The sequence below is a fragment of the Mustela nivalis genome (genome assembly GCF_964662115.1).
Source record: "Mustela nivalis genome assembly, chromosome: 5".
NCBI lineage: Eukaryota > Metazoa > Chordata > Mammalia > Carnivora > Mustelidae > Mustela > Mustela nivalis.
In genome coordinates, this window is record NC_139024.1 from 143,318,281 (window position 1) to 143,606,638 (window position 288,358).

Sequence of the window (288,358 nt, forward strand, 5' to 3'; positions counted from 1 at the left end):
AAAAAATAAACTATAATATAAGACTATAACACATAGAATAAAAGAAATATCCACAAGTCCAGACTCCTATCAATCAATCAGTCAGTAGGTGGGCGGAGATTACTCTTCTTTACAATAGAATTCTAATAATAAATATTAAAAAATGAGAAAGAGAGAAAAATCCATCTTAGGCAAACACAAGAGCCATGGAATGATGCTAGAATCGTGGACAAAACCATGATGAGAAACTGCATTGCCTTAAAACATCTCCCAATAAGATAATTACTAAGTAAAATGGGAAAATCTTAATTTCAGCATGGTGAAATCAGCAGATACACCTTGATCAACTGGTCAAAGTTAACATCCTCAGTAATAAGATATATTGACATGATGTATTCCCTAATATGATATATGGGGAAGGCCACACATCCCTTCTATCTTCTCACTAAAAGTGCAAAATCTGTTTCCTCCAGTGAAAATATTGGGTAAATTGAGGGGTATCCTAAATAATGGCTAACCAGTGTCCTCCAAAAGGGTAATGGTTGTGAAAACCAAAAAAAGAAAAAAAAAAAGTTAATTTTCAGATTGAAGGAGATGAAGCAGACATGACAAATGCTATGTGGGTTCTTTAAGGACTGAATCCCAGACCGAAAATGTCAGTGAAAAAATGACATTTGAACCAGGATTATAATGTAGTTCATTGTACGATGTTAATGTTGATTTCCTCCTTTCACTGGGTGTGCTAAGGTTATTATAGAAGCTATTACAGAAGTATGTAAGTCTGAAATATTCTAATTTTTAAAACTAGGAAAAGAATATATTTGTCATAACTTACAGATTTTAAATATAATGATGTTCATTTAACAGATACCCACTGAACGACTTTTCTGTATCAAGCATCATGCTAACCAAATCTAAGGATGCACAGTACATTCATATATATACACACACACACACACAAACATTTCCAGTTATTTCAAGAAATCCTTAGTAACTGATATTAAAATAATAATCTCTATTTCTGCAGAAATGAGGACTGAATATCTCTAATTATAATGATGGTATTATGACAAAAGTAATAAAGAAGGAACATACAAATTAATCTGTGAAGTGTATGTGTGTCTAACTTAAAACCCCCAACAGTATTTTATAAGGCATCATAAATTAATACTAACGCTCAGCTAGAAGCTAAAGTATGTGAGAATCTCTAAGGAAATTTTAACAACTTACACTAACAAATATAAAAACATACTTTAGGGGTGCCTGGGTGGCACAGCTGGTTAAGTGGCTGACTCTTGGCTTCAGCTGGGGTCATGATCTCTTGGTTGTCGGATTGAGCCCCACATGGGACTCTGCACTCTGTATGGAGTCTCCTTGGTGTTCTCTCTCCTTCTCTCTCCGCCTCTTGCTTGTTTGTTCTCTCTCTCTAAATAAGTCAATAAATATTTTTTTAAAAACATACTTTAGGGTGCCTGGGTGGATCAGTGGGAAAATCTTAATTTCTGCCTCTGCTTTCAGCTCAGGTCATGATCCCAGAGTCCTGAAATCGAGCCCCACATGGGGCTCCCTGCTCAGCATGGAGCCTGCTTCCACCTCTCTCTGCCTGCCTCTCTGCCTACTTGTGATCTCTATCTGTCAAATACATGAATAAAATCTTTGAAAAAAAAACTTTAAATCTATAGTAATTAAAGTGGTGTGCTAAGAACAAATGAAGTAGTCAATGGGATGATAAAAGACCAGAAATAGTTTTATCTATCTAGGAAAATTTAGAGAGGATACTAATATATTTTAATCTAGAAAAAGAAAAAGTTAACCAGTCATTAAATGACTTTGGGATAATTAAGCTTATTTATTCATTCAACAATTATTTAAATGACTACATGGGGTTTTTTGGGTTTTATTGACATAATTGACATGCAATATAGTATTAGTTTCATGTGTTCAACATAGTGATTTGATACTTGTAGCTTTGCACACTGATCACCACATTAAGTCGTCTATCATCTGTCACTGTACAAAGTTAATACAATATTACTGACCCTAGTCCCCATGCTGTGCATTCATTATTATGGTTTATTTACCTTACAGTTGAGGCTTATACATCCTGATCCTCTTTACCCATTTATACCCCCCCCTTTCCACCCCTTCCTCTGTCAACCACCACTCTGTTCTATACATGAATCTATGTTTTGTTTTATTTGTTTGTTTTGTTTTCTTGGACTTCATTTATGAATGAAATCTAAAGGTATTTATCTTTTCTTGGTTTGACTTGTTTTACTTAGCATAATATTCTGATGGTCTATTTATGTTGTTGCAAATGGCAAGATTTCATTATTTTTATGGCTAAGTAATATTCCATTATATATATAAATGTCACTAAGTAATATTCCATTACTTTTTTAGTCATTCACCTACTGACAAACACTTAGGTTGTTTCCATTTCTTGGCTATTGTAAATAATGTTGCAATGATCATAGGGGCATGTATGTCTTTTCAAATTAATGTTTTCATTTACTTTGGATAAATACCAGGAAGTAAAATTGCTGGATCCTATGGTAGTTCTATCTTTAGTTTTTTGAGAGACCACCATACTGTTTTCCATGGTGGCTGTACCAGTTTACATTCTCACCAATAGCACACAAGGGTTCCCCTTTCTCTACATCCTCACCAACACTTGTTATTTTTTGTCTTTTTGATATGAGCTGTTATGACAGGTGAGAGATGATTATCTCCTTGTGGTTATGATTTGCATTTCCTTAACTGTTAGTGATGTTGAACATCTTTGTATGTATCTGTTGACCATCTATCTGTATGTCTTCTTTGGGGAACTGTCAATTCAGATCTTCTGCTCATTTTTTAAAAGATTTTATTTATTTTTTGACAGAGAGAGACACAAAGAGGGGGAATGAAAGCTGGGGGAGTGGGAGAGGGAGAAGCAGGCTTCCTGCCAAGCAGAGAGCCCTATGTGGGGTTCAATCCCAGGACTCTGGAATCATGACCTGAGCCTAAGGCAGACACTTAATGACTGAGCCACCCAGGCACCCTGAGATCTTCTGCTCATTTTTATATCAGATTATTTGTTATTTTGTTATTGAGTTGTATGGGTTCTTACCATATTTGGAATATTAACCCATCGGGACATATATGATTTGGACATATATGATTCGGGACATATATGACATATATCTTCTCCCATTAAGTCGTCTTTTCATTTTGTTGATGGTTTCCTTCACTGGTAGGAGCTTTTTAATTTGATGTGGTCGTGTTTATTCATTTTTGCTTTTGTTGCCCTGGCCTTTACAGTCAGATCCAAAAAACATCACTAGGACCCATGTCAAGGAGCTTACTGCCTAGGTTTTCTTTTAGGAGTTTTATGGTTTCAGGTATTAACATTCTCTAACCCATTTGAGTCTTTTTTTTTTTTTTTTTTTTTTTTTTTTTGTTAGTATCTGGTGTAAGACAGTGGTCTGGTCTCATTCTTTTGCATGTAACTGTTCAGTTTACCCAACACCATTTACTGAAGAGACTATACATTCTTACCTCCTTTGTCACAAATTAATTGACCATATAAGTGTGTAGTCATTTCTGGGCTCTCTCTTCTGTTCTACTGATCTATGGGTCTGTTCTTATGCCAGCACCATAGTGTTTTGAGTGGTATAGTTTGAAATCAGCTTTGCTTTTCTCAAATTTGTTTTGGTATTTGGGATATTTTGTGATTTCATACAAATTTCAGAATGATGAAAAAAATGCCATTGGAATTTTGATAGGAATTGTATTAAATTTCTAGACTGCTTAGGTAGTATGGATATTTTAAGAGTATTAATTTTTCCAATCCATGAGCATGAATTATCTTGCCATTTATTTGTGTCTACTCAATTTCTTTCATCAACATATAGTTTTCAGGGTATAAGCCTTGCACTTCCTCTGTTAAATTTATTCTTAGGTATTTTATTTCATTCTTTTTGATGTAATTGTAAATGGGTTTCTTGGTTTCTCTTTCTGATAGTTTGTTATTAAGACAGAAATGAAACAGTTTTCCTGAATTTATTAGTTCTAATAGTTTTTTGGTGGAGTTTTTTTTGTTTTGCTTTGTTTTGTTTTTTTCTTATCTCATTTTCTTTTTTTTTAATTTATTTTTTATTTTCAGCATAACATATTCATTATTTTTGCACCACACCCAGTGCTCCATGCAATCCGTGCCCTCTATAATACCCACCACCTGGTACCCCGACCTCCCACCCCCCGCCCCTTCAAAACCCTCAATTGTTTTTCAGAGTCCATAGTCTCTCATAGTTCACTTCCCCTTCCAATTTCCCTCAACTCCCTTCTCCTCTCTATCTCCCCATGTCCTCCATGCTATTTGTTATGCTCCACAAATAAGTGAAACCATATGATAATTGACTCTCTCTGCTTGACTTATTTCACTCAGCATAATCTCTTTCAGTCCCGTCCATGTTGCTACTAAAGTTGGGTATTTGTCCTTTCTGATGGAGGCATAATACTCCATAGTGTATATGGACCACATCTTCCTTATCCATTCGTCCGTTGAAGGGCATCTTGGTTCTTTCCACAGTTTGGCGACCGTGGCCATTGCACATGAAAAAATGTTCATCATCACTAGCCATCAGGGAGATTCAAATTAAAACTACATTGAGATATCACCTTACACCAGTCAGAATGGCCAAAATTAGCAAGACAGGAAACAACATGTGTTGGAGAGGATGTGGAGAAAGGGGAACCCTCTTCCACTGTTGGTGGGAATGCAAGTTGGTGCAGCCACTTTGGAGAACAGTGTGGAGATTCCTCAAGAAATTAAAAATAGAACTTCCCTATGACCCTGCCATTGCACTCCTGGGTATTTACCCCAAAGATACAGATGTAGTGAAAAGAAGGGCCATCTGTACCCCAATGTTTTGGTAGAGTTTTTAAGATTTTTTTATATATAGTATTATGTCATCTGCAAATAGTGAGAATTTTACCACTTCCTTACAAATTTATATGCCTTTTATATAAATAATTAAATCTTTAAAATTATATGTTAAAAAGATTAAAAATCTTTAATGCAATGTGTTATGTTGATTGATTTGCAGATTTGAATCATCCTTGCCTCACTGGAATAAATCCCACTTGATTATGGTTTATGATCCTATTAATGGATTGTGGAATTTGTCACATTGTTGAGAAGTTTTGCATGTATGTTTATCAAGGATATTGGCCTATAATTTTCTCTTTATTGTGGTGTTTTTGTTTTGGTATCAGTGTTTTTGTATCAGTGTAGTAGTGGCCTTGTAAAATGAGCTTGGTACCATTTCCTACACTTCAGTTTTCGGAAGAGTTTAAGAAAGATAGGTATTAAATCTTCGAGTATTTGGTAGAATTCATATAAATCTGTCTGGTCCTGGACTTTTCTTTGTTGGAAGATTTTTTATTTAATCTCTTTACTAGTAATTTGTCTGCTCAGGTTTTCTATTTCTTCATGATTAAATTACAGAAGATTGTATGTTTCTAGGAATTCATCCATTTATTCTATTATTTTTTTTAAATTATTATGTTATGTTAGTCACCATACATTGATGTATGATTGTTCATAGTAGTCTTATGATCCTTTGTATTTCTGTGGTATCAGCTATAAATTCTTTCATTTCTGATTTTTTTTTTTTTTTGAGTCTCATCCTTTTTTTTCCTTGGTGAGTCTAGCTAACGGTTTGCCAATTTTGTTTATCTTTCCAACAAACTGGATCTAAGTTTCATTGATCTTTCTGTGTCTTTTAGGTTCTATTTCATTTATTTCTTCTCTGATCTTTATTATTTTCTTTCTTCTACTAACTTTGGGTTTCACTTGTTTTTGTTGTTGTTGTTGTTCCTTTAGGTGTAAAGTTGGATTGCTTATTTGATATTTCTCTTGTTTCTTGAAGTAAGCTTTTATTGTTACTACCTACATCTTAAAATCACTTTTGCTGCATCCCATAGATTTTGATATGTCATATTTCTGCTTTTATTTATGTTTCTAGGAGTTTTTTTTTATTTCTCCTTGATTTCTTCAGTGATTCATTCATTATACAGTAGCATGTTTTTAATCTCCACGGTTTTTACAGATTTCTTCTTGTAATTCATTTCTAGTTTCGTTGTGATCAGAAGATGTTTGTTGTGATTTAAATCTTTTTTGAAATTTTTGAGACTTATTTTGTGGCCTAGCATGTGTTCTATCCTGGAGAAAGTTCCATGTGCACTTCAGAAGAATGTATTCTGCTGCCTTTGGATCAAATGTTCTGTATATATCTATTAAGTCCATCTGGTCTAAAGTATCATTTAAGTCTTATGTTTCCTTATAGTTTTTTTTAAATGACTGAATGTTGGAGAAATAGGCATTAGATCTCTAACCAACTCCATTTACAAAAAGCAGATTTCCAATGTACTAAGTTAAGTAGCTTTTAATCTATAAAAACGGTAAGAAAAAATACAGAAGAATAGTTTTTGTCATCTTGGATTGGGAAAGACCTTTCCACATAGGATAGATAATCTATATGCCATAAGGGAAATAATGAAATTTTAATTTCATAAAATAAAAACATTTTTGTACACACACAAAAAGGATAGTGGCAGAGATACATGGTCAATTCTTTCATGAAAAAATAAATACAAATTAAAACAACTTTATACTTTCACCAAATTGGCAAAAATTTTTTAAGATGATTGATGTCCAGTGTTGATGGTTAGTTAGATATGAAATAAAGAACTCACAGAAACTGTTGATGTAAAAAAAAAAAAAACTGTGATGTAATGAAATGCACATATGTTTTGATTTGGCAATTTGATTTCTATGACTCTATCAAAAATACTCAAATATGTACTCAGGAAAGACAATTTGAATTCTTTTCAACAAAAAAATATTAGAAAAAAACTCAATTTTCTTTAAAGGGAGAAAGGGTTACAAAATTATAGAACACTCAGACATTGTAATACTTTCCAATTATTAAAAAAGAATGAGATAGTGTTTACCAATAAATATGGAAAGATCTTAAGGACTTTTTATGACAAGCAAGTTGCATATCAACTGATACAGTATGATTTTATGTATATAATATAATATATATGCAGATGTATAAGATGAGAGAGAAGTTACATATTTTACTCTGTATTTGTTTCATATAATTCTTTTTTTTTTTCATATAATTCTTGGTTTGAATTTTTACATTGGGAATCTATTCATTCATGACACATGTAGCTAAAAATGTAAAGTGAAAAGATAAGATTCCTTATGATTTAGAGCAGCTCTATGTAAATATAGTTATTTTGTCCAACTTTTAAGGTCACACTTAGGAAGAAAAAATGGGCTAAAAGTAGAATATGTAACCAAAAATATGCATTCCTTAGATTAAACTAGGTGATAGATTTTCTTGGTAAAGCTCAAGAATGTGAATGATTTCATTCTAAGCACAACTCATTGAACTATAGATCAAGCAAATTTCACTTTTATTTTGGAGGATAAGCTAGGGAGAGAACACTCAGGGTTCTACCTACCTCTGGTTAATAGCCTAGTTATTTTTACAGTGTATGCTGGGGAATAGGATAGCCTGACTTCTAGAGATCACTCAAGTAGAAAGAAAACAGAAAAATGAATTTCCCTATCTGAATACATTTCTTGTACTTAATGGAAATACATGCTAGGATAAATAAAGAAGAAAAGCAGATGTGAGGTCTATAAAGCCAGGTGTGGAGAAACTGCTAGGTAATGTGAAAACTAGAGAGGAAGACTACAGAGCCAACACAAAGCTAGAGGAGGTATTTGAGAAGCAGCAAATGAAAGCTAAAACAAAGAGCTGCACCAATTTTAAACAAGTATTTGAATTCTGTTAATGTAAATAAACTGTTTTCCCAGCCATCCACCAGTTGTTCAAACCAGAAACTGGAGGTCATTTTTTATATTTCCCTTCCTTTGCCTCTACATCCAGTCCATTATTGCAATAAAAACTATTCCATCAATCCAACTATCATAGTATCTTTCAAATCTTTACACTGCATTCTACTTTGAATGCCTCCAGCCTGGTGTCACCACTGTCTCATCTTACCAGGTTAACCACAATAAACTTCTAATTCTTCCAGCCCACTCTCTTGTCCCTCTAACACATTCATATAGCAATCAGGGTGATCTTTTAAACTCTTAGGTAGTTCTGTCCCTTTATGTTTGAGAGTCCTTACCTTCCAGAGCTGCTCTGCAGTGACCTTGAAGACAGTAGACACTTGCCATGCCCTCACTCCTCCTCCTCTCCATCTTTATTCTTCTTGTTCACTACCCCAGTTTTGCTTCTTTTGTCTCCTTGCATCCCTCTTCACAGCCATCATACTCACTTTCTCTAAATTTTTGCCTAATTGTGTCTTTCTTATCATCCTGGCCTCAACTGAAATGGTATTTACCAATAAGATGTTTCCCTGACTACACAATCTAAAGTAACATTTATATCTACCATTTTGGCCTCTGACCTTTTCTTTTATAGTATAATTACATATTAATGTGTAATTATATATTAATCTTAGTGTATGCCTGTTTAATGTACATCCTCTCCCCCACCATATAGATTTCAAGAGGGAAAGGACTATGTCTATCTTGTTCTTGCCTAAATTCCCAGTGCCTACCCTAATACTTAGCATGCAGTAGATGTTCAGTAAGTGGAGAGGAAAACAGCCCAGCATAATCACATCCAGAAATATTTTGATAGGATAGATGCCTAATGAGATAAAGATTAATACAAATAACTATTATTTATGTGATTTAAAGGCAGAAAAGATATGGGGATAGGTACAGGGCCCTCTAGGGAGGTCATATGGCTTCCCAGACACACAGTGTGTTATGAGTCAACATGGCCACCATGCTTGCTCTTCACTTATTGTGTCTAGAAATAATTTTTCAGTGCATCCATGGTAATTAACAACTGACTCATACTGAAAAAACCCATGAGATATTTATGTATAGATCACAATGCCAACTCATTAATTTATAATAAAATACAAAACTGTCAAGTCAACCTGATCCTCAGTCTTTGTTTAGCTCAATAACTCCCTACTGGAGAAAGATGGATAGCTAAATTATATGCAAATGATAACTGCAGCTCAGAAAAGATTCTTGGGCACAAATTACTTATACAGCTGAACTACTATCATTTTAGACAAAGTCACCACTACCTTATACCTGGATTCTTACAGCAGCCTCTTAACTGTTCTCTCTACTTATCCTTCTAAAATCTATTAGGCAAATTGTAGCCAAAGTGTTTCTTTAAAAACATTTATCCAATCACCCCACTTCTCTATTTAAAACCCTTCAACTGTTCTCTTTACCTTGAAGGAAATCCAGACCCTTATTCATGGTCGCTCAGTGTGTTCTGGGTCCTGCCACCTCTCCAATCTCATTGGATGCCCCTCTCCTCAGCACTCCGGATGTCCCAATACACTAGTGTGCTTTCATATTGACAGATTGTGTATATAAATGGACAGTGGCCAAGCCATACATAAAAATGGAACTCTAACCAACAGGCTACAACAACCAGCCTAGGAAATCAACTCATTATCTACAGTAACCGGCCTAGAAATCTGGCCTGCCTTCCATGAGTCAGACTTACAGAAAGTCATACCATTACCTCTAAAAACTGATCCAAGAAACCAAACAATAACCCCTCAACAAGTAGACTGAAATGACCAGGACTTATTAATAGCTGATAGCCTTTGCAACTCTGCCAAAGCATAAATGACAATGGCTGACTCCATTGCTGTAGCGAACTTGGAATAAATGACTTTTGCTTGTTCTTTTTGGTTGGTCTTCACTTATTTCCACAAAACCCTTCACTGTAATAAGCTGCTTCTCTTCTTGGAGGTTTTCTAATCCTGTTTCATTTGCCAGAAATTCTTTCTCAATCCTTCTGATGGACAATTCCTTTCTGTTTTTTTAGATCTCCATTTGTATATGGAAGACAAAGTCTCTGATCATTCTTCTTAAACACTCCCATCCCAGACTCTTTTTTTGGTTTCATGATAGCACTTACCACAAGTTGAAATCATTTTGTTTATATTTTTGGTTTACCTATAGACTACCTATTATCCTTACCTATCATCACTTAGAGTGAACACTTATGAAGATAGAGACTCTCTCTCTCTCTCATTCACCACAACCCTTGAAGACCCTAGAATAGAACCCAAAAAATAACAGGTACCAAAGAAAGAAGTTATATGACTGGTTGGGTGAATAAATGTTTGCCCACCTATAGACCAGGGTAAGAAACAATTGTGCCTAGCCACCCATTAAAATAACTAGATATTATTTTATATAATATAATTTATAATATAAAAACAACTAGATGTTGGATGAGTCTATGGCGTTGCACTTTTGCTGGCTTCCCTTAGACCTAACTTGATACAGAACATCCCACTTCAGAGCAAAGGATGAAAGAAAGGCATGGCGCAAGGATGCATGGCTGGGTCTCAAAATCTCACCAAGTCTATGAATCTCAAACATTTGAGTCATATAATCCCTCTACCCATCAATTATTAGATCCCCCAGGCCTTCCCAGAATCCAACTCTCATTGTCAGCTGCTTCTATGCAAGCTACTGAGACAAAATTTTGAATTTGGTGACTTAATAAACCTTGTTAGGTCTTGTCCTTGAAGGCATTTTCAAATAATTGAAACCTTGGCCACAACTTCACTGTAGCCAAGACTATCGGTCAGAGTTTATCAGAGAAACAGAACCAAGAGGAGAGAGAGAGAAGTAAAGATATAGAGATAAACAATTGACCATTGAACAATGCAGATTTGAACTACAAGGCTCTAGTTAGACAAGGATTTTTTTTCAATATATATAGTATAGTACTATAAATGTACTTTCTTTTCTTTATAATTTTCTTAATAACAGTTTCTTTTCTCTAGCTTACTTGTAAGAATACAGTATAGAATACATTTAAACATACAAAATATGTGTTAATCTACTATTTACGTTATTGGTAAGGCTTCCAGTCAACAGTGGGCTATTAGGTTGTAGTTAAGTTTTGGTGGGGGGAGGGGTGTCAAAAATTATACATGGATATTTGGCTGCATGAGTATTCAATGCCCTTAAACCCCACATTGTTCAAGGGTTAACTATATATGTATGGAGGCTTAATTTCGGGAATTGGCTCATGCACTTCTGGGGGCTGGCAAGTCCAAAATGGCAGGACACACCAACAGACTGGAAACTTAGGCAAGATTTCTACTTGAGAGTCTTAAGGCAGAATTTCTTCATCTTCGGGAAACCTGTTTTTCCTTTTAAGGCTTTCAACAGATTGGATGAGGTCCACCCACATTATGGAGGGCAATCTACTTTACTTAGAGTCAACTCGCTGTAGACGTTAATCATATCTACAAAATACCTTCATAGCAACATCTGGACTAGCGTTTGACCAGATACCTTGGCACCATAGCTTAGCCAAGGGGACACATAAAATTGACCCTCACAACAAGGTTTCAAATTAAATTCCTCATTTTTCAAAGTAAAATTATGTCATTCCTTTACTGAAAACTCTGTGGAGCTTGCAGTCATGCTCAGCTTAAATTTCCACTTCTCTACTCTCATTCAACGACCCAACCTAATATTATTCAGTCCTCATCTCCTACTGTCCTACCCATCACTGTCCTACAGTCACTCTGTCCTTTGATTACCTAGGTCATGGCAAGTTTTGGCAATTATAAATTAAGCTTCTATAAATATTCATGTGCAGGTTTTTGTGTAAATAAAAGTTTTCAACCCCTTTGGGTGAATACTCAGAAGCATCATTGTTAGATCATATGGTAAGAGTATGTTCAGTTTTATAAAACAAAAAAAAAACCAAAAAAACAAAAAAACCTGCCAAGATGTCTTCCAAAGCAACTCTATCATTTTGCATTCCCACTAGCAATGTATGACAATTCCTGTTACTCTAGATCCTCATCAGCATTTAGTAATGGCAGTGCTTTGGATTTGGGACATTTCAATAAGTTTGTAGTAGTATCTCATTTTAATTTGCAATTTTCTAATGTCATATGTTATTGAGCATCTTTTCATGTGCTTATTTGCCATCTGCATATCTTTTCTGATGAGGAATCTATTCAAGGCTTCAGCCCATTTTTTAATTGAGTTGTTTATTTTCCTATCATTGAGCTTTAGGTGCTCTTTTTATATTTTAGATAACATTCCTTTATCAGTTATGTCTTTTGCAAATTTTATCTCAGTGTTGGGCATGTCTTTTCATTCTCTTGATGACCTGTCTCTGGAGACACTTTTGGTTTTCACAAGTTGGGGGCTGCTCCTAGCATCTAGTAGGTAGAGTTCAGAGATGCTACAAAATGTCCTACAATGCACAGGACAGTTCTTTATAATAAAGAATTGCTCAACCCAAAATACTAACAAAGCTGAGGCAGAGAAGCTGTAATCCAGATAATTTCTTGGTTGAGATGGATGGACAGAATGTTGAAGTCTCTGTCTGTGGTAGAGCCCCATGAAGGTAGATACTTTATTTTGTGTTTTTCATCTCCATATTTCAGCATTTCTGTCAAGGAGCATTTGATGAAGTCTTTCCAGAGTTTTGAGCAGAGGAAAGATTCAAGCTAGCCTAGTTTTGTTTTGTTTTGTTTTGTTTTTAATTATTTGTATTAACATATAATGTATTTGTCCCAGGGTTATAGGTCTGTGAATCATCAGGCTTACACATTTCATAGCACTCACCATAGCACATACCCTCCCCAATGTCCGTAACCCAACCACCTTCTCCCTACCCCTCAACCCCAGCAACCCTGTTTGTTTTGTGAGATTAAGAGTCTCTTATGGTTTGTCTTCCTCCTGATCCCATCTTGTTTCATTTTTCCTTCCCTCCCCCCACATGAACCCCCAACCTGCCTCTCAAATTCCTCATATCAGAGAGATCATATGATAATTGTCTTTCTATGAGTGACTTATTTTGCTCAGCATCATACCCTCTAGATCCATCCACGTTGTTGCAAATGGCAAGATTTTATTTCTTTTGATAAGCCAGCTTAGTTTTTTAAAGGAACACTCCAGATGCCAGGTTGAGAAAAAAACTATAAGGAGAGCAAAAGCAGAAGCAGTGAGATCAGTGTGGAAGCTGTTGAGTAATTCAGGCAAGAACGGGTGATACCACGACTTTGGTGGTAGCCATGAAGGTGGTGGGAAGTGGTCAGAATCTGAATATTTTCTGCAGATAAAAATCAAAACATTTTCTGAATAATCAGATACGAGAAGTGCAAGAAGAAAGGGAATCTGTTATCAACTAAGATGGGGAAGACTGAGGGGGAACTGGTTTTGTGGTAAAGATGAGGAGTCCATTTTTGGACATGTTGATTGAGATGTCTTTATTAGATATCCAAGTAGTGAAGTGAAGTAGGCATTTGTCATAATAAATCTCTGGAAATATGCTTGTGGGAGCCATCAGTGTGTGGAGAGTGAAGCCATGAGATCAGAGTAAGCCAATAAGGGAGTGAATGTGAATAGAGGACAGAGCCCAAGGCTCAGTTTGGGAGCATCCTGGCAGGAAAAGCTCTGGAGACAAGCAGGACACAGCAAAGGAAAAGAAGCAGCAGCCATGAGAAGGGCAGAAGGAAGAAATAAACACAGGTAGAATCCTGGAAAGTGAGTGAGGAAGTGCATCAGGACACAGTGATTCTGGGGACCAAATACTGTTGAGACAACAAGTCAAATGAGCCGTGCTTCGTTTCCGTAGTGTAGTGGTTATCACGTTCGCCTCACAAATGAGCCAAGAACTGGCCACTGGCTTAAGTAATGTGGAGACCCTTAGTGACCTGAACAAGAGGAGTTTCACTGGGGTTGTGGGATGAAAGCCTGGTTGGATGGATTAGAGAGGGCCTGGAGGAGGGGAGTAGAAGGCAGTGAGTAACGATAACTCGAAGAGTTTTGCGGCAGAGAGAGGCAAACAATGGGGCCATGGATAGGAAGGGAGGAGTCTTTCACTAGAGGGGATTACAGCAGAATAACCCAGTAGAAGGAAAAATGATGGAAGAGAGAAAGGAGAGAATTTCTGGGGTGAATCAGAGCAGATGGGATTGAGTGCAGAGATGGGTTGTCTTTGCACAGAGCTTGGAGAGTTCGGCTATGGTGAAGGGCAGTAATGGCATGTGGAAATGTGCTATCTGTCACACTGGGCATGCTCGCTGGAACACTGCTGTAGGGCTGGCTGCCTTTACAGGACCAGAGTAGGCAGAAGTCAATGTTGTGAAACTTGTATCTTGGTAACTTCAAATGTTCCTTTGATAATGCATTCAGAGATCTATTCTGGAGGTGACCATCTCCTTCATGGAAAGGTAAAGGATGTATATGTTTCCACATTGACTCCCCCAGTTCGAAAGACACCCCGGTGGCATTTGAAGCAATCATCTAAGACCTTCTCTGTGTCTGGCTTCTAACCTACTTCTATCCCATTTCCATACCACCATGCTTCTGCCCTTTGTTTTGAACTCAGATTTTGGCCCTTTCTCTGGCTCTTCGGAATGAGCACTGCATTCTGGTTTCTGGTTGGGTTTCAGTATTTCCTTCTAACTTTGGCTAGGACTCATCCCCTTAGCTCCTGGCTGCCTTGAGCTGCGTGACCTGCTATTTCCAGCTCTTTGAAGCCAAGTCCCTGATTTGGCTTACTTGGCGAATGCCCCAGCTTGGATCTTCTTTATCACCCTTCCAAAGGGAATAGATACATCCAGTGACAGCTGGGATTTTGTGGTGAAAACAAATTCAAAACAGCAAAGTGAATTACCACTGAGTATATATATATATATATATATATATAAAACTGTTAAGTATACTGTGGCCCAGGTTCAAAAATCAATAACAGCTGAAAGTATCGTATTGAAACAAATCCATGGGATGCTGTGGTAGGCAGAATTCGAAGATGGTCTCCCAAATTTCTCATTTGTTCCTAAATGTTCACATCCTCCATAATCTCTGGAACTGTGAAGAGGATGGATTTCACTCCTGTGATGAGGTTATGCTATATGGCACAGTTGATTGTTACAAAGGGAGATTATCCAAGTGGCATTGAAATAGTCACATGAGCCCTTTAAAAGCAGAGTTTTTTTTACAGCTGCTTTTGAAATAACTCAGAGGTTGAGAACATAAGAAGGATCCCAAGGACAGGCCATTGCTGGCTTGAGGATGGAGGAAGCCAAGTCTCAGAATGGCAGGCAGTTCCTAGAAACTATGTATGAGCCCCAGCTGACTGCCAGCAAGGAATTGGGGACCTTAGTCCTACAACCATAAGAAATGAAACCTGCAACAAGAAGGAACTTGAAAGTGGATTTTTACCCAGCTCTGTCTGGCTGATGATTTTAGCTTTATGAGATCCTAAACGGAGATCCCAGCTCCCTCATGCCATACTTTTGACCTACAGAACTATGAGCTAATAAATGGGTATTTTTTTAAACCTATAAATTTGTTATAACCTGTTACACATCAACAGAAGACGAATGCAAATGTCATAGATGAGCAGCAGTGGGTGCTTGGCAATTGGGTTTGAAAAAAAAAAATTTAAGATTTATTTATTCATTTATTTGAGAGAGAGAGAGAGAGAGAGACCAGCGGCGAGAGAAATGCAAGCAGAGTCCACAGTGAATGCAGAGTCCAGCACAGGGCTATCTCAAGACCCTGAGATCAGGACCTAGGTACAAACCAACAGTCAGATGCTTAACCAACTGAGCCACCCAGGCACCCTGACAACTGGGTTTTAGATGCCTTTCCAAACAAGATAGGTAGCCTATGGAGAGGAAGTCCAGAAGGTTCTTGCAGCCTCTGGGAGAAGCAAATTCTACCTTTATCCTTTACTTCAAACTCTCAGTCTCTATGGGCTTATTTCCTTAGTTAACACCCCCTCTTCTCTCTTAGTTGCTCTGTTAGCTGAGATGGACATTGGACATATTTGGGCTTTTTTTCCTCACATGGATGCTGTTACTCCTTGAATTATCCTTGATTCCACACAAGGACCAGAATAGCTCCTTAAGCCCAGCCACCATTTTTCTCCTTTTCCCACTCCGGGAAAGGACTGATGTTCCTTAAACTCTGAATCCCAGTCTGGACCCAGTACACTGGGTCAAACAAAGTGGGGAGGTAATTGGGACTACCCAAGCCTTACTTTTGTAGAAGGAAAGCTTTGCAAATACGCAGCCACACTGCAAGGCCTGGAACTCCAGCTTTTGTTTTTGCATTAGGTTAGTTTCTTCCTTACTGTGAGAGGAATTAATACCAATAACATTGATGTGACCCAAAATGGTGACATTGGATGTTCCAAATTTAATTTTTTCCTTTACCCTGGATATCTGATATTTTGAAACAATATAGAAATGCTTGAGGTTTTATATCTAAAAATAGACTTTTAGATATGCTTAAAATCCTAAAATTATATACTTACATAATCCTAAAATTATAAAATTAATGATTTTGCTAATCCCATTGGGCTATGCTACAACTGGACTCAATGGAGAAGTCTCTACACTTGCTGTATATAGCCAAGGTCAGCAAGGTACTGAAAAGGGCTAGGTAGAGCCTGGGCAGGAAACATCAGAAAATATAAGAAGACAAGGCATTAGGACTTCAAAATCCCCCAGGAGTAGACAAGAGAGGCCAGGGCTGGATTAGGCCAGGCTGGAGAAATGAGAATAGGGGTAACGTGCCAAATTGGGGTCCAATGTGAAGAGCTACTGAGTTGGTATATCAGTGTCCAACAAGTGGATGGAAAAGCTGAAAAAACTGGGTATCATGGGACAATCAGGGTAGAGAACTTATAGTCACTGAGTTCTTACATTCTATCAAGTATCATCACATGTTTTTGTATCTGCATTTTCTTATCAACTACCTCATGAGATCAGGTACTACCATTTCCATTTTACAAGGGCAGAAATGGAGACAACTCAAAATGGATAAATGACTTATCTTGGGTCACATACCTAGTAAGATGACAGAGTCAGGATTAGAACAGGAAACAACATGTGTTGGAGAGGATGTGGAGAAAGGGGAACCCTCTTCCACTGTTGGTGGGAATGCAAGTTGGTGCAGCCACTTTGGAGAACAGTGTGGAGATTCCTCAATAAATTAAAAATAGAGCTTCCCTATGACCCTGCAATTGCACTCCTGGGTATTTGCCCCAAAGATACAGATGTAGTGAAAAGAAGGGCCATCTGTACCCCAATGTTTATAACAGCAATGGCCACGGTCACCAAACTGTGGAAAGAACCAAGATGCCCTTCAACGGACGAATGGATAAGGAAGATGTGGTCCATATACACTATGGAGTATGATGCCTCCATCAGAAAGGATGAATACCCAACTTTTGTAGCAACATGGATGGGACTGGAAGAGATTATGCTGAGTGAAATAAATCAAGCAGAGAGAGTCAATTATCATATGGTTTCACTTATTTGTGGAGCATACCAAATAACATGGAGGACATGGGGAGATGGAGAGGAGAAGGGAGTTAAGGGAAATTGGAAGGGGAGGTGAACCATGAGAGACTATGGACTCTGAAAAACAACCTGAGGGTTTTGAAGGGGCGGAGGCGGGGGTGGGAGATTGTGGGAATCAGGTGGTGGGTATTAGGGAGGGCACATATTGCATGGAGCACTGGGTGTGGTGCAAAAACAATGAATACTGTTACACTGAAAAGAAATAAAAAATTAAAAAAAAAAAAAAAAGAACTGACTCCAACTGGCAGCACCCCGTCATGCTGCTTCCTGATGGCTCCTCCCTTAACAGAGGCACCACTGAATCCATGGCAATTATACTAATTTCTAGCCAATGAAAATTTCTTGAGTCCCTCCTACATCCCAAGCCCAGTGTTAGAGACATCTGCCTCCCAAGGCTCTGTCATTCATGGGCTGGTGGGAACTCATTATACAGTTGCACTAATGGGGAACAGGGATTTTTTTGAGCTCTATAAATATGGTAGAGGCGGTAAAGACATATCAGGCATGCTGAATGCCTGTTGGGCTTCAGACACCTTGCTAATGACAGAAATGCCACAGACAGTGAGACAGTCCTATGAGTTCAGGACTATACCAGTTTCTTTGCTGTGTGTGCTCTGGCAGAAAGCCTTTGCAAACTTCAGAATGGTCTTTAAATCTTACGGGAGGTATCCTGAGGACGTGTTCCCCTCGAAAAGTGAAAGTAGACCAGTTGGCCTGGACGGGATCAGAAGAAATTAGCCAAGAGATTTCCAGTAAATACATGGCTGGGGAATTTGGGTAAGCTCCAAGCCCCAAAAGCCTCTGTCAGAGTCATCGGAAGAAAGCAGGGATTGTAACTATGAACGTTAGAGCCTAATCAAGAAACTCATCTAGACAAAGGTGTTTAAGGAGAAGATGATCTGACTGGAGCTTAACAACAGGATATTATAATAGAGATCAAGAATTTGTTCATGTTAACCTACTACTGCCAACAAAAACAGAGAGTCAAACCACTTAGAGAAATACAAACCACTGGGAGACAAGAGTGACTCTCTTTCCTGGCCCATATGAGATATTACTTAAAATGATCTCACTCTCTTTATTTCTAATTCTAATCTTTTTAAAAAAATTCTTCTGATTAATATTTTGACTCTGGTATCAGAAATTAGAGTCTGGATTACAGACAAGTTATTAAATGGGAGGTCTTATTTATACATCTGTCATTCGTATATTTGATTAACATAAGACACCCTCAGAGAAGTTGAATGGTCAGCTTACAAAAGATCTTACAGGATGGTAATATCTAGGCACAGTCATTTCCCAGGGTCTGGCCCCTACATCTGGAAGAACTGGGGAATAAATGAATTGAAATTTTGAAGCTAAGGACCAGAACCTGGGAGCAGGGATGATGCCCAATTTTTGATAGCTTGTTCTGTCCCTTTCTATGATATCTTTGTGACTTTGCTAATTGCAAGAAGCCCCCAAGAAATTTTTTTTTTAAGGTGGGATTCCTGGTAAATAATAGGCCATGAATGACACTGACTTCCTTCTTAGACTCTTCAGTGTTCTAGAATATGATGAGGGTTCTTTCCCTGGAACCTGCAGGTAGAACACAACTCTTAAACGTTATGCTGGCTGATTTGTACAACATCTCCTTTTTTACAATGGTTTTTCTTCCTAAAGAACTGGCTCTCCACATCCTTGAATTTTCAATCAGAAAATTGAATCTATCCCCATGGAGCCAAAGGCAGAGTTATTTGCGTTGATCTGCAAAACCTCTGAACGATGTTTTTCTTGTATCCTCCTGACCTTATTGGAAGCCTGCCATTTAGAGGCAGTGTTTATATTAGAAACAACTGCTTTGATATCTCTGGCAGGGAGTGAAGCTCTCTTTCTGGCTATGGTCTTCCCTTGGGTGCCCACAATGAATAATTTAAGTGGCATTTTGGGGGGCATGCATTCTAAATAGAAGAGTGATCTGAAATGCCTTCCAGATTTCCATGTTGTTGTAGATGACTACGACATAAGAGAAAAACTTATAGCAGGCTCTGATGCCATCTCATAGGTGTAACTGATGGGACTTATCCACAATATGCTTTTTAAAAATATTTGATTTTTAATTGTGGTCAAAAACATAAAACTTAAACTTGAGCATCTTACTCATTTTTAATTACGTGGTTCAGGGGTGTTAAGCATATTCACATTTTTGGGCAACAGAACTCTAGAGCTTTTTTTTTTTTTTTTTTTTTAATCTCTAGAGCTTGTGAATCTGAATCCATTGAACAAATTCCCATCTCCCCCTTCCCCTAGCCCCTGGCCACCTCCATGCCACTTTATGCTTCTATGAATTTGACTACTTTAGATCCCTTGTACAAGCAGAATCATACAGCCTTTGTCTCTTCATGACTGGCTAATAACATGCTTTCGATCCTAGCACCACTTCCTCACACCAGTTCCTCCATTGCGAATTCCAGTTGAGAAGCAGCAGCAGATGTTATTTTGTTATCATGGCAACAGTGAACATGGACTTCAGTGCTGTTCAATGCGCTAACAGCTTCACGTTCAGGATCTCGGTCAGTCCCCACAATAGCCCTTAGCAGTAGATACTCTGACTACCTTCATGTTACAAATGAGGACACAGGGCTATAAGACTAGAAAGGCTGAGTCACCGGACCAAGGTCACACAGGTAGTAGGAATCACTGTCAGCATCCACAGCTGGCCAGACCCCTCAGCGCGTTCTGAACCACTAGACCCCACTACTCCTCAATGATGTCTATAACTTGCCAAGGATACAATGATCCTCACTTCCAAATTTCTGTGTTATCTCTTTGAGACAAGATAGATGGTGCTCAGACGGGTACCCTTGTTATGCTAACATCCAGTTTTGCAGATATCTTCAAAGCAGTCATCATAAGACAAGGTTTACCCAAATTTTTTTCAAGGAAGCTTAATAGAGTTAGAATAGCAGAGGTTCCAGGTCTTCATGAGCCCAAGCTCTTCTGTATCAGCAGAGGATGGTTTCTGGACTCCTGACAGCTTCTCTCAGTTGTTCTGAGTGACACTGTCTCTGTCACCCAAACCATGCCAGCTTGTCCAACCAGCATGCAGGACAGCCAGGAACACTGGGGATGTACCAACAAGGATGAGAGTAAGGGGATAAATACCCCAGCTACCCTGGGCATTACTTCTCCCCTGTGTTCCTTCCTCCTACCATTTCTGCCTCTCACGCTGCCCTCATCTGCACTTCCTGGGATGACTCAGTAAATGACCCCCAAGTTCTTGTCTGGAGTGCGCTAAGGAACCCAAACCAAGACACATTCAGCAAACACTTAACAAACAATGCCAGCTTCTGCCTGGTGTTTGTTTGTTTTGCTGTTGCTGTTTTTGAAAGAATTGCATCCTTGGACCAGTCATCCGTTGGATTATCAAGGGATGTCCCACCTTGACCATGGGACATCTGGCTAATATGACGGGGCTAGGAAGTGCGGAATTCATAAGGAACTGGCCAGCCTTGTACGACAGTTCCTGATACACAGAACAGACACTGGATCATTTTAAACAACAAACAGCACAACTGAAATTGGAGCTGAAGTGTATGTGTCATTGTTGGCTCTTTACAGAATAAATGAAATGCAAGCTGAGCAAATCTAAAAGGCAAATCATTTCCTCTCTTTCGGTGTAAGCCACCTGTGGGTCTCTGTTTATTGGTACTAAGAGCACCATAAGTGGTTATACAATGGGTCTCCATGTATTTTCTATGTCTGCTACTACTGAGCTAGACCCAGCATTCAAGGGAAAATAAAACAGTAAATGCATGGTACAAATCGATTTTATTAAGGAAACATTCCTCTCCGTCAAAAGGGAAATAATCACATCAAACTCATTAGGAAATGGTGAAAACATTATTTTGTCACAGTCCTGAGCAGCTGCTTTTAGTCTTAAGGATGAATTAGAAATCAATCAAGCTTAAACAATCAAGCAAGTACCTTGTTGAACATCACCTTTAATAAGCCATCTTATGCAGGTCCCCCTTCAGAAACATGGCATCCAAACCTCCATGTAGCATAAGAAAGAAGGTGCTTTCATAGTTCAGGTATGTAACCTATGCTAAACCCATGAAATCTGGCTCAAGAAACTCACAAGCAAGTATCAGCTGCTCCAATTAGGTACAATAAAGTGATTCCAGAATGAAATTTGGTGCTTTCATTTTCTCAAAATGAGTTGGTTTCAAGGGGAAAATATGAACAATGGAACAAAGACAAAGACAAGGAAAATATGGGATGGCTCCAAGCCATAAAGAAGTTTTCTTCTTCTCTTTTTTTTAAAGAGTCAAAACTAGATAGAGAATTACCACAGCATCATATGCACTGAGAAATTTCCCTGAATCTCCTCCTACCATGACAATAATTGAAGAAGAGCTATGGAAGACTAGGATTAATCGCAAGGTAAAGTCAAAATGAGTGATTCTCTTCCCTTCCATGATAACAATCATATAAACAACAATGAAAGGAAAAACAATGCTTTGTGAAAGAAGAGTTAGGAGTTTCCTAATTTAGTATGAAATGTTTCCATTGGAATGAAGTCAGAAGCACTGGCTTTATCTACAGTCTTATCTATCTCTAGGTTGTCAGTCTTCTCTATTTTTTTCAAACAGAAGACTATTGAGCATAAGGATTGTGATTTACTTATATGCAACTCAGTGAAATTTGGTGTAAAAATCTAGAAACAATTTTCTTTGCACTGATCTGAAGAGTTACTGACTAATTTTATCCTCTAATATGCAATGCTGAGTCATTATTGGAATGCTTGTGTTTGAGAATGTGGATATTCTTGAATACATCCCAGCTTGAAGGGGCATCGTCCATAGGCTTGGACAACACTTGGAGGTGTTGCTTACCACGGAGTGAGACCTGCCAGTAGAGCAGAGAAGGAGTTCAGTAGAACTTAACCCTGGACAGCCTGCATCAGGGAACAAACCATTTTATATATATATATGGCCAGTTTTGTCAACTTTTGAGTACTGGTATTTTAAATCCTTGACCTTTTTTTGTTGTTGTTGTTGTTTTTAAATTTTTATTTATTTTTTAAAATTTCTTTTCAGTGTTCCAGAATTCATTGTTTATGCACCATACCCAGTTTTCCATGTGCCCTTTATTCAAAGAAAATATAATGTGACACCGTTTGAGTGTTTAAAACAATGAATGTAGGAAGCATTGGAAGTGAAAAATGGGAATTAAGCTTTTTCTCAGTGAGCTAACCATCCAGCAGAGAAACCATATTATCCATTTTTTATGGAAAGTGATAGACAGATACATACATACATAGATATATAAAGGAAGTTAAATAATCTGAAGGCCAGAGTCAAAGTACAAAAGAGAAGAGGATCTAGAATGATGCCTGGATTTTTGGCCCAAGTTACTGTGTAGCCATTTGCTGAGGTGGGAATGGGAATGCTCCACAGGAACAAAGATTCAGCACATCCTGAAGAGCTTATTTATGAGTTGCTATCAATGATTATGAAGATGGTGTTGGAATATGTGGCTTTAGAATGTCCCTGAAATTGGCCTGTTTAAAAAAGTCATTGAGGGTCCCTAGGGGCTCAGTCAGTTAAGAGTTTGCCTTCTGCTCAGGTCATGATCCCAGGGTCCTGGGATCGAGTCCCACGTTGGGCTCTCTGATCAACACAGAGATGGCATCCCCCTCTGTCTCTGCCCCTCCCCCCATTCGTGCTTTCTCTCTCAATAAATAAAATCTTTAAAAAAATTCATTGATGTTAGCATGCATTTTGGGCATTTGGTTTATTGTTATAAAATGCAATGAAATCTTCCATACACCACACACACACACACACACACACATTCCCACATGACTCCTGTCATGTATGGGTAGGTTCAGCCTGGGGAGCTCTTTGTCCCCTTAGAGGACAACGCAGCTCTCCTAACATCTCTGTCTTCGTGGAACGTGGTCATCTCGTCTGTGGTCAGAGGACCATCTATTTTCTGCCTGTCTGACCACCTTTAGGTTGCCCCCCATGGCTAAAGCAACCACATCTCTTGGGCACTCCCATGAGTTATTTTTTCTTTCTTTCTTTCTTGAGCAGTTCCTTGGCAAATCTTTCTTGTTTTTTGACCTTTAAACCAACATAGAAAGAAATACAAATTGGCCTTTTCTCAACATCCCCATCAACTACAGGGCTCCATGGGACCCGTGGCGGCCACGGCGCCCTCACCTCTTTCTGCTCAGGGAGTGAGAGCTATGAGCCACGAGCGCTCAGCCTAGCCTTCTTGCCTCCGGAGGGTGGGCTGGGCATTTTGGTCCAGATCATTCCCAATCCCAGTCACGTCAGAAATCTGAAGTTGCCAGCTGTCTTGACTTCTGAGGAACAGGCTAAAGGCAAGCCTGTTCAAATATAAATTTTTTTTTTTTTTTTTGGTTTTGGGGGTTTTTTTTGTTTTTTTTTTTTCTTTTTTTTTTTTTTTTACCTTAGCTCCTGCCAAGAAGTTCTTGAAATGATGATTTTCATGCCATAACAAATCTGAAAAAAATAGCAAATAGATCTTACACTCGCTTCCTATTATGAAGGGATTTGGATGCTGTGTTCATAAGGCTGTGTTCTGAAGTAAAACCCTAGAAGGTTTTGTATAGAAGATGACAGCCTGCCTCTTTGTCTCGCTCCTCTAAAAGAAGCTAGCTAAGGAGATTTCAGCCTGAGATGGAAACGCAGTGCTTTAGCCTCCATTGTTCCTCCGAAGTGGCTTCCTTGCGCCCATGGTTTCCGTAGGAGTCAAGAGAATGACCACTCCAGAGGACAGTAAGAATGCCCCGCAGTTGTTCTGTTGTTGTTGCTATTTTTCATTTCATCTGCATGAGATCATTCCCTGAGTGTACTATGATCATACACTTCTCTGTGTTTTCCCCCATTTCTCTACTTCCTGTGTGCCTCTCTTCCTCCTGGTGGACATGTGGTATCTTACTCCTTTGCCACTCTGGCCCTGTGGAAAGCATTCTGACTTGCCTCATTTCAGCGATCATATCATTGGTTAGATACCTCCATTATTGTTTCTGGCATACAGCATGTGGTTATTGTACATGACCGTCACATGGACTTGTTCTATTATTCATCCCCAGAAACTATCAAGGGACCCGAAGCTTCTTAGACTCAGTAAGTCGGATGCAATGGAACTCATCAGATTAAACGAGGGTATCTTGGTTGATGTTTTTCTTTCTTCAAGAGTATCAGTCCCCACGGGGTAAAGCCATATTACCAGCATTATTGGACCAGAGATGGTGAACAATGAAGTATCAGAGAACCAACTCCCTAAATTTCAGCATCTGTACCCTTCTTCTACAGTGCCAAATGATAGGTAGTAAAAAGAGAACATGAAAGGGAGTATCCAGGATTTACACAAAGCAAATTATCAGGACAAGAAATAACTGAATACTGATGGGGGGAAAAAAAAGACAATTATCTGTATGCTACTATTTATTCCTACTTGTGCTACTTTTTCCCAGAATCTGCCTCCACCCCCACCTTTTTTTGTATGGGCTTCTTTCTTCTACATATCACAGGACAGCTCTCGGTTAAATCTGACCCTCCCTCAGCTGTCAGGCACACCTCTCTTGGCCAGGTAATTAGTTTTGTTGCCATACACCTGCTCCTCTGTATCCCATTTCCCAGTATCTGGTGGTCTTTTCCTGCATGTCCCTAAATTGCATTTTCCCTTATTTGCTCTCTGTGACTTTGTCAATTTCCTCTGCTCTTTTAAAGTATTATTTACTGTCTGATAATTGGCCTTCTTTGTTTCAAATTGACTAATTGGGGAACTCTGTATTTTTCTATACATCATTTTAAATACTGAGTTCAAACATCATTATAGCAGAGTCTACTGATTGCTTTATATATGTTGTTTAAGAAATAATGCCCTTGCTGGGGGGTCCCGTTGGTACAGTTGGTTAAGCGTCCGACTCTTGGTTTTGGCTCAGGTCATCATGATCTCAGAGTCCTGGGATCCAGCCCTGTGTCAGGCTCCATGCTGAGCTTGGAGTCTGCTTGAAGTTTTCTCCCTTCCCCTGCCCTCCTGCTCTTGCTCTCTCTTTCAAAAATAAATTTAAAAGAAAGAAAGGAAGGGAGTGAAAGATGGAGGGGAGGGGGGAAGGGGGAACTATTTCCTTTCCATTTTTAACTATTATGTTTTGATAATGTATTTGAAAACAGGAGAGAAAAAAATCCCTTCTCAGGCTTTTTTTGAAACGTTCATAGTTTTTGCAGTTTGTTTATTTTTGTTGTTGAACTTTGATACCACTCAGTCATGTGTTGTAAAAAGCCCTCTAGAATCCTGATAAATTTGTATGTAACTCCACAAAAACCGTTAACAATATTGAGTCTTCTGATCTGGCAACATCACTTTTTTGTAGTTGCCCTCAGAAAATGTTGTAAATGCTTTCCTGTGGATCCTCTGTATTTCTAATTAAGTCTATGTCTAGGTAATTCACACTTGTTGTCACTGTGAAGAGTTCTCTGCTTGGTTATCATTGGTTATTATTGGAAAACTGTTTTATAGTTAATAGGTCTGTATTGCGTGTTTCACAAATGGTCATTTTACTGAGGTCTCTTATTTATTGATGTAATTTTTCAACTGCAAATTGGTATCCATTTGATACTTTCTTTCATCAAAATATTTTGCAGCCTAGTTAGCTTTTCTCACTATATTGGCTAAGATTCCACATCACAAATAGCAGTTAACTGTATTAGTATTTATGACTTTATAGGAATACCTCTGAAAGAGAGAGAAAGAGGGAAGGAGGGAGACACAGAAAGACCCATCTAAGTATCTACATATTTATTTGCATTTATATTTGCGTATGTGTATGTGTGAAGAAAAAAAAAATATATATATATATACATGAAATGTTCAAGGAATATTCCTACTTTCTTTAAATAATATCAAACATGGATATTGAACTGAACTGGGGATTTGGGGAGGGTATCTTTTAATATGATTTTTATTATTTGTATCTATTACATTAAGAGATTTCTTGCTACATGATCCTTGATTCCAAAAATAAACCCTACTATAGTAGTAATTTGTTGTTCTTTTAACACATCTTGGTGGATGATATTTTATTTAGGATTTTTTTCTCCTCTATAATCATAAGTGAAATTTAGCTGTAGTTTTCTTTTATTGTGATAATTTTATCAGGTTTTGGTATAAGGTTAAAATAAACTGGGAAGATTTCCATCTTTCTTTATGCTCTGGGACATTTTAAATTGCAAAAGAACGCTATAATTTCAGAGTTTAAAATAACATCCATAAAATCATCTGGTTTTGGCAAATTTGGGGAGATAATTATCTTTTTCAATTTTATTCATGATGGATCCTCTGCATATTGAGCCAATTTTGGTTATTTATATATTCCATGCTGACAATCTATTTCTTTATGATTTCTAACTCAGTCACATCAAGTTTTTTAGAGAACTGGCTCCCAATGGTTTATCCTTGCACCCTATCAAGTAAAGTTGTCTGAGTAATATTCTTATTAAATAATTTCACATATTTACTGTGTACTATATTCATGGGTTGCATTAATTATAAAACCAAATTGGTAATTTAAAAATTTAAAGATAAGATAAAAGATTAAATAAACTACTTGAAAGTAATTTTTCATTTTTGTAGCCCAATAAAAAATTTTTTAGTTAAAATAACCTTCTTGTGCCACTGAAAATCTATTATTTCTAGTCTTAGTGAAATTTAATTGACATATAACGTTGTATTAAATTTGTGTACAATGTGTTGATTTGACACACACACTGCAAAATGATTAGCTAACACCTTCACACATCATATAATTACCATTTTTTTTGTGTGGTGAGAACATTTAAGATCTATTCATTAGTAACTTTCAAGTATGTAATACCATATTATTAACTATGATCACCCTGCTGTACATTGGATCCCCAGAAATAATTCATCTCATAACTGGAAGTTTAGACTCTTTGATCAACATCTCCCCATTTCTCCCATCTCCTGGCAAGAAATAGTCTTAATATTTTAGTAAGACTCATGGGACTAAATGAGCTTTTTTGTTATATTTTAATCTTCATGTAATACATTGTGATCCAGAGATCAAAGACCTTTCTCCAAATTCAATTTGCTTTGATTTTTTTAAGGATTTATTTATTATTGAATTTGCTAACGATTGACATCTTTAAAATAAAATAAAATGTAAATCACATTATATCCAGTAGCATCCCAATGCCATAACACTTCGATACCTACTACCATCCATTATTTAAAAATATATGAGCCAGATTTTATTTAACAATGAGAAACTGTGGTTCATCTTTTTTCCTTGGATTTATATTTTTATCCTGCTTCCACTATTCCCTCCCCCAGAGAATTTGTTTTAATATATGTTTATTTTTGAAACTCTAGGTTTATCACCATTATTTTCTACAATAAAAATATGCACATAAATTGAAAGTTTAATTTTATAATTACCTGTGAATGAACATAAGGCTCTAAGTGTTAATTGCCTCTTGGGTAGAGCTATCATTGCAATTGTTAGTAATACATAATTGGTCAAAACAACTTAACTATATTACAAATTTCCATAAATAATCATTAAACAATTTTTTTTAATCATTGGGAAAAAAACACTTAAGAACATGAATAAGGTTGGGTTATTTTGCTGTATTAAAGATAAATATTGCTTATGGCTTGAATGAGACAGAACTCACAGTGCTATTTATATATTTCATGTTTCTAGATGTAAGCCCCGAGAAACCTTATTCATATAAATAGATAGGAATAGAAGTTTTATTTTAGCAATGCTGTTTAATTTGTTTAACCACTTCTGGATCATATGCCAAAAAGTCACCCACTGATGAAATTACTTTTAATAATCTATCTTTTGACAATTCTAATTCATTCTTCAATTTTGTTGAAAGCCAAGAATGGATGTGTTACCCAGTCATTAGAGTTCATTCACTTAGGCTTTATTGAGATCAACCAAATGATTATTATATGAGTCAGCTTTGCTGTGTAACTAACAAAGTCTCAGTGGCATATAACAAAAAGTGGTTATTTCTGTCCCTGGCAAGTATGTAGGTCAACTGGGGCAATTCTGGTGTGTTCTGTGTGTTGCTTTTCGGGGTCTAGAATGAAGGCACAGTGAACATGTTCTCCTCCAGTTAGTAGGCACGAGGTGTGCATCTTAAAGTGGGGGCTCAGAGTTGGAACACTGCTCCCTCTGCCCCCTTTGGCCAGAGAAAGTCACATGACCAAGCCCAGTTTCACTGGGGTGGGATGAACTGTCTTCTCATGGATGATCTATGGGCTGGGGGAGAAAATGTTTGCTGACCAATGTAATCTACCATGCCTATTCTTTTGTTGTTGCTTTTTGTTTTGGATTTAGTTTTTAGTTTTTGTTTTAGATTCAGTTTTAGTTTGGATTAGTGGCAACATGTTCAAAACAATATATTAAAAAGTATTGGTAGGTTAAGAAAGGCATAAAGGAGGCTTCTGAGACACTAGTTATGCTCTATTTTTCACCTGGGTGGTAAAAAAATCCACAGGTAGGCTCAACGTGTGCTAATTCATGAAACTGCACACTCATGGTCTGTATGCATGTTATGCTGCAAATAAGAGCTTATTTTTGAATAAGGAGTGGAGAAAATTCTTAATCATCTCAGAACCTTTTTCAAGACGCTATTTTTATAAAGACTCTTTTTAGCAAATCACAACCTTTAAATACCTATTTTATTAATATCTCTAGAACTATAGATTTAGGGCATTCAACCTGTGGAAAATGCTCTGAAACTTACTTAACAAAACCATTCCTTGTTTTCAAATTTATCTAGTGAATCAGATTTAGATTTATTTTTGCATCGGAAAAACACTCACTACATTTTTCCGTTCAAATAAATATGTTATTGTTTATCTCAAAGAATGTTTATTTTTAAAAAAACACGGCAAAGTAAACTATGGAATGTCTTCCATAATATGGTTTACTAAAGTGAATAAAATTAAAATTAGGTTCAATTATATATAATTGAATATATACAACTATATATAATCAAATATATATAATATATAACTGAATATATAATATAACATATAATTGAATATATCCTGAATATATATAATAATTATATATAATATATAATAAATTATATAGTATGCAATAATATAATATATAATACATAATATAATATACATACATTATGATATATAATATATAATAAAATTAAATTTAGATTCAATATGATAAATTCATCCACTTTATAAGTTAAAAAACAAGAATATATCTGTATACTTTTTCATATCCTAATTTTTAATAGTACAGTGCAGTGTATATATATAGATAGTGTATTATATAACAGTGTATATTATAGATAAAATGATATTATGAGGGGAGAAATATAGTAAAATCATGATATCTATTAAATGTACACATGTGTATATTTAGGCTTTGACATAGGTTTTTAGAATAATTACCTAAAAATCATGTGTAAAGATCCAAAAATAGCTTCATTAATTTTGTTCACACTATACATAAACATTTCTATATTTCATGAAAGAAGATTTAACATACTGCTAAACAATTATTTCAGAAGCTATCTTATTAATTTGAAATTTTGATGATGTAGAATAAAGTATAAAAATCTAGAAGATGAAATATTTTTAAGATATGACTTGCTATAACAAACACTAATCAATTATTGAGTAATATATACCAAATACAAAAAGAAAAAAATAGTATAACTCAAAAAATTTGGGCCCCAGTTCCTTTTAAAGCAGGTAGTACCACAGATCTGCACCTGTTCTTAGAATATGCTTTTTTTCTTGTCAATGAGTCTTGGGGCTGAGTGTTGAGAATAGCCAAAGAAAATTGCTTACCTTCAAATAAATGAAAGAAAAAAGAAACAGTCGTTTCAGCACCAATATGTCTTACCAATGTTCCTTTTCCTTTGCTCCCTCTAACCTTTCCCTTAGAGAGCCATGCACTTTTTGACAATCCTTTTTAGAAGCAAGAGGAAAGACTGTAAAAGACAATATCCATCCCTCTCCTCTTCCTGGAAGATCAGATTTCAGAACAATCTCCCATAAGCAAATGATTCTTATTTCTGATAAGAATCTTGGAAAAGAAATATATATGAGAGAGGAAAAACCTAGAAACCCCATAGACTTTTATTGATTCATAGACTAATCTGAAAAGGAAACTTGCAAAAAAAAAAATAGTATTTCCACAAGTCCTTTTGTTTGGTGTCCTAGAAACCCCTGTTGACAAGGGGCCATGCACCCTCAGAAGCGTAAATCTTTCAGGGAAGTCTTAATGCTGTTCACCAAACCTATCCATACTTTCCTCTTTCTGTGCTCACGGTAGGCACAGTGAGACCAACAGAGTAGTTCTGGTCACTGCATTGTAAGGGAAAATGATGTATGTCCTTTCAAAGCAGAAGCATTACATTCCACGACAAGACCTTCCGGAGTCCTCTTTTCTTCCTGCCATGATGTTTAGCAACCTTCCATGCATTGACTACCTGGGTCACAGAGTGAGGACAACATGATACAAAGACCCAAACATCCCCTAATGGAAAGGACAGCATAAATGAGAAATAGACACCATGTTTTAAGCCACTGAGATTTTGAAGTTTTCCAGATCATCCTAGCCAATTCAACTTTCTTTTTGTAAAGTGGGACAAGGCTATTTTGAAAGGGGAGATAAGTAAAAAGAAACCTACATTACACCAGGGAAGAGGATATAACAAAGTTGTTCTCTGTATATTGTGTCCTTTAAACTATTCACAAGGTATCCCCTTTAAAAAGTCTCTACTTAGCCCAGTGTGAAGACTCTTGGTTTAAAAAAGGAAAAAGATTCTTTTAAATACTTCGCCAAAAGGCAACTGGGGGGAATCTCTGCAGAACACAAAATATATTCATAATAATTCCTCACCTGATTTCAGAGAATTGTAAAGATTCTATTGTTTTAAGTAATCTAATCTGAATACCATTTAGCTAACCTAAGCATGTATTAACCAAACACGTGTCAATACACTGAAAGTGAAGAAAAGCCAAGGACATCAATATCAACACAACAGGGTGAAACCCTGACCTCCCCTCACCTACCAAGGTGACACAGATCTGACATACAGACTAAGTGAGGGTTCGCTCCAAAATATGAGCTTTATTAAGAAAGTTTATTCTCAAAATTTTAGATTAAAAAAAAAACATAAAAGTAGATTTTCCATGATTTTATTTGCAGACCACTCTGGACCATTCCTTTGCATGTACCCTTATCGCTTTTGAAGACTATTCTCAATTTAGAAGAGTATTCTCTTCTAAATTCAAATTAAATCTCTTTTAATCTGTGGTTAAATATTCTTTATTGTTACTAATTACAGGTATTTGTAATTTTGTTCTTATTTTTCTTAACTGACCTTGCCATGTATTTATCAAATTTGTGGGAATGTATAAGAAACAATTTCTTGTATTGGTCAGTTCTTTATTCTTTTGATTTCTTATTAGACTTTTACATTTAATCATTATTTCCATTCCTTTTCTTAGGTTCCTTTTGTTGTGATATTAGCTTCTGGAGTTAAATACTTAATTCTTTTGTTGTTGTGTTCTTTGTAGTTAAGTGATAAAAAAGCATTTAAGATTGCAGTTAGAAAAGGAATAATTTCTGGGGATCTACTAAATATTGGGGGTACTACAATAAGGTGACTATAGTTAATAATGCTGTACTCCATACTTGAAATCCTGAAAGAGTAGATCCTAAGTACTCTGACCACACACACATACTAAATGTTAACTGTGGGAAGTGATGTGTATGTTAATTAGTTTGATTGGGTCATCATTTCCCAATGTATATGTATATCAACTCGTTACATTTAAACTTAAAATACATAGAATTCTTAGATCAATTGTATCTCAATAAAGCTGGGGGCATGGAACATTAAAGATGACTTTTTCTTTTTTGAATACTTTATATTTATATAGACAGAGCACATGAGCAGAGCGGGAGGCAGAAGGAGAGGGAGAGAGAGAATCTCAAGCAGTCTCCATGCTGAGCGTAGAGCCTGTCACAGGGCTCAATTTCATGATCAGTGTTTATGGCCTGAGCTGAAATCAAGAGCCAGATGCTCAATCAACTGAACCAGCCAGGTGTCAGGTGACTTTTTCTCCTCAGAGTATAGCTTTCGTTGTACAGATGATAAATGTTTTCGTTATGGTCCATGTCTAAATATATTAATGTTTAAATCTATAATTTCATATTTGATTTCTTTTGTTTTCTTTACTCGAATGTCACTTAGAAGGGTGTTTTAATATTTTCCCTTAATTGGGTTTAGAGGAAGAAAGGTTTTGGGTTTTGTTTTGTTTTGTTTTCCAATATGAATCTTGAGTTACACATACAGTCCTGTCATCACAAAATCTACTTATATCACTTCTGCTTTGGAGAGTTTATTAAGATTGTTCTCAGTTATTGATTCGGGAAAGAGGCTGTCATGGGTTCTGGATTTGGGATTTAATCTATAGCTCTTTCTTGATCTAGGAGTGGCACAGTTTTAACAACAACAAAAAAAGTTCCATGACCAATCTCGAATTAGCTGTGCTAGGATTTATTGAGATCACTCTCAAAGAAAACTTCCATCCCCAAAGAACAAAACTCACAAAAACACCATCGACGGTGGTACGGGTTCCTCTACTTCTTGGAACAGAGTAGGATAGACCCTGAAAAACAGCAGTATAGCCATCATCCCCACACGCGGCGGCCATTTTGTTTTCCGTCATAGCGGGGGGAGGGGGGAGGGGGGAGGGGGGGGACGGTGGGCGGGCGGGGAGAATGGGATAAAGTTCCGAGCGCAGTTACTAGTTAGTTGCCTCACCCACCTGTGGATCGTGACTCCCTGTAGTGACCAGGGTCAGAGTGGCCTGGAAGGTGGTAGACACACACTGTGGCCTACACAGGACACGGATATTCTCAAAAATAGCTCTGCTGAAGGAACTAAAAATACAGGCTCTCCAAAAAATACCTGCTCAAAATTTCTTGAATTAAAGATGAAAGTAACTTATTTATTTATGTATTTGGTCAATTTTGTACCAGTAGGATGGAAGAAGTTGAGGTCCTTCCTTAACTAATATCCAACCTGGGAGAAGGAGTGTTGGCTGAACAAGCCCCACGTGTCCTTCTTAGCAGATCACTACAGGGTCCTGCTTCACCATGATTGCGGTCAGCATTCTGCCTTTCTATGAGTACTAAAAAGGTAGGGGTATTCTTTCTTTCTAAGAGGCAAAGTTTTATTTGTATTTATTAAACCATCATTGCTAACTTATTGAGATCCTTTATCTTCATACTTATGTTGTTGTCTACTTGAAGGTATTGCTTGCCTCAACTCAAAGTTGAGAATTTTATTTTAATGACAACAGTAATAAAAGTTATGTAACAGATAATGGAGTCAACATCAAAGTTATGAAACAGATAATGGAAAATGGAAACGTCTTGACTTCAACCCCCTCCAGTCCTCTCCTCCTGAAATATTAACTCAATGTTAGAAGTTCTGGGTCATGTTCTTTCATATCTTTTTTTTTACAAATATACACAAACAAATAATGAGAGGTATTTGTTTTGTATTTTATTTTATTTTTTTCAGTGTTCCAAGATTCATTGTTTGTGCACCACACTATGGGATCATGCTACATATATTAATTCCACGATTTTCTTTAAAGGAAAATTTTTCTAGTATTCTAGTATTCTGTATATTTGATGTATCATTATTTACATATAAATTTTATGATTTTGCAAGTTTTACTGTATCAGTATAAAAGAATCTGTTTGGGTCCTACCCTATGCTTATTATCATAAATTGATTTTTTTAAGATTTTTATTTATTTATTTGACAGACAGAGATCACAAGTAGACAAAGAGGTAGGCAGAGGCTCAACCCATTGAGCCACCCAGGCGCCCCATAAATTGATATTTTTAACAGTTTTATTGAGACATAATTACATATCATAAAATTCATGTTTTAAGTGTACGTTTTAATGAATTTTACAAAGTTTTGTAACCACCACCAATATCTGACTTCAAAATATTTTTATCACACTAAAAAGAAACCTCATATGAAAATAATTCCCTATTGCCAGTCCCAGCTTTAAGCAACAGCTAATGTAGTTTCTGTCTCTAATTATTTGTCTGGTTTTGGACATTTCATATAAATGGAATCATATAATATATATGGCTTCTTTTGCTGAGCACAACATGTTTTAGTTTAACTATATTGTAGATGAGCCACCCAGATGCCCTAGGTAAGGCTTTTCTTAATGTTCTCATAATCATTGTCATTTTTCAGAATTGAATTATTTTACCCCCCCCCCTTTTTTTTTTTAGCTCTTGACATTGGTTAATTCTGTCCTCTTTTATTACTGATGAAAAACCATTTAGATTCATTGATTTTTTCTTTATAGTGTGTTTGTTTTCTATTATTAATATCTGCTCTACTTTTTCTTTTGTTATTTCATTCTAATTTTATTTTTAGCAAAAGGTTAACTTCAATATAAAAAAACGATCTGAAAATAAGGGTCCAGTGACATAAGTGAATAGGCAATGTATTTGCATTTTTTAAAAAGCAATTATACTATAAGCTCCAGGGAACGGCTCTTGGGATGGGGTGAAAAAGTGGCATTGGGACAGTGAGGACAGGGACAAGGACACCATCAAAGGAGCTCTATGGAGCCTGTGGAGCCATGGGATCAAGGGATGGGCTGCTTGCTGTGCTTTTTCCCCTTTCTCCTTCTCCCTCCTGCCAAATCAGGCCAGTTTGCTGTGAGCTCATCTCTTGCAGTGTATCTCCATTTGGAGAGGCTCAGAGGAGGAGGCCTCTGCTCAGCGATTTGAAACTTTGGATTTCTACAGTGACTTTTAGGGTCTGGGCTACTAGGGAACTGTTAGGAAATCCTGAAGGTGAGGAATGATTAATGATCCAGTGTTACAAAGGACATAATGGAATCCAGAGACTTTTCTTTACCCTTGAGACAAGTCCCAACCCAAGTCTGTTTTTGGAAGGAATATTTACCTTTCCTCATCATTCACTCACAAGCCTTCTGATACAGACGGGAGAGAGTAGAGGTTATGGGTGTTTTATGTTCTTCCACAAGAGTAGATTCTTGTCCTTTCACAAAAGGTTAAGGAAAACTATATTTCTTAAGGCAAGATTCTTTAAATGGCAGCTTTTCTAGCCCTTGAGTGGGTCAAATGAGTATCTTCTTCACTGGAGGAAGAAAAGGTTAGAGCTCAGACCTATCTTTGTGTTTGCACAAGTACCAAAATCTTCGTGACATCTATGGCTTTATCACAGCTCAACCCCTCTCCCATTATTATTGTTTAAGTTTAACTTACTGTTCATTAGTCTAACTTACTAAGGTGAGTTTAGCTTACTGATTTCAGCTTATCTTATTTCAAATTAGTTTATTTTAAGCTATTAAGGGTTTTTTTGTTTTGTTTTGTTTTGTTTTTATTTGTTCTTTTGTTTTTGAGAGAGAGAGAGAGAGTGCATGAACAGGGGTGCAGTAGTAGAGGGAAAGGGCAGCGGGAGAGAGAGAGAATCTTAAGCAGACTCCATGCCCAGTAGGGAACCAAACCAACACAGAGCTCAATCTCACTACAAGAGATCGTGACCTGAGCCAAAATCAACAGTCAGACACTCAACCAACTGAGCCACCCAGATGCCCTGAGATCTTTCTAAATATAACATTAACTGCATCCCGCAAGTTTAATGCACAGTATTTTATTGTGATTTTCTAATCTTCACTGTGACATCTTCTTTGATCCATGTGTTATGTACATTTGTATTCCCAAAATTCTTAATTTCCAAGCACACGAATATTTTCTATTTATCTTTTCAGGTTGTTGCATTTAATGGCACTGAGTCAGAGAATATTCACTACATGATTTCAAGCCAAATGTCTCAAGTCTTACTCTTTGGCCTGCTTGATTCTTGAGTTTTACAAATGTTCCCCATGAGATTGAAATGAATGTGCGGTCTGCAATTATTGGATCCGTGTTTTGAATGTGTTCATCAGATCCAATTTTTCAGTTGCATTGCTCACATTTTCTATATTCTTGTTGGCTTTTAATCTGTTCTATCATATATTGCAAGACATGCTAAAAATCTCTGAGTATGGTGGGAGATTTGCCTGTTTTTTGTTCTAATTCTTCCAGCTTTCCCTTCCATATATTGGGACAATATTGGGTACATGTACATTGACATTTTTTAGAACCTTCTTGTTAATTGGAATGTTCTTACTAAAGTGTACCACTTTGTCTTTAGTAAAGAGATTGGATTTTGCCTTAAAGTTTCATTTGACCGATATTATTCTGGGGACACTATCTTTCTGGGTTGTCAGTTGATGTAGTGTATGTATCTTTCTCTATTATTGTCTTTTCAGCTTATGGGTTTTTTTTTGTTTGTTTGTTTTTATTTTTTTCAGCCTTATGTTTTAAATGTGTTTCATCTAAGCAGCTGTGAGTTACATTTTTATTCAGTCTGACATCTTTATCTTTAAATTGGGTCATTTGGCCCATCTCACTTGATGTAATTACTAATATATTCTTTCAAAAACACCACCTTACTGAGTGCTTTCTTAGTTTCCATCTATTTCATGTTACTTTCTATCCTCCATTTTATTTTCCTGTTTTTTATTACTTCTTCTGGGCTGATTATTGTTTTTCTTTTATTTCTCCTCTATTAGTTTAGAAGTAACACACCCATTGGTTATTCTTTTAGTGATTAACCTGAAGATTAAAGTAGGCATTCCTGACTTATCAAAGTCTAGTATTAATTTATAACTTTTATTCTCTTTCAGGAACTTGCAAGAACATTAGAACAACACTTCAATTCTATTTCCCCTATTCTTAGACTCTTCTTTTTTTTATTACTACCTGCTCTTACTTGAATAGACAGGATTATATTCTTGCATCATATTGAGAATACAGATCAGAGATTTTTAAAATAGGCTTTTGTTTCTTGCAGTAAATAAAGAAGTTGGTGAGAAAGAGGAATTTACTTCATTATCTCAAATTCATCCCCTTTTCTGAATTTCTAAATCTTTCCCCATGTCTGGATTTTTACTGTTTTTTATTAGCTCTTCCCTATGGAGGGATGTATTTGTCCGATATTGGTACTCTAGATGTGTTTTCTTGGAAACTTGATAAGTTGCATAAAAATTGGAAGCAATTACTTCTGTCATTGAATGTACACCCTTTTTCTATATGAATTTGTGATTTCTCCTATTAAGATTTTGAATCTATTTTCCTACTCCTCAAATTAGGCTTTTGATTTGGTTTGACAAGCAAAATATGGCAGTCCTGTCCCAAATCCAAACCAAAGCCTCATGAAGTTTTGTGGATTTTGGTTCTTTCTCTTGAAACTGGCAGAACCACCAAATAAAGATGCAGCTATCCTGCTGGAGGATGATAGACCATGTAAGGAGATACAGCATCCTTAGCTAAGGCCATCCTAGATTGACCAGCTCCCATCTGACCCAGCAGCCAAGCATATGCACAAGAGAACACAGCCAAGACCAGAAAAACTGCATAAACAAGCCTACCAAATCAACAACATGTGGAATCGTGAGCTAAATAAATAATTATTTTAAGCTACTACATATTGGAGTGGTTTGTGATGCATCAAAAGCTTAGTGACATAAGTCCCTATTCCAGACTTTCAGACTCAGAATAAAGGAAGAGAGAAAAAAATTTAGATGTTCTCATGTTTTACTTGGGTGGCTAAAAGATGTAGCAATCTGTGGGGTAAGGAGGTAGTCCTATGGATGGGGAGGTTCAGCAACTGGCTAACGCTGCACAGTGCTAGCTGAGCCATAAGCTTTAGCAGGCCTTATTGTCAACTAGTAGAAATAAAGTGGTAATTGGGAGAAAGTCAGTGGGCCAGTAGACCATCTTTATTACACTGTGACCACTGCTTAAATATCAGAGAAAGCCCACAGCCTGCTGCTGAGTAAACATCCATAGCATAAAGTCACCGGAAGGTATGTATGGAGATAAGATTGGATCAAGGAACTACTAGACCAGTCCGTAGAGGTTACACCTCTGCAGTGACATGAAAGAGCAAATGAGACCTGATAATTTTAGACAGTGATTTTCAAGTCATCAGCAAGAGAAATGGCCAACGCCAAATCCTGTTTGGATAGGAGGTGATCTAGGAGCATCCCAAGAGAAGAATAACTTTCCATTGATAAAAATGTCACAAACAGTTTTTTATAGTCATCATCATGACAAAGTTTTCTTAATAGCAAATAATACATCTGTTTGATTTGACTAAGGGAATTCAAGAACCCCCCAAAAGAAGAAAATAATATGGAAGCTTTCAGATATTGATCTTCGTACTGCAAGCACCTTGACCCTGAGTTATCCCTACAATGCCATCCAGCAGAAAAGTCTGACAACGGTTTATAGGCACTCACTCAACAAATTGTATTGAGTGTCTACTATTGTAAGTAGCTTTAAGAGATATAAAAATCATCATAACAACTCAGATATACTCAAGAAATAAGTAGTTAGTTGGGAGTGAGGTAAGTATTTTTATACCTTCAGCAGTGATAGATACCATCTGAAAGTGTGAATTCCGCAGGAATTCAGTGGAAAGTAGGATCAGTCAATGCTTCATTCAAGGGGCATTGTTTGATCCTCAAGGGAAAACCATAATTTGCATAAGCGACTCCAATGAGAGTTGGGAAGAGCTGAGGCCTATCTCAGTACTGGGACATCAGCCCAGACACGGAAGAGGGAATCCTAGGTCAGAATCAACAGATCTTGGATTTGGGAGGCAACAAGACCTTGAGAACACCAAGCTGGCATTGGAAAACTAGCTGTGTGATCCAAAAAAGTCACCAGTTCCTGGTTTCCGTTTTTTCACCTGTGAAATCTGTCTGTTAAAGTCAATGATCTCTAAGGTTTCTGCCAGTTCTAAAGTTCTGCCAGGCTTAGAAAGAAACATCATAGTATTTTAAATCATTAAAGAGAATTGTGGTCATAGTTTTGGTTGTACAGCTTATTGTCAGTCATATCCTTGATTTATTTAATGTCAAGTCCTTGTTTGGGAATACAATAGCTAATCATAACACCAAGACTATGGGAAAGTATGATTTGCCTTCCAGTAATATATTTTGACAGGAGCTCTAGGAAGGCCCTGTGGTAAACAAAACAGACACTTTATGCATTAATAATGCGTACAGTGGAAATTTAGAAAATGTATTTTGGAACTGAATGGTTAAATGCATCTATGAAATAAGATGGAGAGTCTGTTTGTTTATAAGGAATCTCAAGTTAACGTGTTGTCATTTTCCATAACACATAGGTTATTGATTTTCCTTCACTCATTGTGACCGACCCATATCCTGTAAAAGTGCAAGAGAGCTCTGACATCAGATGGAGGATAAGAGTAATAGGAAATCGCTAATAATCAGAAATTCTATGCTCATAATGGGTTGGTTAACCTGTACTAGGTTGGAGGATAAATTCCTAGGCTAGATAACCTAGCATTTCATTCAGACACAAGTAAAACATGACACAAAGGAGCTGGACTCATTTTTTTCAGAAAATCAGACATATAGTTTTCCTATCCTAAAGCATATTTGTGTCTGCTGGCAGACAAGTACAGGTAATTGCCTCCAGGTGTTTGCCTGCAGGAAGTCATTGAAATTCAGTGCTAGTAATGGCTGTTTCCTCAGCAGCAAAAACTAACCTGCAGGAACCTCATAGGCACACGTATAATTTACAATAGCAATGCCAGTCTCCTGAAAGGCCATAAACCCAGAAGGCCTAGATTAACAGGGAACAGACTAACTAAAATAAGAATCAGGACATAATTCTTAACTATTAACAACAACTTAAGATTTACAAAATTTGTTCTTGGCTTTTAAAAAGTTTTAAAATTTGTGGGGATTTTTAAAAATTTACTCCCTTATGGTAACTGACCAACAGAGTCCTCCCACCCCTCCAGAGGAAATAAGAATTACAAGAATACCTACAGTTTCAAGTTCTATTCTTATGGAAGCTCATGTTAAAAAATAATTCATTATTAAACAATAATCTTGATTTTTTTTCCCCACATGAATAGTTACCTTATGACATTTTATTAAAGAGGGAAGATTAGAGCACTTGGGTGGCTCAGTGGGTTAAAGTCTCTGCCTTCAGCTTAGGTCATGATCCCAGGGTCCTGGGATGGAGCCCCATGGGGCTCTCTGCTCAGCAGGGAACCTGCTTCCTCCTCTCTCTCTGCCCACCTCTCTGCCTACTTGTGATCTCTGTCTGTCAAATAAATAAATAAATAAATAAATAAAAATCTTTAGAGAGGGAAGATTTACTATTAGCATCTAACTCACCTCTTCTGCTCAAATGAGAACTATTTTTTTTTTCAAAAGGCACAAACCAACAAAGACAAAATAAATAAAAATGACAGACAACAGTTACAAACATTTGGAAGCTTGGAGCAGACTGGGAAAGCTAAATTCTAAGCCACCTATGGAGAAAGCTGAGAAGTAGATTAATCTTGGGGGAAAATTTCAAATAATGATTCAAGAATGGGCATCATTGGTACCTCTGGAAGTTGAAAGTAGGGTGCTTTAAGAAGGAGCTGGACCTCCTCATCCCCTCCTCTACTCAATGCAACAGACCAACCACATACCCCAGCAGATGGCTGAAAAGACATATTTCTTATAGACAGACACATAGAAGGAACAGAATGAAAAACAGGATGGGGTTGTGGAGAAAGGGGAACCCTCTTACACTGTTGGTGGAATGCAAGTTGGTGCAACCACTTTGGAGAACAGTGTGGGGATTCCTCAAGAAATTAAAAATAGAGCTTCCCTAGGACCCTGCAATTGCACTACTGGGTATTTACCCCAAAGATACAGATGTCGTGAAAAGAAGGGCCATCTGTACCCCAATGTTTATAGCAGCAATGGCCACGGTCACCAAACTGTGGAAAGAACCAAGATGCCCTTCAACGGACGAATGGATAAGGAAGATGTGGTCCATATACACTCTGGAGTATGATGCCTCCATCAGAAAGGATGAATACCCAACTTTTGTAGCAACATGGATGGGACTGGAAGAGATTATGCTGAGTGAAATTAAGTCAAGCAGAGAGAGTCAATTATCATATGGTTTCACTTATTTGTGGAGCATACCAAATAACATGGAGGACAAGGGGAGATGAAGAGGAGAAGGGAGTTGAGAGAAATTGGAAGGGGAGGTAAACCAGGAGAGACTATGGACTCTGAAAAACAACCTGAGGGTTTTGAAGGGGCGGGGGGTGGGAGGTTGTGGGAACCAGGTGGTGGGTATTATGGAGGGCACAGATTGCATGGAGCACTGGGTGTGATGCAAAAACAACGAATACTGTTACGCTGAAAAGAAATTTTTTAAAAAAATGACAAAAAAAAAAAACAGGGTGGGGGATGAACTTACATAATGAGTGCCCTTTCCATTTAAGAACACTGGTACACACACACACACCCCGAAGCCAATAACTGGAAGTCTTTATTGGAATTTAACCAGCTTAAGAGAAGATCTGAAAATAATGACCTGGAGCTCCCTAAGTAAAAGCAAATGGAAGAAGATAAGAAAAGCAGACATGTCCCAGACATCCAACATCTGTATGATTGGAGTTCCATGAAGAGAGAACCAAGAAAAGAGACAAGGGGAAATCATTAAAAAAAATAATAGTAACTCAATAGTCTCCCAAACATAAGGACATAAGTCCTCAGATCAAAATAAACCCAGCACCAGAGACAATAATAAATCTACACTAAGATACACCATCATGAAATTTCAGAACTCTAGAGAAAGAGAATATACTATGAACTTTCTAGAAAGAAAAGACTTCGTAAGAAGAATTGAAATTCAGAATGGCATGAAGTGTCTCAATAGCAGTAATGCCAGAAGCTAAGAGACAATGAATTAACGCCTTCAAAATTCTGAGGAAAAATTACTTCCATCTCAGAATTCTTCTCTACACAAAGTATAAGTTAAGTGTAGGGGTAGAATAAAGACATTCTCAAGTATTTCAAGTCTCAATGTTTCCCATGAACTCTTCCTTAGGAAGATGGTGGAGGAGGAGCATCACCCAAATAAGAGAGAAAGGTAGGAGAAAAGCATGGGGTTTAGGAAATGGCGCCCCGCCTGAGAAATCGGAAACAGCAATCCCCAGAAGGATGGGAAAGGGATCCCCATGGAAACAGTGATATGGCACACTAAAGGGGTGACTCTTCAGAATGCAAGTCAAAACACTCTAGGAGAGAGCTATTCCATAAAACCAAATTAATAGTATATTGAATGAGTTTGAATGCATTAAGATGGCATTTACCCATCTTAGATTGAATTACTAAGTACATGGGAAGCCAAGCAAATGTAAAAACTAGGCAATTACTTTCACCAGGGTAATGAAGAAAAAGAAAAGGCATTATATGGTTTAGCTGTGAATGGCATTCAGAGTACTACATGGGGTCATGGTGATAATATACGTGTAAACACTGTTGATCCAAGCAAAATTATAACCTACATAGGGCACATGGGGGATGGCATTGTAACTGTTGGCACTGCAGGATAGAGGCAGTGGTGATGGGAAAGACAGAAATCCTCTTGTTTCAGAGTTGGAAGTCCAAGATAATGTCTAAATTGAAGCCAAAAACTGGCAACATGCTTATGTTATACACATAATGTTGGTTGAAATAATTGAAAATATTTGTGTCTAAAGAATAGGAAAAACAGAGATGGGGGTGCCTGGGTGGCTTAGTGGGTTAAGCCACTGCCTTCCGCTCAGGTTATGATCTCAGGGTCCTGGGATCGAGCAGGCTTTCTGCTCAGCGGGGAACCTGCTTCCCCCTCTCTCTCTCTGCCTGCCTCTCTGCCTACTTGTGATCTCTCTCTGTCAAATAAATAAATAAAATCTTAAAAAAAAAAAACAGAGATGGTAGGAAACAGCTGTTGTTCACGACATGCATTATAACTGCCTGACTCTTTAAACTTCAACGAAATCTTGTACATTCATTTTTTTAAAAAGAAAAAAGTTCAGGTTAAAGCCTGTATTCCTAAAGTCTTTGAGTAAATGATTTCAGGAGATGTGGCTAAGATGGATCACTTATGTCACAAGGACCATACCTGTCTACTTCTTCATTCATTCATATAATCATACTGTGAAGGAACATTTATTAACGGACTACCTTGTGCAAGACATGGGAAAAGTAAACAGGAAGGACTACAACATGATTTTCTTCCTCGTGTTGCTGGCAAACAAATAAGAAAGATATGTGAAGGGGTGCCTGGGTGGCTCAGGGGGTTAAAGCCTCTGCCTTCGGCTCAGGTCGTGATCCCAGGGTCCTGGGATTGAGCCCCGCATCAGGCTCTCTACTCAGCGGGAAGCCCGCTTCCTCTTCTCTCTCTGCCTGCCTCTCTGCCTACTTGTGATCTCTGTCTGTCAAATAAATAAATAAAAATCTTTATTAAAAAAAAAAGAAAGAAAGATACCTGAAATGTGTTTTTACATTTATAGGAATAGATAACAAAAAAGACTAGTGTGGAGGTAAAAGAATGCCATATTACAGTACAAAAGAACAAGGGTCAGGATTTGCCTGTCAGATGTGGCCAATTGAATTGAACTTTGAAGGAAGAGGTAGACAAGCTAGTACTCACATGAGCAAAATCATGAAGAAAGGAAACGTTTCAGTCAGTTTGGAAGGTTACAAATCGTTCAATATGATGGAGGACAAGGAACGACAATGTGAACTCCAGGAGAACAGGGATCTTGGGGGCCTTATTTGTCACTCTGCTCTCAACAGCCTAGAACATTGTCTGGCACATAATGAAGACTCAAAAACATTAGCCCAATGCATGGCTTGAGAAGACTGGAAGGCTAAGTTAGGAGTTGGTAACAGATGGTCTTGATGCCATGCTAAGGAACTTAAGAGTTCAGACTGTAAGTAATAAGAAAACATTTGAAGAGAGGATTTTCATGGGTCTAATTTTGATGGCTGAGTTCAGGATAGGTTGGAAACATGAGAGATGTCAGTTTAATTAGCAAGAAATGGAAAATAAAGTCTGTTTTCTATCCATTAGCCACTAAAGTAGAAAGGGAGAAACAGAGCAGTTATTATAGAAGATAACCATGACTTTATAGCAATATATCAAGTCTGGGGACAGGGAATCAGAATTTAAGTCCTATTCTCAGGGATTTCATGTGTGAGAAGTCATTGAAACAAGTTATAGAAACTCATTAATGAATATCAGTTTCCTTGTTAGTAAAATTAAGAATTAAAAAAAAAAATCCTTACCCCTTTGTTGAAAGGGTACCAGGTACCTTCCAAGGATTTGTAAATGCACAAATGCAGTATAAATTGAGAACAAAAGAAGAGAAAACCATAAGGTGGGGGACATACAATTTCACAGCTGACAATGAAGCTAAAAGTCCATGATGATTCACAAAATTATAAGAGAGCATGTTGTGAACTATGAAGAGCTAGACAAGTAAAAGGTGTATGTAACCTACACCTTTCTGATGTGCTGGAAGCTTGAAAAACATTGACATGGATACAAGAAAGGGCACTCCATGGACTCAGAAGCAATGGGTGGAGATGAAGCTTTTAAGTTTAGAGGTCAACAGAAAACTCGAAACAAGATAGTCACTGGGCTGAGAAACTGAGTCCAAGAAGAGATTTTTTCAATCTAGGAGATATTTGAACAGATGTGTCATAGAAAAAAGAGTCTATGGAATAGGAGAAGGAATAAGGAGAGGGGGCAACGGACGGGGTAAGAATTGCAGATCAAAAGATGCACAGTCATTGGGGAAATGCATTGGTCTTCAGTGGAGAACAGATTCCACTTTCTCAAGAGGAGAGCAGAAGGACAGAAGGTGCGGTATCAGGGGTCAGGGGCGTCTGGTTTTAATAGTCCTAACTTTCTCCACAAGCTGGTCAAGGACTTCTGCTAAAAGCAAGATAAGTGGATGGGTTAGGGGAGATGTTAGGAGCTTAAAAGGAGCAGACAAGTGCCCGTCCTAGATGGCAGGGCTAGAGACCCAACTATGCAAAGGACCATCAAGTTAAAATATATGCAAGCTCACTGACACCAAAGAGACATATTAACATAGAGCAACTACAGTTCATAGTTGAACAATTGTTATGCTTTTTGAACAATTGTTTTTTAAAACGTATGATCTCAGTCATCTTCATAGGCAAACCCCATGTTACAGAATAAGAAAATTGAAAGTAAGAAAGAATAACTTGCCCAAATGACAGCCTAGTAGGTTTTTGTCTCATATTATAAAAATATCAAACATGTTGGGTTATCAGTGGGAGGAAATCATTCTGATTAAGTTATGAAATGGGTGTTCTTTCTGGGTTAATTCCTTGGTCAACAAGAAAGCTTAAGTTTCACAAGTAGGAATAAGGTCAAAGCTGCCCAAGTAACTGTTTGGGTTAGTATTACATAACGTATGTGTTTACAGTATACGAACACAGATTTCTATCAATTGGATAGGAAAAGAAAATTTTGAAGAGACCATCTAATACGAATTAAGTTTTAAATATACTGTCATTAAGATTACATGGTGGCACAGAAATCTTACTGTCACCTTTTCTAGTTCCCAGTGCTTCCATAGTTAATCATATCTTGAGGACAGGAGGCCTGAAAGCATGGGTACTTAATGTTGCCTTACTCATAATTGAAATACCATCAAATTAGAGTAAAAGAAAGTGCATTCACAGTAAAATGCTTATGTTTCAAGAGATTTGCCCCCTCCAAAGAGGGGTTTTCTGAAGGAGGAGGCCTTTCTGGATCTCAGCTGGGAGTAAAAAGAGAAAAACTGGATAAAATAACAAAACAGAGAAAAGTAGAATACTCGCTCTTTAGCAACTTTAGAAGATATATGAGAATAGGATAAAGGCAACAGTTTTATAGAAGGCACATATACAACATGAACTAGAACCCATTGCTTTTAAAGAAATTGTTCGATTTTATTTTTTTAAGAGCAGTCTTAGGTTTAAAAGAGAACTATTCCTGGGTGCCTGGGTGGCTCAGTGGGTTAAGCCGCTGCCTTCAGTTCAGGTCATGATCTCAGGGTCCTGGGATCAAGTCCCGCATCGGGCTCTCTGCTCAGCAGGGAGCCTGCTTCCTCCTCTCTCTCTGCCTGCCTCTCCGCCTACTTGTGATCTCTCTCTGTCAAATAAATAAATAAAATCTTTAAAAAAAAAAAAGAGAGAACTATTCCTCCTTGCATTGGTATGGTACATTTGTTACAACTGATGGGTCGATGTTGATATTTACTACTAATTCAAGCCCATAGTTTACATGAGTGTTCTCTTCTCATGTGGTATAGTTCTAAGGAACCCACAGCTTTTAATTTACCATTTTTAAATATCTCACCTACAAAATAGTTTTGATTTGTTAATATTTAAGTTGAGGAAAACCCTCAAAGGATAAAATGAACACTTAGATTTTGGATTCGTGGTAGTGCTTCTAGCCAGGACTTCAAAGCAGTCATAGGAAAGTCCTTTTGTTTAAAAACAAAACCCTTTTTTTTGTATTTTTGTACTACCTTTTGAAAATATTCCAATCAGTACTCTCCAGTTATACCTCAATATTCTCTAAGAAAAAGTAATATATGAAGGCATTGTTTTAATTTTAATTTTTACTGAAATACAGGAAGATTGGGGGAAATTATCATATAATTCTTACAGGTATATCAAAATTCTATAGTACAGAAGGAAGGGGGCCAAATTGCACAGATCAATTTTGTTTTCAAGTCAATATTCTGCAGCGAATGTACCCACATCTTGCATGTTATCTCAGATTGAGAAGAGCCTAGAATACATAACTTAAATATTATAACTGAAGGTCGTTGAAGGTTTGTGGTTTGAACAATGCCATCTCAAGGTTGTAATGAAGAAGAATAAAGGAGACCATAGTAAGAGAACGGATTAAAGAAAATCTAAAAAACTGAGGTCCATGATTAAAGTTGACATTACCCCAAACTACCTGATTAGAAAATTCACCAGTCTTTGAAGTAGAACCACCAAATCATGAATTCTTTTTCTTTTTTAAGATTTTTTTTATTCACTTGAGAGAGAGAGCATGAGCAGAGAGAGAGGGAGAAGTAGACTCCTCGCTACCTTGGGGCCTCAGTCTCAGGACCCTGGGACCTTGACCAGAGCCAAAAGCAGACGTTTAACCAACTGAGCCACCCAGGTGACCCCAAATCACAGATTCTTCACTCTAGAATAGACAGTGAGCTGGTCCCACAGAATCACTTTACAAATAGAAACTAAAACTCAGTGAGATGTGGGTGTTAGTGATAAAAAGTACCACTTACCTGTTTTTCACCAAAAGGGGAAAAAAAAATCTGCATACAACTATGGGTAACATCCAGAGTTGGTCATTAATTAACTGATTAATAAAGGAGACTAAAGAGAAGGCTACATAGAATAATAAGGTAGAGTTGTCTGTTTAAACAATGTAGATCAGAAGATAGAAACCTAGAAAAAGTAAAACAATCATAGCACTTAGATTAACCTCTCTGACTGAGAGTATACCCGTTTCCTGTGAGCCTGTTCAACCACTTCCGGAAATGATCACAGAAAAGGGACAAGTGAGTGAGATCTTAGAGAACTAAGGTAGGGTTTGGGTGAGCAAAGAGGAAGAAGGCACGCATTCTCCATAACGACAGTGGTTGGAAACACGGAAACTTTTTGCAGAAACAGTGAGTAGCTGAAATGCGAAGACATTCTTTGGGGAAGCAGCTGACATCAGTGCTGGAAATGTGCATTTGGGTGGCCCTGTGGTTTGAAAGCATCTAGAGAATATGGACTTCATCTTGTAGTTAGCAGTAAGCTGCTTGCTTGCTTTAGCAAGGGAGTTATATGTTCAAAGCATTATTTGGGGGAGATAATTAGGGTGGTGTGCCTGATTAGGAGAAGTTAGGAATGTGTGGACTCCAGGCCTATCTTTTCCAAGCTGATGCATTGGTGGACAGCTGTGTTCTCTCTCCAGACACCCTCCAATGTTAATATTGGCAACAGTGGAGTACCACTAGATTAATCTTCTACTGAGCGGCTTCTTATTAAATGTAATATAGAGTGTACTTGCTTTTCCTCTTTGGCAGTCTTTGTGAAGAACGGTGAGGAAAATATTTTTCAACCTATCACATTGACCTTTACATCTTAGGGTAATATTCATGAAATCCCAAATCTTCTAAATGTGGGAGAAAAAAAGCAGAGAGTTGATGCTGGGAAAACAGGAGGTTGATGGTTTAAAAAAAAAAAAATTGAGGGAACTAGAAAAATGTGGTTGGAAATGATGTCAAAATTGCGGGTTCTGGTTGGATGTAAAGATCTAATCTGCTTTTCATTAGAGAATCTGTATTCTAAATGCCAGGTGTCAGGGCAATACAAACTAGAAGAGAAAGGACAGGTATCCAATTCACAGACTTCATAGAACCTAAAAATAATATTGGTCTGGGTTTAAGAATAAGCCATTCACTCCAAATTCAGAAGCAAAGAAAAGAAAATCTAGCAGCAGAATGGGGAATAGTTACAAGTATGGGAATAAATGCTTGCTTAAAAGGATCTAGTTACAATGGAAGTGACGACAGGAACGAGGTGTAATGAAGATTTATGGGAGAATAATATAAAGGAGACATTGCACGTAGTTTGAAGGATAAAGAGAAAGCTAGTTTGATAGTTTTATAGAAGTAGATACATTCGGACTACTTAATAAGCACTCTGCTCCCTGTAGTGCATCCCTAGGAAATAGGTTATGATTATTATTCCATTGTACAGATGAGGATATTGTAAAATGCTTCTTAGTGTTTCAGCACATTAATCTTGGTGTGCTAATTAGCAGTGTATTTGAATTGTAATTTGGCTGTGATAAGAAACATTAATGTTTTCTTTTCTTTTTTCTTTTCTTTTTTTTTCTCTCTTTCTCTTCCTAGGATCTTTCATTTAACCCAAAAGAACAATTCCTTCGACTTAACTACCACACAACTGGTCGGTGTTCCATCACAATATCTCAATACTGCCATATATTTTAGAGTACTGGAAAATCAAGCAAATTTCCTTAAGGAAATCTTAGTAGCGAGACATCCATACTGTTAAATCACCTGCTAATATTTCTGTAACATCCTAGAATTTTTTTTCTTTAAATACTGCCTAAATTTATTCTGGCTTTCTTTGAATTTGTAAGAATGGACATAAAATATTTTCTTGGGATTTATTGCAGAATAATAGCTTGTCCTTTTGGGAATAGGAATCAATAGACCACCATCATAAAGGAACTTATGTTTGAAAACTTTCTTGAATAATAATAGCTTGAGGATAATCCTTTTTATTCCTAAATTAGAAAATAAAAGATTTCTTAATAAGAAATGTCATTAGAGATTGGAGTGAAAAAAACTGTGTGGATTTGTTTTAGTGGTATCAGAATGGATATAAGATAATCAGTTGTTCAGAACTTATGCTTAAAAGAAATGGTTACTGAGACAGTAAAAAAATACTTCTGAAGCATATCCAGAAGCTAACCACATTCCTTCCCCAAAGTAAACTTCAGGATCCTAGAGACCATGCTTTTAGAATAAGACAAACAAGAGAAGAATTACTGTTCGAGAACCATCTGATTTACCTTTCTGGAAATCATTTTATTTTGGACTATGGAACTTTCTGAGAGAACATGGTTACGAAACTGTTGTGCGATTCGAGCTCAGGAGGGAGGGACTGTTTTGACTCTCTTGTTACTATGTGAGCGCTGGAATTTTGCAACCAGAAGGCTCCACAACAGTTGGGAACGACAGTTGTATGAGTAGCAAGCAGAAGACAAATGTGTGTGTCCTGTTACTCCTGCTCTGAACACTACACACCACGACTGTGCCAAGACAAGATTTCCTGCTTGCATCAATATTTTTTATAATTACCAAACCTCCTGTGCATAATCCATTAATAGCAAAAAAAAAAAATTCTTACAAATAATATCTATGCCGTCTTTAGGTTAGAGAGCCATCTGGTTTGCTGGTATTCACTATGCGCACACACACACACACACACACACACACACAGAGCCTTATTTAGACGCCTTATTATAATCCTTGTTACATATCCAATTATCTACTATAAATCAAGCTCTACCTCCTCTTGCAGAAATTAAAATAGCTGAAATTTAAAAAGCACTCAAAACATGTTAAAGTTTGCCATGAACTGTTACTGTCCTGTCATTAGTGGCTTACTCTTGTCTCTCATTCCCTTGCTTATGTCTTACTTGTGTGTATAATTATTAGTTTCATTTTCCTTAGCCTCCATACATTTCATTCTGTCTATTGCTCTTTTTCCAATTTGTCCCAATTTTGACTTTGGCTCTAGATTCCTGGGCTCCTTTATATCGATACCCATAGACATTTTGGCATAACAGGAACCACCACGAAAACAAGAGCCCGGGAAACTCAAAATCGTAAATCAAACCATGAACTTTTGTAAGCAGAAAATTAAATGGAACCGTGTAGAATAGTATGGGCAGTGAGTTTAGGGAAGGAAAAAATGATGAGTTGTAGGGTGGTTTACCAGCAGCAATTTCGTTGCACCATTTCATTCAATGAACAGACATCCAGAAAGAACTTCTTAGAACCCAACAAGGTTTTTAAAAAGCCAGGAGCTGGTGAGTTTGGGACCTGGTCAGGTCTGGGGTAACAGAGACATTAGCGTGGGATGCAAACATTAGGAGTCAAGCTGTGTTTGGAGAGAGAGAGCACTTAAAAGCTGAGGGGGGTGGAGTTGTGGGGTTGGCAGTTTATTTTCAGAAAGGAAAGGCTCAGATAACTGGTGATTTAGAAGGGAAACCTGAAATGCTTTTAATGCTCTGTGGAATCCTGTCCTGGAGCTGGTCCATACACCTAGTGGCCCCCTGTGCTGATGCTGCAATTTCATAATTAGAGATATGATTCCTATAACAATGAAAAAAATGCTAGAGGTGATATATATTATATACAATATGCATATATAAATATGATGTAATATATATGTGTATAAATACACATATATACATATATAAACTTGAATTACAAAATACATGTAGGAAAATATAAAGTATATTTTTGTGGTATGCCCCACCAGCTCGCCTTGCAGATGAGCGAGCAAAGGAAAGATTCAGTGGGAGGCAGGGTGGCCGCGAGGTTCAGGATGTGATCTTTGCTGCAGATGACGGCCAGGCTCCTTATGAGGCCACTCCTGGTCTTCCCTTGGACATGTTATTTAACCTCTTGAAGGCCAAGTTCCTTTGCAACATGTGGATAACAACAGTACTTGTATAAGAGGCTATTGTTATCATTTTTTTAAAGATTTTATTTATTTTTGTGAAAGGGAGCAAGCAAGAATGGGGGGAGAGGCAGAGGGAGAAGCTGGTTACCCGCAGAGCAGGGTCCCCGTGAGGGACTCGATCCCAGGACCCCGGGGATCATGACCTGAGCTGAAGGCAGATGCTTCACTGACTGAGCCACCCAGGCACCAGAAGGTTATTGTTATTTTAAATAAATTTTACTTTGGAATATTTTAGATTTACAGAACACAGGCAAAGATTGTACAGAGAACTGCCATACACCCTCACCCATTTTCCCTCCACTGTTAACATGTTATATGACCATGATCTGTTTGTCAAAACTGAGAGTACATTTACTCTTAACTCTAGACCTTATTTGGAGGCCACCAAGTTTTTCCTTTGATATCCTCTCGCTATCCCCAGGATTCCATCCTGGGCACCATTTTACACCTAGTTAACATGTCTCCCCCATCTCCAGAGACTTAATTTCAAGACTTGAAAGGTAATAAACGTTTAAGCACACTTGGCAGAGTGCAGGAAATGCAATAAGAATTGGTCAACATTTATGTGTGTTGCAGGTTTTTTTTTTTTAAGGTTTTATTTTTATTTATTTGACAGACAGAGACATCACAAGTAGGCAGAGAGGCAGGCAGAGAGAAAAGGGGAAGCAGGCTCCCCACAGAGTAGAGAACCTGATGTGGGGCTCAATCCCAGGACCCTAAGATCATGACCTGAGCCGAAGGCAGAGGCTTAACCCACTGAGCCACCCAGGCACCCCTTGTGTGTTGCTGTTTTAACAAGGTGACAGGAATCATCAAGTGCTTTGGAGATACCAATTTATGGGGCACCTGGGGGGCTCAGTTTAGCATCCAATTCTTGATTTTGGCTCAGGTCATAATCTCATGGGTCATAAGACTGAGTCCCACTGGTCTGGTCAGGCTCCGTGCTCACTGGGGAGTCTGCTTGAAGATTCCCTCTCCTTCTGCCTCTCCCCACTCTCTCTCTCTCTCAAATAAATAAATAAATCTAAGAAAAAATACTAACTCATCATCCTCATGATTTTATGATGATGTCAATTACACCCCCTTTACAGATGAGTAAACTGAGGCACAGGAAGGTCAAATAAATTGTCCAAGATCATGATTCTGGCAGAGCCAGGATCCAGTCTAGGCTTCTAATCACCAGGTCATCCTTGTCTGTGAATGTTTATTACATGTTCTTATTAGTAGTAGATTCTGGAACTGGTGAATTTCTCCAGGGCAGTAGCGGTATTACTAAGAAATTATTTCCCAACCCCATTTCTCATAAGAAAAGTGCCTGATTTTTAACCCTCTTTAATTCCACAATTATAGCAACCCAGAAAGAAAAGGTATGGAATGGTGTATTGCATTAGCCAGGAGTGCTCCTTGAATAGCTTCTCCTATAGGTCGCTTTTTGTTAAACCCTTGCTCTGCCATATTTTTCTTAACTTCAGAATTAAAATTTTAAACACACCTACCTTTCTCTCTTTCTCGATCTCCCTCCTTTCCTTCCTTCCTTTCAACATAAAAATGCTCAAGCCATGAATCCTCAATCAAACCTGTACCAAAGAAGAAACACTTTTTAACAAATCTGGGGATGAAAATTAAGAGCAGGAGAAAGGAGTGGAGTGGCTCTGGTGGGTGAGAATCCAGGAAGGATATGCAAGAAGGACTGGGGTGCAGAAGGAGCAAGGGTTGACCGGAGGTGTGCCTTCAACCTCTGCCAAGACTCAGCTTGACTGTGTTGTACAGACACACGGCCCCTTTATCTTTCTATTCCCCAGTCTACAAAATAAGCCGATCCCTTTTAATTGTACTATATGACATTGAGTCCGGAAATACAAACATTCCAGGTCATTTGAATGAAAATGTCAAAGTAAGAAAACAGTAAAGTTGGCATGGGAATCTTGATAACCAAAATGAAAGACGAGCTGGACTCAGTCTACGACAAAGCTCTTAGTGTAGAGCCATCTTGAGAGCGGGTCCTGCCACCAATAAAGCAAGATCTGAAAGTAACGAGTGGGATTGCTCTCGGATGGAAAGGAGTTATGCTTTTCTCATTCATTTGTTCAACAAATATTGATTGCATCACTGGTCCAGGTGCTGGGGATTCAGTGAGGGAACAAATCAAGCCCCCTTCACTCATAGCCCTCCTAGTCTACTGGAGAATTGAGAGATAACAGACAAGGAAATCAACAAGATAATTCCAGAATGCTGGATGTTATAAAGGAAATGAATGGAGTGATGAGATGGAGAGTGTGGGGTGGAGAAAGGGATCTCTACGGTTTAGATAGGCTAAGACAGAGAATGCTTGATTTATATAAGTTCAGCCTGTGAACCCAATGGGGAAGATGAGACCCTTAAATCCTTTGGCTATCAATAAGATGGCTTTATTTACAATGCAATAAATGTGTATACCAAAATGGTTTTCAACAGGAGACTTAAAACTGTTTTATTAGACATGTTAAAAAAGTAGAGTATCCTACTATGTTTTCCTTTCTTTCTTTCTTTTTTTTTTTTTTAAAGATTTTATTTATTTTTTGACAGACAGAGACCACAAGTAGGCAGAGAGGTAGGCAGAGAGAGGAAGGGAAGCAGACTCCCCACCGAGCAGAGAGCACACGAGGGGCTCGATCCCAACACCCTGGGATCATAACCTGAGCCAAAGGCAGAGGCTTTAACCCACTGAGCCACCCAGCTGCCCCTACTACTATGTTGTAAGAGTTATTTAGGCGTCATTCTTCCTGGAAAGTGGAGACAAGCATGAAGGCCTTTGGCTCTCTGCGGCTATGATAAAATCAAGCACGCCCCAGTTGGGTCTCCCCTTGGACAGAGGAGGCTGCAGTCTACTTCAGAGGTTTTCCAATTCCCGATTTTTCCAGGCAGCGGCATTAGTAAAATAGTAGCGAGAGTTATAACAGTAGCCAACGTTCACTGAGCTCTTTGTTAGTTCCAGGCTTTACATCCAGTGTTTCACTCAATCCCGTCTTCACCCCTATGAGGAAGGAACTAGAACTTGAAGAGATGAGCACAACTTTTCCCACAGTCACCAGTGTCCTCTCTGACTGGAACTTGGGCATGAACCCAAAGTCCATGTCACTTATTTCATCTTCAAGAAGCTGACAGGATGGCTTCCTAGGTTTGTATGGATTCACTCTGCATTTCCATGTAAGTCTGCTGTGGACTGAATTGTTCCTCCCCGCACACTCCAGATTCATACGTTAAAGCCCTACTTTCAGTGTGACTATATTTGGAAATAGGGTCTTTGGGAGGCAATTAAGTTAAATGAAATCATAAGGGTGGGGCCCTGATCCCAGGATTAGGGTCTTTCTGAGATACTAGCAGGTTTGCTGGCTCTCTCCATGTACACACTCCCAAGAAATGCCACATGAAGACACAGGGCTGAGGCAGCTGGCTGGCTAGCTATAAGCCAGGAAGAAAGCCCTATTATAAGAAACCTGGGTCTCTAACTTCATTTAAAAGCACCTAAGTCAATGCCAAATAATAGAAGAGTGTATTGAGTATTATCTGGTATACTATCTGCTGACGGGCTGGAGGCAGGCTAGAAGTAACTGATGGAAGGGAGACTTGGAGTTCCTAAAATCATTCTTCATAGACAGTGTCCATGAGTGGCACACGGGGAGCACTAGAAAAAGGCACTGGCATTCGACCTTATCTGAAATCAAAATAGTCCAACTTTGTCCATGATCGAACGCTCTGGAAACAGGGAAGTGCTGTAATCTATGACATTGTATTGTTCGGCAGGGACTGCTATACGTAACACTGTAGATGGAGCCACTCAAACCTTAGAAGCCTATTTCCTCCCAGATCTGGAAGGCGCCTGGGTGGCTCAGTGGGTTAAAGTTTCTGCCTTCGGTTCAGGTCATGGTCTCGGGGTCCTGGAGAGAGCCCTGCATTGGGCTCTCTGTTCAGCAGGGAGCCTGCTTTCTTCTCTCTCTCTGTCTGCCTCTCTCTGCCTACTTCTGATCTCTGTCTGTCAAATAAATAAATAAATCTTAAAAAAAAAATGATGAACATTGGGGAGGGTATGTGCTATGGTGAGTGCTGTGAAATGTGCAAGCGTGATGATTCACAGACCTGTACCCTTGAAACAAATAATACATTATATGTTAACAATAATAATATAATAATAATAATAAAAAGTAGACTCGGTTAAAATTAGTCATTGTCTCTTCTCCCCTTCAACCATCATACCAACAGGACTTCCCCATTCTCATCACACAATCCACAAGCTTCTCAAAACTTAAAAATATGGACTTTTTTTTTCATTTCTTTTTCTTCTTTCCCCAAAGATGTAGAGCATGGTAGAGCTATTGTAACTTTTTTCTCAAGCTATACTCTCCAAGCTTTAAGCCTCTCAGTATTCTCTGGGCTCCAAGCACATATCTATCAGCTCTGTGGCTGTAGGGAGATCTTATTAGGCAATGCTAAGCCTCTTTCTCTTCATCTGCAGTATGGGTTTATAGTGGGGATTAAATGAGTTTACACAGGAAAGGCTGACAAGTCATAAATTCTCAAAAACTGTCAATTATTTGCACCATCACTCTTGAGACCATTACCATTGCTGCTGCTACAAGTCTACTGCAGCAATTTCTGTCCATACAAATACTACTTTAGTACTTCTACTGGTAAAGATACTACAGTGACAGATCTGAACTCCATCAATGACCATGATTTTTCTTAAAAAGATCAGTCTCAGTCCAGACATCTCCAAAGAGATACTACCAACTGCAGTATCACGTCCAAATTCCTTCCTAACCATGCCAGAGAAGGCTTTTCTGGGGTTATCTGTTGTCTCCCCATTCTGTCTTCATAGCTCATTACTAGGACAGTTGAGCTATAGTCTCTCATCTGCATAGTTATTAATAGCGTCCCTTTCTTTCTCAAAAGTGTACTGGTTTGGAGTCCATGCTTAGAGGGCCAGCCTAGTTGTTTCACGTTTGTTGTGACTTCCGGCTCTAGCCAGCAACACCATCACACACAGTTCACTTGCTCTAACCTTCAAGCTATTCCCCTTGCCTGGCATGAGATTCTCATACCATTGCCAAATCAAGAACGTTCTCTGCTTCAAAACGCTACCCAGAACTCACCTTCAGGATTGAACTTTCTCTGATAATCCTGCCTTCCACCCAACCCAGAAAGCTCTCAGCAAGCATGTAAATAACTCTGTATAACTTTAATTGGCTCCGTTTATAAGCTTCTTCTTGTATCTTTTTTCCCTCTAGGTATTTTTTTTTTCTATGTGTTTATCCTGTCTCCATTAATTTGTAAACTCCCAGAGGGCAAGGCTTGAACATAGGTTGGTGTTAGCATAAAGTGAATGAACAGTTAGAGCTGAATGGCAGACAGGACAAACCTTTTTGATTACTTTTCTGTTAAAAAGAGAGAGAGAGATAAGGAAAGAATGAATCCCAAACCATCCTTTGTTACTGCTTTGTTTGTGATGGTCTGAGACTGCTAATCTAATGTGAAAATATATCCAGTTTCTGCTAGTGTCCACTTAACTAAGATAAAATCAACAGTTACAACCTTTCCATAATGTGAGGGGGAGGGTGCGGGCATATTCTGATTTATAAAAATAGGCACGAAAGGCATGTTATTATGGAGATTCTTCTCTTCAGAGGTATATCCTTGTGGCTTCAAGGCTACAGGTTCATCTCAGAAGGGAAATACTATTTACTTTCAAAACAGATCTAAAAAGCAAACAAAGCCTCCGAAACCATACAATGCCACCTTGTTCTAAGTTTGTGCTAAGAGGGGAGGGGAAATGAATCTGATTTAGAAGGCCTGTGTGTGTGTGTGTGTCTAACAGATGATACCACATGGTCCAGCTCTCCAGGATCTCTGGATTGGTGGATTGTTCATTTCGGTCCAGGTAACAAAGGACAGCCCGGGGCAAATGGTTCTTTCTCACTGCGGGGGATGGGGGGGGGGGGAAAGAAGTGGAAATCCTTTACCGTGACCACCTGCTTCCCTCTCTTCAAACCAGCACGTAAAGTGCCAAATATCTGTATATCATTCTCGGCCCAGAGCCCACGGTATAAACCAACATAGGCGGAGCACCAGATAACATCAAAGCCCCAGGCAGGGGCCAGAAAAGGGGGGGGGGCAGAGCAGCCGAGGGAATGAAGCGCCTCCCCCTAGCATTTCCTCTCACGCCCACTTCCAACCTAGGAGGCTTTTGGTTTCTGCTTTTGTTGTTTTTAAAATTAAAAGTTAAAGCCAGGAAGCTTTGGATCAGACTTTTGCGTTGCAGTTCGGGTAAGTTTTCTCTCGGTTCTTTTGTCTGGCGTCTGGCTCGGCGGCAACCTGGGCGTGGGGGCAGAGTTGGCAGAGCGAGCTGGGGAAGGTTTTGTCGCCGAGGTCGCCCCGAGGAGGAGGGGATTCGGCCGGTGGCCGGGAAAGCCCGGCGCGCGCGGAGGGCGGAGGGCGGAGGGGAGGGACGGGCGGCGGCGTGACCCGGCGGCCGGCAGGGAGGAACCTCCGGGATCTCCGCGTGGCGGCGGCGCTGCCGGGCCGCGCGCAGGGCGGAGGGCCGGGGCCGCGGGGCCGCGCCAGGGGGGAGCCCGAGCGGGGCCGGGCCGGGCGGCCGCGTGGGAACCGGGGCTAGGGACACGCGGACGGCGCTGGCGGCTCGGAGCCCGGTGGTCGCGCCGGGACGGCCGGGCCCCGCCACGAAGCCCCAGGGTGGGCTAGTGTTTTCCCCAAACTTCTGAGCAACGAAAATGTGTACCGAGCCCTGCCATGACACTGCCCTTACTTGAACGCTGCGCCCCGAGGGGGGCTCCAAAGCGTTCACAGGGCCGATAAGGATGCAGCTAGAGCGAAAAAGGGCCCTGGGAACCCCCTTCTTCTCCCCACCCCCCAGTATGGTCACCTCCCCCATTGTTAACAGAATTTTTGACAGTTCAAACTGCTGTTCACCATTCACATTTATCTTATGGTTTAATATATATATATCTTCCCCCACATTCCGATAGCATTTGAGAAACTGTATTTAATTTGCCACAAAACAAGTCGAAACTAGCTACTTTACCGGTTAGCTGGATTTCCTTGCGTTCTCATAAATAGGAAGTTAGACCTGCAGGCAGAATTAAGGAAAAGAAATTGCGTTTAGGAAATTCGAAACTAGGAAATAGGAAACTGTTCCGTGCTGCATATATTTCAAATGAAAGTTTAATATTGATTTGCCACTCAAGAAAGTTACGTTGTGAGTCGTCTACTTAAGAAAAAAACTCTAACAAGCTGAAATGGCAAAATTATCTATTATAACTCCAAATTGCATGCTTAATCTGTTAGAAAGCTCACAACAATGCCGAATCCCATATAAACATTGTGTTCACAGTGTGCATTTGCTCTGTTCATCAACCACTGGGGTAAAGATATATTCATTCAGATAGCATTTTGATTTAGCAAGTGACACCAGGCAGACTTAATCATTATCAAACTACCTTAATCTTTATCCTCCAACAGATTAGATATACTTGAACATTTAAATGAGTGTTTACTGTTTTTCAAAAGCCCAGTTGGGAAGTTATGTTACATACTTTTTGTGATTGCAATCCATTAAATAATATTTACTTTTACAAAAGCCAGATAATTACATCACATTGAAAATTTAAAGATTGCATTATTTCATTGACAGGTTGAAAGTAAAGTATATGATAAACAACATCATTTCAAATTTAGGCAGTTCTTGGGTGATCTTTGCTCTTATGACCAAAGTTAGTTTTTAATAGGTATATTCCCCCCACCCCTTTTCCTGACTTTTCTTTTGGTTACAAGCTCTCCTTTATTGAGTATTACATTTTTAATCATTCCCATTTTGGTGCATTAAGCTTTTCTTAGCTCAGTGAGCTAGAGGTAGGATTTTCTCAGGGTAATTTTCAGGGTCAACCGTAGCAGGAAAAGCCTAGATGTCTTTATGGAAGCCCCAGGGAACAAAACAATTCAAGTTTGCACAGATGGCCCGCGTAGTGGGTGTACGGTCGTTTAGCATTTTTATTCCTTAAAAGGGGAAAGCAGTTTGGTTTAATCTGAGAAATTCTTCTGCATCAAATTTTTTGTTTTGCTTTATTCCTCCCAAGTTCAACGTGACTCCTTAAACCAGTCACTTTTGCCTGCTTCTTTAGGTGTACATGTGTGAATTTCTGAGCCCCCGATTTCTAACATTCTTTAGTAGTTCTAACCCTAAAACCTTCGTTACCCTAGTCCAGCCCCTTCTGATTTATTTCCATAGATCACCACTCCTTGCTTCCTCTACTGCTTTCTAGCAGCAAGGGTCAAACTCTGGTTTATGATAATTACTCCTTCTTCCCCCTTTCTCTTCTCGGCGCCCTAGGAGCCAGGTCCGCTGCCCAGCCCCGCACCTCCTTTTCCGACCCCAAAGACCCCTCCCCTCCCTGCCCCAAGCTGTCAGGCGGACAGGCAAGGGTTAACGCGCTCGCAGCCCTGGCTCTGGGAATCACCAGCGGGCTTTGGAGCGGCCTCTGGAATAACCTTGGCTTCCCTCAGTCTTTTAATAGAACATCCGCCACCAAGAAGTGGTTTCAGTTCAGGGTTAATAATATGTCCCCTTCCACCCTCCAAACCAACACCCCGCCCCCCTCCCAGGTTTTTTTTTTAAGTTGTTTTTCAAAGTTAATGAGTTTCAAGTTTCACAATGACTTTCCCCTTCCCTCAACGCGTTGCTGAGGAAACCCCCTTGGGGTCCCCCCCCGTCGCCCTCCCTTCTCCTTTACCCTCCCCCATTCGGCCCGGGCGGGGGGCGGGACTGGGAGACCCCATGACGTCACCGGCCCGGCCCACATCCTGCTTTAGAAAGTAAAGAGACGGTAAAGAGAAACTACCGCCCCGCCCGTCCCCGCCCCTCTTCCCGGACCAACCGCCCCCAACTGCGCGACCCGGCCAGGCCTTCCCCGGGCCGCGTGACCGGGTGGGCCCGCCCCTCCGCCCCCGCCGGGCGCCAGTCCCCGAGCCGGCGCGACCCCGGGCTCCCGCCCCTCGCGTCCCTAACCCCGCCCCTCCCCCCCTCGGGCCGCGCCACCGCCTCCTCCCGCCCCCCCACTCTTGTCCCTGCGGCGGCCGGGCGGGGCGGAGCCGCGGGGCGGGTAGCGGAGGGGGAGGCGCGGCCCGGGGTCCGCCCCGCGGGGGACACCCGGGGCTCCGGGCTCCACGCGAGCCCCGACCGGGGCACCCAACCCGTCCCCACCCTGAGCCGCGGTGCCGGCCGCGCCTGTCCACTTGGGCCTCCGAGCCGGCGGCGGCGAACCCCCCCCGCCCCTCCCCCGCCGAGCCCCCGCTGGGGGACGCCCCCTCCCCCGCCCGCGCGGCGCAGCTCGCGGCCTCCCCGCCTCCCGCCCCCGGGGATCCCCTGCCGCCCCGCCCACCCGCGGGAAAGCCTCGGACCTTCGCCCTCCCTCCCCCGCGCCGCTCGGCCAGCGCTCCTCCCGTCGCCCCTAAAGACGCTAAACGTGCCCTACTCTGCCCCGGGGAGAGGTAAAGCCCGCGCCTGCCCTCCGCGCCCCGGGCCCCACTGTCCCGGGGGCCGCTCGCCCCGCCTCGCCGCCCGGCCCCCCGCCGCCCCCTCCCCGGCGGCGGCGGTCATGCCGCGGCCCGGGGCGCCGGCGAGCGCGGCCGCCTCCCCCGCCCGGCGCCTGCGGCCCCCGCCCGCGCGCCCCGCACTTCCCCCCCGCCCCCCGGCCGGCTCCCCTGTTTAATATTTCAGCGCTGGGTGGTGTGAGTGCCAGTCGCCGGCCTCTTGTGTGGCTGCTACTGGGGCGGCGGCGGCGGCGGCGGGGAGGGGGACGGAGCCTGGGGGCCGGGAGCAGCAGCGGGAGGAGGCTATGTTTGTGTTTGGGGTTGTCAAGTGAAGGAGGGATCCCGGGCGCCGCCGCCGCCGCCGCCGCCACCACCGCGCGGGGGTCGCGGAGATTCCGAGCTGCGGCCGCCGCCATCAGCAGCGCAGCTCCTGGGCCGGCTGCAGCGGCAGCGGCTCCGCCGGGCGTCCTGGCAGCAGGTTCGGCGCGGGCTCCGCGGCGGGGGCGCTGCAGCTGGGAGGGCGGCAGGGGGGAGGGTACCGGGGAGGGGGGCAGGACCAGTTCCCCCTCCGCGGGCGGGGGGCGTGCGGGCGCGTGTGTGTGTGTGTGTGCGTGTGTGTGCAACCGCCGACCTTGCAGAGGGGATGGCTGCGTGCGGGAGACACTTGCCACTTCTGGGCGCCCTCGCCGCGCGCGAGCGGCCCGAGCTGCGGTCTTGCGAGGCGAGCAGGTACGGAGGGACCCAGCCTCCCCACCCGCGTTCCAGCCGCAGACGCATTTTGCAAGAGGGTGGGGGGTGAGGGAGACCAGGCCTCGGCTTCCCAACCTCCCGGCTTTGTGGCTTTCTTTTCCTTTCGTTCTTTGCTCTAAGTGCCTGTTTACTCCCAGCCACCTGGGTAGTTTCTTTCCGGGTTGGGAGTACGCGCCTGCAGCAGTTGAGAAGCGGGCGGTGGGTTTGGGCGCGGGTCGGCTCCGGCTCGCCTTGGGGTCGGGCTGGGGAAGGAGTTGCTGCTGGAGAGGGGAGGGGGCGGTGGCGGAGCCGGCGGCGAGGAGGAGTCTCAGGGCTGCCGCGCTCGCCTCATCCCGTCCTCCTCCTCCTCCTCATGCTCTCCGCATCCACTCCGGGCTCCTTCCTGAGCTGGCACTTCCATTCCCCCTCCTCCTGGCATGCGAAGCGCTTTGTTCAGTGCAGCGTTGCAGAGGGGTTTTCCCAGGCTCCGCCCTCCACATTCATTCATGTTTTTTCTCCTTGCAACTGTCTTTACGCTTTTTGATCGTGTCATGTTTTTGCTCCATGTAGTATTTATTTTTTTCCTGTAAAGGAATGGTTTATTACTCGTCCTAGTCGCTCTAGTGCCGCTGTCTTTGCATGTACTCACTTCCCCCCACAAGGATTTAAACATGGGATGGACAGCTAGGGGCAGTGGGTAGGCAGGGAGCGGGGTAGCAGGGAGCTGTTACTGATTGGGAATTTGCGTATTTTATATTTATGCTCTCGATACGGGATCACGTGATTATATTACATTCGGAGTTTACGCTTTAAAAACTTCCAAATATCGTGACCATTTAAAAGCTTTAAGTTTAACAAGGAATGTAGTTAAGCAGTCATACAATTTATTTGGCCCTAATGTCTCCGAATTCTCTATTGAATCAAGCTTCGTGAATCGGAGGGTGGATGTCTTTCATGCAGGGAGTTGAGGAACCATGTCTTATAGATCACTTAGCATGGTCCTAGATAAAGTATATAGTATTTGGCCATCGTATTTCTTATTCTTCTCTGTGCAGTTAAAAAAATTGCAAATAATTTTGTGCAGTGCCCACATATAGCCTTATTAGGGGTAAAATACTGAAGTACTAATTGTAACCTTTACTTTTGTTTCTTCTTTGTTATAATGAAATCATAAATTTCTAAAACCTTATACAGGAATATCAGATCTAGCCTTTCCCATATAGGCTTTCTTAAGGAGAATTAATATTTGAGTAGTTTTGTGTGCCAGGCAGTGGACATCCACATTGTTTAGTTTAGACCTTACAACAGCCCTGTGAGGTGGATAATATTTCCTAGTTTCACACTTGGGAAATCTGATCTTCAGAGAGGTTAAGTACCTTAACCAGGCCACACAGTAAGGGGATAGAGCCTGGCTTTGTATCCAGTACAGTTTGACACCAAAATATATAGTCATGACTTGGGCTCTACAGCCTCTTGACCCTATTCCATGGAATACTTATTATCTCTGTTGAGGAAGTGAGCACTGAGACTGAGTCATGTGTGCCACATTGTTTAGATGCTGACCATGGGCAGGTTAGTCAACCTCTCCCCAACTCATCTTCTTATCTGGAAAGTAGGTAAATGATAGCTATCTAACCAGTTATTATTAAGACCGAATTAGGTAATGTGTAGAAAGTACAGAGGCACCCTGCAGGGGCTCAGTAAGTATTCTCTTGTTTCTTCTACAGTACTGGGTATGACAAGTTTTAAACAAAGCATTGCTACCCATTGTTGTGCTTTGCTTAGTGGTGAAACATAATTTCCCCCTTAATATCATCAGCTTTATTCCAGGAAATCAGAACTAAAGTTTTAGCTCTAGGATCTGTGACGATCTTATGGAAGAGGAGACAGGTGGCTGATTTGGGAAGAGGGATGATCAGGTTTTGAATTACTATTGTTTTGGCATATTGCATTTCCGGTCATTGTGTTTAGGATGTATAAGTCAGGACAGACCAGGTGATGCTGCAGTAACAAAACAATTCCCAACCCTCAGCCACTTAAAACAACAAAGGTCTCTTTCTTGTTTACGCTGGGTCATCATGGTAGGTTAGCAAGAGCACAGCTCTGTGTTGCAACACTCATTGTCTGGAAGAGTGCCTGTCCCACTGCAAAGGGAACAGAGAGCGCCGGAGGATTTTGCTTTGCTAACTAAATGGTATAGTCTGGAAACGGTGCATGCCTCCTCCACTCATAGGTCATTAGCCAGAACTAGTCACACATTGTAGCTAAACACAGAGAAGCATAAAGTACAGTCCTGGCACAAGCCTAGAAGAAAATACTAGAAAAATTGGGGAGCAGTTCCAATAGCAACCACATATATTAACTGAATTAATTCAGTAAAATAAGATGAATGAGACATGGTCCTTGTTCCCAAAGAGCTTGATGAACCAGGAGCCACATTACATGTAGCACAGCCCTTTTATAGTCTCATGCTATACTTTAATTGTATCCTGTGATATCACTGTAAAACACCATGGAGTGAATCTTTTCACTCTTCTTTGATAAAAGTACAGTGATTTTTTTGTTTTCTTAGTGAGAAAGCCCAGAGAGTAGCAAAATGAGATATCCTACAGTTAATTAAAAGTTAGTAAGTAAGTTTTTGCAAGTGTCTCTGGCTTGGTTATCTTCCATTGGGTTTAGGTGAGTGCTGGACTCTAACCATGACTTTTGAAGTGTATTTTTCCTTTGAAGGTAATAAAGTGTGATTTTTTTTTTCTTTTTTAGCACATGAATTAATTGATGGATGTTGAGTTTAATGGAGCTACCTTTTCGTGACCTGCTCTTCCTACAGTTTCTAAGAAGAAAAAGGGGCCCCTGAATCAAAGAAGATGCCTCGAACTAAACAGATTCATCCCAGAAATCTAAGAGGTAAGGATCTGCATGAAACAGAAATAAGGTTTACGGGAAATCCTACAGTAAAGTACTTCTTGGGTAACAGGAATGGCAGCTTGCTGAATGTTGACCCTGGTCTGCAGGGAGCCCGCGGAGGGCTCCGTTTTCCTTGTTCACTTCCAGTCTTCTGCATAATTCCCGTCTCTCAGAAAATGTTTCATAAATATTTGTTGAATGAATGAATCGCATTTGACAAAATTATAGCGCCTTCCCAACCATTATTGTGAGTGTGAAAGTGAGAGATTTACTTTCTCTTAACAGAGACAGCTTTTGCCTGGAGGAATCTGAAATGAGTAGCTGGATGTTCTTTACCAATATGATTTTTTAACCCCTCCCCCATACTACTTTTGAGATTTATTTCTGTACGACTGCATATGTTAGATTATCAAGAAGTGAAGAGAGTTGTAGTTGACATTAACTCAGGCCATTATTTGCAGAACTCGGGGCAACATGACCTGTTTTTCATAAGGAAGCAATCAGTCAAAATTACACATGCTATGTACATTTCATGCAAAGATGGAAAATGCGTGTTGCTCCTTTACGGTGAAGAGAGATTTTAATTTTAGGAGAGTAAGCTTATTTTAGTTAATTGTTTTGAAAGATGTATGTTATTCTAATGTGTTGTATCAACTGGGAGGAACAATTATCTTTCATATTCCATTTTAGTAGATAAGGGTATAGGAGTGTGAAACAAGGAACCGTTACAGCAAATATAAACCCCAACAGGGTTGAAATAGCTTATGACGTATTTACTATTACAGAAAAAAATTTTCAGGCACCTGCAAGGTAAAAAAAAATAAAGATCAAACAGATTAATTGGGAGATGTTCCTTTGTGAAATAAGTTTGACCAGTCACTGTGGGATGATCATTGGAAACATGGTCAATTTTGTGACCTCCTTGAATCTGGAATGGTGTGTTTCCTATTTGGAAGAGTACTGGAACGCTCTACTGGCCTAGGTGGCTGCCTCGGACCAAGTTCAAATTGATGATGATGATAGGTGGCTGCCTCGGACCAAGTTCAAATTGATGGTACCAGTGTTCAATGAGGTGAGGATTTAGATAGAGAACGTGAAGTCTTGTGTGCTGAAGTCTGATTTTCCTGAGTCCTACAGATAATTTTAGGAGTTGACCATGTATTTGTCTGTCTTTCTCACTAGAACTTGAGCTCCCACAAGTAGTTACTTTCTCTTATTTACTCTTAGAGGCAAAGCCTTCACACTCGAGGTACCAGCTGAGGTTGACATCTAGAGTCCTGGGCCCCGCTTCTCTAATTCATCTGTCTAAAGAGGGTACACCAAGGTAGACTTGGGCTGGTAGTCGCCTTAGCCCAGCACAGGTCCTGGTGGCTAATAGGAGCCCAGATATTTGTTGAAATGAGTATGTGATGGATCTTAAAGTATTGTTCATTAGGTGATAAATAGTAAACATTTTTCATATTTAAAACGTATACAGGTGTACCTTGGAGGTATAGTGGGTTCTATTCCCGAACACTGCCATAAACCAAATATCATGATAGAGTGAATCAAATGAATTTTTGGGTTTCTCAGTTAATATAAAGGTTATGTTTACACTCTGCTGTGGACTCTGAAGTGTGCGATCGCATTGTTTTTTAAAATGTACATACTTGAATTAAAAAATACTTCCTGCTGGAAAAATGCTAGTCATCATCTGGGCTTTCAGCAGGTTGTAATCACTGATCACAGGTCATCGTAGCAAATACAACAACGAAAAAGCTTGAAGAATTGTGAGAATTACCAAAATGTGACACAGAGACATGAAGTGAGCAAGTGCTGTTGGACCTGCTAAACCCAGGGTTGCCAGAAACAACTCCAATTTGTAAAAGACAGCGTCTGTAGAGCGCAACAAAACAGGGCACAATAAACAAGGTGTGCTTGTACTTTGTAATATTCTAGATCACACGGCCATCCAGAGAAATGCAGATGTTAGGCCACAGACTATCTTCCTTTCTGTACCTAATGTACAACCCACTGGGTAGTGGTTGAACTGTTCCTGTTGCACTGTTTGAGGAGGCAGGGATAAAATGATCCTCAAGCCCAGACCATGAAAGAGCATGGGGTTGAGGAGGGGAGGAGGGTACACATGCGCCTTTGCCCGTGTCGTAAGGGAGGAACGGGGTATGGACCTTCCTCAGAGGCGGGACCTCATACTATGTCCTGATCGTGGTTGGGGGGCAGTTTGGTGTTGGGCGGCATGGGAAGGGAAGAGAAGCAAAGGTACCATCTGAAGTGGGTTCTTAGGGCCGAGAAATTATGCACAAAACTGATAAGACAGGGTGAGTGCGTGTCATCCTGGGGTAGGAGCTTATGAAGTGACATGGGAAGTCCAAGCCAGTTGGAGTTCTTCATTACCAGAGCGTACACTGTTCTGTTCGGGGGGAGGAAGAGGTAGGAGACTGGGGTGAGACAATTAGAAATCAGGTCCTGGGGGCCCACCAAATCGGAGTCTAAATTTAATATGCAGAGCTGAAACTTTGAATAGGAAAGCTGGCTTCTTTTCCGAAATTCAGATGTTTTTAAAGTTTTCTAAAAGAATTTGAAGGAAGTTCTGTTCTGGCCCCTCATTGGGAGTTTCAGAGCTGCTTCACTAAGGCAGTGATGACTCAGACACTGAAGAGTAGATCAGAGTAGATTACCACAAGACAAACTGCAGAAGCCACCTCCTCAGTGGGACCTGCAGACTGGGGTCCAGGGGTGGGGTGGGGGTGGGGTGCAGATGGACTGGGGGCTTGGGCAGCTCTTTGTAGGCGAGGCCGTGAATCTGAGCCAGTGAGCTTACTCAGCAGAGAGGGATGAGGGTGAGGCTGTTCTTGCCCGGGAAACCCCAGTAAACAGAGGCACAAAGGCAAGAAAGTGCTAAAGGTGTAATACTTCTAGAATTTCCACTTCTCTTCTAAAAATGTATTTGAGGACTGTATCTCGGCACAGATTGGCAGATAAAGTAAGAAGATACGTTCTGAATTGCAATTCCTGTTATTCCTGAAGAAACTGATTTTGCTGGTTAAAAAAAAAAAAAAAAAGTAAGTAAGTAAACATTAGCTAGTAAAATGAATTGTTTAGCATTTAGTTTGTGTCTCACTGTGACCGTTGAAATACCATGTTTTTTCGCCTTACCTGTCACCCGCTGCTTTGACTTACAGAAGACCTGACACATAAGTTAGCTATGAAGTGGGGAGAGAGGATCAGAAGACCAGAAAGCCAGTCACAGCCCACCTTGCTCTGGCAAGCACGTTGCTCGAACTACTTTAAGTGCATTGCTTCTTTCTAGGTGTCTGTCAAAAACAGTCTGTGAAATACTTGTCTTGTGTTTGGTCTTTAAGTCAGTAATAAAAGATATATACTTAAAACTCAGATTATATGTTCATTATGTTTTCATGGCAGTTTTAACTCTTAAAATATAAGTTTTCTTTGATTTATTCTTTTCTTCAGCTGGTGCTGGTGTAGTCCTAAGGCTATGCAAAGCCGTAGGGTAATTCTATTCTAACTTTCTGGAATGTAAGTAAGTTTTATTTTGGGGAAAATACGTATACACTCATGTGTGTATTCATGTATTAAAATATCATACAGGTCATATATGACTATACAAGATTTGTATGGGTTTAAACGAGGCCCGCACACAAGGCTCCTGTAGGTGGTGGAATTTACAGTTCTTTGCTGTTACAGGTTCTTTAGAGAAAAGTATGAGAACAGATATGTTAAGGGTAAGATATGGATTTGGGACAAAACTGAGACAGAGTTAGAACGATGGGAATCTGTACAGATTGTAGGAGTGGGGTTTGTTGAATTCTAGTGTCTACCCTTGGCCCGATAAGCCAGATAGAACCTTTGTCTTTGGTGCTTGTCTGCATGAAGCAGATGGGGAGAGTTTAGCACTGACCTAGCCTTTTTTTTTTTTTTTTTTAAGATTTTATTTATTTATTTTAGAGAGAGCTAGAGAGTTGGGGGAGGAGCAGAGGGAGAGTGGCAAGCAGACTCCACGTGGAGCACAGAGCCGGACGCAGGACCCCGAGATCATGACCTGAGCTGAAATCAAGAGTTGGACGCTTAACCGACTGAGCTACCCAGGAGCCCCTCCTGACTGACTTATCCTTGGTGAGGGTGAATGAGAATTTTTGAAGAGCTTGAGGGAAACACTTGGTGTTCAAAAGCAAGAAAGCAAGGCTTTTTATCTTGTGGTAGGTTCCCTGGAGTGGGGCTCGTGGCCACTCTGTAGCCGACTCTGGAGCTGGGGCTCCCATGTGTGGTCTTGATGAATGTCCCAGCCAGGCAGGTTCCCCTTCACCAGCATTCATTCATTTCTGATCAGCCATCTCCCCCGCCTTCCCTGGCCTTTGCTTGGACTCCGGTAATCCTGATACAGGAAACAGGGACTTGCTGGGGTTCCATGTCAGTCCTCTTAAGAGAAAGGGCGGTTTTTCTCTTATGCCGGTCATCGTTGTGAATGTGTTTTCAAAACTTTGGGGAAGAAAGAACATTTTTTAAGTTGAGTTTGGGCTTAAGAGTTTCAAAGACTGATGTATTTAAAGTACAAGATTGGAAGTCAGTGTAGAAAATACCAAGTGTTAACCTTTTGCAAAACGGTGAATTTTTTTTTAACCTTTAGCAAAACATATTTGGGGAATTTCGGTGTGGCTGTTTTTCATTTTTATTGGTTGAGTGTGTTCGGCTCTGAACACACTGCTTTATTATAACGTGAGAAGTAAAGGGTGAGGTCCACACGTGGGGTCTCTGGCTGCCCATCATCGTGGAAGGTGAAGTCCAAGGTCCTGAGTATGGCTCGGACACAATTGGGCCTTCTCGTTCTCCTGTGTATCTGGTGAATAATCTGACATTTCAAGAGCTCAGCATCTAGACCCATTTTAGTGCTTGTTCTTCTTTCTGGGAAGTATTTCTTTCCCCTTCTCATTTCCACTCTGTTTTCTTATTCTGCGCAGGAGTTGTCTTTGCCGAAGCAGATTTCTCTTCATTTTTGAGCCCCTCCCCATCTCCTACCTTCTCCCCTGCCGCTGTGCCCCCCAGCGTACATGGTGGACCTCCACTCCCTCTGTCTCCAGGTTCCTTCCCGGGCTTCTAATACTGCGTTGTTGTCATTCTGTAGATCTTCCTAGCCGGGTATGACTTGAATGTCATATGAGCGTGTTTTAGTCACCCATCCGTGTTCAACAAAAACGTATTTGCATTAGCTATTTAGCAAACAAGACAGTTAAAGACGATTCGTGCTCTCCAAATGTGTATACACTTCTGAACCTTGATGCGCAAATGCTTCTTGTGATATTTGATGGCCTCTGATTAAAAAAACCTGTTACAATGTGAAATTTTCATCGCCTGAACCAAGTTGTTATTTATTAACTTTTGTTTTACATTCGTTTTTGTTCTGGGAGTCCTCAAGTTTATCTCTTTGGTACATTTAATTAACGTAATGGGTAAAGTGTCTGGCCTCAGGTTATCACCGGCTAGCTATGTGGCCTTGGGCAAGCAGCAAGTGTCAGTTCCTCCTCTGCAAAGCAGGGAGAGTGTGTGAAGATTAGGTAACACCGCAACATTTAGCACGATGCCTGACACCAGGTGAACACTCAGCATCACTTTCTCTAAAAAACTGGTTTGTGCCGAACTCTTGGGTTGCATGTGCTTTGCAAACAGAGGCCACCCAGGAGGGGTGTGATGTTGCTCCAATGTGCGCGGCGTGAGTCAGCCATACGTCTTACGGTCCTGGTGGTCCACGGCTGGGGATGGGGATGTGGAAGAGAGCCATCGCTGTAGGAAAGAGTTTGGGAAGTACAGTTATCACCCAGAGTGCTGCCTCCTCAGTCCGTGCCTCAGCACAGATTCAAACCTTACCTTGTGTTTTGAATCTAGTTCTCGGGAAACTGATTGTCAAGTCTTCCGCTCTGTTGTAATGGAACTGCTTTTAGAAGCCTTCCACGTTCACAATCTCCTAGGATGGAGGTGAGGCACCGTAACCCACACTTGGTTTATGTTCTAAGACGGCACCGCTCTCCGTCCCCTGTGCCCCCGTCTCGTGTGGGACCTTGGAAACCCAGTGGGTTTTCAGGAATAATCTGATGAATGTGAATATTTTAATTTGCTAGCAGTGTGGGGACCCACTCCAGTGACTTCTCGTATCAGTCACCTGTCATGAAGAAAATCTCGTGCTTTCTTGTTATGTGGGGATGGTCGTATTGGGCTTGTAAGTAGATTAAGTTTAATTTTGATGATTTTTATTTGTTTAATTCTTACTTTTGTGTATTTTTTTAAGCTTTTATTTGAGAGAGAGAGAGAGAGTGAGCAAGAGAGAAGGAGCAGGGGAGGGACAGAGGAAGAGGAAGAAGCCGACTCCCCACTGAGCAGGGTGCCCGACCTGGGACTTGATCCTGCAACTGCGGGTTCACTGCCTGAGCCAAAGGCAGATGCTTAATCTTAAGCCACCCGGGGGCCCCTAATTTTGATGATTTTTAGATGGAATTCCAGGTGTTCATGCACATTGATTTTCACGTTTGAATGTTAAGTCAGCAGTTCTATGTAGACAGCCTTAAGATTTGAGAAGTCAGAAGTCTTGTAGGGTAAACAACCCATGGCTTAGAAACAATTTTTTTTGGTAGATGATTGCAGCTAGGAAGGAAATACGTAAATAGCTTAAGTCACAGTTACGTTTTTGATGATAAAGGTAAGAAAGGTATTGAAGCTATTAGCAGCTGTCATTTAAGCGGCTGTTAGTTTGTCCAACTGGGATAAAAGTAGGAGAGTAGATTTCATAAAGCAAGCCTCCCATTTGTTTTCAGATCATTATTTTTCAGCTCATATTGAGAGCATATTTGCTGCTTTCGGAATGCTTATTAACATTAACCAAATGCTTTTTTCTATTTAAAAGCAAATAAAAAGTGTAATAATATAATTAATCAGAGTAATGGTTTTATTTTAGAACATCTTTGCACAAAATATGTTCTGATGAGCTATAATTTTATCTTATCATAGAATTGGAAAATACATAATATATATAAAATCTCCTATTATATCCATACACGTATTTTGAGTGCCACATTTAGAATCTGCACCCCAAATAAATTTGAACATGTCTGGGACAAAGTTGGTTCTTGTGTTATCTGAAAAAATACTTTATGAATAAATCAAATGCCTTATCTTTTCATTCCTATATTTGTTATTTTAAAACATATTAACAGAACTCTTTTGCATATTAATAATGTGCCAAAATTACAAATAGTGCTCAGGTATTCTTAGAAAGCCCTTGATATTTATAATGTTGTCAGCCACCAAACACTGCACGGCAAAACCTTGTAACCAATTAGTGTCCTTTCTTCTCAGTACTCAAGTCTTTCTTCAGAAGGAAGTCCTTGTTGACTATTAGGCTTTTATTTTGGGGCTTTTATTTGGGGTAGCATTGCATTAATTTGGACTTTTTAAAAAATAAATTTAAATAATCTTTACACCCAGCATAGGTCTCAAACTTAAAGCCCTGAGATGCTGCTCTATCAACTGAGCCAGCCAGGCAGGACTCTTTTTTTTTAAAGATTGTATCTTAATTTGAGAAAGAATTGGCAGGGCAGGGACGGGGGTTGGCAGGGAGGGTCAGAAGGAAAGGGACAAGTAAACTCCCCACTGAGCAGGGAGCCCAATGCAGGGCTTAAGCCCAGGACCCCGGGATCATGACCTGAGCCGAAGCCAGACGCTTGACTGACCAAATCACCCAGGCACCCCCAGTCATGACTTTTTAAAATAAACTTAAAATATAAGGTTCTTAGAAATTTTCTAGGATGAATTTTGTTCTAGAAAATATTCTAGGGCTGTGCTGCCATGTTAAAGTACTTTAAAAAAAAATACAGTGATCATTAACTAGTTGGCTGTTAAGTAAGTAACTAGAAGAGCCATCCTTTAAGTGTGAAGTGGACCCGTAGTAAGTAGTCCAAGAGTTATTCCTGCCTAATTGATGCCAAGCTGGATTTTTATGGTACTTGGGTATTTATGTGCATTGATATTTCTGTGTGCCTGTGTGGTTAGAGCCTGAATTTACTCAAACATCCTTATTGCTTTGCATTTGGTAGTGTGGTTATATGTGCTTATTTCCCAATTCTTTAAAAGAGGGCGCCTGGGTGACTCAGTGGGTTAAGCCTCTGCCTTCGGCTCAGGTCATGATCTCGGGCGGGGAGCCTGCTTCCCCCTCTCTCTCTGCCTGCTTCTCTGCCTGCTTGTGATAGCCCTCTCTCTATGTCAAATAAATAAAATCTTTAAAAAAAAAATTCGCTGGGGAAGAAAAGGACCATCAGCATGTAATTGCTTACTATTGCAGTATTCAAATAGAAATTAAGCATGCAACTGGGGCCATGTTTGATAGTTTAAAAAGAGGTAAAAATGAGCTGGTCTGATACAGAGCACAGGGACCTGGGACGTGGTATTGACCGGTGCCAGGTGTGTGTCCGGGAGTTCTCTGTCTTGCTGGCTTCGCATACGCCTCTCCAGGAGGATCCTGCAAATTCTACAGCTGGGAAGGACAGCCCTTGGAAGACAGTGCATCTTCCTCATTTTCCAGTTGAGAAAATTGGCCAGAGAAGTGTAAGTGAATCAATTTGAGCAGCTTGTTTGTATCTTATTGGAGAGATTTGTGGAGGGGTGTTTGGAACTTTTTTCTTTTAAATCATACTGCTTCCTCCAGTTATGTTTCATTGTGGGCTAGTGGCAAGAGGGATGTTGTGTTTTATCATTTTTAGGCTAAAAAGAGCTCATCTGTCCACAGGTCTGTGTGCTAGGCTCCATTCAGCGTGCTTTCCATGTCTGTGTTCATGTAATCCTTCCAGCTGAGTGAGACAGGGCTGTTGCCTCCGTGATGTAGACATGGGGAGGCAGCACAGAGAAGTTGCTGGCTGTCCAGGGCCCCACAGCCAGGAGTCTCCAATACCTTTCCTCTTCTTGACTGTCATGCTTCTACTGGCCCGTGTCGATAGCAGAGTTCTGTGGTTAGTCCAAGCTGACAGATGCTCTCCATCCCAGTTACAAAATAAAGTTGTCTAGCACTGCAGGTAGAGCCGAGGTCACTCAGAAGATCAGAACTTGAAGGACTTTTCTTTTCCCCCTTTATGTCTAATTGGCTAAATTCATTTCCGAGCTGTGGATGTCTGTATTACTCCAAGCTGGATTTGCTGTTTACAAACAGAAATTTCCAAGCTCTTCGAGAGAGAGAATGGGTATCCGTCAAGGATGTTTGCTTACTTATTTACTTAGTAACATGGAGTTGGAAGTAGAGATATCTTGCTTGAAATGGAAAATGGCAGTGTTTATTTTTTATAATTAATTTTTTATTTTAAGGATTTATCTTTGAAATGTAGTTGACATACAATGTTATATTACTTTCAGGTGCTCAACATAGCGATTTGACAGTTCTAGACATAGCTGTGTTCAGCCTTGATAAGTGTAGTCCCCGTCTGTCACCAGACGACGTTACTACGGTATTGTTGCCCATATTTTCTATGCTATACTTTCCATCTCTGTGACTTCTTTTTTTTTTTTTTTTTAAAGATTTTATTTTTATTTATTTATTTGACAGATAGAGGTCACAAGTAGGCAGAGAGGCAGGCAGAGAGAGAAGGATAAGCAGGCTCCCCGCTGAGCAGAGAGCCCAATGCGGGGCTCGATCCCAGGACCCTGGGATCATGACCTGAGCCGAAGGCAGAGGCTTTAACCCACTGAGCCACCCAGGCGCCCCTCTGACTTCTTTTATAAGAAACTTGTGCCTCTTAATCCTCTTCACCTGTTTTGCCCATCCCCCCATGCACCTCCCCTCTGGCGACCACCAGTTTGTTCTCTGTGTTTATGGATTAGTTTCTGCTTTTTATTTGTTTTGTTTTTTAGATTCCACGTATAAGTGAAATCATACGGTATTTGTCTTTTTGTATCTAATTTCACCCCAGCATGATACACCCCAAATCAATCCATGTTGTTATAAATGGCAAGATTTCATTCTTTTTTTATGGTTGAGTAATATTCTGTTGTATATGTATATCATATCTTTATTCTTCTGTGAGTGGACACTTGGATTGCTTTCATATCTTGGCTATTGTAAATAATCCTGCAACAAACACAGGGGTATCTGTATCTTTTCGAATTACTGTTTTTGTTTTCTTTGGGTAAGTACCCAGTAGTGAATTACTGGATCATATGGTATTTCTGTTTTTAAGAAGAATGGCAGTATTTAAATGGAAGGCTCAACCTAACAGTTGAAATTTTAGACATAAATGCTTGAAAGCTATTTCTGGGAAAACCAATGTGAAAATATTAAAATTCTAAGTAAAATATAGATGAAAACATTTTATAATTTTTCCTCATAAGTAAGTAGAGAAGAATATAGGAAAAGCGTACTATTTTAGATCTGTTTGGACTCTTCTAAGATTGTAGATGTATATGAAGGGCAAATGAAAGAATGAAAGGGAGATTTTATCTGTTTTCCTTTTAATTCCACAGTGAGGATGCTTAGTATGCTATGCTTAGAAATAAAACCCTCACACCTAGCCTTCTGAGGGCTTTTCATCTAATATGTCTCCAAATGTATGAAAAAGATCTAAGGGCAGTATAAAGCAACAAATTTAAGATTAATATGGAACATTGCAGCTCTCAAAGGGAAAATGAAGCAAAAACAAACTGGTTGAGATAAATCAATCAGAAAATACTTCTTAAAGGAGTTAACTTTTTTCTGAATTAAAACCTGAATGAAGCAGAGATTTGAGATGAGCTTTTAAAGAAAGGAAGGATAGATCAGTAGAGGAAATAAGTTGTTTTGAGACTTTTCCGGAAGATAGAATGGGGAGAAAATCTTACAGGAGTGGTTGTTGGTCTCGGTTGCTTGATTAGAGTGGATTTCTCAATGAGCTTCAAACTTTAAGGAAGAAAAATAAAGGAAACTTTGTAGATTTGACATGTGTAGTTTATATTTACAATAATTATAAAATCACCGAGTTGAGTTGTCTAGTAAGTTGAGTGTTTATAAAAGGTCAGAGGCTAGAGGCTACCTTAACAGTACTTTGAAATTTAAAGATTTATTTACTTATTTTGAGAGAGTGCATGCATGCACGGCTGGGAGGGGCAGAAGGAGAGGGACAGAGAATCCGAAGCAGACTCCGAGCCAAGCATGGAGCCTGACGTGGGGCTGGATCTCATGATCCAGGTAGCGAGATCACTACCTGAGCCGTGACCAAGAGTCAGACGCTTAACCGACTACACCACCCAGGTGCCCTAATACTTAGAAATTTAAAGACAACCTCCCCACAAGAGGATTTTTGGAGCAGTGAAACTACACTGTATGACACTGTAATGGTGGGTACATGTCATTGTACATTTGTCCAAATCTATAGAATGATAGCCCCAAGAGGGAACGTAAACTGTGGACTCTGAGTGATGATGTGTCCACATAGGCTCATCAATTATAACCCAGTCTGTGGCTCTGGTGGGAGATGCTGATAGTAAGAGAGGCCATGCATGTGTGGAGGAGAGGGCTATATGAGAAATATCGCTACAGTCGCCCCAATTTTGTTATGAACCTAAAACTGTTCTAAAAAATATAGTATATTCTAAAAAAAAAGAACACCTCCACCTAGGGTCAGTATGATTTGTTGCTCTCCAGGAAAAGGATGGTAGGTTCAAAGAATGAGACAGTCTGTTTCTGTCTGTCTGTATTTCAGAAATTCATCTTCCTACAGATGAACAAACTAGCAAAAGAATCATATATGACCTTGAGCAAATAACTCAAATTAAGTTTCTTCCATGAGAACAACATGGAGTTGGGGGTAGGGTGATGTTGACCTGGAATTTTCTTTTTAGCTCTAAATGGTGGTTATTCTAAGGCAAGCGTCAGCAAACCGCAATCTAATGGTCAAATCCAGTCTTTCACCTGTTTTTATAAACACAGTTTTATTGGAACTCGGCCATGCCTACTCATTTATATATGCCTGTGCCTGCTTTCCTGCTAAAGCAGGAGTTGGAAATGGCTCAGAAAGCCTAGAATATTTGCTGTCTAGCCTTTTACACAGTTTGCTGATCCTTGTCTATGGAATAGAGGGGAATTGGCTTACTTATTTAGAAACCCCTTTATGTTTGGGAATGAGGAAGAATGTTCCATCTATCTTTAGAGGACCATAGGAATGAATTATAGGGGATCTCAGAGGGTCTGTTTGAGGGCCTGCTTCCTGCCAGGCATGATAAGGGAATTCACATTCATTTGGTCCTGAGGTGAAGGGAAAGCCTTAGAGGTTCAGTTGGTCTTGACAGAAAGATTTAATTGTTCTTGATGTTCTGATACCAGATCATGTGTCTCCACTCAAAAGGCTTGGGTTGTCAGGGGGCCATTCTGTTAGAGCACTGTCCTTCTTCCAATTGTACTGTGTCCCTTAGTCACCTCTATATTTAACTCACAGTGGTAGAATAATATCATAAGCACAATTCCCAATGCTGTGGGCAAAGCCACCAAACCTGTTGTGAAGGATTGTTCCTCAGAAAAATGGGGCCTGGGAGGCAGTCCCACCACTTGAGAGTGAGGTGCCAAGAATGAGACCTGTTATCTGCATCACTGTTATTGACACATTAGGGCCAGCAGTTTGCACTTCGGTTTCAGAGAACTTGATTGCATTTCTGAATGTCCGAATTTTCATATTACCTATGCCACCATCTTTAATCTCCAAGTAATTATTTCTGGTGGTTTTGGGGTGGTGGAATGACAGTGGGTAGAGAAGATACTTTTATGTTCTGTTTAGTTTTACTTTATTTTGCTTAAGTTTAAATACTTTATGTAAGGATGGACTTGGTTGAGTTCATAGTAATTATTTGAATAGTTTGAGAAATGCTTTTGAAAACAATGCTGATTCGGGACACCTGGGTGGCTCAGTCTGTTAAGTGTCTACCTTCCGCTTAGGTCATGATCCCAGGGTCCTGGGATGAAGCCCTGCCTTGCGTTCCCTGCTCAGCGGGGAGTCTGCTTCTCCCTTTTCCTCTACCCTCCCCACACTCATGCTCTCTGTCTCTCTTTCAAATAAATAAAACCTTTAAAAAAAAAAAAGAGAAGCAATGCTGATTCTCCACAGACACATTAGAACATTAGCCTTGTTAATGTGGCACCTGCCAGTGTTAGCATGTGGCTCAGAAACTGTATGACATTTAGTATGTTAAGATGTGACTTTCCTCAGTGAAGAGCAGAGCCATAGTGGTCACAAACGGAGGCGAAAACAGAGGGCCACTTTGGAAGCCTCTGCCTGGACTTCTGTAGCCCCTGCTTGGATGGGTTGGACACACTGTGGAGTTCCAACAGCTCTGCCCCGTCTCCTACCAAATTTCGGTCTCTATAGTAAGTTGAGTATTTGCAAAAGATAGGTCAGAGGCTAGAGACTACCTTACAATACTTTGAAATTTAAAGATTTATTTACTTATTTTGAGAGAGACCGTAATGGCTTACACATACAAGTCCAGCCAGCTGTGCAAAGATTTGATGAGCGTACATAGAAATGATGTTCAGCTTACATGCGTAAGCAGATGGGCCACTGCATGGCAGGGGGGTGAAGAGCATTATTTGGCCTTCGATCTGTTGATAGCTCAGGTTGACCTTTTAATGTTCCGGTGGAATTAATGCCGTATGAATGATGAGTTATGTGCTTCCCATTTACAGTAACATCTTCAAGAATGTGGAGTTCCATTAAGTTTTTGTGGAAAGAGTGCATTTTTTAGTCTCTAGACAGTAGTTTATTGCCTCAGAAACCACTGCACTTTATATATATATATATATATATTTTTTTTTACAGCTTTTCAAGATGTAATTTACATGCAATAAAATTCAACCATTGTAAGTGTACCATTCAGTGAAATTTAGTAAAACTTACAGAGTTGTGCAACCTTTACCACAGTCCAGTTTTAGAACACGTTCATCACCCCCACCATTTCCCTGAGCCTGGTGGGAGTCAGTCATGCTCCCAGGCAACTGCTGGCCTGGTTTCTGGCTCTTCACAGTTGCCTTTTCTGGACCCTTAACAGAGTGAAATCATACAATTTACGGCCTTGTGTCTCTAGTCCTTTCAATGAGCATGTCGTATTTGAGACACACTTACATTGTAGCATGTATCAGGATTTTTTTTTTTTTTTTTTACCTTTTATTGCTAAGTAATATTCTGTTATATGAATGTATTACCTTTGATGTGTCCATCCAGGTCATGGCCATTTGGATAGTTTTCAGTCTTTGGCTCTTAGGACTAGTGTTAGCAGCGATGCCCAAGTCTGCAGTTAGCTTCAGTGCTTTATAAATGCCACTAAAGGCAAGTGGGTTGTTAACATCTGTTTTACCTGACATAATTATAGACATTCTGGCTCTCTTAGGATTGCTGTTTGCATGGTATATCTTTCTCGACCCTTTTATTTGAGCCTTTGGATTCTTTGAACCTAAGCCTTATCTCTTACGGACAGGGTGTCATTGGAATTGTTCTTTTATTCACCCTGACAGTTTGTCTTCTGTGTGGGGTGTTCATTCCATTCACATTGATATGCTTTTTGTTGGGTATATTGGGTATATGTCTACCATTTTGTTATTTCTTTTCTGTTTGTCTCATATATATATATATATATATATATATATATATATATATATATTTTTTTTTTTTTTAAGATTTATTTATTTGAAAGGGAGAAGGAGAGAGAGGAGAATGCATATGGGGGATGGGGGAAGGGTGGGGGGGGAGGGAGAGAGAATCCTCAAGCAGAGCACACAGCCCAACACGGGGCTTCTTCCTGCAACCCTGAGATCACCACCTGAGCCGAAACCAAGAGTCAGACGCAAACTGAGCCACCCAGTCGCCCCTATTTGCCTCCTACTTTTGTTCTTCTGTGTGTCTCTGCCTTGTTCTGTATTAAATATTTTTTTTGGTATACATTTCTGATTTCTCTGTTGCACTTGTGGTTTTTACTCTTATTTTTGAGTAAGTTTCTTAGTAGTTGCTCTGTACAGTAGCCCCTTAATGTATCCCTTTCTATTTGAGAATGATACTACTTGAATCATGGTCAAACATGGACACTTCGATCCTTTATTGATGTTCTTGTCAAAAATGTTTCATCCTTTTATGTTAAAACCCTAGCTATACAGTGTTAAATCGTACCTTTCTACAACCTGAAGTTTTTTAAAACATTTAAGATAAGAAATGAGAGAAAGCAGTCAGTCTTCGATCCGCTGATGTCTTTGCCATTTCTGACACTCTTCATTTCTTCATGTGGATTCAGATAATCTTCTGTGTGTCACTTCTATTCAACCTGAAGGTCTTGATATAGCTTTTTTTTTTTTAATAAAGTGAGTCTTCTAGCAGCAAATCGTCTTAAAAAAAAAATCATAGAATGCTCCCCCCCCATTTTTGAGTTTTGAAAAGTAGTTTTCTGGCTATAAAATTCTTACTAATAGCGTTTTGCCCTTTCATCACTGTGGACATTCTACTGCCTTCTGGCATCCATTGTTTCTGATGAGAAGTCAGCTGTGTGTGTGCGAGTGTGTGTGTGTGTGTTGTTTTTCTCTATGCACAATGAATTATTTCTTGCTTGCTGCTTTCAGTTTTTTGTCAGCAATTTGAGCAGTCTCTGTTTAGGTGTGGATCTCTTTGTATTTATTCTATTTTGAGTTGAGCCCCTTGGATATGGAGATTAGTGGTTTTGTTGATGTTGTTTTTTTTTTTAATCAAATTTGGGAAGTTTTAGGCAATTATTTCTGAAGATTTTTTTTTTTCTCACCCTTTTTCCACTACACATATGTTGGTAAACTTGGTGTCATGAGGTTCTGTTTGTTTTTCTTTCATCTGTTTCTCAGACTGGCTAATTTCAACAGCACTATCATCAACTCTTCTCATTTTTTTCCTTATACTAGCTCAAATTTGCTTTTGAACCCCTCTAATCAATGTTTTATCTCATTTGTTTTACCTTTCCACTCCAGAATTTTTCACTCGGTTCTCTTTTTTATGATTTATTTATATTTTTTGAGGTTCTCTGTTTCTTGAGTTATATTTTAATTCTTAAAGGCATGGTTTCTCTCAGTTCTTTATTTATTTTAATTTTTTGTTTTCTTCAGTGCTTTAAACGTGTATGTTCATATGATTGCTACTTTGAAGTCAATCTGTTAAACCAAACATCTGGGGACACTAGGGACAGCTCATATTGACTGCTTTTTCCCGGGTATGGGTCACGCTTTTTCTCCTCACGCCTCTCAAGTTTTTTGTGGAATATTTTACCCTCAGGTAATGGATTGGAGCAGCTCACTTTACTGATTCTTGCCACGTGTGTATTTTGTTATCACTGTTGTTGTTCTGTTTGTTTCTTCTCTAACTTGCCTTGAGTAAACCTGCACAGGCTGTCTCTGCACAGTGCAGTGTGGCTGTTGCTGTCTGTGCCAGTTTGTTTTCTTGTTGGTCCTTGAGGCCTCATTTCCTAGGGGTCAACCCAGTGGCTCGTAGTTTTGTGTTCAGCCAGTGACTGACCAGAGGTTGATCTCGAATCAGTAGAGCTTTCCCTCTGCCGCTGGATCCGTGTGTGGGCCGGGGAGCACGTGCAGTTCTCAGGCAGGTGTTGCATTTGCCCTGGCTTGTTCTTTCACCTGAACCCCCCTTGCATCTTCATGGTGCATATAGGTGTAGGTTCCGTCATCGAGGAACGTGTGGGTGGTGCAAGTCCACTCTGGAGTTGATGGAGCATATGCAGAATCTCTGGTCAACCAGGGCTATCCGTGGAGAGTTTATCAGGGGCACTACGGTTCCCTCAGCTCCCAGGACGCCCTGGTGAGTCTCAGCCAGTTGACTGGGGTCTTGCTTGTCCTGCATAGGACCTTAGCTGTAGGCTAGCAGACCCCCAGGACTTTGTGTTCTCCTGCTGATGGGATTGCCCCTCGGATGGTGCTCCACATGTAGTGGCCTGGACTGGTGGTCTCAGCCTACCCTCCCAGTTGAACGATTGCACTGATGGAGTTCGGGGAATGGGGGTGGGTCGTGCTGCACGGCTTCTGCCTCAAGTTCAGTGCTTTTCCCAAGAAATACTCATCAGTTTGTGATTGGCTGCGGTTGATTTTTAGAATGCTGAACTGATGGTTTCTGAGTTTTGTCTGGCTTTGGAAGTTGTGTTTTGAGAAGATCTGCCTACTTCATTAGTTTTGTCATTGCTGCCTTTTCTCTGAAGGTCTTCTGAGCCCCACCCTGGCTCCGCAGAGTGTTAGTTTCAGGCCGTGTTTTTAACACGCCTTTTACTCAGGACTGCTCACAGGGACCTGTCAAGTGGGCCGAAAATCGAGTTGTTTTGAAAAGATACAAAAACTGAGATGATTGTGTCCTTAGGATACTGGCATGGCCATCACTGGTAGTGAAAATCCATACTACTCAGTTGAACACTAGCTCACTGATGACTTTTTTGGTCTAAGTTTCTGTCACTGAAAGAATGGTTTGGTTGGGGAAAAATGCAAAGACTTCGGGGTTTTGGAGTTGTGGAATTGGATTGAATCCCGATTCTGTGGTTTACCAGGTCTGTGATTTACAGAGTGCCTTTTGACCCTTGTGGGTTTCCTCCCCTTCCGTTGTGAATAATAATACCTACCTGGTGAGTTATCCTGGAGATTAATCGAAACATGAGGAAACATTTGGAACATAGTAGGTACTCAGTAAACGTTAGCCTGTGGTTGGGAATGCAGTTATGGTAACTTTACTTTTTCAGGTTATCTGTTTTTTCCTCTACCCAGCTTTGCTTCCTGAGATTCCCTTTCCTTTTATGGAATAATTTTAGTACTTTATACAGTACTGAAGCATACAGTATGTTTTCCTCAGAGATCATTTTGGTTGAATGCTCTTTCCAGATATCCAAGTGTTCCCACTATTTCACAGTGATTTCCTTTCTAAAATCCAAATTTTATGTGCTTATAAGTGGCAGTGAAACTTTTTATGGCCACTTTATAGTGAATGAGCTCATACGTATAAGATTGCCTTTTGGGGAGGTCTATAAAATGAAAGAAAGTGGATCATTATCTCGATGGCCTCAGGACATGATTGGAAGGGGCAGGACAAGGTCTCTAGTAGAGATGATCAAAGATTTTTACAGAGAAATTTTCTTAGATCTTGCTGGACCACAGCTCTCTCTGTTCAACTTTGGAGACTCTGATATTATTTACGTCCATAGGGAGGAAGTCCTGGCTTTGGTCACATCATTAGGTTATAATGTCATTTTTGGTTTGAGAGAGGCTTTTATCCAGAGCCTTTTATGAATAGCCATACTTTCCTGTGATTTCAAAGCTGAGAAACTAACAGTTCCTCTTCTTCTCTTCTTAAAAATAAACTACTTAAGGAGCACCTGGGTTGCTCAGTCGGTTAAGCGTCTGCTGGCCATGATCCTGGAGTCCTGGAATCGAGCCGCACATCAGGCTCCCTACTCAGCAGGAAGCCTGCTTCTCCCTCTCCCTCTGCCTGCAGCTCCCCCTGTTTGTGTGCTTGTGCGCGTGCGCTCTCTCTCTCTGTCAAATAAATAAATAATTTTTTGAAAAAGAAGATAAAGTAATTAAGCTTAAGTTTTGCAATGTTGACATTGCAGAATTTAGACATACAGGAAGTCAGGACGGAGGGCTCTGTCATTGTAGAGGGAGATCAGGAAGGTCAGGTACAGGGTGGGCAGGTTCCTGTCTTAGAGGAATCACCCTGCCCTTGGTGGTGCTGCTGGGTGCTGTCTGGGATGAGGTCTGTCCAGCAACTCATACATGCCTGTAATATGCACCATCAGCAAAAGTTCTTTAATTAAATCATGGATATGTTCACGTTAAATTTTAGTACCTGTACTTGTTGCGGGAATAAAGTGTGGCGTTACACGGCACGTTGCTTCTGTTAAACACTGATACAAATGCAGGGCTCAAGGCAGGTCTGTAACAGGTTTTAAAAAATCATTGCTTTTGTTCTTGCAGGCTTTAAAAATCAACCCAGTATTTATGTTAAAAATTTTAGGAGAGTTTTAAAAAGAAATAAACATTTAGACTTTTGTTCTGTGCAGATTGGCTATTTTTTCTTGTGCACTCAGGGAACATTTGATAAGTAAACCGTGCAAAGTGCTGGGCCCTGTGAGCACCGTGGAGCACACGAGAATGCCTGTGGTGTTAATTTATGCCAGCCTCCAGGGTCCTACATTTCAGTAGGAGCAGAAGACAAGCCCTGAGCTGTCATAGGTCCCAGGTGATGAGTGCCATGGGGGTGAGTAGAGCTGCTAGGAGAGACTGGGAAGGGAGGCAGTGCTTTCTGCTTGATAGGAAGGCTATCCCTGGCCCCGAAAATTCTCTTCACCTGCCCATTTTGAACCAATTCTCTGAGTCCCCACATTAGTGCACAAAATCTGCACATGCATTGCAGATTTCCCTTCATCACAAGAGCCTGAAAGGCAAGAGGAATTCACGGGTGAGAGAATTGGTGAAGGAGCAGAGCTTGGACCCTTGGGGTGGCTTCTCCACTTGAGGGCTGAGCCAGGCCGCTTGCAGCCTCTGACCTGACCTGTCACCGGAAACACCTCGTGAGTGTAAGCTCTCACTCGGCGAAAAGATCCTGGAGAAACAATTCAAGTAAGCTCGGGCTGGACACACGCTAGATAGATTTGGTAAAAGTAGATAGATTTGGGGAAAATACCATTTGTGTGAATCAAGCTGTTGGTACCAAATGTATGAAGAACTACTGACACCTCATGGATGTGGATATTATTTTTAGTTACAGAAAGTGTGTTTACATATGTAGCAGAGTCTCTGCACACAAGGTTGGACACATGTATGGTCTTGGCTCAGACCTATCGGTGAGTTTAATCTGTGACAATTACAGCTGTTTAGTATGTTCCCAGGTTACTTGACAAATAGAAGTTGGAGTATATCTGTTAAGTAACAGCTTAATCTCTCCCAAGGTATCCATATTTGTTTTACAGAATTCTGCTGATAGGACTCATGAAAAGTGAAAATAAGGTAGCGTGTAAATAATTCATTATCTTTTTAAAATTTACATGCATTATCCTTTTAGGAGAGAATCACAATCATGGTGTTCTTTTTTAGTGATATAATAAGGTTAGTGAAGAGACGAAGGGTGAGGACTTACTGACAGGTGAGCCTAGATAAGTCTACACTGAAAAATCGCATATAGTTCATTTAACTTTTCATATATCCCTTGCTCTGTGGGCTTCCTTACGTATCAGCCAAGTTGGTTGTTTCCAAAATGTGTTTCAGAAGTGAATCTTGTTTGCTAACATTTGTAATTTTGGAATCATCTTATACATACATGGACATCCATACACAGGGGAAGAAGATCATTAGAAAACAATGTGGAAATTAATGAGTAGGTGCCTGGATGCTGGAATTTCACCCTATGAAGCAGCATAAATTTTAAAGAGTAGACATATAAAGAAAATCAAAATATAGAAAACGGAGAACATTCCAGACCTCTGGAGAGGTTACATTCTCAGGTTTGGAGAATTACAACTCAGAAATAAAAAGCATGGAAGACCTAAAAATTAAAGGATTTATCTCAGAGAAGATTATAATATTAAAATGGCAGCTAATATTACAATGGCAGCTTATTCTAATATGTAAGATAAAGCAATAGGTGAGTGGCTCAATTACTCCCAGTAATAAAAAGGGAAAGTAGAAGCAGTCTGGAGATAATTTTTATTTACCAATGCACTTGACCTTTTTTTTTAAAAAAGCATTCAGGGTGCCTGATGGAACAGGGGTTATCATTGGTTGTGGATGACGTGCTGAGGCTTTAAAGGTTCTCATACTTCTTACATGCTCAGTTTATTCGCCACATAAATCCCTTTAAATAAACCCCTTCACCCAGGTGCTCTATTTCTTTAAATTTATCCCAAAGAAATAATTTGTCAGAGGGAAAAAGATATTTCCCCAGAGATACTAATTTTACCGTAATCTTTAAGTGACTTGAATGCCCTTTGATGTAGAATAGTAAATTGATCTTCTGTACCAACAGACTTGAAAAATGATAGTTTGAGATCCTGCGGTAACATGAAAAATGCTTGCTGTATGTGAAAAATAAATGTCTAGTATAGAATATGCAATTATATGGCCTTTGTGGATATGCTTCTGTTGGCGTGACAACAACACGAGAATTTTAAACCGTTTCGGACACTGATTGAACATTTGCCACGTGACTCTCAGTTTTGTCAGGCTGTGCTCTGGGCCCTTCTGGGACCCTGGGATGCAGAGCTCCTCAGGCCACGGTGTGTGGTCCTGTAAGTGGACCCTTGCCCAGCTAACAGTCCAGTTTTAAAGAGTGGCTTTCCAGAGAAGGGTACTCAAGAGATGAGTCTTGGAGACTGCGTAGGAGTTGGCCGAATCATCTGGGCGGACGTGATGTGAGCAGAGGTGACAGTGGGAAGAAAGGTGTGAAGCGTGAGTCATGGGGGAATGCGCATGTTTACAAGGACCGTCTTATTTCCAGGGCAAATATAACCACAAGGAATGGTGTAGATGGCGCAGGGTGGGTGGGGGGATTGGGGCTGGAGGGCTGTGTATGTTACCAAGGATGTCGTTTTCATCTCAGGCAGTGTTCTCTTCTGTGAGAGTACAGGACCTGCCTTCTGTTTAGTTTGTCGTGTCCATCCTCTGGACGTGGACTATTGTGGTTGTCTGACTGTACAGTAAACACAAGGGAAGGACACAGAATCAAAACGGATACTCATTTGTGTCAGTGTCTTTGTGTGTTTACTACTGTGGCCATTCATACACTGATCTGTCATGATTTCCTGGAGACTACGCGAATCAGTGCCAAAAATTAAATTTTCTGACTCCTGATCCATGAAACTATATTTCCTTTGTAGTTTATTGCTGCAGGTTATAGCTGAATCTGAATATATTTGTAGGTAATGCAGTTTTATGTGGTTGAGAAACAAGTTTTACTGAATATTATGGGAAAGAATTTTGTGTATGCAAGAGGTAGTAGCAGTATTTTGCTGTTTTTTAAAAAATTATTTGTTATAAAATCTATGATAAATTCTGACATTTGCTGTTTTCTTTGTCTTTTTTATTTTCAGCATCTTGTATAGGAAAAATTAAGGAGCATGATACACCTCTTAGGATATTAATACCATGCAAGATGTTTACGTTTAAATGTTTTGATCTGTTGATGTCCTTTCAGTGAAAAGCAAGTAACAATAGCTCCATTAGATCTTTTTGAATACTTTCATTAAGAAGCACAGATACTGTAGTTTCTCCCTGTGTTCTTTAATATTTGAGGACTATATTATGAATAATTGGTTTCCTTTTTTTTTAATCCTATGTGTATGTTTTATACACTTAAAAGCATATGGAAACAATCCAGGTGTTTATTGACTGGTGAATGAATAGGTACGTGTGTACACACACACACACACACACACACACACACACACACACACAGAGGAATATTACTCAGCCATCAAAAAGAATGGAATCTTGCCATTTGCAATAACATGCATGATCTTGAGGGTATACTGCTAAGTAAAATAAGTCAGAGGAAGACAAATACTGTATGATTTCACTCATACATGCAATTTGGAAACAAGGCAAATAAAGAAAAAAGAGGAAACAAAAAGCAGACTCTTAAATACAGAGAGCAAACGGATGGTTAGCAGAGGGGAGGATGAGGAGGTGAGCAGAGATGAGCAGATGGATGGAGGAAATGAGTGAATGAAATAGGTGAGGGGGATTTAGAGTACACTTACTAGGACACCTGGGTGGCTCAGTTGGTTAAGTATATGACTTTGACTCTATCATGATCTCAGAGTCCTGGGATCAAGTCTTGCGTTGGGCTCCTTGCTCAGCGGGGAGCCTGTTTTCCCTCTCTCTATGCCTCTGCCACCACTTGTGTACTCTCTCTCTCTCTCTCAAAAAAAAAAAAAAAAAAAGTACACTTATCAGGAGCACTGAGTAATGTATAGAATTGTTGAACCACTATATTGTACACCTGAAGCAAATATAACATTGCATGTTAAGTATATTTCAATTAAAAATAAAATAAAGTTAGATAGAATTCACCATGAAGAAAAAATGAAAAAAAAAAAAAGCATTCTAAGAAGAGGTCCATAGGTTTTACTCGACTGCAAAGATGTATACAGCATATGTGAAATGTTAAGAACTATCCCCCCCTTCTTCTCCCCCAAAGCCCAAAGCCAGGAAAGGAAAGGACTAGGAAGAACATTAGAAACGAGCACAGTTCTACACTGTGAACCTCTGCCTCTTAGGAACTCTGTGGCCGAGGCCTTGAACTTCTGAGATGCGTCCTTCATTATAAACTATTTGGACACATCTGTGCAGGGTTGGTGACAAGGATCGAAATAGATGCCTGTGTAATATGCCCAGCAGGGTCACCTGCACGTCGAGCAAACGTTATTACCTCTGGGTCCTCTTGCCGGAAACCAGCTGTGTGTCCTGCAGATTGCTTATCGTCTCTTGATCTTGCATGTTTACTGAAACTGAAAGGATCTAGACCCGTCTAAAGGGAAGCAGGCACAGACCTTTATTTTGCGAACTGGAAACGTGCATACACGGACAGGTTTGTTGTCTCTGCGCCACCTCGCTTTTTCCTTTACCGGTTTTCTTTCGTTACGTCCTGGCCAGTCACCTTTGGTTGAAACCACGCCTGTTGTCTCAAACGGTCCCCGAGAGCTACCGTGGAGGCTCTCCTGGTAAACGGGCCTCTCTTAGGGGTTGGCGCACAGGAAACCTCCTTCAGTCCTAAAAATGGTATTTTTGCATTTTGTGAGGTAACCTACTCTCCCGAATCTTCACTTCCAGTAGCTTTTTAACCCCCATTTGATCCACGGGCTCCAGGTTGGTTCGAGTGGTTGATGGAGGGTGCTCGGGAGGCGGTTGGTGGAGACTTACAAAAAAGTATGGTTGTGTAGTCAGGGCTCCTGATGGCCAAGTCTAGAAACTCAGAGCAGGAGTTCATGGGAAGGATATGGGCTCGCCCACGTAACTGCCACCACAGTGGATATCTGTGTTAATAGGTAGGAGGATGTGTGCGGCCAGAACGCGGGAGATCATGGCAGAGGCAACAGAGGAGGGCCTGGCCGCCTACCAGGCAGTGATGGATTCCCCAACAATGGGACGAAGATTCAGGTGCCGGGCAGCTAAGAGAAAATACAAACAGAAAGAAAAATGAGTGTTTTCTACTGCTGGATCCAGAAGTTGTTGAAAGTGCTTATTATTTGTGTGTTTGAGTGTGCACCTGCTGTGAGTAGGCAGGTACACGCCTGCTTTGGGTGGGAGTGGGGGTGCCCGGGCCTTTCATCAGGGGCCTAAAAGGGCCTTTGATCCCAGAGGAACTAAGAAATGCTCTATAATAAAGAGATTTAACTGTGTTTGAATCTTTGCTTTTCCACCAGGTGGTGCAAATCTTTTATGATCACAGAAGTTAATCCTCTTAAAAGATAAGAAAAATTTTAAATTAAGTCATTTTCTCTCTTAAAGAGTCTAGCTCGACCACACAACAGTGAAGGATCATTACTCTGATGCTTGCCTTCTTTCTGTCTTTCGTAAAGAAATCTGTGGATGTGTAACTTCTAAAATGCTGGCGATTGTTTTAAGCTAGTCATAGATTTTTGAGGCTAACCCGCACTATTTCGTCTTGCTCTTTCTAGAAGGAAAGGAAGACACCTGGGAAAGAGTGGTGATATATTCGTTATGCTGATTGTTTCATTCAATTTTTGTAACTTTTTTGCTTGATACAGAAAACGTGTATGATTTAAATTTTTGAAGATAAGTGTGTATCGTAGCAGACATGTCATATATTTTAAAAAACTGTCTCGTAATGTGACCCAACTGACAAGTAGACTCGTAATCAAAACAGGAAGGTAGGCCGTTGAATGAAACAGGTCCCTTGACGGCATTTTTTGTCTGTGAGAGGTAGAAATCTCCTCAGGTAGGGTCTTTGTAAGCCAAGCATGCGTATTTCATCTCTGGGATAAAGACGGGAGGATTTTGTATGTGCATATGTTTACAATTGCCTTAGAAACTTGGGACTGTTTCAGTTTGCACATGTTTTGAATATTTGTGAGGAAAACTATTTGAAGACACTCATTAAATTTAAATATTATATATACACACACCATTAGCAGAGTTGCTTAAATTATACATTGCCAAAATGATTTTTTTATAGTTCGGAGGTCGTTTGACATTTGAATTTGGTTATTTAATAGTTGGGATATTTATACCAGTGGTTAACTAGTTATCAGTTTTAGTTTATGCCTAACAACATTTTAAGTACTCCAAGCCCACTGGATATCCTCAAGGTCCCTGCTGTGTGTCTAGAGTTCAGGTGAAAACTTGTTAAATGCAATCTTTTTTGATAATCCTTATGACTCTGTAGGAACGGTCCAGAGAGGTGCCTCTCAGTTTTAGTTGATTATTCCATTAAAGAGAAACACTGACCATTAATTAACTTTGAATTTCGGCCTAAGGAGAAATACTAAGTACTAAGAACTAAAGAACTAAGATTTTGTTGGGTAGGGTGAAGTTTCGAATGGCCACAAACCATGGTCATCGCTGAGAGGTTTTTGTCCCCCAAGAACGCCTTTTTCCTTGTTTGAGGCAATGTTGTCCCTGTGGAAGAAGCACAATCTAGTGTCTGTTGTCCTTGAAACCATTTCTGTATTTGCGGCTTGTCTATAGTGGAAGCAAGCGGCTGTGTGGTTCATTCTGGGGGCACTCCACGTGAATTCCTGACACGATGCATTTGTTGCAATGATGGGAAATTAAATGTGCTTTTCAGTTGCAGCTTATTGATTGTCCTTGCATCCTGAGACTGATACTGAGGGTGCTGATTCCCTGCCTCCCAAACTAACGCGGCCCCAAACGGTAGAATTTTTGGAGACGTTTTAGAGGTCAGGTCCTCTCCATTTCCCTTGTACTACCAGAAGGAGAAATAAGCCAGAATTGTGGTTTTTGTCTGTTTTGTCATAAAGTTCTTGTTTTGCTGAAGAAGAAGCCAAGTAAACAGTTTAAAGGTTATGATGCTTTTCTTGGAGATTTTGCAAAAGAAAGTAAAGTAGCATGTTGGAAGAGGATCACTTAGGTCGGTTTTCTCATTTCGTGTGTAAGAAATGCAACTCTGGGACCCTGGGTGACTCAGTCGGTTATGCATCTGACTCTGGTTCTGGCCGTGATGTCAGGGTGCTGGGGTTGGGCTCCGCGCTGGGTGTGGAACCTGCTTGGGAATTCTCCCTTCGCACCCCCTGTAATGCATATGCACATGTGTGCGCACCTGGGCGCTCTCTCTCGCTCTCTTCCTCTCTCTCAAATAAATTAATCTTTAAAAAAAGAAGAAGAAAGAAATGCATCTCTGGCCAAAAGACTTAGCATGAAACTGCTAGAAGCAGAGTAGCATCTCCTACCTTCCGTTCGACTTCAGAGGCACAAAAGAAATTCTAATTTTATTTGTTCAGAGAAAGGATCTAACCGGTGGGTGGGGGATGTGTGGATTGATGATTGGCCTCCCTCTGTTTTCTTCCCCCTCTAAGTTGTTCATAGCTTGCTGTATCTTGTTTTGTTTGTAGACATATACACACACAGAGTTTTGCCAATTTTTAATTTTTTGCCCCAAATGATGATCCTAATTTCATTTTTTAAAATTCTCTTATTTAAAAAAAAATTTTTTTTTAAATTTTATTTATTTACTTGACAGAGAGAGAGACATCACAAGTAGGCAGAGAGGCAGGCAGAGAGGGAGGGGGAAGTAGGCTCCCTGTGGAGGAGAGAGCCTGTGCAGGGCTTGATCCCAGGACCCTGAGATCATGACCTGAGCTGAAGGCAGAGGCTTGGGCGCCTGGGTGGCTCAGTGGGTTAAGCCGCTGCCTTCGGCTCGGGTCATGATCTCAGGGTCCTGGGATCAAGTCCCTCATCGGGCTCTCTGCTCAGCAGGGAGCCTGCTTCCTTCTCTCTCTCTGCCTGCCTCTCAGTGTACTTGTAATTTCTCTCTGTCAAATAAATAAATAAAATCTTTAAAAAAAAAATGGTCTGAAGGCAGAGGCTTAACCTCTGAGCCTCCCAGGTGCCCCAACCCTTTTTTTTTTTTTTTAAACTTAATAGTTTGATAGGGATATCCTTCCACTTTTCATATAGAGATCTTAATTCATATTTTATTAATTTAATCTAAAATAATGAGTACTTTAAAATACCAGTTTACCTAACCTATTGAGTTATTTCTCTGATAGAACAGATTAATTGGTTTTGGTTTTGCCTTTTTTTGTTCTTACCTTTGCCATTGCAGACTCCTGCAGTCAGCATCCTCCATGAGTATGATCTATTTATCTTGTTTAAACAAACTTAACATGTTGGTTACTTCCTTGACCTTCCCTCTTGCTGCTTCATACCCTTCACTCACTTTCTCTCTTACTTGTTGGTCTTTTGCTCGTCCCTTTGAAGGACGCTTTTTCTGTCTGGGAGTCATGGCACTTTGTCAGTCATGTCATTTACACAAGTTTCTCTCAGTCTGTATTTTAGTTCTGCTCACGGTACCTTTTAATTATACACAATTTTAAAACTTTCATATAGTCAAATCCATCAGCATTTTTCCTGTCCTAACCTGCAGGGACATAAATATTCTTCTGAAGTTTCTTCTGCTATTTTTAATAGAAATACCATATTTAATTAATTCTAAGATGCATAGATTCTTTTTTTTTTTTCACTCTCTTACATCTCAGGAGTCATTTTAATAGCGTGTTATTGGTAGTTTAATTGGTAGTGCATTTTTCTTTCAGTGCCATATAAAACAACAGTTCAAATTATGACTGATGCTTTGAATTCAGTATAATGTGATATTTCCTTTTTTTAAAGATTTTATTAATTTTTTTATTAAAGATTTTTAAAGATTTTATTAATTAATTTTTTACTTGAGAAAGGGAGGGAGCACACACAAACTGGGGGTGGGGCAGTGGCAGGGGGCAGGCAGACTCCCTGCCGAGAGCAGAGTCTGATGGATATGGGGCTGGATCCTTGGATCCTGAGATCCTGAGCTGCGCAGAAGTCCGATGCTTGCCCGAGGGACCCAGCTGCCTCTGTGACATTTCTTACGTTTAGATCTTTAATTTATTTGTGGTTATTTTTGTATATATTGTGAGGTACGGAGTCCCCCAGAAATAGAACTAATCTGTCAGGATTGTTTATTAAATGAAGAACCCTTTTCCCACAGAATTGCCGTAATTTCATATACAATTGGCCTCCTGGCCTGGATTTACTGACTTACTTATTCCTTTGTTGACACCGTATTGTTCAGTGGCAGTAGCTTTTTAGTGAGTTTTAAATTCCAAAACGGTAAGTTTGGCTTCACTGTTTTTTTTTTTAAAGTAGCGTTGCCTTAAATACCCTACATTTCAATTCCAGAGGCTCTGTTCTTACCTGTTCTTTTTCCCTAAAGTTTTGGTGAACTGGGCAGGCGTTGCAGATGCTGCCTATGTGCTCCCAAGCGCTCACATACAGCATCTCCCATTTCACCGAGTTTGTCTGCCACTTGGGGCGCGTTGGACGCTTCCGTATCCAGTGCAAGACAGGTTCCCAGTGAATCGGGTGCTCCCCTGTGTCCTTCCTGGATTGGTACTTCTTGAAGCTAATTAAACTTAGAGGCTGTCCTGGACTTTGTGGAGTTTCTAACAACCTCTGATGTCTGTCCTCTAAATGCCAGTGGCATTCAGTGAGTGTGCCAAGCAAAAATGCCCAGAGTTTTACTTCAGAGAAATCGGTGGGGTGGACTTTAGGGGTGAGGGGGGAGTGTGGATAATGGCTAAAGATGGATGAGGTTAAGAATACAGGGTTTTAGCATTTTATCAGTTTTTATGTATTTGGAGTTTTCCGTGATAAAGTGTATTGTGTGTGTGTGCACGCGCACATGCACTCGATGTCCCAAGCATGTACGTGATGCGTTGTGCAGGGTGGCCTAGAGTAGAGACGGCTACTCTGAAGCCATGAATGGAAGCCAGGGAAAATGGGTTTCTGGCTTCCTGAATCAGAATGCTAAATGAATTTGCTCTCCTACAGAACATTGTTATAATGAAGAATTGGGATCTGTATTAATTTTTTCTTACTTTGGAGGGCAAATTTATGGTCTTCCTTATGACCTAGTCAACATACCAGCACATGTCATTTTTTTCTAAGGGAAAATATATTCTGATTGCTGAACAAAAAGATTTTCAGATGAACTTGGAAACTGCAGTTTTTTAATTAGGGACTAAGTGGGGGTACCAGAGTGTACTGTTGGGGAGCCAGAGGGTGGCTCGTCCCATCACCCTGTTAGCGGCCCCCTCTGACCACGCGGCTTGGCTGCAGCTGAGGGCTTGTCCTGCAGGTGTGCGTCTCAACAGCCCGCTCCTTCCTGCCCCCCACGGACTGGCCCTGCCTCCCTCCTTTACAGTCATTCTGGAGCTTCCGCCGTGATGGGACCAGCCTGTCATCGTCTATAGATCCAGGCTGAATTTGCCTTGTGAGAAGGTTCACCTTCGTTTTCCGGTTCTAGGACTTCCGTGCATATGCCCCTGAGTTGTTGGGAGCAGCAGGTTAATGGGATCACCGGGGGCTGAAATGTGGAGAGGGCCTCGGCTTCTAGTTTTCCATCTCTGTCCCTACCCTGGTCCATGGTTGGGCATTTTCCGAGATACCACTGGTCAGAAGTGAGTTGGGGTGAACGTGCACGTGGATCCCACACACCCATCACCCATCACAGACAAGCAGCTCGGCCCCGGGTCCTCGGAGGCTCCGTGGGCAGAGGGAGGAGCAGGACAGCTCTGCTCTACCTTAGGCTTGGCTGCCGACATGTTAGATTCATTGGAAAGGAAGGGGGAGTGTGCTGAATTTATTTGACATGTCGAGGGAGATTTATTTGGTTCGTGCACTTCCTTTAACATGTCGTGAGTCGGGCACATTTTTCAAGGTGTTCTCAGAGTGGAGAGGTGGCCCAGGGCCACAGTGCTGACAACTCCAGAAGACAGTGTGAGTGGCGCCCCCTGGGATTGTGCAGTGGACACAGCCTTGACCTCTCCCCCAGCAGCGCTTGCTAGCGAAGCAGGCGCCTTTGTGTAAGAGATGGATGTTGGTGCCAGACCCACGCAGGCCTTGGAGGGTGTGTTAGTGGTGTTTGTAGTGTGTAAACACCTTTTTACAGCAGATCTCAAACCTCATTTATTAGCAGTTAAAAACACATTATCATTTTAACAGTGCGTGCTCACTAAAGGCTTTCTGTAACATCTGTAATGGTGTAAACATGCCTAATAAAATTTTGATTATAACTTTTATAAGCATTGGGAAGCCGTGCTTTACAATCATCTTTTAAATTCTACCAATTTGAAATCCAGTAATTTATATTTTTAATGCTTAAAGTTTCTTTTTATAAATGAATGCGATTTTCAACAGTGTTAAGTAGCTTTTGATAGAAACACTGAGTGAAGATGTGAAATATGTGTAATTTAAATAACCCAGAATTCACTGGGGAAGGATTTTCACATAATTTAAGGAAAATAGAAACTAGAAAATTTTTACCTTGGTTGTCCTATCTGAACTACCTTGGTAGATTTTATAGACCTTTTTTGTTTTGTTTTTAAGATTTTATTTATTTAGTTGACACACAGAGGGAGAAATCACAAGTAGTCAGAGAGGCAGGCAGAGTGGGGGGGAGGGGAAGCAGGCTCTCCGATGAGCAGAGAGCCTAATGCGGGACTTGATCCCAGAACCCTGAGATCATGACCTGACCTGAAGGCAGAGGCTTAACCCACTGAGCCACCCAGGCGCCCAGATTTTATAGACTTTTAAGATTGTGTTCAGAAACCTTTTTTTATGTATTTGAAACGCTCTGATATTATAAAGTTGACTAGTAGTTTAAAAATGAACCATGGAGTAATAGTATATTAAATATGTTATTAAGGATAATCGTCAACATTTACTGTATTTCTTTTTTTTTTTTTTTTAAAGATTTTATTTATTTAGTTGACAGACAGAGATCACAAGTAGGTAGAGAGGCAGAGCGAGGAGGAAGCAGGCTCCGTGCTGAGCAGAGAGCCTGATGTGGGACTCGATCCCAGGACCCTGAGATCATGACTTGAGCCAAAGGCAGAGGCTTAGCCCACTGAGCCACCCAGGTGCCCCCGTTTACTGTATTTCTCGACCTGTCTCAGTCTCCTTATCTCATTTAATCTCTAGAAAAGTCCTGCAGCCTGTCCGTATAATGTTGTCCCCATTTCAGAGAGGGGAAGACTGAGGCATAAGGAGCCAAAAGCCACAGACCCAGAGGAATCACGTGGGAAACTGAAAGTACAATTCTGGTCTGTCCTCCCCAAAGCCTTTTACTTCCTCTTCCTGCCACAGGGCTTGGAAGTGCATAAAATGCTATCACTTTGTGCCATAATTTGTAGATGATGTCATACTAGCAATTCTGAATGCCTTTTAGAGATATGTGTAAGTCTTATGACTTTGGGGACATGCTCGTGTCAAGTGCAGCCTTGTACAGTGATGCACCAGGCCCCCGAGACACTGTGCTAAATGACAAGACACACTTAGCCAGGATTATTGTCAGAATCAGGAAGTGCAGCAGTGGGCCAGCAGGCCGACAGAGGGCTGGGGAAGGAATCCCAAGGATAAAGTGAGGGAGACGGGTTCTCTTGAGTGCTCCCTCTGTGCCAGGCACCGTGCTAGTCCTGGGACCAGGGAGGCAGGTAGGTGCCTAGCCGCCCTGGGCAGCTTGGGTCACCCGTCCCAGGTCCCTCAGCCACCTGGGCAGACCCGTTGCCACGCGGAGCAGCTGCCCACAGACACATGTCCTCTTCCCACCTCACAGAGCTGGTTGCTGTTGTGCAGCTTGGCCTTTCCCTCACTTCCGCTTTTGTGGTGGCCTTGTCTGAGGGTGCTGTTTCCTTTTGTTTTCGTTGTTAAGTCTGTGAAATTTAAGGTCATTCCATGCAGGCCACCTCATTCTTACTGATACACCAAGGAGGAAGCTCTCTCCATCCTAAGGCGCATCACAGGCAGTCAGGGAAGACCATGGTTTTCTCAGCAAGCCAGCCAGGAGAGTCTGAGGACCCCCTCCCCTGGGGTGGGGGTGGTTTCCAGCACTCTCTTCTTCTCATCAGTACTTTCCTTGCTTCTCAAAATCTGGGTACTCGAGCAGTTTGCAGAGTATTGGGATATGGCTAGAGACCTTCGGAGTATGTAAGTGAATTCTGTGCTTGGCTCCTGCTGTCCATAGTTCAGCAGTTAGGATACACCTGGAACCCTCAGTAGAGGAAGCAGGGACTTCTGTGCCCATGGATGTTTTCAGCTTTTCCCAGACTTTCTGTTGGTGGCTAATCTGATATCCTTGTGTAGAGTCATAAATTGTAGGCACCCTGAGGCCCGGGGGTGAGAGTAGGTGTGTGGTACAGAGCAGGTGACTGGCCATGGGAAGGCTCCTCAGCGATGTTCCTGAAAACAGCAGTCAGAAGGCCGGAGTCCACATTTTCCACATCTTCAGATAAGGAAATGAAAATCAGCTTGAATAAATAATTATCCTATGTTTTTGACCTGTGTCACCCAGACATTAAATGATCATTATTTGAGAGAGATGCCTTATGTTTTCAATACTCCATCTCTACAAACATCTCTTGGTCTTTCAACCCAAAATATCCACCATCCTTCCCAAAATTCTTACCTCTTTTTTTTTTTTTTTTTTTTTTTTTGTAATCAAGATGTTACTTGTGATTCCCAGGATATTTTAAAACATGCATGGTGAATCTATTGTTATTGGGACCTGGATATACTCTATGTTTGAAAATTCACTATAAAAGCCCAAAATAGAATGTCTGTTTTTCAAAAGACCTTTCCAGTTGAGTTGAAGAACTCTAGAAGTTAAAAATGGATTTTTCTCTGTTTAAATACTATTTAAATAAAAATATCCTCAGCCTTTGTGAAACTGGCACCCATGCTTGTTTTGTGAAGCTTTCTACCCAGATACTGGCTTGCCTTTGAGCAAAAACGGTGAAGCTGTTCTTTCTGCTTGGGAACATTTTGGTATTATTTTTCTCACCACTAGTCTGCTCAGTTCAAACCAAAAGCAAACCTCAAAGTGTTTATGTGATGTCTCCTGAAACACGCTGAGTGCTTACTGCATTTTAATAAGAGTATCAGTATAAAAAAGTGTTAAAGTGTGCATTGTAATTCATTGTGCATTGTAAGATTTTGGATTCGAGCATATAGTCAGCTCCAGGGTATCCAAAGGAGAAGAGCAGAGGGGAGACAGAGAAAAAGGTGTGTGTGCAGGGAGGGTGACTGTCCCAAAATATTTTAAAGCAGAACATTTAGTATAGGGTTTAGATTATCAAGGGACAGGAACACCCTTGAGACAAACAGGTGTTAAGATGTAGAAATCTTTGGTATATGGAAATTGGGGATTAATGATACTGATCATGTATTTCGGATGAAAGTTGTTGTGGACACACCCGTCATCACGAGCAGCCTCCTCTGAAGGTTTTCTCTCCTGCTCTCCTGTCTCTCACTCGCTCACTCTTCAGGATTTGCTTGACAGGCAGGTCATCACCTTGGGGAAGAGGAGCTGAGGAGTATTTGGCCTCCTTAGGTAGCAGGTGGGCTCGTGTGTATGGTGGAGGAGGGAGGGCCTCGTGCAGACACTGTGCCAGCTGCTCTGCGGGAACAGAGTGCTTCTCTTTAAGTGACTATAGAACATTAAAAATCTCACCAGTGCTTTTTGGTTTATAAACTTCATCCACTTCTCTGATCACAAATCAACACAATTAGCCAAAGAAGGTATTTTCCTGTTTGCTCACTCAGGTAATAAAAACCATTTCCACGTAGGAAAAGAAAAAAAAAATGATTTACAGATGATTCAAAGTTATTTAAAAACAAACGGAATTAGTGGATTTCTAACTAATAAGTATATACTTACCTGGAAAGTGTGAGTGGCTTTTCTAAATAAGTTTCCTTTTTCTTGTATGCCCTATTTGAGATCTCAAATGATATTACAAAGCTCTAGTAATCAGAACAGTATAATATTGGCATAAAAGCTGACACACCGATAAATGGAATGGAATAGAGAGCACAGAAATAAACCCACACATGTAAGGTCAATTAGTTTATGGCGATGGAGGCAAGAGTATACGATGGGGAGAGGACAGTCTTCTCAATAAATGGAGCCACATGCAAAAGCATGAATCTGGATTGCTTGCTATCTTAGACTAGACACAGAAGCCACTTCAAAACGAAGGACTTAAGCTAAGACCTGAAACCATAAAACTTCTGGAAGAACACAGGCAGTTTCTTTCTTTCTTTTTTTTTTTTTTAAAGATTTTATTTATTTATTTGACAGAGAGAGATCACAAGCAGGCAGAGAGGCAGGCAGAGAGAGAGGGGGAAGCAGGCTTCCTGCGGAGCAGAGAGCCCGAAGCGGGACTCGATCCCAGGACCCCGAGATTATGACCCGAGCCGAAGGCAGCGGCTTAACCCATTGAGCCACCCAGGTGCCCAGGCAGTTTCTTGACATTGGTTTTGGCAATGAATTTTTGGATCTGATACCAAAACAAAGTCGACAAAAGCAGACTGAACAGGAGGGACTACATCAAACTAAAAATCTGCAGAGAGAAGGAAACTGTCAAACAAAATGGGTAGACAACTTGGAAAATGGGAAAAAATATTTGCAAATTATATATCTGATAAGGGGCTGCTATCCAAAGTACATAAAGAACTCATGCAACTCAATAGCAAGAAACCCAATTATCCGTTTTTAAAAATGGGCAGAGGATCTAAACCTTTTCCCAGAGAGGACATACAGATAGGCGACAGCTACATGAAAATGTGTTGAACATTAGTATTAACAATAAAATGCAGATCAAAACCACAATGAGATATCGTCTCCAACCTGTTAGAATGGCTTCATCAAAAAGACAAGACCAACAAGTGTTGGCAAGGATGTGAAGAAAAGGGAACCCTGTGCACTGTTGGTGGGAACATAAATTGGTGTGGCCACTGTGGAAAAGGGTGGAGGTTCCTCAAGAAAATTAAAAGCAGAACCACCATATGATCCAGCAATTCCACTTCTGGATATTTATCCAAAGAATATATAACTTGAAAAGATCTGTGCGCCGCCCCCCCCCCCCCCCCCCCCCCGTTCACTGCAGCACTGTTTACAATAGCAGGACACGGAAACAATGGACTATTATGCAGGCAAAAACCACAATGAAATCTTGTCATTTGCAACAACATAGATGGACCTTGAGAGGATTATGCTAAGAGAAATAAATCAGGGGCACCTGGGTGGCTCAGGTCCTGATCCCAGAGTCATGGGATCGAGTCCCACATCGGGCTTCCTGCCCAGCAGGGAGTCTGCTTCTCCCTCTACCCCTACCCCCGCCCCCCGCTTGTGCTCTCAGTCTCCTTTTTCTCTCTCTCTCAAATAAATAAAATCTAAAAAGAGAGAGAAAGAAATCAGAGAAAGCCAAATCCGGTAAGATCTCACTTATGTGCAGAATCTTAAAAGAACCACAAAACAATGAATCCATTGATACAGAGAACAGATTGGTGATTGGCAGAAGTGGAGGGGGAGGTGATCAAATGATATGAACTTTTGTATTATAGAGCAAATAAATCATGCGTTGTAATGCACAGCAAGGCCACTTTAGGTAATAATACTGTATTGTACATAGGAAAGTTGCTAGCAGTGTAGGTCTTAAACTTCTCATCACAAGAAAAAAATTTGTAACTATGTGGTGATGGATGTTAGTATAATATTATGTTGATGATTTGACAACATATACATATATCAGCTCATTATGTTGTCACATATGTCTAGTATATCTCAATTAAAAAATCTTAGTAGGTATCTAAGAAAAATTATGGTTTATTCTTCTGTTTTTGTCTTTATAACTTATGTGTATATATACATACATAATTTATAGATGAAATACAAAAATGTAGGCATATGTATATATGTGTATACTGATCTATGCTTTATATTTCCAAAGGAAAGGAAACTTACCTAGTTATACTTCACAAATGAATATACTGACTGTAACTGTTTTTCTTTTTGTTTTTCCCTTTGAGGAAGAAGAGGTTATGAGGGAGGATCATACATGAGTGGGTATTTCTAAAATTATTTCAATAGAAGGATTAAAGTTTTTGTTGTTATTTTTTTTCCCTTCGTAACTCTTACTCAGTGTGCTTTTTCTTCCCCCTTTACTTTTGGTTAGCTTCTTTTTCCATAATTACATTTGCCCATAATTATGCTTGAACAGTCTTGGGAGAGAAACTCCATGGCTTTCTGAAAACGTCTTCTCTCATATAAACTTGCCCAGATGAGTTTTAGGAGGAAGCGTCCTCTCTGGTTTCAGAATGAGTTGAAGCTCTGTGTGAGGGACTTTCCGAATGAGAAAAGCACGCCACGCTGTGTGGTTGGCCGGTACAAGGGGAAGGGACGCAACAGCTGTCGCTAACCTGTGAAACGTGCCTTTGGGTCAAAAGCAGTATTTGGAAACTCTTAACTTCCATTGGTACAGGGCATTCTATGCATCAAGAACCATCTTCCTATGGTAACAAAGCCATGATAGATCCATTCAGATTATGAATGTGTTTATTCATTCCCTTTATATTATGTTTTCTCTAGTAAAGGCACAAGCCGAAATCATGAAATGTGTCTTATTACCAGAAGCACCCTAAGTGGGCAAATACATCTTTAAAGGGCTTCCTGGAGGGGCGCCTGAGTGGCTCAGTGGGTTAAAGCCTCTGCCTTCGGCTCAGGTCATGATCTCAGGGTCCTGGGATCGAGCTCCACCTCGGGCTCTCTGCTCTGTCGGGAGCCTGCTTCCTCCTCTCTCTCTGCCTCTCTGCCTACTTGTGATTTCTGTCAAATAAATAAAAAAATTATTTTAAAAAACGGGGCTTCCTGGAGTTTGCTACGTACAGCATATTGTAATATTTGAGGATTTACGTTAATGCTTTATAACTTTATTAAATACTATGTAAAAAACAAACAAACCTGGTGCTCTAAATGTACTGCCCATAGTGTGTGAGACAGTTCTGTCTGACCCTTATATATACAAAGTTGTTTAGTCAGTTTTAGAAATCTGTAATTGTGAAGAGGGGAGAGAGAGCTAGCGCTTATTGACTGTCTCTGTCCTGGTGTATCCTGTCAGCGATCGCTTCCAGGAATTAAAGCCATCCTGGGGGGGCAGATGACCATTTTAATCTTATTTATTTATTTTTTTAAGCTGTAGCTGAAGTGTGAGAATTAGAACCTGGGCCTTCTGTCCCACAGCTAGCAAGTGGCAGAACCAGGAATGGAGCCTCAGTTTGTCTGAAAAGAAAAACCCTTGCTTTTTCCGGTGTGCCCTGTTGTCTCAGTTTACTTTCTCTTCTTATCCTAAAATGAAACCAGAGGATCTCATTTCACCCGATTAAAACTAGGTAACTACTTGTAAGCTAGAACTTTGGGTTGATGGAACCTTCATCCCTGTGATCTGAAACTGCTTGCCAAAATGCTTAGGAAATGTTACCTTTGAAGACTTTTTAACAAACTCCGAGACACTAATTTCTTGGAGTTGGGGTAGGCAGTGAAATTCTCATTGGCACAGGTTTTAAAGTAATGTATCTTCATTATGGGAAAAACTGTACAGTTCTTGTTACTGGGCTCTGTTGCCATTATACTTCATAGCATCATTTCCCCCTTGATCAGAAGACTTTCTGGGCAGCAGCTTTAATTTATGTCCCCGTTTTGGGGGAAGATCTGAAAGAGTAGGTGTCCATACTATAAACGGTGTTTCAGAATATAGATTTAGAGACAGGATATAAAATTTTCGTATTTCCTAATTGCTCATTCTTTTGTACGTTGATATGTTCTGAGGCATGTCTAGCCAAATGCTGCTCTTTAAACATGAAACTGTCCTGTCAGTTTATGGTTTGTGTAAGAGAAGAATGGGGTTTTTCTCCTGGTCAAGCTAAAAGAAGATCAAGGGTAAAAATAAGAGAGACAGCGTAGAAATAGACTATTTCTATGGCTGTAGAAATATGACTATAAAAATAGACTATGACTAAACTGTGTTGTAAACTATGGGAAAAAAGACTATCATGGGCAAACATTTTTAATTATAATTAACCCAAATGTTGGGATATAACAGAAGAATCTACATAGAAACTTGCAAGTCTTAGGGACAGGAGACCAATGGAAATGTTCTAAGGCCCTGGGGAGACGGTGTGGGGATTTCCCAGACTCCATAGCCCTGGGGGCAGAATTGACTCCCTGGCATGACCCAAAGCAGAGTGGTGGTGGTTGAGGAATGTGTATGAAGGTTGTGTACTGATTCAACCAGGATATGTTTGGAGAGAAAAGAAAACACCAATTTTCCTTGTCCAGCTTTATCAAGCCCCAAGCAAATCAAGAGACGACATTAAGGGTTGCCTGGGTGGCTCAGTTATAAAGCATCTGCCTACGGCTCAGGTCATGATCACAGGGTTTAGGGATCGAGCCCCGCATCGGGCTCCCTGCTCCGCCAAGAAGCCTGCTTCTCTTGCTTCTGCTCCCCCTGCTGTGTTCCCTCTCTTGCCGCGTCTCTCTCTATCAAATGAGTAATCAAATCTTAAAAAAAAAAAAAAGATAGAGACAACATAAGAACAGGAGGGGTAAACACACAAACTGTGTCATTCGGTGGCTTCCAGCCTTTTCCCAAATAAATAACATTATGATGAACATCTTGGTGCATAGTGATTGTTCCAGATTTAAGAGGTTTTCTTGTTTTGTTTTGTTTCAGTGAAGAATGTCACAAGTAGGATGACAAGGGGGGACGTACACTTGCACCATTCTCAGTGAAGAGAAAGGACCTACAATTTGTTAGAATCAGAAAAAATGGGTTCTTTATTCTCTGTGTTTCAAGTAGAATCTACTTGAAAGCTATTAGCTCTCACCGCTCACAGCTCTCAGCAAGATGGAAAAAGCGTCTGCTCTGTATTTGGCTATTTTACTCTGTCAATTGTGATGCCAATCTGAGGGCCTTGGAGTATTATATTTGGAGTCTAGTATTTAGTTGACTTATCTGACTGATGAGTGTGTAAATAATTGGATTGATACCAGTGTTTATGCCCTGGAAGTTAAGATATGCAGATAGAATATAGTCTGCCTTCTCTCCCCCCCTTTAGATGTAGTTACCAAAAAATATTATTAATATGCTTTTTTTTTGCAGAAAATTGGAAGGATCCTCATACTCAAAAATTATAGTCACTCATAATTGTAACATCCAGTAATAGCAGCTGTCACTTTGAACATATAATTACATATGTATAAATTTTAAAATGCAGTTGGGGTAATAGAGTATGTTTTGTGGCATTCTCCTTTGATAATATCTGCCACTAGTGCTCTAGAATGTCATTAAAATTCCTCACAGACCTCAGTTTCAAATAACTCCGTGATATTTTGCCTCATATTAGTTTGTTAGACTTAATGGTCTCTTGCTGACTTACGATTAGTTTGTTTCCGTTTTATTTAATGGGTATCATGGAATCCCTTTTTCTACTTTCATAACTAACTTGCCTGATTTGATGGTGTTACATATTCCTTGATCAAAAATGGCTTGCTTCTTGTTCATTAAAAAGTCTGAGCATTTGGGGCGCCTGGGTGTCTCAGTTGGTTCATCTTCTGACTCTTGATTTTGCCTCCGGGTCCTGAGATCAAGCCCTGCCTGTGGGGGCTCCGTGCTCCCTGGGGAGAGGGCTTGAGATGCTCTCTCTCCCTCTCGTTCTGCCCATCCCCCCCCTCCACTGGCACAGGTTCCTTCGTGCTCTCTCTCAAATTAAAATTTAAGAAAAAGTCTGAGCATCTGAGAACCTAATTCAAGATTGTAATATTCCATTTTTGTGTTTATCCTGCAATAATTTTAAGAAAAAAATTCTTTGCACTTTAAATATCTGTTTTAGGAAGTTGTCCTTGTCAGCTTCAGTTTGATCAACTTTCATTCACAGTCCCATGAAATATAAAGGGAACATCTTTGTGCTGGGTAGTCAGACTATAGTGCAAGCTAAGATGGGACAGGGTTCCTGTTCTTCTAGAGCTTATTGCTTGGTCAGAAAGTATTATGTTAAATAATTACTTAATAATTCAGGCACCTGGGTGGCTCAGTTGGTTAAGCGTCGGCCTTTGGCTCAGGTCATGATCTCCAGACCCTGGGAGGGAGCCCCTTATTGGGCTTCCTGCTCAGTGGGGAGCTTGCTTCTCCCTCTCCCTCTGCCCCCCACTCCCCCACTCATGCTCTCTCAAATAAAATCACTTGAGGAACTAAACTGGTAGGAAAAGACAATTCTTCAGTTAAAAGCATTCTCATTAATTTCATTCTCTTTTGTGCCTTCTATTTAAAATAGAAAGCCTCTGTGTGGTATCTGAGGAGTTGGCACAAACCAGAGGATACAATGCAGACACTTTATTAATGTGTTTTGCTCTCACCAAATATACCCAGTCTGGAGGAGAAGAAATCATTAATCCTTCTGGTTGAGTATTTGAGTTCTGAGCTGGAATTTTTTTTTCTGAACTAGCAGATTTCAGGGTATAAGTTGAATTCTTCCAGCCAGAGTGGCAGTTTTGAAGCGTTAAGACTTTATCACGATTAAGAACCATTGGCTTGCTCACCGAGCAAATTAAGCACACAATAAGCAAAATGATGTAGACGTGTGCCTTAGACTCGGGTCCTATGAGGCCAGCGCTGGTTATGACGTCAATACAGCGAGACATGGAACAATATTGTACGTCATTTAGGGGAATTGTGCTCTGTGGAATATTCATGGAAAGGGTGAGTTAGTATTTGGTTCGTATACATTTTTTTTTAATATTTTATTTATTTATTTGACAGAGATCACAAGTAGGCAGAGAGTTGGGCAGAGAAAGAGGAGAAAGCAGGCTCCCCATGGAGCAGAGAGCCTGATATGGGGCTCGATCCCAGGACCCTGGGATCATGACCTGAGCCGAAGGCAGAGGCTTTAACCCACTGAGCCACCCAGGCGCCCCTGGTTCGTATACATTTGATGGCTCAGCAGTTTACTTAGCAGAAGTCAGGTAGTGGGTGAGAAAGGCTGTAGATGGTTGTTCTGGGGTGTGGGTTAGATTCAGCCTTGATCCGATGCCAGAGGTGGCAGAAAAGCAGAGATACAAGGTGGTTAGTTAATAAAGAAACAGAAGTGAAGAATACAGAGCTGAAATTCAAGCTAAATGCCCTAGCATTAATTTGGTGGTCAAGTAGGATCTATGAAGTGCTAGTAGGGTAACTGGTCAGAGTGAGAGGCTTTGAAGAGGAAGGAAGTATCTTGAATTTAGTCAGCATGTCGTGTGGAGCCTTAGACTGTGGGAACGTGGTACTCTTAAAAGAATTAACACCCGTGTGTCCTTCACATAAATCCACAGCTGTTTACATCTTGTCCCATGTACCATCTCTCCCTCTACTATTTTGGGTTTCGTCTGTGGTGTATTTGAAAGTATTTTAAAAGTGTTTATCGATTTTCATGAGTTGACTTTGTCTATGGCCATGTGGCGGAATTCTTTCTTCCCATTTTTACCAATTCGGTTGATTTTCTTGAATTTTTCTAATTAGATCAATCAGCTGTGCAAATAAATGATTCTGTTTCTTTGTTTATAATTTTCATACTTCTAAATTTTTTTCTTCTTATCAAATTGTCCAGAACCTCTAGTGAAGCATTAAGTAGTTATCACTGGTAAAATTCTGCCTTTAATGGGAATGCTTCCTATGGTTCACAGTTGAATGTAGTGATTGTAGTTAGCGCCTGGTGGATATGCTTTACATAGTTTTAGCAATTATCTTCTTCTTTTTTTTTTTTTTTTAAAGATTTTATTTATTCATTTGATAGAGAGAGATCACAGGTAGGCAGAGAGGCAGGCAGAGGTGGCGGAGCAGACTCCCCACCGAGCAGAGAGCCCAATGTGGGGCTCGATCCCAGGACCCTGAGCCCATGACCCGAGCTGAAGGCAGAGGCTTAACCCACTGAGCCACCCAGGCGCCCCAGCAATTATCTTCTAATCATAACTTTTTGGGTATTTTGCTAGGAATAGGTATGGAATTTTATCACTTGAGATTTGGCTTCTGTTGTTATATTGTTCCTTAATATGTCTAGTTAGTGAATTGTAGTAATAGATTTTTCTTTTTTGTTTTTTTTTTTTTAAAGATTTTATTTATTTGACAGAGAGAGATCACAAGAGAGACAGGCAGAGAGAGAGGGGGAAGCAGGCTCCCTGCTGAGCAAAGAGCCTGATGCGGGGCTCTATCCCAGGACCCCGAGATCATGACCTGAGCCAAAGGCAGTGGCTTAACCCACTGAGCCACCCAGGTGCCCCAGTAATAGATTTTTCTGATGTCAAACCTATCCTTATATTCCTGAGATAAATCCTACTTGGTCACTTAATGTATTTTGGTACTACTATATATTAGTATTCATACACACACACACACACACACACACACACACACGTGTGTGTGTGTGTGTGTGTATAAAAGATTTTATTTATCTTAAAACAGGAGAAGGGGCAGAGAGGGAGGGAGGGAGGGTCTTTAGCAGACTTCGCACTAAGTGTTGAGCCTGATGCAGAGCTTGATATCATGACCCTGAGATCACAGCCTGAGCAGAAACCAAGAGTTGAACCCTTAAGTGACTGAGCCACCCAGGCACCTCTGATGCTGCTATATTTTAAGTAGGTCAGTGAATGTGGACATGATTGTGGCTAATGAATTACAGATCTTTTTTTTTTTTTTTAAGATTTTATTTATTTGTTTGACAGATCACAAGTAGGCAGAGAGGCAGGCAGAGGGCGGGGGGGCAACAGGCCCCCTGCGGACCTGAGAGCCTGATGTGGGACTCGATCCCAGGACCCTGAGACTGTGACCTGAGCCAAAGGCAGAGGCTTAACCCACTGAGCCACCCAGTAGCCCCTACAGATCCATTTAGAAGTATTGCTTTTATATATTTTTATCATTGATATCCTTCTTACATCAACAGATAATAAAAGTATAGCTACTGTTACAGGGAGGACTACAGAATTCTTGGTTGAAAAAAGGTCCTCAGACTTGAAGTTGTAGGGAATTTGTAATCTGGATACTTAAAAACAAATCTCATACTCCTCCTTGCCCTCCTTCTGATAGTTTGCAAGGGAGTCTGTTATCTAGAAGAGGATCTCAGTGTCAGTCTGGACGCCCTGCAGGTTCACCCACTAAAGAAGCTTTCAGAGGCAGTCTCAGTTCTCCTTTTATTTTCTGTAAGATTCAAAAAACTAGTGATTGCATTATAGTGTTATGAAATAGTTCATGGTAAAGCTTTACGATCAATTGCGTATCTCCTGACATTCGCGCTCTGGGACATTTTCGTTAATAACTGCTTCCTCATATGCTCAGGGTTGGTTAAGATGTTCCTTTCTTGAATATTTAATATTACAGCTTTTTCTAAATAGATAAGAATTAGTGAATATAAAATTTAATTTTTCTTCGAAGGGCAAGGGGTGATTGGTATTTCTTCAGAATCCTTTCTACAAATCGATCATTGTTCAGTAAACAGAGGATGTGCAGCATACTGGGTTTCGACTTGAGAAATCCCCAAAGCCAGCATATAGAGTTGTCATGTCTCCTTAGTGTGGGAAGGAAGGAATCTAGATAATCAGATTTATCCTGGTAACTATTGTGTCTGTTTTTAAAAAATTCCTCAGAGTCTTTGGGAGGGCTAGCTGTATTTCTTCCCCTTTTCGTAGAATCCATCAGGCTGTAAATGCAAATTCCAGAAAGATCATATTTAAAACTAACATGCTGCTGTAGAATGTAAGGCACTTTGATCAGGGAGCATTTGCTGGTGTCGGTATTGCCAGTGATTTAGATAATGACAATTTGGTTCAGAAAGTTAAAAAAAAAATAGCCTTGACTTTTACATAAAAATAGGACCTTAGAAAAGAAACGATGCATGTTGAGTCCTGAGTAAGCATAATGGATGATCTCTTTCTCTCTCTCTCTTTCTCTGAGAAAGCCAAATTATACGATGGTTAATATCTTAAAGGATTCTTGTCTCAGATACTGGGATGCCCAGATACAAAGGGGACTTGCTGAGATGCTGTCTTGGTAATGAAACTCAGCAAATCAGAAGCCTCTTTGGGTCCTCAGTCATGTTATGTAAGTGGTCATACAGATGGATTTTTAACTCTGATTCTCCTAAGTTGCGTTCCCGTCCATTAGCCGGTGGAAGGTATTTGAAAATGCAAAATAAGAAGAATGCACCGCTGTTACTTTAAGAAGGAAATTAAGTAGGGAGGGAAAGGGGGATGTTGTGACTGCTGACATTTGTGGCCTCTGTTCATTTGCGTAAGAGGTGGACGGGCTTCTCTGTAGCTGCGGTTGCCATGGAGAGGTAGTGGGGGAGGACTCCCAGGACCCAGCCTGGGCGAGCATTCCGTCTCAGAGCTGCTCCAGAACATGACGTGGAGGGGCAGGGAGCTCAGGTGTGGCACGGCGGCACAGCTAATGGGGGCTGGCTGACCTACCATGGCTGGTAACGTGACTGTGCACAGACCCCTGGGTGTGACAGACATGTTTGTGGAAGTGCCTGTGGATTCTCTATGTGAAGTGAAAGGATTGTAATGTTGTATGTATTCCCCCCCCCAATACGATTTCTTCCACGCGAGATGTGATTAGAAGAGTTTAAACATATTTAACCCAAATGTACACCCTTATTAGCATAGGAAACTAAATTCGGTTGGCATGTTTGCATATAGATAAATGACATAAATACTAAGTCAAATAAATTCCGATGGGAATAATACACTCCGAAAAATCTAACATGGTAGATCAAACTGCAGCCAGAAATGAATGTGTTACTAACCTGGAGTCATTATATTTCCAGAGGAGAGAGAGCGGTGTAGCTAGAGAATACAGCAGAAAGGAAAACAATAAAAGTTGTAAGGATTCTTCTCCACTAACAGGTAGAAGAAAATCAGTTGTGTGTTTTTTAGATGAATATGCTTGATCTTAACAGATGAATTCTAAAGATTTTGTCATCCGTGTATTTTGGGGGGAGAGTTTCAGATCAGATAGAGAATTGTGGTTAATGAGTTTCTGGTGTGATCATTTTAGGACATTATTGTTTTCACATCACTGGTAAATTGAATCTGATGATATATTAGACTTTTGTTTTCTCATGGGTATCATTGTGGATAATGCCTTTGTGTAAAAACAAATGTGATTGGTAATTTTAACTAATTTTAACTTTAAACGGTTTTAATTGTTTTCTAAGTAAATCTATGTTTCTCTGAAGGAAATCATATAATGTGCTCAATTTACCAAATTTAGGGAAACTTGACTTCTTAATTTTCTGATCAAATCTGAATGAAAGCTGAATATTAATATTGTTTTATAGTAGTAGTTGAGTCAGAAATGGCTTAGGTGACGAGTAGATTGTAAGGCTGTTACTGTCGTTGACTGCTTAATGCATGCTAAAACTTAGTTTAAGAATGACCACTAATCACCTAATTTAGTCCATGAAAGAAATGCCAAGCCAAGTGGTTGTTTTTTTTTTTTTTTTTTTGTAAGGTAGCGTTATTAAAATTTATACACGGTATCATATAGAGTGGTACACACAGTACTTCTGAAAAGATTTGTAAAATATGCAATGACAGAATTTACTTGGAAAATGTTATTTCAACTTAGGGTACTTCAGAAAGTGTTCAATAAATATTTATATATATAAAACTAGTCCTTAAATGATAACCTTATTTGGCTTACTAAAAATTTCTATTTCTTTTGTGTTGGGGATATTGTATATTAAAAATACATTTCCTTACTTATTAAATATAATATCTAAAGACAAAAGTTTTTGAGTTATTAGGTACAGATATTGGTGAATTTGACATTTTCATTGTTTTTCTTAATTTTTAAATTAATTCCAAGGTATGCTGATTCAACAAGGAAACCAAAATTCGTTTTCTTGATCACTCATGCAAGTCAGAAGGCTATGAAGTATAAAATATTTGCATATTTGCAAGATAATAATAATTTTTTTTCAAAGGTTTATTTATTATTTTATAGGAAGAGAGAAAGAGAGAATGTTGGCGGAGGGTGGGGGAATCTCAAGCAGACTCCCTGCTGAGTGCTGCACCCAGCCCAGAGCCTGATCTCAGGACCCTGAGATCATGGGTCAGAGATCGTAGTCGTGAGATCATGACCTGAACCAAAACCGAGAGTCAAATGCTTAACCGACTGAGCCACCCAGGTGCCCCTATAGCATATCAAGTACAAGATGAGTATTTATTTATTTGATAGACAGAGATCACAAGTAGGCAGAGAGGCAGGCAGAGAGAGAGGAATGGAAGCAGGCTCCCTGCTGGGCAGAGAGTGGGACCCGGGCTTGATCCCAGGACCCTGGGATCATGACCTGAGCTGAAGGCAGCGGCTTTAACCCACTGAGCCACCCAGGCGCCCGAAGCTGAGTATTATTCTAAACAGTTCCCCTTGTTGTCTCTTCTCAGTCTTATGCAACTTTGTGAGGTGGATGTTGTTTTCTTACCCATTTTATGGATGAGGAAACGGAGATTTGGAGGATCGAGTCACTTGTCCCTGGCGAAGGGAGAAAAGCTCTGTGTTCAGGATGGAACCCCAGCTTCCCGTGTCTTAGCCAAGTGACATAGCAGAGGTTAGACTTGCTCATGCCCAATTTTTTTGGTAGGTTCTTAATGAGGGAATACATGTGAATACTTTAATTTTAGTGCTAATGTGAAGACTGCTCCCCCTACCCCCATGTAGTAGTTATTTGCTAACATGCATTATTATTCATAATGTTAAAATATAAGATAGTAATCAAAATTATGTTTTGTTCTATTTGAAAACCAAAGAAGTGATTAAAGTAATACTGAACAGTTTTTCAGATATCCTTTCAAATACGTGTCCGTTTACACAGGAGATTTCTCGACCTTGGCAGTGAGGGACATTATGGGCTGGATCGTTCTTTGTTGTGGGGGCTGTCCTGTGTGTCAATAGGATGTTTAGCAGCGTCTCTGGCCTCCACCCACTAGATGCCAGCTGCAGCGCCTCCCCTTCAATTGTGACTTCCAGAAATATCTCCAGACATGGTCGGAGGCCTTTTGGGGGACAAAATCATCCTTGACTAAAGACCCTATTGGAGATATGGAGGGGTTATTCAAGTAAATAAACATAATAAAATTAGAGAGTGTGTTGAGGACTTTGATGGAAAAGACCAAGATGCTCTAGTAGGCATGACCGTGAGGAAGCAGGCTGGCTGTCATGGCTGCACATGGAGTGTGGGTTCGCCCGCAGGGAAGGGCATGAAAAGACATGAAGGCCAGCGCAGAGGCAATGGGCAGGGTCTCAGTGAGAGGTGAGGGCCTGCACCCGTTAGTGGGGCTGGACAGTTTGGAGGACGACCCAGACGATTTGGGGTTTGCTAGAGTATTACAGTGTTGACAAGAAAGAGTGAAGAACAAGGAGGGTTAGAGAGGTGGGTGCTGGGCAGTATGCAGCACCAGCAAGGCCAGCCTTGCTCACCAGCCAGGTGAACCCTCAGCGTGTCCGTGTAGCCATGCGTGGGGCTCACATGGGTTTCTCAGCAAAGTTACAAGTGACCGAATGTCCTAAACCTTTGTGAATGTTGGAAACCATGAGTCTCATGTCTGCAGCTGCCAAGTGAGTTCATATGTAAGACGTGAAGGATCTGCCTTGGTTTGCAGTTTAGATGTGATCTCGAGAAATAGGAGGTCTCCCGTTGTGGCCAGTGTTGTGCCTATATACATGCTACTGCTTCTTCCTGGGTCCCTGCCCGCCTGCCTGTCCCTGCCCTGATTTCTGTCCTTGGCCTCAGAGCTTTCTCCTCGAATGCATCCACTTGTGAAGTGAGTAATTTTTTGGACATCAAATGATTATCTTGCTTTTGAGTCACAATTTCAAAATTTGCAGATTTCTTAAAGCAGTGCATCTCTGTAGTGGGCACAGCGTACTCCATCAATTTAACAAGTGGTAAGGACACAGCAGCCCAAGCCCTTGCTGTGGCACAGCATTCAGGGAAACCTGATGGAATTTCTGTCTTCAGGTAGCAGATAACCTCAACAGGCTGTTTTCTGAGGCCCTTTTAGTCAGCAAGATCGAATGAGCCTAACTTAGTGATTAACATAACTTTTGTTAATAAGCCTAGGTAAAATCACTCAGAGTTGTGACCGCACGTTCAATGCTAGTATTACAAAAATTGCAATGCCGGTTACCTAGCTCAGCAGTGATGACCAACACTCTCCCCCACCCCCACCGCATTGTGTGTGGCTGAGTGTGTCAGGGATTCCTGTGGTAGTAAAGGAGAAGTTCCTTTTTGCACCTGAACTGAGGCCTTGCAGTGCATAGGTCTGGCCTAGGGGAGGCAAAAAGGAAAGAGAAGAGAGAAGCCGCCTTGCCTTCCCTGACAGCTTTGCGGAGTTTTCATTTCTTGGTCTGCCCTCCTCTCTTCCATGCTCCCCACTCCAGTTATGTTGATCTGCTAGGTCAGCCATTGGTTGCTTTGTTTTCCTCTGGGGGAAGGGCTTTTTCACCTCCCTTTTTCCGTCCTGAGTCTTCTAGTCTGTTCATTTGCTCTGACAGATAGGAATCCAGCCACATTGGAACACATGCCGCGGGGATGGGCTTTCCTCTCCGCAGGTAGCTGAACAGTCGCAGAGATGGAAAAGAGGCTTCCACGTAATAGAGACTTGAAGCCATAAATGAGACCACGAATAAGAATGGCTAAATGGGATACAGTTGAATGTCGTTGGAGAGAGATTTCTTTACAGACAGTGGTACAGAACAAATCAAGCTCTGTGGGATGTGTAGGAAGGGAAGGAGCTTTCTCTGCTGGATTCACTAGAAGTTTCTGAGAGTCAGGTGAAGCTTGGTAATGAAACACTGGTGAGGTCTGGGTAGATACCGGGGGCCAGGGTGATGGAGTGACTGTGGTAAACCTTTCTCATGGAGGCAACGATTTGATAAAGGCATGAAAGAAATAACCTGACCCACGTACGTGCTTAATGCGAGAGGAGCGGGGGTAGTTAGTGTTGGTGTGTACTAGAGTGCCCCGCATTGCCCCCGAGGCAGGACGCCATTTTGATGGGCACAGAGCGCCGTCGCATAGAAGCGGTGTAGGAGAAATCAAGTGTGGTGTTAAGAAGGGCACATTCTGGAGGCAGTCTGTCCGGATTCCAACCTGGCACTTCTCCTTATTATCTCTGTGAAGTCGGTCTCTGTGTGCCTCAGTTTGCTCCTTCTTCTGTGTAGGTTTTCTGTGAGGGTTGAGTAGATTCCTGCAGTAAAGTCCTCAGAGCAGTGTCTAGCACCTCGTAACAGATTTGTGCTGTTTTTTTTTTTTTTAAGATTTTATTTATTTATTTGTCAGAGACAGAGAGAGCGAGCGAGCACAGGCAGACAAAGAGGCAGGCAGAGGCAGAGGGAGAAGCAGGCTCCCTGCCGAGCAAGGAGCACAATGTGGGACTCGATCCCAGGACCCTGGGATCATGACCCTAGTCGAAGGCAGCTGCTCAACCAACTGAGCCACCCAGGCGTCCCAGATTTGTGCTGTTTTTGATAGCTTTGTCCCCAGTAGGCTCTGAAGGGGGATGAGGGCTTCTAGGCAGGTGTTAAGGGAACACCCCTGAGTTTGGGGCAGTGGTGGAGGAAGGGCAGGCCCCCTGCACTGTGGGTATCCCTAAAAGGCAGTGTTGCTCATACCAGAAGAGGGTTTTCAAGAGCAGGGATTCTAATGATGGGTTGGAGCAGGTAACCTAAGATGTCTCCATTGGTTTTTGAGAAATGTTTGTGTGTTAATCCTATTTTGCTGGTTTATTTAACATATGTTTTAGTTTAAAAGAGAGTTAACCTTATTAGCTATCCAAAGTAATTACATCATGGTGATCTCTCATGTGTTACAATATTGTAACTGAAAAGAGCTAAAATTTTCTTAAGTTTAGCCATATTTTAGCATGTTTTCACCAGGGTTTGCCTAACTGGGTCTGTATAATGCCGTGGCCTCTAAAGCAAATGACAGCAGTTGATAAATGACTACAAAGCTATTTTTGGCTTGACTAGTTAGATCCATACATGTGAAGTTACAAGCCTAATTACTGTTATTTTTGGCCAGAGTCCTTGCAAGTGTGGGAGTTAGCCAAGTACTTCCTTTGTGAAAAAAATGACATTTGTTCATTGTTTCAGTTGTTATGATTGCTACAAGTCTATGAGTTGTGTATGCGTGCATGTTTGTGTGCTTGCACTACAAAGATTTGAATTGGGAATTCCATATTGTAAAATTTATAATAAATACTGATTCAGGGGGCACCTGGATGGCTCCATTGGTTAAGTGTCTGCCTTCGGGGCTCAGGTCATGATCTCAGTGTCCTGGGATGGAGCCCCATGTCTGGCTCCCAGCTCAGTGGGGAGTCTGCTTCTCCATCTGTCCTTACCCTCTGCTTATGCTCTCTCTCTCAAATAAATAAATAAAAATCTTGAAAAGACAGAAATAAATAAATAAATAAATATTGATTCAGGACCACTTCAATGGTCCTAAAAGGCCCAGTGCTGTCGTTATCTTAGATGTTATTATTCAGTAACAGTGACGGCTCCTAGAAGACATAGGCATGTATGTAGGTAATGGCATGTGCATATATTTCAAATAAGGTAATATGTATAACAACATATATGTAAAACACACACATCATCTGTTACACATATCTACATGCACAAATATACAAAAATTGTATGAACTGTTGTTTGACCATTCAGGCCCAGAGCCTCAAATAATCATTTGTGTTTATGTTCCTAAAATATAATCTAATGTAAACAGTGGATTTGCTAATGTATTTTGTAAGTGTTATTCATTTCAAAATCAGTTTAGGGAATGTCTGTCTGAGTGTGTTGGCCAGTAATCAAAAGCTAACTCAAGTCCATGGCTGGCCCTTCACACTGTGGACCCCACAGACCACCTGTGTATTTGTGCACTTCCTTACCATTGTGTATTTGTAATGACCTAAATCACTCAGAAGTTAATACCTTCCACATTATAAATTATGGCATAGAATATTAGTAACTGGAAATAATTGTATTTTATGTATTTCATTTCTTACATTTGTGACACTATGCAAAGTTTGGGAGCTTTTGTGGTAATGGCTCGAGTGGAAAGTTATTTACTAGTCTAAGATCATTTCTTCACTTATAGTACAGAAAAAAATAGTAAGGATTGTTTAAAAGATGTAGCTAATTCCAAGTTTGGAAATTTGTAAGGTCACTTTTCTTGTTGTTATCAAATTTTTAATTCTTCCCCACTTACCATACTCTACAGTATGGGATGGTTAGGATTTATGGCATTTGTTTGATGCCAGCGTCCAGGTGATCGGGCAGCTGACCTGCTGTGTGTCTAGCACTGTTCTTAGGACTCAGGGCTGATCAGCACCTACCTGGTCTCTGCCCTCATGGGCCACCGGGCCAGTGAGGAAGCTGACTTCAGGTAAGCCATTATCCACAGTGCCATGAGCCACCTGCCATGGTAGAAGGTTTTGGGGTTTGCAGGAGTACCTAGTGGGCCCTGACTTGTTCTTCATAAACTACACAATGTTAGGGTATTTTGGTTTATTTTGACTTTAATCCCCCCCCCCTTCAAGATTGTGCCTGTAGTCCATGACTCAAATTGTTAGACTCTGTCTGTTTTCACCTTGCCTCTCTCCCTTCTACCACCTACTTACAATTTTTCATATCCTTTTAACTTCTGATTCTTGCTGGTGAGGGGATTACCCTTTGGCAAGGATGCAAATTAGACTGTTTTGAGGTGAAAAACAGACTTGTTATCTGACCTCTGAATATTTTGCCTAACGTGTTGAGTTGAATAAGTTAAAGGAAGTGTAAAGAATAGTGTGTTGCGGTACTTAACAGCGGTATTACTGTCATTCAGTAAATGTTAATGTAGACTTTGTTTGCAAGGAGGAAACTGGCATTAATGACTTTGGAAACATGGAATGATAGTTTAAGTGAGAATACTGAAACAAAATCTGAGCGCATGTGTATACATTTAATATGTGTATGTATGTAATAAACATAGTATATGAATTTTTTAAGCATTAAATACTTCTATACTCTTAGAGAATTGAAGCATTCAGTTCTGATGTTGATTTGGCTACGCACACTTATGTACATGTACATACATATATATATCTTTGTACATGCCTAGATATGTAAATGAGCAAGTAATACATTTTCAGTATGAATAATGCATACACTTAGTTTTTTCTTTTTAAAGATCAACTAGTACAGAATCATGTACAATGAAAAGTTCCCTCTTCTCCCTTCTCCAGCCCCTGTTCTTTATTCCAATATGAAGAGGCACCCACTCATACTAATTTCTTTGTCACTTTTTCAGAAATGTTTATCCAGCTATGACAACATCATTTTTTAAAAACTGAATTATATAAAATTAAAAAACCCCCACAGAATCTGAATTGTATAATGTATGCTGGTCTGAACCTCTGATGTTTTTTAAATTTAGGATTCTCATACACTCCAACAAGTCATTGCCCAAATCCCCGGGGTTATACACTGAAATTGAAAGCAAAAGCCATACCATTAGGAAAACATCTAGTAGCAGGCTCACTCCTGATGCAGTTTGGTTCCACCCAAACCTCCTGCGGGCCTTTAGGCTGCCATCGATTCCCATCCATTCGATCAGTGTCTTTCAGGGTCTTTGTCAGTGTATTGCAGAATTTTAAAAATTTTCTTGCTCATAATAGTATTATTTATAAAATAAGTATTTGAAATAGTATGAGAGCAAAGTACTTTCAGTTTTCTCTGGTGACTAAACATGCTGAAAACACAAACCAGAATCCTTGAAAATAAACATGAAGTCTAGACTCTTAATTCCAAGTCTGTGTGTCCGGCCTTGACCAGTCAATAAAGTTCTGTTTAGCTTCCCTTTGAGTATCTCTTCTGGAATAAGCCTTTATTCCCTTGGACTCATGTTCCAAACTCATTGTCATGTCTACAAATGGACTTCCCAGCCCAGAGAAGCCATTTTTTTTTTCCACTTATTCATTGATCTCTGGGTTCCTAAACGCAAGGAGAATCCTTGCCCTGTCATCTGTATACGTGGCTAAGGTTGGAGAGATGTTGGGGGGAAAGCAGGTCATTTGCCTCTGTGACGTGTGGTGTGGCTGCGTCAGTCACCCAGCCAGCAAACCTGAACCTTCCATATCATTTGTGACTCTCTGATTACTTTCCTGATATGTTAACGTTTTACCACGTTCTCCTTTCAGCCTGTGTATTGATTTACTTTCTGCCACGCTACACCTACTCATGGTGCCCCACATGTCGAGTACTTATTCCTGCTTTCTTCATGCTCTTCCCTCCCACAGGCTCTTTCACGTCCCCTAGAATTATTTGAGCTCACACTCTGCCAGTACTTAATAGAATGAAATAATTCATTATTTACTGAAAAAGAGAGGATGCTCTCAGTTTTTCAAAAGATCGCTGTAGCTGATAGCGTGCTTGCTGTTTGAAATGTGTACCAGAAAATAAGTTGGGAACAAACCATCTATTTCATTTTTGTGTTTTTTTAAAAATAATAATTTCAATCTAGTGTTTAAGATTTTGGTAGAATATGAAATAACTTATGGGTATTAAGATTCAGATTTGTATGAGTTCATTTCATAGGGATGACCTTGGGCCTCGGGGCAGTTTGAGATGAGTAAATGTTTTTGTCACATATTTTACTTGTGTATCTATTAGAAACCCTGTAATATACTGTTTTTATTTTTTGTTTTAATGGTCAGTTTGTCTTAAAGAATTGAAGAAAAGAGAAATACAGCCTTTATTTGTCCTGTCTCTCTTCCTACCTCTCTCTGCTTCCTTCTTATAAATCAGGAGTTTGCAGATTTTTTTTGGAAAAGGACCAGATAATAAATATTTTAGGCTTTGTAGCCTCATATATTCTCCATTACATATTTTTCTTGTCCTTTCTCCACTTTTTTTTTTTTTTTAAACGTTTAAATTAGTGTACAGGCCTTACAAAACCTGGTTGTGGTCAGCATTTGACTTGTGAACCACAGTTTGCTGGCCCCTACTATAGAGACATATTTTTAATCTGTTACCATTCCCTGCAGCTTAAATAACCACTTTTTGCAAATTTTCTCAACTTTTGTCTATCTGAAAATATCTTATTTGCTTTCATTTTTGATGGATAATTTTGCTAAACATAGTATTCTAATTTGATTTTTTTTTTTCTCTTCAGTATTTTACTATTTATTTGTTTAGTTGAGAGAGAGAATGACAGAGACAGCCAGGGGTTGGCGGGTGGAAAGCAGAGGGAGAGGGAGAATCCCAAGTAGGCTCCACATCTGGTGCCGCCCAGAATAGGGGCTTGATGTCCTGACCCTGAGATCACAACCTGAGATAAAATCAAGAGATAAATGCTTAACTGACTGAGTCACCCAGATGCCCCATCTCTTCAGCACTTTAAATATCTGTTGCCCCTCTCCCCACCCCCACCCCCATCCCCTTATTCTGCAGTTGCACTAAGACATGCCTATGTGTTGTTCTCTTTGTGTTCATCCTACTTGGGGTTCACTGAGCTTTCTGGATCTGTAGGTTGATATTTTAGTCAAATTTGGGAACAATTCAGCTATTATTTCTTCACCTATTATTTCTTCCCAGTTTTCTCTCTTCCCCTTCTGAGACATTCGTTAAATATATGTTACATTACTTGATACTGTTCCCTGGGGTGTTGAAACTATGCTATTTTTCACTTTTCCTCTGTCTGCTTCAGTTTAGATAATTTCTGTTGACTTGTCTTCAAGTTCACAATTTTTTTCTGCTATAGTATTTCATCTGCTCTTAATACCATCCAGTGAATTTTTTTTCAGATATTTCATTTTGTTGATATAATTTCCACTGTTTTTGAGTTTTTACATATGTTCTGAAATTCTGCTATTTATTCTTTACAAGATTAAATTAGTCACTGTAATAGTTACTTTAGATTTCTTGTCTGCTAATTACAATATCTTTGTTATCTGTAATTCTTTTTCCTGACTTACCTGTCTATAGCAGTGTCATGATTCACCTTCCTTATAATGTTTTGTTGTATAGAAAACAGTGTGGTTGATACATTCTGTCATCTTGATCTGAAGTTGAGTTTTTTTGAGTTTTGTACTAGCGGACAGTTAAGTTACTATCATATTTTCTGAAACTTGTGGAGGCTTTTCAGAGTAGGTCTCTTTGATTTGCCCTGAGTCCAGGATGTGATGTTAATCCCAAGGCATGGCCTTGGAAATATAAGGTGTTTACCTGGACCCTCTAATGTGACAGGAGATTCATTGTTCCCCATATTCATACTGATAGTTGCTGCTGTTACTTTGCTCAGTTCTTTCGTCTTGGCCTTGGGTTGCTTTCCCTTAGGTTTCTTGAGATCTTACCCTCCATACAAGCAGTTCAAGAAGCAGTCAGGGATTTGAGGGGCTTGTTCACAGATTCCAGACCCTTTTCTATGAGGCTCCCTCTGGGATTCCCCCCCCCCACACACACACACTCCAGCTGTTTGTAGCCTTTCCAAACTCTACCTCTGTCTCCTCAGCCCAGTGTGACTGGTACTGTTTGCTCCATCCATGCTCTTCCGGAATTGGTGATTGCCCCTTAGGAAATGGCCATTGAAAAGTAAAGCTTTTCAGTTTCCCTTCCAGTTTCTGCCTGCTTTTGGTCACTCTCTCATGTCTTCCTTTTATTTTTTGTTTGCCTTTTTAAAGCAAGAAATTTTTTGTTTTTTGTTAACTTAATACTTCATACATACTCTTATTGTAGTAACAGGGGAGTTAGTCTCCTGTAAGCCACTCTGACATTACCAGAAGCCAGAAATCCTAAATGAGTAGATAATATGTTCTTGCTATCAGTGGAAGATCTTTATAATATTAGTAAGGTGATTATCCAAAGAATTAAGAGACTCTGGGAAGCCTTCCAAGTTGGCCTAGGGGAGAAATAAGATAGTCCTCTGATCCTTTTGGTTCATGAGTTTGGTGTCCCAGGTTGACCGGCAGCTGGTTGTAGGTGAGCTGGTGAACTCACAGTGCAGTACTCTCCATTACACACTAACTATTGTGTAAGCAAAAGTTAGATGGGTTATGAGTTGGGCACATACTTTGAGAGTTTTACTTCGTGTCCTTTCTTTGTTTTGCAAGTGAGGTTATCACTTTTTACTATATATTATAAGTACTAATACATTAATTTGGGAACAATTAATTAATTGCAGCCACCCTTGAGGAAGAGGGTCCACATAAGAAAGACACATATTTCACTATATCTTTTAATAACTACGGTTAGCCTGCTGGCACATCAGATTCCAGGTTATTTTTCACACACACACACACACCACACACACACACACACCACACACACACATTTGCATATGGTCTCAGGGACTACAGGGACCCAAAACCCAGGTTAAGAACTGACAAGGGCCTAATCTACACTATTACTATTCTTTTGCATCCTAAGTGAGCATTCAAAGGTATATTTTCACAGTGTAAAAACATGTTTTCATTTTTTCAGTTGTTAAACACACACACACACACACACACACATTGGTTTATATATTTGGACACAAATGGAAATATACGGAATACATTGTTTTACTTCTTGGGTTTTGTTCTTGTCTTTCTAACTTTGCTTTCTCATCTTTAAGTTCTTATCTTCCCCCGCCATACCCAAAGGAGTTAAAAACACCAGGTAGTGTATTCCCAGAAATTATTTTGTTTTCTTTTTGCTATCTTTTTCGGCCTTGGTATGTACAAACCTGACTGCTAGTGGTAGTTCAGAAATGATTTAATTTCCTCTTGGTTCTGATTATTTCTGGGGGCAGTGACCTCTATTGAATGCCCCCAGGGTGCTGGGCCTGTAGAAACTTTGCCTTTTTACTTAACACTGTTACAGAGCATTTCTTGCTTATGATTATCATTTGAAGTATAATGCTGTAACACTACATTAATGATACTTTGGTGATCTTCTAGTTTTTTAGAAAACATCAGGCTTCTTTTGTTTCTTTTTTAATATTTTAAATATGGAAATTTTATTTATTTATTTATTTTAAAAGATTTTATTTATTTGTGAGAGTGTGAGAGAGAGCACAAGCAGGGGAAGGGGCAGAGGGAGAGGGAGAAGCACACTCTCCATTGAGCAGGGAACCTGACACAGGGCTCCGTCCCGGGACCCTGAGATCACGACCCGAGCCAAAAGCAGACACTTAACCGACTGACCCATCCAGGTGCCTCAGTGTCAACATTTTTTGAGTGAATAATGTGTTTCAGGCCAGATGGTCACATACTAATTTCTCTGTCTCTCCTTTTCACAAGAAAATAAAAGACAAAATCAGATAAAATTGCTTTAAATACAACCATGACAGGTGGCCATGCCAATGCGTTAGATGACCAGTGTGTTGTGTCTGCTAAATTTGTGGTAGGGGTACAAGTGGAAAAAAGTTCTTGTTTCTTTTTTCAATAGAATACAGTTAACCACTTAATGTCATACAGAGAGAAGCCTTTTCAGAGTCTCTTCAGCATGGCATACATGTTTTGGAGTCTTTCTATAGAGTTGAATCTTGCTGAGGGGATGCTGGATATCAGCCACTAGACCAGGGCTTGAACCACTGCAGCCGTAACATCCAGACTCATGAGTGGGGCCTCCCTGGACAGAAGGGGCCAACACAGTGGTGAGCAATCCAGTGACAGGTAGCTGGGAAGACCACATGGCATAGGTCTTCAGCAGGTATGTAGTAGGAAACCGAAATATCCAAGTATTCCTTACCTCAGACTGACATTTCATCCAGTCAGAATTCTAGAAGAAATGTAATTGTACTTCTTTGTCCGGTCTTGTGAGTCTCTAAATACTCTTCTTCTACCCTAAGGGAGTTTGAGCAGTTCTTTCTTTCTTTTTTTTTTTTTAAAGATTTTATTTATTCATTTGACAGAGAGAGATCACAGGTAGGTAGAGAGGCTGGCAGAGAGAGAGAGAGTGAGAGAGAGAGAGAGAGAGAGAAGCAGGCTCCCCGCTGAGCAGAGAGCCCGATGCGGGACTCAATCCCAGGACCCTGAGATCATGACCTGAGCCGAAGGCAGCAGCTTAACCCACTGAGCCACCCAGGCGCCCCTGGGCAGTTATTTCTAATATCGATTTCCGTCTTCCCTCACATTACTAATCTTCATCCTTCCCCCAACCCTTTTCCCCACTTCTTAGAGCATATTGATTGATTTGTATCTGCAGTAACTGGAGATCGCTGGATGGGAACCAGTGGAACCAGAAATCTGAACTGTCAAACTGTCATTGACCCCAGCTCATAGTTGAGTTACCACAGTTCCGGGCGTACTGTGAGCATGAACTGTTTCCTGTTGAGGAGAAGAGTGGTGTGTGGCTTTCCAGTGAGGGTTAAGGAGGCTGTCCCAAGGAGAGCCCCCAGGCACACAGAAGGTGGGCAACCTGCCTTCCCTCAGATACAGCTCACCGTGCTTCGTTTCTATTCCCTAGATCATAGCAACACCCTGCATTTAAGTCCTTCATTTTGTTTTGTCTGTCTTTCTTTCTTTCTTTAGTTCTTTCCTTCTTTCTTAAATAAGAAGCCTTTAAAAAAATGACAGGGAAAACTGTGTGTGTATTTGCTGGCTAGAGGTGAGGCAGCTGGCCAGAAGAGTTCTCTTCAGACTCTGAGATCCTCACCTTTTGGGTCTCTCTCAACCATCTCTACTATTACAGGCTGACCCCTGAATTGGTGTGGTGTGTGTGGGTGTGTGGGTGTGTGGGTGTGTGTCTGCATGCGTGTATGGGCGTGCGCACACATATGTACATGTGTGAATCCATTACTGGGCTAGTAACTCAAGTTCGGTGGAACCTGGCATTTAGCCTCTCAGGATGAGAACGCTCTGTCTTCCTAATCCTTTCTCTCCCCATCATAGTTACCATGACTACCTGCTCCCATTCACAGCGTTAGAAATCATCAAGTGGGAAGAGGAAACCAGTGTTGTCATACTCTAATAATAATATCTGAACCAAAATGGGCCACGTATTTTAATGTGAGTGTTAGAAAACTGTCTTGATCCATGTCAATTTTTAGCATCTTTACACAGGAGCTTATTAAGTTTAAATAGTTTTTGTATTTTCAAACATACAGTTTTCAGCTGGAGATTTGTTTTCTAGTTTAGGGCTCATGTTGATAATAAATAGTCGATCTGTCTGTGATGTAATGCTTGTTAAGAACGTCTGGCTTGACTTGGCATGTTAGCTGTGTACTTGAATCGGACATCCCTAGCCATGGAACGTCCCTGGAGCTCTCCCTTCCTTATCTTCCCGGTGTCCGTCCACCAATAGCAGCCCCTGTGATAAGGCAGATGCTTTTGCTGTCCCTGTCCCTGTTACTTGATAAAAAGTGGCTCCAAGGAGCCAGCTGATAAGACTTTCCCCCTAACTCCTTGGGTTTTACACAACTTTGAATCTTGACCTGATAATATCTGTAATTTAGAGAACATTGATTTTCAGGTTTGTCTGCCTATTAGAATCACCTGGGAAACTTCTAGTGCTGATTTGATTGATAGGGGCTGCAGTCTTCTTACCCAGATTTTTAAATGACTGCAGTAATAAAGCAGCCACAAGCTGGAGTTTGGGTCTCTTCGGTGACATAGAAATGAGCCAGGAGGCTGACCTCAGGGGACTCCACCTTGGTCCACATTGCTGTGGCAGCCACCTGAAGAAACAGCTTTTCATCAAACTTGACCTTCTTGGCTGGACTTCTCATGGGTTCTGAAACCCTGTGAGGTTTAGGAAAGAGACTTTGGGAGTTTGCTTTGCTTTTTTACTTCTTGGGAAATGTATGCTCAACTCTGAAAACCGGAGGACTTCCTAGCCCCCTCTAGGGGTAATAAGTTATAATTACCCCACTATTCAAAGCTTATTTTGCACACAGCGGGCTAACACAGTTCCCAGCTCTGCTGATGAAGACTAAGGAACTCTGCAAAGTGGAACCGATGATATGTTATTAAGGACAAAAAAGTAATTTAAAAGCCTTACCTGGTTCAGTGGGAACATAGTCACTGTTTGTATAAATTTTGTTATTTCCATGGTCAGTTTTGATATCCAGACGATCCTCTTATAGAAGAAACATTGCATTTAGTTGATCCATATTTTTTAATGGAGCTTTTACTTTCCTCTCTGAACTTTTTCTTTTCCTCAGTGTCACAATGGAAACATGCTTTCTGAGAAGGGTAAAGGAACAATTTTGCAAAGTCTATAAAGGTATACATTTATGTATACGTAAAAGTATAACAGGGCTAGGCATTTCACAGTTGGAGTTTTCTTATGGTAGATTTTGTTCCTAATCTTTGCTGTTCCATGACTCATTACCGTACTAGATGAACAGATTGTTCGTGTCCAGCTAGCCTTTCTCTCTGCCCTACTTTACGTGCGGCCAAACTCTGGATCTTTTTTCAAACCCATGAACCTCATTTCAGAAATCGATCACAACCAGCCAGATTTGCTGGTCTCAGACTCTCAGCTTCTGTTCTCTGGCCTTCTGTTCTGACTTCTCCTTGATCGGTTCCTTCCTTGCCACTGCCTACCAAACCACGACCCATCTTGTGTATTTGGCTGATCAGATGACCCTCCTCTATATCTTCATCTCACTGAACTCTTTGTCTTTCCCCCCTGGAAAAGTCCAAATTTAGCATTCGTTCTCCGTTTCTTCATCCAGGTTGCCAGACTTTGTTAGGATAAACAGTACATGGGAGCCATGCAATACCCAAGGGTTTCCACCTCACAGATACCTAGTCGCTGTTCATCGGTGCTTTCGCTTATCCTGAAAATTGGTCAGCTCTTCTGTTCTCATCAGTAATTTGTCTCACCTTAGCCAGTCTTGAAGACCCCTTATAGCAACCCCTGCTTCTTTTCCTTTGTAGACAATCATGCCTCTTTTCTCAGTAAAACTGAGGCAGTTGGATATGTATTCCCTCAAACTCATCCTTCCCATCAGTAGACTTTTCACCTGATTTAGCCTCTCTGAAAAGCCCCACGAACAACCTTCCCTTGACCCTGTGTTTCTCGGTGGCTCCCCAGTTCCCTCTCCTCTTCTGCGCTGAACTTCCGCGCTGTTCTCTCCTTACCTCCCGTCACTTCCGCGCTGTTCTCTCCTTACCTCCCGTCCCGTCGCTGTCTCAGCCCTGCCCTCCGCCTCCCCCTCCCACTGCGCGCTTTGCGAAGCATCACGAGGACCTCCTAATGGCTCAATCCAGTGGAAGCGTTTTCAGTCTTTACACAGTGCATCATCTACAGAAACACTGTTCTGGTGACCTCTGGGACCAAAGTTATTTCTACGTCTCCTCATTTTTTCAGCCATTCCTTTTTCTCCCCCCTTTGCCTCTTTCTTGGGTTTCCTTCCTCCTCCTTAACTGTTGGGGCTGCCTCATCCCACCACTGGTTCTTAACTGGAAGGAAGGCGGCCCATTAAAACCCTTTGTCAAAGCTCTTAATATCTATATAATCTGGGGCCACCATTTCTGTAGTTACTGGTTCAGTAGGCCCTCCTTCCAGAAACCTAAAATACAATGGTTTTATAATATTCTGTTATACGGAGGTACCATAATTTACTTATTTCTCAAGAATTCACCCAGCAGATATTTATTGAACACCTACTTTTGCCAGATCCTGTAAATAATTTAGGTTTATTTTTCCCCTAGTATGAAAAGCACTGTGATGAATGGCCTTTGCCCCACTCCTTCTATGGTCTTAGTCTAAATTTATAGTATTTTAATCACTCTATTAAGGATGAGCTGGTTTCCAAAGATCCTACTACCTGTAGCCCAGACACTTCATCAACTAGTTACGTTTTTGCTTCCGCCAACTCCATGGTATGCTTTTAACTGCTAGGTATGAAGGAAGGTAGTTTGCAATCCCTGTATCCCTAGACCTGTGCTCTCCAGGTTTGCTCCCAAACTACTCTGAGCTCCTGACACATTGTCTGGTTTTCTTCTTTGCCTTTCCAACCTCCTCCTGCTCTCCAACCTGTGTCCTCCTCTTCTCTCTGCGGTGGGATCGCTCATCTGTTTGTGTTCAGCTTGTGTATCTCTTCCATGGACGTGTTTCAGGAACCTTCTGTTGCCGGAACTGCCACGCTTCCCCACTCTGTGTTCTCCAGGCCCCCATAGCTGTAGTCACACCATCACAGCACAGCACGTGCAAGAACTGCTGGTTTACCCCTGAAGGTTCCTGCACGTGGGATCGCTCACCTTTGTGTATCCTCACACTCGAACATGGGAGCTAATGCATATGTTCCCAACTGAATGAACCCTGTGCATTAATGTTTTAGAAATGATCCCAGAAAACCTCGCAGTAATGAATGCTGCTCTGGGGGTGAGAGCACCATGCTAGGGTGCAGATCAGAGGTAGGGGACCGGGTCCGGGAAGGCTTTCTCAAGAAAGTGATAATGTTATTAGTGGCCAATTTCTTTGTTCTGGGGTGTTTGTTAAAATAATGCTTGGTTAATATGGGGAAGTCTATCCTATTTCTATTTATTGTTGAGGGTTTTTTGTTTTTGTTTTGTTTTGTTCTTACTACACTCATAGTAGATGTGATTTAGGGGCGCCTGGGTGGCTCAGTTGGTTAAGTGTCTGCCTTCGGCTCAGGTCACGATCTCAAGATTGTGAGATTGAGCCCTACATTGGGCTCTGTGCTGAGTGTGGAACCTGGTTGGGATTCTCCCTCCTACTTCCCCCAATTCCTCTCTCTCTACATACATACATATTTACATACATACATACCTACATACATACATAAAATAAGGTAATTCTATGTTATTCTCTGATAACTGTCTTAATTTCATCCATGGTTGTTATTCCAGTGGCATTTTCTTCTTCCTGGATCAAGTTGAGTAATTTTGCTTTCTGGAACTTTTTACTAGTTAATCAGAATTTTCAAATTCATTAGCACAGAGGTTTTTTTTTTTTTTTCTTCCCCTATTTACTTCAGGCAGTATTTTCCAATTTTGAAATATTACTAGTCTGGATTTTCATTTTCAGCATTATTGTACAGTGCCATCTGCCTGGAAGACAGAGGTCCAGAGGTACAAAGACGTATGCACATAAACATAGGCTTACTTAGCTGAGTTGGTAGTGAGCACTGGGATAATTTTCATTTAAAAGAGCACGTATAAATGGTTATGGGTATCGGGTGCGTTTTTAACATTACGTCATTGTCATATATTTAGTCTTACCGAAATAGCTCTAGCAGCAAACAGTAAGAGTAAGGAGCTTGTACTGATGGGTAATGAGGGGACGTAGGAGTTATGCTTATTTAGTAGTAAAAATAGTACAGTCACATATGGTGATCCTTTTTCAATCAGATGGTATCTCTTTCAGTAAATAGAGGTGCCTTTTACAGTTCATTAGGATATATTTCATACAATTTTACTATTAGCCTTTTGGCTTTGTGCTGTTAGGGCCCAGTGAAGAGGGAGAGTATGGTGTTAGAGCAGGGGTGACAGGTGCCGATCCGAAAAGCAGGACGAGCTAGTAAAATTAAGGTAGAAATCACTTGTCATTGACCAAATGGAGTAATAAATAGTTGATTCAAGTGTTTTCAGGGTACCCATATGGCTTCACACATGTTGAAATAATTTGTAACGTTAAAGAGGATAAAATGCTGGGTTCTTAAGTGGAACCACCCAATGCCAGTTTTAAATCTGTGTACAGGTATGCCTTCTCCTCCCTTTCAGAGTGCACCGGTGCTTCCGTGTCTCAGCGCGGTATTGTTAGCATTGATCCAGTCAGTAAGTCATGCTGTCATTAGTAACCAGTGACCATGAGCTGTGTCGCTACAGAGACCCACAGTTCCACATGCAAGGTTTCATGGTGGCCCAGAGAAGGGAGCCACAGGCTTGTGAATGAGGGTGTTTAAAGAAGGTTTCCTGGAAGAGGTGAATCTTGAAAGGACGCCACCAGGAGAAGGGACAGGAGAAGGGATCTGATGGAGCCTGCAGTAGGTGCCGCTGAAGCAGGAAAGAAAGCTGGAGGTGGGAGTGGGAGGAAGGCAGAGGGGGACCTCTTTAGCCACACAGTGGAATTCAGACTTCCTGTTTACCTTGAAATTGACATTCAAATGATCACTGAAAGGATAGAGGAACCTGTGAGCCCCTGTAGGAAAGCCATTCTGTTTTGTTTGTTTTGCTTTCCTGTCTCTAGTTCCTCCTGTTGTACCTGACACAGGGTAGACATTCAGCACGGTAAAAACACAGCTTTGGTTGAATCAAATCCTAAGGACTCCGTGGGTTGGTCCCCAGAGCTGTGCTGTCTTACAGGCATCCTGAGGCTCCTTAGTGGTGTGGAGGGAGGCCCCCGCACTTCACCATAGGATAGACATGGCCAGACGGCAGGAACTCAACCATGAACCTGTCTTTGAAGAGTGCTTTATGGTTATAAATGATTTGTTTTTATCATTCAGTCTTCTTCCCAGAGCCCTAAAAGAAAGTTTGTTTCTAAGGCTCTAGAACTTGGGTTTTTTTTTTTTTCTTTTTTCTTTTCTGTTTTTGCTCAGTGTTTTCAGGTTACATTTCATAAAGAGATTTTTTTTCTTTAACTATTTATGAGGATGGCAGAAACAATATTTTTGTATCATTTTCTTGTACAACCAAAAATATTTATTTATTTTTTACAAACAAAAGTTTAAAAATACGTAAGCTCTTATACAAGCTCGTTTGTAGCCTTTGCCATTAACAAACAGTTTCTGTGCTTTATTGGAGAAGAAAATCCATAAAATGTTGTAAATTTTTAATAGTTGCAGAACCAAAATATGACTTACACGATTGGTACCCCTGCCCCTCTCCTGGCCTGTTACTCTTTCAGCCACAGGCCTCTCTGGAACTTAGGAAAAATTATGGATCTATTCGTGTTGCCTTTTCCAGGTGACAGCTCCTCAAAGTACATTTAGTAAAAGTTGAATTAATTAGAATTGCATCTTAAATATAGCAAGAACTCATTACATAAGAACGCGCGCCTCACTTTGCATTTACCAACATGGTGTGGGTCTGTTTTTATCTTTAAACAATAGCAACAGAGAAACTACAATTTATTTCTGAATGTGTAGTTTTCTGTGAGATTGTTAGCTCAGATAATAGTGACACTGGGGAAGGGGGTGACAGAGATGGCTCCGAATCAGAGATCCCATTCTAAACAACACCCCCAGCCCCCCAAGTCAAGGCTTACAATAAGGAGACCATATATTATTGCCGGGAAGTGTTAGTCTTAGTAAAAGGAAAAGGGTAAAAAAATAAAAGGTAAAAAAGATGTGTAGGGAACTGCTGCTTATATCTGGTTCAGAATCTTATAGTGGGTTGTGAAATCAATGTAGCTGGCTGGGCAAGGCAGCATTTTTCATTTTTAATAGGAAAAGATAGAGGATGGAGTGTGGGTAAGTTTGTTTCTGAATTATGTATACACATAATAGTGTGCATGTGCAGTTGGTGGGGATGTAAAAATATATTTATTGCTCTGAGTCATAGTGCAAAAAAATAATAAATGTTGCTTTAAGTATCAGTAAATTACCTTGTCTGAACCAATTAAGTATGTACAATGTATGACCACTTTCTCTGTGATTTTGGAATGTCTCTGAAACATCCTGTTTTACCAGGAGAATCATAAAGCATAGGTTAAATATAAACGGGATTTCTTTCTAAAAATCGAAGCAAACGCTTTGAAAATTGGCCGTTAGAAGCCCTCTACATGAAAATTGTATTTACCTATTGAACCGGAGCCTTAGGTAAAAGCATGTAAGTAGGTGCTTATCCCTAACATAGTAGATGTCCTACATCTGCTGATTTAGGCACTATTATTGTGAAGAGAAAAAGGCAACTCGATTGAAAATTTAACAACAAAGAGCAGTGTTTTGTGATCACATGTAAATTGAGGTCATTTCTGTAAGAATTTGTTAGGTTACCGTATGAACAGCAGGTGACCAAACCTCCCAATACTGAATAGCAGCTGTTCTTTAAATATGTGTTAGATCATGAGTTTTTGTTGCTTTGAGCCACAGTCAATTCTATTAATAAACAGTGGTTTTATTGTAAAATGCCAAATTATGTGTGCATAAACTCTTAAACACAGTCATTACTACTGTGAACATATAGACTATATATGTATATATTATTTATGGTTCTTGAGTTTGGATGTACTGCTGGCACAGAACTAACAGTGTTTTTTCCTTTTAATGTTTCTCAAGGACTGTATATTTAAATTATATGATTTGTGTCTTTATATTTTTGAAGGTCTACAGTGTACTTTAGTGTATTTTATTTAAGTGGCCCTTGCCCTTTTGTTATTTATATGAACATAGATTTCATCCTTGCATTTGGTATTTTTCTCTTTGAAGTAAAATTACTGTGGAAGCATGATTCACTTCCTACATTTAATAAGAGGTTTCTGTTTGGTTTTTGTTTTTTTTTTTTTGCGTGTAGGGGGGACGTTTAAGGGCGGTTTCCAAATTCACCTGTCATTTCATGAGAAATAATTAGAATTTATACATAAGAAAAATTTTATTTTTTCTACGGATCACCTCTACTCCTCATACGTCTCATTCTGGATCCGATAATTGGCAGCAAAGAAATAGGACATTGCTGTGGGGATACCTTTGTCAGGATAAAAATGTAGTTATTTTTGATCAATGCTGATAGTCAGTGTCTAATATTTCAAACTAGCTTGTCTCCTTTATTCTGCTGCTCCCACTCTGCCTTTATTTTGTAGGCTGGGTGGATCAATAAGCAATTAAAAGAAGTTTGGTCAGTAAATTGGAGGTTCTCTGAGTTTCTGGCTTTCCCCACAAGCTGGACGGGAGAAGCAGCAGGTGGACTGGAGTTCAGGGGACCTGTGGTGGGATCTGCGTCTTTTATTTGTTTGGAAAAGATGCATTTCGGAGGCTCATCTGTGGCCAGCGGTGGCAGCATTGGAGACCATTCTGGGGGCAAGGGTGAATGCCCAAAGGCATAAATGATGGAAGTACCAATATTTTGAAAGCTTTTAAGTGATACTTCTATGAACTAACTATAATAATATATAAATGATTGTTTGTGTATTCATTTCAGTGCAAAATAGTTCCCCGGGAATTTTGTAGCTTCTCCCATGATCACAAGCCCTTTGACTACCCTGTGTTAAGCTTGAAACTGGTTATTGTCATAATCATCAAATAAGTGCATCCTTATAAACTGTAAATTAATTGTTAACCAAGGTAGAACACATGCTTTTTTTGCAAAAGCCAGTGGTGCTCCGATCCTCAGATCCAAGACCTGTCGGCTCAGGGCCGCACGTGCCTCCCTCTCCTGTCGGCACCTGGGGCAGCCTCCCAGGGCCTTGTTAGGCGTTACTTCTGGGTTATACCTGCTCCTTCAAAACAAACAGTTCTGTGGTCATTACTTTGATACAGGATATCTTCAATGCAGTATGCTACCCTCCCCCTTCATAAATGACTCTCCTGTTACCAAGGCTTGGCAGGACAGGTGGCTGTTAATTAAAGCTCCTCATTTCATGTATTTCCTGGTTCTTTCATGTTTGGCATAGGTCTCAGGCCATCTACGAACTTGGATGAGACTTGTTTCTAAGCTGGGGGCGTTTGTTATATCTCTCTAATAAAATCCTTCTTGGGCAATTGTATATCTTCAATAAGGAAAGTTTTATTTTTAGGTGCTTTTCTTAGGGACCTAGACATTTTTTAAACTATAGTTCAGTATTTGAAATGTACTCATTATTTGCATTATGGAAACATTAATTAATTTGAAGTGGTCCTTGTGACCAAGATATGATTGAAGGGAGAAATTCAATTTTAAAATAAGGGAATATATCATTATTTTGACAGTTTAAGTGCATTTATTACACAAATAATTCATTCAATAAGTATTTATTACTATGTATCAGATACCATCTATAAGTAGTATGTTTGTTTTTCTGTATTTTTATTTGTATATGATGAATTGATTTGTAAAATTTCTTTCTTTTTCTTAGACAAAATTGAAGAAGCACAAAAAGAACTTAATGGGGCAGAAGTGTCAAAAAAAGGTAAATTGAACTCAACCGCATATAGACTGTATTCTTAAGTGATTCCTATATAGCTACCTTATAATCACAGCCTTACTCAATGTAAACATATCACAAAATTAAAAATCACTTTAGACTAATTGATGTCTAGAAGTATATGGACTCTGCTTTATGAAATGCTTTAGCTACGTATCATATTCTGTAACTGTTTCCCAGGTATTTATACATTGCTGGTGGGATTGTGGAAGATTGTTGCAGGTCTTTCAAAAGTCCTGTTTATGAGACCATCCCATAGCAATAAAAGTACAAATACACTGTCTAATGATGGCTGTTTACATATATATATGTGCCTATGTGTGTTCTTGTGATGCAGTATTTTTTCATAAGGAGAAAAGCCCGAGACAAATAAAATAATTTGAATGCTAGTCAGTGAGAAAATAGTTGAATAAATTATAATACATTCATATTTGGGGATATATTATATACTTTTTAAAGAAATGTTAATTATTTCAATTGATGGTGATGATTTATTGCTGAATGAAGAAAGTGAAACTGCACTGTAGCTTGTAAAAATCTCAATTTTTTTGTTCAGTCAAATGATGAAGGCATACATGTGAACACAAATATATTTACACACCTACTTATACATATGATTGTACAGGTTTGGACAAAGTTTGCAAGGACTATGCACAAATATATTTATAATGGTGGAAGAAGGGGCTGAGGAAGATTAACTTTTATTTATATGGCTTTCTGTTTTTTTATTATAACGTTTATTTTATATAAAAAATAAAAAAGTTTAAATGCAAAAATTGATTGTCATCATAGAAACACACTGGTTACTTTTGCAGGTAGCAGGAAAAAGTACATTCAGTATAAAACAGCCAGTGCAGAGGGAAGACAGTGTGAATTGGATAGTGTTCCAACCCTATATGTTAATGAGAAAAATTGATTTAAAGGGGCATAATTAAAGCTCTCTTTAGAGCGTTTATATTTCATGATTTATTATTTCTTTGTCCTTCCATCTTCTAATGAAAGTGGAATATTTTGACAGTAATTTAGCCATGTAGGATTCCAACTGAATGTCTTTTTTTTTTTTTTTTTTAATCTAGTTAGGTTTGTAGCTAGGTGTCTTTAGTAGAAATATTTCTGGCCATCCACATTCTCCATCCCTTGAACCAACCTGTGAACCATCAGGATGGTTTGGGGTTGGTCTGAATAGTTAGATTGTGTTGTGCAATGGCACTGAACTGTCTCTCTTCCCTGTTTCCCTTTTCCCCACCCCCTTCTTCCATGCAACCTGGGAGGTCCTTAACAAATTGGCACCTTTAATGACATTCTTGCAGAAAAGTCTAGAAAGAACAGAGAAGTCACTGTAGCCATGCTGTCCCTTTCAGTGGTTGACTGAAGATTCCTTTCCCCATCACTGTAGACCATTTAGACGTGCAGGCTACGCTGTAAGAGATCTTTTACGTCTAGTAATGGGTTAGAGCTGCTTCAAGTAGAAAAATAAATGTGTGCCTGTTTTCCTTTTCCTTCTTTCTTACTCCAGTGGCAGAGTTTTAAGAAGAGTGAACTAAATGCCTGATAGGAAGGAAGAAATGGAACAAAGGTTCTAGAAAAAGAAATTGAATAATGAGGTTCAGAATAATCTAGTGACTACATTTATTTAAGACCTAGCATGAATAACCAAGTGAGCATAGTTCTGTGCAATTCACTGCCTAGAATTACTACTTGACTTCCATTTTTACGTACACATTCTAGGCAAATTAAAAATAAAATAGCTTTTCCCTCAAATATAATTAAGGAATAATATCAGTTTGTCTTTAACAATATGAGATAAAATCTTTGAGTAATAAAAAGTTGTGAGATTTCTCAAGTCTTTGCTTGCTGAGCTGCCTGTTTTATTCAAGGAAATTCATTTCTGGGGGACCTGGGTGGTTCAGTGGGTTAAGCTTCTGCCTTTGGCTCAGGTCATGATCTAAAGGTTCTTAGATCGAGCCCCGCGTTGGGCTCTCTGCTCAGCGGGGAGCCTGCTTCCCCCTCTCTCTGCCTGCCTCTCTGCCTACTTGTGATCTCTCTCTCTGTCAAATAAATAAGTAAAATCTTCAAAAATATATATTTATTTTTTTAAAAAAATTCATTTCTTCCTTCAAATAATGTTCTTTAAAAATTTGTTGTTTCTTATTTTTATTAAGAGGAGTCATCTAGGACAGGTCACTTATTCACTGTTTTTTCAAGGTGCTTTTGTTTTTTTTCCCCCTCTAAGTCTGACTTTTTCTTCTGCATCTGGTTATTTTTCTACAGTGCTCATGGTTCTAAGGCTTTGCTTCCATAGAGGACAGTGTAGTCCTTAACTTATCTGTGGATCTTTCTCCCCTTTCCTTTATTTTTAACCATTAGGACAGGTAACTAATTTATCTTCAAAAGTATCTTCATTAATGACAAGCCCTCACAAAAAACATTTAAAAAAAGTAAACCTTGATCTTTGATAGATCTTTATTGTTTTCTAACATTTTAAGAAAGAATTAATCTGTTTCATATGGTGGCAGAGAAAGTGATTTGGTTCATTACACACGAATAAAATAAAGAAGGACGTGAAATTATGTTAATGTATTTCTTTTATTCTTTCTGCTTATGAATGGCTTTGATTTATTTTTATTTTAATGGGTTTGGGGATAAAGAGAATGTGTAGCATTCATATAATTCTCCATAATATCATCAAACTCTTCCTTACAGTGCTCTTTCCTTGTTCCTGGCATCTGTTGTATTGGACACTATTCCCCACATTATTGCACAGGATTTAAATGAAAAATAAATAGTGACTGTCACAGTGTGTGAATGGAGTATGTTATAAAATAAACTGGGGAGAAATGAATCAGTTTCTCAGGAGAGCTTTCATGTGCTTTCTTTGTAAGTTTTAGTTTTAATAGTTTAAAATTTTTATCATATAATATTTGATACCTGCAAGCTAGTGCATGTAACATATTATATAGCATAAGAGTAACCCGGTGTCTTTAATCCCGCTACCCATGGAAGTAAGAGCCGGCGCGTTGTCAAGGCTGTCGCATCGGCCTGAGCACTGGGCTGTTTCATCCCACCGTCTCTCTGTTGAGGTGTTCACCGTCCTCAATGTTGTGTTCATAGTGTTAACGCTTGGTGAAAATAATTATACTTTTTAGTTTTGCCTGAGTTTGGGCATTAAAAATAATCTTGTATAATTTTAAAAGCTTGTTCACTCGGCATTGTTTCTAAAATGTATATATGTTGTTGAATGTAGCTCTTTCTTTTCCTCGCTGTAATAATACTTTATTGTGTGAGACAATGTGTACTTCCATTCTCCTGTTGATGGATTTGAGTTATTTCTACCTCCTCGCGGCTATGAAGATTCTCGCATCCTAGGGCACATCTGTGAGTTTTCCGGGGCATACAATGGGGAGTATAATGGTGTCTAAGAATTCATTTTATGTTTAGAATTGTCAGCCCTTTTATTTTTTTCTAGTTGGATGGATAAAAAATAGTATTTTGTCCTGCTCTCAATTTATTTATTTTAATCATAATATTAAACATGCCTTCATTTGTATTCTACCTTCTTGAAATGCTTAGGAGTATCTCATGCATTTTAAAACTCCTTGTTTTTTTTTCTTAATATATCTTGGGTAACGGTCCTTTATTCATGTTTTGAGGTTTAGTTTTGAGCTTAATTTTTTACTTTCTTTAAATTGCCTTCCAATAAACAGAAGCTCTTGATTTTAATATTATCAAACTATTAGGCTTTTTCTTTTATGATTAGTATTTTTTTATTTTGGGGATTTTTAAACTTACTTTGCTTGTCTTATATTCTTCCCTACCACTAGGTCATACATACTTTTTCCTCTATTTTCTTCTTAAAAAAAACTTTCACATTCAGATAAAAAAAATCTGTCTGGAGTTGGTTCTTTAAAAAAATATAGTATCAGGGTTCCAGTTTTGTGGGGGCTTTGTTTTTTTTTGGGGGGGGGAGGGGTTGTTTGTTTGTTTTTTGTCCCTGAACATGTATGGAGTGGATTTTTCCTTTACTCTGTGTTTCATACTAATTTTCCTTATATGTATGGGTTTGTTTCTTGGTTTTCTGTTCTGTTCTGTTTATGCATCCATAGGTTAATATTACAGTGTATTAATTCACTTTATGTTTTAACATACAGTATAACAGGGGGGTAAATTCCTGAAGTGTTTTGACTATTTCTGGTTTTTTGCTCATCCATTTACATTTTAGAATCAGCTTCTAAAAGAACCTTTAGGACCTTGTTTGGGATTACATTGACTTTGGAGCACAGTGACTGTTTTCACAATTTCCAGGCTTTCTAGCTATAAAAATAGCATATTTTTGATACATGTATTTTCTTTATATCTTGTAATTTTTTCCCCATATGGCTCCTGTATTTATTTTATTGAATTTATTTGTTGGTACTTTATTTTTTTGCTGATTTCATTGATTGTATATGTGAAATTGTTTTCTAGTTCTTGTTGACAAATAGAAATGCAATGATTTTTTTGTATATTCATCTTGTATCCAGCCACTTGCCTGAATCATTCATTCTGAAAATTTATCTGCAAATGCTTTAGATTTTCTTATAGACAGCTAGAAGCAATCAAAGTTTTGTTTCTTCCTTTTTAAATCATTGTTCCTTTATTTATTTTTCTTGTTTTACCCAGTTGGCTCCAGTAAAATATCAGAAGAATGGTAGTGTTGACATCTTTGACTTTTTCTTGATTTTAAAGGGAATGCTTCGAGTATTTCTCCATTCAAATGTTCGAAGTCTTTTTATGGGAGGCTGTGGTCAGGTTTTTTAGTTTTGCTTTGTTTTTATAGCTTAAGGAGGTTATTTTTTTAATTTATTGAAATTTTTAAAAAGAATCATAAGTGGCTGCTTTTTTTTTTTCTTAAGATTTTATTTATTTATTTGACAGAGAGAGATCACAAGTAGGCAGAGAAGCAGGCAGAGAGAGAGAGGGGAAGCAGGCTCCCCGCCGAGCAGAGAGCCCTACGCGGGGCTCGATCCCAGGACCCTGAGATCATGACCTGAGCTGAAGGCAGAGGCTTTAACCCACTGAGCCACCCAGGTGCCCCAAGTGGCTGCTTTTTTAATCAAATACTTTTTCTTCATATATGGAGCCGATCTTCTGGTCTTCTCTCATTCTAGTGTTTAAACTTGACTTACATTCTCTTAATAAAACCAATTTAGTCTTGATGTTTGTCTTTTTAAACACACAGCTAGATTGATCTTTTAATATTTGTTGAACTCTGTATCCATGTTCAAGAAATAATGGTTTTATTTTCTTATCATTTTCCTTTTCTGATTTGTCTCAAAATTATATTAGCTTAACAGAGGAGATCTGAGAACTGTCCTGCTTCCCATGGATGTGTTTGTTTAATATTAGAACAATAGCTTTACAGGAAGGTCTTAGAATATACTTTGACTTTCAGAAGGGATTGAAGGTAGATATTTTAAGTATCAAATCAGTATATTTAGGTTCTGCTCATACTTTTTTCTTTTCAGTCAGGCAGTAAGTTACATATTTGTTACAGTGTATACATTCTATCAAGTCTTCAAGTTTGGCAAAAAGTCATTGGTGGTATTCTTTTAACTCTCTTTCATTGCTACTGGATTTTTTCATTGTTAATTTTGCTCATTTGTGCTTTTTCTCTCTTGATTAGTCTCACCAGAGGCTTATCTGTTTCACTTCCTTATTTTACACCAACTTCTGATTTTCTGCATATTGTATTGTCCTTTTAATTTCATTAAGTTTTGCTTTTTATTATTTTTTTCCTCTTTTTCTTTGGGTTTATTCTGTTATCAAGTTTCTTAAAGTTGGAATTTGGGCTAATTTATTTTAAGCCTTTGTTCTTTCCTGTTTGAATCACTGAAAACTATTAATTACTTTCTGTGTATTTCTTTATTACATTCTACACAATGTCATATTTGTTGCTTTCGTTAATTTCTATGCTGGTTTCTTCTTTGATTCTTTTGATAGAATTTTCCCCCTACACTGTTGGGGATTTTATTTATGTTTTTGTTAGTGATTTCTCACTTAATTATATTGTGACATTAACTGTTTTTTAAAACCGGTTTGTATTTCTAAAACAACTTGCTCTCTGTTTCTGAACACTATGGAATCAAAATTCTCAGGGAGTACCCTACAAAAATGCTCCTAGCTTTTATGCTAGAGATTCAAAATTCAGCACTTTCTAAATTTACCTTGTTACAAAGACTAAATAGCTGAAGTTGAAAGATGTCAAAGAACTTTACCCCCAGAGAGTGGAAGCAGCAAGTAGCATGAGGAGAGTTCAAGTCCTTGTCTTGGTCTGTGCCGTTCTAACATTATCCTGCGTTATAACTGGATGAGAGCTGTGGTCCAGTGGTGGTTGAATCTGTGATAGTCCTGTTCTTTAGAACAGGGTAATTTATTACCCTATGGGTGATGAGATTATGTTAGCAGTCACCTTCTTTAAAAAAATAATTCAGGAAAAATAGGACTCAGACAGTTGAGTCTAGAAAAAGGTGGAGATTGTAGGTCAGCTTGCGTGGGAATTTTCACAGTAATTCACAGCAAAATCCTGAAGTCGCCCCCATAATGACAGTAATTTCCTTAAGCAGCAGTAGTATCACTCTGATTTTTTAAACTCCAACCACCAGAAAGTTTATTAAAAAAAAAGCAACAACAACAATAATTTCTGTTAATCATCTGTTTTACTGTGGATACGAGGGTAATGAGGCCATAAGCATGTCTGTGTGGGTTGTGTGGCTTAAGAAACACAGTAAGGGGTCTACACTGCTACAGTAGCTAGCAGGTTTAGACTTGCTCCAAGGAGGCTCTTGACAAGTAGGATTTCTGTTAACATAGGCATAATTTATGCCCAGGAATTACCCTCCTGTTATCCCAGGAACCTGGAGGGAAGTTAGGTATCTGTGTAAAACTAGGCTGCATAATTCTGAAGTGAGAGTGACAGACTAATGAGCAGAAAACTAGACTGTGGAACTCTAATTAGTGTGTAAATAAGAAACCTAGAGTTTGCTCTAGGTTTGCCCTACTTTCCTAAATGTCTTTGTTTTTTTTTAATTTTTTATTTTTTATCAACATATATTTTTATCCCCAGGGGTACAGGTCTGTGAATCACCAGGTTTACACACTTCACAGCACTCACCAAAGCACATACCCTCCCCAATGTCCATAATCCCACCCCCTTCTCCCAAACCCCCTCCCCCCAGCAACCCTCAGTTTGTTTTGTGAGATTAAGAGTCACTTATGGTTTGTCTCCCTCCCAATCCCATCTTGTTTCAAAATGAAACAAGAATAAATGTCTTTTTTTTTTTAAGCTTCTTATAATAGGAGTAAGTTCACCAGCAGTACAAAAAACTCTCCCATGTTTTTTGTTTTAAATACCACACATGCTATTTTTAAAAAAATGAAGGCTGATTTGTGATCATATTTTATGTTAATAAGTTTATGCTTGAATGCTAATGACATTCCCTTCCTTAAGAATTCTGCTAAGTACACTTAGGAAAATGTAAGGGTATCTTCTTAGATTTGGGACGATGAAGTGGTTTCTGAGAAAGACTAAAATTGAAGTGGCATTATGGAAAATTTGGGCTAATTTTAGTAAATTAAAATCAATAATATGAATGCAATCTAAGGAAAGATAAAAATGTCTTAGAAATAGTCTGGGAACAAGTTTGTGCACTAGAACAAAACTTGATTATCATCATCAAAATGTAATAAACCTAGAAGGGCGTTAAAAATACAAAAAAATTAAAGTACCTTGGCAGAGGAAAGGCTAGTGTACTATTTCATTGAGGTGTCTGAACTCGAGAGTGTTTTAAAGGAACACAGTTTTATTATTACTTTAGTGTACGGTAATACTAGCTAGTTAAGTATACCCTCTTGGCAAGTTGTGGTCCCTGGGTTTTATAAATTAATTGCTGGGAAATAGTGTATTTAAATGCACATGTTAATGGATGTTTATTTTAAATAAAAACATTTATAAATTCTGCTTTTTTCTTAATGAATGCCCTAAAAAGCTCATTATGTTCTTCTCATAAGCTGTTAGCTCATTCTTTTATTCAATAAATTTATATTATGCATCGGCCATTCTTTGTAATCCTGGGAAGTAGATAGGAAAGAACATGTCTAACTTACCCTAAAAGGATAACTTTTAACTTTACTGCTCTTGCCCAAATTGTCCTGAAATCCGAATTGTTAGAATCAAAATTCATGAGGTTTTATGTAGACTGGCAGCAGCGCCTAACAAATTTCCCTTGGGAAAACAGCAACAGATTTTCTGTTTTCTCAGGGAAAAAAAGTCATCTTTTATATTTTATTACTTGGAATTTTAGATTTAAACATTCAGGTTTCATGAAGTATTCTCTAAGTGTAATGGACAATGCTAATTTGAATTCTAAGAAGATTAGTATTGTTTTAATTATTTGTGCAATGTGTGTGGCTTAAAGGAATCCTATGGCAATCTGGTTAATATTTTGAGATTTTAAAATACTAAATCCCAAGAGATGATTGCCTTTCAGATAGACTGTGCCACCCATATAGAAGATGATTTGCACAATGATAAATAACATAAAGCATTTTTTAGTTCATTAGTATAAAACAGGTGTCTTTAAATATTCTTTACTCATGGTGTTTAAATGTAAGAAAAACTAAGGGTGCAGTTGGTTAGGGAACCAACTCTTGGTTTCTGCTCAGGTTGTGATCTCAGGGTCCTGAGGTCAAGCCTGCATCAAGTCATGCCTCTGGTCAGGTTCTGTGCCCAGCAGGAATTCTGCTTGGGATTCTCTCCCGGTCCCCCTCTGCCTGTCCTGTGCATGTGCACACTCTCACTCTCACGCTCTCTCTCAAATCATCATCTTCTTCTTTTTTTTTTTTTTAAAGGCAGTGAAACTAATGCTCTGTTTCCCATAAAATATGAGAAGCAAAATCCTTAATACCTTACTATTAGAAAGAAACTAACGTTGCTGATTACTGTCTGTTGATGAATCATTCATTAAATCAGAGACTTAAGTAGCTAACAAGATTTTTGTTTTATAGGATTCATATAGGATTCATAGACTATCACAGACTTGCCTTCTTCTGTACTTTTACTACATATTCCATTGACTTCAAGATGCTATTAATTGTGAGATTCACGATGATCTCATGCACCATTTAGAAAGGGAAAGTCACTACCCATTAAATCATGACACAGTACTCTTATAATTGAGTAGAAGATGAATCCTCATTTCAGGGAGATTAAAATGTCCAAAACCTGTTTGTTTGAGAGTCTGTGGAGTGTATTCACGTCCACGGCTTCATTTTGTGGTGAGAGAGCTGAAGTGGTTCCGGTGGTGAAGGCTGGATTTGAGCTGCCTTGAAGACAATGTCCCTAAGAACTGTGAAAAACAAAGGAATAGATATTTTTTTCTATTGGTTCACTTGGAAATTCATCGAGAATGATAATAAAAGCAGGCTATGCTCAGCTTACTGTCTTTGCCTCTTGGGTAACTGACCTCATCAGGCATACACCTCCGTATCTTCTATGTAAATAATGTTGCCCAGTGACTTAAAAGGGTAGTGTGTGTTTCTGTTGATTTACTAAGGCATTTCTGGGCTAGGCTGCTGTGATCTATGTGTGGGGCCAAAGGAACAAAAGGGAAGCGAGCTCAGGTATGTGTGGCCTACAGAGAGACGTGTTCATCTCTCTTTCCAGATGAGAGAAGGTGCTAGATGTGTGGCATGAAAGGGAGGCATATAATTCCAGGCAAGGAAGAAGAGAAAATAAAAGTGAGAGGAGGGGGCGCCTGGGTGGCTCAGTGGTTTGGGCTGCTGCCTTCGGCTCAGGTCATGATCTCAGGGTCCTGGGATTGAGCCCCGCATAGGGCTCTCTGCTCCGCAGGAAGCCTGCTTCCCCCCCGCCCCCCCGCTCTGCCTGCCTCTCTGCCTACTTGTGATCTCTGTCTGTCAAATAAATAAATAAAATCTTTAAAAAAAAAAAAAGTGAGAGGAGGCAGAATCAATTGAAAACGGACTAAACAACTGGGAGAAACTCTGGAAAATGAAATTTAAAAATTAAAACACGAACGTCTTTGGAAATCACACAGTACCATTTCAGCAAGATGCGATTTTCTTTTGTCAGTTTCGTGACTCAGAGGGTGTTTTATTGGGCTGGGCTGCATCTGAGAAAAATTTCAAATTTTGAAGGATAATTTAGAGTTTTGTCCTGAGCACCAGGCAAAGAATGAACTCTTTTCCTTCGGGAAAAGATTTGGAAGCCGCAAATGAGAGTCTGTGGATGGACGCAGGAAGGGACGAAGAGGGCTAAAGCGTGCTGAAATGAGCACAAAGGCGGGTAGAGACGTCTGCACAGAGGCGGATGCTGAAGTGGGGAAGCAGATTGCAGCAGACACAGAACAGGTCGTATGGGGAGCGCAGCGGGCGCCCTGCACAGGAGCCAGGAAGGGGGGTGTTGCTAGGGCTGTGCTGATTCCCGCAGGCCTATTAGAAACTGCCTAACAAGACCCCTTCATGGCTCTCTGTGGCCCTTGGCATGAAGACAGTGCTCCAAATCATGGCGCCCCAGAGACCTCATCTCACTAGTCCCACCCCCCCGCCTGCTCACCCCTGCCTCACCAGTCGGGCTCCTATGATGCCTCCAGTTCACTTTTGCCTACTGTTCACCCGACCAGCACCCTACCCCCACCCCCCATACTTGGCTCTGGTTTCTAGTGCATACAGTAGGCATTTGGCAGAAATTCACTGAATAAATGAGGGCAGGTGAGTAGGTGGGGGAGGGAGAGGAATGGCTTCCTTCACATTACAGGCAGGACTTTCAGATGACACGTACCGTTAATTTCTTCTCTTTTTTTAAGTGTGGCTACATAGATATTTTTTATTTCTCCTGTTATAACCTAGCTGGCATCTCTGAAGTAAAATTTTTTATTATATTATATTAAATTACCTATATAATTTAATTGTATCTCTCTGCAATGATATACAGAACTTATTTATATCTCTCTCCCTACCAAAAATAAAAAACTTTCCTCTAGCCTTTAATCAAGACTGGTCAGCTACTGCAGTGGTCAGCTACTGGTCAGCTACTGCAGATGAATCCTTTCTCATGATTTTATCTAAATGCTGTGATTAAAACCATTCTTTTTTTTTTTTTTAAGATTTTATTTATTTATTAGACAGAGATCACAAGTAGGCAGAGAGGCAGGCAGAGAGAGAGGAAGGGAAGCAGGCTCCCTGCCCAGCAGAGAGCCCGGTGTGGGGCCCGATCCCAGAACCCTGGAATCATGACCTGAGCCGAAGGCAGAGGCTTTAACCCACTGAGCCACCCAGGTGCCCCTAAAACCATTCTTGGTATACTTTGGTAATATAATTACATGTTTGTTAACCTGGTGGGAGGTTAGATGTTCTGAATGAAAAGTTGAGGATTTCAGGCTTCCCAAGGTTCAACACTACAACCCCAAGAGCCTTTGTGATAGAAATGTTTATCAAATAGATTTCATGTTTTCTTGTCTCAGTAATAAGATTAGCCTCAATTTAAACTTGTTTTCTTTCTTCTTTTTTTTAAAAACTTAGGGTCAGTCATGTGCTGGTCCCTGCGGGAAAGGAGGGAACAAATGACAGTGTTTGCAGTGTGGTGAAAATATGCCTTCCATGACTGATTTCAAGCTACCACTGGTAGCTCACAAAACTCTTGGCAGAAGGTCAGCAAGTCAATAGATGACTTGAATAGCCCAGTAAACTCACTGGACCTAATCGACATCTATAGAATATTCCACCGAACAGGAGTATAACACACTTGTTCTCCAGTGTGCATATAAGATTCTCCAAGATAGGCCATAACCGAGGCCATGGAACAGTTGCTCAGTCAATTTAAGTGGACTGAAATAATACTTAGTCTTTCTTCAAGCTGACCAGAGCCAGTGAAGTTAGAGATCAGTAACAGAAAAAGTATGCGCACCTGAAAAAGTTCTTCTGATCCTACATAATCCCCCAGAGGAGAAATGGCAGGCGGCAAAGCAAAACTTTAGTGTACAGATGATTCAGAGACTTTCAAACAAATACACTATGAACACTGCCATAAAATTGATAAAAGGATTCTACATTAGATTATGTATCCATGAGGAAGCTAACAGAGGTACAGACCACTGGAAATGCTTTCTCTGAAACAGAAATAGACCTTGCTGTAACAAATTTTTAAGGCTTGCACTTCCTCCAAAAAAAAACCAAAACGTTACACAAAATCATCTCCTTAATAATTAAGCAAGAAATGGATTACACAGAGAAATGTATTTGGAACAGCTATCTCGTTGTCTTCCTTTTGAATAAGACAATCAAAGCATTTTAGCAGCTGAAACTTTCTGCGGAAAAGTACACTTGTCACACGGTGTCATTACCTTGTCATTTCTTAAGGACATATTTCTTAAAGAGATTAACTACTATTTTTATGTTAATTTAATACTCTTTATTCTGATAGTGTTCAGTCTATTTAACCGTTTTTATTTTATATTCTGATAACGTAGAACATTAGAATAATGCTAGCTCTTTTATAAACTTATTACAAGACATCAAATAAAAAATGTCTTTATGATGTTTTTATTAGAAGCGAATTAAAAATTTGGTTTCACTGGAGCTAAAATAAAATATTGGAGTTAATTCCAGCTACTCCGTATTATAGAAAATAAATGTTGTAATACTGGTTGAGCCATTTTGTTCTAGTAATACAATTGCAATCCATGATGATAGAATATAATAATAATAGGATGCTGATGATACAACATCATCATCATTACCATCAATAGTAGCAGTGGTGGTATTAGAACAAAAATAGAGGTTTTGAGCACCACACTGTGCTTCCTACATGCGTTACCCAAATAATCCTTGCAGCCTTGTGCAGTGCTATTATCTGCACACCACCAGTCCGTGTTCAAGGTCATGGAGCTGGTGATTGGTAGAGCCAGGACTTGAAGCCAGGCTTCCCTCTGTAACTGCGTGGATGGGGTAGCTATTGGAAGAATAGCTGGACATAGAATAGCTATTGGAAGAATTTAGGACAATTTCTGGTTTTAACAGGTGCACAAATGGCCACGCCCTGTGCACTGAGATTGGCCTAAAATATTAATTGTGTTGATCTGACAGGACTATGTTGATTGTGTTGGGTAGCTTTCCTTATGTTGAAGCATCTGGAAAGGTTACTTGGAAGTTAAGTGCATGGAAGGAGAGGAGCATGTCTGCAGGTCTCGAAGACTGTCTTCGTACATTCGTCAGTGAGAGGTCTGTTCAAGTTTTCACCTTCTTGGTGACTTGATTTATAACTTGCTACATTCCAGATATTATTCAAGTTTCCAAATATGATTAGATGGAATATAATATTCTTATGATTTTGAATGCTTTTATCTGTTTTTATATCATACTCTTTTTCAGTATCTAAGAGCACTTATTGGTTACACTGATTTTTGTGTTTAAAATTTTCAAAGGTAAGTATTACTTATTCTACTTTGAAAGTTATTTTAGGGGTACCTGGGTGGCTCAGTCAGTTAAGCATCTGCTTTCGGTTCAGGTCCTGATCCCAGAGTCCTGGGATCAAGTTCCACATGGGGCTCCCTGCTCAGCAGAGAGCCTGCTTCTTCCTCTCCCTCTGCAGCTCCCCCTGCTTGTGCTTGCTTTCTCTCTCTCTCTCTCTGTCAAATAAATAAATAAAATTTTAAAATAAATTAATAATTTTAAAAATTTGACTATGTCTAACTTTATTTTTGTTTTTTTTCTATATTCCTACCATCTTAATTAGTTCTCCAAAATCACGTATTAACTGCTTAGCAAATTATCTCTCATCTTTAAAAAAAAAAAAAAAAGGTCCTACAGTATTCATTTGCCCCTGAGTAGTGAATTACACAAATATTTGCGTACCTATATTGCCCATATCTGGTACCTTTTGATCTATAGTATTTTCAGATACCTTTAAATAGGTTCTTACTTTGTTAGTTGAACTAGTTCGGGGATCAGTATTTTAATAATACTTATGAGAACATACTTGTGCATGATGAATTTAAAAATGTGGAACTTTAGGTGACAAATAGTAGGGGTCGCCTGTGCAGTCTTTATACTTCAAATCCCATAGTGGTTTTTTTAATTCCAATATAATAAACACGCTGTGTTCTGTTAGTTTCAGTGTACAATATAGTGATTCAACAGTTGGATGCATTACTCAGTGCTCATCACGGTAAGTGTCCTTTTAATCCCCTTCACCTGTTTCACCCTCCCATATTTTTTAATTTGTTTCAAAACTTTATGTATGAGATTTTCTGTTAATGAAGATTTATAAGTTAGTAGGTCTGTGTTTTATGACATTTTCTTTGTGTGTTAAAACCTGTGTGGTTCTCTTTCCTGACTGTTTGCTACGTCATAGCCTGCTGGTAAATTCCAGCCCTCCCCCACAATTCTATTTCTGTGTCTTTCCAGGAATTTTTAATGTACTTTTAATGTACGTTGTTGCCTCTCTGTTATATTGTAAAAGTTTAGTGATGTTGTATCTTGCATTGTTTAAACCTTTAGCCTGATGATGTGTGGTCTCAGACTTGGGATGGGAGGGAACCTAAATTCCACTTAGCTTCTAGTTTTGCTTTTCTTGTCAGAGCTGAGGTTCTTGTTCAGGAATGCTCCTGGCTTCCGATTGCTTTCCCATGCGTTCTTCCATTAGGAATATTAACAAGGCTTTTGAACCCACTCTGGTTGGTAAAACTCCACTCACATTTCACTGAATGCTCCAACAACTGCCCCGATCTTCCGCTTGAGGTGGGCCTGATGAGGCTCGGTTGCGCTCTCAGAACCTGTTGTTGTGGACACGTTGACACTGGGTTCTTGAACGTTCCATCGTGGGGCTTGTTCTTCCCCTCAGGGGCTTGTCCACATTCCCTGCTTTGGACTCACGTGCTGTCACTCTCGTGTATCCACATTCCATATGCTTTATTACTTCCCAGAGAGTTGCTACTCATTTTGTTTTAGCCACATGTTCATCACGCTTTTCCCTCTTCACTTTGTCTTACATATTCGGTTTCCCATCTAGGATAATTTTATTTTACTTCAAGTGTAGTCTTTAGTTTTCTATTAATGCAGGTCTGTTATGACAAATTACTTCAAGTATCATTTATTAGAAAATGTCTCTTTCGTTTTCATTCATGGGGAAAAAAAAAAGAAACAACTTCTGCTGAGTATAAAACTAGAGTCTTCTAGCTTGGCAGTTCACCTCCCTGTGCACATTGCTGCCATCGAGATTGTCACTTGTGAATCTAATTACTGCTCCTTGGGAGGTGATCCATCTTCATTTTAATGTATTTTCCTGAAACTTTTAAGATTTGGGGGCCTTGGCTCTGCCTTGCAGTTTCACAGAGGGGCAAATAGGTCTGATTTCTCTGTATTTCTCTTGTTGGTACTCCGAGGCACTCCTGAATTCGTAGAGTCCTGGGTCTGGGGGATGCCCAGTTATTTATGTCCTCCCGTTCCGAGATTCCAGTTCCAGTCTTTTCGACTTGTCCTTTGTTCTGGAACATCTCCATTTTGCCACCTTTTGTCTCCTCTACTCTATGCCCTGTTGTTTCTCTTGACTCCTCTCAGTCCCTGGCGTAATCTGAGCTTACAGCCAGGGAGTTCTAAATTTGCGTGTACTTTCCAGATCTGTCATTTACATTTGGCCCCTCAGACACGCTCTCTTCTTTACTTTCCCGTTTTCCTTTAGAATGTTCAATATGCTTTCAATATTAATAGCATTAGTACATTGATTTTGAAGTCTCTGTGTATCAGTTCCAGTATTTTGGACCCTCGTCGATCTTTCGTGATACTGGTGCTTTCATTCTTTTCTTAGGTGCCCGGTTATCTTTGAATAGTTAGACATTCTAGTTAAGAAATCTTTGAAATGGTTCAGAGCTTAAGTAGGCATCTTCCTCCAGAGAAGAGTTTGCTTCTGCGAGGCTTGTAGGAGAGGTAACGATCCCATGTCAACTTAATTCTATTTGGGGTCTTTGATTTTTCTGGGCCACTGGAAGTAAGTTGCTGTTCTTGTGAAACTTGGTTGGTCTACATCCAGTCCTCTCTTATTTCTAGAATAAAATCCTTCAGGCTCTCAACCGGGAACATGTAGATTTTCACAGGGACTCCGTGGATGACATTCCTTGGATTCTGTCATTTATACCCTTAGCTGTTTTAGATTGTCAGAAGAACTGCTCGGCCATCTAGCTGCTCCATCTGGACAAATCTTCCCTGAGCAAAAGGAGCCCAAATGCTGAGTTCACCTTTTTGGACTTTACCCTCCCCTAGCTCTTGGCCTGCTAACTTTTCACTACCTTCCTACTGTTTTGGCGCCTTTAAATTGATAATTTTTTAATTAGTTTAAGCTGTTCTATTATCCTCAGAGGACTATTATTTGAATTACTTAATTACTTAATTCTCTATTACCATACAAGGTAATACATTTAGAATATCAACCCGACATCTGCCTTATATGTTGCAATATTTTCCTTTTTGTCATTTGCTTTTTTCTATGTAGAAGAGATTTTTCTGTTTTTTAAGATGTTTATTTATTTGAGAGAGAAATAGCCTACAATCAGAAGGAGGGAGAGGAACAAGCAGTCTCCATGCTAAGTGGAGCTGGACACTGGGCTTGACCCTATGACCCTGAGATCATGATCTGAGCTGAAATCAAGAGCACGAAGCTCAGCCAACGGAGCCACGCAGGTGCCCCAGAGTCTCTCGTATATACTCAGAGTCTTTCCACAGTTCACTTCTTTCTCTGGTTTTATTTCTTACATTGAATTAATGGACTTTGTGTGGAATGCAGTGTTTGCTCAGAATCTACTGTCTTTTTTTTTTTTTTTTGGTTCCATGTGTGAAACCATATTGAAAAACTCTATCATCCTTTCCCCAAGATTTTGAAATATGCCACTTTTTTGTATACTAAAGGCACATATATGATGGGATCTTTCTCTGGGTTTTCAGTTTAACCATTAATCTGATTTTGAGAAAATACTGTTTAATAATTTAATGCCTCTCTCTGTTGGTATCCTTATATCATTCTTTTTTATAATTTTATTACCTAATTTAGAATATTCTCCCAAGCAAAGATTAGAGTCGTGTCACATTTAAAAAAAATTTTTTTTTATTGTGTGAAATTTTATAAAGTTTAGAAATTTGAAAAGAACTGAATTGATAAACTACAAAATATTCTTTCCAGGAGCATGGTGTGTTTCTTTGTTTTGCAAGGCTTTTTTTAAATCATTTCAAAGAACTGGTTTTTGTATGTTTTGAATATTTTGTGCCAAATTTATTTTTAGGCATCTTTTCATTTTTGTTGCTGTTTCTAATAGAATATTCTTGCCATTATATTTTCTAACTAGTTATTTTTGGTACAAGTGATAAGATTGATATTTTTATGTTTTTGGTAGACATCTACCTTCCTGAGCTCTTTTTAGATATAGTAGATTTCTGGTTATTTCTGATAGGTTCTGTGGGAAACCATTAGATTATCAGCAAATAAGTCTACTTTCTTCCTTACCATTATTTATATCTCACTTATTTTTATTGCTGTTGCGTTAGCTTGGTCACCTGAAGAACTGATTAAAAACCTTAGTGATTATGGCAAAAATCCCTTCATTGTCCCATGGTTCAAAAGAGAGTTCTCTAGTGTTTGATTTTGAATGTTGTGTATCGTGGATATGGTAAATATTCTTTGTTGTGTTTTCCTACTTCTCTAAAGTTTGTTTTGATTTTTCTGATTTCTCTGTGACTTCCCTTCTGACCCCTAGGCTGTTTAGAAATATGTTGTTTAATTTCCGAATAGTTGGGGGTTTTCCAGATATCTTTCTACTGTTTATTTCTCTTTAATTTTATTGTGGTCAGAGAACATACTTTGTATGTCCCTTTAACCTTTTTGAGAAATTACTATGAATGTAGCAGTTTAAAAAATACTTATAGTTTTGTAGGGCAGAAATTGGACATGGTCTCACTGGGCTATAATCAAGGTGTTAAGGGCTTTGTTTCTTTTTTAGTCTGTAGGGAAGAATCTGTCTTTTGCTCATTAAGATTTTGGCAGAATTAGACTCCTGTGTCTGTAGGCCTGAATCCCTCCTGTCCTTGCTGGCCTTCCCAGCTTCTAATATCCACCTTTGTTCCTTGGATCCTGGCTCCCTTCTTCCGTCTCCAAAGGCAGCAGTGGCCAATCAAGTTTGTCACACGTGAGACCCCTCTATCTCCCCCACGCCCCCTCGTATTCTTCTGTCAATCGATTAAGTTAGAAGAGGTCCTGTGATCATCCAGGATAGTCTCCCCATTTTTATGTCCATAATCTTATCACCTCTACAAAGTCCCCTTTGCATATGTAAGGACACATAGTCTCCAGTTCCCGGGATTGGGGTGTAGACATTTTGCCGAGCCATTATTTTGCCTAACACACTACCCTATTGGAAAATGCAGGGTCACCCTGTGCGATATTTTAAAGTGATGGAATTTTTAAAAATTCTTTTACAAATGTTCTTTTATTGTTACCATTTTCAGACCTCTTTATATATGAAGATCCAAATTAAGGTTTTAACATTTCAGTACAGGCCAGCTGGCAATGAATGCTCTCGGCTTTTGTTTTTCTGTAAAAGTCTTTGTTTTGCCTTCATTTTTGAAAACTGTTATCTCTTGATGGAGAATTCTGGGTTGGCCATTTATTTTTTTCTTTCAGTAGTGTGAAAATGTCACCACACAGTTTCTGTTGAGAAGTCTGCTTTAATTTTTATCTTTGATTCTCTATGTGTAATACATTTTTCTAACTTCTGGGTACCTTCAAGATTTTGATCTTTGATTTTCGGCACACTGAATATGATTTGTCTAGGTGATTTTTTTTTTCCTTCTTTTCTTTTTCTTTTATTTCTTGGTTTTTCTTCTCATCTTTCTTTATTCTTACTCATCAGTTGGGGTTGTCTAAGTTTCTTGAATCTATTTTTGGAAAATACTTGCTATTATTTCTTCACTTCTTCTGCGGTATTTTTTCTTCTCCTTTTGTGATTTCATTTATATGTTAGATCATTTGAGATTGTCCTATGGGCCTTGAATGCACTGTTCTTGTTTTGTCCTGTTTTGTTTCTGTGCTATTTTTCTTCTTTGTATTTCTGTTTGGTTAATTTTTATTGGCCTATCTATAAGTTCACCAATTCCTTAGTTTTGTCAGGTCTATCAATGAGTCTATAAAAGGCTTTGCCGGTCTCTATTACTTTGTTTTTTATTTCTAGCATTTCCGTTTAGCTTCCTCTGTTGTGTGTTTAAATTCCCATTTGTGAATGCACATATTGATTAGAGTTATTTTAATTACCTCTCTGAGAGTTCTGGCATCTGAATCATCCCAGAGTCTGGTTCTTCTGTTTGTTTTGTCTCTTGACAGTGGATGAATAATGCCTGGGTCTTACTGAACTTTGGATATTGTATATATAACAGTAGTTATTGAGGTCAGTGGTTTTTAGTGGCTGGAGATGGGCACTGTTTTTCTTCTCTCAGGTGATCAGGTGGGGAGTGGAGGCTGTTTGTTCAGCTGGGTTTAGATTTTGGTGGTGGTGTGTGTATCTTTCGTGTTCCACCCTGATTTCCAGTTATTCTTGTGATGGCCTCCTATTTCCTTGTGCTTATAGGTTAGGAGTCTAGAAGGTTTTCTTCAGTTTAGTGCTCCATGCTCAGCTCTAGATGCCCCTGTCTCCACTTCTTTACCTCCTCTAGCAGTGGACTGCTGCTGCTTCTTCCTCATTGCCAGGCAGGTAGTGGGGGTTGGTGAGGATTGCTCTCTTGTCCTGCTCCAGCCTCAGTCTTAGGTTCCTGTGCTTCCTGACCATCTCTCATGGTAGCAGACCTCTCATTTTATTGGTATGGGATTTTGGTCCCAGGACAGTTTTCTGCTTCCCCTGAGATAAAGGGTTTCTTCTTCTACCCTTCACCAAGCCACAGTGGGTTTTACCCATGCCCTGTGGTATATCTGCTCTTTGCCCAGCAACTTGAAGTTTAAGGTTTTTACTCCACATTAGAGAAGCTCTCAGGGCATTGGGGTCTGTGCATTTTCCACAGCTGTAGCTCCTCCTTAGTGCCTCTCACGGAGACCTGCTGTCTCTGGGCTCCCTGCCCACTGTGTGAGTTCCTGCCAGGGGGCTCATGGGAGAGAGCCTGGAAGTGAGTGTGGATTCCCCTGGGTCTGAGACCAGGCTAATCCAGCCCATGCTCAGCTCTTAAAAGTTTGTTATAGTTTTAGGTTATATTTTCTTGCTTGTTGGAATAACTTTCATGTCTCCCTCCACATGCCTTTCCCTTCTTGGCCCCAGGTGAGCCATTTCATGCATCTCTGCATGGGAGTTCAGGCTTTGGTTGCTCGGTGACTTCAAATTTCTGGTGGGCTTAAGAGAAGTTATGATTTTTGTGATATCTCTAGCTTTTTTATGTTATTATGCTGGGAACAACATTCTTTTCAAGTGTCTGCATCTTGAAACAGACTCATCTAGCTTTATTTTTTAAAATAAGGAATGGATGTTGAATTTTGTTATCATTCACTCTTATTCAAAATGGTCATGTGAATTTCTAAGTTACCCTTCCTGACATGATGAATTATATCAATAGGTCACCTGATATTAAATCCACCCTTTATTTTTTCTTACTTGAAGAATTTTTTCATTAGCAAATATTTCTCTGATAATCCATTAAGGGCCAGATACATAGAGATGGGTAATAGAGGGTCTTACAGATTTGTATTCTGATCAAAAGGGAGACAAAAGCAACATGTAAATAGATAAATAGGGCAGTTTAGATGGTGATTTAGATTAGGAAGGAAATGAACAGGGTGGGTGGGCAGTAGGGAGTAACTACTCTAGATTGGGTGGACAGGAACAGGCTAGAGGTAATACTGGTGTTAGACACTAAAGGTTGAAAATGATCCAGTTGCTTAAAAGAGTTGAGAGTAGGGAGGGCTTTTCGGGAGCTGGCAGGTACAAATTCCCAGGGGCAGAAAGGAGATGGGCCTGGTGGAAGATCAGGATGTTCACTGGTGTGGCTGAAACATACCGAGTACAGGGGAAATGTTATGAAGGGAGATCAAAAAGGTAGCCAGAGCCAAATGGCCATGCCATCTCTTCAGCCAAGTTACATGTTTGAATTACATGAAGAAGGGGAAGAACCTGGAGATGAATTGAAGGAGGCCTCCTCTTGCTTGCTCAATAAAAGTCACTATTCCCACATCTACACGGTTCCTCAGAGGTGATTCAGGTTCGAGTCCAGACCACCGCAATAAAGCAAGTATCTCAGTAAAGTGAGTCAAGTGAATGTTTTGGTTTCCTAATACATATAAAAGTGATGTTTATTCAAGCCCATATATCAGTGATATCATATAATAATTGTCTTTCTCTGATTGACTTTTTTCACTCAGCATAATACCTTCTAATTCCATCCATGTTGTTGCATATGGCAAGATTTCATATTTTTTTGATAGCTACGTCATTTTCCATTGTATGCATATATACCACATCTTCTTTATCCATTCATCAGTCGGTGGACATCTGAACTTTTTCCATAGTTTGGCTGTAGTAGATATTGCTACTGTAAACATTGGGGTGCAGGTGTCCCTTGGATCACTACATTTGTATCTTTGGGTAAATACCTAGTAGTTTCATTACTGGGTTCTAGGATAGCTCTACTTTCAACTTTTTGAGGAATCTCCATACTATTTTCCAAGGCAGAGGATCATAGTGAAACAAGATGAAGCCAGAGAGGGAGACAAAGCATAAGAATGACTCTTAATCTCAGGATAGAAACTGAGGGTTGCTGGAGGAAAGGGGTGGCTGGGTGATGGACACTGGGGAGCACATGTGTTGTGGTGACCACTGTTTATTATATGAGGCTTACGAATTACAGACCTGTAACCCTGAAACAAATAATACATTGTTTGTTAATTTTTAAAAATCACAATAATAAACTCATTACAAGTTAAAAAAAAAATAAAGTAACCTGCATTAAATGTGAATGAGTTTGATAAAATTTAAGTGTTCTCTCACATTTAATGTTTCCAGCTAATAAACTTCCAGTTTCATTATTATTAAAAAAAAAAAAGATGTTTACACTCCACTGTAGTCTAGTAAGTGTGCAGTAGCATTATGCCAAAAAGTAGTTTGAGATATACTTAAAAAATACTTTATTGCTGAGAAATGCTGGCCATCTTCTGTGCTTCCCATGAGCTGTAGTCACTGATCACAGCTCTGCCGTAACAAATACCAGAATAACAAAACAGTTTGAAATACAGCAGGAATGACTGAAATGGGACACAGAAACATGAAGTGGGAAATGCTGTGGGAAAAATGGCACCAATCGACTTCCTTGATGCAGTTGCCATAAACCTTCAATTTGTTGTTGTTGTTTGTTTGTTTTTTAAACTTATCTGCGAAGTGCAGTAAAGCAAAGCCCAATGACTTACGATGTGCCTGGGAGCCTCTAGTATAGTTGTTTATCTCACATTAATTTTTTTGCTATCTGTCTCCCATTTTCAGTCTCTCCGTGCTGACTTTTTCTTCCTCTTTCTAACCACACTCAGCGCCCCCTTATCCCAAAGGAACCTTCCCATGTCCTCTTCTGCTGATCCTGGCGCCCAGCCTCTCTCCTTCCCTTCACAGCCACTGCTCAGACCGCGCTCTGTGTTTGCAGGCCTCTATCACTTCACTGTGCCCGCCCTCCCTCCCTCCTGACCCTTCTGTGAAATGGTTTTTCACCATAACAATGTCCTCCTAATCCTGGTGACCACCAAACCCAGCACCCTCTCATTTATTCGTCTCCGAATGGAAGATTTAAAAATACACTATTGGCCATGTCTTCCTTCTTCAAAGTCTCTAAACCCTGACTTCCTGGGCCCTTCGCTGTCACGTGTTTTGTTTTATCTCTCTTATTACCCCTTGTTTCTTTTCATTTCTACTTCACCCTTAATAGATTGGGATTACCCAAGGTGCTGAGTCAGACTTCTCTATCTACCGTATATGCTCTCTGGCTTATCATTTATGTCCTTTTACAAAACCAGTTCTCACTGTGTACTCCCAGATCTGTGCCTCTAGCCCAGACTTCTCTCTAGGGAAAGAAAAGAATATGCATCTATATTTAATAGATCATAATTTTCGTATTGCTATGTAATCTTTGTAATTATTTTAAATGGATGTGTAATGTTATGTTAAGTGCCTCTGCTGTAATTAGCCTAACCATTTCTCTGTTGAAAATTTCTAGTCCTGGATTTGCAGCTACACTTTATAATTCTACACATGTATATTGAGTTGGAGATTTGGTGGGATGGAAAATGAATTGCTTTTTTTTCCCCCTCCCAAACTAGCTCAGGCCTCCTAGATAAAGATGGGAAAGTCAGCAGAATCTTTGGCAAAGCTTCCTTAGGCTTTCTTGCTTTGGATCAGCTGAGAGGCCCACCATCACTATCCTAGTTCAAGCTAGCATTATTAACCCTTGCATGAACTCCTGAAAGGCCTTCCACGTGGTCTCTGGGACCCCAGGCTCCTTACTCACTAATACAACAGACTCTCTGTTGTTACAGAAGAAGTAGTCCTTGTGTCCCCAAGACCCCAAAGACCTTAAAGTTTCTCACACTGATGTATCTCTGAGTAAATCTGCAAAAGAGATTCACCTTCAACAAAGGCAGGATTTTAAACACACTATAAGGTTGTGGTTCCCAATACCTACCATCAGCCTTGGGAGGATTTTTGTTTGCCATATTTAACTGACAACTCAGATGCTCTCTGGAGCCAGGAGATGTGTTTGTTTTCATTCTGTTATTCTCCAGAAGGAAACTGGAAACCACCTAATGGTGCTGTTCTATACTCCTTGGTGGTGGTCTTCAAAAACAATAGGAGCCCTAATGATTATCAGGCTTGTGCCTTGGGAAACGAAGTGCTGGTGCCTTAGCTACGGAGAACTTGGGAACTGTTCCTCTAACCATTCACCTGTCCCCAGCCAAGTGGCCTTTTGTGATCTGGCCAAGCTGTTCCATCCACCTGCCTGACGGAGAACTGGCTCTTTAGTGAAGCCCATCAGATCAAAGCTTCCAGCAGTAGCAGTGCTACCAGTTTCTGTCCCTCTCTTCAGCATGGTTTGTCTGTGTTTATGAACTCCTTTTTGGGTGTCCGACCTGGGAATGCCTCCGAGCTTTTGCCTGATTGTCAGCCATTTCTAGGAATGCGCTGACCAGGTCACGAGCCGCAGCAGTTGGTCGCTCCATTCTTGAGCCTTTCCCACCCTTTCCGGTTCTGACTATGTGTTATCACTGTGTAAGGAAAGAGGGTTGTGTTTGGCACAAACAGGGCTGTGTGCACCGGGCATTTCCAAGCCCCGTGTTAGTAAAACACCAGCAGCCCAGGAACCATACGGTAGTAGCAACTGTGAAGCAGGCTCCGTACTTGGAGCAAAAGGTGGGCCTGTGCTTGGGCCCGTGCAGAGTGGGCATATTGTCAAGGCACTGCCCTTCCACTGCCTTCCACCACTTACCCCATTGTCTGCCTTTCTCTCGCATCCTCTAATTAATTTTCAGTTTAGTCTCCCATAATAACAAATTGCCTTTAAAATTATTGAAAAGCACACGTGTTGAGGGTAACAGCCGCTCCGTTCCCACTGTCTGCCCCGACTGTACTTCTTCCTTGAGGCGTTCTGGTCTATGCATCCTCTTAACTCAGTAACTGTATATGAGATGTTGTAGCCACAGTGATAGTAGTTGATGATGGTGCTCTCTGCTGTAGATCAGGAGGCAGGAGAAGATAACTCTTGTCACTCTCTAATGGTAGATTTCAGATTAATCACAATTCAAAAACTACCCTGAGTGCTTCATTCTTGAAGACCCAGGGGTCTGCCGCTTCGTTCTGCCCCAGGCGTTGGTTCCCATGAGGAGGCTTCTCTCTGTAATTCCTAGCCAGATGGCTTAGCGGTCCACTCTGTGCACTCCTGCCCCAAATCTTGAGAACCAGGAGGTGGAAGGTGACAGTCAGTAGTGAGACACACAACTTTTTCAGCTCCAGCTCTAGAAGGATAGTGCGTGTTCAGCCCAGGTTTGCCTGGTACCCTCCCTCTCTTGACATTCTCTCTGATCCCCTCCACTGTCCTCTCCCATCACAACAACAACAACAAAGTCCTTTGATTTAGAGACTGATCCAACATGCAGAGTCACCCCCACCCTCAGTGGAATGGGCTTCATTGCTTGAACAAGGAGAGTAAACCCTGTTAAAGGAGACCTGACAAAATCTTAGAAGAGTGACCATAACTCAGAAAAGTACTGTTAGGAATGTACTCTCCACTGAACGCCACCCCCTTCGTCCCCCACGATCTCAGGCAATAGAAAAGTAGAACACAAAAAGACCACTCAGCCTTAGAGAAACTATTACCTCGGAAACAGAAGTGTTTTCATTGAACTTAATAAGATCATAAATTTGTTAAATCAACAGCTCAAACGTAATATGAGACAAAATGAGATGAAATGGGAAATACAGAACTAAGGGAACAAGATGAGAACAAAACAACGTTTACCCAAAACTAATAAATTTGAAACAGTAAGGAACTTAATGACCTGAAAATTGAGTTACTGACATAGGGAAAAGCTTTAGATAATTATAAAGAAAGCAAAAGAAAATGGAAGCAATTTAAATCATCATAAGGGTGGTCCACCATAAAGATTATTGGTGTCTGTAAAGTAAAGGAGCCTACCCCCAAAGAAAAAAATTTGGCCAGAAAAGATCTATTTGAAGATATAATAAAAGAAAATTTTTCTGAAATGAAATATATCTCCTTACAGAGAAGGTCATTGTGTTCTAGGGGGGGGAAGAAAGGTTGTATAGAGACAGACCCCGAACTGACACCTAGTTATTTATCAGACTTCAGAAATAAAGAATTTTGCAGACATTGAGCCAGAAGAAAAGCAAGTCACCCCAAGGAGGAGAGGCCATCAATTAGGCTGGCTCCAGGCTTCTCCACTTTAGCATCATTGCCAGAAAGCAAAGGAGAATGCAGAGTCTTGAAAGAAAGAATTGATGTATTTAGCACCAAGTAAGTGTTAGAATTCAGCTAGAGAAACCAAGAGTAAACAACTATGCAAATAGAATGTAAGTGTTATACACTTTGACAAAAGATAGTTGGTCTTCATTTAAAATTGAAACTTATAGTTCAGAAAATCTGTTTAAAATATGTTTTTTCAAAAGCTTAACTTCAGAGGAATTTTTTGGGAATGTAGTGTCTCTATAAAGAAATATGGATTTAAGTGGAGTTTCTCCTTTATTTTCACTTTAGCTTCATTTTAAGTACAAAGTTAAATTTTACTCTTTCTGTTTAAGACACACATAGGAGGGTGTATAGAATCCCTTTAAAACTTGGTGTGGTATTTCTGGGTGTTGTGCCTGTGCGTTGAATTTTTGCATTTTCCTTTGGAGTGTCAGACATTGTTGAATTTTTTTTTTTTAAACAAATAACTTTATCTGAAAATAAAAGCTTATTCCAAAAACTCTGTTCAACGTAACAAAATAAAGCCGTCTACCAACCAAGCCTCCAGTTGTATAGGTCTTGGGTGGGGTTTGGCATAGGCAGATCTTTAAGAAAGCTCTTGTGTTTCTGAATGTTCTGACAGTTTGGAACTGCTGCACCAGCAGTTTCTCTTCTCTGTTTTTATACATGTTTTGGCAGCCTGGTAGCTTTCACCTCTCTTACAACCCACCTTCACGCTTTCTGGAGACAACTAAGGAAACTGCTCACCCAGGTGACGAGCATGATTTTTCATTTCCACCTGTTTGCTTGGCGTGGTTAATAAAAGGCACCGAGTGCGCCATGAGCTTCATTACATTCGTCTTGAAAAGGGAAAACCAGTGGGAAACATTTTATAAATGAGTGGATTGGAGCATAAAAATGATTTGCTCACCATCATTTCTTATCAACAAGCCTGATACTTTTTCCCCCTATTTTTCTTAGCTCAAATATTTTAGTCACAAGGCATCACCCCCCCTTGTTTTTTGCTCTTCTGATTATGGTGGGTAAATATATCTTTGGCGTATTTGTAATGTATTTTTTTCATTCATTAATCTATGACAGCATATAAACTGATAATCACAAGATGACTAGGATATTTTTTTTATCCTATGTAAATTTTTATCTTCAGTTATATAAAGTGGTTATTATGGTGTAGGCATTTTGGTCTAATGTGATTTTCTAATACATTGCAATAACTATTTGAAAATATGAGGAATTAGAGTATTTGACTTTTGTATAAATAAATAATATGAGCCTGAATAGTTTTTGTATGAGTGCCCAAGGATCCAGTAAATGGAAACAAATGAAATTATGGCAATAATCACTGCTCAAAAATGAAATAGTTGACAGAGATTGTGGGTGGTCAATGCCATTTAAATACCGATTTACTTCCAGTACCACCAGAAATGGTGGTGGTTTCATCCCTCTCTCTTGGAGTCAGCTCTATCTACTTCATTAATGACAAAGAAACAAAGCTATTGAATATTTTGCTCAGTTAAAATGGTGATTTTCTTTTTAAACTAAGGGCCATTACAACATTATAACTTTCAAATGATATTGGTGAAGAACCATAAATAAGTAGATTTTTTTACTTTGATAAAGTTTTTGTTCATTGATAAAATTTCATGTTAGCAGTTCTTCATGTTTCTACCAGCTAATATCTCATGATCATCTGAGGTATGTTTACTCTAAAAAATCATTGTATAGTGGACTTTTTTCTCACAAGAATATCAATATTGCATGTTTTAGAACAGTACTTCTAAAAGCTTGCTGAGAAGTTTGCCTTGAAAGATACTAAATGTGAGAAGACAGTCAAATACCCAACATTAAAACACTGAATTTTCTTCTTTGTGGGGCGGGTCTCTCAGACCATTGTGTAGACAGAGTCCTCCGCTGTCAGGCGAAGGAGAAGGGTAACTTTGTTGTTGAAAGATCTGGTTCTAGGACCTTGGTGACAGAGGTGGTCAAGAGAGGAACACAGCATTCCGGAAATGTACACTAAGGTCTTGGCATGATTGTTTCAATAGGGTTTGATTGCCAAATTCTTAAAATTGCCAGACTGTTCGAATACAGTTTTATCCAAAGTTAGCTCTCCCTGGACTACCTTCTTCAGTTGTCATAACAGTCTTGTGATTGTAATCTTAATTTTAAAAATATGTCTAATCATTTTACCAATTGATATCTTTAATTTTTTTTAACAGAAATCTTAGAGGCTGGCATTAAAGCAACTTCAGAGTCACTTAAAGGTGTGAAACGGAAAAAGATTGTAGCTGAGAATCACCTGAAAAAAATACCAAAATCCCCACTGAGGAATCCTCTTCAGGCAAAACATAAACAGAATACAGAAGAGTCCTCTTTTGCTGTCCTCCAGAGTGCTTCAGAGTCTCACAAGAGACAGAATCCTAGTCCCATAAAGAATGGGAAGCAGTTTACCAAACAAAATGGAGAAACCCCTGGGGTAGTGGCCGAAGCCCCTAACTCCGAAGATTCTCTCTCCCCAAAGAAGCCCTTGTTCCTGCAGCACGCGTCGGAGCTGCGGAGATGGGGATCGGAAGGCTCCGACCCCGCCAAGTTAGACTTCCGGGACACAAAATGTGACTCTGGTTCTTTGTCAGGTAAAACCAGGACTGACCATAGTGAATGTATCTCCTCCACTCGTAGTCCTACTTCTTCCTCTTATACAAACACCGCATTCGATGTCTTACTGAAAGCAATGGAGCCAGAACTGAGCACCTTGTCACAAAAGGGCTCATCTTGCGCAGTTAAGATAGAAAAACTGAGACCAAATAAAACTGTACAACCCCCTTCTCAGTTAAACAGCAGCTCAGTGGAGGCCCCAGATCAGACTCCGCAAGAATTTGTTTCTGAACCACAGCCTTCTCCTCGTACCTCATACACCGTGCATGTGTCTGCTGCTCAGAAGAATGAGCAGGTTTCAGTTCAGTCAGTTTCTCATTCACATAATCAACACGAACACTTTGTTTCTAAACCTAGCCAACAAAATCCGCCGCTTCCAGCGTGTTCGGGTTTCACGAGGTCATTGGTGAACCTGCAAAATCAAGACAATGCCAAACTTGAACAAGTTTATCATATAGCAGTGACGTCATCTGTGGGTCTGACTTCACCTTCCAGTAGAACTCAGGTTACTCCTCAAAACCAGCAAATGGATTCTGCTTCCCCGATGTCAGTCAGTCCAGCCCATTCTACACAGTCAGCGCCCCCGCCAATTTACAGTTCAACTCCTGTCGCCTCTGTGGTTAACCACAGCGTGGAGCAAATGTGCAATCTTCTTCTGAAAGATCAGAAGCCCAAAAAACAAGGAAAATATATTTGTGAGTATTGCAATAGGGCGTGTGCAAAGCCTAGCGTGCTTTTAAAGCACATCCGCTCCCATACGGGGGAGCGACCCTATCCCTGTGTCACCTGTGGATTTTCATTTAAGACTAAAAGCAATCTGTACAAGCACAAAAAATCCCATGCACATACTATCAAACTGGGTCTTGTCTTGCAACCGGATGCTGGTGGTTTGTTCTTGTCCCAGGAGTCCCCCAAAGCACTTAGTATCCATTCAGACATAGAAGACAGCGGGGAGAGCGAGGAGGAGGGGGCCACTGACGAAAGACACAGCGACCCAGCCTCCATGGACCTGCAGCCTGGGCAAATAATGAAAATGATGTCAAACTCTGAAGCTTTACCGAAATCAGGTTCTGTTCCCAGTAATCCAGACCATGTGGTGGGTGACTTTTCACTCCAGGACAAAGCTTCCGAATCCCAAGCTGTGACAGAGTTACCAAAAGTTGTGGTCCACCCTGTCAGCCTGTCCCCGTTAAGAGTTGACAGCCCAAAGGTTACGGATCCCAAGCCTGAACTGTCTAGTGCACAGAAGCAGAAGGACCTTCAGGGAACCAGTGTCCTGTCCCATTCAGCCTGGGCCTCCTCCCTGGAGACTGACGAAAAGTCCCGTCAAAAGGGGGACCTGAGTCAGCCAGAAGGAAAGCAAGAACCACACGTCGGAACGGTACATGCCCAACTACAAAGGCAGCAGGCTACCGACTGCTCCCAAGAGCAACAAGGAAAACTTCTGAGTCCTCGGAGTTTAGGAAGTACAGATTCTGGTTACTTTTCACGTTCTGAAAGTGCCGACCAGACAGCGAGCCCACCGACTCCCTTTGCCAGAGCGTTCCCTGCCGTGGAACAAGACTCATTAAATAAGAATAACGGGCCCTCTGCACCTCGCCTCAGTACCCCAGCACCTTCGACTCTGTCAACAAGTGAGAAAGCCTTGCTTCTGCCAGGCCAGATGCGCCCACCCTTGGCAACAAAAACACTGGAAGAACGGATATCAAAGCTTATCTCCGACAACGAAGCTTTGGTAGATGATAAGCAGCTGGATAGCGTGAAGCCACGGAGGACCTCTCTTTCACGACGTGGAAGTATCGATTCCCCCAAGTCATATATTTTTAAAGATTCTTTTCAGTTTGATTTGAAACCAGTGGGACGGAGAACAAGCTCAGGCTCTGATATACCCAAGTCCCCTTTCACCCCGACTGAGAAATCAAAGCAAGTGTTTCTTCTGTCCGTACCTTCCCTTGACTGTTTGCCCATTACAAGAAGTAATTCTATGCCCACCACAGGTTATTCAGCAGTTCCTGCCAGCATAATACCTCCCCCTCACCCACTGAGAGGAAGTCAGTCATTTGATGACAAAATTGGCGCGCTCTACGATGATGTCTTCATGTCGGGACCTAACACTTCTGTGCCCCCCAGCGCGCATCCCCGGACCCTCGTCAGACAGTCAGCAGTCGAAGACTCTTCCGCAAATGAAAATCACCTTCTCGGTCCTGGACAGTCCTTGGATGAGAGCTATCAAGGCTGTGGGGCCCCTAGTGACGCTGTATCAGCCAGGAGCAAGTCGTCGGCCCCAGGCTCACATTTAGAGAAAAAGAAGTCACATCAAGGGCGTGGGACAATGTTTGAGTGTGAAACCTGTAGAAACAGGTATAGAAAACTGGAGAATTTTGAAAACCATAAGAAATTTTACTGTTCAGAGTTGCATGGGCCAAAAACAAAGGTGGCTGTGAGAGAACCTGAACACAGCCCCGTGCCTAATAGTACCCAGCCTCAGATACTGCACTACAGAGTTGCTGGTTCCACAGGGGTGTGGGAACAGACACCCCAGATTAGAAAAAGGAGGAAGATGAAAAGTGTTGGAGATGATGATGAACTTCAGCAAAATGAAAGGGGGGCTTCTCCCAAAAGCTCTGAAGGCCTTCAGTTTCAGAATTCTCTGGGCCCCACTTCTACTCTGTCTAAGCACAATATTGCAATAACAAGTGACCAGCAGCATAGAAACATACAGTTGCAAACTCCCCAAATCCAACTGGTCGCCAGAGGCCCCGACCAGATCATGGATCCAAAGCCGTCCACCATCACAGAACAACACCTAAGTTCAGCTACCCAGGACAAGACAGAGTTAAAGAGACATGGAACTGGCATCTCAGTCATTCAGCATACAAACTCACTGAGCAGACCCAATTCATTCGACAAGCTTGAGTCTTTTGAAAGAGGTTCCCCAGTTTCCTTCCATGAGCTGAATAGAACAGTGAAGCCCGGGCCTCTGAAAGTGATAGGAATTTCCTCAGAGGAAGGCCACCCTCCTCAGAACACATCTCACCCTCACCAGCCTGTGCTATCATCAGACGCTCTGAGAGGAGAACTTCAGGACAGTTTGAGAAAGAGTTCAAATGAGCGACATGTGTTAGGACAGCCCTCCCGACTAGTTCGGCAGCACAACATTCAAGTCCCAGAGATTCTGGTCACAGAAGAGCCAGATCGGGACCTCGAAGCCCAAGGCTACGATCAGGAAAAATCAGAGAAGTTCAGCTGGCCTCAGCGTAGTGAAACTTTGTCAAAGTTGCCAACTGAGAAGCTGCCACCCAAAAAGAAGAGGCTCCGTCTTGCTGAGATGGAACATTCTTCAACAGAATCGAGTTTTGACTCCACTCTGTCCAGGAGTTTAAGTAGGGATAGTAGTTTGTCTCACACTTCCAGTTTCTCAGCTTCGTTAGACATAGAGGATATTTCTAAAACTGAGGCTCCCCCCAAAATCGATTTTCTAAACAGAGCAGAGTTCCTCATGATTCCAGCTGGCTCGAATACACTCAATGTTCCTGGAACTCACCGGGAAATGAGGCGTGCTGCCTCAGAACAGATCAGCTGCATGCCAACATCCATGGAGGTCTCTGATTTCAGAAGTAAATCATTCGACTGTGGAAGCATAACTCCACCTCAGACGACACCACCTGTTGAATTGCAGCCCCTGACGTCCCCTTCTGGCATGGGGGTCACCGGGCACGTGCCTCTCTTAGAAAGAAGGAGAGGTCCACTGATGCGGCAGATATCTTTAAACATAGCTCCAGATAGTCATGTGCCTCCCGTGAACCCACCATCTTTCCAAACAGTTGCTCTTCCCGGTTTGAACGCAGCACCATTTCCAGGCCCCCAGCTCACTAATGCAGCTTTAGCCGAGTTTCCTGCAAACACTTTGCACTCGCAGACTCAAGTTAAGGATCAGCGAACAGAAACTTCCAGTTCCACCTCTGCTAACATCTTTCCTGTTCAACAGCTTTTTGGTATCAATTTGTTAAATCACATCCATGCACCCCTTAGTCACCAAAACACACAGATGTCTCTGCAGGTGTCTACACAGAGTGTCAAACCGGATGCAAGCCCCAGTGTATGTGTATCTTCTAAAAGTAAAGATTGCTTTGCTCCAAAGTACCAACTTCATTGTCAGGTTTTCACTTCGAGCCAGTCTTGCACTTCCAGTCCTGTACTTTCTTTGCCAAAGCCAGTTCTTTCAGATCCCACTGGGGTTGACCATCGTGGGACTTCATTAGCATTATCAACCAAATTAATGGATGCCATGCCTAATTCATGTGTCCCGCCTCCACTGAAGCTCGGGCCCCTGGGTGGTCAGGCGCAGAAGGTGCCAACATCGTTTGCATTGCCCGTGCACCTGCAGAGTAACGTTCCAGCATACTGTTTTACCACTGCCACGCCTCTGCCACAGATCCTGGTGACCCAAGATCTCTCCAACCCGCCAATTTGCCAGGCTAATTGTAGCATGGTGCCAGTCAACGAAGAATCAAATTCCATGCCAAAATTGCAAAAAGATCACCAAAACGCTTTGCCAAACCCAGAGAAGGAACTCGTTCGTGAAAATACATTTTCAGAGAAGGGCCAGAATTTTTCTCCATCAGCTTCCTTGTCCATAACCCAGAAAATGTCTATGGGTAGACTTTCCCCCCAGCAAGAATCTTCAGCTTCAAGTAAAAGGATGCTTTCCCCAGCAAATAGTTTAGACATTGCCATGGAAAAGCACCAGAAGCGAGCTAAAGATGAGAATGGGGCTATTTGTACAACAGAGGTTAGACCCTTGGAGCCATTGAGTTCCAGACCTGGGGAAGGTAATAAACAGAAGAAACCCATCTTGGTGAGGCAGGTTTGTACTACAGAGCCTCTTGAAGGTGTGCTATTGGAACAGGATATTTTTTCTCCACCAGACATTGGTAGTGAGGCTGTTAATTTGACAGATGTTTTACCAGCCGATCAGTTGTCATCCGAACACTCTAACTCTGTAGTCACAGAACCTAGAAGTGACCCACAAGAATTTGAAAAGATCAAGTCATCCACATCACTCACTCTTACCGTGAGAGATTCACCTGTCCCTGCAGAAAACCTTCACATGTCCCCTTTGGAACATGTAGACAATAACCAAGAAAGGAAGTCTCCAGGGGTTAAAACTCAAGGGGACAGAGAGAACATCCCAGAGCAAAGTCCAGCTACGACCAGCACACTTTTAGTGTCTGATGTGGGAGACACACGGCAGCTGCCTTTCCCCAGCCTGAAGACCTCAACCAACTTTACATGGTGTTACCTGTTGAGGCAGAAGGCATTGCATTTGCCTCAGAATGACCAGAAGACTTCAGCCTATACTGATTGGACAGTTAATGCCAGTAATCCAAACCCACTTGGTTTGCCTACAAAAGTTGCTCTTTCTCTCCTTAACTCCAAACAGAAGACCGGAAAATCACTATATTGTCAAGCAATAACTACCCATTCCAAATCAGATTTATTGGTCTATTCGAGCAAGTGGAAAAGCAACTTAAGCAAGGTACTTGATATATCATTTATCTTCAGAAATAGTTTGTGCAATGTCTTGATGCCTTTAAATGTTTTAATTGGAAGTTGTATCTTAATTTTGAATGACAACTTGTGCTTTGTAAGTATAAAGTTATCTGAAAGAAAGGATGATAAATTTATCCCGGGAGTTAGGCTGATAAGGGTTACATGGAATCCTTCAGTGATTTTATCTTGAAACATTTTGAAAATAACTTGCCCTGAGCTGAATATTTAAGTCCTTTAGTAATGGTGCAGAGAAGCATGGTTTTACGTTCATCTTTCTCTTATACTAAGTGATAGGAGATTATGTTTATGCTTTGTCCCTGCTAATGCAGATGAACAGAGGTGTGACTTATCAAAGAGTGTTACATTTTATCTTGAAATGTAATCAGAGAGCCATTCATACTTGTCCTGTGTGCCCTGACTTCTTTCGCCTCAGCATGCCAGTCTCAACTCCCGCCCAGTGTTGGAATCTTAGTACTAGAGAGCAGGGTCACGAAAAGGCTGACTCAGACACGGGATAATTGAGTCGATGTGCTCAAGACATAGAGTAAGGTCATAAAGCTATAACTTTGGGTTATTTATGGAATTTGTTTTAGTAGAATTGTTGGTTTTCTAAAATGGGAAAAATCATCGAAATGAGAATAAATAGGTAAGGGGATCGTGCTGGACTCTGGCCATTCAGAATTAGAGAGTAAGTCCTTGACCTCCACAGGTTCACAAGTGTGTATAATACAGGTTCTTAGATATCTACATGCTTTTCAAAAAGGAAGTATTTCAGTATCCCAGATACTGGGAGGTACATATAGTTTTAAGAAGGAAGTCTCTAACTTTGCCAGTAGGTCGAGGAGTTGTGGATACAAGGAAGAGATTCTGAAAGTGGAGATACTTTAATGGAGTCTTAAAAAGAAGAAAGAAAGAAAGAAAGAAAGAGTAGGATTTTTTTTTTTCAGATAAATAAGAATGAGAAATTTTAATAGTCTGCTGAAAAGATATTAGAAGTGAGAAAGAACTTGATTTGTTTTAAAGAACCTTGAGGAATCAGCTGTAGCTAGAAGATGTAAGTTTGAAACACCACTGGCCTTCAGGTTGGAAATACGGGTAAAAACCAAAGAATGTGCCTGGTGGTGGTGAGACATTGATGCTTTTTCAGTGAAGGAAGGTGCATCCAAACCATTCAGAACTTAATTTTTCGTTACCCATACTTTAGACCAATGAAACCATAATCTTGGAAGATGAGACCTGACTAAGAATTTAAACAGAGCTTCATGAATGTTACTATGCCTATATGAAGTGACTCTCCTCAGTCCCAAGTGCTGTGGTAGAAATGCCTCTGGAAATGTGTATCTAGGTTTGGAGCTAGGCAAGGACTCCCAGTGGATGGTGTTGGAATTCCTTGGTGTGTTGGTGTAATTCATGAGCTTGCTCAGAGAAGGCAGAAGGAAGAAACAGCTCAGGATGGATCCAGGATCATTACTACTGACAGGGTTGAACACGCAGGAAACTGAAAGAGGTTGTTCATAGAAGAAAGAAGAGGACTAGAAGAAAGTGGGATCGCATATATCAAGGAGGAAATTTCAAGGAAAGTTACTCAGATAGAGAGGTCAAATAAAGGTCACATAAAGATGAAAACGAACATGGTTCCTGGGCTCAGAGGTTCTAATATTGCTAGCGACTTGGGTTGTAAAGGCAGGCGGTTGTGGAGGACTGGGTGCTGGAAGTGCTTAATTCCCAACCCAGATGTTACGATTCAGAAAGGACAGGAAGGGACAGGTCTTGAAGGACAGGTGTTTCTAAGAGAAACAAGGTGTCAGCAACATAAACTAAACAGCACAGGTGGTCGAGTGTATAAAGACCAACGACGGGATAAGGATTTGGGGGTGTCTAGCTCATTGGCAATTGGTGACTAGAAGCCAGATTCGTGAATAAGAAAGTGAGCAAAAGACAAATGGAAATTAGGTGTTGAAAATAAGGTGAAAAGTAGAATTAGTGTTAATAGTATAAAGTCAAGGAAAGGTATATGTGTGTGCATTCTAAATTGTGGGGAAACCCGATGTGTTTGTCAGGAAAAGAAGAGCCCGATGCATTTTTCCCTTGTCAGGGTCAGCATCATGACCTCCTCGCACTACCTTCCTGACCTGGGCCAACAGCTTTGTTTTACTCCTGGCCTTGAAAGGGCAAGGGCTCCCCTTCTGAGGCTACGCGGGCCCTCTGACTGGGTGCACACTCTCTCTTCACTTGCTGGCAATAAGTCAGCCCAGCACAGAGCTGTCTGCTTGGGGATGTGGTTTGAAAAAAGGGCCCTTGATCAGAAAAGTCTCACCTCACGTTGGATTTGGCCAAAGGATGGGTGTTTGAGCCTTGGCTGTTGAGCTTGACCTTGGACAAGTGACTTTACCCTAAGAGTGCCTTTCTTCCCTGGGTATAACCCCTGTGCTGCCTGCTGCACAGGGTGTGTGAGAAGGACAGGGGCTGAGAACGGGACACTAGTGAAATCCTAAGGTGCTGTCACTGTAAAGTTTCCACAGAAAATGCACATACAATTTATCATTTTGACGTCTATTACCTTTTTCTAGAGACATAATTATTATCAGGCCACAGCCTGACTTCTGACCTGGCTGTCTCTCACAGTTATCAGCATTCCCGAAATTTTAAGAAGACACAGAGAGGAAACGTAATTATGGTTTAAAATAATAGGGAAAGGGGAGATTCTTGGGAAATGGGACCCCTGCTTGACAGAATGCACAGTTACAGTGCCTTCCGGTGAAGGGGATATAATCCTGTCTCTCAGGAGTATGAGACAGGATTATAGCAAAAAGGGGAACAGGCTCTTTCCCATCTCCAAAGAGTAAAGCTCTTTGAGGAGTAAAGAGTAGTGTGAGCAGTTGGTCAGTGGATTGTGGCGGGTTGTTCAGACAGGTTACGGCCATCAGGTTGCTGGGGGGCCAACAGAGAGACTAAAGCTGAGGGAGGGGAGATGTCCTCTCAACATGTTACTTCCTCGAAACGCATCCCAGTAAGTTAACTACGTGTACGGTTCTGTGCCATGTTTTAATATCCGAGTGAAACACTAGCATGTTTGTGTTTTCAGTTTTATTAAATTAGTTTCTCTTTTTTTTTTTTCCCTTTCAGAGAGCATTAGGTAATCAAAAGTCCACAGTAGTTGAATTCAGCAATAAAGATGCCTCTGAAATTAACAGTGAGCAAGATAAAGAAAATTCCTTAATCAAAAGTGAACCAAGAAGAATTAAAATATTTGATGGAGGGCAAGTACAAATTTTACTTTTTAAATGTACATTTAAACATACTTTTTAAATGTACATTTGCTTTCATGTGAATGAAGACTTACCAGTGCCAATTTTACATAAATGTTGCAAGGTTTCTTAGCTTATTAACAGAATCTTCATGGCAAAATATATGTTATATTGTCATGTTAAATAATTCCATTTTGATCAAGAGAATATTTAGGAAATATCATAGGTCCTAGGAGGCAGCTAAGAACTGTTTTCAGAGTACACTCTGGGTTTCACGTCGATTTACAATAAGGAGTGCCTCGGGAAATCTGTTGTCAGACGAATTCACTGCCTATTTGATGCCTTTGTGTATTTGGTAGTGAGAAAAACACATTGTAAAAGCTGATTGTAGTTGTGGCGAAGCCAAGAAATATTTCAGTATGTAGAGTTGTTGTCATTGAATTTAATAATAAAGAACACTCTTGAACCAGTGGCTTAGGAGGAGGGAGTGCTATGCTAAAATTAAACCTAGTATTTGAATAAGGTTGCTTGATTAGAATTAGTTATTAGCATATTAAGTATTGATGCAAAAACCTGGAATATTCTGTTACTTACATATATGTGCATAAAATTGTATTGATTGAGCATAAAAACTGTGACTTGCTGTGTTTTGTAAGTTGAATTCTAATCATCATTATTTTCTCAAAGACATAGTATCCAATCTCCCTATTTATTTTTTTTCTTTAAATTAGATATAAATCAAATGAAGAGTATGTATATGTCCGAGGCAGGGGAAGAGGAAAGTACATATGTGAAGAATGTGGAATACGTTGTAAGAAACCTAGTATGTTAAAGAAACACATACGGACCCATACGGATGTCCGCCCCTACCACTGCACTTACTGTAACTTCTCCTTTAAGACAAAAGGTATGAGATGACATTGCTTCATGGTCCTTTTTATATGCATTGAGTTAGTAGAGCTGAGACCCAACTTTGCCTACTCTTTGACCAGGGATGCAGTAGCTTAAATTGACTAATATAAATACGTCTTGTCAACATGGTAGACTTCTTTCTTTATCTGTCTCTAGACCTCTGAGGGAAAAAAAGAGTTTTTTTTTAATTATACACTTTTACATCATATATAATAAATATGACATTTTAAGAGGAGAAACTGCCCCTTTTGTTTTACTCCCCAAATTAGAGTTGCATAACACGATGACTAATACATTTCAAAAATACTTTGGGGCTGAAGAAGAGAAAGAAATTTTCATGATTACCAGTAAACTCAAAAAGATTGAAGAAAATTTTTAAATAATAACTGTAGTAAATGTATAATGATTATGTTCATGTTTTATTATCTAATTTTAGACATGAATAGCCATTTCTCTTTTTTCCATGATGCTTTTTGTTTTATACCCAAATTCTATTGAATTTCAGCTTCACAAAATTGCTGTTACACTATTTAATGTGCATAGAACTCTGAACTAGTCATTAAAATTATATTTAGTACTCTTTTTGTATTCTTTATATGTTTTTATTTAAATTGTAAGTCCTTATTGTAGTTAAGGTAATTTTGCCCTCCTCAGATTTCCCGCTACATATAATGAGTACACGACTTAGGAAATAATGCTGGCTTTCTCCATTAGGCTCTTGCTCATGAATCATTATGTAAAAATATATTACTTGAGGCTTTAATATCCCATACAACCCTTTAAAAATTAGGAATCTCTCTAAAATAAAACAATGTATTCTTAAATTATCTGCCTGAAAGCGCAATCTCTGTAAAAAAAACAGCAACAACAACAAAATTTTTTTTTCTTTTTTCTTTTTTTTTTTTTTTAACAGAAACTTCTTTTTATCCCTTTTGAGTAAACATGCACCTTTTTTCTGATTATATTGGCTGTCTTCAGGGGTCTTGTTTTAAAACTTGATCAGCTCTTCAGCAAAATTTATTTCCTTTTTTGGGCTAGTGTTTTTTAGTGTTTAAAGAGAGTTATAATAGGTAGCGGCTAATAAGCAGCTTCGAATTCACTCTCTTTACCAGCCACTAGTACCTGAGGCCAGAGTGATGGGAGCAACAGCAGCAGGACTGTTCCTAGCTAGCTTGGAATGTTCCTGAAGAGTTTCAAGACAACATGAGTAATTGGGAGGTTCAGGGTCGTAGTCCTTCAGCTGTGATGTGGATTCTCCTTCTGGAAGTAGAGGGTGGGTTTCAGGATGTTCCTCCTGGCCTTGTGTGCCGGTGTGATAAGAGAAAGTGCTTTGATCTCTTAACCCAATTTGTTGCCCTTTCACTGGTTTTGATCCTGTGATTAAGAAACATTGGTTACTTTCCAGTATGAGACCAGGAGGCCAAAAAGAGGCCAGCGTTACTAATAAAAGATTGCCAAGTACTAAATAGAAGAGGCTCCAGGTATACGGTAAAATGAGTATTTCTCAACAGAGGGAGGAAAAGGAATCAGGGTATTCAAAAAACTATATTCATAAAATAAGGGCAGGAGAGGGAGGAACACTTAGATGTGGAAAGCCAGATCAGGCTCCAGAGACTTCTGGCAAAGACAAATACTCTGAATTACCAACGAGCAATCCTAGTGAAATAACTCAACAGGGCACCATGTCAGGGTTGAGATAAACGTTTCTTAAAAGGCTGACAGAGCACAAGGACCCCTGAAGAGTGAGCCTGCAGTCTTCGCTGCGGTCACATCCTCTGCCCCTCTGCTGCGCTGCTTCTCTGACTTTACCTCAAATGTTTTGTGTTGTCAGCTAATTCTTTGGAATTATGTAATAAATACTCATTTGAAGAAAGCTATCTGGCTAAGGAGACTGGTGAAGAAAATGCTAGAAATTCAGTCTTTTTCTCTTCCCACCATGACAGTTCTTTATTTTATGGGTCAGCTTTCTTGTAGAAGTCTGCCTTCTGGGACTGTCTGTGAGACAGACCCCACAGTATCTTTAAAGGCAGCTAAGTAACAGGAGACTTGTTTTTAGATGAGGCTGTAGATGTTGCCCTCCTGGATTTACCTTGTTGTCCTAGTTAGTGCAGCTCGACTTCTCACTGGCTGTGTCTGGTGGTCACAGAAAGAGCGATGTAATGACGGTGCGACATCAATATGGGCACACAGAGGGGGCGAAGTGGCGCCCAGAGAAGGATATATGCAGTGCGAGAGAGTGATGCTTCCCCTGGCAATGTGTGTAAATCTCTGCTTCATCATTTGTCCTCTTAATTTATTTTATGAGGACATATTCAGAAGAATTTTAATTAATTTGTTTCCCTGTTTAAAGGTCAGTCAGCAGAAAATATACAGTGAGCTTTGCATCTTTACAAGATTTACTGTCATTTATACACAGAAAGCTAGACACTCTATATGTAGCCGTCAGAACCCAGAAACAAAAGCTCATGTGCTTTCCAGAGGATTTAGGGTCATGTTTATTAAATCTGTTAAAAAACTTACTTGTTAAGTTAGTGCACGAAGTTCATGGCATTGCTAAGGGATATTTGCATCTTAATATGTATATTTTGCGTGTTAAAATGCAGAGTGTTTATTTATTTTAACTTATTTAAGAAGTAGGTTAATAATAATAGCTCAAGTTATGAGAAAATATGCTTATTAGAACTTTATATTTCCAAATTTGCCTGGTTATAATTATCCATTAATTTCTATAAGAAGCAAATAATATTCTATAGTTGTACATTTAGGGAAAAAAAGCACTTTAAAAGAGACTATTAGTAGAACTCGTAATTTGGCTTGTGATATTGTTATTGTATTAGAAAGTGCTTTGACTTATAATTGGAAATTTCAGCCTTATTCAGATGGCTGAGCTATTTGTTTTGAGCTTTTTAATATGAAAGTTTTGAAGCAGACAGAAAAGTAAAGATCTGTATCATGAATACCAGTTACCAACCACCTTTTACTAATCATTAACATTTTGCCATATTTGCTTCATTTTTTTGTGTATTTAAATTAAGCATCTGGCATGGCCAGGCCATGTAAGCCAGATGTCACCTCTAGAATTATAGAAGTCAGGGTTTGATGGGTCTTAGACCTCATCTGGTCCAGGCACCCTCTCACACTGGAGCCCCCAAAGCACCAGGCTCTGGGATGCTGTCTGGCGTACTGTCTAGTGCAAGAGTTGGCTGGGACAAGTATGACCAGTTCCACAGAACAAGGCACTTGTAGTGGTCCTGAGGTTCTACAAATAACAGCCGTGTCCCATGCCCTCCAGTGACTGCAAGCCCAGAGCTGGGAGCAACGATTTAGACATTCTTAACTCTTCTGGAAGCTTATGCTGAAATACTAGCCTGCCCCTGCTAACCAAACTAAGTCTTTAGATTGTGATTGTTTTCTCAAAAGAGATGATTTTCCCTTGTTGGCAGGTGTGTGTGTGTGTGTGTGTGGCGTTCTCCACTCAAGCTGCTTGGTGTCCAGAAGAGAACCTGAGCTCCCCCCCTGCATTCATGATCACGTGGGACAAATGTGCCCAGGGGTTCCCAGTTAACCTGGTAATACTTAGCTGCCAAAGAAAACACCTCTTTAGAGATACTGTTGAGAGACTTCTAGTCAGTATGGTGAAGGGAAATTAATGCAGGAAATTCTTTCTCAGCTTCCAGTGAACAGAAATTCTGTTTGACATAACAACCAAATGTAGTTTTTAATAGATAGTCAAGCTTGAAATTTAAAAAAACAAATTCCCAGGTAACAGAAAGAAAAAAGAAACTCCATGCTAGCCCTAATAGTAATAGACACTTAAAAAATAACAATAATTAAATAAACAAACAAAATTAAAAAAAAAAAAAAAGAATTTGTGGGAATATCACAGCTATCCAGCCCTGGGGTTTTAACCTCAATCCTGGAATGGAGTCTGAGGCTTCTGAAATAAGCCTGGCCCTCCTGCCGGGTGACTTTGGATCAAGTGAGGAAAAGATACCTCCTAAAAAGCAAAACCCCTGACCTCTGCCATGTCATTCATAGATAGATAGTTAGTCTAGAATTAGTGGTCTGAAACCTTAAGTCCCAAGTAGAAGCAGTTGGAAAACTGATCCATAGAGATGTTCATACAACCCAGGGTCCTTAAGACTCCATGGGAAACAGTCTTGCTGAAGATGGGCTTTCAATAACAACTACATAGTATGCAGGGAAACAAGGTACCATGGGGGAGGGCCAGCAGACACAATGGGGGAGGTTTCGGACTATAGGAACCACAGATCTTAGTGCGGTCCAAGGGGACTTTAAATGTAAAATGTTCTCAGAAATAAATGAGGACTTCAGAACAGAAACCAAAGGCAAAAGTAGACCTCATCTGGGTAGCGGAGGCAGATTTGAAAAAGAAAAGCTATTAGTAATGAATAGCAAGGTTATTACAACATACAGATATCAATTCTTTTGTTTGTCCAAATTTTAGTCTTAGAATTGTAAAACCACAGTCTGTGCTTTCACTTGAAATAGGAATGAAATTTGCCAGTGTTGACAAATGTGAGAGCAAAATAATACTACATAAGCTTAGTAAACATTCTTTTCCCTTAAGGAAATCTGACAAAACACATGAAGTCCAAGACACATAGCAAGAAATGTGTGGATTTAGGCGTCTCAGTAGGTTTAATAGATGAACAAGATACAGAAGAATCAGGTAAGGCTTTATTCCATATTTTTCATAAATGCTATTTACAATGTGCTGGTTTTTTTGCATCCATACGCTTCTTTCCATTCGCACTGATACTTCCTAGTTCTTCCTGTCGTTGCTGCTTATTTACATGATACATTAGACTCCGAATCAATGTTCCCGTCTGTAGTTTGTCCTCCTTCCCATGCATCCAGCCCCACAGACGTCCATCTTCCCGAAGCATGTGTCTGCTCACACTCCTGCTCTACTGCTAGTCTTCCATTGGCTTCCCTTTGCCTCCCAAGTGAACTGCCAGCCGCCAGACCACACATCTTCAAAGTCCGTTACGGTCTGCTGTCCTCCTCCTTCTCCGGCCTTGTTTCTCATTTCTTTGTTTCACCTATCCTCGTGCTTAAATTTCCTGCCTACGTGGCATTGATCTGGCTCTCTCCCTTTCCAACCTTCCCCTAACCCCCCCCCCCCACCGCCCTCAGTCCCCATGCAGACATGGCTCCCAGTGTTCACTGTACAAAACTCTTCCTCTCCTTCGATGTCTAGCTCAAACCCACTGCTGCCACGAAGCCTTCTCTGATTTTCCCTTCCCACACTGTGGGAAGCCACTTCTCCCTGCTCTCAGCTCCTGCAGCAGTTTAATGTTTGCTCTCTGGAAGCATTGAGTCTCTTTCTGCCTTATTTTGGGGTTAATCTACAACTGCTTACCTCACCTCCTCACCGAGATTTCAAAGCATGTCCTGAGCAGAGCTGGTGAAGGAGTGATGCCCGCTTCACCCACAGCCTGTCGTGCACAGCCTCACCCCAAGTGGCTGCTCTGGAAATGTTTGTGGACTAGAACATTCGTTTGCATCCCCAAGATGTTTGTTATTTTGAAGAAGTTAACCGGTTGTTTTCTTAACGGTGTTCACTCAACAAATAGAAGTGTTTATCTTTAACCAATTTTGAGGGAACGTAAACCTGTTCATCTGTTCTGACTCATTAGAGAGTAGAATTATTCTCTCTTAAGACTTTTTTTTTTAAGCCAAGAATTTATCAACCAAAGAGAGAGAAGTTTTCCCTAAAAAGTTGTCCTACTTTTTTTGAAATGTGCCCTCAATTCGACCTTTATTTGCTTGCTATGTTTTAGTTAATATGCATTAGTCTGATATCTAAAAAATTTCCAAATAGAAAGTGGTAAGGATATCATTGAAAATATAGGTAAAAAGTCAAACGTGTTTTATTCCACCTGACAAGCAGTAACACACTGAATGAATCACCCTGAATTTTTTTCTGGATACGCAAAGGAAGTGACTCACACCTTAAGTGGTAGAGCCAATATGATTCAGGATTTTGAGCACACAGAAAGGATTGCCTTTAACTCTTTTTTGGGAATAAACTGATACATTCTTGATAGAAGAAAAAGATCATCATAATAAATTTAGGACAATAAGGAGCTTTTTACGTGTTTTAGGCTATACATTTTGGGGATGACAATATCAGGATTTAAAAGTGCCTATCACATTAACATATGTGTTACTTTTCTGTCCTAGGAACATACTTATTAAAAGCTGATTTTTGAATTGCCAGGAATTGAATTCTGTGTCGTGTCTTTGTTTAAAGACACTTACACATTTAATAGAATTATTTATAATTCACTTCTAATGTATACAGCTTATTTGGTTTATTTTCTGCTCCTAGCAGTCACACAGTAAATTAACTACCATGATAAAGTGAAGAAAAAAACATTTTATTTGCTTTATTTTTATTTGCTATATTGCTATTATATAGAGCCATTCAGAAGTAAAAAGCTAGGAAGAATGAATATGAGTTTCAGCAACTTTATTATTACTCACAGACTAGAAAATGAACAAAGTAGAAATATGAAATACTAATGTCTGAGAAACACAGATGTAAAAAGTAGTATTATAATATACACTCATTTACATGTTTTGCTTTAAGAAGTATGTCTTTAAGAAGATGTCTTATAAAAATTAAGTAAAATATCTCTAGAGTCCTCTAAAGTTATAGGAAGGTAGTGTTTATATCCAAAATTTGCACAGGAAAATTAAGTGTGGTTTGCATTATTACCTTGTATTGTTTAGATTGGCTGATGGGTGGACTTACATATCTGTCCACTCATGTTTGTATTTCTCCGCTCATTCCAGAAGCACTTGAAGTGGGTTTTAGATGATAACTCAAACTTGATAGCCTGATTCCCTATTCAGATGGGATCTCTTGATAAAACTGGGAAGTTTTACTTGATTTTTCTCTTGGTTAAAATTTTTTTAATTACTGTAATTATGGGTGGCATACTCAGGTTTTTCACAGTTTTAATTGAATAGTAAATTGTAGCATCTAGGTGGATTTTGCCAAGTGCTATACTGTACTGGAGACCTAACAATTCTTTATGAATATGCCAGCCAGCATACCCTACTTTTGCTTTATTATGGGCTTGGAATGTACGTGTAACAGTAGTAAACATTTGTTGTTTTATACAGTGGACTTCTTTTCATTCTTCTGTTTTGTGCTTCTAAAAAAAAATATTTTGGTTTTTTTTTTAAATACAGAATGATTACAAAGAGTTTTATTACATGCCCTCAGGAATTCACACCAGACCTGATTATCTTCTCATATTTGTCTCAGGTCTTTTTCATAAATTCAGTGTATTTTTAAAAAAAAAAAAACTGTCAAACACATCATTATGCGTCAGGTCACCTTTGCCGGTCACTCTCCCTCCCAGAGCCGGACACTAACTGTGCCTTTCAATTCATTTAATGTGCTTTCATATATCCATGAATAGTATGTGGTTGGTTCGTTTGTGTTTTGAATTTGTATCAGCAGTATCACCTTGTACGTAGATGCCTAGAAAATTAATTTTGCTTTCTAATTTTAAATGGTTTTCTAGAACAGTTTCTGTCTCTGCTCATCCTTGACTCTACCTTATACTGTAAGATTTTAAATTTTACCTGGTTGGCTGAATGAGAGCCTGCTGTCGTGTTTTCTTGATTACTGTCCTAAAGTGGTGTCTTAGGATTCTTTGAAAAGAGGTTCCTCCTCTCCATTAAATCGGCAGTAGTCAGAGACGGGATCTTGCCGAACAGTTCCTCAGATGTCTTTGTGTTTAGGGGAGAAAGCCCAGAAGCCTGCATGCAGTAGGATGCTACGTGGCTGGAGAGGGTTCTATTTTCTGCCTGAACACGGCCTCTGCGTGCGGCGCCCCAGGGCTGTGGTGGTCGGTCTCTTTCTTTTCCATCTGTCCTCCTCGCTAGGTAATCTCGTTCCATTTTCTGATGGAAATACCACCTGTCTCCTGCTGATTGCAGTATTCACGCCGGACTGGCGCATCTGTCCATCTGCTCACCACCTCCATTGGCGAGTCTCATGGGCGCCTTGAGTTGGACGTTCACCCCTTACCTCCAAGAAGCGCACTTCTCCTAGTGTCTTGTCCCGTCCTTCCAGCTGCTAGTCTTGAAGCCATCCTTGGTGCCTTTCCCACTTCCTTCCAAGTGTGTTCAGGATCTTCCCCACATTTGACCCCCGCTGTCGCCCAACCCTGGTCAGAGTCACCACTGCCTCCACTCAGTGGCTTGGAGTACCCCTGACTGCTCTGTGTCCAGCCCCAACCCCTTGACAGACTTGCAGCACAGCAACCAAAGCGTTGGTTTTTTTTTTGCTGTGTTGTGTTTTGAATTACATCATTATTTTGCTGAAAACCCTCTAAAGGTCTCCTGTCCTTCAGAGTGCTTGGCCGGCTGTGCGCTGGGAGCCCTCCGGCCCACTGCCTTCCCCACACCGTCTCTCCCGAGCTCGTCTTCCATCTCCTCTGGCCTTGCTCACCCAGCCACACCCACTCGCGTCTCCCTGCTCTTCATTAAATAGCCCTGCAGGCCCCGACTCAGGCCTTGTGCTCAGTTCCTGTCTGCCAAGTGCCCTCTGCCAGTTCCTGCTGGACTTAACTCGTCGTGTCCTTCAGTGCTCTGCCCAGTGCTGCCAGGTTAGCAAGGCCGTCCTGAGCCCCCCAGGCAAACACACCTCGCGCTCTTACTGCTTTATAGTCCTTGCGGCACGTATCCCTACCAGGTGTGTTGTGTGTTTGTGTGTGTTTTATGGAAATAGAACGTGAGGACAAGGATTCTCTGTTCGCTGCACAATCTCCGGCTCCTCGGGATGGTGGCTGGCAGGTCATAAGGTAGTAAATAGTTGTTGATTTAATGAAGGACTAGGGGAAAAAATGACCTACAATCTGTCAGAAAGTTCTTCAACCTTCTTATTTTTAGAATTGGGCATGTTAGTTTTCTGTGAAATCCCTTCACTAAAATCAGACAGTAGCTATGAGATACTGTTTATCGCCTCTACCTGTAAACAGAGTTTACATGATATGGCCAAGGTAGACAGAGGTATTGTTGAAGCGATGACGGCGTTCATTAATTTGTTACTGGTTGTGGGATCAGAAGGGGAGAGGGTAATTGAGGTCATCTGACTCTTCGTTTTCCCATCTTCAGTGATGATCACTCCAGATTGACGAAGACCTGTTTTTCCATAGCTCCAGGGAAGAAAAGTTGCTTCTCTGGTTGATCTCTTTATGTATTTATTCAGTCTGGAGCAGCTGTAGGTGACGTGCATGCCCCCCCCTCCCCGCCCCGCCACCCCAGTGCTCAGGAGTGAGCCCAGCCTCAGCTGGGGCTGGGGCAGGAGCAGGGAGGCCTGGATGGTGCAGAAAGATGACTAAGGTACCCCCGAAGAAAGGGAAGGGACTTACTGACCCGTACATCGCTTTATTTAAAAAAGTACTGGTGAGGAGGAGGGGTAAGGGAGGGCCACCTGCTGGACCGAGAGAGCTGCTTGGGCAGAAGCCCCAAGGACCGGGGAAAGGAACAGCTACAAAGCATGTAACTGGGACAGGACGTGAGAGCTGGACAGGGTGCACCCCTGACAGGGGCCGCGGGACAGGTTAGACCATGCAAGGGGGCTTTAGCCCGGGGAGTGGTGGTGCCAGCTGCCCACCTGCTCGTTTGTCCTCAGATGTAACCAGAGCCTCTGCTGTTCGTGCCAGTTCGTGAGGTTGTGATGCTTGAAACCCATTATTTCTCTGTTATGATGTTTTCCTAGTATTTTTATTCTTTTAAACATTCCATGACACAGAAAGTGTTTCTTTGATTTAAAAAGTTTAGGTTTTTGTTTTGTTTTGTTTTAATGTCATCTAAAGTCGTTGAAAGCCATTGCCTCCTCGGGCGCATAGACACCTTCTTTCAATCCGGATTATTTTTTCAAATGTTTTTGAAACAAGGAAAGAAGATAATAGGGCTTTTAATCGATGACTCTGGAATTTTCATTGCCGAGCTTTTTTGTTTTGCTTTCCTTGGTTTTTGTTTCTCTTTTCCCCTAATGATGCGCCTTTATTTTGTAGTGGGAAATTAGGCTGCAATGCCTAAAAGAAGCATGTGTTCATTAAGTGGATGGTCCCTTTCAGCAACAGCAATAAAAAATAATTCCATGGAGCAAACGCCTCTTTCTGGAAGGCTGTTTATATAAAGAGAGCACCTCAGTGCTTCTACATGCCTCATTCCTACCCAAGTTTGGGTGGGAAGTCTGGTACGGGTTTTCCCTTGTGGCATCCCATTGTATGTATACATAGAAATGTGTAATGACTAATTTAGAAAACTTGCTCTTCATTTATTAAATTAGGGAGCACTGTTGCCCCTGGAATTAATTTCTGTTCTCCCCATAGAATAGACGATCGTAAAAGGTAAAGGCCTGATTTGTTCCTGCTTTAATTTTTGTGTGTATTTTAAAATCCTGCTCTCGTGGTCTCCATAAAGGATGTGATAAAATATAGAAGCTTGTCACAAAGTGTTTCACTTTACTGTCAGTTTCCTTTCCCAGGGGAACATGTCGGAGACGAAGTGGCTGACTTTTAAAAAGTTAGGAAGGAGAATCAATGGTTTTCAAGTATTGCAGTTCTCAATTTCGAAATGTACACTTCCGGGTAGACTGAAGCTCCGGGGTCTGAGGCAGGTCAGTGTTGGGTGATCTGCGCCAGCTCTGCCTCTATGTACTCCCCTTGCCCACTGAGGTTCCCTGTCTCCTGGTCACAGAGTCTCCCCCGTGTAGGGATCAGACACATGGCCATGGTTCCTTGGGAGACATCAGATGCCGCATAGGCTCCTCTGCCCATCTCGAGCCTGCTAGTGTGTTCTCCATCTCCCCTGCCCACTAGATGAAAAGCAGGGGTCAGACTGTGTTGTGTAAATCTGATATTAAGCCCTGATGCCGGGTACTGCCAGAACCTGCACTGGAATCCCGTTGCTGCACATCTGCAGTCAACATTGAGGAAAAGTCGAAGGTCAGGCCGGCAGGAAGGTGCCATAGCATGCCTCACGGTTAGCTTTCTTCCCTTTATTTCAAAAAGGTAGTCATTGCTATGGCTCTTCCAATGCCCTTTGTGCCCACAAGATGGCAGTTGTTGGGGTGGGGGTGGGGGGACAGCTGATCTACCCTATGAAAAGTAAAGTCTGAGATAACTAAGTCCACCAGCTGACTGTCCTTTGTGACCTAGCTTTGCCTAAACACAGTTGAAATTTGTCACTACCAATGCTGGTAGATAATAGATACCCACTAAAAAATATAGCGAATAAAGAAAAATAAGTAGGCAGATTCAGAAGCTTCATGTCTTTTGGGAAACCGTTCCTCCAGAATGTCAGGGCTTGATCAGTGTGACGATGTACGACATTGTCTTCTCCAGATACTGATTTAAATTCCTACACAATTTTGATAGCCACGCTACATTTCCTAGTCTAACCGTGTGGTGGCTGTGCCAGCAGTGGTTTCCTATGGTACCTCAGGGAGGACGACTAGGGGGCCACCTGTGTGGTCAGTCAGTTAAGCTGACTCCAGGCATGATCCCCAGGACCTGGGATCAAGCCACAAGTCAAGCTCCCTGCTCAGTGGGAAGCCTGCTTCTCCCTCTCCCTCTGCCTGCAGCACACCCCCAGCCCCTGCCCCACTCATTTGCTGTCTCTTGCTTTCTTTCACATAAATAAATAAGATCTTTAAGGGAAAAAAAAGAGAGAGAATTAGATTCGGCTCACATTAATGAATGTGACGTGCGCTGAGATGGTCAGTGCCAACATGACATGCACGACCTTCTGCATATATTTAAATCTTGATCACCTTGGACATCCAAGAAACAAGGTAGATCTTTTTAAAAGAAAAACAAATAACCCACAATGGTTTTGTTTGGGAGACCTGATACTAAATGCTAGAGTTTGTAGAATAGGACCCAGAAAACCTATACCAAGGGTAGTGCTTATAGGTTTAAAGGGAAAATTGGGCAGTTTGGTCATTTAATTTATTTTCTCTGTAGCACACCAAGATATATCATCAAGAAATACCATCTCTGAGCTTTCTTTCATACAACAAAATTTATTAAACGCTCATGAAAGGCCAGTGTTACTACAAAGTATCTCACCATAATTGTGTGTGTGTGTGTGTGTGTGTGTCTGTGTCTGTGTCTGTGTTTTTTTTTAGAGATTGAATGTGTGCAGGGGGTGGGGCGGGGGTGTAGAGGGAGAGAGAGAATCTTAAGCAGGCCCCATGCTCCACACAGAGCCGGACATGGGACTCGATCTCATGACCCTGAGATCATGACCTGAGATAAAATCAAGAGTTGGATGCTTAACTGACTGAGCCGCCCAGGCGCCCCCAGAATATTTATTTCTTAAATATTATTAGCATTTGGTAACGTCTTGGCCAGCTTATGGCTTTCTGGCCAAAGTCCAAGGCCTCTTAATGATGTATGTTTATTTAGTTATTCCTTTATGTCTGCCTCATTTTGTCTATTTTCCCCAAAGTTTTACTGTGGGTTTGTTTCTTCTTAACTTCAGAATTTATTTTCCTGGCATTTATCTTAAGTCTTTTTTTTTTTTTTCCAAATTATCTTAAACCCATTTCCTACTGTGCCAACCAACATAACATTCAGAATGTCCTTCACCAGAGTCACGTGCAGGTCCCCGGTTGCTAAAGACGACTCATTAAAGCTCACTGCGAACATGGTGTGATGAAGGACCCAAGAACCTCGATTTTTTAGAATTCCTTACTACCCTTAGCAACCACAGGCTGCGTAGCTACCCATTTTATCCTTCAGTGCATGAATTCTTGTGCTAATTTCCAAGTGGAGTCGATTTACAGATGCGAGGAACCATTTACTTTGAATGAAGCAGGAGGAATTATAAGTTTCTTGAAGCCAGCCATTAAAATGTGGACACTTGGCATTTGAGAGAAGTTCCCATTTAGTTTAAAACCAGCCACTCGAGCTGTAATTTTAGTGGTTCGTGCTCACGAAGTCTCATCCCTCCAGCCAGCCCGCCCGTGGTGCTCCTCGTCGTCTGGGCCATGCAAAATTGCACAGTCTCTGGAATTTCATCCCTGTGCTCTTGGGGTAGTAGTGAGTACTTTCGCGTTTTCACCTTTTGTGTCAAAAACCGTGCTGCCGGCTATTTGCTTTTCGTGCCTTGATCCAAAGAATGTTTTTGTCAACAGAATGCCGGACTGCAGTGCTAGGAATGTTAATACGTGCCCTCGGCTGCCCAACGGGGAGGACTATCCAGTGTAGCCAAGTGCAGCTGCGGATCTGATCTTGCTGGGGTTTAAGTCTAGGGTAATGTGTGGAAGAGCTTGATGTTAGACCGCAGGATTTAAAACCTGTATCATATTTGCCCTTAAAATTAATTGAATTTTTCTAAATGAAATTCTGTCGACATGAAACCTTTACAGTATGTTTCTGTCATTCTGGGATTTTCAGGGAAAACATGAGTACTCCTTTTTAAGAGAACGTTCCATGTACAATACAAAACCATAATAGCTCTGGAGATTTCTGCGTAAGATAAAGTGTTAATACCATTAACAAATGACACGGATAGGAGTCTTTTGGTTTTACTTCCTGAAGTGAACAAACATGAAACTCTGGCCCCATTACTTTCTTAATGATGTTTTCATCTTTAAAAAACAAAAACAAAATAACCCAGCAACTTATTACTGCCATAGTTGCAGGCTTTACAAGAATTTTCCCCTTCAAGTTAAGGTTGTGTCTCCAAGTACTGTTTCCAAATGTGAGCAAAACAAAAACAGGCCGCCGAGGCCGGGAGCCTGCAGCTCTGGCCTCCTGTGCATCCGATTCTTCCAGCAGGTGTCACTGTGTAGCAGCGAAGGGAAGCCCCGGCTGCCCTTCGTCCCACCCACGCTGAAGTTGGAACTACACCTTTAGAGAAACTGGGTGACAGAGTGTATGGAAACGTTCCCTTTTGAAAAAAGTACTGACTCATTGCCTACCTCTTCTTTCCCTCATGAATTTAAATTCACAGAAATTAAGGGAATTAATTTTCCACTTCCATAAATTTTTACTGAGTATTGGAAAAATTTATGAGCAGGGAGGGACTATGTCTATCTAGAAGGACGTAAACTAAATAGAATTTGTAAGGGCCACGCATTTATGAACTTGTTAATAAGCAAGTGTGGATTTATTTATTTATTATTTTTTAATGTCTTGTAGAGTCTCTGGGGGACGCGGAGGGGTGAACTATAGCCTTTACCCTCCTGGAGTGTTACACTCTACACCAAAAAAAAAAAAAAAAAAAAAAAAAAAGAACAATTGGGGCAAACTAGTAGGAAATCTATACTCCCAAGTGCATGAAAAGCTGGTTCCAAGTTTTGGCTTTGATGCTTCCTAGCCACAGAGACATCTCTTAACTTCCTTGCTAAGAAGAGTTTGAGATCACTGCTGTCACGTGGTGCTGGTTAGATTGAAACAGGACAGCAGAGCCTGGATGTTGGCCGACTCTTTCTGAAAAGGGCCTGATATTGAGTATTTCATGTCCCGTGGGTCATGTAGCCTCTGTCATGACTACTAACATTTGTGGTTGTGACCAAAGGCTGCTTTGGACAGTTTGTAAACCAGTGAGCCTGCTGCGTGCCGGGTAAACTTTATTGACAAGAACACGCAGCGAGCCACACGCGGCCCACAGCCACAGTTTGCCAGTGTCGGATAGAGCAGGAACTGTGCACAGCGTGCTGTGGTAGTTCTCGTACTATGTAACGCGCTACGGCAAAATGGACGATACCACAGAGTCCTAAATGGTAAGTTTTCTGAGTAGTTAACAAATCTGCGGTCTCACGCTTGCCGGCTTGTGATCACAGACAAGTCACTTTTCCTGTCTTCGTCTTTCGTCGGCACAATTTCTGATGTGGTAGTAATGGTGTCCTTTGGGCATAGGAGCAGGGCTAACGGGACAGTGAAGTTATATGAAAGGACTTGTATTAACACAAGAGAATAGGGTTGGTGGGCTCTGCCTTGGGATGGGTATTTAAAAGGATGCCATTGTCTCCCATTCGTCTGAGCTATCCCTTTTCTCTTTCCTCTGTCACCCTGGAGTATCAGCCCTGTGTAACATACATGTAAGGTATATAATATGTAAGGTAATGATCCAGAGTTTATGTTCAGGTTTCCAGACTTGGGAACTCCCCCTTCAGGAGTTTCAAGACACAGGACATGCAGAGATAAACATTACTCTGTCCTTGTCCTGCGGAAGGAAAGCTACAGAGAGAAATCCCAGCCCTTCTTAACTCCTCTCCAAGCTGTACGCCTGTGGCTCTGTCCAGGGAGAAAGGTCCAGGGAAGCCACTCTGCAGCTTTCCCACCCATCATACCTCCAGCTTTAGTCTGAACCTTGCCGGGATCAAGGCAAAATCAGATTAACATGGAGCCAAATAGTCTTCCGTCCTTCCACATTAAATGATATATGATGTTCTTTTTTAAATCCTTCATGTAAATTGCATGTGTATGTGTGTGTATAAAATTTAAAAGTTTTAAAGATTTATACTATTCTACAAGTATTCTTAAACTTCCATAGTCACTACAAAGTCCAGTGTATGTGTTGTGAAGTTAACGTTGAGTGATTAGTTTCCATTCTTGGGGATTGCATTTTATAGGTTCTGCTATGCGTAATCAAATAATTATATGAAGCTTTTAATTTCTGTGCCTATAAACATTCAACTCATGCATATTTATAAGCTAACTTAATTTCTATAATTTATTGTTGACCTTTCAGAGCACTCTGTAGTTAGATTTTTAAAATAGGATATTTGAATGTGCAACATTTAGCCAGAGACTCAGGAGCCCCACGAACTATGGGCTTGACACTTCAAAATAATTTACAGTTTACATTTTTTAAATCATTATCTGAGAAAATATCAAGTCCTTATCTGCTCCTTGTCCTAGTTACGATCAAATAGCATTGGTGTGTATGTAGCGCGAAGCCACATTCTCCCTGAGCCCCGGTGGCTAGAAGAACCCTATGTCCAGCTGACTAAGAGATGCAAAACCAGGTACAAAATACAAGGTAGGAAGAGTTGCAGGTGCTGAAAATTTAACACATGTATTTGGGAGAAATTTCCTGTGCTTCTAAAAATTCACCAAGAGGAGCATTGGATTTGATTTCAAGAATTAATGGTTTCCTACTAAACAATAAGAAAGAGAAAATTGCTTATCAGAGAAAGAAGCCTTGATGGGTATAAAAACAGCAGGGAAGTGGCTATTGTGCAAGTGTATCTGAAAGAGACAGAATATTGGTGTTGAGGGAGTAAAATAAAGACCCTGGAGTGCTGGCAAATTGTTTTAGGCAACTTTCCAAGAGATTATTTTCATCTTAAGAGAAAAGCTGCAAAACGCGTATAGAGTTCCTGTATACTCCTCACCCAGCTTCCCCTTATGTTAGCATCTTACAGAACTGCGGAATGTTTGCCAACACTAAGAGATTAACTTCAGCTCAACATTAGTAACTCAAGTACAGAAGTGACTTGAGTTTCACCATTTTTTCCACCGATGTCCTTTCTCTGGCCCAGGATCCTCTTCCGAATCCCGCATGGCGCTTGGCAGTCATGGCTCCTTTGACTCCTCTGATGACTTCCTCGGTCTCTGATGTCTCTCATAACCTTACCAATTGTAGGGAATACTGATCAGTCATTTTGTAGGATGTCCTCAGTGTGGGGTTTTCTGGTGGATGCTTATGATTGGATTGAGGTTCGCATCCTTCGGAACGTGCTGTAGAGTGATTGTACTTGTCTCAGTGTTGTCGTATCCGGATATATCAACAGGTATTATTGGTCACGTTAGCCTGTATTAACATGATCTTTCAGGACTCTGGAGGGACTTTGGCTAATCTTCCAGGGCTCTCTACTGTAAACTTACTGTCATTCCCTTTGTAAATATTAAATGTTTATGGGAGATACTTTGAGACTCTGCAGATACTCTGCTTATACGCTGATGTATCTTGCCTACAATGAGTATTACTAGGGTGTTCTGATTTATTAATTGGGATTTTTCTGCAGGGAGAAGTTACCATTTCTTCATTTGTTCTTTCATCCTTTCATTCATTTACATCTGTATGGACTCAAGGACATGTATTTTATTCTTTGGGTTATGATCAGTCTTACTTTTTCTTATTGTGTAGCTCAAGTTCTCATTAGCCATGAAGAGTTGAGGTCTGTTCCTATGCCCTTTTGACTTGCCCCATCTTTTTTTTTGTTGTTGTTAAGAATTTCCTTATTTTCTAGCACCCCTAGATGTTTCAGCCCTGACATCAACCATTTCTTGAAGGACCTCTGGTTCCCCCTACTGGAGAATGGTGTTTAGAAACCAAGATCTTGCAGGTGGTGTGTTCATTGCTACTGACCTGTCACTGCTTCTGTCCTCTGTCACTGGGTAGAGTTAGGAAGTATATGTACATATGCTAACTCCTACCTACACACACACCTATATTCATTTCTGTATCTGTGGGGGGAGGGGGAGGCATGCACACACACACATACATAAACACACACTTATGCAATATACATGAATAAAACATGAGTCCATATTGATAGTCCCAATTTCAGTCCACACGGTTGATTCTAGTCTCTATTTCCTTCTTTTTCTTTCACCTGCAGTGAGGAACCTGGTCCCCATCTACACTATGTTTACATATTTGTTCAGCTCTAGTTGTTTTTTCTTTTTTTTTTTTTTAAGATTTATTTGTTATGGGGGAAGGGCAGAGGGGAAGAGAGAAAGAGAGAGAGGGACTGTCAGGCAGACTCCCCGCTGAGCATGGAGCCTGACATGAGGCTCAATTCCATGAACCATGAGATCATGACCTGAGCTAAAACCAAGAGTCAGACATCCAACCGACTGAACCACCTGGGTGCCCCTTGCAGAGCTTTAGTATTAACTAATGAACCAGTTTCAGAAATCCTAACCCACTTGCAAAAAATCAGATTTACAGTTGCAGTCAGTGTTTATGTGCAGTTCTTTTTGTCTTCAGCCTTCACTTCATCCGGTCAGAACCCTCACCCAGGGGGGAGCCTTTTTCCCAACCCTTCAGAGCGGTTATGCAGTTCACTTGTACTTCAGTTGTGTCATCTGTCTTGGCTTGCATTCCATCTTGGATATGTCCCACATCCTGACTGATTTTGTTTCTGTTGACATACCGTAAAGTTCACTTCATGGCATTGAGCTCACTCGAGGGCGGTCTTTGACAAATGCATAGAATGGTATGTCCAACCCCACAGTTCAATACAGGGGCATTCCATCAACCCTCAAATTCCCCTGTTCCATTCCCTTATAGACATCTGGTGCCCCTACCCAACAGCCCCTCACAACCACTGATCTCTTTCTTTCCCTATGGTCATGAGTTTTCCAGAGTGCCATATGAAAGGAATAATAGAATAAATAGCCTTGGGGGTCTGGCTTCTTCCATTTAGTTCTTTTGTATTGCTGCGTAGTATTCCAATTGTATTAATGTGCCGTACTTTGTGATCCAGACTGGTGGAAAGATCTAGATTGCTGCCAGTATTTGGCAAATATGAATAAACCTGCTGTAAGACCTTCATGTTAAGGTTTTCATATGAATGTAAGTTCCCATTCCTGCATAGTTTGACATGAGGAGTGGAATCTCTGGGTGTTGTGGCTGGGAGACGCATAGCTTTATAACAGGCAGTCAAACGGGTTTTCAAAGTGTCTGTGCCATCTTACATTCCCACCAGCAATGTAGGAGAGTACAGTGTTCTGTGACCTTACCGGCACGTTTTGAAAAAAATATTCTAATGGGGGGTACAGTGGCATTTCATTGCAGTTTTTACTTGCACTTCTTTGATGACAATGAGCATATTTTCATATGCTCTTTGCTTTCCAGATGCCTTCTTTGGTGAAGTGTTTGTTCAAAAATTTTGCCCATTTTTTTAAAGTGGGATATTTATTTGCTTATTGTTGAATTTTGATATTTTTAAAATAAATCCTAGATACAACATCTTTGCCCGAAAGGTGCCTTGTAGGTGTTTTCTTGCAGTCTCTGCTTGTCTTTATTCTTTTTTTTGTAGTGTCTTTCTCAGAGAAAAAAAGGGCTTTTTAAAAATATTAATGAAGCCTAGTTGATCAATTTTTTAAAATTGTTTTTGATGTCATACATAAGAAATCTTTTGTCTACTCCAAGATTACACAGATTTTCTACAGTTCTCTTTAAGAAGTTTTACAGTTTTATATTTTACATTTAGATTGAGTTATTGTATAAGGTATAATGTATGTGTCATTTTTTTCATATGTGGTTGTCCATTTGTCTCAGCAATAATTTATTGAGAAGACTGTCCTTTCCCCATGGAAACCGCCTTTGTCAAAAATTTAGCAAACTTAAAAAAAAAAAATTTAGCGAACTATATTTGTGTGGTTTTTATCTCTGATTCTCTCCATTCATCTGTTGGTCCCTATATGTCTGTCCTTCTGCCAATACCACACTGCTTGGGTCTGAGCTCTTCAACTTTCCTTTTCCTAAACGTCTCTGGCTATTCTAGTTTTTCTTTCCCTTGAAATATTGGAATCAAGTTGTCAATATCTGTAAAACGCTTATGAGATTTTTAATGGAGTTGTATTGCATCTGTAGGTTATTTGATAGTGTTTTTCAGGTCTTCTGTGTTCTGATTTTCTATATTCTTTTTCCATGAATTACTGAGAGTGAAATGTTCTGAAGTCCTCAGCTATAATTGTGGATTGGTTTATTACTTTTTTCAGTTTTAGCCTCATTTATCTTGAGGCTCTGATTTCATTGCTATGCATTTAGGATTATATATGTTCATAGTGAGGCTAACTTTGTATCATTACGTGATGTTCCTGTTCAGTCTTGATAATATTCTTTTTTCTCAGATCTACTTTGTCTGATATTAGTATACTAGTATTTCCATCTGTAATTTAGTTGATCTCATAAGGTATATCTTTCTCCAAACTTTACTTTCAATCTGTTTGTCTTTATATTTAAAATACGTTTCTTGCACACAATACGTATACTTGACACTTGCTTTTTTTAATCCAGTTTAGCAATTTCTCTCCTTTAGTTCACGTTAGACTATTCCTTTTAATGTCATTTTTCCATGTAGTAGAATAAAATGTATCATCTTGCCAGCTGTTTCTTTATTTCTTTTTTTTTTTACTTAATTGAGTATTTTTTATGATTTTGGTTTTTTTTCTTTTTAAATTTTTTTAATTTATTTATTTTCAGAAAAACAGTATTCATTATTTTTTCAGTGCACCCAGTGCTCCATGCAATCCGTGCCCTCTATGATATCTACCACCTGGTACCCCAACCTCCCACCCCCCCGCTACTTCAAACCCCTCAGATTGTTTTTCAGAGTCCATAGTCTCTCATGATTCACCTCCCCTTCCGATTTACCCCGACTCCCTTCTCCTCTCTAACACCCCTTGTCCTCCATGATATTTGTTATGCTCCACAAATAAGTGAAACCATATGATAATTGACTCTCTCTGCTTGACTTATTTCACTCAGCATAATCTCTTCCAGTCCTGTCCATGTTGCTACAAAGTTTGGTATTCATCCTTTCTGATGGAGGCATAATACTCCATAGTGTATATGGACCACATCTTCCTTATCCATTCGTCCGTTGAAGGGCATCTTGGTTCTTTCCATAGTTTGGCAACCGTGGCCATTGCTGCTATAAACATTGGGGTACAGATGGCCCTTCTTTTCACGACATCTGTATCCTTGGGGTAAATACCCAGGAGTGCTATTGCAGGGTCCTAGGGAAGCTCTATTTTTAATGTCTTGAGGAATCTCCACACTGTTCTCCAAAGAGGCTGCACCAACTTGCATTCCCACCAACAGTGGAAGAGGGTTCCCCTTTCTCCACATCCTCTCCAACACGTTTCCTGTTTTGTTAATTTTGGCCATTCTAACTGGTGTAAGGTGATATCTCAATGTGGTTTTAATTTGAATCTCCCTGAGGGCTAATGATAATGAACATTTTTTCATGTGTCTGATAGCCATTTGTATGTCTTGATTGGAGAAGTGTCTGTTCATATCTTCTGCCCATTTTTTGATATGTTTGCCTGTTTCGTGTGTGTTGAGTATGATTTTGTTTTATCTCTTCCTTGTCCTGTTATTCATACCTTGTTTTATTATTTACAATTATATTTATCCCCTCCTTGATTTTATTATTTATACCTTTTTGAAAAATTGAGTTGTCTTCCTTCAAATAATGGAACATTACTTCACAGGTAGTGTGAAGACTATGTAACAGTGTATCACAATTCCTCCTTTCCATCCTTTGTGCTGCAGCTTTCCTCCCTCCTCCATTTACCAATGCTATAAATACACAGCATACTGTGAGTGTTGTGGACATTCAGTTGTCTTTTAGAGCAAGCAATTAAAACTTTAGAGTAGTAATTTTATCTTTATCCTATTTCTGAAGCTCTTCATTTGCATGTGTGTGTGTAGATCCACATTCCCATCTAATACTATATTCTCTCTGCCTAAAGAGCTTCCTTTTACATTTATTGTGAAGTAGGTCTGCTGGCAGTGAATCCCCTCAGTGTTTAGGTTTTTCTAAGAAAGTCTGAATTTCTCCTTCATCTTTGAAAATTATTGCCAATGAGCATAGACTTCTGGGTTGAACCATTTTCTTTTTGTCATTGTTACTGTTTTGCATTGGTAGTGTTTCATTTCATTCCTTTTCGTAGTTTCCTTCTCTCAGCTGAAATTCCCACTAGACGTTTCATGTTGTCCACCATTCCCATGAGAGCCTTTAACACATCGCTTATTTTAAATGCTCTGGCACATCTGATGTCTGTATCCCATCCAACTGGTTCTGATTGCTTTTTCTCTTCTGAGTATGGTTTTTTTACCCCCTGCCTTTCTGTATGCCTTGTAATTTTTGTTGAGAGCTAGACATCTTCTGTAAGACAGCAGAAACTGTAAACAGTCTTTCTGCCTCCTAAGGGGTGTGTCCCTCCTGCTGGGCCTTTATGTGGGCATTAGAGTGTCTCTAGTTAGGAATCTGACCCTGTGTGAAAGATCCATTGTAGCTATGGCAACTCTGAGAGCACCAGAGGCTTCAGATTGCTACAGAGATAATTTGTCTTTGGGGTGGTGAGTGGATTATGAGAGCAATGCCTGTTTTAGTCCCAGTTTTAGGTCTTCCTTGTGTACTATGTCTCAGTGAGAGTCACTCTACACATTTCTGTTCTTCTCCTGTCCCTCGCCCAGCAGTTTTTGGCTGTTACCTGTCACTTAAAGGTCTTAGCTTGGTATTTAAGGGTGAGGAGGAGGACAGGATGCCACCTGTGTTGTGATTCAGGCTGTCTTCCACATGTACCAGGTTCTTGGGTTTCTGGGCCGTGGCCCTTGTGCTTCCCGACCACTGCCTCAGCCGCTGCGGTAACTCAGCTGGTAATCTTTTCCCTCTTCAAGGAGTAGAACTGTGTTTTTTCTCCTATTCCTCACCTTTCGCCACTGCAGTATGTTTTCACCACTGTCCTGAGGGCAGCGATGCTGGTGCCCTTCCCTTCACAGGGTAGCATTTCTTCCTAGTGGGAAGGGAGGAAGTGGATCCAGGTGGAATATCTTGTCGTTTCTCTATGGCCGCCACTCCTGTCCTCCATATCTGGATCACAATGGATACTGAGTGCTCTCTTATGTGAGCACTTGAGTGGGGTTCACAGGATAGAGCCTGCAGGAGAGCATGGTTTCAGAGGATTCACACAATCCTGCCAGACCGTAGTTGGCTCTAACCTGCATGTCAGCTGTTTAGCTGAACTCTTCCAGCCAGTGTCCCATTGCCTCCACCCCAGGTGATGCAGACTTGGTGTCTCCTCTCTTCCTGCAGACACTGTCTCCACTAGGAGTTTGGACTCTTTGACTAGGATCTCAGCTTTACGAGGCATATTGAAAAAGTTGGAAATATAAAATTAGGCCTGTTCTTTTTTAAAATAGAGTAATAGTTCTTAAGGTAAAGCAAGTTTCATCCTAGTTAGATTTTGTAGCAGGGCTGACCTCTGATGAAATCAGCCTCCCTCTCCAGTCACCCGTTCTCCCAGTCATCTGGTATTTTCTGATTTTCTTCAACTTTCCCCTTTAAGAGGAGAAAAAAAAAAAAGTACCTAAAAATGTCTGATTTGGCACTATTGTGGCAAACTCAAAACAAATGGGTAATTACTCTTCAGTTTTAGAATTTCAAACATCAGATAGGATTGCAGAAAGGTATCTGTGAGGCAGGGGGCACAGCAATTACCCAGAAACCACCCATTCCATCTCTAGCATGGGCACCTGGTGGGGATTCAGCAAATCAGTGTTATTTTATAGCAAAACAGCAGAACCCCTCAGGCAAAAAGCAAATGAAAATCATATTTTAAAGTAGCCTACATGCATATGTTTTTGTTCTTGAATGTTTTAATTCTAAAAGTAACATATATTTGAGATAAACAACTTAAAAATTCTAACCCATTCCGTCTTTTTGAAATAATCACCCTCAGATGTTTTGGTGTCCATCCCTTAAGACATTTCTCTGAGAACTTATCTTTGTCATATACAAGGAGTAGTAAAATAAATCAAGATGCAGATCATTTGCTATATACAGGAAATAAGCCTCTTCAAAATACATGTGTAAAATCAGATGTTAAGAAGTATGTAAATGAAGAATGTTTCAGAGCTAAGTTGAACACAATGTGATGTCTTTATTATGGCTCATGACAAAAAATTAGGGTGGACGTTTTGCATTCATCTTTCTCCTATATTTTTTTTTGAAGTTTATTAGCTTTCTAAGGGAAAGCACCTTTAATTTTGTAAGATTTTTGAGCAGTTAGAGTTCTAAATCCAGTTCCACATGAGCTTATGAGAATTTTAAAACCATTTGAAACAGGACCTTCTTGAATATTCTTTGTTAAACACAGTCCCACATGAGGATATGAAGCTGATATGAATGGCTTTTAACGTTCCTCTTCGTGTGAGGAGTTGAATTATCATAATGAAAAAATGATGGGAAAATTTAGCACCTCTCTTAGTAAAAAAGAAAATAAAAAGTAGATGTCTTAAATATTAAAGAATATTGTGCTCACTTCAGCAGCACATATACTAAAATATTAAAGAATATTACTACCCAGAGGACAATGGAAACATATCTAAAATACTATTCACATATTAATGCAAATATTTAATATAATTATTAAATAAAATTATTTCACTTACTAATACAAATGGCCTCAGGTTTTTGTGTTTGTTTTTATTTTAATTTGTCCAATAAAAGGGAAATACAAAGTAGTAAGAAAGAGCTCAGGAAGAATTGTGTTGAACTCTCAGTTTTTGGGTTTTTTGTTTTTTTTTTTAAGATTTTATTTATTTATTTGAGAGAGAAACAGTGAGAAAGAACATGAGCGAGGAGAAGGTCAGAGAGAGAAGCAGACTCCCCGTGGAGCTGGGAGCCCAATGTGGGACTCTATCCCGGAACTCCGGGATCATCACCTGAGCCGAAGTCAGTCGTCCAACCAACTGAGCCACCCAGGCATCCCAAACTCTCAGTTTTTTAAATATCTTTCAGTCTTCTTTAATAGTTAAGGCCTTTATTTCTGATTTTCTTGATATAACAGCCCTTGCCTGTCTACTCTTCCGGAGGTCCATTTCACGTTCTGCATCCCTAACAAGTGTCCTGGCCATTCCACTCTCTGTCAGCACCTCCCCTCTCTGATTCCTGGACTGACTGACCTATTCCCCTCACCCTCTCCTCACCTAACCTGTTGGCTTTTTGTGTGTAGAGCCCTCATTTGTTCTATTCCTCACAGCATTGCTAAGCTTATAATAATAATAATAACAACAATAAAAGGTTGCACTTGTCCACATGCAAAATATTCTATAACATAGTCCCTTGGTTGTTTTTATTAGATGAAAAGCCAAGATTTGGTTTCGAGCGGTCTGGGTATGACCTTGAAGAATCAGATGGCCCAGATGAGGATGATAATGAAAACGAAGATGACGATGAAGACAGTCAGGCCGAATCTGTCTTGTCAGCAGCTCCCTCTGTTACGGCCAGCCCGCAGCACCTTCCATCTAGAAGTAGCCTCCAGGACTCTGGGAGTGTGGAGGAGGACATCAGGATTGCTGACTGCTTCTCTGGGGTGCACACTGACCCGATGGACGTTCTGCCCAGAGCCTTGCCCACCAAGATGACTGTGCTAAGCACAGTGCAGTCAGACCATAGCAGGAATACAGAGTCCCCGGCAAAGACCAGGCAGCATGGTACAAAAGACGGAGAAGAACCAACGACTCCTGTAGACTCTTCTCAGTCACCCGACACTGCGCCCAGATCCCCATGTCACCAGATGTCTGTAGACTACCCAGATTCAGAAGTAATTCTGGGAGGTTCTGTAGCTGGAAAGACTATCACTTTAACACAGGTAAATACTTTGTTGTTGGTTTCCTTTCGTATAACCTGTTAAATAGGGGGATCCTAATGGCTTGAGAAAATAATGGACTTAAATTATTTACTTCCGGCTAAATCACTTTGTTTAGCCTTAACTTTTTGTTTTATTTAAGGGTAAAGGAAATTTGTGTCTTTTGGTTTCTTGCTAGGTATTTTAATCAGAGTTCACATATTGTCATCATAAATCTGTAAAAGGACCAAATGGATCTTGAAAATCAATTCATTGAAAAAATATGTATGTGCCCTTAGGAACATGAACCTTGGGACCTCGTTGTCCCCGTGCTTACCCTGAGTTCTTTTTCCACTGGCATTGATGTGATGTATTTACACTAAATTATCCATTTTGTACTTTTTCCCCATTGGCAAGACAGCTACCAGATTTTGTGGCAAAGTTGGTGTGACCCAAATAATGTACCAAGAATTTCACTTTGCTTGAATGATCGAAGTGCCGTGGCACTTTAGAGAGCTTCCTGCCAGAAAACAAGCTCAAGGCCAGACACAGGCCTACAGAAACACAACCTACATGTGCTGTGAACAAGTCTCTGCTTTTACCCCTGGCGTGGCTCATGAGGAATATTTAAGTCTGTGACGCGAGTATAGTCATCTCCCTGACACTTGTCTTGCCTCACGTATGGATTGACAATGGTCATAGGATGTATTTTTAAACGGGGCAGATTCTGGTTTGGGAGGTAACCCTGGAGAAAAATACACTCTCTGCAAGCTTGGCTTTCTAGGGACTATTCCTAAATTAATATAGTTTAACTTTATTGCACTAATACTTAAGTCCTATTTGATATTTAAGTTAGCATATGCATTATTGTAACTCTATAATGTAGATATTATCAAGAAAAAGCTAATATTTAGGTGATAGTCTCGTTCGGGAGGGAGATTGGCAAGATTTGTTCCTTTTCGACTTCCAGATTTGGCCACCTGTGCTCTCGTCTTCTCTAGCCTAAAATGACTGACACACCTCGCAGTGCCTAGAAATCTGGTTTTCAGTAGACATTTCGTAAGTTTATGAATGAAGGAACGAAGGAATAAATAAACTGCAGATTTTTTTTGAAATTAAGGACAACCATTTATTTAAAAAATGAGTAATCTTCCAGTTGATTTTCCCTTAGAGTTGACATTCATAGCCAGCTAGTGTCACAATTTCTCACTAACTCCTAATCTCTAAAATAGGGTAGAGCTGGTAGTGCCGTCAATAACAACCACCACAACAGAAGTAGAACAACAGTAGTGTAATTACGGCTATGCCGCAAGGTTAACTTTCCTATAAATGAAACGATACCCAGGAAATTTGATTGAAAACTGCAAAGTAATATACAAAATGTGTTGCTGTTATTGGTACTCAAGATTAAAGATGTAATAGATTTTTTTTTAGTTGGCAGTTTATTTATTATTTTTTTTAATGTAAACATCCTTTTCAGCAAGCTTGTAATTTTTATACAAATATACATGCTTCCGCCTGGTTAGGAAGAATAGATTTGATGCCAGCAGTTTAGCTCCGTGACCGAGAAAGCCATGCTCTAAAAGGGTTTTGTGTCCTGCCTTTCAGAGCGCAGCATCTGTAAGACTTCCTCCTCCTGCGGCGGAGCGCTGCCCTCAGACAGCAGCGGGGGTTCCTTTGGGGGCCTCGCCTCAGCCTGACGCTCCAGAACAGAAGCAGCAAGTGACCCTCCAGCCCCCGGCAGGCCTGCCCTCCCCCCAGACTCATCTGTTCAGCCACCTTCCTTTGCATTCTCAGCAGCAGTCCAGGACACCCTATAATATGGTTCCGGTCGGGGGGATCCACGTGGTACCTGCCGGCCTCACGTACTCCACGTTTGTGCCCATCCAAGCTGGGCCAATGCAGCTGACGATCCCAGCCGTCAATGTCATTCACAGGACTGTGGGCGCTCCCGGGGACTCGGCCGCGGAGGCTTCGGGCACCACCCACGCCGCGGGAGTGGCTGAATTAAGCGGCGTCGTGCCATGTATCCCCATTGGCCAAATCCGAGTGCCGGGCCTGCCGAACCTCAGCACCCCGGGCCTGCAGCCGCTGCCGTCCCTGAGCATGGAGACCGTCAACATCTTGGGCCTCACCAACACGAACGTGGCCCCTCAAGTGCACCCGCCGGGGCTCGCCCTCAACGCCGTGGGGCTGCAGGTTCTGACCGCAAACCCTTCCTCGCAAAGCAGCCCCAGCCCCCAAGCGCACATTCCAGGCCTCCAGATCTTGAATATCGCGCTGCCTACCTTAATCCCCTCGGTGGGGCAAGTGGCCGCCGTGGACACGCCGGGCGCCCCCGAAATGCCGCCCACCCACAGCAGAGCGCGGGAGGCGCCGCCCAAGCCCGCCCCGGCAGCCGGCGCCCACCAAGGCGGCGGGACCACGTCTCCTCAGGGGTCTCCTCAGGTCCAGCGGGCAAATGCAAAAAAAGTTCCAGACCCCTCTGCCCCCACAAGAGACCCGGCCAGGCCCGATGGCTCGGGTAAAGCAGACACAGGGAAGGCCGCCTCTGTGAATCATGTGAAGCCCCAGCCTGAGCTCGCGCGGGTGCAGGGCAAAGTGGCCTGTGCCGCCGAGCCTCCTCCACAGGTGCGTCCTGAAGCCTTCCCGGAGCCCCCCGGCCGGCCCACCCTCTCTCCGGACAGAGCGGCGCCCAGGCCCGCAGCCCCGCCCCGGAGGCAGGCCGCCGCCCAGTTCAGCGACGTGAGTAGTGACGACGATGAGGACAGGCTTGTGATAGCGACCTAGGGGCTCTTTATTGGGGGGGGGGGGCGGGTTGGTTTGGTTTGGTTTTTTGGTGTTTTTTTTTGTTTTTTTTGTTTTTTTATATAACACTTAAAGGTTTCTTTGAAAACCCTCCTTTCCTTAAAGCGCATTTTTCTGACATAAACTCATGACTAATCTTTGTGCAATCATGAACTTTTGACCAATAATTGTTGTTTTGTGTCCGCTCCAGCCATTTTTGTACATGTTGTATAGACACTTGTGCCTTTTAGGAGTTTATGTTTAGAAGCTGTACAGATTGTTGAATATCTATATACATAAAATATATATTATATATGTATATGAAAACCAGGTAGTTATTTGTGTTTAGAAAAAAAAAAAACCTGTCAAATAAATCAAATGATTAAATTATATGTTGCATTGTTAAATATAAATTTTTATGGCTGTGGGGCAGAGTTTCTGTGTATAAATTAGTATGTAAACTCCATATTTATTGTATTCATATTAGTCTTTGAAAATGGGTCTGTCCTTCTTGTGTAAGACAGTAACTTTACACTTCAGACAGATTTTCTGTGTCATGAAATGTTTCAGTAAAATATTGTTTACTGACTTTACCATTGCTTAAGTTGTGCCTTCTTTATATACCCATAGTCAGTAATCTGTATTCAGAAAAGAGCCATCAAGCACATTCTTTCCACACTTACACCCACCCTTATTTTGGAAAAACGTGTGAAACTTGGGGAAGCCCATATGACTGAGAGGCTTACGTTACTTATTTTTGAGAACTCATTTTATAGGTATTAACTTCCAAAAGATTCAGTACTCATGAACACCTGCAAATAGGTAGAGCATACAGCCTGGAATGGGCAAAGTTCCTAAATGCGGTTGTGACAATTTCTGGTAAACATAAAATAACTTAAAAACAATTGGATGGGAGTGCCTGGGTGGCTCAGTGGGTTAAGCCTCTGCCTTTGGCTCAGGTCAGGATCTCAGGGTCCTGGGATTGAGCCCCACATCAGGCTCTGCTCAGCAAGGAACCTGCTTCCGCCTCTCTCTCTGCCTGCTGCTCTGCCTACTTGTGAACGCTCGCTCTCTCAAATAAATAAATAAAATCTTAAAAAACCAACAACAACAATTGGATGAGGCCCCCCCGCCAGGTCTGTTCATTACCCACTGGCTCTTTCCCTCATAGGAAGTCCTACTGATGATGCTCAGAGAACTCTCTGGCCAAACGCACAATGCGGAGGGTCCAAGATTGACAGAGCCAAACTCAGACTTATAAATTACTCACGTGACTCTCTTTAGAAATGATTATTTCCTGCCCTGTAAGGCTTAACCACCCTTCCTCGTTCAGAAAACATTCACAGTTCCCATTGCAGTGATTTGCATTATTACTTAAGCATTACACATGCTAGATTGTGAGAAAGCGTTTTAATATTGAAATTGAATATGTAGCATATCATTAAGGCAATGTATTCAGATTTTTTAAAGCACTCCTTCATGGGGATACCAAGGGTGTGAGCTGGAGAGACAACAGACTACTGGGGGAAGTACTGGAGACCTGCTGTTGGCCAGTCCCTGCTTTATGTGACTTTGGGAAAGGCACCTTCCATCTTAGCCTGCGTGCCCTGAGCCTAAATTATGATCTCTAGTATGCAGTCTAGCCCCATCAGGCTTAGATGGGTCTGTGATGCTTTTGATGCGTGTTTGAATTTTTATTTATACTTACTGACAGATTAACAATTACCAAAAATACAAAAAAAAAAAAAGTTTTCTAAGATAGATTGGAAAAGAATTCTAGAAACTTATTTATAAGAATTGCATTGCTCTGTCAATATAGTTGTTGAAAATGAGGTCCATTATCTGTCAGATTTCTCAAAATTCATGTTTTAACTTTATGTCATGCTTCCTATTATACTTTCTGTTGCACTTTGCCTAACATTTTAAAGCAGTATAGCAAACATTTTCATTCTAGAATCATATTTTAGGTATGTACAACTTCTCTAAACTCAAAAGTTTTAATGCTCAGAATTTGGTAATTGGTTTGTTGTTGCTGTTGTTGTTTGTTTTTGTTTTTTTAGTTTGTATGGATAGAATTTTCTTAATTTGAAAATTTTTCTACATTTAACCAAATACCAAATGTTCTGATGTATTTGGATGCTCCCTTGAGAATTTCATAATCCTGTATTACTTCTTAAGGTTCTTTTGTAGTCTTGACTTTTCAAGATTCATTAAATTATACACATACCTTTAAAATTAGTGACTTTAATACTTCAAGATGACATTCAAATAGTTGGCTAACGTTTGAAATATGCAGCTAAGTGAGAAACCCAAGTCTGGGCCATTATATTTTGAAATAGTCACATAAAACATTAGGGAATAATTCTGAACACTTTCTGCAAAGTCATTTTTTCCCATAGAGCACTGTTATTCTTTTATTTTTTCAGTGTTCCAAGATTCATTGTTTGTACACCACACGAGCACTGTTATTCTTAAATATATGTGACTTTCAAATAATGCAATCCAGAGAGCTGGTGAGCCTACATCTGACTTTTATTCTCTTGTACTGAAAGACCCAGGTCACTAGAAAACTAGAGCACAATGACCGTAGCAAACCCCTGTGATAAGTTCTTAGCCAAACAGGTGAAAAGCATGATGTGATAAAATTTCAGTATCTCCTTGTAGGAACCCACTGCAATGTCACTCTCAGAAGTGTTGAAAATAGCTAAGGAACCAAAAGTCTGGTTGGTACCTGACTGGCTAAGTCAGTAGGGTGTGCAACTCAATCTCAGTGTCTCAAGTTCAAGCCCCATATTGGGTGTAGAGATTACTTTTTAAAAAATTAATAAAGCTTATCTAATAAAACTTCTGAAGAAAAAAAAAGCTCATCTTTCTAGTTCTTAAAGGTTGGTAAATCTGTTTTATGAAAATGTGTGGCGTTAACCTAAGTTAGTGGCATTCAAGTAATCTGTTTTCATTCCCCAAACTTTAGGCTACAATGGTACTTAATTTTTTCAGAATGATAATTAACTGATAATATTTCACAAAGAGATTTTGTCTCTCTTTTTTTTTTTTTTTTTTTCATAATACAGCCATGACTTTCATTTCGTGGGAGCAGCATAAATAACACTCATATTAGTTAATCTCTTATCTGAATTTTAAATGATAGGGCTTAACAAGGCTTATGGAGCGGTTCATTATTTTTGTTGGAAGACTGTCAAGGTATTTCTTGATGCATATATCAAAATATAACATCAGTGCTTTTCTTTACTTTTAAGCTTATGTTTTGAGATCAAGTGTAAGCAACACCAAAAGGTGACTTATCACAAAAGGTGATATTAAATCTAAGACAAGAACCTTCTTCTAAACTGTTTTCCCATGACTTTGAATTAACTATTTAATATTCAGTGAAGATATATATGGTATTATATATAATACAATAGTTTATATATAGTATTTTGTAGTATTTATATTTATAGTATTTTAATGACCCTCTCTGCCATCATTTTTTTAAAAAAAGAGAACAAATTTAAAGCAAAAAATGGTAAAATACTTTTCTCTACACATTTTAGAATCTGAAAGTCATGAGGCTCTTACCTATATCGGGGTCATCTAGAACCTTGCATATATAAGGTTCTGTGGAAGGAACCGCAGACATCAGAGTTAAAGCAGAGATAGAACCTACTGGAGGATGTAACCTGTCTCCTGAACCAGGCTCAGGCCTGAAGCAGACTCAGGCACCCCAAATCCAACATTTATTTTAAGTACCAACCAACTCCAATACAAGGCAAGGGACAAAAGAAATTAGAAGGCACACTTTCTACCCCAAAGGAGCATGCCTGCCTAAGACTTAGGCCATATAAACTAGAGAACAATACTAGACCACACACGTCTTAGGAACCACAGACTTGAAACATTTTGGAGGTAGGAAGTTATTATCTTAAGTAATTAAAGAACGATTTGCGTATGTTGAGGACCGCTGTATTTTGAAGGAGGAGTTGGATTTGGGACTTTCGAATAGAGATAATGCTAAGCAATAGAACAGAAATAGCTGAGATGACTATGTTACTTAAAAACTATGCCTGGGTGGGGGATGCCTCGGTGTCTTAGTCCACTGAGCATCAGATTCTTGGTTTCAGCTCAGGTCATGATCTCAAGGTCATGAGATGGAGCCCCACATCAGGCTCCAGACGTAGGGTGAAGTTGGCTAAAGTTTCTCCCTCTCCTGCCCCTACACGCACTCAAACTCTCTCTCTCATAAATAAATAAAAGCTTTTAAAAAAATAATGTGCCTGGGAAGCCATCTAAGTGGAAGAGAAGATTCACAAGGGCTTTCAACAAATATTTATTTAGTACCAACAATATAGAGATCACTTGGGAGTTCCAAATTTAATGCAATTAGGTGTCTACCCTCTCGGTGCTTAAGTTCTGGTAGAAGAGTAAGTGTAAGACACAGTATCTCAAGAGGCATAAGAGTGGAACAGTAGTTCCTCTTTATTGGTGGTTTCGTTTTCTGTGGTTATAGTTGCCTGCGGTCAACCTTGGTGGAGGCAGGTGTCTCCCCGGCCCCTCCTCAGCAGGCAATTAGTAGCCTAACACTTCGCCACAGTGCCCGTGTCACTCATCCCACATCATCTCAACACACATCGTCACGAGAAGGGTGAATATGCCACAGTAAGTTAAGAGAAAAGAGACCACATTCAAGTAACTTGTACTATAGTACATTATAATTGTTCTAAGTTAAGTGTTACTATTGGGGCGCCTGAGTGACTCAGTCAGGTAAGCATCTGTCTTTGGCTCAGAACAGGATCCCCGGGTCCTGGGATCAAGCCCCGCGTTGTGCTCCCTGCTCAGAAGAGAGTCAGCTTCTCCCTCTCCTGCTGCTGCTCCCCCTCCCCTTGCTTGTGCCCTCTTTTTCCTCTATCTCTCTCAGATAAAATCTTTTTTAAAAAGTTACTGTTGATCTTTTATGGTGCCTCATTTATACATTAAATTTTATCATAGATATCTATGTATTGGAAAAAAACAGCAAAATAGATGGTTTGGTACTGTCTGTGGTTTCGCACATCCACTGTTTTGGGGAAGGGTCTTGGAACATATCCCCACAGATAAGGAGGCTACTGGACAACCAGGAAGAGTAGTGCAACTAAGGGGGAGCTGCTGGTGAAATTGATCAGGGAATGCTTTATGAAGCACGTGACATTTAAGCTTGGCCTTGAAGGGACTTCACTAAGCAGAAGCAGTAGAAGGGAAGGACATTATGGACAGAGGACGTGGAGGGCAACCAGTATTTATCCCTGCTATGTGTTGTTGGTAATCTCAGACCTAGTCAGGGGTTATCCTCCCACTTTATAGACAAGCAGGCTGCCTCTTTCATTGTTTTGAATCTTCTTCATGCTGCAGCAGGAACCAGTATTTGGATGTAGGATTGCATGACAACAGTGTTGCACAGAAGCAAAGGTGCAGGAATCAGGAAGAAGGATCAAGATGAAGGGAGCAGACAATGTTTTAGTGGTTTAGCAAGCACCTGACATAGCCATGGTGATACTGTGGGAACAGGGACAGAATTGAAGGTGATTAAAAGTGTGTAGGCTGGGGTGCCTGGGAGGCTCCGTGCGTGGGTTAAGCATCTGCCTTCTTCTCAGGTCATGATCCCAGGGTCCTGGGATTGAGCCCAGCATCAGGCTCCCTGCTCAGCGGGGAGTCTACTTCTCTCTCTCCCTCTGCTGCTCCCCCTGCTTATGCTCTCTCTCTCTGTGTCAAATAAATAAATAAAAACCTTAAAAAAAAAAAAAAAAGAAAGTGTGTGGACTCCTCATGTGACGGGGCACTCACGGGCTCAGAGTCATTCATGCGGGGAAAGAAGTGCCATTTCTTTAATGGGAGAATAATTTAGGGGAGGAATTAACAATAACAGGCAATAACAGGCCAGAGAAGGGAGGAGGAAAAGGAAATAATACAGGGAGCGTGGAAAGCAGACACACTTGATCCATTACCGAGCTGGCCACAGTATTTCTTCTTAATTGGTGGACTCAATAAAATTACAGGAGACATTTATTGACCATGCAAACAGATGAAGATCAATGTGCAAGAAGATTGGACCAGCTGGAAAGATGGGCTGGATCTAAGACACAACAGGGAAAATTAAACTATACTAAAAATGTAGCAGTTTCATTTATACAAAGTTCAATATGTGCCATTCTTATCCACCTCCCCCAAAAAAGCATTGTCTTGGGGATATTAGAAATACATTAGTTAGACCCGCATGCAAAAATCACCAGGCTCTGTTCTCTCGTGGACCGAATGCCACCGGAGTATTCTGTGACTTCTGGACCCCAGGCCTGAGCAATATAGAAACAAATGAGCACATTTTGGAGGCCATCAGGCTCTGGAAGGCCAAACCTTGGGTAGGGCCTTGGTGAGAGGACCGCAGGCAGGAGCACCAGGACAGTTCATCATGATGGGGAAGAAAGCACTGCAGGAGAGTCCCAGCAGCAGAAATAATACAGAGGGGATCATAATTAATAATAATAATAAAGAAAATAACCATAGAGTTATCTTTCCAGTAGGGAAGAGAGAGTTTGGGGATTATGAAAAAAAGAGCAGACCATTGTGATGGAAATGCCACGTTCCATTAACTTTTGTGTAAAACCAGGATTAGCCTCACAGCCAGCAGCCAGTGGGAATTCATGGCTCTCAAACTAAAACTCACATTTGCATAATAACCAGACATAGAAGAATATATCTTCAGGGAAGACTGCAGTATTAAAAATTCTACTGTTTCACCAATCCTTTAAGATCTATCCACAACCAGCCTGGGGAGAGCCTGCCAAACCGTTCTCCCCTCCACTTTGTTCTGAAGCGAGTTCTACAAGAACACCACTTCCGAGCGCTTGGGTGCTGGGGACAGTGTCTGTTCTGGGAATGTGCCGTTGAGCTGAGAAGAGGCTCAGAAACTAGAACCAGTGGCCCCAGCCACGTTCTCACAGCAGGGAGAAAGACCAGGCAGGTGTATCTCTCAGAGTCTCGAATCACTTTTTGCTCATTTTGTAGTTGGGCTGTTTTTTAAATAAAAAGTCCTTGTGACCTAGAACAAGAGTGTTCTCATCCCTGTGCTTCTTTCTCTGAGAAGTTAGGGCTGTCTCGTTCCAATAATGCCTGAGGTTACGTTGGAAATGAAGTCTATATCCCAGCACACGGAAGCACTCTCCTTTGGCAGTTCTGGCTTTTGGTAGGTGTGGAGCTGCATATTGGGGCGAATGATGGAAGAAAGGTAAGCTTTCCATTTTATTTCCTCATCACCCAAACCACGTGCCATGCTGAAAAGATGTAGCTGACTTGGGTTATTGGGATGAAACTCCAAGTTAAAGCTGAACATTTCCTGGCTTAAAAGGATATGAGAAATTCATTTTCAGAATTAGGTAAATTTTCTTACTTAAACTAATAAGGTATCTGCACAGACAAAAGTTTTGAGACCATCCATGGATTCAATGGAGTATTTTATGAACAAGTCTTATATACAATGTCTATTTTATGAACAAGTCTTATAGATAACCTTATATATAATGCAGTATTTCTAATTTTGATAATTACGACAACTGTTATATGATGTTATTCCCATTTTATGGCTGAGAATATTGCCTAAGGGTAACAAAGTAGTGAGGCTGGGCTTGAAAAGTAGGTCTTTTTTTTTTTTTTCCACTGTACCGTCTTGCTTTTCAGTAATGATTTACAGTAATTGGGTTGTATTGTATTCATTTCTAGGTGAAAGTCTACTTAGTATTCATAAAACATCCCATTTAAATTTCCGATTGAAATGAGTACATCCAGTGCCATGCATATTTGTATAGATATTAGATTTTATAACCTTTCTCTATGCCCTTTCTCATAATTGATATAACAGGAGTCATAAAAATATTTAGTGAAGAAATATTTAATTTAAATAGCAGGAGATAAAATAGCAATGCAAAGTGACAATCCCAATCAAGCATAAAACGTGTAAATTTCCGAAGTGTATTAGGTTTCAATTATTAGTCACTATTCAGAAAAACATCTTTGTTACACATCTTATAGTGGCAAAAGCCAAATGATGGGAAAGTGGAACATCAGTTCACATTGTTTCTGATATACATTTGGGTTGAACACAGCATAACATTATATCATAAAATCTCTGACTCTGATCCTTTCAGAAATATTTTCAAAAAGAAATAGAGCAATTTTCTGTTACTTTTGATAGAGAAGATTTTTTAAACGTGTTTCTCCTGCAAGAGGCAGCATCAAATTGTACTTTTTAAAATGTCTTAAATTACACTATTTAAATATAATGCAAAGAAAGCAAAGATCGGAATTTAGAAGGAAATGAAGACATTAATAAATTCTTTTTACAGAACAAGTAAGAGAGAAAAAAAAAAATTGATCTCCTTAGCAAATGACTCCGTATCTCGGAATAAACCAGTAGAGGTTACTATATAGAATTCTTATTTTCTTCCAGAATTCACTTTTGGAATCTGGGTTATAATAGTAAATAATTAGATACCTTTCATAACGCCCACGTATTTGCGAGTTTTATAAATATAAAGACCAATAGATATTTGTTATGTAGTTGGTTTTGCCGGAGACAAGACATCTTTCATTCATTCGTTTTCAGTTACTTGAAAGAGAGTATGTTTAGTTATTTACCTATGAATGTTGCCAAATGGGATCTAAGGAAACCATGTTAGGTGAAAGACAACAGGACTTTACATTCCTGGAGGTCAATCATGGAAAGAAAAGCCAGCTTTGAGATCAGTCAATTAGCCAGGCATGCTTAGTTTGCTTTGCTAATAGCAAGGCTTAGTTTTGCCCAGTCGGGTCAAATGTTAAGACTCTGATTCAGCAATCGTGTCCTTTGATACCTTTGAATTTAGTTCTTTTGGAACATCTTTATGCATCCATTATACATTAAGACATTTTCTGTTACTTCCACACTCATACACACTAGAAGTAGTTCTCCAGAAGTAGTGTAAGATTTCATGCTGAGTCTGCTCATTAATAACCAACCATGTATCATCATCATCATAATTATGGTAAGATCCAGTCTTCGTTGAAAGTATATTAACTATCCAAATAAAATAACTCGCACCTTTTCAGTCTCCCAGGGGTTGCTGCCTTTTGAACTCCTAATGTTGCTGATAAGAAACTGAATTTCAGAAAATAATCTATGAGGAGAAAAATAATTTTCACGACTCACCTTTTTCAAAATGAATTTCAGATCTCGATCACTAACGACTTCATTTTGTGAATGACCGTGAAGCGATATGCTGAATAAAAGATATTTTTCTTTGTCTCGGCCTATGTTGGAAATAGTTGTAAAATGTTTAGTACATGGTACCTCAATCCTTTTTGACGCCTGAGCAACCCTGAACGCCTTCAGGTCAGTGCTCTGAAGGTTCTTTAAATAGGAGATAAAGATCAGACCTGACACAGGGACCCCAGGGGCCTATCCTGGAAAATGTTTTGTTTGTTTTGTTTTGTAACTAAACAAATTCCTGTGAACTCTTTGTTGTCATTTTTCCGAAATCCTTCAAAATAGAGAGGGATTTGGAAGACAAAACAGCGTCAAAACAATTTAAAGCTTCTTCTATAGGTAGAGTCCTATATTCTTTTGAATTTCAGCTGAAATAGAGAAAATATTTTGTGACAGACTTTCATTATTGTCTCTTAGAAGCACTGAAAGCTTTCATGGCTACTGTTTTACCGTTGCCACTGAAGTAACTTCCTCTCCAGCGGGTAAAATGTGGGCTGAATGGGTTTGTAAATGATTTGTAATATAAAGTAACCGATTAATTAGACTTGTGCATTTCATTACAATTTTGTCCAGGGTTAGGGGCCACCTAGGTTGGTCGGCTGGAGAATGAGCCTTCATTTAATCTTGGCTTATTTCAGTGGCCAGTGATTACTTTGCTAACTGCTGTGACTCATCTCACAAATTTATGATCAAACAGAATAGGAACAAGAAAGAAGGGATGCACAAAAAATATCTCAAGCTTCATAAGCCACACATTGCAACAAATGATTAGCATAGATACTGTATGTTCTATAGTTTATCTGTTTATCAAATCAAAACATCAGCTTCAGTCTTAGTTCCTTTAAGTATTACATGTAGAAACAAGTAACATAGTGCATATGGAAACAAGGAAATCTTAAGAACAGATTTCTTAGGGGGTGCTTGGGTGGCTCAGTTGGTCAAGCGTCACACTCTTGATTTTGGCTCAGGTCATCAACTCAGGGTCATCAGATCGAGCCCCATTGAGGGGCTCTACACTCAATAAGGAGTCTGCTTGAGATTCTTTCTCTCTTCTCTCCCTCTGACCCTCCACCCACTCAAGCTCTCAATAAATAAATAAATAAATCTTTTTTTAAAAAGGGGGGTCTCCGGAGTGGCTCTTTGGGTTAAAGCCTCTGCCTTGGGCTCAGGTCATGCATGATACCAGAGTCCTGGGATGGAGCCCCACATTGGACTCTCTGCTCAGCAGGGAGCCTGCTTCCTCCTCTCTCTCTGCCTGCCTCTCTGCCTACTTGTGATCTCTGTCTGTCAAGTGAATAAATAAAATCTTTAAAAAAAAAAAAAAAGAACCAACTGCTTAAATTCAATTCCCAAGTTGACACTTTACCAGCTAACTATTAAATTATTTATTTTCTTTCCCCCAATTTTCTCATCTATCCTTTAGGGCAAAAGTAAGCACCCTCCTGCTTATTATAATAATAATTATAAATATTATATATTATATATATATATATATATATATATATATATATAATAATGTTTATTGCATCATTATTCACAATAACTAAGATATAGCAACAACCTAGGTTTCCATCAAAGGAAGACTGAATAAAGAAAATGTGATATTTATATATATTTTTATATATGTAATGGAGCCATGGGAAGGGAACCTTGCCATATAACAACAGGACTAGACCTTGAGGACATTCTGCTAAGTGAGTTTAAGTCAGACAGAAAAAGATAAATACTGTATGATCTTACTTATATGTGGAATCCAAAAATGCAGAACTCGAAGAAACAGAAAGCAGAATGATGCTTACCAGGGACTAGGGCTGGGGGTTTGGGTAGATGTTGTTTAAGGATATGAACTTGCAACTAGTAGGTGAGTACGTCCTGGGGACCTAATAATGTGCAGCACAGTGATTATGATCAACAATACTGTGCTATAAACTTCAGAGTTGCTGAGAGACTAGATCTTAATCGTTCTTACCACAAAAAGAGAAATGCGGGCGCCTGGGTGGCTCAGTGGGTTAAGCCGCTGCCTTCGGCTCAGGTCATGATCTCAGGGTCCTGGGATCGAGTCCCGCATCAGGCTCTCTGCTCAGCAGGGAGCCTGCTTCCTCCTCTCTCTCTCTGCCTGCCTCTCTGCCTACTTGTAATCTCTGTCAAATAAATAAATAAATAAATCTTTAAAAAAAAAAAAAAAAAAAAAAAAAAAAAAAAGAGAAATGCTAATTCTGTGACGTGGTAGAAGTGTTAGAGTATTAGCTAATGTTACAAGGACAATCACATCGCAATTTACAAATGTTTCAAATCAACACTTTGAACATCTTAAACGTACACAATGTTATAGGTCAATTATATCTCGAAATATAATTACTTATTATAGTACTTTATATTTATTTATTATATTAAAAATGTAGGAAGTATACCCCTGAAAGGGCTATTGGAAGTTTAAGCGAACAGTGTGTAAAGAAATTAACAATTTCTCCTGCCTAGAAACATTTTGAATAAATGTTAGCACTGATTATGAGAGTTTTCAAGTGATTTTGAATGCTTTGCAAGAAGACAAATCTCAACAGTCATTCAGCAAATACTCATTAAGCACCTACTGTGTACAAAACGATGTCGGATCTTCATCTATGCTCACACTCACTTGCACCCTTTTTTAAACTGTTGTGCTGTGTTTAAATGTTTCTAATGTTTTTGCTTTGCAGGAAAACCAGACAAGGCAGAAGTAAAATGAATAAACCAAACAGGTTATTTCTAGTAGCTTACGTGAACTCTTCTAACTATACGTTCAAAAAAGTGAAGACATTCCTGTACATTGTCAACATTGTCTGCCGGCAAAAAAAAAAAAAAAAGGGGGGTGGTGGGGGAGATGTGTGTGCTATTTGCAACTGATGAGCGTACCGCTAAGGGAAAGGGGGAAAGGCATTCATTTCCCAGGTTGTCCATGCTTGCTTTTCTTCTTGGTAGAATCTAGCAGGAAGTGGGGGCAGAGAATTTTCCTCAAGGAAGATTCCAGCCGGGTCGGCCATGGAGCCCAGGCCTGCCCAGAGACCAGTGTTCTAGAACAATTAAGCTCCAGGATCTGGGAGGAGCCCAAATCCCACAGAATCAGGCTAGTGCCTCTTAGCATCTCTGCTGTGTTTGTATTGGGGCTGCCTTGACTGCCTGCAACTTCAAGGTTATGTCCAACTGGGCCAGGAGGCTATCCAAATTAGATTGTCAAGGAGTAATTGGAAACAACTGATCTGTCAGAGAGCTATGTGGTTTGATTCTAGATCACTTTATTATTTTAAGTCTCGGGTGTGTTTTTAAGAATCACTGAATTTTAGATGTAAAAAGTGAGCTTAAGGCAACTTGTCCAATCTTCCCATTCAGAAAATGAGGAAAATGTCTAAATAAGGTAAATATTCTACACTTTACTTTTTTTAAGCAGGCTTCACACCCAGTGTGGGGCCCAATGTGGAGACTGAACTCATGACCTTGAGATCAAGACCAGAGCTGAGATCAAGAGTCAGATGCTTAACCAACTGAGGCACCCAGGCACGCCCCTTCCCTATGATTTTTTTTTAATACTCTACATTATTTAAGAAAGATACAAAGTGGTCACATTGACACTAGTTACGTGCAGCTCCCAAGAAGACAGTGCCTGAGATTATTTCCTTCCTCTACTATTTACAAACTTTCTAAATTTAGGAAGGTCATTGACCCTCCTAGTACCTTAATTTCCTGATCCAAAAAATGGGGATGATAATAATACCAAAACTCAGAAATCAGCAGGAAGATCAAATGACATCTCATTAGGGTATTTGTTAAACAGCCTGCCTTGCCTACTATAAGCATTGGAAGTTACCTCAATATTATATGATAAGGAGGATATTTATATATTTAGGGTTGTTTTTGTTTTCCATTTGACTGTCTCCCAAGTCCATATTCAAAGTACCGAAAAGGATTAGATTATAAAAGTTATGCTTGGAACGTTAAATGTTTTTAAAGAAGTTGATTATTTTACAAACAATGTTTGAAAGAATTTAATTTGTTGAGCTTGTGTTTTGATGACTGAACTTGAAATGCTTAAGATGGAATTTTAAAGTATAATTATAAAAATGGAAATTATGAATTTACTAGGAAAAAATATGAGGTACTATCTTCATGACATTGTGGCAAGAGAGGGCTTTTCGATAAGGGACTAAAAACAAAAATCAGGAAGGGTCATAAATTCAAGTTCATCAAAATGCAAAACTTTGGTTCAATGTAAAAAACATCAAAACAATAAAAAAGACAACTCAGCTGGAGAAGGGATTTGGTTTATACATCTAACAGAGGATATTCACCTAAAACATATTTAAAATATTTTACAAACCAGTAAGAAAAAAATCAAAAGGCCCAAAAGGAAAATTTCCAAAAGGTAAGAATAAGAAATTTATAGAAAAAATACAAATGACCAAGAAATATATTACAAATGTTCATGTTCAACAGAAATGAGAAAAGTGGAAACTAAAATGAGATATGTTTTTTTTTTTACTAGATATGCAAATAATAAAAAGCTAATCACTTTGCAGTGTTTTTAGACACAGCTGGTAAAGGACTGAGTTGATACAGCCATTGGGAAGAACAATTCAGCAGTATTCATGAGAACCAGATAAACAAGCTATGTCCCTCCCCGTTTTTCCATATCAACCTTCAGTATGAAGGAACACATAGAGGAATACTCGCCAAAGGAACTTGAGCATTGTTTGCTATATCGAAAAATTATTTAAAAAAAAAAAAAACAACAAACCAAATATCCTTACATAGAGTGATGCCTTCATCAACCAGAACATATCCCTTCTCTGGAATACTCAGCATGATCGAAACGGAAAGCATTAAATAGAAGCATAGATCTCCGAGACCTATCTTGTGATACAAATAACTGGTGACAGAAAATTCATGTAATAGGTACAGTTTGTATCAAAAATATAAAAAGAAATAACCAAATGGAGTACAGATGTTTAGAGCCTTATGTCTTTACGTAAAAGCATAGAAAAGGCATGGAAGGATGACACATAGAAGTTATAGCACAGGACATCACCAAAGAAGACCTGTGGATCATGGCAAAGGTATTTGGGGGTGGGCATTCATTGGGTGTAATGGACCCAGCCAATATATAGACAGGGACAGAAATGTAAGCTTTATGATGGATAAAGGCTATCATGGAGCAGATGGCTTAGGACCACACACAGTGGGCTTTCTCCTCTACCCCCTCACCACATTTACCCCCTGCATACCCCCTCTCCCCTCCGGTCTAGTCCACAGGAAGGGGAGTATAGTCCTACATAACCTCATAATGGTCAGAGACAGAGAGGGGACTGAAGAGACTTCTTCCTCGGTCTCATAATCTTTTAATAGGATGGGCTCCATTTTGTTTAAAAATGTAGACCAATGGGGCACCTGGGTGGCTCAGTGGGTTAAAGCCTCTGCCTTCGACTCAGGTCATGATTCCAGGGTCCTGGGATCGAGCCCCACATCGGGCTCTCTGCTCAGCGGGGAGCCTGCTTCTCCCCCTCTCTCTCTACCTGCCTCTCTGCCTGCTTGTGATCTCTGTCTGTCAAATAAATAAATAAAATCTTTGAAAAAAAAAAATGTAGACCAGAGCTACCTCACCATTTAGGTAAGAGGTTTCTCCTTCCCATCCTCTGGAGGAGTGAGTTTGGACAGTGTGGGACAGCAAGGTCAAGATTGCTCTCAATGTTACTGTTACTATTGCTCCGCCCTGGTGACGAGTGTTTCCCCTGACAGCGCGTTGCTAACAAGCAATGTTTCAAGGCTTTAAAAAGAGGAAACCTACTCTTGCGACATGAGTGAACAAAACCAAAATTCAAATAGAAATTTACAAAAGATCTTGGCTTTTTCTTAGAACAGTGGTCACTTATAAGTAATGTTTTAATACTTCCAAGGAAAATGTATTTATGTCAAAGTCCTGTAAGAGAATAAAATTAAGATAGAAACCAAAACAGGAAAAAAAAAAAAAAAAAAGACAAAACAGAAGGCTCAAGAATGGTGACATGAATTTTCTTTAAAAGGACTGGAAATTATTTCTAAGAAATGTAACAGGTAGAATTTCAGTTAAGTTTTCTATCAACCCCAATATACACGTAAGGTATTGAACAGCATTTTTATAATAATAATTAGTAAAATAAAAACTTACTTTACAAGGTTTTTTTATTTCATTTTTTTTTATTCACCATGGAGTGAAAGCACACCTCTTTAGTTAAGAAAACTGAGGCATAAAATGGATAAATATTTGCACAGGGCCCCAGAAATTTCAACTCATCTCAATGCATATTTATCTCCCTGTCTTTACCAATATTCTCTTCCAGCTTCAGGGCCATCACTGGATAAGCTGAACATATGTGTTTTAAAATTAAAATAAATTCTGATATTTTTTTGGCATATACACTTGCAATGATTCATCAACCAGATTCTTTATCCACTGAGACAAAAGAGTCCTTTATTCTTGTAAACTATAATTAAAAGTGTTCAATATTTTTAGGGGGAAAATGTATTTGTTTATGCTAGGTATTTAATAATCACCTAGAGATTTGCTCTAATTGTCAGCTTCTCCAGAATCACTATGGTTTTCTAAATTTCTTAACAAGTAATTATAAATAGACATTTTGGTATGAAAAAATGGGAATGATATTCAGTGTTTCCTGTATTTCATAAATGCCATATAATTTCCGTCCATGACAATTTCCATTTTCTGATATGAAAGCGTCCAAGGCTATACCCTGGGCTTAAATCTCTACTGGAAGCATCTGCACATTCATTTCCTTCTCAATTATTCAGAGCCTCCTCTACAATGTCAGAAATTTACACAAGAGATTTCATAACCTAATACATGAACATATCTTTGTTTTCATTTACAGAAAACTTTGTCCTTTCTTTTTGTAAATACTGTTTAATGCAGAGTGAGTTTCAGAGACTACACCATACAGGGGTGAAACAGCATGTGACTTCATTAGGATGCACATAAGTAGGCAGCAATGATGGCAGACGGTGAGATTCGTAGGCCCATGAAGATATGTCAAGGTAAGAGCTGATACTCCGAATGTAAACTACTTTATAATTCTCATTGTATGTGTGTTTAGCTTGGCTGGTGAGCTTTTCTCCAATCTGTTATTGCAGAAAAGAACTGAGGTAATCCAAAAGAAAGTACTTGGGGACTTCCAGTAAGTTCTTGAGCCAACAGAAATACACCCAAATGCCAAAGCACTCCCTCGCTAAAGTCAATACGTGAACATGTGAATATTATTTTGGAGGCCGTTGTGCTAATGCGAGTGTGTTAAGGTAAGAGCTTATGTTTGTCAAAGTGAAGATTTGGTTCTTCCCCTACCTTCAACATGGAAGCTAACATCTTGATGACTCACCTTAAAAATCCTTTTCTTCTCTTTTGATAATGATAATGTATTTTGCAGTAGAGCCAAGAGAAGCTACTTGTTTTATCTGCTGAAAGACTGAGATTATGATTGAGATTAAAAGCCAAGATACAGAAATGATGGAATATATCACATATCTTCTTCCAAAACTTGATTTCCCAGATAATAATCCCCAAGTTATAATCCCCAGAATAATGATCCAGTTACCCTGTATTTTATTCACAGCTCCTAAGATTTGGGAATTAGCCCATACGTGGGGCCCCAAACTCAAGCACTTCCTATATTAACAATAGGAGATAAAAATTACAATGCAAAAATGAAAAACAACTTATTTTTATTTTTTTAGAGAGAAAGAGAGCTTGGGGGAGGGGATTGGTGGAGGTGGAGAGAAGAATCTTAAGCCAACTCCATGTTCAATGGGAACCTGACACAGGACCCTTTGAGCTCACAACCTTGAGATCATGACCTGAGCCTACACGAAGAGTCTATTGCCTAACCAACTGAGCCACCCAGGCACCCCCAGGGGAAAATAATTTGAAATGCAGATTAAAGCAGATATTTAGAAATCTGTTTTAGGATCTCAACACATAGAGAAGTGAAAGAGAAAATAATTTGCACATATCAGTACTATTTTTCTCCATTTAATCTTTGAAAATGCCCTTTCATTTAAATTAAAAAAAAAAAGTATGTAAAGAACCAAACTCTAAAATTGATCCTTCATGCCACGCCTCAGGCATGTGAAATAAAAAGAAAGCATAATCGGTGTTCCCATCATTAGGCAAGCAGATCTTTGGCACCTCTGAGATCTATTGTCCTCCTTCCAACTGAGTAGTAAATGTTCTGATCACGCAGGAATTAATATGAAACAAGGTATTTTCATGAAAGATGTCAAATGAAGTTTTTCCTTTAATTCAGGACTGAGGGAAATGTCTGTTTCTTCAGAGAGGAAAGATGGTGCCCTGGACTAAGTCCTGAGCCAGGGGCTGTAGAACATGGACTCTCACCTCAACTCCATCATTTATGTTCTTCGTGATTCACACTCTTCTATCTTCCTTATCTTCTTTCTTAAAGAGGAATGCCTGCCATGCTCCCCTCAGAAAGGTTTGTGAGGAAGATTCAAAGACCTATAGTAGAACCACCTAATAAAACAAACCATGCTGTCCACGAAAATGTCATTACTAACATCAGAAACTCCTTACGATTACTAACAAGAGTGACACTGTGTGGGTTCTTCCTGCCAGGATGTGGTGTCTGCTCAGATGGTGGCCCTCCTGAGTGGTTCAGAAAACGGTGTCCATCTTTAGTCCAGGAGACCTGATGTTTTAAAGGGAAGACACAAGAATCATGCCAGAGATCAAACCACAATATAATATTGTCTTGGCGGGGAGAGACGGTCCCCAGACATTTAAAAAGGGAAAATGTATGTATTCATAAGAAAATGGGCTTTCAACTAGGACAGCTGAGAGAAATGGTTTTCTTAAAAATTCCCGGCAAGTTTTAAGCCAAAGGAAAACAAAAGAAACGTTAGGAGCATACCAAGTGAGTTTTAATCATTTTGAAAAGTAGAAAAACTTGAGAACCAATGGATTCATAAATAATGGTAAAGCAAAGCTGTTTGTACTGATCTTAATGTTCTCTGTGGGATCAATCAGAGACATTAAGCACTCAGAAAGCAAATTGAGAAAAAGAGAGAAAGAGAGAGAAAGAAAGGCGTATTTAAAGTGTCTGGCTCTTCTGTGGAGCAAACTGGCTTCAGCACCCTCTTGTGTTTATTAAAGATTCTGTGGAAATGTCTAGGTTGCAAACTGCGTTTTGGAGTTCTTGGAGATGTGCTCCACAGTGATCTTTTCGATGAAAGCCCTTAGTTGTAGATGGAAAAGATAGCTGAGATTGCTAAGTTCCAATCACTTAATTTAATCTTGTCCTGCTTGGATTCGAATTGAGATTTCCCGATTCCTAATCTTTTTGCTACCTTTCATCATTTTTTGCATTTACAAGATACGATCATTTAATTACTGGACAATGATTTCAACTCATTTTCGGCCCTGTCTTGCCACCACCACTCAAAATTATATTACAGCCTCCATTGCCTATATACGGATATGGATCAAAAATAACTATATCTTAATAATTTTTTATATGCCTTGAGATCAGTGATACAAAACAAAGGGTAGAGTGCTTATATTTTTCCATATGAATGAAAAAATTTGAAATAGAAATCACTAATGAAAATAAATGATGGAGAATTTCAGATCATTAACTCAAATTACTTTAAGAAACCACAGTGGCTAAATCATGTTATTAATATAAACACAAATAAAATAGATAAAATAATAGAATAAAATAAATAGATAAAAATAGATAAAATTAAAAAATAGAAAAAATAGGAAAAAAGAAAAAATAAATAGATAAAAATAGAACAAAAATAAAATAGTCTCTGAGGGTAGAGTGAGTCAGAATGTAAATGAGGACAAATAGAATTCTGTCAGGTCATTTGTTCTTGGAGACAATTACAGATGACATAACGCTGCCTTTCTTTTTTGGCTTCAAGAGACTAGAGGCAAAGTATTTTCGGCAAAGATCCTAATTTTGGATCTCTCTAAGCCTTTGTGTTGAGAATTCAATGTATTTGTCTCCACTGTGTGGGCTTATCTGGGATTTTCTAGAATGTTTAGATATCAATCCTTGTTAATAACATCTAGCACAAACATGAAAAAAAAAATTCCTTATCATCTTCTTAAAGTCATACATCATCACACTAAATACAGATACAAACAAACTGCTCTGTATTCCACTATTCCAGAACAGCCCACAAAGTAAATTTTGATCTGTGTTCATTGCCCTCTGTTCATGTGGCATTCACAAATAATGCCATGCTAGAAGACTATATTTACATTTTAATTTCATTATGATTAGAATAATGAGACTATTGATGGTTTCTTCCATTTTTCCTTTTAATAGCCTCTTTAATAGCCTCTTAAATGTGAACTGCAGCACTTTTGTGCATCAATCTGTTTTCCCAGAGGGAGTTTTGTGAGCAGGCATTTTCTGTTGCTGGTGAAACAGTTAGGATAGGGAAAAAAAAAAAAAAAAATTCAGACTCATAAGTTTAAATTCCACTAAAAAAATCGAATTTTTATAAGTGATTCTTTAATTGTCCCAGAACAGCAAAAAGTTCAGCTGGAAAGTGGTATGTATTATTATTTTATTGCAACATTCAAAATCTTCCCAGGAGAAAGCATTATCTATTTAAAAATGACAAGAAAAAAAAAGAATACATAAATAAAAATTTTTAAAAACAAAAAGCAGCTGAGGTCTTCAAAATATTTTTTTAAAACTTCAGACTGAAGTTTAATAAAATGAAATTAATAAATAATAAAATAAAATAAATAAGTAATATAATAAACAAACACACATGCACATGACATACATACATTTAAAGTAAACTTTCTGGGATAAGTATTTTGGTGTTAAAAGAGAAGGCAGTTTTGGTTACGGTCATGACCAAGTAACAGGTATTGGTTATAACTACTTAAGAAGTTATGGAAAAAAGATGCAAGTAACTGTTTCCAGACATCAGACAGTATACCACATAGTTCTGCCTTTCTTAAGAGAAGGAAAACACAGGGGTGTGGATAGGTATTCAGTTCAGATTTCTGCCTGGGGCACTTTCCAAACTGTAGGGCAAGGGAGTTAACCCAGATTGAGAGCAGTGATATTGCGGGGTGGAGGAAACGGGTGTCAGGAGATCAGGGCTGCCGAGACAGCCGTAATTTATGGAGAAGGGGATCCAGAGAGGAAAAAAAGCTGCTGCACAGAGAAGCAGCTCTAGAAACCTGCACGTCGGTTCCTTTCAGTCTTTCACCAAATACCAACCTGTGCATGCTCCAGGGTGACTACAGGTGACTCCAGCGTCACCTGTAGAGAAGAGCTCCCAAGGGGCCAGAGTTGCACTGGGATGCTGGAGGCTAAGGGATGTGGGGAGGCACCAGGGTTCCAAGCAGAGGGGAGTCATTTCACTGGATATTCCACACATTCTGTTCACATCTCAGAAAAGCCACATGGTAAAAGTCGGGCTAACAAGTTTGTTAGGACCGTGGTCAGAGAAGTTAGTGCCTGTGCTCTTTTCTAAGATTTTTATGGTTTCAGGTCTCAGCAGTCTTTAAGCCATTTTGAATTTTTCTGTGTGTTTGGTGTAAGAAAGTGGTTGGCTTTATTCTTTTTGGATGTTACTTTCCAGTTTTCCCAGCACCATTTGTTGAAGAGACATTTTCCTGTTGGATATTCTTTCCTGCTTTGTCAAAGATTAATTGACCATATAATTGTGAGTTTATGTCTGTGTTTTGTATTTTGTTCTGTTGAGCTATGTGTCTGTCTATATGACAGTACCATACTGTTTTGATGACTGCAGCTTTGTAAATTTAACTTGAAGTCCAGACATGTGGTGTCTCCAGCTTTGCTTGTCTTTTTCAATATTGCTTTGGCTATTCTGGCTCTTTTGTGAGTCCATCAAAATTTTGGGATTATTTGTTCTGGCTCTGCGAAAAATTCTATTGGTGTTTTGGTAAAGATTGAATGGGATGTGCAGATTGCTTTGGGTGGTATAGACATTTTAACAATATTTGTTCTTCCAGTCTGTGAGCATGGAATGTTTTTCCATTTCTTTTTGTTGTCTTCAATTTTTTCATCAGGTTTTTAGAGTATAGATCTTTCATCTTTTCAGGTACGTTTATTCCCAGCTATCTTATTATTTTTGGTGCAATTTTAAATGGGATTGTTTTCTTAATTTCTCTTTCTGCTGCTTTACTATTGGTGTAAAAAATGAAACAGATTCCTCTGAGGTAAAGGAAACAAAAGCAAAAATAAACTATTGGGACTACACCAAAATAAAAAGCTGCACAGGAAAGGAAACAATCAACAAAACTAAAAGGCAGCCTATGGAATGAGAGAAGATATTTGCAGATGACATATCTGATAAAGGGTTAGTATTCAAAATATATAAGGAACTTGTAAAACTGAACACCCCCAAAACAAATAATCTAATTAAGAAATGGGCAGAAGGCATGAACAGACATTTTTCAAAGAAGACATTCAGATGCCCAACAGACATACAAAAAGTTGCTCACCATCGCTGATCATCAAGGAAATACAAAGCAAAGCTACATTGAGTTTTCATCTCCTACTTGTCAGAATGGCTAAAATTGACAACCGAAGAAACAACAGGTATTGGCGAGGATGTGGAGAAAAAGGAACCCTCTTGCACCGTCGGTGGGAATGCAAGCTATTGCAGCCACTCTGGAAAACAGTATGGAGGTTCTTCAGAAAGTTAAAAATAGAGCCACCCTACAATCTAGCAATTGCACTACTGGGTGTTTACCCAAAAGAATACAAAAATGCAGATTCAAAGGGATACACACACTCTGTTTATAGCAACATTATCTACAATAGCAACTATGGAAACAGCCAGTGTCCGTCAACTGATGAATGGACAAAGAAGCTTTGGTATAGGGATGCCTGGGTGGCTCAGAGGGAGTCTGCTTCTCTCTCTGCCCTTCCCTCTGCTGGTGCTCTCTCTTTCTCTGTCCAACAAATAAATAAAATCTTAAAAAAAAAGAAGATATGGTATATAAAATGAAATATTACTCAGCTATAAAAAAATATGCAATGACATGGAGCTAGAGAGTTTTATGCTAAGCAAAATCAGTCAGTCGAAGAAAGACAAATACTATTGATTTTACTCACATGTGGGATTTAAAAAACAACAAAAAAAATGAGCAAAGAGGATAAAATGAGAGAGAGAGAGAAACTGAGAGAATCTGTTAACATAGAGCACAAACTGATGGTTACTAGAGGGTAGGTGGGTGGGGGGGATGGAGGGAGAGATGAAAGAGGTGAAGGGGATTCAGAAGGGCAGTTGTTGTGATGATTACAGGGTGACAGATGCAGGTGTTAAGTCACTACCTTGTACACCTGAGACTAATATCGCTGTATGTTAACAGACTAGAATTTACATAACTTAAATAAATTTAAGCAAATTTACATTTAAGTAATGTATTTAATTTGTTAATTAAATAATTTATAATGGTTTATTAAATTTAACTAATTAAATGTATCAACTAAATTTAATAATTATTTAAATAATTTAAACAATTGAAATTAAAAACTTTAAAAAAAAAGCAGAGTCCTTTTTAGTAGTGTTTTGTGGCACCTAAATCCTTCTACTCACACTTAACTACAGATAATTGTTTTTCATTTCTTTATCTGTCTTGTTGGCTTGTTCAGTGCCTTTCTACACCGTTCCTCAAACTGTTAATTATTTAAGGTACCATTTCTATTTTATTCTTCGATTGGTCAACACCCATGATAGGCATGAACAGACATTTTTTGGTCTGTTTTTTGGTGAGAATGCCAACATCTCTTGAACACCTTCATTCATTCATGAAAAACCAAAGTTGTATAACAACCTAGCAGAATAAATGCCTTATGGATTGATACACAAATGTGGTCCCTATTTTTAGTATTTAAAACTCATGATGCCCAATATTTTTTACTGTTTTATTAAAAATGTATTTATTTATTTATTTATTTGAGAGAGGGGGAGAGAGAGAGCACAAGCAGGGGGACCAGCAGGCAGAGAGCACAGCAGGCTTCCCACCAAGCAGGGAGCCCAATGCAGGACTCTATCCTGAGACTCTGGGATCATGACCTGAGCTGAAGGCAGCCACTTAACCCACTGAGCCACCCAAGCACCCTTTTTACTGTTTTATACACAGAACTACATACAGCTGGTATGCTCATTTGTCTTGACAATCTCAGTGCTTTGATAACCAAGACAGGAGAAAAAAGCACAGAAAAATGTAATTTTAGAAACTACTAGATAGATTAATAACTCCTGTAGTAGTTTTTAAAAAAATTCCAAGAAGTGTAATTGTCAAGTGTGATTCTAAGCTAACTTCTCCTGTAAGAGGAAACTAAGACACAAGCCGATATATGTAAGATGTGAGCCAGCCACTCTTGTTTAAGAGGCTGTCATTACATCGGCGTCGATTAGTTGAAATATCTTCCATTGTCAACCAGTTCCAAAAAACAATAAAACATGAACACAGACCGACACTCCACATCCTTTGATTATTTTTGCCGAAGTCCGACACAGTGCACATTGCTACAGAGCTGCATATTTAGAAGATTTTATTTATGTATTTAGAAGAGAGAGAATGCTGGTGCAGTGCATGCTCAAGGAGGAGAGGTTGGGAGAGGATGGGGTGGGGGGAGGGGGCAGAGGAAGGGGGAGAAGCAGACTCCCCGCTCAGCAAGGATCCCAGCATGGGGACTCCAGGGATCATGACCTGAGCTGAAGGTAGACGCTTAACCAACACAGCCACACAGGTGCCCCCAAAATTTTATTTTTAAATCACCTCTAAAATCAATCAATCAATCAACCAATCAATCATCTCTACACTCAATGTGGTACTTGGACTCACAACTCTGACATCAAGGGTCACAGGTTCCACTGCAAGCCAGCCAGGCATCCCCATTGTTTTCATGTTGGGATATTATTTTCTAGTATCTTTCTATGATTTGCATATAATTTTCATAGATATCTCAATGTATATGTAATACTCTAAGCATTTCGCTTAACATGCCATTCTTATATTTTTACTGCTGCAAACTTTTCATAATCATAATTTCACTCCATATTTAATATGCTGCCCAATGAACATAGTGTGATTTTCTTACTGCACTTCCATTTTGGACTTTGAAGTTGTTTTCTCTTTTTGCTTTTATAAATGATTCTGAAGTAAACAGTCCATGTGAATATCATGGTCATTATCCCTCGGAATTTCTATAGAACAAATTCCCTGTAGGATGATTTCAGGATCAAATGGGATGAATATTTTTAAATCACTGATTCATATTGTCAAAGTGTTTTCTCTTCAAAGGATGTGACAATATCAACAATAGTGTGTGGGAAACAGTTTACAAGGTTTTATTCTCAAGGTGTTGTCATTTAAAAATAAATCACTGATTTGATAGGTGAAATAGCTCCCAATTGTCCTTTTATTTTGCATTTACTTGCTTGTTCATGAGATCAAACATTTTCCAATTTGTTTGTTTACCTGGTATCTTTTAAGACTAGATTAATCCACTATTTTTTAAAAATCTTTATGACATGCTAAGGCACTAAAGATGAAAGGCAATGCAGAGCAGAGAGGAGGCAGAAATGGTTAGTGACCCCCTACTAAGGTGATGATTATTTCAAATGATATTCTCAGGTACATTAATATGCAAATTATGAGAAAAAGAGGAAGCAAAAGTCACAAGATTTGAGCTCATAATACAGCAAAAAACTACTTCAGACTGGCTCAGGTTTAGATCTTAAGGGACTTTTATCCTTTGTTAAAGCTTTTACAGACCAAATGTATTGATGTAAAGGAATTGATTTGATATTAAACGGAAGTATGAGCAGCATGAATATTTGCTGCGTGATGGGTCTATAGCCATGCTGGGCAATATGGCAGCAGGTGCCTATCGAACCCTTGAACTAGGACGAGCCAGAATTGAGAGGTAACATTAGTCAAGAGAGATGCCTGATTTTGAGGACTTGGTGCACTCAAAAAGGAATGCAAAATATCTCATTGATAATTTTTAAATTATTTACATGCTAATGTTTGGGATAGTTTAGGTTAAATAAAACATATCATTAGAAATAATTTTACCTGTTTCACTTTTTCTTATTTAAATATGATCTCTGGGATTCATAATGCATATAGGCTAACATTGGCTGGCACAGGTCTAAAGCATCTTTATGATCTCAGATTTTAATAAAGCCAATTCAGAATTTCACTGCTTTAGTCAGAGATCTAAAAGGGCATTTGACTTGAGAGAGAGATAGGATGCCTCACGTAATTAAATTAAGTAAAGAGAATAGCAACACATCAACCAATATGACCAGCCAGAAGGGCTCTCATGAGCTCAGATACTTATTCATAGATTCAGATTTTCAAGGGCCTACAACAAAGACAAACATAAAGGAGCAAAATCAGCTCGTGTCAGGACTCTTCTATAGAATGTGTCAGAGGAAACCAAAGGTGCTATAAAAACTCTGTCCAGAGCACAAAGAAGAACAAAGAAGGACAGATAGAAATTCAGGCAAGATATCACCATAAGACAGAGGGAAGACAGAATTATGGAGCTCCAATCTTGCTTCTGTCCTCTCTCCAAAGAAAAACTTCTCCTTGGAAAAGGGAGACAAAATCTCAAGAAGTAAATGGACTCAAGATAGAGAATATCCAGGGGTTATAAATACATGTTCACATCCAATGGTAGATAACTTTTTATTTCTGGGAGATGAAATCATTGGTAGTCTTTAGCATTTGTTCCAAAAATGAACTCGTTCAGTTACTAGATTATCAGTTCTATGAGAACATGGAAATGATCTCCTTCACTCACTGGTGCACCATCAGCGCCCACAATGTTGCCGGGCATATAGTAAGTGCTCAATAAATATGTGCAGAAGAGAAGAGAGAGCTTAGAATGGCCAGATAATTCAAACAGGAAAATATCCATATCTTCAATATGGGGAAAGTGAGGATTCTGAATTGTATAGATACCCAAACAACATGCAAACAAGATGTCAGTAGTTTAAACATTTTTTATAATCTATTAAGAAAAAAATTCACAATGTGCTCATATTCTTTTAGGACTTACATTTAATTTCATCTGAAGAGTAACGCATTTTTAAAAATTTTTTTTTATTTTTTAAGATTTTTTTTCTTAATTTTAAAGTAATCTCTATATCCAACATGGGGTTCACACAACTATAAGATCAAGAGTCACATGCTTTACCAACTGAACCAGCCAGGAACCCCAAGAAGGGTAGGTTTAGGGTGATTGAAAACTTGGGTTTGACCAAGTCTCCCAGGAAGCAGGTATAGAGTGCTAAAGACAGAGGACTGAGAATGGAACACTGGAGAAGGTTCATGGTTGGTCTTTGTTGCCTAGCTTTATTTTGTTCAAACAGAAACTCTTGGAGATTTTTTTTTTTAAACAGAGTAATTTTTTTCAGAGAGAGCACAAAGTATTCATCCATTTGTTTGTTGGTTCAATAACTGAAGGAAGGAAGCTGGGAACCAAAGACTCTTGCCTTCATCAGCTTCCATGATGGTGGTGATAAGAGAGCTAGCGGGAAATAAGTAAATGACAGAGCATATCAAGGGGTGACAAGTGTTTCTAAGAGAAAGAAGTCTGCCCGAGGAAGACAAGGAAAGCAGGTACGGAGTAACGAAGGAAGAATTTCCTGAGAAAGTAACAACAACTTGGAGGAGAGGGAGAGAGCCATACACATTTCTGGGGAAAAATTATTCTATTCAGGGAAATAACAAATGCCTATCATCTGAGCCTCAGAGAACAGCAGGGAGACCAGTGTGCAGCAGCAGAATAACAAGGGCAAGGGTGAGGGCAACGGTAGCAGATTAGACCAGAGAGGTACAATGTGGACAAATCATACAGAGGCCTTTGTGAGAAGCATGGCTTTTCTCTGAGAGGAAAGGGAATCTACTGGGGACAGGTTTTGACTTAGCTTTTAAAAGGGTGTTTTGATGGCTGCATTGAAGGCAGACTGTTGGAGGTGATATTAGTCAAGGTTCTCTACAGAAACAATCTGTAGGATGTTCATATTCGTATAATAGAGAGATTTATTGTAAGGAATTGGCTATGTGATTGTGGGGACCAGCAAGTCCAAAATCTAGAGTTGGCCAGAATGCCAGAGATGAAGGAAAGTGTTGAAACTTGAGTATGAAAGCAGTTTGCTGGAGAAGGGCAGTCTTTCTTTGTAAGGCCTTCAACTAATTAAATGAGAACCACCCTACATTACAGAGGGCCATCTTCTTTACCCAAAGTCTATTGATTTATTTATTTGTTTAATATGAAAGATTTCGTTTATTTATTTGACAGAGAGAGACACAGCGAGAGAGGAAACACAAGCAGGGGGAGTGAGAGAGGGAGAAGCCGGCTTTCCACTGAGCAGAGAGCCCAATGCAGGCCTCAATTCCAAGACCCTGGGATCATGACCTGAGCTAAAGACACACACTTAACAACTGAGCCACCCAGGTGCCGCCCAAGTCTACTGATTAAAATATGAATCTCACCCAAAAAATACTTTCACAGAAAATCTAGACTACTGTTTGACCAAATATTTGGATACGGTGCTCCGGTCAATTTAATGTATAAAATTAATCATCACAGAGGTCAATGGAAGTAGCAAGGAGACCAAATAAGAGGCTGTTGTATTAACACAGGGGAGAGATGATGGCTGGATGATGGCTGGAACCAGGGTGTTCCAATAGAGGTTGGGAGAAAGGGCCAAATCCTGCATATCTTTGCCTGTGGTCGTCACTCTGCTGAAGTACAAAGACAACCAGAATTAGTTGCTGAGGTCAGAGTCCTCATAGTTTCTAACAGTTGTCAAAACCGTAATCACTGGTTGTTCATGGCTCTTCAGATTACTTTATCATCTCCTTGGTTCAAATACTGAAGCTTACTGCTACATACAAGATTATACTCAACACCTACAGCAGAAAGGCTCAGGAAGGAGCCTACCAAGACAAAGGGCGCAGACTTGCCATCCTAGTGCCTACTTGTTCCTAATCCACAACAATCACGATGAGTTACTGTGGACTCACTGGTTCCAGCACAGAGAGCCTGGCAACCAAACAAAACTTAGTCAACTTCCAAGGAGAGGTTAGAGTCCTGATCCAGAGATAACAGAATATGGCTTACCAGGTCATGGTTAAAATCATTTTCTAGGATTGGTCTCCATCTTTGAAGTGGGGCACCAAGAAGCTAAACAACTTAGTTGGAAGGAAGTGTCTTGAAACCAGGATTCTCAAATAAATTGGAACTATTAACTTAGTGAAGAAAAGATTTATTTATTCATTTCTCCAGCAGATTTTTTTGAGGCAACACTTTTGTTCTTTTTAAAGATTTTATTACTTATTTTTGTGAGAGAAAGAGGGAGGGAGGAGGAGGGGGAGAGGGAGAAGCAGACTCCCCACTGAACAAGGATCCTGAAGCAGGGCTCGATCCCAGGGCCCTGGGATCATGACCTGAGCAAAAGGCAGGTGCTTAACCAACCCAGGCACCCTCTCCAACAAATTATTTTTTGTCCCTCCTATCTGCCAGATGGGGCTAGGTCTTAGACAAAAAGGAATCAAATTCAACTGTTGCATTCAAGGAAGCTTACAGTAAAATCGAAGAATGACAGATTTTAATTCAACCTTGTTTAATTATTTTTTGAAGTCTTGGGCTAGTCTAGGAAAAGGTTTTTTTGTTTCATTTTGTTTTGTTTTAAAGTGAGCTGTATGCCCAATATGGGGCTTGAACTCGAGACCCTGAGATCAAGAGTTGCATGCTCCACAGGCTGAGCCAGCCAGATGCCCTGAGGGACAGAGATTTTTAAAATGTCAATTTCCACATGGTGTACTATGAACTCTGGTGGGTATTGGTCTACAAAGTGAAGGAAGCACAAAAGGAGATGCCTCACCCAATCTTGGGTGATCTGAGAAGGCATACTGAGATTGTCAAGAATTCAGGAACACAGAATTCAGCTATTTATATCCATTTAAAATTCAGAATCCTCCACTCAACTATAAACATGACTGAAAAAGTACATTCTTTAATTTATCTTGTTTCCTAAGCCTGCAGTCCTTAATGGATTTGCACAAACACTGGGGGACGGGGAGATGAACTTACCAGAAGAACCGAGAGGTGCCAGACAAGGAAGGGACTATCTCTGAAGGCAGTGAGCTCTCTGATGAGTGATCTGCCGGGACCCTGTGGAGGGTGGCCGGGGCGGGGGAAGGGGGACGAGGGCGTCGGGGATTGGGGGGGGGGGGGGGTTCTAGGTCACATGACATGCAGAGACAGAAGATTACTTTTTTAAGTTTTTAAGGCTTACCTGGGGACCAGAGCAAACTTACAAATGATGTCTTTTGAGAGGCAGTATCACATAGACCAGGGATCCAGACTTTAGAGCCAGAGGGACCTGGATTTTAATCTTTTTTGATCTTCCATTTACTCATCTGTTTGATAGTGCTAAAAAATAATCCTTTTTGATGTTTTGATAGCAGGTGAGAGGCAAGGCAAGGCGGTGCTTAATTCTTAGCACCGTATGGTGGGAACACAGTGACTGTTAGTTCCCTTCCTGCCCTGAGAGGCAGACTTGAACATACTGAGTATTTAAAAGTAAAACACAAGGAATAACATGGAGGACATTAGGAGAAGAAAAGGAAAAATAAAGGGGGAGAAATCGGAGGAGGAGACAAACCATGAGAGACTGTGGACTCCAACAAGCAAACTGAGGGTTTCAGAGGGGTGGGAGTTGGGACGATGGGTGAGCCCAGTGATGGGTATTAAGGAGGGCAAGGATTGCATGGAGCACTGAGTGTTATACGCAAACAATGAATCCTGGAACACTACCTCAAAACTAATGATGTACTATTTGGTGACTAACATAACATAATAAAAAAAAAATTAAAAGAGAATAAATAAAAGTGGGCATTTCGTGAAATCTAGAAGAAATTTGGTGTAAATACATTCCTGCTATTTCATGGTAAAGACGCTTACCATTTTTTTAACAGAAGTTTTGCTTTTTTCCCATATTATGCAACTCATTGAGCCCTATATCAAGGTATTTGAATGCAAAATATAAAAGCTGCATATAGGAAGCATCTGGCCCTTCTGGGGGATTTTCTAGTGTAGAGCCCAACCTTTGCTGGCAGAAACCAGGGCTGCACCTGTCCCATCACCTTCCTAGGTAGACTGGGTGCTGGCCTCACTCTGGTGGGAGGCAGGAACCTCTTTGCCTCCCGTCTGCAGAGAGTAGGGATGACTGTCAAAGGTGGAGAGTTCCAAATCCGGTTCTGAAGCCAAGACGGTGAGATGGAGAAGAAGAGGTGAGGAATGTTGGAAAGATTGAGACCAAGTGTCTTAGTCAGTTCCAGCTGCTTTAATGAATGACCACAGACTGGGGAGACTTAACCACAGAAATTTGCTTCTCACAGTTCTGGAAGTCTGAGAGAAGAGGGCAAGCATGGCTGGCTTCCGGTGAGAGCCTCCTGGTTTGCAGATGGCTGTCTTCTTGTTGTGTCCTCTCATGGCTGTGAGAGGGAACGAGAAAGCAATCCCTGTCCTGTCTCTTAGTACACAAGCACTGACCCCATCAGGAGAGCTCCACCTTCAAGACCTAATCACCTCCAAAGACCTCACCTCCATATACCATCACACTCATTGTTAGGGTTTAGGGTCTCAACACAGGAGCTTCGGAGAGACACAAACTTTCAGTTCACAGCAAAATGGCCTCAGGGACACCTGGGCGGCTCAGTCGGTCAAGCAGCTGACTCTTGATTTCAGCTCAGGTCATGATCTCAGGGTCCTGGGGATTGAGCCCCCAGTGGAGCTCCCTGCTCAGCGAGGAGCCTGCTTCAGGATTCTTTCCGTCCTTCTATTCTTCCCTACACCCCCACTCTCTCTCCAAAATAAACAGATGAATCTTTAAAAAAGAAAAAAATAAATAAATAAATGGACTCAATTCAACCCCAATGGGCACTGAGCAGTGAGGAAGTCTAGAGACCAGAGTCTAGGAAAGTAATTCATTGGGGGCAGCTATTTCTATGCATCCAGCATACATTCCCACTAAAGATTCTAGGTACATTCGTAGGGATTGAGGGGTATGCTTCTCCCTTCCCCTTTTTTAAAGATTTTATTTATTTATTTGAGAGAGAGAGTGCATGTAACCCAGCATGAGTGGGGGGAGGGGCAGAGGGAGGAGGAGAAGCCGACTTTCCACTGAGCAGGGAGCTTGATGCAGGGCTCTATCCCAGGACCGTGGGATCATGACCTGAGCTGAAGGCAGAGGCTTAACCCACTGAGCCACCCAGGCGCCCCCGAGATGCGCTTCTTACACTTCCTACCAAAGACTCCCTCTGGCCAAAGAGAATGAACCCATAGCTCCCAGTACTCTGCCTCATGCCTGAAGTTTATTTGAATTCATTTCCCTTTAAAATTCAACTGCCTTTTGCATTCTACTTGATATTATTATCATTGTTTTATAATCCTCTCAAAATACCTTTGTATAAAAGGAGCATTTTACCAAAACATCTTCTATTCCTTGACCTACAACTTTACCCATTACATATCTCACTCAGACTGAGAGATACAAACATGGAAGTCAACACCAAACTACTGATGACATTGGTTTTTCATCAGACTTTGGGGGCATTGCAGTTTACATACCCAGAAGAGGTGGGCGTCTAATAGACAGTCTATCCATCTCAGTTGACTCATGCAGTTCTTATCTGAACTCATGTTCTTACTCATGTTCTTATCTGAATCTGGGCATTTCCAAACATATGTGGTTTTTTGTTTTTGTTTTTGTTTCCCTTCCGGAGTTCAATTTTCACTCATTTAAATAGAATGATTAACTATTTTTTTTTAAATATTTTTATTTATTTATTTGAGAGAGAGGCAGTGAGAGAGAGCATGAGCGAGGAGAAGGTCAGAGGGAGAAGCAGACTCCCCGTGGAGCTGGGAGCCTGATGCGGGACTCGATCCCAGGACTCCGGGATCATGACCTGAGCAGAAGGCAATCGTCAAACCAACTGAGCCACCCAGGCGTCCCAACTATTTTTTACATGTGTAAAAAACATGGTCTGTGGCACTAGAGACTCCTAAGATGAATAATTTGGATTCCAATGCACATAGTTTCTATTTTCACCAATGACTTGGGAAGAATTCCCTAAGAGACTTCTCTCATCGTGCATGCTTTCTTCTCTTTTTATCTCAATCTCATTTTAAACTTTTGTAGGTTAATTTTAGGGCTGTGCAGGGGGAGGGGATCTCACAAAAAGGATACTAAAAGAACCTTTTGCTGACTTGGAGGATGAAAGGAAATGGGAAAGAAACCAAATGAGTTCCACCAAAGGTAGTGTCCTCCACACTTAAGAAAACATTTTTCTATAATTTTTATGATGACAAACACTTTGATCTAAATCCATATCTTCCATTATTGCCTAGGAGTAAAAAAAAAAAATTTTTGTAAATTTTAGATACTACAAGGGGCAACTTTTATTTGCTACTATCTTCTACTATAACTAAGCCTACACTCATTCTGTTCGTCTACAACAGGTCAATAAGTCTAAAGGAAAGATGTTGGCGTAAGATCGATGAAAGTGATTTATTGGGGAAGCCAGCAAACCGAGAGGTGGTGGACCGTTGCTGCAAAGGATCACCTCCCCTTGGCATGGAATTCGAGCTTCTTTCAATTAACCAAAAGGGAAAGTAGGAAGAGGGTAGAGTCCAACGGCAACTGAGGTCTGGAGACATCTGAAGAAGGTGGTCTAACTTCTTTGTCCTTGTCCAGTTGGTCTCTGGGTACAGGATTCTGGTCATGCTGCTCCTTATCTTAAACATAGCATAGTCATTTCTGTATGTACTTTATCTTTCATGGTGACATAGGTTTTGGGTAAAAAGCAGTTTTTGCAAATCCTAGCTGTAGCATACCTACGGGCAGGGCTAAGCAAATGTTGCTAAGCTGGAGGTCACAGCAGCAAGGGAAATGGAAACACTATGAGGTCAGTCATGCTAAGTTTCTCCTGTCATACTAGCATGGAAAATCTTTTCTTTTGTATTTTATTACTTCGAGAGATGTATTCTATTAATAACTAGGGGTGCCTGTCTTGTTTTCTGGCTATGTTTCCAGTAATGCAAGACTATTGATTGTTTGAGGTATTATTGTCAGTTCTTAACTATCCCCCGTCATTAGCTTAGGAAATTTCTGGATCACTTTTCTTTTGCCTACATCTTTCTTTCCAAACATTGCACGTCAGCAGAGTATACTGCAGATCAGTGTTGGTCAAATAAACAGAGCAGCTGTCACATTCCCAGAACCCACAAATTCATTGTGATGTCAAGTTGAAAAACCTAGCCCATGGAGGGTCAACATATCCCACTCTACAAGCTGCATCAAATCCAGTGGACGCCAACTCTCTCTCTGCCCTCCCTACAGCCTTCCTCTGCAGTGTGAACCCTGACTTAAAAGTCAGAAAAGTCGGACTTTCTAGAAAATTACCTAGAAATCAGAACTCCTTCCTCTTTCAATTTTCAGGAAAATGAAGTAACCATCTGGGTACCTTCCCAACTCTATACTGTGAATGTGAGTGTGTGCCTTCATGAATTGCATCCCCTGGGAAATGCACACATGTGACCCATGACCCCAAAGGGCTGTCTTTCTAGATTCCAAAAAAGGGCATATGTTTTCAGATGTCAAATGCTCGCTGATGCAGGCGCCCTTAATGGCAGCATATTTCTGCATCTTGCGGTCCGTCTTGCTAACGATCTCATCCGGGAAGTTTCTCCCTCTTGCCCTTGATGGGGGCAGGCGGGGAGGGGAAGAGGATGGTCTGATACATGGAGCTTTGTTACTGAAAGCAGCACTCTGGCAGCTGAAATAACCTTATATAGCAGTACCGCTTCACACTCCCTGTGCTGGAAAGATCTGTATGGAATGCGGTGACTCTTCATGCTGATAAGGACATTCCAGTGGGAGAATGCTGGGGTTGGGTGAGGAAGGATCCAGGCAGCCTGGTTACCCATTAAACCCGGGCTCTTGTTGCAGACCCATGAAGAGTGGCAGCCGGCAAAGTCTTCATTAGTCAGAGACACCACAACCTGGGCTTGGCCCATTTTTCTTTTAAACATTTGGAATTGCAAGCCCAGATGACTTCCCGTGGGGTGAGTCTGCCTCTGTCCCCCTTTCAGTGTGGTAGTTTATTATTATAGGGGTGACAGAAGCTCAGAGTCACTCACAAGCCATTGTTTTTGTTTGCTGAAACAGCAGGAAGAGACAACAAAATAAAAATTAAAAAAAAAAAAAAGCCCTTCAGAAAATAACAGACGGAGATTTTGCTAGCCCATGAGAAAACGAATTGACACCAGACTGAACTATCTGCCCAGTGCCACCAAGGACTTGAAAGTGCCACCGGGGGTGACTGCATGTTGAAGAAATTTCTCTGCTGATCTTGGGGTGACCGTGGCTTAGAAAACTGGTTTTCGGGGGTTGGGAGAAAATCCTTTCTCTGCATTAAGGGAACCTGAAGGAGACAGTCAGGGCATTCTTCCATGCAGACAGGCGAGACGGAGAGTGGTTTTGTCACACTGCACCTTTGACACGGGACACATCTAAGGTTCCCCGACTGTGGGCTGCTCGTGGACACACCCTGGGTTTTCAGCTTCCGTGCCAGCGCCAAGCAAGCTGCTTCCCTTCCCCTTTTCTTGCTCCTTTGCTCTTCCTTCCCCCTCCTTTCTTCCCTTTCTTGCTTTCCCTTCTCTGGCTCTTCTTCATCGACCCCTGCCTGCCAAGGGCTTCTTCTCTGCTGGGCGCCACGTCCCGGTACAATTTGGAAAGACTCACGCATGGTGCATCTCAGTGACATGCATGCTCCTAAATACAAAGAAAGAAGGTCCCCCCGCCAGAATCATCTTGTTCTCCACCCGACCCTGGGCCCCTTTCAATGAATTTTGGTTTCTGCATTAAAAAAAAAATTGCAATTATTATTTATGAAGCAAGATCAAGCGTGGCAGTAATCACTCAGTCCACTGATTTCCTTATCCGGTCAGAAAGCCCTGGGATTCCAGCCGTGAATAAACAAAGACTCCATCTTCAGACGCCCTGGGAGTCGGGGAGAGAAGCAATACGTGAACAATAAACATATTACAGCAGGCAGGGCTGAGCGACCTGAAGAGAAAGGAAATAGTAGCAGGTGCAGAGAGAGGGGCCAGCGGACAGATGGGTGCCGACTGAGCAAAGGGCTGGAGCAAGTCCTAGGGAAGCTATAATGGGAACGGCATTACAGCCAGAGGGAACAGCAAAGGCAAAGAGCTGGGTCAGAGGGTGCCTGAGTGTCCAGGAAAAGTGGTTTGTCAAGGGCAGAAGAAATAGGGGCAGTGACAGAAGATGAGGTCACAAGCCGGCAGGGGTGAGATCTCTGATAGCTTTGGAGGCAGGATCAGGACCCTGGTTTTTCCCTCCCCGGCAGACGGGAAGCCGGTCAAATATTTGGAGCAAGGGTAGGTGGGGGAGGACTTGCTGTGTCATAGGGGGTGTAGGGGGCCTAGTGGGCCAGTTTTAATAAGCAGAAGGGGCATGACTGGCTAAGTCTTCAGGTCTTTGGCCAAGCTACTAGCAGTGAAGCTTGCCCCTGCTTCTTACTAGTTGTATGACTGATAGTGCGTTACTTAACTTCTGTGTGGCAACTGTACCTACCCATTAGGGTTGTTGTAGGATTATATAAATTAGTATTTGTAAACTACATATTAATTACCCATATAAAATAACTGTAATTTTAAAGGCTCATTTTTTCTAAAAAATTGCAAGATAATTAGTTATGACCTACATTTTAGCAATTGATACAAATAACTTCCCTAAAGCCACATCTCCCAGATGACAAGGTCAGGATTTGTAGCCAGGTCTGCAGGACCCTGAGCCCATTTTACCACAGGACACGGGACCTGCCTCTTTCCCTTGGTGCCTCCCACTGCTGGAACTGTCATTAACATGATAGTAACACTCTGTGTGGTGGGTTGAATTGTGTCTCATCCAAATTCATCCTCATTCCTGTATGTAAGTCCTAACCCCCACATAATTCAGAATGTGACCTTATCTGGACACAGGATCTTTACAGGGATCTACAAGTTAAAATAAGGTCACTAAGGTAGGTTCTAATCCAAGATAACTGATGTCCTTATAAAAAATGGAATTTTACCCTCCTACACTGTTGGTGGGAATGCAAGCTGGTGCAGTATGGAGGTTCCTCAAAAAGTTGAAAATAGAGCTATCCTATGACCCAGCAATCGCACTACTGGGTATTTACCCTAAAGATACAAACGCAGTGATCCGAAGGGGCATGTGCACCCAAATGTTTATAGCAGCAATGTCCACAATAGCCAAACTATGGAAAGAACCTAGATGTCCATCAACAGATGAATGGATAAAGTTGTGGGGTATACACACACACACACACACACACACACAGGAATACTATGCAGCCATCAAAAGAAATAAATCTTGCCATTTGCAGCAACATGGATGGGACTAGTGGGTATTATGTTGAGTTAAATAAGTCAATCAGAGAAAGACGATTATCATATGATCTCTCTGATATGAGGAATTTGAGAGGCGGGGGGGGCTGTGGGAGGTGGGGAAGGAAAAAATGAAACAAGATAGGATCAGGAGGGAGACAAACCATAAGAGACTCTTGATCTCACAAAACAAACTGAGGGTTGCTGGGGGCAGAGGGGAGGGAGAGGATGGTTGGGTTACGGACATGGGGAGGGTATGTGCTATGGTGAGTGCTGTGAAGTGTGTAAACCTGGCGAATCACAGACCTGTACCCCTGGGGCTAATAATACATTATATGTTAATTTAAAAAATGAAAATTTGGACACAGACACCACTAGAAAAAAGCATGGCCCTCCTAACACCTCAATTTCAGAATTCTGACCTCTAGATCTGTGAAAGAATCAGTGTTTGAGGCTTAAGCCCCTCAGCTTGGGGCATGTGGTTACGGCTGCCTTAGGAAACCAATATGCTGTGTTTAGGTTGTCTTTACTATTTTATACATGCAGATCAGTCTTTGCCAAGTTGCTAGCAAAAGCACAACACTAGATCCCAGTCTGGATAAGAGACCCAAGTTTCATGAAACTTCCTTATTGTCCAAACCCTCAGCCCAATAGGTGAATGAGAAGCTGTAGCGAATCATTTACAATTAAAAGTGACTGAAAGTAGGAGAGATCCCCCAGGTCTCTGAGGTGCACTAATTTCCTCCTGTAATTAACCTGTCAATACCACCTGTTAATAAACCTAAGGGTTGCCAACATTGATCAAGTAAAATATGAGGAAATTGGATCCCATGGAAAAATGTTACATCAAAGTATTAGAAGTATTTTTTAAAAATCTGTTCCAATTCTGCTGATTTTTTAAGGAAGACAAATCATCTCGGATGTGTAGAGATTGCTGGCACCTGGCTAATCTAGTAGGGTACCTCACTTTGATTGCCTGTCGTGTGGTTTCCTTTTAGTCTGAGGTCTTAATTCCTACAGTGATTGCTGTAGCGTGCACATGGAAAGGTAATGCATCTGCTGAAGATGGATTTAACTACCCTCCACTCTTTTTTATTTTTAAAGATTTTTATTTATTTGACAGAGAGAGAGAGATCACAAATAGGCAGGTAGAGAAGCAGGCAGAGAGAGAGGGGGAAGCAGGATCCCTGCTGACCCGAGAGCCTGATGCAGGGCTCCATCCCAGGACTCTGAGATCACGACCTGAGCTGAAGGCAGAGGCTTTAACCCACTGAGCCACCCAGGTGCCTCCACGCTCCCCTCTTTATTAAGGAGATCTTGCCACGGATCGTGTCTTTGTTTTTTAAACGTCCGTGTGGTACAATGGCACCCAAATGCTCCATACATACAATTTTCATCATGACACTTAAAAGTTGCCCTCAACCTGATCTCCTCCCAATAGATTATTTAAATTTCCTACTAATATACCCAAGGACCTAGGATTTCCACTTATTTCCTGTAGCCTGCACTCTTTTCTAGAAATAGTTGGTGAATTGCCCTACAGCCTCAGCCGTAGAAGCTGACAGCGACTACCCACTGAAAGTCTGGTCGATTGTTCAGGCATTTCGTAAGCACTTTGCAATCAAGAGACTAGACTTAAGGAGCCAGGTGTGGGCGACTGCAGATGCTGATCTGAATTCCGAGATGTCGCCCGCTAGCTGTGATTCCATCTCTCTGGCCTTCGGCTTCTTCGACTGTAAAATAAGGACGGTGGCAACATCTCTGTTGGGATTATTCTGAAAATTAATGAAATAGTATGCTTCAAGTGTCTGACACTGAGCAAAAACCCTTCAGATGGTTGCTATTATTAGTAGTATCCACTACAGTATGTTACAAAGTGACAGATGTTTCTAGAAATACCTTCTGAGGGACACCCGGGTGGTGCAGTGGGTTAAGCATCTGACTCTTGGTTTTGGCTTAGGTCACGATCTCAGGGTAGTGGGATCGAGCCGCAGGTTGGGCTCCATGCTCAATGGGGAGCCTGTTTCAGAACTCTCTCTCCTTCTGCCTCTGCCCCTCCTCCCTGGACTCTCTCTCAAATAAATAAATACAATTTTTTTAAAAGATATTTATTTATTTATTTATTTATTTATTTATTTTACAGAGAGAGAGAGATCACAAGTAGGCAGAGAGGCAGGCAGAGAGAGAGAGAGAGGGGAGGAAGCAGGCTCCCTGGTGAGCAGAGAGCCCAAAGTGGGGTTTAATCCCGGGACCCTGGGATCATGACCTGAGCCAAAGGCAGAGGCTTTACCCACAGAGCCACCCCACCTCAAATAAATACATAAATCTTAAAAAAAAATAAATAAATATCTTCTGAGGCATATCTCCTCCAAATTGTAAAAAACAGGAACATAGCTGTTTTTGTCTCTTAAGATGAAATTGCTGACTATCTAGAAAAAAGGAAAGTCCATAATCATGATTTAAGTCAGTGCTTCCTTAATATTGATACTTCCATGGGAGACCCAGGAGCGTGGTCATCAATTTTGCTACTTCTTTGATTCACACGTTCCATTAATTTACACGGGTGCTTTGTAGCACCTAATGTCTCATTGTTTTTTGAGCAATTCCCCAGAAAAACAAAATAACAGTGACGATGACAACAAGAAGTATTCGTGAAGTGTTGCTGGAGACCCGTCACTAAGCTAAATAACTACGACAGTTCCCAACAGCCGCGGCTTCACTTCCTGGGGTTCTGGGTACCTGAGGTCATCCACAGTCTGGGGCAGATGACTACCCTTCTGACACAAAGTCAGAAGGCCGGTGGTAGCCTGACCCTATGTCACAGTGCCTGCCTCAGCCACCACCCTGCATCTCATCGCACTGTATCCTCTCAACGCATCACAAGAAGAAGGGTGAGAACAGCACAGTAAGCTATTTTGTGAGAGAGAGACCTCATCCACATAAGTTTCATTACAGTATATTCTTCTCCACGTTCTATTTTATTATCAGTTACTTGTTCATTTCTTGCTGTGCCTAATTTATGGAGTACACTTAATAATGGGTATATACGTGTAGGAAAATACGTGGTGTAGGCAGGTTTCCGTACTAGCTGTGATTTCTAGCATCCCTGGGGGTTCTGGACTATACCCCCCACAGATAAGGGGGGACTACTATATTTATTTACTTACTTACTTACTTAAGATTTAATCTATTTATTTGAGAGCTGGAGCAGAGGGAGGGGCAGAGGGAGATGAAGAAGCAGACTCCCCACTGAGCTGGGAGCCCTGTGGTGGGGTTGGGGGGGCTTGATCCCAGGACCAAGATCATGACCAGAGCTGAAGCAGATGCTTAATCTACTGAGCCATCCAGGTGTCCCAGGGGGATTACTGTATTTATATTTACTCTTTTGATCTTTCTAATTCATGTCCATCCTCATTTTTCAGTTGAGGTGACTAAGGCCCAGAGACCTGGGGTTACTTGCTCAAGGTCACACACAGCTAGTAAGTGGCAAAACAAGGGAACTCAAAAAAACTTACGGAGGCCAGAAAAATACATGCATCTTTTTTTTTTTTTTTAAAGATTTTATTTATTTATTTATTTATTTGACAGACAGAGATCACCAGAGAGGCAGGCAGAAAGAGAAGGGGAAGCAGGCTCCCCACTAAGCAGAAAGCCCAATGTGGGGCTCGATCCCAGGACCCTGGGATCATGACCTAAGCTGAAGAGGCTTTAACCCACTGAATCATCCAGGCGCCCCACCACGTGCATCGTGTGTGATAAAATTTGGGCAAAAATCACAAAGATACGGTTTACAAATTTAGCATTTTTCTTTTTATTTTAATATGACTTGCCTTGAGGCACTGAGTGTGTAGAGTAATGGTAAGGGTGAGAATTATTCTAATCAAGGATATAGTTTAGAGGGCGGAGGAGACAAAAGAGTTTCATAGTTAAACCCATGCATAGTGGGTAAGAGTTGAATTTGTAGGTTGACTGGAAGGTTTGCCTATGGCTTTTTTTTTTTTTTTAAGTATTTTATTTTTCCTTAAGTAATCTCTTCACCCAAGGCGAGGCTCGAATCTGCAACCGCGAGATCAAGAGTCGCAAGCTCCAGGGACTGAGCCCACCACTTGTCTGTGGCTTGTCTATGGCTTTTGATTGGGCCAAAGGCTCATCCCAAACTGAAGGGAAGGTCTCCAAAGAATGGTGTCATTTACATTAAGCTTGTTCTTGGACATTAGCTCTGGAGGCTTCATTAACAGTGTGAAAACCAGTCCTTCAGCTCGGTGCGCTTCATTAAGGAGGCTCTGGAGAAAGTGAGAGACTGTGGGAAGCACAGAATTTAAGACTGACTTGTTTCCATGCGGAAGACAAATACTTATGGAGCCCCTTGCCCATTTATTTATTAAAAATACATACATACATACATATGTACATACATACATACATAAAGATTTTATGGCCATCAATGTGGCATTCAAGAATGTGGAGTGGTAGGGGCATCTGGGTGGCTCAGTGGGTTAAGCCTCTGCCTTCGGCTCAGGTCATGATCTCAGGGTCCTGGGATCGAGCCCTGCATTGGGCTTTCTGCTCAGTGGGGAGCCTGCTTCCCTTCCCCTCTCTCTGCCTGCCTCTCTGCCTACTTGTGATCTCTGTCTGTCAAATAAATAAAATCTTAAAAAAAAAAAAAAGAAGAAGAATGTGGAGGGTTAATCCCCTGTTGCTTGCCCCCAGCCTCCCTCTACTTTAGCCACCTTGGGCTTCTTGCTGTTCCTCACACATGCGGTTCCCTCTGCGTGGAACAGTTCTCCCAGGTACTTTCCTTGTTCCTTCCCTTACTTCCTTCAAGTCTTTATTTCAATGTCACCTTCTCAACAAGACCTTCTCTGGACCCCTTGTTCAAAATTCCAAACCAGTCCCCCCTTCCCCTTCCTCAACTCTCTTCATTCTCCTTTATTGCTTTATTTTTCTCTATAGCGTTAATCACCTCCAAACATCCCATAGAATGTACTTATTTCATCGCTGACTTCTCTATGACGCTTCATGAAGGAAGAGATTTTTGCCCATTTTATTCACTGATGTATACCCGGTATTAGAACAGGCATTCAAGAGGCATATATTGAATGAATATATAAATAATATGATTTGTGTATATGAACATGAACAGGAATTGAGCAACGTAGACCAGATACGAAGGGCTTTACATGTGTTGACTTGTTAAATATGCCCAGATACGTATTTAACATATTACATCTGATAGGATGTGATTGCCTCATGCATACAATCAAAATAATCCTGTGCGGCAAAAAACAATATTGACATTTTTTTCTTTATCACATATTGTGGGAGTGTGAGAAATAGAGAAGTTAAGGATTCATCCAAAGTCAAACAGTTGATGATAAAGCCTAAAAGGGAAACCTTCATTCAGGACAAAGAAAGATGTGTCTTCTCACTGAAAAAGGAGGTCATGGTAAATGAGAAGCCGTACCGATCAGATACCGATGATTGAGTACTCGGTCGACAGGAAGCAGAGTCCCTGACAACGGGGCCAGGGAGAGAAGGAAAGCACAGAAAATGCAAACAGGGAGTGCAAAGATGGAATAAAAAAAATGTAAAATTATGCTACAGTCCAAACAATTCGTACCGTTACTGGCAAACTGGGAAATGTCCTCTGATTAGCTAGCTAGCTGACATCGTTTTGAAGCAAGTCATATCTTAGAACCACTAAATTTCAATCTCTGTTGCTTTTATGCTTCGTGATTCTTATTTATTACCCATTTCACCCTAGTTAGAGTAGTTTATAGTCGCTCAGGTCAATTACAATACAGAAAACATCAATAGCACTGTTCGATTTTTTTTTTCTCCAAAGGAACAAGTCTAATGAAGGACTATAATTTGAAAGCAACAAGGGTGTGAAAAGTGCTTCCTTTATTCCTTCATGCATTTGTCATCTCCTGGTTTTTAGTGTGTTGGATACAACCTCTGGGGACTGAACTGAATAATCTGAAGAAGGAAATAATACGCTTTTGTAAATTAAACACCACTGCCAGGGAGATTGATTAAATACAACTCAACTAAAACCTCATTATATATTCAGATTAAGTTCCTTGTCAATCTTTTTTCAGTGGAAAAAAAAAATCTTCCCAATTAAGGTGTGGTTTCCCTGGGAATAGACCTGTTTTCTACAGTTTTCCTTCAGTGGTATTAAAAATACTGTTTTCTGCTGCTGTAGAAAGCCTGGGAAGTCTTAACGCCTGATAAACAAATGCCTCATTTAGAAGTTACCTTTGGGGGTGCCTGGGTGGCTCAGTTGGTTAAGCGTCTGCCTCCGGTTCAGCTCATGATCTCAGAGTCCTGGGATCGAGCCCCGTATTGGGATCCCTGCTCAACGGGGAGTCTGCTTCTCCCTCTCACAAGAATACTTGTATCATTTTCCCATCACCAATCTGTGTTATATATGTGCAAACAAACATATATAATTATGTAGGAATATATGTCTGTTTATATAAACATATTCATGTATATGTATTTAGATAATCTCTATTTTTTTTATAAAAATGGGACATTCTCATTATAAAGAAAAAAATCAAAGAATGCAAAAAAAAAAACCACAAGACTACAAAAAGGAAAGTAACTGCTCCCCCACAAGAAAAAATAAAAAAGATATTGGTACTGGCATTTGGTGGACATCACTGTAGCCTGTCATGGTGACTGAAATGCCTTCAGTAACCAAAAAGAGCCTCAGTGATCAAGATGGTTTGTGTGGAAAATTCACTCAACCTCCTTTGTCTCCTTCGGCATTTTCCACACAGGTATTGGGGAATGTTTCTCTACTTTCAGAAAACCACAGTGCAGTGAAATGATAAATAGAAACCAATGTTCTCTTTGTTGCTCAAGACAATCAGAGGGTGGTGGGAGTCATGGCAAGCTGGAGAGCAAAGCCCCACCGGAGGACACAGGTACCATCACTCAGGCAGAACAGATCGTTGCCAAGCAGGAGTGTGGCCTCTGTGTCTCCAGGCCTTCCAATTCATTCGAAGATATGAGGCATTTGCTTCTGTAATCAACGCCCCCTACTTTGACACTATTTTCTCAAAATGGTTTGAAAACACTATTCAGACTGAATGAAATATGGAAGGTAGTCTATGGACTGGTGTTTGTTCTAGAACATTCGATCAGTATACGGGCAAAGAGATTGGTAAGAAAAAAAAGTGAGCTGCATATCAAATAATTGTTTCAAAATAAAATAATTATATAATTCTATTGAGCTATACACTTTTTAAAATCATGGTTAATTTTATTTAACCTTTATGGAGGAAAAACAAACTGGCGTTAACTTGAAAGACTTGGCTGAACTTCATGAAACATTTCTTCACCAACGAAAATGTCTCTAAAGAAAACGATTTTGAAAACTTTAAGAGATTGGATACTTGACTATAATAATTATCACTGTATTTTTAACTATATGTTTCAGTTTTAGACTACACTGGATTCACATCCAACTTTTGAAAGATTCTGGGTCCTTTGATCATTTTTCTTTCTTTTTTTTTTTTTTTAAAGATTTTATTTATTTATTTGACAGAGAGAAATCACAAGTAGATGGAGAGGCAGACAGAGAGAGAGAGAGGGAAGCAGGCTCCCTACTGAGCAGAGAGTCCGATGCGGGACTTGATCCCAGGACCCTGAGATCATGACCTGAGCCGAAGGCAGATGCTTAACCCACTGAGCCACCCAGGTGCCCCGATCATTTTTTTTTTTTCTTAAGGCTATTTATTATCCTTAGTCTACTTTTTTTCCAAATCATGGAGTATTATGACACTCTCACGATGAAGATGGGCCTTTCCTTAGCACCTTTCCCAGGGGTGGGGATGTACTTAAGGGCCAAGGCACTACAGAATATCCTGTTTCTTTTTCTGACCACTAGTTTTTAATGCTTATGAAATAATGCTTTGTTTTTTCCTTATTTGGCTCCTGCTAGAGAAATTTTTACCTTTTAAAAATCTAAAGTTGACCCTTGAGCAACACAGGGGTTAGGGGTTCAGGTTTCCCCCACACGGTGCAGTCAAAAAAACCACATATAACCTTTGACTCCCTACAAACTTAAATACTAATATTCCACTTTTGACCAAAAGCCTTACCAATAATATGCTGATAATCAATTAACACATATTTTGTATGCTACATGTATTATATATTGTATTCTTACAATAAAGTGATCTAGAGAACAGAAAATGTTATTAAGAAAATCAGGGGTGCCTGGGTGGCTCAGTGGGTAAAAGTCTCTGCCTTTGGGTCGGGTCATGATCCCAGGGTCCTGGGATCCAGCCCCGCATCGGGCTCTCTGTTCGGCAGGGAGCCTGCTTCCTCCTCTCTCTCTGCCTGCCTCTGCCCACTTGTGATCTCTGTCTGTCAAATAAACAAAGGAAAAAAATCTTTAAAAAAAGTTATAAAAATATAAATATAAAAGTTAAATATATATGATATATTTATTAAGTAAAATTATTAAATTAAAATTATTAAATAAAAATATAAATATAAAAGTTAAAAAATTATAAGAGAAAATACATTTACAGGACAGGACTGTACTCATAAAACAAAACAAAACAAAAAACCCATGCATATGAGTGGACCTGCACAGTTCAAACTCAGGTTGTTATTTTTAGTTACCAGGTATCAGAGAAAGTGATTTCTGTAACCCTATGTCATTTCACCATATTTATCTGGAAGCCTTTCTCGAGCTTTAAAGCTAGTATAAATTTTACAATATTATAATATAAATTTTACAATGAAGATGTATATGAGGGGCGCTTGGGTGGCTCAGTGGGTTAAAGCCTCTGCCTTCGGCTCAGGTCATGATCCCAGGGTCCTGGGATCGAGCCCCTCACTAGCTGCCTGCTCCGGGGGAAGCCTGCTTCTCCCTTTCCCACTTCCTCTGCTATGTTCCCTCTCTTGCTGTCTCTTTCTCTGTCAATTATATAAATAAATAAATAAATAAATAAAGTAACTAACTAATTAATTAATAAATTCAATCTTTGAAAAAAAGGTATATGAAATGGCACAGCTCCTAAAATCTATTCTTAGGTACTTATAAGTGTATTAATGTATAAGTGAATTAATTTAATAATCATATACTACCCTACGTCATGAGGCCATACTTAAAAGCTTGTGTATACACATGTACAATATATTAATTTCCTGGGTTATTGAATAATGAGGTCTCTTGTTGGATTTTTGGAATTCAGTATTTTAAATTAATTAATTAATTAATTATTTTTTAAAGATTTTATTTGTTTATTTGACAGAGAGAGACAGCAAGAGAAGGAATACAAGCATGGGGATTGGGAGAGGGAGGACCAGGCTCCTCACTGAACAGGACCCTGGGATCCTGACCCGAGCTGAAGGCAGAGGCTTAACGACTGAGCTACCCGGACAGAGACCCACTTCCAGCTCCCAGAGGACTTGCTCCGGGCCTCTCCCAGGCAAGAATCTCCAAAGACAATGACTCTTGTGGTGTTGATTACTACAGATGCATTTTTCTTTTTTGAACTTCACGTTAGCGGAGGAATACGCAATGTGCTCTTTTGTGCTTTGGCCGCTGGTACCTCCCGGTGAGGTTGGTGAGGGTCCTTCGTTCTGTTGTACGTGGCTGGCGGTGGTTGTTTTTCACTTCGGAGTTACAGTCGTTGTGTGACTCTACCACACTTTGTCTACCAATTCTACGGCTGATGGATATTTAAGATGTTTCCAGATTGGGTCTATCGTTCATAACTGTGCTGTGAAGGCTGTGGTGCCTGGTTTTTGGAGGACACAGCCATTTTCCGTTTTTGGACAGATACACTGGAGTGGAGCTACTTGGTCGAAGCTTGCGTCCAGCTTTAGTAAGTACCATCAGTTGACTTTCCGAAATGGCTCTACCAATTCTAGCTCCCAGGTACGACATGGTGATTGTGGTTCCTCCATGTCCTCACCAGCACCTTACTTTGAGTCATTCTTTAATGTCACAGACATCTTTTTAAAAACAAAAATCAAAGCACTGCTTTGTCCTGCTGAAAATTCTCAGGAACTTCTCACTGCACTTAGAGCAGGGCCCATCTTCTCTGGGCCTGACTTCCTTTCCCACCTGTCTGTCCCTCTTGCCATCTGTCCCACTCCTCCCTTTTCCCTGCCTGCTTCTGCCTCTGGGTCTTTTCTTGACATTCTTCCAGGCCTGGTGTGCTCTTTCCCAGCCTTCTGGGTCTCTTACTCTCTCATTTCCTTGAGTTTTCTTCTCAAATATCACCTCCTTAGAGAGATCTCTGTCTCCTGCCATCCTCCCCTCTCTCTGAGTCTTTACCCTGCTTTATTTTTCTTAATAAGACCTATCAGTTCCTGGGGAGGCTCAACTGGTGAAGCATCCAACCTTGATTTTGTCTCAGGTCATGATCTCGGGGTCATGAGATGGAGTGACCTGTTGGGCGTCCATGCCCAGTACCGAATCTCCTTGGGATTCTCTCTCTCTCTCTCCCTCTGCCCCTCCCCCATCCTGCGCATGCTCTGTCTCTCAAACGAATACATAAAATCTTTAAATACCAATAGCAATACTTAACAGTTTCTGACATGATATCGCATCCTTGTGTATTTGTTTATTCTTGGTCTCCCTGGCTGGAATGCTATTCCACGAGAGTGGGGATGTGTCTTTCTTGATGGTCACCCGTCCATCAGTGTGTGCTGCTGGTTGAATGTCTGCCACTTACAAGCATTCAGATGTACAGGACGAGGGGATTTTTGTACCTGCATTAATCCTTGCTCCCTAGCAGCTGCATGCCCTCACTTACTCACAGGGATGCATCTACACTTTTTCTCTCAGCCCATTTCCGTCTTCCTTCTCTGTTCACTTCCGCTTTTCCCTCCCTCCTACCCGCGTCTCGTCGCTGGTAGGAGACTTCAGCATCAGAGTGGGGGGTGCTGGGCATCAGGTGTTTGAGCATTAAATCTCCAGTTGCAGTGCAGTGGGCAGGGGAGGGAGCAAGAGAGCTAACACTCCCTTTGCAATGTTAAAAACATTGCATGAGACCCTACAATTTTATTTAATTGAGCCAAAGGGTTTTAGAGAAAGTCTCCTCTCTCTTCATCTCCCCCCACCCCTGCACCTTCGCTCTGCACCTGCAAATGGATATTTCTCAAACACATCTCTCCAGTGGAGTCTCTCCTACTTAACCACGAGCCGGTCTTGCCATCCGAGCCGCGGAACTGCACTGTCAGATGCAGAGACAGCTGTAAGCTTTGCTTTCCCAGATGGAGAGCAGCCGGAGCAGGGATTTGGTGGAGGGGTTTGGGAATACATCAGGCAAAGTCTGTGATGAGAACAAAAGAGGGAGATGTCTATTCACCACTCCATCATAATGGGCAAGAGAACAACATTCCAGATTTGTCATCGCCTTGGGGTCTGGCAAGGTCATTAGCATATTTCCAAAGAGCATGAGAAAGAAACAGAAAAATAACGTAAATCTGGGGGTGCGCCTGCCTGCCTCTCTCTTGTGCAAGCAACAACTGGAAAATATGACCGAGCCCCACCATGGGGGAGGGAGAAATTTGGAACTGTTTCGAGATGATGAAAGAATGGAGATACTTCGAAGAGGGGTAAAATGCTGTTCCTCTGAGGGAGAGAAAAGATGCATCTCTAATAAAACCCAACCCCCAAGAGTACAGTTGTCCAGGTAGACTCCCCTCCCACTGGCACCCTGTCAGGGGAAAGCAGCTTTTGCACACACCTTTGTGTGCAAATTGTCAAACAGCCATCTGGTAGACCAAGGAAAATCATCCATAAGCCCATCACTGGACCCCCCGATGCAGGGAAGCCTTCGTCTAAGGTCCAGGCATCGTGTATAGCAAGAACCGCCTCTCTGGTTGACATCACCCTATGAAAATGCTTATGGATAAATTTATAAACAAAGTTTCTAGGAGGCACAATTACACAAGAAAAAGTGATTGATTTATACAAGCGTGGATTTATTTATTTTAACCATCTCATCCTATGCCTTGGGGAGTTTCTAGAGTTGTCTAGCCAGGCAGGTCTGGGCGAACATCACTCTTGCTCTTGGCCGTCTCTTACCTGCCATCCTCTTTCTCTTGGATGACCCGAGTATGTGTTGTAATAAAATACAGCCCTGGCATTTGCCTCCGCTCCCTATCAGAAGTCGCTACCTCCCCCTTCTTGGCAGGGGTTACCTTCCACTGCAGCATCTGAAAATGTCAGCTAATCATTTTTCTGGTGTATTCTGCAGCTCAGCAGAGCCATGGCCCCCAACGCTGACCACAGGAACCTGAGGGATTCAGGAAAATAGCTTTCTTTTCCTAGTTTCCAAGGAGAGGTTTCTCCACGGACGAAGCATGTGAGGCTTGGAACTGCAGCCACTGTCTTGTGCGCAGGTGGGAAAAGCCCCAAGGATCATGAAGAAGCTGACCCAGATCCTGGACATCGCTCAGCAGCTGAACCAGTCTTGGAACTGCCTCTTTCTAGGCTTCCTGTTAGGTGATAAAAACAAACGTATCCAAGCCCCTTTTAGTCAGGTATTTCATTTCTTGGAGCCGAGAGCATTAATGATAAATTACAAAAATGTTTATTAGTGCGATATGTTAATGAAATGTACCATCACAGCCCCCCTTTCATGGGACCCTCAAGGCTTCCTGTTGCAAATGAAATAAAGTATGAAGGGCCACCAGGCCCTGCATAACCAACCCCTCTGTTTCTCTGAAAGCTTTCAGGCTTAGCTCTGTTTCCCACCCTCATTCTTCTTTACTTTCTTGTTTGCTGCCACTGCCAAATTCCTACCTCAGGGCCTTTGCACACCCTGACGACATCCTATTTCTTCCGCTCCACCCACTTTAAAAGCAACTTCCTCAGAACAGCCTTGCTTTATTACCCACCCTACAGCAGATCTCTCGTGCTGCTCCTTCTGATAGATCTCTGCTCGTTCTCTTGGTGACTATGACTGACTGGTGGGTTGCCTCAATGTGCATTCCCGTCTCCTTCTAGAAGGCAAGGACTATGACTAAAACTGTCTTTCCTAGGCTCCCTTGAAGCTGGCTTCTAGAAGTAGTTGGGTCACATATCAGGCATATATGTGGGAGGTGGTGTTGACCTGCTGTTAAGTGAGAGAGACAGGTGTATTGACGGGCGGGGGTCCTGGAAGAGGAGATGTGATTCTCACCTTGGCAAAGGTGGCAGCTGCCTTTGTGGCTTCATTGTGCAGGATGGTTTGGGACACTGGCATTGCAATTCTTGCCTCGAGTCTATTTCTTTAGGCCACTTTCCAGTGTGAAGCCTGCGGTCACTCTTCATATATCCCTTTCTGCTTAAATTGTTTAGCATCTATAATTAAGAACTCTGACCCACAGAGAAACCCTCACTACAATTACAGTGATATATTCATTTGTACATTCCCTTCTCCCCTGGTGTCTCCAGCCAGCTTCTGTGTTCTGAATACAGCACAGGGTGACCCATATGTCTAGAGCTCAAATAGTCATTGAGCAGGTAGGTAAGTAAATAATTTTTTAAAAAATCCAAACATTAAAAAAAAACATTGCATATAAAATTACATCTTGGATATTTAAAATTCTAATGACGTGTCAGAAGCCAGAAGCCAACACCTACAGTGAATTTCCAACTTGCTTGTTTCACCTGACAGATGCATTGCTATGAGAGCCAAATTAAAAACAAAAAACAAAACAACAACAACAACAAAAAAACAATGAAGGACCAGGAACATGGACTCTGTTATGAAATGAGATAATAATCCTGACCATCGTGATTTTGTTTCTCAAGAAATGTGATTTCCCTCGGGCAGATTTCTCTGATGCTTTTTTACCCCTCCCAAGAGGGCAAGTCAGCCTCTGAGATGCTGGCCTGGTACCTGGGACTCTCTCATCGGAGGCGCAGGCTCACGCACTCTCCTGGGCGATCCGGGCTGGCCCAGGAAGCTCTCAGATCCCCAAGGGCGTGACCCCACGCCTCGCTTGGCTAATCACAGTTCCCCGATGCCTAGCACATAGCACTCTGTAACTAAACACAGTGTGCTGCATGTTATTTAAGCATAAATTCTGAAGAATTTCAGGCACCTGGGTGGCTCAGTCGGTTAAGAGTCTACCTTTGGCTCAGGTCACGATCCCAGGATGCTGGGATCAAGTCCCACACCCAACTCCCTGCTCAGAGGGGAGTCTGCTTCTCTGTCTCCCTCTGCCCCTCCCCCTAATTATGTTTTCTCTCCCTCTCTCAAATAAAAAAACAAAAACCTTTAAAAAAAATTCTGAAGAGTTTCATAATGAACAAGTTAGTATTATATTTGCAGTAATCAATCATGTCTCTCTTTTTATATCTTATTTGTGTATGTACATTTTCATAAAGGCACGATCCCTGCCTCAGACATGTAAAAATATATTTTCTACAGGCCTGGCCTTCTTTCACTGTGGTAGACTCTCTCTCTTCTGTGGTTTTCCCTTCCACAAATAAGGGTTATCTCTTGCTCTCTTTGCCCTTCCTCCCCGTACCTGGACTTGCTCTGCGCCCTCTCACTCTGATACTTCCACAAATGGCTCCTACCCTTGGAAGGTGCCCGTTGTTTGGGGATGTTCCTGGTTCACTGACCCTCACTTTTGTAAGCAGTAGAGAGGAGGAAGCGGAGACTGAGGGGGCAGAGGGTAAAGGGGGAGAAATGACACACCTCAAAAAAGCCCTCTAGACAGATCACCGCCCCCAGCAAACAAGAACAAACAGGTTTGGGCTGCTTCCCTGTGGTTAAAGGCACCTGTTCAAAATCTGGTGTTGTCTGGAAGAAGCCTGCTTCTGTCTTTTGCTTGTGTTTAATTCTGGCCTGTTTGTCGATCTCCACGCCCCATGAGTAGGTACAGATGTTATTATATTGAGTCTGGTACAACTTACAGTACACATTATCTGACACCCAGTAGGCATGCAGCACCGGGGATCATTTATGCAAATAAATACTCTATTTTCTATTTTTCATCACTTCTTTGATCTCTATAATTGGCACCAATGCCCAAATATCCTTACCGACTCGGGCAGTGCTCACTGGTACACAGTGCTCACACCCTCATTTTGCACCGCCAGTCGCTGAGATTTCCTACTTCCCGCTTCCAGAATGTTCTTCCTCATAACGCTCGGCCATCTGCTCCTGTCCTCCCGCAGTGCTCTTGCACGTGGCTCCCCAGCGAGTTCACATGCGTGCACACACCCACGCACGTGCTCCGCTGTCCCCACGAGGCCGGGCTCCTCCATGCCATCTGGGGGCAAAGGGCTTGCATGCCAGTTTGCAGAGCGGAGGTGCCATTCGGATGCAAACAGAACAGAATGGAGGGCACAGACACCTGAGCCCCGGAGCCCTCAGTCCTCGGGGATTAGGGGAGAGGCCAGTGGTGGCACTCAGGCTGAGGAACTAATTCAATCTGGGCACAGGGACCTGCGAGCACCCACGGCAGGGCTAACTTACCATCACTCACCCTAAATTTGCCTTCTGGACTCTGGACGTCATTTCATCGAAAAGTTGCATTCGTTGTACAATTTGAGTCATGCTAAAGAAGCTGTGCAGCCTAGGGCACATCCTGTGACATAATGATAAGGTAAATACTTGTGGCCATCATGTGAACACGTCGGGGGGTGCCATCTCTGCTCCCCGGCCCCTTTTCACAATTGTCTGGAATTCCTCTTCCAGAACACACAAGCTTTCTTGCTCCACAGTGAAAAGAAGACTGAAATGAAGCTACCAGGGAGAGTTGATGGGTTGGAACGAAGGAGCTTCAGGCAAAGCATAAATGGGTGACAGTCCAGAGTTTCCGCCTAAGGAGGGAGAGAAAAAGAAAAGGTGTGTGGGCCCCCTGGGGGTGGGGAGAACCTTCTCATTAGTAAAGAGCAGGCTCAAAGTCGGGGTCAGATGTTCTGAAAGCAAATGCCCCAGGCTTTACATGATTTTTCCCATACCTGTGCCACTAATTTCTATCCATTCAGGGACAAAGGAAGATTGTGGAGGGCCATACTCAAAACCCCACATCATCACAAGGGAGCAAATGCAGAGCCCTACAGAAGCAGGTTCCCTGACGGTGACATTGGCAGTTCACTTAGGGCCCTACGAAGTGTGTCCTGCTCAAGTCTGGGGCTTGTGCTCCGAGAAAACCAGATTTAGAGGGCTCGCCCTCTGTGGTCAAGTCGGGGAGACAGGCAAGAAATCTGGCAATTAACCACGCAGCCCGGAAGGTGCGATTTGTATTCCTAGCTGTCTTCTCCTTCATGCATCCTGTAGTGCTGTAGTCTCCTGCAAAATTAAAAGCAAAACACTTTTTTGTGTGTGCAGTGATTTGTTGAAGGACTACCTCTCCTGATAGGTTGTCGGCTCCACGAGATGGGTCTTGTGTCCATCTCGTTGGCCGGAGGCTGGCAGGCCCTTAATAAAGAATCACTAAATCAGAGTAAGTGAATGAATGCTAGAGGGGCAGCAATCATGCAGGGCTGAGGGATTATTAACCCAATCCTGGGGGCCGGGCTTTGGGGAAGAAGCCATATTTCAGCTGAAATTGATGGAAAATCTTTGAGACACCTGGAGGCGGACTTCTGGGAGCCACGGGAGGGAATTTCGGGGCTGGGGCTCAGAAATGCTGCTTCTTCAAAAGTCAAAAAGACTTTCCTTGAGCTCCTGCTTAGGTGCTTAGGTGAGAGGCAAGCTGCTGTCGGTTGCGTGCCCCAGAGGAACTTACGGCTTAGTGGTGAGACGCTGAGCCTGGGCGGGGGGTGGGGGGGAGTGGGGGAGTGGGGGGTGGCGGGCAACCAAGAGCAGGCAGAGTGGGACAGCTGCTTGCACTAGAGACAAAATCTTCTAGGCAATCCTGTGGGATTAGTGGCTTCTGGAGGGGAGGAGGGTTTGGGGAGCCGGGGTAAAACGGAGAAGGAGATTAAGTGCAAACCACCAGTTATAAAATAAATAAGTCCTAGGGGTGTAACATACAGCATGGGAACTCTGGTCAGTGACATTGCAGTTACCTGTATAAGGGGACGGATGGTAACTAGACTCATGGTGGTGACCATTAACCATGTGTACACATGTCCAGTCACCATGTTGTACACCTGAAACTAATCTAATGGGGTGTGTCAATTATATCTCAGTTAAGAAAGTAAACACCCTGCAAGGCAGACAGGGTCATCTCTATTTCACAGAGGAGAAACTCACTGGAGACCATGACTTTTCAAACACGTGTCTGTGTGATTATAAACCCCATAGGCTTGGACCACAGATAAAAGCAAAATGCCAAGTCATATGTCCTCCCACAAAATTGAAGTGTAATATTAAAAAAGACAAATCATGGGGCATCTGGGTGGCTCAGTCAGTTAAGCATCTGCCTTCAGCTCAGGTCCTGATCCCGGAGTCCTGGGTTGAGCCCCGCATTGGGCTCCCTGCTCAGTGGGGAGTCTGCTTCTCCCTCTGTCCCTTACCCTGCTTCTTCTCTCTCTCTCTCAAATAAATAAATATAATCTCTAAAAAAGAGAGAGAGAAAAATCACTAATTTCACTCACATACACACACACACACACACACACACTTTTCTTCCCCAACTACCTCCCACCACCACCACCACCACCTCTACCACACACACACACACACGAAACAAAAACTCATTTTCCAGGAGATACAGTCTGGAAAATATTGGTCAGTGTATGGCCAGTGACTTGCTTTCATCCCCACACAGCCTTATTCAGACTAGATAACTCTGTCCTAGGGAGAAACGTTCTATAACCTCAGCTTCACGGGGCCCCTTACAACAGGTGCCATTTGTTGAATCCCAGAGCTCTGCGGAGCTAGACAGAGTGCTTGATTTGGAATTTCAAAATCGTATTAGCGGTTCTGTGAATGGATGTCAGTTCTCTCTTCCTGATGCTCCCTAGGAATGGAACTTCATATTCCAAAGTTCCAGTAAAATGTTCCACTGCATTCAAACACAACCTGATCTGCTTGAATATAGGACCATCTCTCTCCCGTCTTTGGAAGGCAGCTGTGCTGACCACTCTACCACCAACACTGCCCAGCCATCTCTCCCTTCTTTGGAATGGAGGTCAGAAACGGTCTTCACCGCATCTCTTTTGCAAACTCAACAAACCCCAGTTGCACTTACTCCTCATTGTAGGGTTTCTTTTCTCTTTATAAAATGTCTGTTTCTCTTCTCTGAACTGTCTCCAGTTTCCTTTCTTTGGAAAAAGACTCTGTCCTGAGTGGAGCCCCATGTGGGGCTTGATCCCATGACCCTGAGACCTGAGCTGAGATCAAGAGTCAGACACTCAACCAACTGAGCCACTCAGGCACCCCACCTCCCAGCCTTCTTGTTCTTAGGTACAGTAGACAACCCTTCATGACTCTCCATGGGGGGCCATTTTAAACAGTGAAGTCATCCAAAAAACAAAGCACAGACTTGCAAAGAATGTGGCCCTAAATAGCCAAAAAAGACACTTAATTTAAGTGTGAGAGCTGAAACAAGAAGACAGCAAGCACGTGGTCTAGTTCAGCTGGGACCACAAGCTTTGGTATCTCGCATTTTTCTCTGCTCCACCTGTGTCCGCAAATCACTGTGAAAACACGCGGGTATTGATTTTGGGGTTACGAGTAAATTTGAGCAAGTAAGCAGATTTGCCCGTATTTGCTCCTTTCTATTAAGCGACAGAGGTGTGTTGCTGAGGGTAGACAAAGACATGAGAAGACGAAACGAGGCATTATTTTGGAGACCGAAGAGATTTTTAGAAATGATTTGTGAGAGGTACAGTACCAGAACAGTAGCTAACTGGCCCAAGGTGGAGAAACATAATTCCTTGCATCTCCAGCAAACTGTCTGCAGCTTTCCTAGTGTGAAAAATGGCTTGCCGTACTATGTGAGCTTTGTCACCATGTACACATAATTATATTTTAATAGAAAGTAGATTCACAGCCAGACAAGCCATGAGATTAAACGGCCCAGAACCTGCTGTGGACCTCCAGCCCTCCTACCCCGACTCTCCGCCTCCACAGCAGAACTGACCTTCTGCCAGGGGATTAAATACCACTGACCCCAAAAGGGTGACGAGGGGCCCTGCGAACCCCGTCTTTTGCTTGGCATTTTAAATGTAAAGTCCAATGATCTATCAGAACTCCACTTTGATGAATCAAAAGTCAAGTTCATACTTGATTGGAAAAGATAAAATTACTGATGTAAAGGAACTGCAACAAATCTGGAACCCGTTGAGAAAAATCATGTAGTGAAATCCACTCAAAACATGTACTCATGCTGGGGTGCCTGGGTGGCTCAGTAGGTTAAGCACCAGCCTTTGGCTCAGGTCATGAATCCAGGGTCCTGGGATCAAGTCCCATATCAAGCCCCAAGTCAGGCTCCCTGTTTCTCCCTCTACTGCTCCCCCTCCTTATGTTCTCTTGCTCTCTCTGTCAAAGAAATAAATAAAATCTTTTAAAAAAAGAAAACATGTACTCTTGTCATTCTGTACATGTTTGCTGCTCAAGTTTGACTATTAAAAATGCTGTTTTTTTTTCTTTCTACTAGAACTATAATTTGCCTTGCAGATTCTTCCAGGATTTTTTTTACTAACCAGAAACAAAATGAAACTCTTTCAGTGGCTTTTTAGACAAGCTTTGTGAGAGAAAACACATGGTTATCTGCAGAGTTGTAAGTGAAAGGTATGTGCATTTATTTTCTTAAACAGAAGGGGAATGAGCTCTGTAACCCTGACCTTGTTTTCTTGGAATAATATTCTTGTCTGATTTATTCCTTTAGTCTTCACACAGAAATGTCATTCAAGACACATACCAATGGTAACTCCTTCTTTTTGCTAAGTTTTTATCTTTTGTATAAGTCTGATGTGTTCAGTGATGAATTTGAATGAAAATAAGTTTCCAAACAACCCATAGACCTAAACTCATTAGGCATTCATTAGCATTTGGACTAAATAAAGGAAGGGGTAAAATGTTGACATTTTCCCCAAGAGATAGCAGTTCTCTACATTTTTATATATTCTATTACAATGTAACATCTAACTATAGAGTTTGACATACTTCAATTATATATTTATAATATTTATAATATATTTTATCAATATATTAAATATTAGTATATTAAGCTATATTATTTTAAAATATATTAGATATATTTACATTTTATAAATCAAATTAAATATAGATTAAATTTAGATATTTAAATATATACATTAAATAAAAATAAAATACATATTAAACTATATGTTAAAATATAAAATAAATATATATTTTATATATAATTTTTCTATTATATATCTATATATAGATATATAATTTTCAATAACATACGTACATCTGACTAGATCCCTATATGGGAAATCTGTTCATATTTTCAGTAACTGAGTTTATTTTTTCAGCAGACAATAAAATGTCCAGAACCAAATAAATAAGGGTCATCTGACTCCCAAACAACACAGCCAGAATGCTCATAAGATCCGAAGAAGCTGAGTCAGATCATTTCAAGAGGACAAAGGCAGCCTCCTCCAAAATCAGTAACTTGTGGAATGTAGCAATCTTGCCGTGTATTTTCTCTGAGCCAAGCAGCCTGGTTCTGTCAAGCTCATCTTTCATCCCCTTCGTCTTCCGCCAAGTGTTAGTGTTTTCCTTGTTCGAAGAAGAATTTATGAATTCCTTCATTAAAATGGAACGGAGTTGATTAAAATAAAGTTGATCGTGGATGCTTCATTGATCCTAATTGATTCGTCCACTCGAAATATGACTAGACTAATGGATAAATGCTGTGGGATGGGAATTGGGGTGCAGTTTATGGACGGCAGCCATTGTGACTCATGGCAAGGCCTTTCGGTTATTTTATAATGAAAGGTTGTTGGGTGCAGCCTGAAGAACAATGAGAAAATCAACAGAATGTTCTTGGAATGACTGCTAGCAAACTTTCTTTTATTTGTCCCTGTTCTCATTAGTAGAAAGAGAGGGCAGGTCACTTTCAGAAGGATTAAAAGGTCAAAGAACTTGGTGAAGGGAAGTCTACACAAGGCTTTAGAAAGCTGTTATCATAGGATCAGCTAGAAAACAGTCTTAGGGCTAATCCTTTGGCTGGATCCGAAAAACCCCTTTACCTCCCCCCCACACCTCCCCTTTTTTTTTTCTTTATAGAGGCCATTTTCCACAACAAGCCTCTCAATTCGCCTCCATGTCTTAGCCCAAGTTTATAGGATCTGAGCGGTTGTCTCTTCAGCCTAGTTCTTCCTAGTTCTGTCCTTTTCCTGTCTTTCTCTGACCTCTTACGGTCTTTGCCTGATATTATCTGGCATTCCCCCCTGAAGCTCTCCTAGCCTCTACAATATCCCAGGCCTTAGCTGATGCAGACTTCTTCTGGAACAATGAGACTGACTTACTCAATGCTGGTATTGAAGAAGACCTTGGAAGTCATCTGGTCTACCTGCCTTCTCCCCACTCCTCACCCTTTTATAGGTAAACAAAATTCATGGAATTGCTCAAAGCCATGCAGCCAGGGAGTGAGCAAGCCAGGACTAGTACTCAGGATGGCGGATTCTCTATTACCTCTCAATAGAGAGGCTTGCAAATGGGTGTCACAGCCCTTTCAACAGCCCGGACTGCTCTCCTCATCCGAGGTAGAGCAAGATCGCTGTGGTTCAGTTGTCATATGTCAACTGAACCCATTGCCAGCTCAAGGAGACCCCACGGCAAGAGTGTTTAAAAGTTGGAAGTTCAGCAGGGTGGGCATCTGCTTCGCACACAGAGCTGCATGGTCTGTTCTGGCCACTGGTTTCAGTCCCTGCATTACAAGGGGGAAGTTGACTTTTCACCCCCTCAGGACAAATGTCACAAGGATACTCTCATTCTCTTCCTCTTCACTGAACTCTGTGAACCGCTGCTCCCGGGGAGACAGAGTGACAGCAATTGGGGGAAACCACAGTGCATGTATAGATTTGACAGGAGTTTACATAACGCTCTAGATAAAGGAACCACAGAAAGACTTCAGCTTTGCCGGGGCTCTCCCTACCTCCTTCTCAGTCAAAGAAAGGAAGAACAAAGAGGGCTGGGTGTTCCTTATGTGGCCTGTGCACCTTGCTTCTTAGTGGTGGGGCAGGAGTGGTGGGGCACCTGGATATTTGTATTAGGGTTAAGAAGCTGGCACTCGAGAATGGTCTTGAATGTGCTTTGCTATTCACTTTTTGTGGTTGGCAAAACTTCCTAATATCAAACTTTAGAATAAAGCACCACCTTGTGGTCTGACGCATTTATTAAAGTGGCAAAATTTGAGAGCGGGACTTGGAAATGCTCCCTCAGCTGGTAGCAAAGAAGCCCAGATTTGGAAACGGGTTCAGGCAGGATGCCTGGAGGCAATGTCCCAGAAGGGTCTTTCTACTACTTCTTGGGGTTCTCGGGTCCATTCTCAACAATGTCACTTTTCTCATATTTCTAACATGGATGTATCATGTGATTCACTTCTAGTAACCAATTTCATCCTTTCAAAGCCACAGGGAAGTGGGTCTTAATTTTTTCACCATAGTAAGTAAGGAAATTGAGGCTGAGACCACCAGAGTAAGAGCACTCGGATTGGAAGTCAAGTCCTTCTAATACTGCCCTGCCCTTAACCATTTCCCAAGACTGAGACTAGGGTCTACTTGGGGTCTCCGAGGGGACTGTGGCTCTGTACTCAAAAGCAAATAAAAAAAAAAAAAAAGAAGCAACTGGATTTCATCTTATATGACATTCATTCACTTAGATTCTGGAAATAACCCACTCCAAAATGACCCTCCTCGGGAAAGTCTGTATTTGGAGGGACTTCACACAAATAAATGTCCATCCACCTCCCAAGAGGGCCAGAGATGAGGGAGTCATTTTGACTTTCGAGGATGGGCCAAGGAGCAACTGGGCCAATGACTAGGCCCCAAGTTGTTCCATGAAGAAGCAAAACCAGGAAGACGGCAAATATTCCCTTGCCCAATTACAGTGCTTTCCTGAACCACAATATTTTACCTTTTGCAAAAAGTAATTATTTTTATCCTATAGGTTTTTTTTTAAAGAAGTTATAGGGTTTTTAAAGGAGTTTTTAAAGGGTTTTTTTTAAAGGTTTTTTTTTTTTTAAAGCGAGTATCCGCTTAGCTAGTGTATAAGGAAAGTAGCCGTAGTGTGGGTAAAATAATCTAAGGGAGAACTTGCAGTGATTATTGTTCCAGCGACATTGCAAGTATCCTTGGGCAAGCCACTTCTTTGTCTCCAGGTCTCTGTTTTCTCATGTCTAGAATAGGGGCTTGAACTACACTAAAAGGTAGATGGCTCTAAGATAGTGTATAATTCAACTGTATGGAAAATAGGGTTTGGGAGCCTCAGCTTTGTCCATTTCCCTAGAAAGTCTGTCCTGCCCATACTTCCTTCCTATTCTCAACTGAATCCACTGCTAATTTTGGTAACACAATAACACAGTGATGTTCAGTAACTTTTTCTTGCTTTCTTTTCTTTGTCTTTCTTTCTTTCTTTCTTTTTTTAACTAACAATGATTTGGGTGGAGCAGGGGATATTTGCTTTTCTGCTTTTCCAAAGAAGAGATAAATGCACACAGTGCATGACTTGCTAGCTCTTTTCCACCCACCGAAAAGAAATGCAAAAAGTGTTTTAAAGTAAAAAAGGAAACACTGCTATGAACTTTCTTCTCTTGGGTGACTGCTGGTCTGTGACATCAAGGCAGTGCATGGTGTTTCTCTAAACTGCTCTCATTCAATTTCCCTCCTGGGCTCTTACTCTCCAGATCAGACTCTGGATTTCTATTCATGAAACAGAAATAGATTATTAACAGGTAATCTATACAAGAGTAGACTCTAGAACAGAGCTGTCCAAGAGAACTTTCTGCAGTGCAGTGGTCAGTAACATAAGTGATTATTGAATGTTTGAATTAGTAGGATCAATGGACTAAATCTTTAATTCCATATCATTTTAACTAATTTAAATTTTAATTGAAACCATCACATGTGGCCACCACATGGCACAGGATGACCCTATAATATTGTCATAACCCAGATTTTTGTTGTCGACATTGTGGTTCTTCTAGGACACCAGGCATATGTCATAATAGAACTATCCTTAATACTGACTTTACAGGCTTGTGAAAGACTGTTTCTCTATGTTGTTTCTCTTGAAAGCAAGATTACATAAAAGTAAGAGTTTATCAGTCTTTGTGAAATGTATTTTGCCTTTGAGATGAGTGAATTTTTTCTTAATTTCACACTAAAAGGGAGAGAAAGAAACCTTGTTTAATTCTGTAGGACTAGAACTTCTCTACCGTTGTAACTAGAAAGAAAAGTATTTTCTTTCTCTGAAGATGTTTAGAGTCGATAATAGAATAAGTTTGAATGTAATCTCAGCATGTCTTTCAGTTAATGACTGGTTTTGATGTCATAATAAAAATAGGATCTATGCTTAAAAGTAGGGCTCCATTTAGAAACATATTTTTTCCCTAAAATATTTGATACAGAGGACAGAATTGGGAGGGGAACAACTGGTAAAGTTCTAAACGCTTTATTAGATAACTCTATCTTGAAGGAGCTCAAGTTACATTCCAAGTATGGTCCTAATTAATTAGCTCAGCATTTCTTCACTAGAACAAAGATTGAGCAACATGATCTATTTATTTTATCTCAAAATAAAGCCTTTTATCCTCAAAGAATATAAAGAGGTTTTCAGGCAGGTGACAGTCCTGAGAAAGTGATGCCTAGGCTGGAGGAGAAGTGTATACACTCTTGTAAAGATTATGGTAAAAACACAAGGCTTGCATAAGAATGTGCGTTGATGTATTTCAGAATTGTAAGTGACACCCAGTAAAGAAGAGATTCTGACTTTCATCCACAATGAAGGAGTGGCATCCTAGTGTCTTGTTCTCATCTGCTACATAACCGTGGTTTCCCTACTGGGAACATATGATGACCTGCTGCCCTGGGCCTATTCTTGCTTGACAATGGTGACATGCCGACATCTTAATTCTAGGGGTCCAGAGCTCTATCTGAAGAATTCCTCATACATTTTTCCCATTGGTGCAGAAAAAATCATCTCTGCTCCAGAAAGTGACTCAGAACCCTCAAACTGCATTTCCTGAGAATGGACATTTCACCTGTACTCAAAGGCAAATAAATGCAAATCAACCTCAGGACCTTACCATAAGCCAAAGTGCTACAGGAAAACAAATGAAGTCCATGCTTCTATTTCTTTGTGATTTGGTTTTCAAGGGGGGTTGTATTTGAGAGGATGTAGAAGTTACGTTGGGGTATGAAGGCACACGTATGCTGTGAAAAAAGCCAGTCATTATCCCAGCTGACCATTTCTCAAGTCCTGCGTCATACGGCCCACATGAAGAAAACGGAGATCCCCTGTTGCCCACTCCATGTCCCTGCAAGTAGCTGTAGCAGAGGAAATATTCAGAACCATAGGACAGGAAGCACCCTAAACTCAGTGACCCTAGAAACCAGGAGGAAGTTGGTCAAAAGCATTTGTCAGAGAGCTGCCAGAGAAATGCTCACAGGCGAAGACTGTGTCCAGGGTTAACTAATATAACCTTCAGGCCACCCAGTGTCATGTTGGAGCACAGCAAACCTCCTGAGACCCTGACTGATGCCAACAGTGGTTCAAGCATGGGCATTTGGCTCTTGCAGGAAGAGAGACTGAGAATTTTCCACCACGATCAGTTTGTAAACCTTGATCTGCTGCAATCACCATTATAACCACAGAAGTGAAAGCAAAGAAGAAAATGGAAGAACACAATTCAAAGAAGTGTTGCAGTGGGTGCAGTTCCTTTAGTTCCATTTGATGAAAGGTTACCCAATTCCTCAGTGAAGAGGAATTGGAAATTAATTGAGAACCATTCCATCTATCATTTCTACATTCATATGTGCGGGGCCGAGGCCAACTGTTTGGAAAACTGCATGTATCAGTTGGCGAGTTTATCGACTCTCAACTGATCTTTTAGTCATTTGTATAAGATGCCAACTTCTAGACGCTTCTTTGAGATAAGTTGCACAGACCCCTGGCAAGATCTCACAGCCAGTCCCCACCCTAGCACACAGCAGTCCTCATTGTGTGTTGGCTTAAGAACCATGATCAACCATCACCGTCACAATTCTGGGCCAGGAGTAGGCAAAGGAGGTAAGCAGTGTCTCTTTGAGGTTGCTGCCTCAGGGGTGCCTGTTCCTCCCTCACTCTGATATGCGTTTCAATCTCTATCATTGTCCATTTCTCTAAACTTAGTAGAAAATACACATCTAGGTGTAGAACGTGGCTATTTATTCCTGAATGTTCCTGTGTGTCCCTTCTTCCTCAGTAATAAAGCCTCTGAAGGCTAGCAGAGTCATGTCCACCTAGAAGAAAAACTCCATTTCCATGACTCTCCTCGACAGATAGATGCAGCCCAGTGACTATGATTTTGTTAATGGATAAAAGCAGAAGGCACGTGTCCAGTTCCTGGATGTGTTTTAAGGGATGCGCCAGCCCTCTTCCTTCGTCTCTCCTTCCTTCTAGCTAAAGCCCAAATATAATGGCTAAAGCCAGAGGAGCCATCTTGGACCATAAGGTAGAAACTCTCGGTTGAAAATAGGTGGAACAATATGGTAAGGGGAACCTAAGTTGAGAGGGGGTAGAGAGGTTATGAAGTAAAAGAAAACAAAAATATCAGGCATAAAATTTATGTTTAGACAAGATCTTTGTGGTTGCATAGAATTGATTATATTCAAATAGGCCAGGGCCCACTAAGTTTTGTACTGACAAAGAGGCCACAACTTGTCCTACAAATACCCTTGACCAGTCAACACCTAAAGTGATTCAGCTACCACCAAGGGAAAGGCCATGTAATCTGTGGGGGGGCTTTAAGAAGGGCTTCAAAGGATAATGGTGGTAGAAATAGTTCTCAAGGATGAGAGCCAGCGTCTACGGATAACAGCTCACAAGGAGTCCTTCTCAGTAGGAATTTGGGTCTACCACATGACTAGACATTTTTTTCCTTTCCTGTCCGGAGGATTCTATCATATTTAGGGATAGGGGAACCATTGCTTAATTCTTACCCTCTTCTTCTAAATGGGAGAAAACTTTGTCATTTATCCCATTCTTACTGCACTATTGAGTGAGTTATATCAGATAACAGATTTGTTATAGGCCCTCAAATCATGTTATAGGTACTCAAATCTGGAGTAGCCATGTCCAGACCTAATGAAGAGCACTAAAGATTATCTGAAAGCTCTGAACTTAGATACATGAATCTGATGGAACTTTGGGATTCTTTCTGTGAGAGAGAGAGGTTGAATGTGTCTTGCACATGGAACTAGAAGGGGACACAGAGATGCTGTGATGGCTAAAGATCTAATTGCTCTCCAACATCTATTCTCCTCTTTCAGTGAAAGAATTAAGGGCTATAAATAGCTGTGGTATGAATGATATCTAGGAAGAGTCACTGAAGGAGACAATGTGGTCATATCCTGCCTTTCTTTCTCGTATCCTGTTGCCTGGGATGCAGATGCGATGGCTGGTGGTGGATCCTGTTCTGTGCTGAGAACATGGAACATGAAGGTAGAGAATTCTGGAGGCCCTGATCATGGCGAGGTCATCACTCTAGTCCCGGGTCTCCTACCTTCGTGTGAGAGATTACATCAGTTTTCACCAAGTTTAAGCCCTTCTAGTCTGAGTTTTCAATCACTCACAGCTGATCCTGACTGTAAATGCTCTCGGAAGGCATTTTCATCATGGACAATTGAAGATGTGCATTTGCAAGGAAGCACCTTTAGGTATTGTGGCAGGAAAGATGGCTTGAGGACAGAAAGAAAGGCACTGGCATAAGACGGTGTCCTCAAACGCACCACTTGCTTTATAAAACTATTTGCCAAAGAGCGTGGTTCTACATTTTTAACCAATGAGATTGCTCATTACTCTACAGTAAGAGGAATATCAAGATAATTGCTCACATGTTTCTGTTCTTTAGAAATTAAGTGTAGTCTAGATCTGAAACCAGTATTTTCTTTTTCTTACACTTTTTAATAGGAGGCAATCACATGAGTAACACTTTTTTGAAGACTCATTGTTTCCAAACTCATGCATTCCCTCGCTATTGCTTTATCTTAAGCAACTTTCGAAAATTGCATCAACATACATGCCTAATACAAATTTAAACTCAAGAAACCAAAGAAAGCAAGGGTGTGGTGGTGGGAATTTCTCCTGAAACAGTCAAATGTACACTGTGTGGGCTGTCCCCATCTTTACTGTTTCCCATAAAAGGCTTGAAAGAAGGAAGTTAAACCACAACTCCATTAGGTAATGGGCTATGCATTAACATAATTTATCTGGAATGAGGAAGGGACAGATGCACGTTTGAAAGATTTTCCTCAACAGCTCATTCCTCTTTGCTACAAAGCTGTCACCGAAATATCAGGTGACACACGGGGAAGAAATCCCGGAATCCCTCACCCCTCCTATGCCAGGGGCACTCTGCGGATGTGTAGTCTTCCAGGCCATTGTAGGTGTTGCCCAGTAGATACTGAGATTTTACTCACCAACCTGATTTCTAGTCCAGGGAATGGGAATGGTCTTGCAGAAGACTTAAAGACCCCATTGTGAATACCGGGTCTTGGACCAGCCAATATTGTGGTCTGTGAGGTGGTGCAGAGACAGTAGACACTCTGAATCCAAAACTCCTTGGTTCCAGTTCTGCCTCTGCTACTTCTTTGCTGTGCTGTGTAGCTTGGGGCTTGTTATTTTACCTCTCTGTACCCTGTCATTTCATCTATAAAATGGGGATTTGTGGGTACCGAACCAAGAGAGTTGATGACACAGATTCATACAGATGAATTGTCGAGTGTATATTATGGCCCACGGCAGGTCATAGGTCCTAAATTATAATTGATATTTGTAAATGGAGTTAGTGAGGTACTAGTTAAATCTGTAGAGAAATGATCTGGATTTGAACCTCAGCCTTGCTACTTACTAGCTTTGAACCTCAACCTTGCTACTTAGTAGCTAGTTGACCTTGGAGCGCTGCTCACCTTGTCAGTTTGTTCTGTCTTTTTTTTTTTTTTTTAAAGATTTATTTATTTATTTGACAGAGAGAGATCACAAGTAGGCAGAGAGGCAGGCAGAGAGAGAGAGGAGGAAGCAGGCTCCCTGCTGAGCAGAGAGCCTGATGCGGGGCTCGATCCCAGGACCCTGAGATCATGACCTGAGCCGAAGGCAGTGGCTTAACCCACTGAGCCACCCAGGCGCCCTTGTTCTGTCTTTATCTTCCTCTGGCTGTCCATGCATTCACTGTGTTCACCTTCTTTTAGTTTCTCTGTTTTTATAACCTACATATAATATTTCCTCTGGTTGGGATGCTCTTCATTTAATTATCATTCAAAGGTCACTTCCTTGGGGCACACTTGGGGCTCAGTTGGTTAAGGATCTGCCTTCTGCTCAGCTCATGATCTCAGGGTCCTGGGATGGAGACCCACATCAGGCTCCCTACTCAGCAGGGAGTCTGCTTTTCCCTCTCTCTCTGTTCTTGTCCCCCTCCCCTCATGCACTCTCTTTCTCCCCCTCTCTCAAATAAATAAATAAATAAATAATCTTAAAAAAAAAGTCACATCCTTGGGAAGGCTATTCCATCCTCCCAGACCAAACTCAGTCACTCTTAATTTCTCACAATGCACCCTATCCCTCTCCTCAAGAACACTTGCCATGATATCAGTGAAACACTGGTTTGTGCGATGATTCTCAGCTTTGTGGAGAGACTGTGAGCTCTGGGAAGGCCAACAGAGCCTGTGTCTGTCAGGCCAATGTCTAGACTAGTGTCTGGCTCAGAATAGACACGCAGCATCTGCTGAATGAATATCTAGATAAACAAAATGAGTGTGAGCAGAATTTCCTTTTCTTCTTGTTTAGAACCTGTGAGCTCCTTGAAGGCAGACCATGTTTCGTTCATCGTTGTACTGTAAGAGCCTAACACTGCACTGGCAAGTAGTAGGAACTCAATAGATTTGTTATGTGAATGAGTACCTTGTGTGAGGATGGTTCAAATCCAGTTCACTACAATGCAACATTCTGATTTGAAAATACATACCATCCACTGCTCAGACAGACTTTTGTTGAATATATCCTTATGGATGCAACTGTCATCTTTTTGTCTCTCTCAGTCAAAGAAAGTGTTTATTGACTTGAGATGGAATAGTCCTTCTTTCTTATATTTGGAGTGTCTCACTACAATGTATGAGACTGAGATCGATAGAACAGGTTATTCTGAAGGTTTTTGATCTCAGAATCTCTTTATACTCTGGAAAATTATTGAGGATCCCAAGAAGATTTTGTTTATATGGGCTGTGTGGAATATATTAGAAAATAAAACTGAAGAGTATGTAAAATATTTTTCTCTTTTTAAAATGACAATAGAAACGGGCACCTGGGTAGCTTAGTGGGTTAAAGCCTCCGCTTTCTGCTTGGGTCATGATCCGAGGTCCTGGGATTGAGCCCTGCATAGGGCTCTCTGCTCAGCGGGGAGCCTACTTCCCCCTCCCTCTCTCTCTGCCTGCCTCTCTGCCTACTTGTGATTTCTCCCTGTCAAATAAATAACATGTTTTTTTTTTTTTTAAAAAGTAAAAAAGAAAAGACAATATGAAATTCAATATATATTAACATAAAATAACTATTTTTTTTAGATTAAGGTGGAAAAAGTTAAGATATTTATTTGTATAAAACAACAATGAGAAACTCAGCACATATTAGCAAAAATAATTAGTTTTAATAAAAATTAATTATATTTTCCTAACAGATCTCTTGCGTAAGCAAGACTTTGCCATATAATGCATCAACCATTCGGAAAAATACTGATTTGCTGAGTGAATATTTGATGACACAATACTTAAACTGTCGGCTATACAATTTCTAAATATCCCATTTTTTAATATCACTGATCACCTCAGAAAGTGTCGGAAGGCTGTGAGGTTTACATTAGTAGATAAAAGTTTCCCCAAATTCTAAGTTTGCCTTGACGGTTCACATTTTTACCTTTGGCAGGCAATAATGTCTGTTGTTCTCCTTGAAGTGGCAAGCTCTGTTTTTTTTCCAACCTCAAGGAAAAGTGTGTCAAATAGCCGTGTTCATAGAAATAGTTTGCTGTCAGCTGTCCATCAAGCAAAGATGTTGTTCTATGGGAAAAGGAGCTATTTCAGATTGCAACTCAGACCACTGTGCATCTGTTGGAGTAATGTGTCCCAAGTGCTTTCTGCATACTTCTTACTTCATCACATAGAACATTGAAAAGACGTCCAGTTAAAGGGTTAAGATTAACTAGAATTAATCATTTCACCTATTTGTTTTTGTTTTTGTTTGAGGACATGAAACCACATCCCCCTTTTTTTCTGGTGATAAAAACAGTGACTATTAGTGAGTGAAGTTGGAGCCCTTGCTTTGCTTTGTACTAAGGCAACAGCTGTTCTGCCTACTTTTGGTACTTTTGCACCATTAGTGCGAACGTTGACACAGTGGAAGTGCTTGAACAGCTTGGTATTATTAATCAAATAGTTCTGATCTCATGGGACTTCAGGGAATCCCAAGGGCAACAGACTACTCTTTGAGAATCACTGTGATAGGTATTCTAATATAACCGTGTTATGCCCCAATAATAGGTCCGTGATTAAAGGAGCGAGACTGATATAAAGCAAAGGTCAAGCAAAGCTTTATTTCGCACCAAGCATCAAGAAGCCGAACGTTCAGGGCCGCACCTCTTACAAGAGAGGGTAACCCTTCTCTGTTTCACAGACTAGCTTTTAAGGGCAAAGGCCATGCGGTTGGGCCTGGCCATGCTCAGGTGGCCAATGAGATTGTAACACACACAGGAAACTCCACAGTGATGCTAGGTGACCAATTGGGCTACAATTTACCCTAGTAGACATTTGAACCAGCCTATTATACCTTGATTGGGATTGGCACCCAAAAGGTTCCCAAAGGGTGGGGCCCATACTCCTTGGTAACCAGGGAAACAGTATGCAACACCCCACTGATCTGAGGTCTCCACCTGGCCTGATCCACCTTTGTATCTGGGCTTTGTTACCTGAAGCTGATTTCCGGGACTTGTCTCCAAGTAAATCCCCTGGGGGAAGGGGGGCAGCCACAGTTTCTAAAGAGGTCCTTACAACCGGAATTCTCATCGACATCCTGTGGATGGCATTCACACCGATATGTTCTTTTAATTAAGCAGCTTTTCTGTTTCTTCCCCCATCAGGAACAAATAAACCAAGAACAAAATGTCACCAAAGTTTATGATGATTGTGTTTTAGACTGACATTCAAAAAATAGCCTTAAAATAATTGTTGAAATAAAAAAGAAGTCTCAGGGGTGCTTGGTTGGCTCAGCTTGGGGAGCGTGTGACTCTTGATCTTGGGGTTGTGAGTTCGAGCCCTGCGTTGGGTGCAGAGACTACTTAAAAATAAATCTTGGGGCACCTGGGTGGAAATAAATCTTGGGGTACCTGGGTGGCTCAGTTCATTAAGCATCTGCCTTCAGGTGAGTTCATGATCCTGGGGTCCTGCATCGGGTTCCCTGCTCAGTGGGGAGCCTGCTTCTCCCTCTGCCTGCTGCTCCCCCTGCTTGTGCTCTCTTTCTCTCTGACAAATAAATAAATAAAATCTTAAAAAAAAAAATTAAAAAAATAGTCTCAGGATGTCTTTTTAAAACTTTCTACCCTTGAAAACATTTCAGCATTTAAGATGTGGCAGTCATAATCACAGTGAATAACTACAAAATCCCCATTGAATGGACTCCCAGGGACTTTTCTCCTATGGATTTATCATAAACTATTTGACTGTGACTTTAAAATATCTCTGGGATGCGGCTGCCCGGGGCCTTGAGATTCGCTTCATTTTACAGGTGAGGGATCTGGGAAGACGAAACTCAACGCACAGTCCTGGAGGAGACAGGAGGTAGGAGCGGGACTGCCCTCCTGATTAACTTCTCCATGCCTTTCCCTTCCTGCCATCCTGAGTCACTCTGTCCAGTCTCCTCAAACATGCTTCACTTTAATGAAAAAGAGAAGATTCCCGTGAAGGCGGAGGCTTTGGAAATCCCTAAGGTGGAGTTTACAAAGTAACTGAAAGCCTGCGGGGAAAGTGTGACTCTCGGGAGCTTTTCCATGTTCCACTTCTGCTGATAGGTGAAAGGTCTTCGAAAAAGTCATTCTCTCCGAGCCAGGGCCGTGCCCCATGCTAAATTTGGAATTCCAGATTAGAGAAACAGCCTGGAAGGACTGAGCCTTCCGGCCCGCGTGTTCTGGAGGTACTCATTCTGAAAGTACAGATGCATTTTTTCCTTCCTCTTTGGAGCCAGAGGGGAAACTGGGCTAAATAAGGAGTCCACGGCCATCCTCCTGCTGTGAGTGATGGGGGGCGTGGGATATCGTTTGGAGATACAAATGTGTGGAAGGTAAGGAGGCGGCGGGTGGGCACCAGTGATGAGCAAAAAAGAGAAGGCGAATGTGACTCCCTGGTTCTGTAAACAAAAGCTTCTTCTTCTTCTTTTTTTTTTTTTTAGATTTTTTTTTTTTATTTATTTGGGCAGCAATGGGGGTGGAGGAGGGCAGAGGAAGAAGGAGAAGCAGACTCCCTGCTGAGCTAGGAGCTTGATGTAGGGCTTGATTCCAGAACCCTGGGATCATGACTTGAGCTGTAGGCAGAGGCTCAATCGACTGGGCCCCCCAGGTACCTCCAGGAGCTGTTTTTAATATGTCATATTCACACTCACCAGCCTGTTCAGGTAACAGGATCTTCTCCACCTATCCCCAGTAATTGCCATAACACTGCTGGATTTACATGCCCCATAGTTCACTTCCCAGAGGCAAAGCAAGATCCCTGAACACATAGACCCCCAGTCATATGTAGAGGGGCAAACATTTTCCTTCATCTGTTTGTCACATGGCCCTTTCCTCATGAAGATGATCTCACTTTTCTCTTCCTGTTATTTCCACCATGGCCTCCATTCTGTAACTCCTGGTACGGGATTCCAATAGAAGGCACAGGTGCGGTGTCTCTGAATGGAGCATGCCTGACCCGACCCACCTGGAGGGCAGGGCAGCCTCTGAAAATCTTCCTTCTTCACCCCATGTCTTGGGGTCAGAGAGAGAGCACAAGAATCCTATTGTTCATTTCTGACCACTGGAGGAAAAAAAAAGCTTGCCTGAGTGGAAAACCATTTCCTCAGACAGTAATTTGCCTGAGAGTTGCAATGACATTGTTCTTCTGTGCCAAGAATATCAATCCCTCTCCCGTGAGCCATTGGTGAGATCCGGGCAAGCCCATGCAAGCAGACTCTATAAGCCTGCTCTTTGGGGTCAGTGTCAATGTCAAGGTGGATGTTGGACACCCAACATCATTGTTGGAATTAACAGTTTCATCTGTCACCTCTGGCTTTCCTCTCTCTGTCCCCAACCTTGGGGCCCCTTTGACATAATGTCTTGACTTACCACCACCACCACGCCCCCCAATCCTGGGTGTTTCTACATTTACTATGAGGAGTATGAGTTATTTGGGGTGAAAGGCGAGATAAACTCTGGGTAGGACTGAGAAGTACCAGACCTCGGGCCAGAAGACCTAGACTCAGTTTACACATCATTTATTAGCTTAGACCAAGCTGCTAACCTCTCTTCCTGAGCCTTCCGTCTTAAACTGGGAATAGTAATACTCTGTCCCCTTTGCAAGATCTTCATTAAGAACCGATCGCTAGCCTGTGGCACTATTCGCCTAGCTGCTTCATCCTAGTATCTGGAGCAGTGAACGGTGTGTGTAGCGGTTGTTCAATGGACATTGGTTACATGGGTGGCTGCATTAGGAAGTGTTTGGTAGACTGTAAAAGCATTGGGCTGGTGGTTTAGTTACACTTCTCCTAGATAACACCGGTAGCAGGCAGGGCTCCCTGGTTTCTGCTGTGTGTGGTGTAGGAGCAGGTCAGGTCTTGTCAGAACGGAGGTTACTGGGAATCATTTCTCAGGCCACAGCACCTACTTGGTTTCCATGATCCCGTTTCCTTGTGTGGATCTGACCTGCTGCCTAGCAGATCGCTCTAAAGGAACCTTGGTGTGTAAGTGTAGCGGCTGGCAGGAAAAGGCTGGTCTCCAGAGGGCTGATCTTATAAGTTCATGGCACATGTTCCTATGCTACGAATGACACTGATACTGGCATTGGGCATTTTATTAGTCTGGAAAATTTCAAGGGAGTTTCAGATCCTACAACGTTTTGGCAAAAGAAATCATTTTGAAAACACTATTCCGGAGAATTCCTAATGACATTGTTGTCATGGTATGAATTGTATCCCCCACAAAACTCTGTGGCAAAAGCCTTAAACCCCAATGTGACTGTATTTAGTGATAGGGACTATAAGAAGGTAATTAAGGTGAATTGAGGTAATAAGGGTTGAACCCTAATCTGATAGGACTGGGATCTTTATAAGAAGAGGAACAAAGGGGACCTGGTGGCTCAGTGGGTTAAGCCTCTGCCTTCGGCTCAGGTCATGATCTCAGGGTCCTGGGATCGAGTCCCGCATCGGGGCTCTCTGCTCAGCGGGGAGTCTGCTTCCCCTCCCTCCCTCTCTGCCTGCCTCTCTGCCTGCTTGTGATCTCTCTTTCTCTCTCTGTCAAATAAATAAATAAAATCTTAAAAAAAGAAAAGAAAGATAAACCAGATATCTGTCTCTCACTTTCTGTGTTTCCTTCCCACTCCCCACTGCCTCCACATGCCACAGAGGAAAGGCACATGAGGACAGATCAAGAGCTAAGAGCTAGAAAGAGAGCTCTCACCAGGAACCTAACGGGCTGGCACTGTAACCTGGGACCTCTAGGCCCCAGAACTATGAGAAAATAAATGTCTGCTGTCGGAGCTAGCCAGTCTGGTGTTTTGTTACAGCAGCCTGAACAGACTAACACGGATTTTGTACAGACGGGCGGGGTGCTACTATAACAAATCCCTAAAAATGTGGAAGTGGCTTTGGAGCTGGGTAATGAGAAGAAGCTGGAAGAGTCTGGGGGCACGTGGTAGAAAGATCTTAGAGATTCTGGAAAGGACTGGTGGTAGAAATGCAGATATGAACGGCAGTTGTGGGGAGGTCTCAGGAAGAGAAGAAAAAAGCTGTAGAGAAAGCCTCTATTATTTTAGGGAACACATAGCATCATGAACATAGTATTGGCAGCAATGTGACATTCGAGGCCATTCTGCTGAGGTATGGGACAGAAATGAGGAAGAGGTTATCGCAAACCAGCCTTGTTACACGGTGGCGAAGGACGCGGCAGAACTGTGTGTGTGTTCTAGGGTTTGGTGGAAGGTAGAACTTGGGAATGGAGAAATTTGACATTTGGCTGAGGCTATTCAAGCAAAGTGCTGATGGAGTAGCTTGGTTTCTCTTTACCAGCTATGGTAAAATGCAAAGGGAGAGATAAATGGAAGGAATTGTTAAGCAAAAAGGAATTAGAAGGTGAAGATCTGGAAAATTCTTAGCCTAACCACATTGTAAAAAATGAAGGTGTTCCGAGGAGAACACTGAGGGTTTGGTCCAACAGCCAATTTGATAAGGGATTAGTGTGGGTGTGAACCAGATTTAAACTGCCATTTTAGTGGAAAAGCCCAGAATAGAGATGGGATTATATCATCAGAAATACAGCCACCGAGGTTACAGGGAACCAAGAAAATAAAACAAAATGAACACAGGCTGTTAGACTTCTAGGATTCTATAGGATGAGACAACAGAGCTATTCAACTATAAACATGTGTTATCCTTCAAGAAGAGGGAAGAATGACCCCAAAGGTGACTCAGATATCATCAGTGTTTTCACTCCGACCATAGGCCCAGGGGCAGGACTGTTTCCTTGTTGGTTTCAAAGGGTGGAGGGCCATCTCCTGGGTGTTAGCAAGCCAGACTACCCCTGCTCAGAGCCCTAGCAGGACCACCAGCTAGGGCCATGGGGATGACACCGTCACCCCAGTGGGCCTGCAGGAGGAGCATTGAGCCAAAAAGAATTATTCCTGAGCCTTAAGCTCTAATGACATTTACTTTGCTCGGTTTGGGACGTGCTCTGGACCCAATACTCCCTTTCTCCTTTCTCCCTTTTGGACTACGAATGTCTATCCTCTGCTTGTCCCTCAGTCATATCTTGGAAACATGACTTGTCTGGTTTCACATGTTTACAACCAGAGAGAAATTTTGCCTCAGAATGAATTTCACTCATACCTTTTGCGTTTGAGGAAGACATGAATTTGGCGACAGTGGTTGGGGGGTGGTTAGAGGGTAGAATGTAATGGACTGAATTACGTCCCCCTCAAATTCACATGTTGAAGCCCCAACTCCCAGGGCGACTATATTTGGAGATAATGCCTATCAGGAGGTAATAATAAAGGTTAAGCAAGGTCATAAGAGTTGGGCTGGACCAAGAAGATGTCTGTTGGTGAGCTAGGAAGAGAGTTCTCATCTGGAATGGAACTGGCAGGATCTTTATATGATATCTCCAGAACTGTGAGAAATAAATTTCTATTGTTTAAGCCCCCAGTCTTGGGGATTTTGCTATGGCCGTCCACGATGACTTTGGCTTTGTCTGGCTCACTGGTGTGTGGTTATCCTGACATCTATTCCTCTGTCTCCATCCTATGTGCAAAGGCATAGAAATGGACTGGAGGCCTCCAAGCGTGATGGAGAAAGAAGAGAAAAAGAGCGGCTACAACCCACCGAGTGACCATGACTACAGAGAACAGTGCGTTTCCCTGCCTGGTCGCAGAGTGAAAGGGTACAGGTCATTGCATGTTTGGTAAACCACATGGATAAGGTCTGGAACGTTCTGGTGGGTCAAGTTTTACTAAAACAATGTTTCCAGAGTGAGTTCTGACAAAACACCTTTGCCCACACCATGGTTACTGCCCCTTGAAGTCACGCCTAAGCGGGATTGTTAGCGGATGCACACAGGGAGACGACTCTTTGGGAGAGTGGAAAAACTGTGTTTCCTACAACACCTGGACAGACCAAGAGTGAAAACTGCATTTAGGATCTCAGTTTTCATCCTCAACCTCTAATTTTTTGAAAGATTGGGGCTACAGTCTTCTCATTCTTCAGCACAAAGGTTAAAGTGATTTGACGTGAATGAGTCAAAGTTAGCCCGCTGTAGCCTTCTCAAACTTTCATGTTGCTGCAAATCGCTGGAAAAGCCTGTTCAGGTGCAGATTTTGATCCAGCGGGTTTGAAATAGAGTCCCAGATCCTGCATTTCCAAAGGGTTTCAGCTTGTGTGGATGCTGCTGATCTAGCAAGGGTCTAGTGTGCTGTGCAGTAGACTGGCGTTTTCTCCATGGATAAAACATCACGTGAGATTCAGCCATTGTTTTATTCTGCAGTACATCAGGATCCTCCCCCCCCCACACACAAAAAATGGTTCAAAATTTTGCATTTAGAAGAACCAGGGATTCTAAAATAATTTCAGCAGCAAGTGCTTGACATGAATATGAGCTTAATACCAATGGACTGGCTGTTGTCTGGAAAGTGGGTCTTCAGAAATGTATGACAAATGTCTTCCAGGGGTAGAAAATGATACATCCTGATTTAGGGGATCTTGAATTCCTTGCATTTAGAGACAAGACAAAATAATAGTGTCAGAGCCGGGGAGGAGGCTAATATAGAACCAACAGCACAGCTCCCTTGTGAATAGGTACTCATCTGGGGTGAGCAATTGGTTTAGGGAATGGTAAGGAAGAATTGTTTCATAATTTTATGCATGGGCATCTCCTGGAGTGAAGGGAAGGCCCTGAAGAGTTTGGTAACAGTAAAGCTCCCTAAAACTGGAGTCTTTACTTGCCAGACATGGTAATGTGTGGGTGTACCATTGTTTAGTCCCCTGTGATTTATGACAAGCAAATTCCTATTGCTGATGCCACCTCTCTGGCCTAGTCGGGACTGCTCTCTTGCCAGACAACAGAGACTGCCAGAAGTAGGCTTGCTCGTGGGTGGAACTAGGAAATTCCCAGGGGTAAAGGGAAGGCTAACCTACTTGAAGCAATCATTTCAAAATATGTGTAAATACACACACACATACATATGTATATGTAAATCATTGGGTTAAAGATTGGAATTAGTAAAGGAAATGGAAATTCAAGAGCATTATTGACTTGAGAAATGTGCTTGGGGCCCCTCAGTGGCTTAATCAGTTAAGCGGCTGACGTCAGCTCAGGTCATGATCTTGGGGTCCTGGTTTTGAGCCCAGCATCCGGCTCTGCCTTCAGTGGGGAGTCTCTCTGCCCACCCCCCCCATGCTCGCTCTCTCTCTCAAATAAATAAAATCTTTTTAAAACTGTGCTTTATCCACCCAGTCTTACTGAATCAGATCCCTCAGAAGTACGCAATATAAATCAGGTTCACAGAGGTGAAAGTAAGTGTGTTTGTTAATTGGAAATAATATGGTGTCATATCTGTGGCCTATGGTCTCAGTTGGGTAAAGGTATTTTTTTTTGTTTATTCCTTTCCTTTTTCTTTTCTAAGTTAGACTTGACTCTGGAACTGACACTCTGTCTGCAGGTCTCTATGACTTTTGCTAGTGGTAAAACCAGCTAAAATTTCTGTGGGGTAAGTGACTCAGAGCAGATATCTTCAGAATGAATTCACTCTAATTCTTTGCCCAAATAATTTCAAATTTCTTTTTTTCTTACCATTATCCATTAGTAGAAATTCTCAGCATTGCTAAAAGTCTATTATGTTCCATGGGAGAAATTTTGGTTAAGCCTTGGTTTTGAAAAAGTTCCATGCTGTATAACCTAAAACAAAACAAAACAAAACACCTGTTCCTGCCTACTTCTAAGCAAACTCTGTAATGGTTTATAAATGAAAGGAGAAAATATTCCAAGTTCCAACTTTAGCATTTAGGAGCCCCATCTAATGCCTCATGTCTCCAAATTTCCTTTTAAGATAAAAGTCCTCCTTCAAGAGAAAAGGAGCGCTTTACAAGGTCGCTTTCCCTAGGAGATAGAATTAAAGGATGAGATCAGTTGTCCTTGGTGGTAGGTAAGTCGAGGGCTCCCTAAGCACAGATTCCCAGTGCCTCTTGCCACGCCTGCATATACCAACTCAGGCTTAGCCATACAATCATTGCCAATCGTACCATTCAAGTATATAATGAAATCCAGCAAGTCGTTTCTGTTTAACTGATGTAACACAAGTTAGACCATGTTTGTGATACCAAGAGGCTAGCATGAATCTGGCTAGGGCAGATGTCCCTAAAATTCCACAAGCATAGAATAAAGGTATATTGGACTGAAGAAAGGCACAGCCAGCAACATGATTAGGCAGGGATATTATCTTAGCTGCTCTCCCTCTAACGGTAAACATTACATCAATACTGACAAGGGACATATCACAATATGCATCTGTAACTCAAAGGCTATTTGAATGAAAACAAAAGACCTCTAAAGGACATATTGAGCCATACCAACCAAAACCCACTCACCTCATTCATTATTTTCCCATGTGATAAAATGCATAGATCAGTGACAGATTCCTCCTTCGTGGGAACATTACAGAGACATACGCAAGAGAAGCAATAAATGACATAGAACTTCCTGAAAGGTCAATAAAGCAGTAAAACCAATTAACAACTAATTAATATGGATCAGATGCCCTGATGGATATCTCACCAAACCTGAGGTGTCACTCAGAAGACAAACTTGCTGCGTCTTCTAAATTGGAAAGAGGAGATTACATTTTGTGTTTTGAGTGAGGGCTGTCTTAGGTGACCTTGAGAGAAATGACTTTGAAGTTTACCTGTGTATCAGTATGTATGTGTAAACGTACAATGAACAGTATCTTTTGCAGCTTCTGCATTTACATGAGGCCACGTTAATCTGCCTGTTAGATATTCTGGGACAGGTTCCGTTGGCCTTGTCCTCCATTCCTTTTGCTCCTAAAATCTGGTTGTGATGCAGAAGTTCCTGGTATATTGAGCAAACAGAAATGATTGCTTCTGAAATTCTGATAGGGTTCTGTTCCTAATGACAGAAACCAACTCCGAGGTATCCAGGGGATGAGTATAAAAAGAAGAGAGAGAGAGATTTTAATTTTACACATGATCTTTTTTGTGTCTTTCTTCCAAACCAAAAACAACATTAAACATCAGTTTCTATTTCTGTTCCTCATCATATCAACTCTCCAAAGTAAAAATCCAGTAGTCTGTGGAGGGCTCTGAGGTTTGCTAGATAATACAGGGATTGAAAGAGGGGCTAGTTTAGATTGGGTTCTAAGAGTATGAAGCTTTCTGAATGGTCATAATGGCTTTCCAGAACTTCCAGGTCTGGGTCGTTCTACAGAAGTATAGGTGGCTTGCTTAGACTTCTCTTAGGGTGCATCAATGTGAGTTAAACTTGGGACTGATGATAAGGTAGAGAAGCAGTGGTTCAGTTTTAAGCTTACCTAAACTTAATTTGTGTTTTTATTCATGCATACATTCAATCAGTATTCATGCCATGCCTACTAAAAGCCATGTGCTCTGTAAGATAGTAGGTATATGAAGATGAATAAACTTGTCCCCAAGGAGCAAGCAATTTTAAGGTTAAAAGATAAAAAAAAAAAAAAAAAAAAAAAGCATATCCAATTTTCCCTGAAGGAGAAAAGAACAGATAACCTATAAAGACATGAAATCCAGATAATCTCAATATTTGTTCAAAACTCTGAATGCCAAAAACAATGGAGCAACTTACAGAATAGAAGAGGAAGGTCTGTGACCAATCCATACTCTATCTGTAGTCTCTGTAATGGAGACCAGAAAATATATCCCCCACTTACTCTTTTAAGGGAGAAAATGAACATACACTAGAGCCAATCGCAACTTGAATAAAATTAGCACCTTAAATAAGAAATAAATTAGCATCTTAAATAAGACTATCGATGAGCAAGGAAATGAATGATTTCAAAACTGAGGGTGGCTGTCAAAAAGGGAGTGAGGATACATAATGTAAAAATAATGTTTTTTTTTCCAAAAAATATTTATCAGACCCCTGATAACTAGGCACTGTTCTAGACAGTGAAGTCACAGGAATAAATTAAACAGATGAAAATTAGGTTGACTAAAAATTTTGCCCTCATGGAACTTGTATTTTAGTAGGGGATCCAGAAAATGAACAAGAAAAAATCAATGAAATGCACAATAGGAAATAACCCAGTTGCATTTATTTGGGCACAGAATCTCAGATTTGATTAACAAAATTTGGAATTTGGATAGGAAAGGAGAAGAAGTAAGTAAAAGAGGGATAAATTCCTTATGTAGAAACAAGGAATTTGATAGTCTTCAGGTATTTACACACATGTGCACCCAAAAACAAAAGATAGAAAAGTTATTTCTTAAATAAAATAGATATCAAAGCAAATAGCATTAAGCAGGATAAGAAGCACCATTTATGTTAATAATAGTTATAATATAAAAAGTCAGCAAATCCACAGGCAATCTTATACTTCATTTGGCTCAGTTTCCCTGTTCAAGATATGGCCCTATGTTCCCAGAACTCAAGCTTAAGAGCCAGGCATCACCCTTAACTCCCTCTTCTCTCTCATAACACATACCCGAGGCATCACTCTCTTAATTCTGTTTTTCCACCTCTTAACTATATCTCAATCTGACTCCTTCCTTCCATGCTGACTGCTGCCTTGCTTGGGGATGGTGCTACTCTCTCTCATCTGGCTTTCTACCACAACCTTGAAGCCAGGTTCTTTGCCTCTTGTCTTGTTTCCATCACATCTAGTCTTCTCAGGAAAACCAAAATCATCTTTCAAAGTCCTCTTTCTCCACAGAGAGTCCAAAGTAATCTTTCAAAAAGCTTTCAAAATGGAAGATGACTTCAAAAAATGATTGTGTCATTTTTTGTGCATCCAACACCAACGGCATTCCATTGTCCAAACGCCTTCATACCACCCTTTGCAGTTGGATTCTTGATGATCTCCCCCAACTGATATCAGTCTTGTTGCCTTTCCTATCTAGCCACATGAACATTTGCAATTGCTCAGCACTGTATCAGGCTCTTTCACCCTGGGACCCCAGCATAGGCCATTTCCCTTCTGTCTGGACCCCTCCTTCTCCTTCTATCTTGGCCAATTACCAGCGTGAGCTTCAACATCACTTCTAATTACACACCTTCCTTGACTCTCCTCTCTACCACATCTGGTTGAGTTCCCTTTCCAAGAGTTTCATTCGAAACTTGAAGTTATCTATCACAGCACCTGTTAATATTTTTGTAAGCCTAATTAGATTGTAAACCCCATGAAGCTGTAGACCACACTTTCAAGCCAAAGATCTACCCACAAGAGCTTTTATTATTAAATAGGAAAATGTTTTTTTAAAAAAAGTAAAGATCTAACCCAAAAACTTAGAAAAGAGAACAAAGAGTAAGATGAAGTAAATCAATAGAAGGAGTCAACCATGATTTTTTTTTAAAAAGCCAAAAACAGAAAGCAGAAAAACAGCATTTCTTTGAAAAGGAATACGAGCAAAATAACGTGAACAAGTCTGTGGCAACCATAATGAAGATGAAAAGCACATGCACAATTGAAAAGCTGGTATGAGAAAGAACAACAGATATCAGGGATATTTAAAATTGTGATTATAATTTAGAACATCTTTTTAAATGGCAAATCTCCTGAATAAACATTAATGACCGAAATTGCCTTAATAATTAAGAAGTCTGAAAACCCCAGTAACTATGGAAGAAATGGAAAAGTTCTCAAACAATGTTTTAAAAAATAATACTAAGCTGGATCAGCTTTATAGCTTTTACATTTTCAAGGAGCAGATAATATAGATAAATTGTTCCGTGGAACATTATAAGATTTTTGAATCTGTCAAATTAATTTTATATTGATGAAATGACTCTGCTTCAAAAGGTTAGAATAAATAACTCAAAAGTCCCAAACTGAATAACTCTCTTATCTTTGAATATAGTTGCAAAACCCTGAGAATAATTACAATCCAAATGCAACAGCACTTTAATAAGAAATGCACTCTAGCCAAGTAGGATTTATTCCTGGAATTCAAGAAGGACTTAGTGAGAGAAATAGGTTAGCACATGACAAAAATGGATGTAATGAAAAAAAAAAAAAAAAAAAACGAGGAAAGCTCGTAAAACCATTTCAACACCATTCTGGACAAAAATTTTGAGAAACTAAAACACAGAAGGACATTTATTCAAATTGCTAGTAAGTATTCAGTGGCTTAACAGCAGAGGTACTCTCATTAAAACCAGGAATAAAACTAGGACAATATTCACCATCACTATTTGTAGGAAAGCTCTGAGCCTCAGGTTTGACTTATAATTGACCAAAATTTGCTAGCATGTTTTTTCTTGGATGTTAGCTACAGGAGATTCTTCCCCATCACTCACCCATATTCCCCAATGAACCCTCACCTTGTCATGGGACAGCAACAAAGCAGGGGGTCCCTCTGCTGGCACCCAGTCTCCAGGGTGCACACAACTGTGACGAGGGAAAGCATGGCCCTCCCCAAGACACCAAAAGAACGGATGAGAAACAGCTGACTTACTCCCCGTGAGTTTCATCCTGCCCCAGGCCACACTGGCTACAGTTTGCTCGAGTTTGTGACATGACAATAATGATTTTGAGCCAACTGAAGTTATAAAAGACATGAAATAACAATATAAGAAGAATTTAAAAATTAGATTACATAGTACTAGTAATCCTTACAGGATTGTTTGCATACTAGTATTCACATCACAAAATAAAATAATCATTAAGACCTATATTTAATTTTCAGTTATTTTACTTCACATTTCTAGGAAATATGCTGTTTGGAAATCCTTCACATCTTACGAAGATGTGTTAATGGCAGAATGTCTACACTACCACCCTAAATTTTCGTAAGGAGGTAAGACTCTAAAATCATGTATAACAACAATCTTGATGATTTGTATCGATATAATGAAGACTATTTTTTAAAAGTATGTAAGAGAAAAATGGGAAACCCAAAACACAGTTGAATGTTTCTGGTCTCCACTCAAAAGAAATAGATTTGACAAGTGTTCTGAGAAGATAGCCATTTATATTTCTGAGTCCTCAAAGGTAACACATTTTTACTAAAACGTTGGTTGAAATGATGGCTACAGAAGGAATAATTATTCAGATTTGCACAATACATAAATCCTAAGTCCAAAGTCCAGTCTTTGTATACATTTTACTAAATATTTTCCTGAATTCCACATTATTGTGCACAAAAGGTCATTGAATGCTATAACTTGCGTTGCTTCTGTATTTTATGTCTCAGTTGTTGGGACATGCAGAACCCACTAGAAGTCCTTTTAATCTGACAGCATGGTGGGTTTATGTAGAATTAGCTGTTTCTCTCCCGTGAGCTGAATGAAAGATTTGAGGATACAAGCTACAAGTTAATAAATCTGATTGAAGACATATTTATAGAATGGAACATCAGTAAAGATAATCATTATCAACAGTGAACAAACACGATGAAGGCTATGAATGACTTAGTTATCACGCACATACAGTGTTTTACTTATACCCTCCAGCTGTGTTTGCAAACTAATTCTAGTACAGAGTATCATTTTAACAGGATGACCTACCTAAGGAGAAAGATCACAGAACTCTTCTCATTCCTTGATCAAAGACAAATGACACGATGTTCAGGAGATTTGGAAACTGCTTTGTTATGTTTAAAAAAGGTGATAATGCAGCTATTATGTGTAAAAAGGCTGCTTAGCCAAATAAAACCTACATACTCTGTATATTATAGATAATGGTACCTGACTAGCAGGATATACTAGCTACCAACTTTTTTTTGTTTTGTTTTCTTCTAGAAAAAGTAGTTTGTTCATTGCAGACTGTTCAAGAAATAATCAGACTGATGGGTCTTAAGAGTACAAATATTTCACACATGATTCCTGCTATAAAAGTTCTCTTATCCTTTCATTCCAGAAAAGATGCTATAATTACTTTATGGGCAGTGGAAGCTGAGATGCAGAGGGAAAATCAGAAATTATTCTGTTATCCTGAAAGCTGATTGCAATCCATTGCAACATTTTTAGACCCCAGTCTTGAGGAGAGATTTCTATCAAATGATTTATGTGAATGCACAATATATTAGAAATAAAAGTATAAGTGAGTTTAAAAAATTAAAAAGTAAAAATTTTAAGTAAAATAAAAAATTTAAAAGTAAAAATCTCAATTGTGATTCTCAAAGTATACAGAAAGCAAGTGAAATCATATAATTGACTCTCTTTTTTTCTGTATACTTTGAGATTTTTACTTTTAAATTTTTTATTTTATTTAAAATTTTTACTTTTTTATTTTTTATATTCACTTATACTTTTATTTCTAATAATTGTCCATTCAAATAAATCATTTGATAAAAATCTCTCCCCAAGGCTTGGGTTTAAAAAGCATCTTAGCCCAGCAGTGCAAGATTATTAGTTTCACTGAAACTACCATTACCATCAACCAAATCTTCATGACCAGGAATGGAATGGAAAGTAATTTCCCTTCTTTGTTACTGATTAGAGAAGAAAAAAAACTCAGTAGCATGTGTATCAGCAGTATTTATTCTGGGAGGACTATCCAGAAAATCTTACCCCTTTACCAACCTTGCTGAAACTGAGTCAATATTCTCATATTTATCCATTTCAAAACATTAGCCACTACAAACTTTAGTGATAAAATTATGATGACTGCTTTAAATAAAATTTCAGGTGAATTTTATATTCCTGCAATATATTTTATGTTGATGACATATGGCTTTGCCTTGTTTTTGGCTTAATACTAATTTGTAATATTTGGCCTTGTGCTATTCTTTCAAATTGTATCATCAGTTTCTCTCTACTTAACATTGTTTTGAAAAAATCTAAAATCATGTACTGGCTAATATATTAAATCATAAAAAATCATAAAATGGAAATGAATTATAATTCCTGAAGGACATGAGATCAAATTACCATTACTTGCAGATGACAAGAATATAAGCTTGAAAACCTATGCACATCCCCTGAAATATTCTTATAGTTAATGAGACCTTCTTAGCAACCCAAATTTTAATAGCTCTGAGTTTTAAAATAAGATTTAAATAAATAGAAAGATATAACTTTCAGTAGTGAGCTAAATTAAATGTAAAGATATTCTTCATTTGTTGGCTTAACCAAGTTCTGGTCACAATTCCAGTGGAATTTATTTTGGAGATTGATTTAAAAAAAAACCACACACAAAAGATTAAAGGAATAAGTGGGTAAACGTGGCTACAACTTTTTTAAAAAATTAAAGTGATATAAAGAGTATTGTTCTCTCATATGTAAACTATACTACAAAGTAACATTAAGTAAAATAATGTGACTTTACTGAGGAAATGGAAAGATAGATCTGAAACAAAATAGATTGTTAGAAACACATCCCAAACCTACAGAGAAGGGAAGGATGTTTGTGGTGAATACCATAGGGAAAATGAGCTCCTTGAAGAGAAATAGTGAATAGAAATATTTACTTCTCTCTCATTACTTGAGTTAATATTTCAGAAGAGTTTAGAAAGATGTAAGGATCAAGACAAATTAAGAACCTAAAGTGAACCATTAAATCTTTAGAAATAAAATATAGGGAAATTTGGGATTTCTATAGCAGAAAGCCAAAATCAATACTTGGCTACATTCCATCCAATAACAGAAACAAAATACAAAGTAAACAACAGGCTGGGTAAAATATTTCCAGCAAATATGGTAGACAAATATATAAAAAGTTTTGACAAATCCATGAGAAAACCAGTAACACCTCTTAATAAAGTACATGAACATACAAGTTACAAAAGCAGTGTGAAATTCTGACAGACTTATAAAAAAAGAATTCAAAATAATAGCAATTTTAAAAATCAAAGACTTCAAGTAATCTTAAAATTTTAAAATATTATCAAGTATTTTTTATCAAAGTTAAAATGCTTATGTTAAAATTGTCTTGTAATGAAAATCAGTAGGCTTTCTTCCCTTCTCCCTACTCGGTTTCCCACTCTCTGAAGGTAAGCGCTTACCTCTGTTTCTTCTCATGTTGGTTTTCATATCTCTTAGTAATAAGCTTACATGGCTTTCCCTATTCTTGTCACTTTTATACCTTAGTCATTGCTCTCTGCAGTGACAAAGGAAATTTCAGCTCTCTTTGCTGCATACCTTCCTTCCTTTCCCATCCGACCCATGCAATTATGTCATGTCTAACAGTTAAATTACTACATTACTGTGACCAGGTAAATATTGTTTCCTTCAAAACCAGGGCATGGTTTATGATTATATATCTTTTATGGCCTTTTGCCCCCTCATGCCCTGGAGTTTCTGATTACCTTTATATTTTTATAGCACTAATTGTCTTTTCCATAGTGTCAAGTTGTTTTCAAACTCTAACACACCAGCCATGCTGACAAATCTTCACCTGGACTTAGACCACCCTCCCTGAATCCTAGCTCTTTTTCCTCCAGTTTGGGTGGTTGCTCTTCAAAGATTCGTTTACAAGGTTATTTGGGGGGGGGGTAAGGGTGGGGTGAGACACTTCACTTACAACCAACCACTCTAGAAAGCCAGCTGTCAATATTTGTCAGAGAAATGCTATAAACATTCAAAGACTTTGAACCCATGTTTTACTTCTGGAAATTTCTTCTAAGCAAACAACCAGAGACATTATACAGAGTTATGTTTCTATGATGATTACTATGATGGTGTTTATGTGAAAAATTGGAAGCAACGTTAAGTGTCCACTTATTGGAGAGTTGCCCCAAGATTATGGAGTACCCTGGATTCACTATAATTCACGGCTGGTGCATTTTTTCAAATTCTGCTTTGGGGAAACACCTCAAAGAGAGAAGTGGCTATCTTCAAGCAACGAAAACTGAGGTGATTGTCAACCAGCTGGGCCATGTTACATGCACTGAGAAGACAGAGACTAAGCAAACAAAGTCTGCTTTCAACGTGATCTTCAAATCCAAAGATACAAGGACACACACTGTCCCAAGTGTTCATTACCATGGGGTGGCTCTTCACCTGGGCAATGCCGTGTAGCATGCATTCTCCAGATGGGTGGCAGGGGCTTTATTTTAAAATTTTATGATAGTAATGATGCTCCCCCAACAATGCAGAGGACAGCTCTGAGTGAAGGGGTATCAGGAGTTGGGTGGGCCAGGCGGGTATGTGAAACTGACAAGGAAGGGAGGAGGTGTTATTGGAGAAAGGCGGATAGAGTTCACATGCAGCCACAATTATCCTAACTCTCAGGTGCTGGGGAAAGGGTGTGTGGGGCATGAGGAGACTCACCTTGCGGGTTATAGGGAAAATGATGTCATCAGGGGAAACCCAGGTTTCAGCTGGGATGAGGCAGAGAAGGGTGTATTTGAGAAAGAGGTTCCAAATTTCTGAAAGCTTCTTGGCAGCAGAGCAGAGCCCGTCTACCAGAGAACATAATGGCCTGGGTTAAGGGAGTGTCAGAAAAGAAAGATGTTCTGGAGACTGGTAAGGCTGCTCTGAATGGGTTGGAGTACAGACAAAGGTAAGCCAACAGAATTTGTCCCTTAGTGATTCCCAGCATAAGAAATTCTACAAGTCAGAAGAGAAAAGATTCAGGGCATCAACAGAACCAACAAAACTGAACAGACAGCTGTAGGATTATAAGGAAACCAGACAGAGTTTGGAAAAATGCTCCCACAAACAATTGTTTTGTCCACCTTAAGTCTACCTACTTGCCTCAGGCTTATCAGGATTTTTAAGATTGACTACCTGCACAAATATTTCAGGGGAAAATCCTTTGACTAAGTGATTTGAATGAATACTATGCAAGAGAATGAAGGGGTAGGGAGTGTAGATTTAGGATTCCTTTTTCATGAAAGCAAAAAGCACAGATGAGAGAGGGTTTGAGGTACACAACTGAAAGACCGAAAATCAAGGATTGGTTCAAGATAGCTGGGATAGGTCAGTGCCCTGAGAGAGCAACTGGCTTTCCCTGAAGGGTGGTGTTGGGGGGGGGGCATTCTGGGATTATGTGAAACTTTGGCTACCTTTGAAATCAGGGTGGGTCAAGGTGTAGGTCTGGCTTCCTCTCAGAGTGGACCTCTCTCTCTTGTTGAGATAAAATGGCTCAGAAATGGCTCTGTGTTTCAACTAAAACAAGGGTTATGTGTCAATTAGTGAAGGAAGACCAACAGAGGAAACAAAAAAGATTCATAAGTAGATACAACATTAACCACCTGTTTTTGCTCTCCCACTTCCCCAAATGTTTATTTTTTTAATTTATTTTTTATTTTCAGCATAACAGTATTCATTATTTTTGCACCACACCCAGTGCTCCATGCAATCCGTGCCCTCTATAATACCCACCACCCCCCCACCCCTTCAAAACCCTCAGATTGTTTTTCAGAGTCCATAGTCTCTCATGGTTCACCTCCCCTTCCAATTTCCCCCAACTCCCTTCTCCTCTCTATCTCCCCATGTCCTCCACAAATAAGTGAAACCAAATGATAATTAACTCTCTCTGCTTGACTTATTTCACTCAGCATAATCTCTTCCAGTCCCATCCATGTTGCTACAAAAGTTGGTATTCGTCCTTTCTGATGGAGGCATAATACTCCATAGTGTATATGGACCACATCTTCCTTATCTATTTGTCCGTTGAAGGGCATCTTGGTTCTTTCCACAGTTTGGCGACCATGGCCATTGCTGCTATAAACATTGGGGTACAGATGGCCCTTCTCTTCACTACATCTGTATCTTTGGGGTAAATACCCAGTAGTGCAATGGCAGGGTCACAGGGAAGTTCTATTTTTAATTTCTTGAGGAATCTCCACACTGTTCTCCAAAGAGGCTGCACCAACTTGCATTCCCACCAACAGTGTAAGAGGGTTCAAATCCAGCATCCATTCCTGATTAAAACGCTTCAAAGTATAGGGATAGAGGGAACATTCCTGAACTTTATAAAATCTATCTATGAAAGACCCACAGCAAATATCATCCTCAATGGGAAAAAGTTTGCATCCTTCCCATTGAGATCAGGAACACGACAAGGATGCCCACTCTCACCACTCTTGTTCAACATATTATTAGAAGTCCTAGCAACAGCAATCAGACAACAAAGAGAAATAAAAGGTATCCAAATTGGTAATGGAGAAGTCAAACTCTCTCTCTTTGCAGATGACATGATTCTTTATATGGAAAACCCAAAAGACTCCACCCCCAAACTACTAGAACTCATATAATAATTCGGCAACATGGCAGGATATAACGTTAATGTACAGAAATCAGTGGCTTTCTTATACACTAACAATGAAAATACAGAAAGGGAAATTAGAGAATCGATTCCATTTACTATAGCACCAAGAACCATAAGATACCTGGGAATAAACCTAACCAAAGAGGTAAAGGATCTGTACTCGAGGAACTACAGAACACTCATGAAAGAAATTGAAGAAGACACAAAAAGATGGAAGACCATTCCATGCTCTTGGATCGGAAGAATAAACATTGTTAAAATGTCTATACTGCCTAGAGCAATCTATACTTTTAATGCCATTCCGATAAAAATTCCACCGGTATTCTTCAAAGAGCTGAAGCAAATAATCCTAAAATTTGTATGGAATCAGAAGAGACCCCGAATCGCTAAAGAAATGTTGAAAAACAAAAATAAAATGGGGGGCATCACGTTACCTGATTTCAAGCTTTACTACAAAGCTGTGATCATCAAGACAGCATGGTACTGGCACAAAAACAGACACATAGGCCAGTGGAACAGACAGCCCAGATATGGACCCTCAACTCTATGGTCAAATAATCTTTGACAAAACA

The 288,358-nt window shown here is 40.5% G+C and overlaps 1 protein-coding gene across 5 annotated transcripts; it reads left to right on the forward strand.

The window, feature by feature from the left end:
• Positions 1–57,947: 57,947 nt before the first annotated feature.
• Positions 57,948–200,334, forward strand: HIVEP1 (HIVEP zinc finger 1). Of its 5 annotated transcripts, none has more exons than XM_082730186.1 (9): positions 57,948–58,110; positions 64,882–65,025; positions 133,105–133,158; positions 161,418–167,392; positions 170,533–170,666; positions 171,386–171,561; positions 176,158–176,259; positions 196,467–196,978; positions 198,563–200,334. In XM_082730186.1, the coding sequence occupies exons 2-9, from the start codon at positions 64,986–64,988 to the stop codon at positions 199,742–199,744; spliced, it is 8,175 nt and encodes a 2,724-aa protein (XP_082586312.1). In that variant the 5' UTR covers positions 57,948–58,110; positions 64,882–64,985; the 3' UTR covers positions 199,745–200,334. The 5 variants fall into 5 exon arrangements, with proteins under 5 accessions (XP_082586312.1, XP_082586316.1, XP_082586313.1 ...); XM_082730187.1 differs by lacking the exon at positions 57,948–58,110 and adding an exon at positions 60,950–61,347; XM_082730188.1 differs by lacking the exon at positions 57,948–58,110 and adding an exon at positions 61,452–61,867.
• The last annotated feature ends 88,024 nt before the right edge of the window (positions 200,335–288,358 follow it).

Bases quoted from the DNA above. Each gene is read 5' to 3' on its own strand.
- HIVEP1 (XM_082730186.1), top strand. From the start codon at position 64,986: ATGCCTCGAACTAAACAGATTCATCCCAGAAATCTAAGAG. The intron at 133,159-161,417 runs GTAAATTGAACT...TTTTTTTAACAG, and splicing joins GGCAGAAGTGTCAAAAAAAG to AAATCTTAGAGGCTGGCATT. The intron at 196,979-198,562 runs GTAAATACTTTG...CCTGCCTTTCAG, and splicing joins AGACTATCACTTTAACACAG to AGCGCAGCATCTGTAAGACT.